The sequence below is a fragment of the Cololabis saira genome, chromosome 16 (genome assembly GCF_033807715.1).
Source record: "Cololabis saira isolate AMF1-May2022 chromosome 16, fColSai1.1, whole genome shotgun sequence".
NCBI classification, from domain to species: domain Eukaryota; kingdom Metazoa; phylum Chordata; class Actinopteri; order Beloniformes; family Belonidae; genus Cololabis; species Cololabis saira.
Genome location: NC_084602.1, coordinates 15,996,623 through 16,282,859, shown reverse-complemented (window position 1 = coordinate 16,282,859; position 286,237 = coordinate 15,996,623). Strand labels below are relative to the sequence as shown.

General features: G+C 44.0%; 10 protein-coding genes and 1 long non-coding RNA gene across 21 annotated transcripts in view; 7 read left to right on the top strand and 4 right to left on the bottom strand.

The window, feature by feature from the left end:
• crip2 (cysteine-rich protein 2) overlaps positions 1-12,268 on the top strand; it is an 18,189-nt gene extending 5,921 nt beyond the window's left edge. Inside the window, exons 2-8 of the mRNA XM_061744070.1 lie at positions 6,099-6,193; positions 8,850-8,907; positions 9,600-9,731; positions 10,368-10,436; positions 10,520-10,614; positions 10,852-10,909; positions 11,151-12,268. Of these exons, the coding sequence (XP_061600054.1) occupies positions 6,099-6,193; positions 8,850-8,907; positions 9,600-9,731; positions 10,368-10,436; positions 10,520-10,614; positions 10,852-10,909; positions 11,151-11,218 (575 nt within the window). The 3' untranslated portion in view covers positions 11,219-12,268. The remainder of the gene's footprint in view (positions 1-6,098; positions 6,194-8,849; positions 8,908-9,599; positions 9,732-10,367; positions 10,437-10,519; positions 10,615-10,851; positions 10,910-11,150) is intronic.
• Positions 12,269-55,379: 43,111 nt separating this feature from the next.
• Positions 55,380-59,628, top strand: crip1 (cysteine-rich protein 1). The gene is made up of 5 exons (XM_061744071.1): positions 55,380-55,542; positions 58,286-58,380; positions 58,484-58,541; positions 59,224-59,268; positions 59,392-59,628. The coding sequence occupies exons 1-4, from the start codon at positions 55,503-55,505 to the stop codon at positions 59,262-59,264; spliced, it is 234 nt and encodes a 77-aa protein (XP_061600055.1). The 5' UTR covers positions 55,380-55,502; the 3' UTR covers positions 59,265-59,268; positions 59,392-59,628.
• Positions 59,629-70,624: 10,996 nt separating this feature from the next.
• Positions 70,625-95,694, bottom strand: mideasb (mitotic deacetylase associated SANT domain protein b). Of its 2 annotated transcripts, none has more exons than XM_061743212.1 (13): positions 95,522-95,694; positions 87,537-89,336; positions 85,802-86,071; positions 85,018-85,354; positions 83,869-83,935; positions 81,838-81,980; positions 80,460-80,563; positions 77,470-77,545; positions 77,000-77,088; positions 76,565-76,708; positions 76,332-76,451; positions 74,542-74,750; positions 70,625-73,307 (listed from the first exon to the last, which is right to left on the bottom strand). In XM_061743212.1, the coding sequence occupies exons 2-13, from the start codon at positions 89,049-89,051 to the stop codon at positions 73,067-73,069; spliced, it is 3,315 nt and encodes a 1,104-aa protein (XP_061599196.1). In that variant the 5' UTR covers positions 89,052-89,336; positions 95,522-95,694; the 3' UTR covers positions 70,625-73,066. The 2 variants fall into 2 exon arrangements, with proteins under 2 accessions (XP_061599196.1, XP_061599195.1); XM_061743211.1 differs by lacking the exon at positions 95,522-95,694 and adding an exon at positions 91,431-91,588.
• A 95-nt stretch (positions 95,695-95,789) lies between these two features.
• On the top strand, positions 95,790-109,501 carry ptgr2 (prostaglandin reductase 2). Of its 3 annotated transcripts, XM_061743214.1 has the most exons (10): positions 95,790-95,956; positions 96,095-96,170; positions 96,364-96,452; positions 96,555-96,673; positions 104,763-104,954; positions 105,089-105,259; positions 106,522-106,731; positions 107,429-107,638; positions 107,748-107,787; positions 107,891-109,501. In XM_061743214.1, exons 1-10 carry the CDS (start codon positions 95,941-95,943, stop codon positions 107,953-107,955), a joined length of 1,188 nt encoding a protein of 395 aa, XP_061599198.1. In that variant the 5' UTR covers positions 95,790-95,940; the 3' UTR covers positions 107,956-109,501. The 3 variants fall into 3 exon arrangements, with proteins under 3 accessions (XP_061599198.1, XP_061599199.1, XP_061599200.1); XM_061743215.1 differs by lacking the exon at positions 96,095-96,170 and having other exon boundaries at positions 95,790-95,836; XM_061743216.1 differs by having other exon boundaries at positions 95,790-96,259.
• tmem62 (transmembrane protein 62) lies at positions 108,771-123,223 on the bottom strand. Its single transcript, XM_061743213.1, has 13 exons — positions 122,792-123,223; positions 119,670-119,781; positions 118,872-119,009; positions 118,512-118,557; positions 118,006-118,147; positions 116,513-116,637; positions 115,462-115,584; positions 115,224-115,379; positions 113,784-113,943; positions 113,502-113,700; positions 112,605-112,700; positions 112,337-112,455; positions 108,771-111,122 (listed from the first exon to the last, which is right to left on the bottom strand). Exons 1-13 carry the CDS (start codon positions 122,966-122,968, stop codon positions 110,802-110,804), a joined length of 1,914 nt encoding a protein of 637 aa, XP_061599197.1. The 5' UTR covers positions 122,969-123,223; the 3' UTR covers positions 108,771-110,801.
• Positions 123,224-129,130: 5,907 nt separating this feature from the next.
• ttbk2a (tau tubulin kinase 2a) lies at positions 129,131-155,206 on the top strand. 3 transcript variants are annotated; one of them, XM_061742986.1, is made up of 16 exons: positions 129,131-129,379; positions 132,794-132,954; positions 134,784-134,931; positions 139,710-139,783; positions 139,901-140,041; positions 140,346-140,450; positions 142,244-142,309; positions 142,383-142,475; positions 142,561-142,686; positions 142,848-143,005; positions 143,095-143,302; positions 144,213-144,427; positions 144,510-145,047; positions 146,536-146,763; positions 147,560-148,545; positions 149,983-155,206. In XM_061742986.1, exons 2-16 carry the CDS (start codon positions 132,886-132,888, stop codon positions 150,479-150,481), a joined length of 3,654 nt encoding a protein of 1,217 aa, XP_061598970.1. In that variant the 5' UTR covers positions 129,131-129,379; positions 132,794-132,885; the 3' UTR covers positions 150,482-155,206. The 3 variants fall into 3 exon arrangements, with proteins under 3 accessions (XP_061598970.1, XP_061598969.1, XP_061598971.1); XM_061742985.1 differs by having other exon boundaries at positions 146,419-146,763; XM_061742987.1 differs by lacking the exon at positions 146,536-146,763.
• A 3,973-nt stretch (positions 155,207-159,179) lies between these two features.
• Positions 159,180-173,171, top strand: cdan1 (codanin 1). Its single transcript, XM_061743898.1, has 28 exons — positions 159,180-159,271; positions 160,796-161,511; positions 161,599-161,799; positions 162,021-162,211; positions 162,381-162,491; positions 162,590-162,668; positions 162,782-162,902; positions 164,679-164,788; positions 164,942-165,031; positions 165,119-165,194; positions 165,315-165,520; positions 165,621-165,753; positions 165,881-166,024; positions 166,181-166,347; positions 167,124-167,205; positions 167,302-167,388; positions 167,578-167,632; positions 167,757-167,893; positions 167,984-168,087; positions 168,878-169,027; positions 169,171-169,234; positions 169,389-169,467; positions 169,670-169,896; positions 170,033-170,140; positions 170,247-170,310; positions 171,084-171,295; positions 172,341-172,448; positions 172,552-173,171. Exons 1-28 carry the CDS (start codon positions 159,194-159,196, stop codon positions 172,672-172,674), a joined length of 4,023 nt encoding a protein of 1,340 aa, XP_061599882.1. The 5' UTR covers positions 159,180-159,193; the 3' UTR covers positions 172,675-173,171.
• Positions 173,172-174,199: 1,028 nt separating this feature from the next.
• Positions 174,200-214,315, top strand: stard9 (StAR-related lipid transfer (START) domain containing 9). Of its 3 annotated transcripts, XR_009784277.1 has the most exons (33): positions 174,200-174,398; positions 179,118-179,187; positions 181,329-181,445; positions 191,112-191,228; positions 191,417-191,449; positions 191,551-191,612; positions 191,934-192,046; positions 193,457-193,599; positions 193,718-193,785; positions 194,172-194,269; positions 194,453-194,662; positions 194,837-194,934; positions 195,028-195,105; positions 195,376-195,453; positions 195,546-195,725; positions 196,555-196,606; positions 196,890-197,015; positions 197,441-197,523; positions 197,723-197,784; positions 199,062-199,255; positions 199,372-199,837; positions 199,953-206,174; positions 207,284-207,448; positions 207,538-207,721; positions 207,879-208,028; positions 209,243-209,342; positions 209,507-209,673; positions 209,843-209,907; positions 210,428-210,630; positions 211,364-211,443; positions 211,824-211,985; positions 212,436-212,593; positions 212,648-214,315. XR_009784277.1 is itself a non-coding variant. In XM_061744204.1 (32 exons), the coding sequence occupies exons 1-32, from the start codon at positions 174,352-174,354 to the stop codon at positions 212,535-212,537; spliced, it is 10,092 nt and encodes a 3,363-aa protein (XP_061600188.1). In that variant the 5' UTR covers positions 174,200-174,351; the 3' UTR covers positions 212,538-214,315. The 3 variants fall into 3 exon arrangements, 2 of the variants coding, with proteins under 2 accessions (XP_061600188.1, XP_061600187.1); XM_061744204.1 differs by having other exon boundaries at positions 207,882-208,028; positions 212,436-214,315; XM_061744203.1 differs by having other exon boundaries at positions 212,436-214,315.
• Positions 206,752-215,351, bottom strand: LOC133462772 (uncharacterized). The gene is made up of 3 exons (XR_009784278.1): positions 215,127-215,351; positions 211,749-211,976; positions 206,752-208,036 (listed from the first exon to the last, which is right to left on the bottom strand). It is a non-coding gene; the product is annotated as an uncharacterized LOC133462772 (long non-coding RNA).
• A 619-nt stretch (positions 215,352-215,970) lies between these two features.
• sptb (spectrin, beta, erythrocytic) lies at positions 215,971-269,788 on the top strand. Of its 2 annotated transcripts, XM_061744306.1 has the most exons (37): positions 215,971-216,253; positions 221,552-221,837; positions 236,951-237,102; positions 237,272-237,445; positions 239,477-239,574; positions 240,389-240,469; positions 240,597-240,712; positions 240,795-240,907; positions 241,822-242,009; positions 242,100-242,217; positions 242,525-242,683; positions 244,168-244,470; positions 244,552-244,702; positions 246,702-247,572; positions 247,657-247,794; positions 249,295-250,054; positions 250,618-250,820; positions 252,016-252,106; positions 252,204-252,350; positions 255,104-255,370; positions 255,803-256,027; positions 256,362-256,451; positions 256,794-257,084; positions 258,156-258,286; positions 258,416-258,620; positions 259,036-259,259; positions 260,263-260,413; positions 260,526-260,770; positions 261,051-261,189; positions 261,560-261,644; positions 263,114-263,310; positions 263,470-263,552; positions 264,014-264,077; positions 264,224-264,474; positions 265,365-265,538; positions 267,260-267,302; positions 267,588-269,787. In XM_061744306.1, exons 2-37 carry the CDS (start codon positions 221,690-221,692, stop codon positions 267,780-267,782), a joined length of 7,071 nt encoding a protein of 2,356 aa, XP_061600290.1. In that variant the 5' UTR covers positions 215,971-216,253; positions 221,552-221,689; the 3' UTR covers positions 267,783-269,787. The 2 variants fall into 2 exon arrangements, with proteins under 2 accessions (XP_061600290.1, XP_061600289.1); XM_061744305.1 differs by lacking the exons at positions 215,971-216,253; positions 221,552-221,837 and adding an exon at positions 229,202-229,772 and having other exon boundaries at positions 267,588-269,788.
• Positions 269,789-269,886: 98 nt separating this feature from the next.
• Positions 269,887-286,014, bottom strand: LOC133462854 (synaptosomal-associated protein 23-like). Of its 3 annotated transcripts, none has more exons than XM_061744309.1 (8): positions 285,888-286,014; positions 278,902-279,001; positions 274,445-274,486; positions 274,213-274,261; positions 273,418-273,535; positions 272,487-272,666; positions 272,257-272,401; positions 269,887-271,375 (listed from the first exon to the last, which is right to left on the bottom strand). In XM_061744309.1, the coding sequence occupies exons 2-8, from the start codon at positions 278,956-278,958 to the stop codon at positions 271,313-271,315; spliced, it is 654 nt and encodes a 217-aa protein (XP_061600293.1). In that variant the 5' UTR covers positions 278,959-279,001; positions 285,888-286,014; the 3' UTR covers positions 269,887-271,312. The 3 variants fall into 3 exon arrangements, with proteins under 3 accessions (XP_061600293.1, XP_061600292.1, XP_061600291.1); XM_061744308.1 differs by lacking the exon at positions 285,888-286,014 and adding an exon at positions 285,715-285,869; XM_061744307.1 differs by lacking the exon at positions 285,888-286,014 and adding an exon at positions 283,307-283,344.
• Between the last annotated feature and the right edge of the window lie 223 nt (positions 286,015-286,237).

Genomic DNA, 286,237 nt, shown 5'->3' with positions numbered 1-286,237 from the left:
TTTTTAGACAGGTTTTTGTGTTTAGATTTTTACTACATTACTACAAGAAATATGACCTCTTAAAAATGTCTCTTAAAATATATTCTGCATGCATTTAGGAACATAACCAGCTGCACGTGGGGAGTCTTGAAGTTTTTAGACACGATGCAGACGATAAGGCGGTGTATTCATGTATTTCATGTGAGGTACGTCCCGCAGCACATGATCTCTGAGTGTTTGAAAAGAGGATGTTTGCATTTTTAATGCCATTTCTGACCGAGCAGCTACTAGAGGCCGGCTTGTAACGGCCGCCAAAGGCGAAGGATTCAAACAATCAACGTTGACGTCTTTTACCTTGTTGCTCCTTCTTGCAAGAAGCATATGATCTCACTTAAAGAGAGTCTTTTATTACTGCAACCGTTTAAACCTTGTTCATGTGATTTAAGGAGATCGTTATCAAATTAAAGCAGGTTGATTCTGAACTGGTGATACGCCAGTGTTTCATCTTCTAAAGGTTTTGCTCCACTTCCCCGGCAGGCTGGATCTGTGTGAAGCTCCTGCAGCTGGGACACGGCGTCCTTGCCGCTGCGCTTGTGGCTCCTCTGTTCATGGCAGACAGGATGCGAGTTAACTACAGTCCATTTACGTCAGCCGGCGGGATTCACGAGGGCGGCAGCTTGCATTCGCAGAGCGGGAGGGGCGGGGGCATAAAGGGAGAGAGCCTGGGGAGAAAACCTCGCCTGGGCCTCGGCCGAGGCGACGGGTGACCTCCAGAGCCGGCTTCTTGCTGCGGGGAGAGCCTGGTCCAGATATTTGTTTGAAGCGTTCACATGATCCAGCATGTATGATGGGAGTGAGCTGCATGCACATACTGACCCAGAACAAATCGATTCTCATGGCCAACACCCCCACCAGGGTCGGCTTACATCCAGTTCACCCACATGCAGTTGATGGTGGACTTATACACCTTCTCTTTCTCTCCGTTTGGTTCCTCTAAAGTTCCTCTGCACCAAAGCAAACCTCCAAAAGCTCATAAATATATAGAAGCAAACGCTCTCTTACGTAATACAGAGCTATCGAGCTCGCAGAGTTTTCCCACCCTTCGCAGATCTTGTTTTCTTTTGGGTTCCATCAACACTCTGCAGTGACCTTCGTACGCCTCGTTTTCTGGATCCTGCAAAACCTGTAGACACGTCAGAGGAGGCATCCCGGCTTCCTGCAGGTTTATCAACTTCAAAACTTCCACAAACGCGCGGAATAAGTCATAAGTTAGGAATTTTGCGCGGATGACGATAAAAATTCTGCACATAGCTGAACGAGTTTGTTCAATGCACAGCAAACTTCTGGAAGTCGACCCCCCCCCCGTGTTGTGGAAATGAAAGGCCATTGTTTTAAGTCAAGTAAAAGTTCACAAGTCCCGGAGGGTGTTTGTACCACAGAGGGAGGATGGAGACGGGGAAACGGGGGGTGCTTATTTTTTCCGTCTTGCTGGCCTGCGTTTCTCATAACGGAGAAGTTTCCGGTGGACCAGCCAGGCGTGGTGTGTTTGTTAGGATGTCCAGGCGCGCTGCTGTGACAAAAGCCTAAAAGGTCAAACACCGTTATGGTCTCAGGTGAAGAAGAGGGTCGTTTGTGTGTTCTGGATGGGTTTATTGCAGAGAACGCTGAACAGAAGGGTCCAAGTCACTAGCAGGTGTATCGGCAAAACGCCGGTCAGCGTCACCAGCGTTAAAGCAGGCTCGCAACTAGACAGATGAACCGTGACGAAACTGTAGATTTTTATGTAGCAGCTGCTCGTACATCTTTGGTTTGTTTACAATTTTATGGACCTACATGCTTCACTTGACCTTCTCTGAAACATCTTTTTGGCGGTGGTTGTTGGCGTTGCGGTGTAAAAACCCTCCTGCAGCACACCGAGCAGCAGCGCCGTCGTCCCATTTGTCAAACGCATTACGTTTCCGCCCATCGCACCCTGATCGAATTATTGAGTAATAAGAGAACGCCCATATGAGATTACAGAGCCCAGACTTCCCTGTTGCCCTGCATGTACAGCTTTGTAAACGCTAACTCGGTACCTTGTGCTCGTTTCATCTGTCATTCGTCCGAGGCACAGATTTCCTGCCGTCTCAGGGTGAATCTCAGTCCATCGGCGACTCTGCCGGCACTGCTGGCAATCAGGCAGCGGTAATTAAGCCATTTGGAGGAATGAGGCTTCAAAGTTTTCCCTCTAAAGGCCTCTCGTTAACTGTTGCTTAATGTTCCATCCAATTACAGTGTGTTTTTCGGAGAGCGCTTGCTCCCATGATGCCCCCGCTGCGAGCTCAAGAGTCCGTCTGCATGCTCGGCCTTCGCGCCGTCTGGAAGTATAAGTGCATCTTGTAGCTGAACAAACAAGATAAATCTAATTTTAACCTTCTTCAAGTCCTCTGATGTACCTTTTTATCTGCGCGAGCGGACTGGAGACTGTCACCAGCCGAAAACCTAATCATGAGTAATTCACGTTCAAAGATGGCTAATCTGTCTGATGTCGAACGTCTCATGACACCAGCATCCCACGGAAACGATGGTGGAATCCACAAATAAAAAAGTCTCTGGCTCTCAATAAATCTTGAGGCCTGACATTAATCTAATGATAGAAATGGTTGCATTTTTTTGTCTGCACGGAAGAATTACAATAATAATGTCTAAATCGGCGAGAGGAAGGAATCCGCAGCAGTTGGTCTCCTTGATTTGAAGCATATTGACAGTGCGATAAGAGAAAATGAACGCACGCTAAAGAGCTTAAATCAGGAATTTACAAATGAAGTTAAGCCGCTTACGGCAGCGCAGGTATCATACGGTTATGGTGATGACCTTTGTCCGGCGCTCTCTTCCTCGCGGGGAGCACAGCGTGTCTGCAAGTTCATCCTCTGACTGTCACTCAGGGTTTCATATCAGGTCTGACATCATCGTTATTATTATCTTTATTTCACTTCTTTGAATACACAACCTTGACCCTAACTCATAAACAGTATAAATCTAGTCCTAAAACTCTCTGTGGAGATGCAAAATAGTTTGATCATCATCGGTGCAACTATCCCGGATATAAAAGGGGTCAAGTTGAAGTGAGAACCATTTACACTTATGAGCTGTCAATAAATGTGTCACCCACGTCATTAAGTTTACTGTTTTAGGTTTAGAGGTCCGTTCACTACAGACGAAGCCAGTGGACTTCATACGGGTGTGAATGGTTCTTTTTTTTTTACCGTTAAATCACTTAAGGAGTCTTGGAGCAAACAAACCACTTTGCAGGGTTTCGGCACGTCCTCATCGATGTTGACCATGTAAATGGGATTATTTTGTTCTATGTGCCTTGAAAAGGAGCTTGTTTGTTTACACAAGTGGTCGCTCTAACTCTCATGTTGTTGTCGTTGGAGAGGGGGAGGGGGAAGAGGAGGGGGAGGTGGTGGCATTTAATTTGCATCATTTGTTCCCACACGTTTGCTATTTATGGGACGCTGTGATTGTATAAAAGCACTCCGTCAAGGGGCCAACGCACAATTATTTTATTCAGATCGGGCTCTTTTTGGCATCCGTATAAAGAAAACAAGCAACAAATGTTGATCTCAGTGGTCGTTGGGGGGGCTACGGAAGAGATAATCAGGATTGAGGCTTTGGTCAGAGCCGGGGTGGGGGTGCAAACATCTGGGCCAGATGCAGATCCCCTCGGCCTGAAAGCGCTTCACACCCAGCGTAGGGCAGGGAGTGAAGCTCGTGCCTCTTACGATAACAAAGCGGGGGGTCGTTGGACACGTCCACGGGAGTAATGACAAACCGCCGTCACTCTGACGTCTGTTTCCATCCAGACACTGACCTTTCTCTCTCCGTCCGCGCTCAGGAATCTTTCAGGGACACGTTAAAAGCACGCCGTTAAGGTCGCGCTAGTGGCGCTCCTCCGCTCACACGCACACGATGCAGCTTCTGCAGGTTAAAAGACTTCAAAACTCAAATTTGAGGGATTTGGGGGAAGAAAAGACCACTTTTTCTCCCGTATTTCCTCTCCAAACTTTTGATAGTTTTTAATAAAGTGCAAATCTGAAATATAAGGTCCTATCGGTATAAAGTTATGTTTTTAATCTCATGCGCATAAATTATTTGTTACTAGAAATATGAGTCAAGCCAACAATACACTGTTTGTGGATTTCTGCCTTGAATCTTCACATCAGCATCTGCAAAAGAGATGAAATGGTTAATAAAGAGTTTTTTATTACCAAAACAAACCTGACGTGTGCAGGTCTCGGTGCAGACTTTATTTGGGGACTGTGTGTTTTGAGGTTGGGATTCTCCTGATTGGTTCAGATTCAAGCTAAGCGTTGGGATGTTGCCACACACGCCGGCGCGTGGTCTGTTGCCGGTAATTACAACTGTTGGGAGGCATGATGGAGGTGAAGATAACGTAAAACACAGATAAGACCAAGATGTCTGGAAACGGCCGTTTGGTGTCCACTTTGAAGATCCAAAGAGGGCTACGCTCTGCAGGATGATAATAGTTGACATTTCGGTTAAAACAGAATTTTTGAAAGGGTTCGAAGTGTGTTTGTATGCATGTATCAGCTTAGTGGTTCACTCTCGCAAGGTTCCTGGTCCAATTCTGGGGTCTTTCTCTTGTTTTCTGCCCGGGCTTGCAGGCGGGCCGCTGTGGCGACGCCTTCGAATAAGAGGAAAGAGCTGAAACGTGAAACTAAAGTTCATACATCTGGGTTTACTGAATTTGCTTCGACAATTGAAGCATCTTGACAGTCAGGGCGAAGCATAACAGAGACCTTAGAGACCCCCCCCCCCCCCAAGTCCTGAACCTCGTTGTCAGCCATTCGTGTCGGCCCTGGCAGTGGAACCGGAGTGCAGACAGAAACCTCGGCCCCAGAGTCGAGCACATGCACTAAGACGCCCAAAAGGAGTTTGTTTTTTTGAAATTTCCCATCAAATTAGATTTAACTTGATTACTTAAAAAAAAAAGGGAATTTAATTTCATCAGATGTGCAAAAATACTGCATAAAGAAGTGGCTGAGACAGTCACGGGAGCCGTGCAGGTCGTACAAAGAAGCGTATTGTCATCTAAGACTGATGTGCTCTTAATGTCCTGACTGCTAACTCCTAAACAGGGAAGTGTGATATGAGCCGATTTAGATTCGTTAAGTGGTTTGATGCATTATTGTCCGTATGTGCAGCTTGTCCAACTCGAATCATGTGTTTAACACCCCAAGAATGCAATTAATTTAAAAAAACCCTGCCTGTCTGCTGGCCTTTTGTGCAGCTTCTTCACCTTCTTCTTTAGTTCTACCTTTTCTTTTCCTTCTGTTCTCAAGAACGTCATTTTTAGGGGCTTTTAAGTGGTTGCCGCCTACTTTTACAGGTTGTGGTAATTGTGGAAACGCGTGAAGACGATTACTTCCAGGGGAGAGGAAGTAATCGTCTTTACGCGTCCATGCCTCCGACACATGTGCAAGCATGTCGTCTGTTTTGCAGTCGGAGAGTGAAGGAAACAGCTCCGGTATCCGGCTGTTTTTTGCCCCCGCCTTGATAAGAGAAGGTGTTTCCTCCGCCAGCCCGCACGACTCCTCGGGGCCCATTGTCTGGACGCGGTGGGGATTTATTATTGGAAAGGGTACAATTAAGTCCCCGCGTCAGTTGAGACGGCGGGAGGGGGGGGTAAAAAAAGAGAAAAGAGGGACGGAAACGGGGCAGGATGGGTGTACTGTAAACTGGGGGATGGGTGTTTGTTTGGAGGGGTAACACAAAGGATCTGGGTTAAAAAAGGACCCCCCCCCCCCCCACATTCCAGCTGGACTGTCGGTGGATCCTGCTGTGATGTCATCAGGCATCCCCAGTGTCCTCCCCCAAGAAAACAATCGTCCAGTTGGCGTGATGACATCTGGAAAACAACCACAGGCTCCCGATTATTGTGGGAGTGAAGCGATGAGGGACGTCGTTCCTCTGGGGGGGCCACGGGGGCGGCATGACGACACCACGGTCCTCCAGCGTCCACGGCAATGAAAGGCCTCCAGTAATCTGTATAAATGCTGCTGTATGTGAATACTCACCCCCCCGTTCTCCCCTCTCTTGTCTGTTTTGTCTCCCAGCTGAAAAGGTGTCGTCTCTGGGGAAGGACTGGCACAAACTGTGTCTCAAGTGCGACCGCTGCAACAAGCTTCTGAACGCCGGGGGCCACGCTGAGGTCAGTGGGACCTGATACGAGGGACGGCGGGATCAAGCCGCTCTTTGTTACTTTCTTTAAGAAGCAACAATCAGTGTTTCTATGTTTTAAAAACCTCAGTTTTGATGTCACATGAAGGAATGTGACGTCTGCTTTAAGGACGTGTCGTCTGGGTCTCACTATTTAATTTATAAAACTTATAAAACGTCTGGAGGGATTTATTTTATTTTTAACCAGTTTTTCATTAAGTTATCTTGTTATCTTGATCCTTCAGCACAAACCCTGAATATTAGAAACGCCTCGCCAATTAGTTTCAGACTGCACACTTTGCAGTATGATTCAAGGCTCATTTAAAAGGATAGTCATTATAATTGATACTGTTAATGGAGGTTTAGTTAGATGAAGCATCCTCCACTTCTTAGATGCATCTTCATTGATTGTCGCTGTGACATCAGCATCAGGAGGCCAGAACATCTGGATTATTGCTGCCAGAGGTTCACAGGTGCAGATGTCTGGCGACGCTCCGAAAGTGTCGACTAAAAACATCTTGATAGTTTCCATTTGATTTCATGGTTTTGTGTGGGGCAGGATATTGGTGAGGACACGCCTCTTTTCCTGCTTTGCCTTTGTGTCTGGCTGCATCTGGTCAACACGCCGCGTTCCCCCGCCCCACCCACGGGGGCTCCAGCCCCGTCGAGTCTGCAGGATGAGCTGCTTTCAGATGCTTCCTCTGCATCTCTCACACAATCAGGCTGCAGGATCTCGTCTCTGCACAGATCCCCCCGACTCTGCTCTCTGCTCTCTGCTCGCTCCTCTCTGTCCAGCACCGTCGCCCTGGGGACGCCGTTATCTTGTCCTTTCGTGACCCGGCCAGCGGTTGGCTTCTCTCTGTAACGTACGTAGACGTGACACACAAACCTCCCGGAGCCTCCCGCTCTCTCCTCTGCTCAGAGCGGATGTGATCTCAGCCTCTTTTGCTCTCACAAAAACAATTTCCCCGCGGACCCCAGAGGACGCTGCTGTTTTAATCTCTGCCGCGCGGCCACTCGGAAGCTTTCTAAATCCCACCCCCTGGGCAGCAGCGTGGTGGCGTGAAGTAGAGGAGGAAAAAGCTTTGCCTCATCATCGTCATGGAAACCACATCAGACGGAGAGATTTAGAAAGGGAGACGCAGCTGGACCCCCCCCCCTCCCCTCCCAGGATGGAGGTGACAGGTGTGGACTGTTGGCCGCTGAAGGACCACGACTTTATTCCTCACAACTCGGACTCCTCTCGCAAATCACTACTACTGCTGAAACATCTGGACTCAGTTAACATCTGTAAATCCCAGCGGACACGCTTGTTGGGATCTTCAAGGAGCCCCAGTCAGTGAAACACAAACACTGGAAAAGCAGAAACATCTTCAGCTACTTGACTTGGAAATGTAAACCGGTTAATTCCCCGTCTCCATAGCAACAGCTGGCTGGACGGAAACTCGTACTGCAATAAACAAAAACATAAATCAGATGACATAACAGACTTCATTTGTAGATATTAATAGACTGTAAAAACACTCCATGCTTATTTTTTTCCCTCCCATTTAGGCTTTTAAGATACATTTAGAAGATAAGAGTATTTAACCATAAATTTGATGTTGTTTTTAAGAGGGGGAAAAAAAGCAAAATAACCGATTTACAAATTAAATTCAAAATATGAACAAAGAAGTCGAGGCCCGAGAGTGGATGTATTTATTTGTGATTCTGGCGGCACCTGTGGTGCAGCGATGCGGCCGCAGGTGAAGAGACGATGAAGAGAGAAAGATGAGGATGTAGGAGGGCGGCTGCTGGGAAGAGAGTGGGCCGGGCTGCACTGGGCTGGAGAACCCATTTTTAGGGTCCTTTTACATCCTGTTGGCTCAACAATGGTGCCTTTTGTAGGAGCGAGGCCCGTCCTGAGAAACCATCGGCGGTGAGTCACGGCGCTGCACCCCAACCCCAACCTCCACGGGTCTCTAAATGCCAAGTGGGAAGCTGCTGTGGCCGATGATCACATCGCCGTTAGTGCATTATTAAAGAACCGCCGACCCCCCCCCCCTCTTTCTTTCTGTCTTTCCTTCTTTCTTTTTTTCCAGTTCTGTCCGTTCTTTGTCTGACACCTCTCCGGGCCTGACACCTTTCCTGGTGCACTTGCTGGATTTTTCTCATCTTTGGGCATGAGGCTCCGATCCAGCGGCCATCCTGGCTGCGAGCCCTGATCCTCCAGCTGATTACACGCTTCTGCAAACGCCACCAGTGGGAATCAGCAGACTACACGTTTTTTTTCTTCTTCTTCTTCTTCTTGCCCCCGCCCTTTCAAGAGGAAACGCGTGCAGACACAAAGCTCGTGAGTACGTGAGGCGTGGATTCATCAGCGGATGAACCCCCCTGGACGCAGCCGTTATTCGGTGCCGAGGCAACAGGCGACAGTGACATCATCATAAGTGAGATGGATTTAAAAGGGGAAAAAAGGCTGGGTATCTATTTTTAGACACAGTCACTCCACCTCCACCCAGAAATCCATGCAAACAGATCCAGAAAAGTCTCGTCCTCACCCGCATCACACCCAGATTTCCTCTTTTGCGTCACACGGTTGGATGTGACTCTTGAACCTGTTTGATTTGTCTTCATCTTCCCATAATGTCTGTCTTTCTTTCCTGCAGCATGATGGGAGGCCCTACTGCCACAAACCGTGCTATGCCGCCCTCTTTGGGCCAAAAGGTGAAGTGCATGTTGTTTTACTTCTTCAAATGTTTGAACAGGTCAATTTTCTCTGTTTTCTACTCTTTACATGCCTTTATTATTTTAGATTGTTTTATTAAATAGTATTTGTTTTTGGAAATTTAAAAAAACAATCAGAGTTCTTACTATTGGCATAAAATTGTCTATTTATATATTGATTTCCAAGGTAAATATGAGCTGAGTACAGAAATGATGTGTTTTAATTCCTAAGTAAAGGTAAAATAATGACTTAAATGGTTACTTGAATGCATAAACGCAGGTTTAGCAGAAATATACATCTGTTTTTATTTCTATATCGACTGATCCAAATAGACCTCTTGAAGCCAGCTTTGCTGCATGCACCCGTTTTTCCTTATCCGCTCATGAAGTCATCAATTTTGTTCTTTTTCTTTGCCTTTTGCTTGTGTCTTAACTGCTATTTAGTAAGTGTGTTTTGTGTTTGCGACTGCCTGTCGTAACCATGACTCCCTTGAAAAAAGGGCTCTTAAATCCTTGAAAATAGGGCTCTTAAGTGGGATTTTATTCATGAAATAAAATGTTAAAATAAAACATAGTTACGTCCAGCATTTCACTGAGGTTTTTTTTTTTTATTATTTGTGTCTTTACATACCAGCTCTGTGTTTATATTCACTGGTTTCTGTGTCTGTATCCCTCCACACACACATTCACAGGCGTGAACATCGGCGGGGCAGGTTCCTACGTGTACGACGCCCCGGCCAACAACAGCGCCCCCACCGGTGATGGGGATTCAGTCGCTAAAACTGAGGAGAAGCGAGTGTGGGCCCCCAAGGCTCCGTCAAAAGGTACACGAAGGACAGCAGTGTGTTTACTTCGCTTTAACCCTGAATATCTGTCATCACGAAGGCGTCTCGTCAGAGTGAAAGTCAAAGATGAAAAAAAAAGAAAGACTTTTGGAGCTTCAGGGGGACTTTTGTCAGAGGTGTCAGGTGGGGGGGCTGCTGGGAAATCCCTCGCGTGTAACTTTCACTGAGTGGCTGTTAAGTCTTAAACGTGCAGGGGCCAAACTGAGGGTTCTGGAGGTGTGATGCATTTGTGAATTTACTGGACGTGACGTTTCATTCCTAAAAAAACAAAAAAGGAACTAGGCGTGTCGGCTGCTGACGACACAAAGCTGCGTTGTTACGGACACTTTATGAGCTGTTCCTGCAGGAAAAAGTGAGGGAAGTGTTTTAACCTGGCAGCCATCGAACCTAACAAGATTACACGCTTAACTTTCATTTCCCCTTTAAAAGTATATATATATTTATAGTTATATAAACAGGCCAGAACTGGGCTCAGTTTTCCTTTCATACTCCTTTATTAGCGGCCCTCTGGATTTCACACCTCACAGGAAATATTATTGGTCATTCGTCACACTTTTTCCTTCACAGCACCTCGTGACCCGGGTTTCTCTATAAATGTGTGTTATGTTTTCACAGCTGGTGGTGTCACCACCTTCTCCGGGGAGGCCAACCTGTGTCCCCGATGCAACAAGAAGGTGTACTTCGGTGAGTGATCCCACGCCGCCAGGAAAAAGCCTTGAACGTGCAAAAGTGGGTACCGCTTACGTGAGTGTTATCTGTCGCCGCAGCTGAGAAGGTGACGTCGCTGGGCAAGGACTGGCACCGGCCCTGCCTGCGCTGCGAGAGGTGCAGCAAGACTCTGACTGCTGGCAGCCACGCGGAGGTGAAGGCCGCTCAATCTCACGCTCACTTACACATTTAACAGCTGCAGGTTAAACACTCCTGTCAGATCGTTGCAAGGAGAACCAGAAATGCAGATATGATGCATTCAGGGCGAATAACGGACTTGATGATGACGGAGGAAGACGCCGCCCACCTGTTGTGGTGGGATTTCAGTGTGATAACCTTCTTGGAGGTAAACTCTCCGTCCACATTTAACGGCTGTGTCTTCTCATTCCAGCATGACAGCAAGCCCTACTGCCACAAGCCGTGCTACGCCGTTCTCTTCGGGCCCAAAGGTAACCGCTAGGGGGCGCCGTCGGCCCACCACTTATCAGCCGCTCGAAAGAGGAATGTCACACAAGTGTTTCTCAAGAGTCATTTCATCATAGCTTTGCATGTTTCGCAACGGCCGTCCTCTGTTGTCTGAGGTCAACCTCACGGGACATGCGTGTTAAACTGCCCCGCTCGTGCCGTACCTCGTCTTGCCCTCTGTGTTTCCCCCTCTGACACGCGCTGCTTTCCGTGTGGTTTCCCCAGGCGTCAACACCGGCGGCGTGGGCAGCTACATCTACGACAAGGAGCCCAGCGCCGTGACCCAGCCCTGAACCCCCGCTCCCCACAGTCTCACCCCGTCTGACCGTCAACCACAGTGTTATTGTTAGATTTTACTTTTTTTCCTCCCCCCCTCCCCCCAGCTGTGCATTCACACCTGAGACGACCAGCCTTCTGCTCCAGACCTCCTCCCAAGCCTTCCCCTTTTCATCCTTTTTAGGACGGATTCACTGACGAATGCCGACTAGACATCTGTCACATGTATATTTTCTGGTGGGACACAAACACATCCATCACTCCTGTGGCTTTGTTTACACGTTCATGCACAGGATCACGTTAGAGCGCCAGAGAAAAGTACATATAAAACAAACACTTTAGATAGTTCACCCGCTAAAGCAGGATCAGACACGTGCCTGAGGTTTTTCATGTGCTATGGGTTAAAAAAAAATGCAGACAGACAACATTTCTCAGGTGCAGAAGAGTGTATTGTGGGTAGAGAGAGGTGCACTCCACAGAGGCCATATTTGTCATTTGGCTGCAAGAAGAAAAGTTTATCCCTGAGGTGACTGTTACACGTCGCATCATTCGACTGCGCTGCTCTGTATCTGGGTTAATTAGAAGTAAAGGTGTTAATGGCGTAAAGATCATCCATCTGTTACATATAAAACTCTTGTCCGTCTTTCTAAAAACGGGCAAAGTTTCGGGAGCGTTGTATTTATTGCTTTAGATTCAACGAGATGATGTCTGCTGTATAAATCTCTCAGATCAAAATTTTTATGACTATTTCTAAGTACGTAACCCTTGCTGTTACTTTCCTAGAGAAGACCTGCTATTTGAAGTATTATATTTTTATTTTTCGTGCCCTCGGCAAACACGCTAGTTTAGCTTTGTAGTACTAAAGACAAGTCATTCTGTAAGAATGTGCATTTTAGTGTTAACGTACGACTGTTACCGTGTTGAGCCGCTGCACGTCTGACTGACTTTTTTTTTTCTTTTTAATAAATATTTCAGATATTCACATCCGTGTTACTACAATAACTGTCTGAACTCTTTCTGAACTGTTTTGTTGTTCATGAGCTGCAATAAACAAACACTAGACGTGACGCTAGTCCATCTCATTTGTTGGGACACGCGCTGGCGCATCCGGGCAACACGGTGAAACAAAGCTCCATCTTTCAGAAGTTCAGCTCAGGAGAATGAGATCAACTGGCGTGGGGCGAAGGTGAAAGTGGCCCGTTGGTGTCTGGGAAACAGATCAGTCACATGCACATCCACACCTGTGATTGACAGGAACAAGAGGGCCTCCCCCTCTCTGCGTCGTGGTTTCAGTCTGAGGTCACCGCTGAAAAAGCTTTGCTATCATACAGGTGTGGTTGCATTGATGCAACTGCTGCATCCAGAGCAACACACACACACACACACACACACACACACACACACACACACACACACACACACACACACACACACACACACACACACACACACACACACACTGCAGCATATGTCATGATTTGAGTCATAAGAAAGGAAAGAGTCAAAATAAGAACCATTCAGTCATTTCCAATCCCAGCCTGGACGGATCTCTACAGCTGTGCCAGAACCGCGCCCTGGAAACTGTACAGTACGGTTGCCTGGATACCAAACAGATATGGTGCATGTGGAGTCACTGAGCAATTGTTGTTTTCACATCAGTTACGCTAGAACTCGCACGCACCTTTGGCCGACTGGCCCGGACGCAGAGACTTGCCAAGTACAGACGGCTGTTGCAGGCAGAATTAGACACAAAGAGAACAGAGTTGTCTCTACCTTTATCCCCCTGAAAATTACTCCTCAGACTCAGTTTCTTCCCCCGAAGGGGTCTAAAAAAGTTGGGGCTGAAAATACTTGCAGGATCCGTCTCAAAGAAGCCAGTGCAGTAAGATTATATATATATATATATATATATATATATATATATATATAAACAATTCAAGCACATCTTCTGACGCAGAAAGCAGAGATGACTTTCCTAACAAGCAAAAATATATTCAACTGAATCAGGTGATACTTAATTATACTGTTTCAGTGTTCATTGGTTAAGAAAACTTTTGAGTAAAACATTTCATTTAAATCAATAGACAAACTATTAAACATGTGTAACTATGTGGTTCCCTGATCATGAGGTCTCTCTAGTAAACAAATATATCTTCTTAATGCCTAGCATTAAATAAAAAATGGTCAATTTATTGTGATTAGGAATGTTCAGTCTACCTCATCCAAGTGGGCAAGTGATGCCACCATGTGGTCAGAGGTGTCACATCCCCGTGTCTGTTGTTTTGGAGACACAAGCCTTTCAGTTAGGGTGCGTTAACCTTTAGTTATTTGTAGTTAACTATGATAAAGTGACCACAAACACAGTCATCATCTCTGCGGATTGCTTGAAGTCCTGGATCTCTGCTTTTTGAAAAACACTAACAGGGATGTATTTAGTTTTTTGATTATCTGATAACCATGATGATATGAGCCTGTGCTTCCAACGTGGTGTCAATGATTTGACAGTGTTTACAGTGGCCATCCTAACAAGAGGGAATTGCAGGTAGCAGAGTTGAACTCCTGGTAGATGTCAAATCCATATCCGGGATGCAGAGCTGATCCTTCACAGTGACATATTCAGAAATACATAACAAGTACTACAATCGCGCCAAGGTTACTCTGACTGCTCTGCCTGCGTTGTTTGAAATCCATGTGGACTCCTCTGACTGTGTCTCAGGGAAACATAATAATGGCTTTCCCAATATTCCCACTGCGTCCTTGTCAGTGATCCAAGCTTGTCCAATACATTAAGAGGTCTCACATTCCCAGAGACAGTCCAGGAAATAAATGGTTTTAATTTTGCTTCCGCCCTTTATCCTCATCTAACATCTCTTCTTCAGCTCATCTGGATTCAGGATTTGATTCCAGGCATTACTTCTCTTTTGGAGAGCTCAGCGAGCAACACGTAAGCAATTTTCCTGTCGTCGTGATCGCGCGGTACAACAGATGTTAACAGAGGAAGTAAGAGTCAGAAACAGAACAATCAACCCAGCACAAAATAAACCCGAAAAAAGAGAGAGAGAAATAAAAACACCCAGTTAAGGAAGTAAGAGATGAGCCCCAAGGAGGTGCTGCTGGGATGTCAGATGTCAGAGAGTTAAGCCAACTGGACCTAAGTGAGTTCTTCTAAAATGGACATAATTCGGATCCACAATCCAACTGACGTACACAACATCATCATCATCTACCAAGAATGCAGCCTGGGAAGCATCTCCACGCCATCTCTCAGATTTATATGGAGCATGACCCGCGTTAAACTTTGTTGCTAGAAAATAACAGATCCTTGCGTTTTTCAAGCTTGTCATTTGGCCCGCAGGAGCTCTGTAGATGTGCCGTTACTGAAGCTCAAACACTGTTAGTTAAGCTTCATTTGCACAACAGCAATTCTTGGACCTTCAGCCTACGATTTTTCCTGGAACAGTTTCTGTAACATCAGCATCATCGAGGCTGTTTAATCTCTGCTGTCTAGCTTTCTGTGGGGACGAGTATAAATGCAGTACCAGCTACTACCATAATAACATAAAAGAATGCACTTTTTTAATTATACAAACATATACACACTGCTTTGACTCGTCGAACCGTCTCCAGCTGCCTCAGCTTTCCCACTTGAGTTCAGGATGCAATAAACCCACTTATAACGATGACATTTCTCCATTAAAGTCAGTCCTCCCTAATATTATGTCTCTCTGCATGAGAATAGTGGTGTTTAAAGACTCAGAATCACAGTTGATGATAAAGCCAAATAGTGTGTTTATTTTGTTTCTACTTTCCCTGTGATGGGGACACTTCAGAGTCGTAAACAGGTGATTGCTTCCCAGAACCGGCATGGAGACTCAATAGAAGAATCCACAGTTTTTGTGAGACGGACTGGTTGGGTGTCAGAGCATGTCATGAGCAGTCCAGGAGCACCCCAGGGGACTGTACTCTCACCACTCCTCTTCACCCTGTACACCTCAGGCTCCCAGTATAAGTGGGAGTCCTGTCATCTGCAGAAATACTCTGCAGTTGCGGGGTGTATCTGTGATGGACAAGAGCGTGCATGCAAGAGAACTGGAGGACCGTTTTTGTGGGATGTGGTCGGAACATTCATCACATCTCGAATGTGAACAAGACAAAGGGGGTATTGTGGATTTTAGGAGAGCCAGGATTAAGTCATCATGGGAGAAGAGGCGGATGTGGTGGAGGAGTGTAAATACCTCGGTGTTCACCTGGACAGCAGACTGAGATACAACACTGATGTTGTTTATAAGGAAGGACAGACTAGACTACAGGAGATCCTTCCTGCCCACAGCAATAAACGTCTACAATGAATCTCTGCAGACACTTAGATCATGACTTACTGCAACTATTGACTTTCCTTTGGAGATTAATAAAGCATTTTTTAATTTCAATATTCTAGCCTGTGCAGTTTAATGTATAGCCCATGTCGTGTTAGCATCCAATGAGAGTCAAGCATTCGCAGAAGGAAACATCTCTTTAGTTTAATTGCTCCCAAGATAATTGAAAAAAAAGTCAAAATTCCACCATCCAGCCGTCATGTAAGCCGTTTTTCTTCCTATTTAGGGTCACTGAGGTTTGCTGGAGTCTATGTCAGCTATCTTTGGGTTAAAGGCAGGGTACACCATAAAAAGTCTTTACTTTACGGAATAGAGCTAATACGTTTAAGACATGCCAGACCTTCAAAAAGACCAAAGTACCCTCGGAGAGCTACCGTATTTTACAGTCTGGCCTGAAAGTGGGATTTTCGACAACTGCAGTGATTCCTTTGAATGCTGGATGTATGAACGTCATGATTTTCATAACTGCTTTTCCAGTAAAATGGTAAATCCCTCCCTGTCTGTCTCCTCTCACATTTGATCCACCAGGCTTTGACTCACATCATAAAACTATATTTCCGCCATCCTATTCCCTAAATGGATCGTTCGTACAGTACTTCAATAGACTCAACACATCTAGCAGATGTTTGAGGGCTTCGCCGAAGTGACCAGAACTGCCATACTGGGAAGAAGTAGATATTGCTTTAATGGAAATGGGAAAACCCTCCAGGGATTTCTCCGTCACTTTCCCTGGCGGGCCAGCGTCTCAAGCTTGAAGCCCCCACTTCCCATCTCTGGGAGTTGTTTCTTTTCAAAGCTGGACGCGTAGAAAGGCTCATATTTAATTCAAACTGCAGATTAGACTTGGAGAAATGGCCTTTTAAAACAATGCGATTTTAAGTGGGTCTAAAAATAAACAAATTGGAAAAAGTGGCCCAATAACCAACCAAGCCTGATGAGCGGAGCTGCACAAATAACCACTAATGAGCCATCTGTTATGACCAGAAGATGGGAGAGCTTCGACAGAGGGAAGAGTTTAATCAAAGAAAACATCCGAAGGGGAGGTGTACACCCAAGAATCACATACAGTAAGTGCCATTACGGCCTGGAGTTTTCCACTCGTGATATCAGATCCTCGGTATCAGCCAGAGGCGGCTGGGGCTGTGTAGACCTCATCCTCCTCATCGCTCCCACCAGTGGTGTTACCAGGATGCCAGGTGTGGGTCGGCATTAGTCTTACCCCGGGGAGAGCAAAAAAAAAAAGTTGCAATACTCAACTAGCGCAAAATCCAGCATAGGCCTACTGCACCTTAAAACATGTTTTGTTTTCTCCTCTCTTTTTTCTAAGGTGATAGAGGAGGTAAAGACACAAAGGTAAAACTTAGAACACAATGAGATGTGCAGGTAATAAAGCAACAGGTTAGGTTACAGGGTATGTCCTTATTATCCCAGGTACCATCTACAGGACAAGTCTGCGGCTGCTCTTGGCAAATTCTGTCACAAATCTATTCATGTCAAGATTCCTTGTAATCTCTTTTTCATGGGCCAAAATGACTAAATCTCTTCCGTGAATGCAGCATTTTTCTGCGGAGAGGAGTGAGAATGTGGGTTAATGTTGAAAAAGAGCATGCAGCTGAAAACACACCAATGATTAGTGCAGTGACATACAGTCTGTGCAAGATGGGAAATGCATCTTTGTACTGCTGAATGCATTTCCAGCTTCAGAGAGGTTCACATCAGTTGGCAGTTTATCCATTAACATTGGTCTTGTAACCACAATTTTATTTTGCAGGCTCATGCTACTTTGCTCTGTGCGTGTGTCATGGTTATAATAGAGTTAAAAAAGAAATTTGTAATTAATTGTTTTCATGTGTTAAAATAAGAGAGTTAAAAAAATAGATTAATAATTAATTATTTTCATTTTTTAAAAGGAGTTAAAAAGGTTCAAACGATGATTGATCATCGGTTCTGTTGTGCTAAAAGGAATTAAAAAGGTTAAAACTAAGATTAATCTTGTACAGTATTGTATTTGTGTAACTTAAGTGAAGAAAATATAAGAACGAAGGACCTGGTAAAAATATTACTAACAGCAGCTAAGAAAGCTATCACGAAGAAATGGGGAAGGGAAGACACCCCTACTCAAGAACAATGGATTCACCAGGGGCCTGTACTACGAAGCAAGTTCTACATATCCAGGATATCTTTTCCTTATCCAGATTCACTAACCCGGACAATTGCAATCACGCTAAGCGGTCACACGACGGTGGTTATCAACTCGGTATATCAACCCAGGTTTCTCCAATCTGGATATGAGCGCGTGCACATAAAAGGGGCAGTGTTTTCAGCGCATGACCAATCGCAAGCATGGAGAAGTCCGCTGTCAGAGCCGCTTATTTCAGTAGCGAAGAGCAAAGGATAAATTACACTGTGATTTAACTTAATATTTAGACTTGAAATTAAAAGTTCATGTCGTGTTCAAATTAAACGAGGTCTGACATTTCATCCTCTCTCAAATGACTCATACCTTGTTTCTACAGTATATTTACAGTAAAAAAGGTTATTTGGTTAAAAGGTTTATTTGCAAAAGTAGTTTTCTTAGAAAGACGGAGTGAGGGTATCTACAGCAAAGACAAACGTACTCGCATACCTCTGTCAGGAGAAAAGAAATGATAAAGTGTTGATACTTGGGTATGAAAGGAATTGCTTAGTTTCTTGACTAATTCAATTTTTGTTGAAAGTCAGCCCACTCTTTTTTTTTTCCTCTCACGATCCGCGCACCGAGCTCCACTGGATTCTCTTCGAAAGGGCATGCCATTTTCCAAGAGAGCTGATTGGTCAGCGGGCGGTGCTTTTATACCCGGCGATCTGTATCTCGAACATAACCTGCTCCGGAGCAGGTTAGCTGTTCAGCATAAGTTACCATGGCGATGTACCCCGGTAAGAAGTGAACCACCGTCGTAGTCCTGAAAACCCAGGGTTAAACCTGAAGTTACCTCGCTAACCCCAAATCCCGCTTCGTAGTACAGGCCCCTGGTCGAGGAAATCTACACAAACAAAAAAATGATACATTGCTTAAGGCTGGAGGAAGCCCAGGTTTGGGGTTAGCGAGGTAACTTCAGGTTTAACCCTGGGTTTTCAGGACTACGACGGTGGTTCACTTCTTACCGGGGTACATCGCCATGGTAACTTATGCTGAACAGCTAACCTGCTCCGGAGCAGGTTATGTTCGAGATACAGATCGCCGGGTATAAAAGCACCGCCCGCTGACCAATCAGCTCTCTTGGAAAATGGCATGCCCTTTCGAAGAGAATCCAGTGGAGCTCGGTGCGCGGATCGTGAGAGGATCCCTCCGAAGAGAACGCGTATTCAGGGACCACCAAAACCCCTTTGCTTTCCCTGATGAGTACCTGTATGAACGATCCAAAAAAAAGAAAAAAGAGGTGGAGGAGAAAATAAAAAATAAATCAATCAATGAATAAATAAAACAAATCATCACCCAAAATCCGATGTACAGTCAATCCAAAACTAATACCAATTAAATAAATAAATCAAGAAAGAAATCAAAAAGAAGATGCATTTGTAAGGGGATAGCAAAAAAGGGATTTTCAATTTCGTCCCTCGAACATTCTGAGAAGTCACTTTAAAATACTAAATACTCCCCTCCTGAAAAAATAAAAAATTAAATAAAATAAATAAAAAAACCCAATTCGTTGGTACAGCATCAGCACAAGTTATCGGTCAACAACAATAGTTATAGAACCAATAGTCCTATATACAGGACTGTCTCAGAAAATTAGAATATTGTGATTTTCTGTAATGCAAGCACAAAAACAAAAAAATGTCATACATTCTGGATTCATTACAAATCAACTGAAATATTGCAAGCCTTTTATTATTTTAATATTGCTGATCATGGTTTACAGTTTAAGATTAAGATTCCCAGAATATTCAAATATATGTTTATATCCCTATGAATTTACGCATTTATACAGTCAGCGATCTTTTGCCAGCTGTCTTTCCTGCATTTTGCAGCTGCAACTGTGTTGCTTTTTGCCTGTATTATATGCCTATACTCATCATATTTCCGTAAAATTATTGTTTGCTCTTCGCTACTGAAATAAGCGGCTCTGACAGCGGACTTCTCCATGCTTGCGATTGGTCATGCGCTGAAAACACCGCCCCTTTTATGTGCACGCGCTCATATCCAGATTGGAGAAACCTGGGTTGATATACCGAGTTGATAACCACCGTCGTGTGACCGCTTAGCGTGATTGCAATTGTCCGGGTTAGTGAATCTGGATAAGGAAAAGATATCCTGGGTATGTTGAACTTGCTTCGTAGTACAGGCCCCAGTTCAAAGAGAAATGGACGGGATGGACAATATTTATGACTGAACAACGACAAAACAAAAAAACTTGATTGAGGAAAAGAAAATGGAATATGGACAGATTGCTTGGAAAGTGACTCCCATGTGTTGATGTTGTTTTATTTCTTTTATTTTTAAAAAAAAAATGTGTTCTGTACTTGTTTTAGTACTATTTTGTTTGAGTTGTTCCACCTTTGTAAAGGAAAAATGTTCAATAAAAACTAAAGTGAAAAAAAAAATGTTAAAACAATGATTGATCATGGGTTCTGGGTTCAACTGTTTTGCCTGGCTGACAGCAAACAGTAAGTGCTGCTGTTAGTTGGCAGTTTATCCATTAACATTGGTCTTGCAACCACAATTTCATTTTGCAGGCTCATGCTACTTTGCTCTGTGCGTGTGTCATGGTTATAATAGAGTTAAAAAAGAAATTTGTAATTAATTGTTTTCATGTGTTAATATAAGAGAGTTAAAAAAAGAGATTAATAATTAATCATTTTCATGTTTTAAAATGAGTTAAAAAGGTTAAAACAATGATTGATCATGGGTTCTGGGTTCAACTGTTTTGCCTGGCAGACAGCAAACAGTAACAGCGCTGCTCGGTGATTGATTGAAAATGCCTGTTTGAATGAGAATCGTGATGGTGATGGAATAACGTGATGGTGAACGGATGAACAATACACACTGGCTGCAACGTGTTGTGCTCGCGTCTTTTTTTACTTTTATCTTTTCCCCGGCAACGGGGCGTAACACTTTCATGTCAGAGTCTCCAAAAGTTTCCAATGACACCAGATAAAGTCGCATTTTTGAAAAAGAGTCCTGGGGGGGTCTGAAAAGTGGCTAATATAGTGACAGAAACGCAGAGCTGACGACACTACTGTCCCACTCAGTTCGCTCAGCAGTGGTAAAGGGTGGGAGCTTTGTCAAGTCAAGTCAAGTCAATTTTATTTATAAAGCACATTTCACAGCATGGACTTAATGTGCTCAAAAATACATAAACAAACAAATAAACAAAATTACAAGTTTACAATAACAAAAATAGATAACGAGTATGACAAGAGAAAAAACAATAATAACAACCATAATTCAATTTTAACAAAAGTGCGATCACCCAGCCAACCATGAGTTTAGGCAAACGCCTGTGCAAAAAGGTGAGTTTTTTTGTGATTCACCAGTGCTCATTGGAGAGTTCACTCTACATGTGAAGTGAATCCACTAATCACCTACATACATACACAGTTTTATTTTATTTTTATTAAAATTTTATTAATTTTTTTTAGGTTATATATGATATGATATTGTGAGGAAGGGACAGGACTAAATAAGCGTTCTGCTTCCTCCTGTTCCCTCTCGAACACATTGTTTTGCTGTGTTTTATTTTTGAATGAGACTGTTAAATTGTTTTGCTTTTTTTAAATATTTTGATGCTTTTAATTTGATTGGGTTTTGTTGTGTTCGAGACAAAGCCAATAAAAAAAACAAAAAAAAAACAGTAATAGATGAATGGGATATCACTTGCGTGCCCAGACTGCCGTCAACAGTACATCCAGTTTTCCGTGGGTGGGCACTGCGCCCCCTGGTGGAGAATGTCGTCATGTATTCTTCCATTTACTCTATTCTATGACGTCACACGAACGTCAATGGCAGAGCGCTCGTGTATGACGTCATCGTCGGCAACGTATAAAAACAGAAGTTCTCTGGTGTTTACATTAAACGTTTCCCCCAGAACTGTGCTGACATTCACTCGCCGACAACACCTCAGCAGAAATGAAGCGCATCGTGCACCTTGACGAACACTACACCGTCATTAAAAACGACATTATTTCGGGCGGGGGCGCCTCCTACAGGGTGCAGGAGATCCTCGGGCAGGGCGCGCAAGGCCGCGTGTTGCACTGCGTTGAGCTGCACAGCGGCCAGAGAAAAGCCCTCAAGATAATCCGCAGGGGCGACCGCGCCGGGGCCCGGGAGTGTGAAATATTACAGATGATCGGCGAACTCAACCCAGACAAGAACAACATAATCAAGATGCTTCATCATTTCAAACATAAGGGTCATATCTGCATGGTTTTCGACATTATGAAGGAAAACCTTACCCAGTTCACCATAAATAGGAATTATGTCCCACTGGACATGAGTAAGTTAAGACTCATCACTCAACAGATGCTAGTGGCTTTGAATGCTCTAAGCAGCATTGGTTTGATTCACACGGATCTGAAGCCAGACAACATTATGATTGACAGTGATGACCCCGGTTCCTTTAAGGTGAGGCTGATTGATTTTGGTATGGCACAGAAAAACTCTGAAATGGTGCTTGGGTGGAAGATTCAGGCTCTTGCTTACAGGGCCCCCGAGGTGATCCTCGGCCTCCCGCTGGACGAAGCCGTGGACATGTGGGGACTTGGCTGCACGCTGATGTTTTTAGCCACTGGCTGCAGGCCCACTCATCTTATAGACGAGTTCACAGCCATCACTGCCGCTGTGAGCTTGCAAGGCATGCCTGACGACGATCTTCTCTGTCAGGCAATGTTCACAAAATATTTCTTCACTCCCACCCAAACCTACCCTAAATGTGTTTGGAGGCTAATTACACAAACAGAATTTAACAGAAAATTCAGGCTCACAGAAGAATATCAATTAATCAACAAAATCAAAACCTTTGAGGACATTTTGAAAATCCACCAGAGTCATTATGGGGAGTCTGAGACGGAAGACGTTGAAGCTTTCATAGACCTCCTCAAGTGCATGCTGGCTATCAATCCAGGGCAAAGAATCACCCCGAGTGAAGCTCTGGATCATCCCTTTATAACAATGAACCAGGTTAGCCAGGGAAGTCACACACATACAACCAGCAAGGAGCCCCCAGGTCGATTCAATCAAATTGGAAGTGCGGATGGATCATCATCGAAGGACTCTGTTAACGCTGCAGATTTATCCCTGAAATCTGACATCGCTAATGTTGTTGAACAGAATTCGGTCAGGAACCTTTTCAACAGGATTCGCAAATTCTTTTCTAGGTTATTCAGAAGGAGAAGAGTGAATACATGAATGAAAAATAGCTTGCTTTCTGCCAGTAAACAACATGGCAGAACAAGAAAATATCTAAAGAAAAAGATTGCAGAGGAATATTCTCTGGACTTGAAAGACACCAAAGCTGCTATAAAATATTTCATCCCTTTCAAGGTTGAGATCATACCACCCAAGTCTGAAACGCTCTTGTGGCACCACTTGGCTGCAAATACACACACATTGTTGAAATAAAGTGATCGTGTCTTCCATATGTCTTGTATCCCTTTTTAGAATCTAACTTAAAGTTTACTCACCCGGAGCTCAGTATTGTGAGAGAAGTATCATTGGTGAAAACTAAACGGTGCAAGAAAAGCAGATTCAGGACAATAACAGATTAACTAAATTATAAGCTGGAAGATGCTGCTGCATCCCTAGTCTCTGTTCAAAGTTTTTCTATACATTCCTAAAAGTGTAAAAAACAATGGACACAAGCATTCGTGAAATGGGGATATACCAGTGAATTGAGAGGTTTTTAAATGAGGTCGGAGTTCGGGTTGAGGAGCTGTATTTGTCTGCGGTGTGATAAAGTGCAGCATCTCGTCTTACTCAGACTTCTTTTTTTTTGTTTATTTGGAAACGCATCATTTCTCATTCATTGCACTAATGGATGAGAAAAGTCTTCCCACAAATGCAGACTATGTGGAACGTGTTCAGAAACCAGAACGCTCCCAATTAAAATGGCTGTGCTGCGTTGAACAGGGCGAGAACACAGAGCCAGATAATGTCACACTTTGGACAGTTCCAAGAAGAAAAACAGTCATTCTGACTGTCTTTTAGCAAATCTCACTCATTGTTTGACTTTACAGTGAAGAACTAAACTGTGCTCAGCTCTCTGAGTACAATAGATACGGAAGAGTATTAGAGCCAGGCAGGAGAAAAATAAAAATAATATTTTAGAGGAGGAAATTTTTTTTTTTTTCAAATGTTTCAACAATTTAAAGGGTTGAATTCCATTACATCTCAGATCATTTTTGGTTAGATTTAGTTATGCTTTAATTGTAAGGATTGTATTTTATTGTTTTATGTGTGCAATGTTGGACCCCAGGAAGAACAGTCTTCACTGCAGTGAGGACTAATGGGGATCCGTAATAAATAAATAAAAAAAGAAAATGCATTCTGTATAACTATAACGCCAGTTGATTAAGCTTACAATCAACTAGTAAAACTTATATCTTGTCCTGGATCTAAGTGATCAAAGAACTCGGTGAGAAGCAGCTAGGCTGATCTCAACACTATATTTCAAATAGAGGGAATGCGCAAGATGTCACAGATGCGACTTCATAGCGGGTTACGCCCACTGAGTGGCAGAAAGACTGAGTGGCAGAAAGACTGAGTGGCAGCGTAAACTTTCAGTTTGAGTAACTCGAAAACATCTGAAACGGTAAAGAGCTGTTGTGCCATCGACTGTACTCATAGATTTTGCAAGAAATCGGAAATATTGTTTTACAGATTGCCGAAAAATAAGCTTAAGAGAGACTAAATGGATCGCTGCAATTCGCAGAAACAACTGGATTCCAGGCACCGAAACGTGGATTTGCGGTTCCCATTTTGTATCAGGTAATGTCGGATTTTTGGGGAGCTAACGTTAAATCAAATCATGAGTCAAATCATAAAGTTCGGTGTCCTCATTACTTTAATTTCTACAACAAATCCTGCCTTGAAGTCGGACCAAGCGTCAAGACTTTTGTATTCCTTCAAGCTTTGCTTCGTGTATTTCCCCGGCGTAGAAATAAAGTACATATAAATATCAGGAAACTCGATTTGCGGCCAAATATTAATGTCCATGGACCACTGGTTCTTCGGGTAACTGTACGGGTCACTGTCAAGTCCAACTGCTTTTAATTTAAGCCGGAAATTGGCTGTTATCCCGTCTTCTCCACTAGTTGCAGCCATTTTTGCTGATGTTCCAGTGGGGAAGTTACGTCAAGGAATGCCAGTGGTGTTACCAGGATGCCAGGTGTGGGTGGGCATTAGTCTTACCCGAGGGGGGGCAAAAAAAAAAAGTTGCAATGCTCAATTAGTGCAAAATCCAGCGTCTGTGCAAGATGGGAAATGCATCTTTGTACTGCTGAATGCATTTCCAGCTTCAGAGAGGTTCACATCAGTTGGCAGTTTATCCATTAACATTGGTCTTGCAACCACAATTTCATTTTGCAGGCTCATGCTACTTTGCTCTGTGCGTATGTCATGGTTATAATAGAATTAAAAAAGAAATTTGTAATTAATTGTTTTCATGTGTTAAAATAAGAGAGTTAAAAAAAGAGATTAATAATTCATTATTTTCATGTTTTAAAAGGAGTTAAAAAGGTTAAAACCATGATTGATCATCGGTTCTGTTGTGCTAAAAGGAGTTAAAAAGGTTAAAACCATGATTGATCATTGGTTCTGTTGTGCTAAAAGGAGTTAAAAAGGTTAAAACAATGATTGATCATGGGTTCTGGGTTCAACTGTTTTGCCTGGCCGACAGCAAACAGTAACAGCGCTGCTCGGTGATTGATTGAAAATGCCTGTTTGACGTGTTGAATGAGAATCAGTGTAATGTGATGGTGAACAATACACACTGGCTGCAACGTGTTGTGCTCGCGTTTCTTTTTACTTTTATCTTTTCCCCGGCAAGGGGGCGTAACACTTTCATGTCAGAGTCTCCAAAAGTTTCCAATGACACCAGATTGGCACCGACTGTGCCATCTGTGTCCGCATCCTTCCACTGTCCCTGGTTGTTTTCCAAGCGCAACATATCCAGCAGAACTGCACAGATGTGACCGCGCTTCTCCTTTACTCGTCCCAGGTGGGGCTTATCTGTAGCTGGAGGGTGTGATGTTATTGGAGAACCTCCCACGTCTTCCCTGCGGCTCCCACAGATCAAGTCATGAATCTGAACTCCAGGACGTCTTTGCAGCCCAATCCGAGACACTGTTTCTCCATAACCTTCCCCCAGCTACCCCTAGTGAACAATGATCCAGGACAGGTGGGGCAGCTAGTGTTTACTGATGGATGACAGCAGCACCAGAGAGGTGAAACTGCAGCAGGCCGCCACCGTCCAGGCTCAAAGCCAACACTCTCCTTATCCCTTTTCCCCGCTGGTCCCGCAGGGCTCATCCAACCACAATGAGGGGAGGTTTATCATGCCATGGTTAAAGGGAACTCTACCGATATCAGCAGCCGTAGAGAAGGCAGCTGCCGGTGTCTTGTATCAGCGTCTCTCACCCTTACACGACTTGGCTGGCCCCTTTTCTGTGCCTCAGTAGATTAGGATAATGGATAATGGTGACAAAGGCTTTAGTTCAAAATCCAAGAGCAACATAGAAGTTCTCCGTCGTCATTTATCTCGCCTGTCAAACAGACACGGTTAAGACAAGTGGCAGAGGGAGACTCGTGTTGACACTCAGTGACGGACCTCTGGATCTCTGGACTAACCGACTTTTCGGTTATTTCTGCAGCAAACAGAAGCCTGGTTTACTAATGTAACACCAGTTACATCATGTTCAACCACACATTTCACACTGACAGGAAGCAGCTGTGAAACTCATCACACGGACCGGCCCGACTCCTTGTCATCGAGTCTGTCCTGAACGTTTTTTATTTCTTCCCTCTTTCTTTTGTCATTCTTTCCTGTTTTTTGCTGATCTTCATTGCTCGTTTCCTTCATGTGCATTTAACTCATTATGCAGACCAGTGCAGTGTGATGTGCAGGAGGGACCACCGAAAATATTTGCTTATTTTGGGCAAACACGGAGAAGTGAGTGGAACTAAGAGGAAACGCCTACTTCTTGCAATTAATGAGGTTGGTGGTATGACTGGGCGTCAGTTCAAAAGCCTACATCTTTTGTGGATTCGTTCCTAGAGCCGGGCACACATCTGGAAAGGCAACATCAGTGCTCAAAAATATCTACGAGTTTTAAAGCAACATCTGCTCGCATCCAGACAACATCCTGATCAGGGAAGTCTTTGCATCGTTCAGCAACACAATGCTAGTGTCCTAGTAGGAGTCTGGGTCCTGGGCCGACCCACCGGCAGCCCAGAGCATTCAACAGCTGACAGCGTATTGTGAAATGCAGAGGTGTCAAGTAACGAAGTACAAATACTTTGTTACCTTACTTAAGTAGAAATTTTGGTTATCTATACTTCACTGGAGTAATTCTTTTTCAGACGACTTTATACTTTTACTCCTTACATTTTCACGCAATTATCTGTACTTTTTACTCCTTACATTTTAAAAACAGCCTCGTTACTCTATTTCATTTCGGCCTTTAAAAAAAACTATCCAGTTAAATTGCTCCATCCGGATAGAGTGAATTTGGTTGTGGTTGTTTCAGATGTTCTTGTCCAGTTTTGTTCTTACATCCGTTCCCTCAGATTCCTGCAACTAAACTTGGATGTACATTCCAATAAAGGTTAGGATAAATGATAACATGCCTCTGAAGTTTGACTTTTTGCACCATTACCATACTTATAGGCAACTAGTCATCATATCTCCTGCTCTCTGAAACACATGTTAATGCTCAATAGTACACATATATGGTTCTTATATATTTGCATTATACTAAGATGCATTCATTTTCAATGGCTTTTGTCCTTAATGGCTTTTTCCCCCCTTACATTACTTTTACTTTTATACTTTAAGTAGTTTTGAAACCAGTACTTTTATACTTTTACTTGAGTAAAAAACTTGAGTTGATACTTCAACTTCTACAGGAGTATTTTTAAACTCTAGTATCTATACTTCTACCTGAGTAATGAATGTGAATACTTTTGACACCTCTGGGGAAATGAAAGCTATGACAAAAAGACCCAGAACTGAGCAGATGCTGTTAAAACAGAGAGGGGGATGCTACACCGCGGTAAACATCAACCTCCGCCACCTTTGAGTCATGTCGCTGCTATCAGTGTTTTTTTTCTGTTGTGTTCTGCTGGGGTCGTACACGGCTGGTTCATATAAATAATTACTATTGCTTTATACAGTATAAACTCTCCTGATATGATTGACAGTGGGCTCAGCCAATGATCAGCCATCATGACTTCCTCATCTGTAATTGTCATGGCGCCGCACTCAGTGAAGTACCCGTCCAGCGTCGGTTAAAGGCAGCAGGAATTTTTGATTTTGCCGTGAAATCAACACGTGAAATGGGATATTCTGCTGTAAAAGTCTGCCGGCAGCTCTGCAGATATTTCAGCGGGGATCGGCTGAAGGAGCTGGTAGCCACAGCTAACCTTGATTGATATACGGTGGGTGTGCTCGCATCGGCTTCCGGAGCAACATTTTCAGTCATGTGACTTAATGTTTCGTCCATTTTTTTTAGAGTTCATGGTTTAGTTCTTGTTTGACTTCCATTGATCCCATCAATCCTGATTGTTTGCACCTGTGTCTCCGCAGCCCCTGTGAGGATATATCTATATATATTGTCTTTCCCCTCCTCCCTGCTGGTTTACCTGTCCTTCAATCCTGTCTGATTGCCTGCTCATTGTCTTTTACTGATGAAAACCTTTTTTTTGTATTTATTTTCGTATCCTTGTCTGAGCAGTACTTTTTGTTAAAAGATGAGCCCCCACCCCCCCCCCCCCCCCCCCCCCCCCCCCCACACACACACACACACACACACACACACTCTTGCTGCTTCAAGATCTCCTGCATTTATATTCACCTCATGGCAGAAGGAGCAAGAAGCAACACTGGGAAGAAAAATGACAAGGACGCATCACATAATGATATAGAGACAAGAGCAAGACATAAGTGACAACAATCAGGGAAGAGAATCCAATAGATTGAACACAACTAGCATCTCTTAAAGTGTCCTGCTCACTTTGTTTATGTTTATTAATCTTTATTTCAGCTTGTACACACTTTTTTACAAAACAAAATGAAAAGGTAAAAAAAAAACATTTCTTTTGCCGAAAAGGTGTAGGCTGAAGCCGTAGCTTATAGTGCCTACCCTTTTTTCTTATGATCAGCTTAAATATGACACATTAGCATTACTCTGTGGAAACAAACAATACATAAAGAAGGCAACGAAAAAACTGTGGGAACCTTGATAGATAAAACACTTCATATGAGGTGATCTTTAATCCACACATTTGTGGAGTGGCTGAGAAACCAGTCCGTTGGCATTTCCTGAAACATGCGTGATGTCATGTCTGCGAATGCGGGAGCTGTCCGCGACCGAACTCCACCTAATTCTTATCCTCGAGTCGGCTCAGATACAAAAACAATGACCTAACGCGGGGTCAAGAAAGCACTTGCTCATGAGGTGCAAACTGTCAAGTCTGTTCCGATTCAAGTATTTCTGTCCGTTTATTTAAAAAAAATAAATAAATAATAATTTTTACTTGCATGCCCTTCAAAAACGCTGTGCTGTGCTCATCATCAATGAGGCGGTCTGTATTCGAGCGCTGACGTCACAGCGGCTTCTCTCATTGTTTCGTTTCCGTTAAACGGGCGCGGCCTCCATGCGCACAATGGACCTAGTGTGCAGCTGCCGGTCTGGGATGGAAAAACAAGCGAGGAGGGGAGCTGAACAAAAAAACAAAAAAAAAAAAATACCGCAAGCAGTTTGTGGAGGAGGTTGAGAGATGAGAGGAATGTCAATGAGAGGAGATGACAGGTACAGGGACAACAGTGGCAGAGAGGGCGAGAGGACTGCGGTCAGCTCGCATATCCCCACACACAAGTGAAGATCAAACACTGGGAGCTGTGTGAGTGTGTGTGTGCTCCGTTCTGCCCTCAAATCCCATAATAAGACCACAGTAATCATATAGTTTTGGAAATGACAGATTTTTCTGTCGTGAGTAGCCAGTAGCTTTGAAAGTTATCCGATATTTTTGCGTGTAAGAAGTCACAACATCTGTGCAGGATTCCAGTGTAAGTGCTAATCTCGTGCAACAATGAAACAAAGACCAGAGCGATGAGAAAAAACTAGTCGAGGGCACCGACAGGGTCTTGCGCTCTGCACGCTTAGCCTGCAGAAGACCCAGCTGTTGCCCTGATATTGCTCCACAGACTCCTTCACTGTGTTCCCACATAACGAGAAACCCACCACAGGGACTCTCTCCACGGCCCATCACTTGGGAAAACATTTCCTCCGGTCTCGCCTTTTATTTGCCTGGCCCGGGGAACGCGGGCCTGTTTGTGTTATCGGGAGTCGGTTGCCACGGAGATGCAGCTTTCTCAGACCAGAGAGCATTCCGACTTTTGTGAACATCTCTGACTGTTGTATGGTTTGGACAGGCTCCTTCCCGTTATGTTCAAGGAGATCCTTTATTCCTTAGCTACAGAGATCAGACTCAAATGCGTTGGACTCCAGATGCAGCCGTGCTTGAAGATTCATACTGCTCACAGGAACAACATATTATTAGGACTTGATTATTCACCGGTTGGGAACTAGCAAATGCTTGGTAGCGCTGCCAGAAATAAGTTTTAAAAAATCCCCTCCACCGCAGGAAGCTTTATGTGATTGGGCTCAACATGGGCAAATTCCTGACTTAATGGTTCCCTCCAACGGGAAATAAAACGGGGTGCCAAAAACATCCATCTCTCCAGTTTTTAGAAAAGTGGTGAGTAATGGCTCATCAGTTCCCCTATAATAGTCATTCTATATAGTTTTGTGTTTTATCAGCCATTTTAATAAGGTCACAGTTGAAAAGCACTTTCTGAAGCTAAGTTTTGCAACCATAGTGTCATGTGACACAACATGTTTTCCAAAGTATGCCTTAACCATCCTATTGTGTTTAAATTTTTTCATAACAACAAGTTAGAGTGAGTTACTGATTAAACTTTGTAAAGGTTGTTTCAGAAAGACAGGTTGGATATTCATCCCTCCAACCATCTATCATCTATAGCCATTTATCCTCTTTAGGTGAAAAGGGAGGAGCTCACCAGTCAATTTAAGAAATTAACTCAAAGTAATAATGTAGAATTGAGGAAGCCCTCAAATCCAAATAAAGAGGTAATAATTGTCTCTTTTGGTCCTAAATCTGACTAAATCTTGGATCACGTGGTTTGGAAAGTTTTTTTTTTTTCCCAATGGAAATCGGAATATAGAATAAAGAAGTCATCGGGCATAATAAAAAGAGTTATGGCTTAATAAAATGCAGCTGATGCTTGGAGTCATTGGGTCAAGTTGTTTGGAAGCGAGCGAGGAAGAAAATAAGCTGTAAAGACATTGATCTAGAAAAAAAAGGAATTCAACCACAAACTAACAAGCTCATTTCTCAATTATCCAATTTTTCCAAAACCCATATTCATAGCTAGCCACATTAGAACTTTAAACAAAAAGACACGCCCGGCAACATTACGTGTGCTAACAAGCTTTAATGTTGTTTATTCTGTATTGACCACAGACTGGATAAGAAGAACTGGACAAATGCTCTGACGTCACCCACAGCCTTTCTGAGGGAAGCCTTGGACGCATCCTTCATGGAAGGAAGGAAGGAAGGAAGGAAGGAAGGAAGGAAGGAAGGAAGGAAGGAAGGAAGGAAGGAAGGAAGGAAGGAAGGAAGGAAGGAAGGAAGGAAGGAAGGAAGGAAGGAAGGAAGGAAGGAAGGAAGGAAGGAAGGAAGGAAGGAAGGAAGGAAGGAAGGAAGGAACAGGCTCATGAAACCGACTGGAACACGTCCACCTTCTATCAATCACACTTAAAGGAGCTGTATGTAAGAGCAATAATAAAACGAATCATAAAATGACCCCGATATGTCAACAGACATTTAAAAATCATGTTCATTTCAAATACTTATGTCACTGACAACAGCACTCAAGCCAGGATATTCCAGTTTAAAAAGAGGAGTTGCAGCCCTCAACTGATGTTTATGTTGTCATTTTTTGTTTTGGCCTGAAGCTCCACCCTGCACCTATCTCCCAATCACCAAGTCAGTATTGTTTCTGAAGCTCCACCCTCCACCTATCTCCCAATCACCAAGTCAGTATTGTTTCTGAAGCTCCACCCTCCACCTATCTCCCAATCACAAAGTCAGTATTTTTTCGGCATCCGGGTTGCCAGCTCGGCTCTAATTATCGCAGCCATGGCAGCCTACGTTCCTGCTGCATTCTGCAGCCTACCTGGCAACCTCTGGTCGGGGGGAGGAGGGGGAGGGTACACGCCGCTCAACAATATTTGGAAAGTGACTGCAGTACCAGTTTTGGACATTTCTTACAGACGGCTCCTTTAAGGCTGGATTATGGTTCTGCGTTAAATCGATGCCAAGCGTGCGCCGCAGGTTGTGCCGCAATGAGCACCCTACGGCGCACACCACGCCGTGCCTGACGCGCACCTCCCAAAAATTGTAACTACGCGTCAAGAGGTCGCAGACCCAACGCAGACCGAGAGGGCTGTGATTGGTTTGCTTGGTAGCAACGGATTTCCGGTTCCGGCTCGTGAAGCAGTCGTGAACTTTCAGCGCCCTTTTCTTCGTGTATGTGTGATTTTTTTTTTATTTGGTTTTTTGCACAATAGTTGTCCTTATCTCTTTGATTCAATGTGACCGGAAAAGTGGGATAAACCATTCAGGAAAAGATTGCACCCCCCTAGTGGTCGCGGGGGGGGATTTGCACCGCAGAGAAATGGAGTGTTGGAGAAGTCAGGATTCATGACGGCGTCACGGTAGCAGCGTGTGCTCTGCGTTGGTGTAACGCAGAACCATAATCCAGCCTTTAGCCATTTTAGCTTGGCTGATTTAGCTTATGCTAACCTATGATGCTAACTGATATAAAAGTCCCATCATTCTGATCAAATCTGTCCAAAAATTTTCATTTCAAGAGTTGCTACTGAAACCAAATCTGCCTGGAGGACTAGCAGAGCCCCACTGAGAGCCAGCTGGGTTAGACCCGTTACATATAACAGCTGAATGAGCTGCAGTGACTTGTTTTGGTGGTGAAATAAGAAATGACTGCTGGGATTAGTCGATGCTGCCTGCTCTTAGCTGAGCTCCATCCTCCTCTGTCCTCGCCAATCTGACCCACAACCAGCCACAGCGACCTGTTAGAAAATTGTAATCAAATCAAAATCTGAATAATGATGCTCCTTCTGCGCTTCTATCACAGCCCAGAATGTAGACAGCACTAAGCGATGAGTACAAAAGTGATGACAGCTGGTCATTGGCTATTCCAGCCATCAATCAAAATTCCACATTCCTAACTACACATAAATGTATTGCTTTATGTCATTTTACCTGGTGCTGAGCAGGAATGTGCGGTAAAGGGACCAGAATCACCCCCAGATTCCTTCACAAGAAAAGAGAAGCTCCAAATGTGGTAATCTGTGGTTTTTGATGTGTTTTGTTTGGCATCCTGTTACTGATTCTGTTTGTCATTTGTGTCCTCCGTGTCTATGCCGCCCCGTTCTCTCTGTTTTTCTTTTACATTATTTCCCCACCACCTGTGTGTTTTTTCATTGCTTTGTTTTACAGTTCGTACCACAGAGCTTTACTGCCTCGGGCCACAGCTGTGTTTGCTTGAACAGGCACCGTCATGTGGAAAGGTCAGTCCTCTGTGATTGCATGCGTAATAGCATCATAAAAATAATGAGATAATAGGGGGCCTTTATAATAGTGAGCAAAAATAGTCTCAGGAAAACAATAATGGGTAACTAAGTGAACAGAAATCAAGACAAAGAGGAAAACGCATCGGTCAGTAATCTCCTGACTGCTTCTGTAGGACTTCAGCGGCTAAGTTGCACTCAGGTGCTGCTGATCTGTGAATCTTGCAGAGCTCTATTAAAGCAAGTATTTTAAGGACACTGTCTGGTTTGGGGTGTTCAGATGTGTTATCGCAATGCTGAGTGGGAAAGGGTCGACGCTGGTTTAAGACGTGCAATTGTTGTCACACTTCCGTCTTGAAAGATTTACGAACTGTTTTCAAACTATTTGGGGTTCAAGGTTCTGCAGGAACAAGAGATTCTCAAGATCAGACCGTGTGATGCAAAGTTTTATTGAAAAAAATTAAACAGAAACAAAAGTCTGATAACACGGCTCCTTGTGTCGCTGCTATGCAGATGAGGTACAACTATACATGTCAGTCCTGCCAGATAATCCCCAGGATCTCTTCACGAATCTGTGATCTATCCACATGGTGATCTCATTCAATGGTGGAGCGAGCGACGAGAGGCGTCTCCCTCTGTTTTGAAGAACTTGGCCTTCATGGACTTTTTTTTTGTTCATATGTCCTGACATGTTTTTGGTCAAAACAACACAGATGTATCACGAAAGCACCCTTTTACCCCACGTCTTTTGAGTTCTGTTCATAGCAGCTTGTTTGAGAAGGTTTAACAACTTTGCTCCGAACTTTGAGGGGCAACAAATGCAGCAACTTGATGGGAGGTTTTCATGTGGTTTTTGCTGATTAAGCACCATCGCTTCTAGCAGAGAATCTAATACGGGAAGGAAAAACAAAGAAAAGTACCAAGAAAAGAGTTCCCACTGCCGTTTGGGAATGTGTGATTTATAAAATCAATGGAAATGAGCGTGCATGCACACACACACGCTCGGTGAAACTTTCCTGGACAAGGCTAAAAACGCTCCACAATACATCTATCAATGTTAAGCATTGTCAGGATCCATTTAGCTCTTCGCCCACCTCAAGCACATCTCAGAGTCCTTGGTTCTGGCCAATGCAACGCGGGTGGGGTGCTGGGCCCGGTTGAACCGGACCAAGACCACACAGGACAAAAAGCGGGGACCGTTTTCCACCCAGATGGAGCTAATTGAAAGGTTTGGCGGAGGGGGGAACCATGCTGCTCTGTGCTCCGTCACGCTCAAAGATGCAGATCTGAGCGCTGGTGACGATGTAAACACGCTGCGGCTCTGGGACATATTTTGTTTTATATCTGGCAGTGCAAACGCTGTTGTCCTTGCATGCAGCATATGAGGACTTCTGCATTAAATCACGCAGCTCACACATACTTTCTTGAGCTTTTTTTTCTTTTCTTTTACTGGCTTTTAACGGGCTGAAGAGACCAGCAGCTGCTATAAACAGACGACCACAATGTTGGCACCCTGACAACAGGGGAAAAGTCGAGTTTCCACTAATTCTTTAGGATGGAGAGCACTTCATCGTGCTTGCGGTTACATAAACAGCTACCACACGATGATGATTGTTTTAAGGATCTGACTTAAGAAGAGAGGGGTAAACGAATGGCACAGTCACACATACACAAAAAGAATTATTCTCTCTTTTTCTGATATAATTCCTCCTTTTTAAGCGTGACATCGGTTGCAAGACGAGATGATTAACGGACACTCGCTGCTCACCGACAGTCGCAGATTCTGCCTGCAGGAGAATCCGGCTGGTTTTCCGGGAGTATCATGAGAAGTGGGTTTCTTTTCTCCTTTTTTCCCTTAATGACCTCTCCAGTTGCACTGTGCACACGCTACTTTAGCTTTAATTCCAGCTTTCATTCATTTTGACCCACTAATGTATTAAAAATGGTATTTAGGAAAAGTAAGATTGAAGAGCAGGAGCGTGAACGACGTCAAACAAGAGTATTTAGAAAAGGGAGTGGATTTAATCTTCATGAACTGCTGCATGCACATCTGGATCCTGAACACACTTGTTGACTGATAATCAAAGGAAAATCAATGAGTGCCTCATTCTACCAACGTTTGACATATTCCTTAAAGAGCCTGGCCTTAATAAAGCGTAACGCCGCAATTTGCTCTCTACTTAAGTGACCATAAAGTGCATGGTGGTAAAAGTTTACAATCCGTTGCCCGTGGCCGCCGCCTTCGCCTTGACATGACATACGACGGGAGCGAGAGCACAAACATGTGATTTTGAAGTATTTTGGTATTATTAGCACAGCTATTGATCTGACGCGGGACTCATGTGGCATTTAGGGGATAAAAATGTAACCTTTTCAAAGCAGTCGGGTCGGTGACCCCTCGTGGCGCTCGGGATTCAAGTGCAGCCGCAGAAGAGAGAGGCTGAAACCAACCGCAAAGCTTTTAAAAGACTTGAGGGGAAACCGATGCCTGTCGCATGCCGGCGGGCAGACGGGACGAGCTGCTCCGATGTCCCTCCAAACCTTAACGCCCTCCCTTACAGCTTAATAAGCTGACTAGTTTATGGATATTTAGGGAGACATGTTTATTAGGAAAAACAGAAAGCTATAGCCGGGTCCAAGAAGATCTGCAGAAACCTGGGGACCCAAGAGTCCCAGTGAGTGTGCGGTCAAGAGGAAACAAAGAATTTACAAAGCAGTTAATGCATGAAGAAAAAAGGGATGTGTTCATCATGGATTTTGGATTAAGAAGTGTGAGCTCTCAGTAGGACCCGTGAGTTTCTATGGGAACATTTAGTCGACTCTCGAGGCCTGCAGCCTGCAGCCAGCGCTCTGACTGTATCTGCCAGCTGAAACTAATGAATGGAATTGATCCGGTCTGACTGATGAATCATCGTTGTGTTTGGCAACGAGCGAGGCCGATACCGTTCTCCTGGCTGTGGCCTGACTTCCTTCAACCTGAACACAAACAGAAATTAAGAGCAAAGAGCAGAAAACTGGATCTTAAAGAACTGGATAAACACTCCTGTGATGGAACTCATAACTTTCTAAAGAGTTGTTTTTTTTGTTGTTTTAGCCTAAGGGTGACACCATGCTGGCAGGAACTGACAAAGAAAATTTGAATTGATATAATTAATTTGACGTTAACCTAACAAAGTCCCCTCAGGCAGAGAAGCCAACAGCAGCAGCTGCAGCAGAGCCTTCCAGGCTGGCCTTGAATATCACTGTGGTGAGGGTAGCTCGCCTGGAGCGGAGCAAAGGCAGGTAAAGCAGTGGCCAGCTGAGACCGGCGCTGCAGGTTCGGCCCCAGGCCACGGGCCAGTCGGTTAACAGCAGTCACATCTAGACTCAGGTCTCAGCTACCACCTCTCTGGCCTTGTTGAATCATTAATATCTTTGTGCACTTGGGTACGTCTTCAGTGGACTAACTGTGATCATTTGGGATTTCGGGATAGTAGCATTAGCCCACTCTGTGCCCGTCATCCACAGCCATCTTGAGGCCTTTTCTGTAGCTTCTTATTGATGTTTTTCCTTTTGTGGACTCCAGTGATGCCTGGGATGCCGTAGGTTTTGCAGAGAGACCTGCCTGCAAAGCCCCAGCACCTCCACTTCCATGGGCATCCACTGTGCTCAGCATCCTCCATCAGCTCTGCATGTTTCCCTTTCTTCCTATCATTGGCACCTTCTTTTCCTCCCAGGGCTCTGTTAGTTCAGGCGTGGCCACCTGTTTTGATGTTTCAGAGTACAGGATGGTGTCTGGTCGGAGCCTCGTGCTTGTTTGTGATGGATTCCCCAGGTCCACCCTCGTCTTCCAAGTACTGTTCCCAGGTGGCCTGCCATGCCCCTTTTTCACCAAACCGGTTCCAGGGCTGGTTCTGGGCCAGTGCTGGGTTTGGAACCGGGCTTTCTGTTTCCACGGACAAAGAACTGGTTCCGGGCCAGAGAAAACGGTTCCAAGGTAGCACCAACTCTTGGAGGGCTGGGGGAAAGAACAGCTTAGGAGTTGTTAAAAACAATGGCAATAGCAAGACTGCAAGATGGAGACATTTTCAATTAAGAGATTAATTAATATGGATACAGCAAACAGCAGTGGTCTGAGGAGGAAACAACCTGTCTTTTAGCGATATTGTCCACAGAGGGAGCTGCGCAGACCAAATCCGTTTTAGAGCAAATACGTTGTTGCCGCTTCAATTTTCGCACCGATGCAAACGCAGCGACGTAACTGACGTTTGCAGTGATGGAATGACGTGGCTCCCCTTAGCACCCAAGCTATGAAAAAACAAACCGGTTCTCAGCTGGTTCTCAAGTTGAACGAGTTGTGAACCAGCACTGATCCAGAACCAGCTCTGGTACTAGAAGTTTACCATGGAAACCGAGGCCTTTTCGGATGAATGTTATGTGATGTTTTGTTGGTTTGAGGTGTTTGCTCTGGTTGATGGCGAGCACTCAGTGTCTTATTCTGCGAGGCGCCGAGCTGTGCATGAATTGGTGACTTCATATGATTTGATGTGAAGAACATTAAAAAGTAATTCAATTCTCTTCTTTAAATGGGACATTTTAAACGAGATTAAAAGACAGAATTTTGCTGAAACTACAACTTCTAATTTCCAGAACTACAACATGACGTTTGTCTTGATTTCTTTGTTGATACATCTTAATATAAATGCAATTAATCCTTTTCACAGAGTTAAAATAAAACTGCATATTTCTTTGAGGTTGACTAAAGAGGTTGTTTTTTGTGGATGTTTTACTCAAACCTTGCAATGTAAAGATGACGGTAATTATTCAAACAGAAGCCTGATTTTCTCCCATAAATATTATTCGGGGAGTTTTGGTCACCATGGTAGACGCACGGGGGAAGAGGGGGGAAAAAGAGTTTTTCTCCAACCTCAAAGACCGATCGTGGAAGCCATCGCCGCCAAGTGTTGAACTGTACAGATTTACGAGCCATCCTTTGTCCAAGTTGGAGCTTGGTGGTGGAACGCACCATGTGTCCATCCGCTGCCTGCAAAGGCGTGGAGCTAGAAATACTTCCAGACGTGCGATGGTTTGACTGCACACCGGGTCTGCGACGAGATGCGACAAGACGCGCTGAGCTCCACACTGAAGCCAACAGCTTACGGATCCCACGTTTGCTTTAGCGTTACCGTTCATGCTCTGAAAGATGTAAAAATGTCACAGCGGAACTCTTTTGCTTTTACTAGACCCAGTGGCACTAAAGTGAGTCCACATCACGGGCGAATGGAGGCTCTAATGAGCAGAAATGTCGGTGTCAGAGGTATCAAAGGGAAAGTAATGAACATCTGAGAAGCCGTCGACAGGTGCTGAGTTATAGAGTCCCTGTTGTTGAACATTTTTTTTCACTCACAGCAAGGATGAAGGTTTGGTGGGGGAAAAGAAACCTTCAGGACTGCAGAGGAGGGAAATCTGATTTAATGACTGCAGGCTGTCGAAGTTGTGGAGCCCAGCAAACAAAGCTGGAACTGTTTTTAACCGCTTACGAGGATCAATGAGGAAACCGGATCCAAGCTGGAGGGGGAAAAAAAGTAAATATTTAGCCAACACTGTTAGAAATATTTGCAAAGTCCAACTTTTAATCCTCTGTGATGAATGGGGAAAGTGGACAATTGACATTCAAGCATGTTTTTGTGATATTGGTGTTTCTGTAAACTACATGGATCTTCGGAGGGGGCTGTCAACTACTCGTCCGTTACTTTCAATCTTTAAAACAGCTGGATGGGTTGCTGTGAAACTTGGATCATATTTCCACGGAACCAAATGGATCCAAATGGCTGGATGGCTGTGAAAATTGATTCAGCGAGTCATAGTTCTCATATTATATAGTAAACAGGTAAAATGAGGTAGGAAGGTATAAACACCATCAGGTCAAAAGTACTCAGTCATGGGATTTTTATGGTCCCCAGACATTTAATGGTAATAACTTTGAAATCTTTCTTATTTTGTTGATTTAAAACCTGCCATCAAAATTGATTTTTATGGTTTTCGTACAAGTTGATCATTCCATAATTTAACATTCCATACACATTCCATTCCATACATTCCATAATTTTTTCTGAAACAGGTTTTCATTTCAAGATTGAGTAATAGATATGATAGGAGTATCTATCACTCTTTCAGTTCCAAATACTTTATCAGACCCAACCAATGAAAAAACACTTCCACAGCATGAAGCTGCATTTTAAATTCCCCTGCTATGCAGATGATACTCAAGTATATACAACCATGTAAGCGGTCAAGTTAGGTAGCTGGTAACTGGATGACTTTTAGTTTTCTACTAAATGATGTTGTTGTCTTTGGACTTGAGCGCTTCAGAAATTGATTTTTTTTTCAGCCGTGAAGTCATTCTGGATGACATTAGGTTAGCATCTCACTGTTGGGAGGAAGCTTGGACATATTGTTGAATAAATGTAGCTTCTGTTATTGACCTGTTTTCACCTTCTTGATGTCTGTCTCTAAAATTAGGAACATTCTGAGAATAATGCAGAATAACTAGTCCAGAGAAGGGTCTGGAGGTGGCCCTTCCAGGTTGACTAGCTAGACCTCGGCTAACCCTGACGTAAAGTGGCCGAATAAGCATAGTTTTAAATGTTACCACAGAAACAACATCAGAAATTAGCTTGGATTTGATCAGAAGGAATCTAAGTTATACATTTATATAATAAATAAATAATAATTTATTTATTTATGTATTTATTTATGATGTTCATGATTATGTTTTAATATCTGTGTGTGTGTTTGGGGGGGGGGGTTAGGGTTAGGGCCAGCTCTAACCCCTAGAGCTCCAAACAATGGGCTTCAGTCACATTTCAAAAAACCTATTGCTGACATCACAGATGCCTTTTCCAGTTCTTTTTATACAGTGTATGGTACATTCACTTACAATGGATAGTACATAATGCTTTAGTAACCTTGTACGACACTACTATATGATACTTTACATGCACTTTATCCTGTAGAGGCAATCTTTTTTCCCTATCTCTCTCTCTCTATATCTGGAGAAATGTGGAATTCACTTTATTGCCCGAGGACAGGGTTGGAGATTGAACCACCTTCTGATTTGTAAGATGACTCCTCCACCTGAACCACAGCTGCTCCCCATGCATCACATTTATTAGTGGAGGATTGCTTTTGGACTCGCACAAGAAAAGCATATAAAAGCTAATCCATCATCAGACCGGGCCGATTTCTTTCAACCATCTGATACGAAGCACGCAGACATCTCGCCACTACGCTGGCATTTACAGTTTATGCAGCTATTTTCTTTCATTCCCTTTCTGTTTACAAATATCTCCTGAGCAACATATTCAAAATAAAAAGCACAAGAACTAAAGTGATAAACGGCAGAAAAACAGAGGTCTGTCTGTGGTCCAGAAGTAAATCGTTGCTGCAAACCCGAGTAACTCCACACAAAACCATTAAATGTGAGGTTCCACATTCTTCCTCTGCTTGAACTGATCTCTGCTTGATCTGATCTCTGCTGTGCTTTTATTCAAAGGAAAAATCCCACATTTGGCTTATTCATAAAGAGCTTTTGTAGAAAATTGGTGTCATGCTTTTTTCTTTTCTTTTCTTTTTTTTTTTAAATAAAACTTCCCTTAATTTGATCCAACATGCTGTTCAGCTAATAAGTTAATGCGAAGCAGCTTTTGATAGTAAATCTGATGTGGTACTGTAAAAACCGGTTGTGGGTTTGGAGTTGCTGGAAAGCTTCTGCTGTCGTCACAGCTCAGGGCGTCGCGAATGAATAGGCTGACAGGAGGATGTTGACCATCAGGGTGACGACAACTGTCACCAGGCCACTTGTCAAATACCAGCATAAGAGTCCAAACAAAAAAACTTTCACATGTAAGAGTAAATCTTAGCCTCCGTCCTTTTGCAGGCGCGTAAAATAATATGTTAAAGCTCGGGAGGAAACTGTCTTAATGCTGCAGTTTAAAAACCAGATGTTGATGGTGTGCAGACTCTCCCGGTGAAGAGATGTCCCAGCTGCAGGCTGCTTCTTTTATTTCAGCGCACATCCCGTTTTTCATTCAGCGGTTTAGGATCGATAATGTTTATTATGTCTAAATACTCAATTTTACTGTCATTCAAGCCATACGGCTGCAGATGTTTTTCCCATTTTTTCAACAATATTCTTAATTTCAAGACAATAGTTCTTATTTCTGACCCTTGTTATTATAATAATAATAATAATAATAATAATAATAATAATAATAATAATAATAATAATAATAATAATAATAATAATAATTATTATTATTATTATTATTATTCTTATTATTATTATTATTATTATTATTATTATTATTATTATTATTATAATAATAATAATAATAATAATTATTATTATTATTATTATTATTATTATTATTATTATTATTATTATTATTATTATTATTATCATCATGTAGCTCAGGCCTAATATGAATATGGTAATTGACGTCAATAGAGCTTTTTCTGTAACATATAACGCTGTCCTCTAAATAAACCGGAAACATGACTAAGTCAGTTGAGCTCTTACTTACGTGACTTGCTGACATTGGCCTGAGCTTTATCGTGTGTTTTGAACGTGTTGATGTCTGCTGTTCATCAGATTTGAGCGGGAAAAGTGCACTTACAACGGGTCATGATATCGCGGCGTGTTTAGACAACAAAAACAGATGTTGGACTTGTATATGTTTCCATTTAAAGTGTTAGGATCACGTCACGTTGCAGCCGCTTCATCTCCAGCTCTTATCGTGGGGCGGAGAGCACGAAATCCCGCTTACCGTCGCTCTTTCCCCATCTGGGGCTGATGGATCCAGTCGAATAGCTTTAGTTGTGCTTAAAGCAGTGAAATGCTTGTTTCATGTGGATTTGTTGCTTGGTGACATCCTAATACTCCTATTCTCCAGGCAAAGATTTATTCTGGCTCTTCTGGATTTGACTTTGACCTATGAGCGCAGAAGAAAGTGGCTCCTGGTGGGGTTGGACGGGTTTGAAACTAATCGGAGAAGCAGTTTGTGAGATCAGGAGACTGAGAACCAGACTAACCAGTGACGTAGAAACACTGGGGACTGTGCATCGCTTTCTGCCTGGTTTTGTTCGTGTTTTTTGAATAAAGTAGTATTTCTTGTTTCCATTAAAACCATACAGGACTGTCTCAGAAAATTTGAATATTGTGATGAAGTTCTTTATTTTCTGTAATGCAATTAAAAAAACAAAAATGTCATACATTCTGGATTCATTACAAATCAACTGAAATATTGCAAGCCTTTTATTATTTTAATATTGCTGATTATGTCTTACAGTTTAAGATTAAGATTCCCAGAATATTCAAATTTTTTGAGATAAGATATTTTAGTTTTCTTAAGCTGTAAGCCATGATCAGCAATATTAAAATAATAAAAGGCTTACAATATTTCAGTTGATTTGCAATGAATCCAGAATGTTTGTTTTTGTAATTGCATTACAGAAAATCACAATATTCTAATTTTCTGAGACAGTCCTATACAAGATACTCGGTTACGCCCCTAGTGGTCAAACTGAGGAACTACAGCTCTAAACAGCTGGCTGATGTTTGCAATAACCCTCATTTGCGGCCTATCAAGTTTTATTTTATAGCCAAACAGCTGAAGGAAGAAATGTCCCGCTAGTCAGTGCAGTTCAATGAGACATCGGTGCACTGGGGTTGTCCTTTTTAGTTCATACAAACTTCTGGTGTCATCTTTTCTTGGCTATGTGACATCTTTGTAATTTGTTTGACTTTTGTTACCCTGTTTCTCGGTTGCCTCCTTCTCCACTCAGCTCCAACCTCCAGCTCCTTTTTGCCCGGCCGGTTGTGACATTCCTCACTTTCCTTCAGCCTGACCTCGGTGCTCGTAACCAACGTCTTCCCGGCCTGTCCAGACCGCCTTGGGAGGATCCAGGTCCTCAAACATAACGGGGACCAGTCAGCACCACCAGAGCATCCCGGCTTACGAGCACAATATCAGGTCCAAGGGAGGGTTTGACTATTTTGTGTGCCAGTAAAGTTTCCTTTTGACGTCATCTGCCATTTCCAGCGGTTAGTGATGGCCAGCAGCCCCGGCCTCTTCTCCCTCAGCCTTATCTGCGTCTCCCCAGTTAGATGTTTTTTGTCAAATCTCTGCTGTCCCACACAGTGGACATTTGCTGGTCTAGTGAGGACGTCACAGTTGGGACAAACTTTTAATGCAATTTGTTGAGAAATTGAGTTGATGACTTCCTAATTTCCTCACACACACAAACACTGACGCATCTAAATAAACAGTCTGTCTATGTTTAAGTCGGCTTGGTCTCCTCGCAGTTTACCTGTGTGTTTGATTTCGAGACCTAATTTGACTCGAGATCGATGTTTCTTTCATGTCTCTAAAAGGAAATTATCTCAGAATCTCTCTGCCTCCTCGTTTCCTGTTATGGGGGAACTTGCGGTTGCCATGGCAGCGGACACAACCATCCTGACAAAACAATCGCCCGTCGTTGCTAAGGAAACTGCAGCTTACCGCAGTGTTTATTTGTTGGACATGAACTTTTTCTGGCTAAACAGTTGATCCCCGGCCAGTGAGCAGCGCTAAATGAGTCTTAATGGCAATAGTTTGGGCCGGCGGGGGTTAGAGGAATGCTGTGAATGTGTTCAATATGACCTTTTTTTTGTTTTTCTTTTTTTAAATCCTTTTTATCAAAACTGTCTACAGCCAAGTTTTCATTTTGACAAATCCCATTTTGGTCTTCCGCCACTGACAGTTCCCATGCACGGTCAAATATTTGACCCGAAATGGCAGTGACCGTGTGTGTGTGTGTGTGTGTGTGTGTGTGTGTGTGTGTGTGTGTGTGTGTGTGTGGCTGAAAGAAAGCCAAGATAAACATGGTTTGGACTTATCTGCCAACTCCTTACGGTATATTTGGGTGACACTTTGTGACCATGGGAAGAAAAGCACGTAACCTGCTGGTTTATCGAGTACATGTGGAAAGAAGAAAAAAAAGACATGCAGCGCCATATTAGCTGTGGAATAATAAAAGGATAGTTAAAGCAGAAATAAATAAGCACTGACAGACCAGCTGAAAATAACTAATGTGAGAAACAGAGTTGACTGAATCCAGCCGTTTAAACATATCTTGTTGATGTTGAATGGAGTTTTAGGAGGTGTTGTCTTATTCTGGCAGTCCCTCGTCCCTGTTTGCAAAAACACACAACTTTGGACACCTGCGACGGGCATCTCTAGAGACAAAAACACATTGATTTATGTCACACATCAGCAATGATGAGAATAATCCGAACAACAGAAGTCACAACGAAGACGACCAAGAGACTGGAGAAAGTAATGACAGTGTCGTAAAAGTGATTTAACCCCCGACCCCACACACGTGGGGGGACCCGCCGAGCTATAAATTTACAAAGCTTCCTCTTTGTATTACAAATGAATCCCCAAGGGGGGGAATTATGATGTTGCACTGTAAATCTAGCCTGATGGACCAGACGCACATCTAGAAAGATGGACCTGCAAAGCTAATTTATTAGCTGTACGTCTCGGTTTGTAGACTACGAGGAATTAAAGATTAAAATGAGCATCGAGACTGTTGAAAAACAGGAAGTGTAGCAGAAACAGAGGCTCGACTGGGGATGTCTTCATGGGGATGTTGTGTATTGTCGCCTGGCAACAACCGCACTGATGTCACACAGGTGAAATCAGTAGACAGCATGGACTGAAATGTAGTTCAGAGTTCAACATCTTGGATGCAGAAGTGCTCCTTCACAGCAGTTACATCATCTGTTGTGAAGGAGAGCTGCAGCCCTCCTACGCCACTTCTTCAAGTCTGTTTTTCTTTTTGTTTGTTTGTTTAATCTCTTTTTTTGTCTGCTCATATCACTTAAAAACTGTTTAGAGAGGCACTACAGCCTGCAACAACATCCTTGACCTGTTTAGGTTCAATCAGCTGCTTCCACATGCAAACAGCTTTCCGTTGTCACGGCAACCCAACATAACAAACGTTAAAAAAAGCCCTCAAAAATCACCAGTAAAAATCCCTGAAGCAGAGCAGCACTGAAAATGGCACAGAAAATATTTCCACAAATAGCAACAGAAAATGTCAAGTGGAAACAAAGAGGCACGAAAACTGACCAGAGCTGCTGAGCTGAGCCACTCTAGGATTTTGAATGACTATAAATGTTTTACTTCCAGGCCAGTTAACGTTGTTAAATTGTGCAAAACGCTCTCTCATCATAGGCACATTCTGCTGTGATGCAGCCAGACCTGTGACAGATATGAGCGAGAGGGGAGCAAGACAGTGGACAGAGGAGCTGCAGAAGCAGTCGTCAGATTACTGATCACGGCTCGTCACAGATGTGTTTGTGTGTGTTACTGTGGCCCTGTGCGAAGTAAGAATGATGTGCCTGACTTCTTTAGTAGGCGCTCAAGCCTTTAATATGCACAGTGCTGCATTAAAGCTTCATAAACGTAAACCTCGTAGGGTAATATTAGTGTAATACACCAAGAACGAGCGCATTCGGCAACCTAAACAACCGCGATGCTCGACTGCCACTGAGCTCTTTAATCCACCAAGTGTAAATCTTCCCTTTTTCTTTTTGGGAGTCCAATTCTTTTGATTTTTGTTTTCCATATAATGTCCATGCAGATTCAGGCGGGCGACCGAGGTTCTGTGGACTCCCACTCAGTGTATTCATGTGGTCCACATATGGATTTAAAGAGGGCTTCAAATGGGAGTTTAACAGTTCCTACCTGTGTTTTGGCCATTAGGACTCTGAGTGGGACCTCCTTGGTGTTGGGGCCCAACATGGTCCTGATATGAGTTCCCTTTTCTTTTTTAGCCCACTTATATTTATGGATCTTCATATAGTGGGCTCACTTAGGTTTCTCATTTGGTCCCTATGATGCTTAAATCAGTAGGTCTCTACACCGATATGGCCCACTTTTACCCCAGATGAGGCCCAGGTTTGCATACTGGAAGGTTCTAGACATCCACAGCTAAACATGTCTGATGCTAAAGGCGGTGAAGCAGGCATATTTATTTTCAAAACATTGTTCACCTCTAAAGCGGCACAAAAGACTTGTTTCATGTTAAAATACCCTTTTCAGTTTCATTTGAAGGAGCATTCACCGTCTGTCTGGCTGCCTGCAACAAACCACCTGAGCGGGGTTTGGCTGGTTGGGTGGTACCACTGGATCCTGAGCTGTTTCCAGGGGCCCATCACCTACACTTACCTGTATCTGTGGATGGTTCCTAATGGCCTGGACACCAAAAGGTCTGCTGCATGACACTGACCCAACGCACCAGTACCAGCCCGAAGTTCTCGTGCAATCACCAGTTGTTGCTGAACTGGTGTTGGAGGTCAACATCACTGCTTTATGTGTCTCTTCAGCTGTTGCACAAATTGTGTGTGTGTGTGGGGAGGGGGGGTTACACCCAACATAACCACAAAACATCATACACACATCACATCACACAAAATCACACCCACACCCGCTCCAGAGACCACATCACCCCAGTCCTCCAGAAGCTCCACTGGCTCCCCATCCCTCAACGGATCCACTTCAAAATCCTTCTCCTCACCCACAAAGCTCTCCTTAATCAGGCCCCCTGCTACCTCACCGACCTGCTCCACCGCTACACTCCCTCCCGCAGCCTCCGCTCCTCTGACGCCAACCTCCTGTCCCTTCCTGTCAGAACCAAGCACCGGACCTGGGGCGACAGGGCCTTCTCCATCGCTGCTCCCACCCTCTGGAACTCCCTCCCCAAAAACATCCGTGACTGTACAGACCTCCCAGCATTCAAATCCCATCTCAAGACTCACCTTTACAGAACTGCTTTTAATGTGTGATTAATGTCCTGTTTCATGTTGTGTCCTTATGTACTGTCCTGTGTAATTGTAATTTGTATTATGTGTTTTGTTTTAATGTAAAGCGTCTTTGAGTGCCCTGAAAAGCGCTATATAAATAAAATGTATTATTATTATTATTAAAATCCTCCAGAATCTTATGTCCTGTCTCAGGTCCTAATAAAGTTTCACCTTCACTCTCACATGTGCAGATGAAAACATCTGTGTGTAGAAACATCCGCTGCTAGATCAAATTGCATATATATATATATTAAAGTGGGGGGGGGGTCTTTTACCAACCTCGGCACTAACACATCTTATAAAGCCTATGCTGACATTCGTTTTAAAAAAAACGAAAAAACATCCGAAATGACTTTTCTATCCCTGCCCCGTTTGTGTGTTGTGTCAGCAGTGCATCGCTAGCGGCACCGTGTCAAACATCTGCAGCGCAGAGCAACACCTGGCATCATGACAGAAAAACGACTAAGAGCCTGAAGAACGAAATGATGGAAGAAACCAAACAGGAACGATCCTCGACCGGGTCCTGACAGCCACTCAGTCCCTGCACCGAGTGGGAGGCCTATTGAGCAAAAAGGTGACAGAGGATCCTTTGTGCTGCCTTAAATACTCCTCTCCCGGTGGATTTGACTGAATTAAGAGCAGCTCCAAGAATCTTGAACAGATAATCAATTAAACAGACAAAGTAAAATGTTTTTATGAACCAGAGACGGCAAATTGATGCTTTTTTCCCTCCCTTTTTTTTCTTATTTTAATAAAAGGCAGCTGCATCACAAGCGTCTGTAAGAACAAAGACTTGGAGCAGTTGAGGCGGGGTTTTTTTTCCCAGGGATGATATGTGATGCATGAGAACTCAATTCTGCTGTCTGTGTTTTGGCCCGTAGGGAGGAAAAGCAAACCTGTCCCACGTGAGCCCAGAGGCCGGCCGAGCTTGGAGGAGCTGCCGTGTGTTCTGCCGACATTTCAGCCAAACAGCGGGAGATGCAGCTCAGCGCTTCCTCTGTCAACGGAGAAACTTCCCTGATGTCATCGCGGCACCTGGATTCGCCCCGCCGTTTCAACAACATCCACTCACCTCATGCATCCGCCGCTTCAGCAGGAGTGTTAGTGGCTGCATGCATGTTCAGACGAGCTACGGATAACCCAGCGTGATGAGGGAGGAAGATAATACCTCCTAAATTATGTGATGCAAGACAAATGATTAGACACACATCAGCGGGCTGAATGATGCTAATCTTTAGGTCCAGTGGGGAAAATATTTAACTTTATTTATGTACATACCTCTTTAAAACGACTGCAGTACATTATTGGAGGTCAGCTTGCTGTCATCATGTTGAATCATTACGTTTTCTGGAAATGATCTCTTCTCTTGATTACGCAGATATCGTTACGGTCCAGATTGGCGGTACATTGGTTCTGCACTGAAGGGCAATCAGATGTTAAACCTCTGATGTGGGGACAACGCCAGAGATCATTCATCTCATCGGTACCCGAGTTTCTCTTTTCGGGTCGGATCGCAGGGAGGCAGTGGGGTAATGGGAGCATCTAACGCAAGTGGAGGCAAAGAGCTCTGGGAAAACTGGCACGTGTGAGGAAAAACAGGCTTCTTAAGGTTTAAAATGTTTAGAAGAAACATGGTAGATGGGAAACTCGAGAGTCGCACTGTAATAACAAAGCGCCACAAATGGCATTGGGTCGGACTTGAATGGGTCGGGGGATGGGGGCTTTGACATGGGGAGGCTCCCCTATTTACCCAATGTACAATAACATGACTGAGCATGAACACAGCTAAGCTTAAATAGCTAGTTTATGGGAACTAACTGCCAGATTTGGGGGATGGCGTCCCTCAAGGTTCTGAAATGGTGTTTGAAAAAATCTTCGAAAACCATCACATGAAGTCCAGTTGGAATAAACTGGATCATGAATGAATCACAATAAACTGGATTTAAATGGGATATAATTTGGATTTAATCCAATAATACTTTGTAAACCCTTCACTGTGAATTAGCACTGAGTGAAGCGGGTCGTTCTGCAGCCTCCGCCTTTGCTTTGCTTGCAGTCTCCGCCCTCCGGGCCTCCATCTGACACATCTGCAGGAGCTGCCTCCCTTCGCTCGCAGCTTCCCTAAACACGGGCCATGTTTGCTTGTGTTGCTCCCCCGATTCATCAATATGTCTGATCGCAGCGTTGGACTCAAACAAGCAGAGCTGGGGTTCATTTGAGACCATCAATGAGAACTGTTGCTGCTCTGCAAGTTATTTGGGGGACTTTTCACCAGTTATAAATCTCTCATTAGGATTTATTCTTGTATTAATCTAAAGGTGCTTGACATCAATTTTATGCAGCAGAAATCTGTGAAACATTTTATCCTTGATATTAACCCCGGTGGTTGCTTAATGTTTGACAAATTTGACATGGATAACAAACATTTTACTCATTAAAAAGAAAAAAGGGGAAAAAAACACGTTCCATATAGATAGATATGTCATATCAATTTTCCGTTCAAATATTGGATCAAGTTGATCTTTTTTTCTTCCACTACAAATTAATAATGAAAAGTTCAAAATCTGTGCTTATACTTAGAAATATACAAAGGGAGCCATGGAAAACATGCAATATGTTGATTACGGTGAGCCAGAGATCTACAGCTGCCAAATCAATGAGTTATAAGACCTCTCAAAGCAAAAAGAAGCACTGACTGTACCGAGTCTAAACTAAAAGCTTCTGTCACGTAAGCGTTGCCAAGCGGATGACCTCCGTGGAGCCCAGCCAGACTCTTCTCCTGCCAGCAGCGGCTCTAACTGCATAAACTGTACCAGCGAAGCTCCCGTCTGCCTGGTGGTTCAACGAGAGTGCCTTGCATCCGCCTGCGGCGAGTGTTTGTAGACGCTGACGTCTTCATGTGGCAGCGGTTTTTGCGTCTTCACTCTGCTTGATTAGTGAAGGAGAACATGAAACCTTCTTGTTGATCGCGGCCTGATTTCAAAGGAGCGGCACTGATCACTGCGGGACGTAATTACAAGGCCCCGCAGAGGGAAGATGCCCACCCCCACCCCCCCACCTGGGTGGCTGGGAGATCACCCCCGTGATTAATCTGCTGGAGGCAGAGCTTTTGCTCGGCATCCTCAGAAACCCTCCCTTAAAGAAAATTACATGGCAATCTTCCCGTTCAATTAAGTGCATGTTTCCTCGAATCAGTCATTGTCATCTGATATCCCCCCAGTGTCCCGACCCAAAGCTTCCCATGCTGGACGGAGTCACTCGTGATGATAGTTTGGTTTTCTCTTTCCTTTTTATTTGTTTTGCTGCTGTTCACATTTATTAAACATTTATTAAACATGTGATCTGTCTGTGTCGCCGTCCGGGCCGTCGGTTGACGTGGAAACGCATCACATCCTGTGTTTGGGTTTTTGAACTCATCCTCTGTGCCTCCGTTAGCTCGGGGCATCTTCAGGGTGCACCAGCCGGGAAACAAAAACCGCAGAGCACCGGCTTTCTCTCAGATAAGCAAACAGATGTGTGTTTGGTTGCCACGGCGACTTCGTTGCTTTGATCCGCGGAGGCCTTGCTATCTTTTAGATGTCACTCAACTGTGCAGAGAGGAGATGTGAGGGTGTGTCTCTGTGTGCAGCATGCTGAAACACATCATGAAGGTAACCATAACAACCCCCCCCTACACCCCACCCCATGCCAACCTACACGCCCACGGGTTATTTAGTAACGATGACTTTTATTCCTGATATGGTCAAAAGTCACCTGGCGTTAGGGTGTGATCTGGCAGCGCTGCCATCCCGACACTCAGGATTGTGAAAGTTCAAATCGGTGTGACGCATGACATCATCAAATCAGCTATTATGTAACCACAAGCCAACCAACAAACCACCAGCTGTGCAGCTCCGTCAATAAGCTGATCGTGTTTGTGACCCGACTGATATGTAACACCAATTTAATTACTGCTATCATATCATATAATCTAGTTTCAACATTACCATTACTTACTGTTTTTCTAGCAGGTCTGTTTTACCATTCAGGTGTTCTTCACCTTTAGTTTTGCACAATTCACCCTTAAACAATTCACCTTTGAGCCTTTCAGTCCAAAACAATGTGACTAATGCGAGCTGATGCACAGTGGTGTGGCACGTCAGCGGCAGCATCATCATCTGGAGCTACTTTGTTCCCTATGGGCCCGGTCAGCTTGGACCTTGGCCTAGGTTTGCACCGTGACCCCAAAAAACCCAGAGATGGCTGTGTGCTTACGCCTGTTTTTCCTGAGTCTCGTTTGCTTTTCTTTTCTTTTCTTGCGAATGGTGACCAGTAAAAGTGTGGAGTGTCAGCTTCCTTTAGCGGAGGTCTGGGGTAGTCTCACAGGGTCTAAACTGCTGACATGTGTTTCCATTATCTGGAAAGGCATCGCAACAAGGAAACTTCCTGAGTATTTCCAGAGGGATTCTGAATAAACACAGAAAACGAAAAAAGGGCGACTGGGATGTGGAATGTCCCTTCTTCTCTGGTGGAGAAGGAGCCTGAACTCGTGGGTGAGGTTGACTGATATAGCTAGATATAGTCACTCAGTTGCCTGTTGTGGGAGGCGTTATAGTCCCCCAACTCAGAGGCTGAACGTTGGGGTTGCCCTGCATTCGGGTCGAGCAGCAACTTCCAACCACCATTGGTACCAGTGGAGCAAACGGCAGTGTGGAATACAGCAGTGCTTCCCCACCCTGTTGCACGGCACTGCATGCGTCAGACGTTGTCCTGCTCCAACCCACCTGGCTGAAATTAGTGAAGCATTGACAGAGTTGTAAAGACCTTGATGACATGCTGGTGGTGTTCCAATCAGGTGTGTCTAAGCAGGGGAAGGTGCCCCGAGGAGGTCCCTGGTGCATTTGCTGGATTTTTTTTATATATATTAATCTCAAGGAATGAATTGAACTGGAGATTGACAGGTAAATTAGTGCGGCATCAATGGAAAGGGGGCCTCCTTTATAAAGCTCGCTTGCGCACAAAACAGAGCTTGAAAGATGCGCAAGCCACCTTCTACGCAAAGGTTGGGATTTAAAAAGAAAAAACGAACCAAAAAAATGTGCGTATCCCTACAGCAACCCTGACCCTCCTGTAGGAACAGTCTTAGGATATGGGGAACTGGCAACGCAGGCGGTGAGGTGGTGAGATGAAGCCAGATTCATGTCATACTCTTGATAATGTCATCACATATCAGACTTATAATATAATAGCGCTTATCGTGTCCCTCTGTGTTTGAAGCACAACGTCAGTCAGTGGACTCTGGTGCCGCTGCAGCCGCGGTGCCAGGACATGCCGGGAACCTCACCCACCGCGACAACCGTAGAGTGACTGAGGACAGAACAAATGAGTGCCAGGCCACTCTACGGAGCCCCTAAAGGGACTCAGATTTTTTTTATATATATAATGAGTCTTACGCGCGCGTGAAACCTTTTCGCGCGCGCGTAAGACTAAATTATGGTTCCGCGTTAAAACGACACAGAGCCTAACCCGTAGGTTATGCGGCGACACGCACCTACGCCGTAGGCTCTGCGTTGGTGTGATGCGAAACCATAAATCAGCCTTAAAGGTTTCACGCGCGCACGTAAAACTCATTATATATATAAAAAAAATCCGTGTCCCTTTAGGGGCTCCATACTTCTTGGCCTCCACCTTCAAATCACACCACTTCTTTTTTTTCTGCACCATCTGTCCGTGGCACTCGCGGCGTTTAGCGCAGCAACGACGTGCCACTCACTCACTTTATTTTATACTATTTATATACTATTTATACTTTTACTGTGACCACCAAATAATGTCGTTTTCCTGGCCTCCACCTCATCCACAACATCTCGATCTCAGTCTCCGTGAAATTTAGTGGCACGGTGGCTCGACACGTCTCATTCATCCTGACGCAGCAGAAACAGACTGCAGGAAGCCGCTGCGCATGCTCAGCAGGCTCATTCATATGCAAATACAGTCATGAACTACTTTGCATTGCCCATTTATGGTATGAAGTGGGCGTGTAGAGGGCGGGATATGAGGCGAATTCACCTGCGCAACCTTCCAGCTGGACTGTGATTTATAAAGCGAACATTGCGTGCAAGTGTGCGTGCAAGTGTGCGTGCACGCGGTTTTATAAATCCGGATTTTTTTTTGCGCCCGCCATTTTCGGCTTTTGGGTTTACGTGCACTTTTAGTATGAATCCTACACACTCTTTTATAAATGAGGCCCCTGGTTTGTTGTGGGGAAGAATGGAGATAGATAGAGAGTAGAGCTAAAGGGCAAGACTCTGTTTACTTGATATGTGTTCCTACCCTCACCTTTGGTCTTGAACTGTGGGTGGGGACCGAAACATGGCTGGGACTGGGTGAGATAGGTGTCTCGGGGGACGTCCAACCAGGAGGAGGCCCTGAAGCAGGACAAGAACACGCCAGAGAGGTCATATCTCAGCCGACCTGGGAACGCCATTCTCCTGGAAGAAGAGTGGCTGGGTGAAGAGATCTCTGGGCCTCTTTGCTTAGGCTGTCCCTGCAACCCCGCCTTGATGGATGGATGGATGGATGGATGGATGGATGGATGGATGGATGGATGGATGGATGGATGGATGGATGGATGGATGGATGGATGGATGGATGGATGGATGGATGGATGGATGGATGGATGATACCATAAGACATTTACCCCAAACATGAAGCATATTTACTAAGTATGACCTGAAATAAAGAAACCTGCCCTGTCAACAATCCGCTCAGGTGGAAAACTCAGGCTGAGTTGAGTTGAGGTAACAGGATATTCTCTCCTGAATGTGACACAGGTAGCTACTAGAAATACTTGCCTGCCTTTTATTGCTTTCAGTTATTGAATCCAAGTATTTACTTCCTTCACTCACCGGCACGTTGAAATTTTAAAAGGTGTGTTAAGCACAGACATGATTGATTACGACTGTGTTTTCACTCTGAGCACATTCTGTTCACCTGACATAGGTGAAGGTTAAATCACATCGACCAGTTAATGCTTCACAATTACTTCACAAAGGCTTTTTTTCTCTTTTTTTTAAGACAAAAGGCGTGTGTTCAATCACTGCCAGGTCTGTTGAAACAGTTTGACTTGGATTACTCATCACGTCAGGAGCAATGACTAGCTGGGTGGAGACTCCCAGCAACTAGGCTGTGAGATCGGGTTGGCCCCTTTTATGACCGTCACACACACGGTCATTAAGATAATAAATCACACAATCAGCTAAAGCAGTGGCTTTAAAGTGATATTAAGTTGATACAGTCAGTTAGACCTGAATAGATGATCAGAATAAAGTGCTTACTGAGCTTTTAAACTTGAATGAGTCAGAGTAATAAAACATGACTTAAAAACAAGTGACATTATTCTTCACATTTGTATCAACTTTTACCTTTTACCTGTTGTCTGCAGAGGTGGTACCAACCACTTGTACACAGCATATGCTGCTGTAACGGTGCACTGGCGATCCCTCTTCATCCTTCTTCATCCTCTCTTCAGGGTTTGTGATGTCACAGTACCCTGAAAATCTGAATGAGGCATTTCAAGACTTTGGCAGCCCCCCAATAAAGAGAGTTGTGTTATTTTGAATGCTTTGTTTGAGTCTGCAGTCACTTCAGGCACAAAAATATATACTATTTACTTTATTGCATCTCCTTTTAAATGTGAACTAAATCCATTAATGACATTTTACTGCATTCAAGATATTTGCTTTCATGGCTCTCAGATAGCTGTAGGTAAAAGTATTTTGCAGGATATGCTAAATGTATGGAGAAGACATGGAATAATGATCATTTTATGACTCTCTGTCTCCCACAGTTGAAGCTGTGAACTGTTCTGTAGGTGTTAGTAGAGAAACGACCAAAAAAATAAATAATGAGCCTCATGTGCTGTTTTCTGCTCACTGAGTGAAAACAGCGTGTCTGAAGCCTCTCCCACTGTGAAGAGAGAGAAGAAGAAAAAAATCAAAGTTTCAGATGAACTATTTCCTCGGTGCTATAAATACGGGAGGAGCTCACATCTGCACTTCAGTGAGGCGTGGTCATTCAGACTGAACAGGTGATCCAGTCCCGCACAGCTGCACTCTCTATCCATCCGCAGGATCTACTTTTTCTTCCTCCACATCAACACACAACAGCTGCAACAAAATGCCAAAGTGCCCAAAGTGCACGAAGGAAGTTTACTTCGGTAAGATAACTCTTAAAAATGTGTTTTTCCGCCACCGTTTGACTGGTTTTACGCGCGGGGTGTCAGTGCGTCTTCAGGCGCATGGCAACATTTCCTGGTTGGTGACAAAGTGCGGGTTTTCTGCACAACAAGGAGGAAACGGACGGCTTGAATTTCATCACCGACATAACAGAGGCAAATACATGACTTTAGATAGATAAGACAAAGATAAAGATAAACTGGAGAGACTTTGGTAAACCAGCAGTGCGCGCAGGTACATTTGGAGAGCAGGAGGGCTGGAACATTTCAGATCAACTATTGACTGAATTATGTCAATAATAGTTATTACTGCTGTATTTATTTGTAAATAAAGCTTATTCAGTCGAGTTGAGATATTAAATGCGTCGTTGGTGCATCAAAATAATTTAATTTGTAGAAACATGATTAACTAAGTTATTCTGGGAAAAAATGCGCTCGATGTAAAATAAAGACCTTCGACTAAAAGTTGTTGGAAAATGTGCAACAAATGTTTATAAAATTCATTCCACAGCGTATGATAACGGATAGAAGTCATAACAACTACTGATAATACTTGTTTAAACTGGTGCCCTGCAGGAAATGTGCATGCAGCTGAATACTTTCACATCCGCGGTGCTGCTGCGCCTTTTCGTTTTTATTCTGGTAAATAATTTCACTGCTTCTTTGTGGCTCATTGTTGCATTTCAGGCATTTGCATGTAAGCTGCAATATAATGATAACGTCGTTGAGGTGGAGCTAATTTTCATCCGCATTTGGGTCCTCAGATAACCCCAACTGTAAATATTGGAGTTTTTTTTATTCCCAGTTTTAATCTTAAATGTTGTAAAAACGTCCAGCGAAGCTCTGCAGGGTGTGTCTCTGCTTTTCACCCACAGACACTCCAGCAGACCAATGTCGCTGTTCAGGAAGATGCTGGTATAGATAATTGATGGATGTGGCAGAGGGGGGAAAGAAACTTAGAAATAATTTATGTGAGGCTGATGCACCTCATCATGTGTGCAGATTAATGGCCAGCAGACTTAAACCGTGACTTCACATGCAAACTCTGGTTATCTGGTGGGTTTTTGGTCCCAGGAGGAGCTGGGATGTCCTCCTTTTTGTTGCATCATGTGCTCCTTGAGCAACAGCAAACCAGGCTGTGCAGAGATACGCCTCCGACTTCCAAGTGTGATCTTGTTCTGAGTCTCACGATAAGCTACCAGAACGGAGAGGAGTTTCTGCACCCAGCGAGGAATGTTCAAACTTATTTCTGTCTCGTTCCATTGACCGCTTTGTCTCCAGCTCTGTGGTACCAGAGGGAGAGATTTATTTTTCCAGAGAGATTTTCAGCGGCTGAGGCCAAAGCCAAAGTCGAGCCCAGCCTTTGGTCTGTCAGTCAGACGGATGGAGCATGCAACCAGGGCGGACGGCCTTTTCCATTGTCCTTTCCTCCCGCTCCAAGAACAATTAAACCAATTAGCTTCTGCCAGAAAAAGCCATGCAATCTCTTATTTATTTTATTTTTTTCCAACGAGGAAGTACACTACCAAAGTATAGCTGAGGGAAATCAATTTCTCCTCACTCCTTCTGCAGTCTCCATCACCCCCCTCCCATCAGCTCATCTGTCTTAATGTTCCTGTGAGCTCTCAGATGGAAACGATCAGGCTACCGCTGCCTGGCTCAGCGATGGAGGTCCAAGTCCAGCAGCAGGGGAGAACTTTTCCCCCATGCTCCATGCAACAAGACGGGGCCTGGGAACGTAGAGGGGAATGTGCTAAGGTGCTGGTTTACTTACAGACGACGGGTCTGTCGTGCTGTGTTTTTCTAATCAGATTTGTGCGTTTGTGTCTGCTGGGAGAGCTGATACGGAGAGCAGATGGGATGGTTCCTGCAGCATCCATCACGCCCCCTTTATTTATATATATGTATGCATTTCCTGTGCTATCGTCAGGCCAAATGTAATGACGCCAAATGAGACTTCATCAGATCTCAGGAAGATATCTGTGCGTCATGGCAGCTGATCCCCTTTACTGCCGGTCCGAGCCCAGTGCTCGCCCTGCCCTGTGGTCCGTTATTTCCAATTAAGTTTTACTGGTCGGACGTTTTTGTTCCAAAGCTCACCACATCCAGCTGGGATGTTTTTCCTTGACCCGACCTGAGCGGTTGACCCAACCCTGCAGACGCCGGGCCGTGCTCTAAAAATCCAACGTCGAATGGGGTTATTTTTAGGCAGGAAATGTGTCACTTCCCAGCATTTTGTGCACAGCTGTAATGAATTGATCTTTTTATTTGATTTTATTTTATCATCCATCTGCTTGCCTTCCTGGTTTTCTCAGCACGTTCGGACTCAGTTCCCCTCAGCTCCGTCTCCGGGCCTCGAACACGAGACTGTGAGAGTCGGATTCCTCCCAACGTTTTTACGATCCTCATGATGGGCGTTTGCGCGTATCAGCCCTCGCTGATAAAGGCCCTCTTTATCAGATTTTATGAGGCAGGAGGAAGCCTGATTCCTCAGGGACACTCTGTCCTCTTCTCTCTTTCTTTTCCTCCTCCTTCCAGCACCACACCCGACAATGTTCTCAGGCTGATCTGCAGTGAGGACATTTGTGTGGCCTTCCAACGGACGTTGGACTGGAGTCCACGTGTGGATGAGCTCACGTGCCACGTGGGGCGACTCGGGCGGGAAGCGGTGCCAGGGCTTTGCGGCCCGTCCTTGTTAACTCCTGTCTGTCTTTGTGTTTGGTAGCTGAGAGGGTGACGTCGCTGGGAAAGGACTGGCACAGGCCATGTTTGAAGTGCGAGAAGTGCAACAAGACGCTGTCGGCCGGCTCACACGCAGAGGTGAAAGATCACACGCTAAATGATGAGCTCAAACTTTGTTATTTATTTGTATCAAGAAATGTTGACTTTTCTTTAATGGTCTCCTTTTTTTTTCTCCCGGCAGCATGAAGGAAAGCCTTACTGTCACAACCCCTGCTACGCCGCGATGTTTGGACCTAAAGGTAAACCTGATGTCATGAAATCATCTAAACAACCATTAATTCACTTATTCATGCAGCGTCTGTTTCCATCCAGCCGCATTGAGTTTCACCGCGAGTCGACCTGCTCAGACTTAACACTCCTCTAACACGTCTCCAATGAGGTTTAGGTCTGGACTCGTGGTCCCTGAACCAGGTCCAGCTTCCCAATTTGTCATCTTGGAATGCGTTTGTTCAATCAGGGAAGAGAGAAAAAAGGTTATTGATGACCTTTTTTGTAAGGACAAATGATGTTAATGAGACCTGACCACCAGGGGCAGCCCCATACCATAATACTGCCACCACATGCATGTACAGTTTGTGCCACAGGACAATTCTTAGGCCAGTTTTCGTAGTTTTGGTTTCTTGGGGAGCTTTTCTGAAGCAGGGTTGTACTTTCAGAGCCAAACTTTTTTCTCGTTCACTTTGACAAATGTGGAGACTTTGTTTTTTTGTAGATAGTAAGTTTATGTCAATGTTTCTGCTGAAGGCTCAGGGGCCTTCAGCTGTCAGACTTTGTCTCGGGGAAGAGCCAACGGTGGAAAACGCTCTGCAACCGTGGAGCTGATGAGGCTCGCGCTTCCTCCACCTCTAACGTTTGCTCTGCATTCCTGATGTCGTGTCCAATTCTGAAGTTTCTTGTCTTTTTTTTTTTTTTCTTCTTCAGGATTTGGACGCGGTGGAGCTGAAAGCCACTCCTATAAATAAAAAGGTACTTTTTTTTCCCGTCCACCCGTCATTTGCTTACGGTTCCGCCTCGCACACGTTTGTAATTTCCATAAAATGTAAGCAAATCTGTCTCACGTGAGCTTTTCTTTGGTGCTTTTCTCGGCAGCGTCCCGCCCCGCGACGAAGATGCCACCTGGAAACGAGATCGAAGAAGCCAGAGTTTTCTCTGAATGCGCAATAAAACCCTGCCAACAAGCTGTGCTCCCATTCAGAGGAGACGTGTTTGTCTACGTGTGTTTTCATTTTGGCGGTCTGGTCTCTGTTTTCTGATTTATTTTCTGTGTGTATGATTCATTCTGAGATCTAGTCTCAACTGGTTTGATTAAACACTTTGTAAAATTTGTGTCATTTCTCTTCGTTTTTATTGCGTCTCTGCAGAGTTAGAAGTTTACAGAAGTTGCTGTTGCAGCGGGTTGATTTAAACCTCCTATTTTGACTAAGGCAACCCCAAATATAACTCTTTTATCCAGCTGAACAGAATTTATAGCCCTGTACTTCCATTATCTGTTGCTACTGTTTTACACGAGGTCAGATGCCCTCAAAGGCCAGATTCCTCTCAGTCTTCTGTCCTTCAACGCTCATAAAACTGCAAGTGCGTGACGAATGTGACCGTAACATTTCCCAGAGCTCAAATATGCTTCAAGAAGGTTTCAAAAGCCCCAAAGACACACTACTGTCTAAACTCTGGGAGCAATAAAAGCTAGCGGCATGATATCCACCTGATAGCAAGCAGCTGGGGGAAGTTGGTGTTGCAGCGTCGGCCTCGTGAAGATCTGCACCCCGGAGGTGACGGTCATGATTTCTCAATCTGGATCTGCTCACGGTGAATTGGCACATTTCTTTCTTCTGTTTTCACAGGAATCTTTAAAGGACTTCCTGTACCAGTATGTATAACCAAGTGTATAACGGTTTGAAGGGTTCATAACATGACAGAGGTGTATTCTGGGATCTATCAAGACAACTATTCACTTTGTGAAACGTTATCCCTCTTGTAGTGCCCTTGGTACCCCTCCCATTCACAGCCACCGGTACAGAATGTACCGAACTGATCATAAAGGGGCGGGGCTCGGCTTTATAGGACCAAGATTAGGATTAGGATGGCTGGTCGAGACGTTCGTCAGATTTTCAAATTAAAATGTAGTAGCAATCAAAATAACCTATAACCAACGAAAACTCTAATGATTTTAAGTTTATATAGTAAATCTTTCGTCAAGTTGATATTTAATGACCCAATCATCCGTTTTTCCCCCCACCGAAGCTGCACATGAACACACAAGTGTGCCATTTCCGAAGGAGCGAGTTGTTTCTGATTGCAGAACGTCAATTCTTGAGTATTTTTAGTGTTGCAACACCTACAGGCCCTGCCAGTGCTGATGCATTGTGGGTAGCCGCGCATTCTCGGAGCAGCTGCAGCCTCTAATGATCCTCCAGATGCTTCCTCTTTGGTTCTCTCTTGGATTAGGTCCGCACCCGTTGTTTTTTTGTTTTTGTTTTTCGGCCCTGCAAGGCCGCCCTCAGCCCTCGTGCAGCACTGTGCCCGGCGGTTGCTATGGAAACAGACACAAACAAGCCCCAAACAGAGGGCCGCCCGGCGCGGCCGTCCGGCTGACTGTCACCCTTTCCTGTGCAACAAAGACACACTGTGACAGAAAAAAGTCTCGACCAGCGAGATGCAGTTGATCGGCTGCGTGTTTCTGCAGTGACGCATGTCAGTGCTTCCCCTCAAAAACTGGCCGTGAAATGCAATTTAATAACGGCTCGTTTACTCATTTAGAAAGATTTGTGTTGTGGGAGAGGTCTGGGGTTGTTTGGTTTTTTTTGAGCCATGACATTTAGATCACTCTTCACTGTTTGCATTTTGTTTCACTTAATGATGATTTACATGGTGATGCCTCAATTTACGTGGGAAAAGGGTAAAAACATTGAAATCGTCTCATGACGGGTAGAGAAAGGGGGAATTCCTCTCTGAATGTTTCTGAAAAGCTTCACAGCGTGATTAGTCTCTGTTTACACACCCTGCAGTGTTCAGAGTCTAATAATGATTATTCTGATGCTAATTTCTCTCTCTCTCTTGCTCGCTGGTTTTCGCACAGGAAATACCACCTCCTCGTAGTCATGGAGACGCATCCAGATGTTTTGGTGAGCCTGCAGCATTAGTCAAGCTTGTGCTTTGATGCCGGGCCCGATAACACTTCCTGCAGCATGAAACGTGAAGATTTACTTGTCGAGATGCAACAAATGTGCTCAATCTTGAACGTAAATCTGCAAAGTTAGTGAGTTAGTGAGTCCTGGAGCGTTTTGGAGGTGAGGATCATGTCCAGAGGCAGTCGTGTGCTGGCAGGAAGTGTGTCCATAAAGCACTGGTGTTGAGTTCAGCTGTACTTAAACTGAGGCACAGCCAGTTTTTTTCTGTTTTCTCTTTCACTTAAGGAGGATGGGAGAGAAGCCAGAGTAATTTGCCTGCAAGGACCTGCTGTGTCAGCGTGAATCAGAAGTTGTAAACTTAAACTCATGAAGCCATTAACAGCTGCAAGAAGCGAGCGTCTTGCAGCTACTATGGCTTAATCAGGCAGACGTGGGTGGCCGGGGACGTCCAGCGGACGGCAGAGGCTGGGATGTCTGAGGGAGACTGCACATTACATCCAGAAAAGCAAAGGCCAATGACGACGCGACACACAAACACAGCAGCTTCCAACTCTCTGAATGTGGCGCCCCCTAGTGGTGGACGGACCAACGCGTCTCACACCCAGCGGCTAAAAGAAGAAAACTGCAGTTCGGCGACTGGCCACTAGGAAGTGGCTCCATGAGTGAGGGGGTTAGAGTTAGTGGTGGAGCCTATTGATTGATTGCTGGTACTGATAAGTGGCTAGCTGTTGTGTTAGGCCAGGGGTCGGCAACACAAAATGTTGTAAGAGCCATATTGAACCAAAAACACAAAAAACAAATATGTCGCAAAAAATGAAAAGTCTTGTATGTATCAGCCTTAGAATGAAGGCAACACATGCTGCATGTTTCTATATTAGTTATAACTGGGGGAAAAAAGTCGAAATTTCGAGAAAAAAGTCGAAATGTCGAGATTAATGTTGAAGTACAATCTCGAGAAAAAAGTCGAAATGTTGAGAAAAAAGTCGAAATGTCGAGAAAAAAGTCAAAATCTCGAGAAAAAAGTCGAAATATCGAGAAAAAAGTCAAAATCTTAAAAAATCTAAATCAAAAGGAGAGAAAAAGGAAGAAAAAAAGGAAAAAAAGAAGAAAAGAAAAAAAAGAAAAAAAAAAGAAAATAAAGGAAAAAAATAAGAAAAAAAGGGAAAAAAAAGTCAAACATTTTTGAGAAATGTCCAGGGAGCCAGCAGGGCGGCGCTAAAGAGCCACATGCGGCTCTAGAGCCGTGGGTTGCTGACCCCTGGGTTAGGCTCTTACTTGAATCAACAGACCAGCTGTGAGTTGGTGTGGAAAGGTCAGATGATGAAGCTGAGCGAAGCAGCAGCTACCTGAGGCTAACTGGTGAATGCCCTCTGGTCCTGGTGCTCCAACGGTGCTCCATCTGTCCTCGTCTGTTCTCCAGCGGTACTTGTTTCAACTGGGCGGAGTCTGTATTTGGGACATGGTAACCTCCATAAAAAGAGACTTTCAGAGTTTTTCCGTTAACATGTGAGGGGCAGTTTTGTCCAATTGATTAGCAAAACACACGTTTGCGGATGTTTCACCATCATCCAGGAAGGCTGATTCCAGGTATTTGATACGGTGGCTGACAAGGGCCAAACGCACTGCAACGTCCTAATGCGTCTCAGTTAAGGAAAACGGCTTCAAGTACAGAAACGATTCAAATTCACAAACTCAAAACGAGGTTCAAAAAGTTCCTCTTTTTGTACCTCTTTTTGAGTTTGTGAATGTAGAGAGAGACCGAACAGCTGACTGAACCACAGTGTTTACATCCATGGTTTAAACATACAGCGGGAACGGTAATGTGATATAATGTGGTTTATATCACTGTACAACGCTGTACATTACGAGACGTTTCTTTATTATATTTTAACGTTACAGTCAGCTGTTCGGTCTCTCTCTACATCCCGTGTGTCTGTCCATTGAGCTGTTACGCTGACAGCGCCCCCTGCAGGTTTGGTAACCGGTTATGAAGCGTTTTTCTTTTGAAGACTGTTTCTTGTTTTATATCGTTTTGTGCTTTGCATCGTTTCTCTATTTGCAGCGCGTTTGATGATGCTGCATTTGTCTTTGTTTTTTGCAGCACGTTTTTTCATTTGCACCACGTTCCTCTTTTTGAGTTTGTGAATTTGAATCGTTTCTGTACTTGAAGCCGTTTTCCTTAACTGAGACGCATTAGGCCGTTGCAGTGCGTTTGGCCCTTGTCGGCCACCGTAATTTGAGCTGCGCAGGGCCACTATTAAACACATCCCTTAAACACTCTGTCTTGTCTGTGCAGAGGAGGAACTGGCTTGTGCAGAAGTTTCCTCCTTTGTAAAGTCTTTGCACTCCTCGCTGCACTCAGCTGCATCTTCGACGCCGCTCTGCTCGTGTTTTTGTGTTTTCCCAACAGTGTGAATCAGTCTGGGAGCTCTTGTTTTTGTGTGTGTGTGTGTGGGGGGGGGGGGTATTGAAGTCCTATTTCAGTTCCCCTTGTTGAGTTGTTGAAAGCGTGGCCTTGAATGAACCTGTAAACTTCCTGGTTCGTAAGTGGTGGAAACTATTCAGATTAACAAGAACAGCATAGGGCATTCAACTTTACGCTGCATCAGTGCTTATTTCATCTTTAATTAAACAAAACAGGCGTGAGAAACACTGTGTGAAGTGTTACAACGAGCTTTAGTGTTTCCACAGAAATAGAGAGTGAAGCAACAACCAAGTGATACTAATACATGCTAATAGCTAATAAACGTGATTAAATGGTCATCAGCAGGTGTGCAGATGTCCATAACAGCGAAAGATTGGACACTTTGTTGATCTGGACTCTTCAGGTGTGTGTTAAACACAATGCCAAGAAGGAAAGCCATCAGTGATGGTTTTAGAGATGCAACTGTTGCTATCGGGGAGCCGTTTTGAGGCAACACACGTTCCATCATTCTGGTGCTAGGAAGATTACTCACCTGTGAAAACAGTTAGAACAATCGCAGAAAAAAGAGCTTTATATCGTACGCGACCAACGTGATTGGCAGGTTGAGCCGGGGACTCGCGCTCCAGCTTCCTGGGGTGAAACTAGGGTGGCTTCTCCTTCGATTGTGATGATGTGGACGAATGAGAATCTGCAGTGAAATCAAAAGGCTTTTATTGTTACGGGTCACTCAGGATGGGCGTGCTAAGTCTGATTCCTCTGAACAAAAACAGCAAAAAACTAAATTGTTTGTGGCAACACAGGCCGAGCACATTAAGCCGAGACTACAAAACACGTCAGCGAGCTGATAGTCCAACAAAAACAGGGTTTTTTTTAAAAGAAAGAGAGAAGTGAGTGGTAAAACGGACTTGTTTCAAATCCCTCGTAAAGGAAAAGCACCAACAACCACACTTTAGAGGTAAAACAGGGAAGAAACACCGTATTTTCATACTCAAGCAGGAAAAGAGGGATATGTTAAACTGCACCAGAGGTGTTAAAAGTGCCAACACCTCTGATATTACCCTGGTACCCTGGACACCTGTGTTCCCTGCAGAAGTGGACCGCTTACCAAGAAAAATACAAAGTGAAAGTGCAAACATAATCTTTGTGTTACAGGTTCAGGTTCAGATTTTCACGCCTGCCGAACCCGTTAAAGTGTTCAGTCTGGTCTAGCGACTCTCTGCAAAGTCCTGAAGCAAACTTTGTTTGAATTGGTCGCTCTGAAGTTACTGTATTTATTTTTTGGAACTACTGCAGCTTAGAGTCAATAAACAGAAACTGGAGCAGAGCTCGTCCTTGGTGACGCGGTCCTCCACCCTCCGCGTCATCATTCCTGGCCAGCTAAAGTGTGAGGTTTTAACGAGAGCAGCTTCTCTTCAGGCCTGGCTGGACATCTCCACCCAGAATCTGGCGCTCACTTTTGTAAATGAAACGCTGTTGTTCCAGAAACTCCCTCTGGTTCCTGTCTCCTACCTCCTTAATCCCTCATTCCCTTCCCTCCCCTCCCATCCCTCTCTCCTCCTAATTTCCTCTTCCCCGCTCCCTGCCTCTCCCGTTCTCAGGGCCCTGTCTCCATCCCTCTTTCTCCCCCCGTCTCCCGTTACATCCACTTCCCCTGCCTTCACCCTCCCGTCTCATTTACCAGGACTGAGCTGGAGCTGATTAGTGCCGCCGTTGCTGCTGCTGCCGCTGCAGCTCCCTGCCTCGGCACATGTGTGCAAACACACCCTCTGGCATTGCAATTGTTAATGCGGGTTCTCCGTCATCGGCGTCTCGCATGGCGGCCAGCTGCTTTGTAAACGCATCCAGAGGAGGCCGAGCAGGAGCCGGTCCAGGCCCGGGAGGAAGCCTCTGCAGCGGGGCTGATAATGAGGCTCCCAGGCCTCTCAGGCCTCTCAGGCCTCTCAGCCGGGGCCTGCTCTTTGAAATAAAGAGAAAGTGAGGGGGGGGGGTGTGCATCTTAATGCATCATTAATGCTCTCTCCCACTGTTTACGCCGAAAGGCTGAAGTCTGGTAAGTATGTGTCTTCCCTAATAAGCAGCCATCAAGAACGAGCAGCCTCCCAATTACAGAGCAATATATCAGCCATCAGCAGCCTGTTTTCATGAGACGAGAAGAAGCTCTTCCGCCTCCGCGGGCAAACTTCTGGCATTCCTCACAGACACTGTAGTTAATTATTGAAATAAATCAACAAGATGAGGCGCCGTGCGCCACAGCTGGCGAGACTAAACACTGCAACGAGCAGCACTTGAGCATAACAGCAAACAAGGAGGAAATAGAGATATCATGCAGGGATTGGTGCGTTATCCAAGCTCCTCTTTTAACTGCAGCAGCGTCACATAGAGATACAACTGAGACATTTCAACGTGCTTCTTTTTGTTGGCTTGCACCAGAAAAACTCGGGGTGGTTCTTGGTGGGAATAGTGAGAAAACATCTTTTAATGAAGAAGAATTAAGTCTTATTTACATTTTGCAAAAGAACTGAGAAAACTTTATTTGTTGACTTTTGGACTAATTATAATTAGATTTATTTCAGAGATAAGACGCAAAAATATGTTTTTTGACAGATAAATATTGTATGTAATATTTGGTTTGAAGAATATTGTTAACTTTAACAGTTTATGGGAATTATAATTAAAACCCAGCTTCAGCGCAGTTGGCTTCATTTTAACGATCACACAAAGCCTGAAACCTCAAGACGTTTACCTAGCTTTGTACATTTTTCTACTATTTTGTATGTACCGTATTTTCTGGACTATAAGCCGCTACTTTTTTCATAGGTTTTGAACCATGCGGCTTATACGAAGGTGCGGCTAATCTGTGGATTTTTCTTCCACCGCTAGGGGGAGTGCTAACCGGAATTAGAATAAACACTAAGACAAAATAAATGCAAAGAAGAATACGCTACTTCTTCTTTAGCAGATAGAAGTAAGTAGAAGCAGATTTCAAACAGATAAATAGATAAATAAATACTGGTTATTTTCTCTTGGTTCTGTCCCGTTTTAACCAGCAAAGTTGCTGTCGTGTTAAAAGACACTGTTAGGAAAAGATCTATTTAGGTACAAACATGTACATCATTTACAGTTCAAAATCCTTCTGTACATGTAGGAAATATCTAATCTAACAACATAAATATCTGCGGCTAAATATCTTTTTTTCTAAATAGAGCGGATGCGGCTTATATACGGGTGCGGCTTGTATATCTTTTTTTTATTGTTTTTTTAAAAATAGAGCGGATGCGGCTTATATGCAGGTGCGGTTTATAGTCCAGAAAATACGGTATTCAACATTATTTAAATTTAGTTTAAGAGTTAGTAGTACTAGTCTGTAAGTACCGATTACCATCTCTGGACACAAGATTACTTCAGGTAGTCGAGAGGAAACGACGACGTGTCCTAAATGTCTCCTTTCAGAAAAGACCTTTCCAAGAGCAAGAGCTTCATCTTCAAAAGAAAAAACGTAATTCAAATGCAACCAAACGAGCTGCTCACTATAAATCTCCACGTGTTTGTCTGCTCTTGTTCATCAGAGGTTACGTTGATTTAATTTGCAGACAGACCCCGTAAGGACCTTTATGCCCTCCAAAGTCTGAGCTGGGAATGTCTTGCTTATTCAGCAAGACAAGGCAGCAGAGTGCAGCGCAATGAAGCCACGAAGGAAGCCCTTAAACTTAGCAAAGCTTAACTAAAGGAACCACATTTAGGGGTCTTTTTGGGTCGTCGACATTAAGAGTTTTGTTAAAAGAAAAGGGAATAAAAGGACAGTTCTTTGGACGTCAGCGCTGGTATTTCTAAACATAACAAGGCTCTCCAGGTTGAGCGCTGGGAGGTGATGACACTGATGAAGAGTTAAAGGACTGGCAACGTTCTGACACTTCACTCATAAACACATCCTTGGTCTTGAGTTAATCCTCCATGATTAACTAGCCAAACCTTTTATTCCAGCTTTAGGTGAATTATTGAACTTGCAGTTTCTGGCTCTAGGTTCCCCATCTGGATGTCGGTCTGAGGATCTCACCTCCCGCCGAGCTCCGCTCTGATCGCCAAGTACACGCAGCATCAAATATGTCTTCAGACGACGTCTGAAGTGGAGGAGGACAGAAGGTCTTCATGAAATCCTACACAACACTTTATGGAGGAGCAGCTGGATGCATGTTGAACCTCGCCAGGACTATAAATAACCTGATAAATAAGTGTCTTGGTGTCTGTGAGATGGATGTTCTGCTACGCAGGAACGAGTTCTCTCTGCGCCGGGGGAATCTCTCAGAAGATTGTGATGGAGACGATGATGAAGGCCTCCTTTTTTTTTCTCCCCCAAAATGAAACATTTCACTTTTCCTGATTTCTCAAAAGTCTCACTCTCCTCTTTCATATTCTCAAGCTGGGATATAGTCACATAAAGTTCCTGTGCTAGGACGCCTCTCCTCTTTTCCCTGCTATTCATCCTCCTCCTCTTCCTCCTCCTCCTCATCCTCCCACCGGTTGGAACTGGCAAAAAACAAGGAGGAGGCGAGGTGGACACATCTGAGCTGCATGCTGCTCTTGTTCTCTCCCAGATGGAAACTGTGGTTTCTTGTTCATCAAAGGAGGTAAAATGAAAAAAGAGAAAAGGGGTGTGAAGTGAGAAGTCGGAGGAGATGACAACAGCAGCTTTTGTAGCCAAGCTGCACCGTTTTAATGTGTCGGGAAGTTTGCATGCTTTTTATCTCTTGCAAAAAAATAAATGTTTGCAGCAGCAGACAAAAGTCAAACTCAACTGAATGAGAGTTTTAATCAGGACTGACAACAAAAAGGTTCCATGGACTTCAGAATTACGATCATCCACATTATTTTACTTTCTTTGATACCAATAATGAGTCTAGTTCCTCCCAAATTCAACAACTTTGAATATTTACAAACATAAATCTATGCAAATTCAGACCAGAGAGACCTGCTGACAAACTTTAAAGGAGCCATATTAGGCCTTTTCCGTGTTTCCTGACTCATCTGCAGTGTTTTCAGATGCAATCATCATCCTACACGTGAGCGGAGGCTCAAAAACTGAACCGTGTGATACAGCAGCGGTAAGTGGTCTTTACTGCAACCTTTTGGAGTCATGCTGAGCTGCTCTAAAACTGCCAAAGGTCACAATAAACTGGCTGGAAATGAGCAAATAATCTCAACACTTTAATTAAATAAAGTGTTCCTGCAAACGTTGGGAATATGACATGAAAGCAGCCACGCACAAGCACGTATCTTCCAAATAACTGATGATTGTGCAAAAATGGACCCAGCACGTTTGACACGTGCATGTGAAATAACTCAGAGTAGTAAAACAGATGATCCCAGCAGGAATTAAAGCTACCGAGCCTTCTGAGAGTGCTGCTCTGTGTAAACGAACTGATGCCTGGCGTGGACGTCGCTGCTGTGGAGGCCCACACGACCCTGCAGAGGGTTGCATAACCACCACCCCCCCACCAGCCTCTAGGCTGCAGCAGAGCAGTGGATAAAAGGGTTTTATCCACTGCTCTGGGCTGCAGATGCAACAACCGTCCTTTGCTCTTGCTGCTGCTGGGACGATGCTGCCCCCTGGTGGATGGTCGCTGCATTGCCCGCTTCGCCCCCCAAACAGAGATGCGAGCAAAAGAGACAGGAGAGAAGATGTGCCACTTTGTTTGTTTTATTAATAACTGCTGTATTCTTTTTACTCTCTTCTGGTTGATCGCGTCTGAAACTTTTTTTGGTGCTATTTTGCCTGATATTTTCTTTACACACTGACAGAAAACAATAAAATACTCGTGTCAGAACAAACGACAAACAGAACACTGAAATAAATAAACAATGAAAAAAAAGACAGGAGAAACCAGGAAGTGCAGTTCCTGGAACGACCACTAGGCGTCAAAGTCTGCCCATCCACCGAACCTCCTCTGTTGTCCAAGTCTAACTTTAGAAATGAACATACAGGACTGTCTCAGAAAATTTGAATATTGTGATAAAGTCCTTTATTTTCTGTAATGCAAAGATGTCATACATTCTGGATTCATTACAAATCAATTGAAATATTGCAAGCCTTTTATTATTTTTAATATTGCTGATCATGGCTTACAGCTTAAGAAAACTCAAATATCCTATCTAAAAAAATTAGAATATTCTGGGAATCTGAATCTTAAACTGTAAGCCATAATCAGCAATATTAAAATAATAAAAAGGCTTGCAATATTTCAGTTGATTTGTAATGAATCCAGAATGTATTACATTTTTGTTTTTTTTTTAAATTGCATTACAGAAAATAAAGAATATTCTAATTTTCTGAGACAGTCCTGTATTTGGTCAGAACCAGAACACTTGTCATTGCATGTGACATACGATTAAATTATCATTTGCTGTTAAAAGAATGGCAGCCTTCTCACATTTTAGCAGGTAAAATCATATAAAGCCACAATTTATGCACAGTTCAGAGGTGTGTGACGGCAATGTAGCGACATCAGTGAACTTGAGCTCTAAGAGAGCAAAAATCATTTATAATTTGAAGTTTATTGTGTCTTCACAATAAAAAAGTAAGAGACTCGTGCTGCTCTGGCTTTCCCAAAATCTCCTACTCAACCTTTAAGTCACAAATAAAAGATTTGCTGGTATTTTGTTGCTGAAACTTTGAAACGGCCGAGTTCCTTAAAAAGCACAGATCTCTGCGCTGTGAGCAGGATGATGGAGGAGGAAAAAAAATAAAAATAAACACTCAAAAACCTGCTGGATGTTGTAATCCTTTAATACACAGTGCTTCAAAAGATCATTACTAAAAACACAGGCGGTAAAAATCAAATCAAAACAAATAAGTTACACGGTAGTAAAAAGCACTTGAGATTCCTTTTTGTTTGTTTTGTTTTTTTTTAAATCATTAGTGTGAACCCTATATGAAAATAGCATAGAAAGTATGCAAACATAGAATTCCTTTCATATATATCTCTAATCTTTAGCTAAATAAACGTTTTTTGTCGCCTTGAAATTCCCTTTACCGGCTGGATGAAACGAGGAAAAGGTCTACAGATACGTGTTTACAATCCTGCTTCGAAACCATTTTGTTTGTTTTCTTATGTAACAACAACCCCTCCCCAACAAGAACCTCAAGACAAGCCCGAATAAAAAGGAAATATAAATTAAAATACCAAAAAATGTGAACAGTCTGCAGAACCATTTTTTTTTTCTTCTCTCCAACGACTGACGCAGTCAACACATTTGACCTCAAAGCAGTCTCTCACACACACACACACACACACACACACACACACACACACACACACACACACACACACACACACACACACACACACACACACACACACACACACACACACACACACACACACACACACACACACACACACACACACACACACACACACACACACACACACACACACCGTGCATAGACCCAGGTTTAACTTGTGGAGTAACTGGAGCTGCCCCCCCCACCCCCTCCCTCTTGCATTTTGTCCTGCCCTTCTGCCCATTCGTTGCTATGGCAACAGAAACCAGCTCCGGGCTTAGAGAGCTTAACGTGGAGATGCGTTAGCGATGGACTTTTCATGAAAACGCTGTTTCCATGGTCCAACTCGGCCAGCTGGGGGGGTTGGGGGGTAGAAAAAGGTGACCACAGATACACACCGCAGAAACAAGCTGCAAGTGAGAAGAAATTTGCTCAGAATATTACCGAAAAACATGCATTAAAATCCGTGTGGATAAAGGGAGGAAAATGAAAGTGTGGAAGCTGGAAAGTCGAGGTAGAAGACGGGTGGATGAAAATGCATGATTTACAACTGCGAGCCAAAGTGTGTGGTTGGGATGTGCAACATCTGGGTGAGAATGCACCGGGCACCGCCGAGCAGACGTCTGCAGAGCCTGCACAGCGGTAAAAGGAGACCCTGGAGCAAATACAAGCTCGCAGGCGAATGGTGAGCACTAAAAACGTGTGTGTGTGTGTGTGTGTGTGTGTGTGTGTGTGTGCGTGCGTGTGTGTGCGTGTGTGTGCACAGGCGCGTGTGTGTATCTGTGGGGACCCGGGGTTTCAACAGTCTGAGTCAGTACCTCTAATCAGTTACAGGGTTGACGGAGGCATCCAGAGCAGCTGCTCGTGAGCGCTCCAGAGAGCGGGGCGGGCGGCGCCGGCCGCTCAGGTGACGGGGAGGGGTCCACTTGCTCTATTGCACATACGCTTCTTCCTTTTCTTCATTTCTGGCTTCCATAAAATAACTTTTTTTTTTTTTTTTTTTTAATCTCACAGTTACAAACAGGCAGCAAGTAGCATTACCTTTGCTTTTTCTTTAAATAAAAAAAAAAGAAAAAAAGCGCTTAATAAAATTGCAGCCAAAACCAGGATATAATAATAATAATAATAATAATAATAATAATAATCACCGACAGGTATATTCACAGAAAACAACAACGACCATACATAGCTACACAGACAGAAAAATTGATTGTCATTTTGAGATAAAAAGCATCATAAACATCCAAGGCATCAACAGTGAGGGCAGAACCGGGGCCAGAAAAAGGTGACGAGGGCTTTAAAGGGTGGATTTCACAGAACTGAAGTCCAAACAAACACAGAACCCATTTCATGCGTCTGGAAAGCTTTTGGCAGCCGAGAGGCGAAAGCAACCGCTCCCGCGTGCCGTCCATCCGTCCATCTGTCCGCCTTGGAGCGGACCGAGCAACAGCACTGTGCTCCATTTGTTTCTGGACCGCTCCTGCTGTCAGATTTCACGTTTCGCATTGTTTTACAAAAAATGTTTAAGAAAAAATCATCCAACACTTGACAGTCGGGATGCAGACGAAGCAAACGTGGCTCATTGTGCAACGATTAAAGGAAAGGAGGGTGAGACTGAGATTGTAGAGGAAGGTTTCTTAGTTTTTTTCAGAACAGGACGACGCCGAAAGAGCAGCATGGCTTTGATTTCACCGAGCCCTGTGACCAAGAGAGGTAACCTTGAAAAATAGGAAGTAAAGGGGGATTCTGGGTAGTTGGCTGTTGCACAAATCCGCTCAGTCTGCCAAACGACCAGCACGCGGGACTTGATCAGTCCCTGGATGTACCGAGCAGCGGAAGCACCCGCCCACAAAATATACACCGTCCATCGGGGGGGTTCAGTCATTCTTAATTTATTTGTAATTACTTTGCTGTCCGTCTGCGGGCGTCCCCTCACTGCCAGTCCTCATCGTCCTCGTCCTGTCCTTCTGACGAGTCCTCGTTGGTGCTGTCCCCGCCCACCTGCCGCGTCCCGTTCTGCTGCCGCGCCGCCACGCTGGCGGCGGCCGCCTCGGCGGCTGCCTTGGCCGCCGCCCGGTCCTCGGCTTCCTTCTGCCGGAGCGCCGCCGCCTTCTTCTCCTGCTCGGCGTGGCTCTTCATGTGGGCGCTGCGGCTCTTCACCTTGGAGAAGATCCTGCGCAATGGAGGGAACGGGAGGTCAAACAGGGTTTTATGAAGGCAGTGTCATCTAGGGCTGGGCGATTTTGGACAAAAATAAAATCCCGATTTCTTTTCTCTGAAAACCCGATTTTCGATTTCGATTTTTTTGGTAAAACTACAAAAGACAATGGAATAAATTATTTCAAATATTTTATCTTTATTTTTAAAGAAAAATAGCAAACAAATTTCCCTATTGGGAATGAAGTGCAATTGAAAGATACTGTAAATCCTCCTTGAGTTTAGTAAAGTGACAACATTTACAATTTTCTTGACCAAACAAAGATGACTAGACAAGCTCCGTCTGTAATGCTGCCAGCTGCAAAAAAGGAAAATCGATTTTACGATTTTCCTTTTTTAACATCGATTTTGATTAATAAATCCGATTTAGATTTAAAATCGATTAATCGCACAGCCCTAGTGTCATCTTTAATGGGTGACGTCTGACTCTTTAGTTGTCGTCATTAGTCAAAACACACCAGCGTAACTCCAGACTCCCGTCTCCGTCACCCGCGGCGACGATTGCGCGTCGGTTTACGTCACCACGGCGATACGGCCGACTTACGCAGCTGCGGAGGAAATCGTGGTGCAGGCGACTGGGACTCAAGAAAGCAACGGGAGACGGACCGAGCGAGAGTCCCAGATACGGTTGTCATAGCAACTTAACCTCAAAGCCTGCAGGAGAACCTTCGGTACTAAAGAAAACATTTCTTTCTTTTGTTTTAAGACTCATGACATGAAGTCGATGTAAATCCCACATTTACTTTCATTATTATGCTTCACTCACTCTTCAAAACATTGTGAGAAAAAAAAGAAATCTAAAATCTTAAACTTACTGATGACTATTTGCTTAAATTAGTGACTGACTGGTTGGATTCTTGAATAAAGATCATGTAAAGTAACTCCTCTCGGGGACGCTGAGCTGGTCGGGCATTTCTCGAGCGAGTGCAGCTCTTGTCAAATCGCCGGGTGGCTGGACGGGCCTTTATCTACTCTGTGCTGCGGTTGCTAGGACACGGCTGGCAATAACAGTCCGCTGCCAGAGGACGAGCTGTTATTCAACCCAAGCATGACAGGACAGTTAATTCCTCCAGGCAGGCACTACGAGACGCTCACTAGCTGCTGCAACGTTTCCTCCAGATTCCTCAAATCCTCTGCATACCTCCCCGCGACTGTGCCGTCAGCTCTGACGCGCAGGCCTGACCACTGACCTGCCGCATTTCTTGCAGGGGAACTCTCCCTCCGGAGGGCCGGCGACTGGCTTGGCCGCCGCGGGGATGGTCCTGCGTGCGCTGCTCTCGTAACGTGGTTTGGAGCTGGGAGGGGGTGGATGGGGGGGATGGGGGGGGTGGATGACCCCGGGCAGCGGCTGCTCTCTCCCGTCGTCCTCCTGGGCCTTCATGATCAGGACCGTTGCAGGCTACAGGGGAGAAAAGGTGCAATTAAGGTGCAAAGCGGTCGACTTGGTGCAGGACGACGTTAGTTAACGTTGCAAACACAGCCTGGCACATCTGTCTGCAAAATGTTTTTTTTTTTTTATATTTGCAGGGTTGCACAATGCAGAGACAGCAGGCCCCGAGACGAGGCATCGCCCCCGAGCCCCCAGCGGGGGGCAGCAGATCCAGCCTTCATCCAAGTCTGCTGGAGTTCAAGAGTCCCAGTGTGGGGAACATCCACTACGGACAACAGTTCAGCAAGAAGTAATGATTTAAGTTCAGGAACATCTACAATCAATACACAAAACGGGAGGGTATTTTTCTTTAAACAATCAATAGTTCTGGAGAATTGACCTCCTTCTGCGTCTTATCGCAGGCCCACATGCTTGTACTTTGTGATACAGCTGCTGGGGTTGGGAGCTGTGTGCTGCTCAGACGCTGCATCAGGGGTTTCAGGGACAAACAAGAGTCACCAGAACCGCGTGACTGCTGCGGTCAAGGGTACAGCCCACACTTGCCAGTAGGGCTGGGGATTGATTCAAATGTCAAGAATTGATTCGATTCCGATTCTTAAGATTCAGAATCGATTATCAAGATTTGATTCGATTCGATTCCGATATTGATTTGGGTTACTGTTAATAAAACAGTTTTTTGAGTTGTTGCATGAATTATATGACTGTAGTTAAAATATGAATACTAGTATTATATTGAGATTAAACAGCAAGTATTGGCAGCTAATGATCCTGTAAGGACCATTCACCTCCCAGAATGCTGATAGAACTGCTTTCAGAAACATCGTGGGTCAGAATTACCAAACACATCCAGGGAGGAAACAGAGACGGATGAAATCGGTTTAAATTTTTCCCACATTCCGTTTTTATTTGTTCCATTTTCGGTCTATTTTGGTTTTTAAGTTTTGAGAATTTGGTTATTAGCATTTTTTACAAATGTAACCCCAAGACAGTATATAAAGTAATGAAATATAGACAATTTATGCAATTATAACCGAACACTTTCATGTTTTCATACCTTTAAACATATCTAAAGGCAAAAACATGGCACCAGTTATTCTCGTGTCCAACAAAACATTACTTTTTTGGGGATAAACAAAAAAATAACCAAAAGTTGTAATGTAATGATGAAAAAAAATACATAAATAAATAAAAGCAAATAAAAATAAAATCCCCCCCCCCCCCCCCCCCAAAAAAAAATAAATAAATAAAAAAAAAAAAAAAAAAAAAAAAAATCGATCTTTAGACATATGAATTGATTTTTAGGAATTAATATGAGAATCGATTCAGAATTGGGAAATCGATTTTTTCAACACAGGCCTACTTGCCAGTGTGGCTGTCTGCATCTGTCGCGAGTGCTTATAAACCATACGGGCCGACTTGGAGCTGCAGCCCTGAAGCAGACGTTGCCTGCGAGCAGACGTATGCAACAATGTTACGACCTGCTGGGCCTCAGAACCGACCCGAGCCGGTGCCGCTAGCTCGAGCTGTTGCAAAAAGGGCTGACTGCCGAATCTCATCTGCTCACGCCTCCGGCGGCGATTTGACACTCACGTTCTCGGCCGACGGCAGCGTGTGTGAGAGCACGGTGGGACACGCATCCTGTTTCCTGTCAGCTGAGCCTTCCCACTTCCTGCTGTCCTCGTCCTGCTGCGGCTCCAGCCTCTGAGAGCCCTGCAGACGCCACACGGACACCACAGTTGGTGAAACTAAACTCCCCAACACCAGTTTCTCGGGTGAAGATGCAGCAAACTTGTTTAAAAAAGGGACGAGCGCTTGGTGCCGACCTTGGGGTCCAGCTCCTCCTCGGTGGTCCGGCTCTCCAAACGTTCTGCCTCGCCAAACGTGAGCGCGCCGTTGCGGCCGATCTTCACGTGTTTCTTGTACGTGTAGTAAAACTCCACGCACTGAGCCACCGTCTTCGTGGTCACCTGAGAAACCGCAAGCACAAGTTTAAAATTTAAATCACACTCGCCGCAAAGAATAAACTACACTTTAAAAAAAGACATGATGACGGGATTTAACCTGACTTATCTAAAGCAATAACTGTCAATGGCGCTAAGAAAACGGAGCCACCGTTCTACGGTGACAGTATTTCCCTTTCCTCCACCCACTCAATGGGAGAAAAAATGGTGTTTCTTTTCGCTGTGGAAGGCCCGCTGACTCCCCGGCCGCTCGGCGTCTCAGGGCCGAGTGAGTCAGAAGTTCCTCCCCTCACGTACCTGTTTCTGCACCATGAAGAAGTCCTTCTTGTACGCAGTGATGCCTTTGTTGAAGTGGCGTCTCTCAGCTGCCGTCCAGCTGTCTGATCCTGCAGGGGGGGGGTAAGAGATATAAACATGTTCAAAAAAAAAAGAGAAAGAGGTGAGGAGAGATAGAATGTGAATGTGGCAGAAGCACATCACATTCTGGGCGTGTGCAGACGCCCACAATCCCACCCCCATCCTCCAAACCCTCACACACACACACAGACAGCATAAACAATGGCTCCCCTGTCTTCTGCCAGGGATTAACCACATGCTGTAAACCCCCCCAACCCCCAAACCCTCTTCACATTGACCCTGACAATCCTCCAGTCATCCAGGACACCGCAGCCACACTCCGGCTCCTGCAGCTGCCGCTGCTTTGAGTTTAGAGAAGTCCATCACTGTTTGATGGTATAACAGGACCAAGAAGGGGTGGGGGGCCTTACCCGAGTAGTGATAATGGGACAGATGAGACGACTTGGGGAAGATGGGATTCCTCAGCATCAGCATGGACAGAGCAGCCTGGGGTGGAAGAGGAAAGAGAGGAAGGGAATGTTATTTGTCAGTAAACATCAGGGGCTTCAGTTGTGCTTTTACGTCGACGCCGAATCAACCGCCGCCGCCGTTCTTCCTGCAAACGTCGGCGGGTCTCGTCATGAGCACAGTCCGTCTGTCGCCATCAGAGCGGGACGTAACTTGTGTGCTCTTTGAGAGAAACCATCCGACGTGCGCGGGAAGACGGCACTGAGCCGGGGGCGCTGCAGAGAGTGGGCGCTTTGACAGCCCCCCCCCCACTCCCCACCCCCTCACGGTTTCCTAGGCAACGCTGGACCAGCGCTGGTCGCTCCAGCCTCAAATCTCCACCAGTAACACCGTAAAGCTCTCTCAAAGCCGAGCCCTTTCTCTGCATCAGAGCGCACGGGTCAAGTCCCGCGGCACGTCTTTAGTACCGGAGGCACCGACCCAGGAGTTCAGTGTAAGATCGTTGGTTCTGCTAAAATAACCGGGCCAGAAGCGGGTGAGGAGAGATGAAGAGTTGTGAGAAAATGGTGATGGTGTGCCAGAATAGATTTTTTTTAATTAATCTGTTGTTCTTTAGGTACAATTGTACTTTAACTAAAACAACTTTGATTCATCCTCAGTTCTGTTAAACAACCTGTTTTAAATGAAAGGTAGAGTCACTACATGGACGATTATTTCCCATTTTTAATAAATCAGCATCAGCAGACATGAGAGTATGAGAGATTTGTGTTGTTTAACACGCAACATAAAAGTTTAAGTTGACCAAATTTCTAAATCATTTCATTTTGAACTGCTTCATCTTATTGTATGTAAACAAAATTAAATTTAAAAAAAATCTGCCCAACATCAAATATCTGCACCATCATTTGCTCATCTTCTGGCCTGATTTAGATAAAACCTCATATCAGTCAACCACTTGATCGGAGATTTTTAAAGAGTGATTCAGGAAACCCGTTATCGTAATCATACAAAAGCATAACCGATTTCAAGACTTCATGCAACCCATCACACTTTCAATCTAGTACACAGTATGCCCTACATACGGGTACGGGGTAGTCTGCAACCGTAAACAAAGTCTGTTCTGCAGCACAAGTGGAAGCAGGTAACGTGAGCGCTCCAAATAGTTTCCGCTTTTGCGAGCCACCGCGCTCGTTAGAACTGGAGATGTTCCTGAAAGCAGCAAACCGACTTCTCGCCTACAGATGATGCAGTTGTTTGATCAAACACGTCCCAGTATTATGAAGCTAGCTAGCAGAGCCGACTCCACTATCTTTCACTAGTTTGCTTCTGGATGTGGGTGCTTAGTTATTAGTTGGACCTTTTAAAAAAAATTCCGATATCACAATCAGCTAAAATCCCTCAATTTTCATTTTGAACACTTCAGTCATCTTTTCAACAATATCATATTTTACAATATATGTCCTTGCTCCTTTTTAATCTGCTTCCATCCTTCTGCCACCAATGCCCCAACCCTCCCACTGCTGAACTCTTAATTCACTCAACATTCAGTTCAATAAATACGACTCTCCTCTCATTTGTGAAGCTTGTTTGAGTGACAAAGTGCCACTTGAGATGCAGCCTCGCACCGTTTAACAGCAGCCGCTGTTTAACCTCATTATACAAGCACGGGGCGTCTTGTTCCTCTTTTGTCCCGCGTAGCAGCGCACAGTCAGCATTACAATGCTGGTTTTATTTGAGGGCCGGTAAATGCTTCATATAGCCGGCTCACATGAGCGTCAAAGCAGAGTCGCGCCTGGAGGAGTCCGTCGTTTGTTTTTTCTTTACTCGGCTAATTCACCTCGGCATGATGTGGAGTCCTGATGAACTCAGCGGTCTGACTCAGTGGTCTAGGAAGAGCAGGACGTGTCACTGCTGCAGTTTGGGTGGAGCCCCGTCAGTCGAGTCACATTCATGGTGACGGCACTAGTATGATCATTAACCTTTCCTTCTGACTCATATCTTTGTCCTTGGGCTTAGCAAACGGGCTGTGTGCATTAAAATGTGACAAAGAAATGCAGTTAAAACCGTTGCTAATATCAAAAGTATCTGAATATTTCCAGCACAGAAGCGCCAGAGCCGGCTTCAAGCAAATGAACCAAACAGCCGTATCCTCGCAGTCGTCTCAGACCACCACAGTTTCAGTCCAAAGCAAAAGTGAAAATCTACAGATCAGTCACTTCCGCTCGATAATGAGCTCAGATCAAGGCATTCAGAGTCTACGTTACATGCGAGCGAGGAAACGGCTCACTGGGAGACAAGTGTACCTGCAGAATCCTCCACTCAAACCTTTTAATGACAAAAATCAAAGTGATGCCACTTCTGTGCATTAAAAAAAAAAAAGCTATTGTGAGCGAGCGCTTTCACAAGGAGAATTGTTGGGCTTCTCTTCAAGGAAAGTGTTTCAAGATGACCATTTATTGTGAACCGGTACTATGTGAGGAGGAAAAAAAAGCATTTAACAGAATAAATGTGGGAATGTTCCACACATGCATACTGAAAACACACTAACTAGCCCCTTTGTTGTGTTTGGCTGAGCATGGGAAAAAGAAAAAAAACATGTGCAACTTTACAGCCCCATAAATGCACACAAAGGAAAGCAGATATATAAAAGCCTCACAAACATAAAATGAAGAGGAGATGCTGATCTGTAGACATATTAACCCAGCCAAAGCCAGAAATGAAAGCAGCACCTAATGAAAAGACTAATAAATCAATATCCATTCACTTTTCGGACATCAATTAATAGCTAGAAACCTCCAGTCTTCAAAATATTAATTCTGTGTCCCTCTAAATCTGCAAAGTCGGCGCGCGAGGACGTCTTTAAGAGTCAGTGAGCACAGCTCCAGGTCATTTCTCTACTCTCCATGGCAGCGTCTGCACAGGTGCTCAGTGTGGATCGTTCTACCACACTTACCATTATGTCGCCTTTACACTCGTGCAGACAATGGTGGGCCAACTCCTGGTTGGTGCCTCCGCCGGACAAAACACTGGAACAGGCCAGGTGCATGAGGTCTTCCACTGAGAGAAACGTCCATCGTGAGCAAAACACAGTGGGAAAAGAACAAAAAAGGCAGCAGTTTTAAATGGAGAGCTAAAAGCGGCAATATGATGATGCAATATTAACACATGTTTAAAGTGAGTCATAGTATGGCCTTTTTTCAAAAGATGACACATTTTTCTGAGATCATACTGATTCGTAGTACTCTGAACGTCTTCCTGAATGAGTTATAAATAACCCCCAAACCAAGTACCAGAGTTGTGCTTAAGGTCGATTATTTAAAGCACACAAAATTAAATTATTATTATTATTTTTTTTAAATGTCCCATTTAATTCATGATTTTTTTTGTCAAGGTTCAGTTTTGTAGTCCAACATCTGTATGCTCCCACTCCCAATATGTTACCATAACTATGCTGATGACACACACATCTATACAATTATCCCACCAGGAGACTAAAATCCAATTCAAACATCGATTAAACGCATTGATCAAAACAGAAATAATAGAGTTTGGAGATGAGGAGGAAGGATTAAACGTCAGCACTCAGATTCAAGCAGTGAAGCTAAAAACCCAGAGCCAAGCCAGAAATCTGACCAGGAGACCAGAGTCCTCGCTAAGACCTTTCAGCCCTCTTTTCTTCGTGTGTGTCTCTTTTTTTTGGGGTTATTTTGTTTTTTTGCACAATAGTTATCTCTTTGATTCACTGACCAGAAAAACTGGAGGTTAAACAAAGTATCAACTAGCGCTCTGGGGGGTACTGCACCGCGGCGAAATGGAGTGACGGAGAAGTCCGAAGGGTTCACGACGGCGTCACGGCAACGGCGTAGGCTCTGCGTTGGTTTAACACGGAACCATAATTCAGGCTTTAGGCAGTGCTCAGCTTTTAGACTCATCACCTGGAGGACAGACTCCCAGAATGCATCACAGCTGCTGAAAGTCTCAGCCTCTTTAAATATAACCTGAAAACCTTTTTATTTGCTGCTGCATTTAAATAAAAGGGCCTACAATGTACTCCTTTATTTTCTTGCATTTCTTCTGTTTGACCTTTTTTTAAATTTGTCTTTATTACATTTTTTATTCTGCTTTACTATTTTTTTTATGTAAAACTGTCTTCTACATGAAATTTGCTGCACAAATAAACTTCCCTTGCCCTTTGGCTTTAAGAAGATTTTATTGTTAAAGAAATGAGACTTCATTTCAGACTTTCAGAATTTGTTTGTGGCGATAAATATACAAGAAGTTGGACTTAGTGTTTACTTTCCTGGCGATGAAACAACCCAGTCTTTCCTTACCTTTCTTGTGGAAGTCAGGTTTTGCCTCCAGCTCAGCCAGAGGAGCCCAAACCAGCTCAGCTCGGTGGTGATCTTGCTCCACGGCAGCCCTCGGCCTCAGCTCTGGCACATCCGCCTGGTACCGTGACCCGATATTTATCCGTCTGGGGAAGACCATCAGCGTTAGCGGCGGAGCATTAACAGCCAGTGATGTCAGTGTTTATTTTTACAGGAAGTGAATTTCTGCTAATCCATCTGATTTTTCTTTCTTCTTCTCCCATTTCGGGCCGTGTTCTCTGAAGAGAAATCATTGTGGAAGTTTTGCTATGAATCAGGTTTGCCGGTCATTCATGTGAAAGACTTAAATGCATTTGAACGTTTGTAATTTCGACAGAATTAACTTCTTGAAATTGTACATTTGTGGATCCAAGTCCTGCAGCGAGGAAAAGCAAACACTGAACGCATGCAGCTCTGACTCAGGCCTGCAGCTGGACCCTCGTATCTTTGCAACGTAGATGTGAAAATGGTGCCGCCACCAGATAATGCAAGGATATCCCCTCCCTCCCCTCCGCTTCCAGAGAGCCCTGGTATTTCCAGCTAAGTGTGTGTGTGTTCTGGCAGCGTTTCCTCTGGACGGTGGTCTGCTTAAAGTTGATCTGTGTGTTTGGGAGTACACCGGCACAAAGTGAAAGCCTGGTTTACAGGAAGCCTCGGCAGCTTTTAACTGACTTACCGCTGAGCAGCTGCCGTCCGACAGGGAACGGTTAGCGCGCCGCGGCCGCAGCAGATAAGCTGCATGTCATTGCTAAAGCATCGACACACACAAAGTCCCCTTCTGCACTGCTGTATATTTCAAATGCATCCCAGTTATCTCAGGCCGAGTTTATATTCATGAAATATCTCAGCTGGTGGTAAAACGGCTCGAGGAAGGCCTTATTTGGTTTACTACAGATGATATCTTCATACATTTACAGCTGACATTCTTGAAAATTGTACCAAATAAAATCAGCTTTTTTTTTTAATCATGCATTAAATTAGGTCTAAGTGATCGTTTCGACTGCATTGGACCACTAGATCTGGACTGCCTACCAGCCTAAAATTAAGTTGTGCGTCGTGGTTTTTCAGCATCTTGTGCCCTATGCAACCTGCTCGTCTCGTTATCGAAAATCATCTTAGTCATATTGGCTTTGCACTGCATGACTGACTGGCAACAGCGCTTGCACGGGTTTCCCCACCAGACTCAAACCCCCTCAATTCATCGGCCTTGTCTCTCTCCCGTCATTAACATTGCATCACAAAACAAGAAGCTCCTGTTCCATCAGCATGAGGAGCAGAAGTGTGAAAACAGAACCTCAGAGGAGAGGAAAATAAACATGTAAGCCTGGATACAGCTTCAAGAAGCCACAGAGAGTGGCATCATCCTCTCATTTAGGCTCAAAGTGGGCATGTTTCTCCTCGAGAAGTGAATGGAAATGGTTGTCTACGTGTTAACGACATCAGAATGGCGTTTTCATCTCTTCCTACATCCATCCATATTTTGTTAAAAAGCAAAAAAAAGTTATCATCTAAGTCTTTTTTAAATAGTAACGTAGATTAATTGGTTTTATTAAATCTCTAGGATCATTTTCTATTTTTTTCAAATATGCATTAAAAAAAAAGGTTTTTATTATGGTCACGTTAGTCAAAACCTATATGAAGTTAGGAGGAATATTAAAATGTTCATTCACGTCTGAAATCGTCAACTTTTAAAACACAGGGTTGTTTTTGCTCTAAAGCAGCCGCAGGAAACAAAGGATATGGTGAAAATGATCAGAAATGACACTTTAATTATAGTCAACAGCCACTAATGCCAGAGGTGAACGACGGGGTAAATATTCCAGAGGAAACCCAGGAGGCTGCCTTCAACAGCACGTTAACAGTCGCCCGTCCTCCTTCCAGTCGCTTCAAACAAGCGTTTTGTGTCTAATAATTGATAGCTGAGATATTTTTCCATCATTGAGGGAAAAAAATTAATTTAAAAAAAGCATGTATTTGAAAAGAGGAAAAACTCACGGCTCGAGGCTGACTGGAGTGGCCTCGCTTATAGCAGACAAAACCGGCGGCGTGATGTCGCAGCTGTCTGAAAAACAACGACAAATGCAACTTAATCAGCATGCTGAAAAACAAAACAAAAATGAAAAGCAATGCATCTTTCTTGTTGGATAAAAACAGTAATATTGTGTCTTTTATTGTAGTTTTTGTTTGAAAATACTTTTAAAATGTTCTACTGCACTGGTCTGGGTGGGTTACTACTACTACTACTCTCCTCTTATTCTATCACTTTGCCGTAGTTACAACTATAACATTGGAAAAGTTGATTTATATCCAAGATGAATTAAATAAGCTCTTTAACCCTTGTGTTGTCTTTAGGTCAAGGGAGGGTGAAGGGAGAAAATAAGGAAGGAAGGAAAGAAGGAAGTAAGGAAGAAAGGAGAAATGAAGGAAAGAAGGAAGGAAGTAGGAAAGGGAGAAAAGATGGAAGGGAGGGAGAAAGGAGAAAAGAAGGAAGGAAGTAGGAAAGGGAGTAAGGAAGGGAAAAAAGAAGGGAGAAAAGATGGAAGGAAGGGAGAAAGAAGGAAAGAAGGGAGGGAGGAAGGAAGGAAGGGAGAAAGGAAGGAAAGAAGGGAGGGAGGAAGGAATGGAGAAAAGGAAAGAAAGAAGGGAGGGAAGAAGGAAGGAATGGAGAAAATAAGGAAAGAAGGAAGGAAAAGCAAATAAGGTAATAAAGGAACAAATGACAAAAGGGAAATAGGAAGAAAAAGGAGTAAAGGAGGGTAAAAAAGGAGGAAAAAAGGAAAGGAAGAAGGAAGGAGAGAGCATGGCAGGAGGAAAGAAGGATAGAAGAATTGGGTCATTTTGACCCAAAGACAGCACAAGGGTTAAGACACAAATAATGTCAGAATAAGTCCAGACAAGTTCTCCTTTTGGGCAGAAGACTGCTGCTTATTCACAACAGGTGGTAACATCCTGTTCATGACGCAGTGAAGGAGCATCCCTGCATCCCGGATACTGGACTGTTGGCAGCAGGTTGTGACCAATGACGACCACCGATTCTGCCTTCGGGGATTAACTGAGAACTATCCAAACCAATTCATTTCAGTTTTATTCAAATTCTGCATCATTTAGTTAATCAAGTCATGCTTTTCTTTCTTTTAAACTCACTGGAACGCAACAGGCTGCGCGAGGCCGACTTGGGCGTGGCCGGCGGCGGCAGGCCCGTGCTGCTGGCGCTGCTCGACAGGAACGTGGAGAAGTAGAGGCCGGAGCCCTCGCGGACGGGGCTGAGGATGGGCGGAGGCGTGTACGGGGGGATGGTGATGGGGTTGTCCGCCAGGCGAACCGGGGAGCGCAGGTGGCTCTGGTAGGATGTGATGCTGGAGTAGACGGGCGGGGCGATGAATAAACCGGCTTTTGGAGGCGGGATGAAGAGGGGCTCCGGCCGGGGCCGCCGCTTGGACTTCTTGCCATCGTCATCCTTCTCCCCTTCTGCGCCGTCATTCTGGGTTTTGCAACGATAGCAGTGAGAGATGATTTAAGTCACAAAAACCATCAGAACGCCCAAAAACAACACAAAAACACACCACCCAGGAAGGGAGGAACAAGCCTGAGATGTACGGTACATAATGTACAGAGTCAAAGTGCTAAACCCTGCTAATCTGACTGATCTGGGACAGGGCAACCAGTTCACAGGCCCCCCCACCCCCCCGAAATCAAAGAGGGAAAGGGGGAGAAAAGTGTGCAGGACTGAAATGGGGGTAGGGGAGACATGGGAGATTGGCGGGGGGAAGGGAGAGCGTGTTGGTGGGGCTGCGTGGCGTGAATTCAAGGATTTATAGCTGCACTTAAAGCATGCAACAACCAGGCGGTCGAAGAAGCCGGCGGGACACCAGACCCGTCCCCGGCCAAATGAAGACGTCCCGTTAAGAGGAACATTAAATGCGCCCACCTGCTCCGAGCTCTCCGACGCCGAATTCTTGCGCGAGCGTCTGCGGCTGACGATCACGGAGGGCTTGTGATCCGCGCGGCAGAGGTCCTGGTTGGCGTGCCTGGGAGTCCAGCTGGATGCCAGAGCTGCCTCGTCCGCGCCGGGAGACGAGGGCTCCTGCCTCCGCACCGGGACGGACACGGGGATGACGAGCGGGAGGAGGCTGTCGTCCCGGGGCCGCTTGGCGTCCATAGACTCGGGGTCGGTGGGACTCCACGGCCGGTGGGGCTCCTGAGACACACAAACATGTTTTCCCTAAATGAAATAAGCTGAATTTACTCAACACGGGTTGCAAAAACCTGCAAGAGTGATGGAGAAGCTGCAGCTTTGCAGTTCATCACACTAAAACTCCACCAGCAGACAGAAACAACTGATTTGAGTGACACACCGAGCACGGGGAGGAATCCCCTGACATCCTCGTAACGTAGCTCAAACCCACAGAAACTATCTGAATCTAAAACGTACTTGTGTAGCTATTAATTAACTCGAGCAGCCTTGTAAACTGTAATTACAACAGTGAAGAGAAGAAAGAGAGACAACCACACACATCCCTAAACTAAAACAATCCCCGAAGAGAACCGTGACATGAAAGATTTAAACTTCAACCAGAACGACGTCTCGGCCTGCAGAGTTCACAAAGACGTCAAGACGACTGTCCTCTTTTTGCATTCTTCACATTTCTTTCCTTTGGAGGAGCCTTGATGAGCGAAAGCGAGCATCTAAGTCACCACATCACAGGGCTGATGCTGCTCGCCCCGTCTCCGTGCAGACGGAGCCGTCATGGGGCGGAGAGGCACGCGGCTCTGCGGCCGCGCCGGAGCTGCGCTCATTATCCGCTGGTGGAAAACTCCAGTTCCTCCGCCAGAGCGGTGGAGAGAGATTCTGCTGAGCGCTGCACCCCCTCCCTCCCCTCGCTGTGCAGAGGCACGGGCCGCGCTGGAGTCCACCACCCCCACACCTCCTCGCAAAGGGTGGTCGGGGGGCGGGGGGGGTGCCTGCAGGCATGTAACCAAACACACGGGCGCTGCGATCAGCTAACCACCACGCCGGACTACAAACACACTGACTAACTGCTGTTTGGCAACAGCACTTGTTGCACAATCAAGACATTCAGTACATGAACACAGATAAGCATGTGACTCCATACGCGGGGGTGGGGGTTATACATTTCACATATCTTTTGAGGGATTAAAAAAAGAGGAAAGAATCAAACATGAAGCTGTTTAACCGGTTGCAACACGACAGATCCTCCCCCCGCGGCAGAACCGAGCAGCTCCGCTTGTGGTCGACACCTCGCTGGCTGCTGATGACACCCGGCATCTTCTAGCAACACGCTCATCACAAACAACACAAGCTCTGGCACTCCGTCTTTTTTCTCCTCAGGCAGTCACATTGGAGCATTTGCTCCATTTTGCGCTCCTGCTCTGGGAGTTTAGCGTCCCAACGCAATTATATCCAGGGATAACGCGAGAGGAAATTAGACTCCTGCGCTCCAGTTGAAATTTTTCGCAATTTAAAAGCTTCAAACTTGTAGCAACGAGTTAAGATTGAAAGTGCAGTGCAGTCATTAGGACTCAGAACATCCAGTCCTTTTCTGTGCGGTTCTTTCCGGCTGATAGAAAACAGATGAGTGAGCAAAACAGACCAAAAACAGGCAAAAGATTTCACAGTTCCAAACTTTGAAAAGTGGATTTACCTTTTCGTGTGACGGGGACGTCCTTTCCGTCGCCTCTTTGGCGAGCATCTCCAGGTTGACCTCCTGGGACACGCGCCGTTTCCTGCTGGTGCTCTGGATGACCCCCGTGGGCGCCGCCTGGATGTCCCGGGCCCCGTTCTCGGGCCCCGTGGGCCCGTGATCGGAGGACGAGGCGAGGAAGGGGTTGTCGGACGGCGCCCCTCCTTCCTTGGACAGCCGCCGAGAGCGGCGCGGCTGCGTGTGGGACTGGAGCTGCGCCTGAAGCTGCGACGGCGGCTCGGACCGCAGCAGCGGGTGCTGCGGCGGGTCGGACGGCAGCGGCGGCTCCGGCGTGATGTCCTGGATGATGGGCTCCTGGATCTTGGGGGGCGCTGGGGCCGAGGACTCCTGGGAGTGGACCCCGGCGGGCTGCGGGTGAGGGTGTGCATTTTGTGCGGCGGAGTAATAGTCAAGCACATGGGGGTTTTGTTGTTGCAACTGCTGATGTTGCAGTTGCTGCTGAATTTGGAGCTGCTGCCGCATCTTTTGTTGCTGCTGCTCGTGTTGTAATTGTTGCTGCTGTTGGAGCTGCTGCTGCTGCTGCTGCTGCTGCTGGAGGATTTGTTGCTGCTGCATTTGTTGGTGGTGCTGAATCTGCTGCTGGATGGCATGCTGTTGTTGCTGGCGCTGGATTTGTTCCTGCTGCTGCTGCTGCTGCTGCTGCTGCTGCTGCTGCACCAGACGCGGTTGCTTAGCGTTGGCTGCCGAGTAGTTGGGCGGGTTGGGTAGCGTGGTCCTGTTCCCGTGGAAGGTCTGGTAGTAAGCTGGCAGGTGCTGCTTGGGCTGACCGAAGGCCAACTGGAAGGGCTGCAGAACGGAGCTCCCTCCAGGCTGGGACACGGCCTGCTGCTGGGCGTTCAGCGCTCCGGGTTTCAGTGTCTCTGGGAAGCCCTGCGACTGCTGCTGCTGCTGCTGCTCCCACTCCAAGCCTCGAGGTTTGCCCGAGTCCCTGTACCCCTCCACCGCGGCTTTGTCCGTCGCTCTGCTAGGAGGCTGTTGATGCGCCTGCAAGCCGGACGCCTCGTGAAGCGATTTCACAAATGCATTTTGCGTCCTCGAGTCCGTCGCGTTGAGCCCTCCGATGTAATTTGCAAAGTTCGGCCCCCAGTTGGGCAAGGTGGTCCAAGTGGAACCCCTGTGCTGCTGGGACAGCGCCGGCGGCTGCTGGCTGGGCTCCAGGGGGGCCCACTTCATGGGCACCGTCTGCTGATAGTGACCCCGGCTCTGGTCGCCCTTGTCCGGGCTGAAGATGACGGAGTTGAGGTACATGTGCGTGGCCTCTGGATTAGAGGTAACAGTACTTGCAGCCTCGCTTTGTACAGGTTCCGATGCAGCGCCGCTCGGGACGTAATACGCCCCGTCGGGGAGCTGAGACGTTTCCTTCATCGCTCCACTTGGATCGGTGAAGAACGTTATGCGCTTGCCTGTTCTTTTGGCACTTGGTTTCTGCTGGGCTGGTACGCTCATGATGGGCATGAATACACCACAGCAGCCGATTACCGCAACCGGGGCCAGCACTCCGCTGGAAGCCTTCTCACTTCAGCGGTCCAAAAATAAAACTTGCCTCCAGTATATTCCTTTTGGGTTTTGCAGTAAAATCACGTTGTAAAAGGACTGACATCAGTGTGAAAAAGGAGTCGGCTCAACAAAGAATCTCCTACTTCCCCCTGAAGTTCTGCGTGACCTACCCCGAGGTCTCCGGCCGGGGGGGGCACAGATCGGAAGATATCAGCATGCTTTTCCTCATTCGTGGGCAACACCCTGTATAGAGAAAAGGAGACAGAGGTCAAGCATTGAGTAATCAGTCCAAAGGGGTCCCCAGAGGAGGAGGAAAGGGGGGGGGAGTCCCATTAGAATCCCAGCCTTGACCATTTAAACAAAACAAAAACAAAACTGCTGTGTGCCGTTTCAACAAAAGACCTCTGCTGAAAGGTAATCGGGTGTGAGAATGATGTAGGGGAGGGGGCAGAGCTTTAGGATGTGTTCACATGACACATGCAGCCTGTGCACGCCGAAACATACAACAGATGACCTGCACAAGTCGGAGCAGGAAGGTACTTTATACTAATAACTTCAATCAATAGTTACTGGAAATGTCATTACAGGGTATCGCCACATTATGTAAAATGATGGGCCACTAGACGAACACGAGGCGTGCACGCGCACACACACACACACACACACACACACACACAGAGAGAGACAATGTTCAGCAGTGACTAGCTCACTTGCAGCTTTATCCCCCCTCATCAAACCCCTCGTAGCTCACGTGACCCGTGACAAAAAGGAAGCTTTCTCTCTTTATTCCACCAAAGCTGTCCACACAGGCAACAGGCTGGAAGTGATAGAAACCACTCTTTTTACTACTGCGTGAGTCATCAGAGGTGAAAAAAGGGAACCCGTGCCCTTTGAACCGCCGCTGCCGTCTCCAAAAAGGAAGGGCAACTGAAAGTGAGCAAACATGAGTCACGGTGCAACGATCTATGCAAAAGGGAGGGGTGCAAAAAAAACAAAACAAAAAAAAAAAAAAGACAGCAAGGGAAAAAGTCAAAATGGTCTTGCGGGGTTTGGATGGTGACGATTGCCGGGACGACCTGCTGTGATAACAGATACATGATGGTTGGGTTTCAGAGCAGCGCAGTTGGGCAAATCTCAAGATCCACACAGATCCTGGCTGTTTCTGCTCAGATTTCCATTGTTCCATCTCTGTGATGCAAACACGACCCGGCGCTGCAGTTAGCAGCTGAAAAGAAAATGCATTAAGACTGTAATCAAAGACGCTGCTGCCCTACTCCCAGTCAGACTCATGTTGCACAAAACAAGTTGGCAATCCCCGACTCTCTCCTGAACGTGGACTTGAGCAGATACGTGGGCCAAATCCATCCCTGGCAACTTGGGAAGTAGCTGACAATTGTCACCCTCCACTCTGCAGGCATGGGGGGGAAACTCATGCTTCTTAAAATAGACAGCTGCAGCTGTTCAGATCTTGCACTGGCCTCAGAGGCTCCTCTGAATGACGGCCTGTGCGCATCGGTCGTGCCATGTGATCTTAAATCACGCCTGCAGACGCGTTGCAAAACCCCCCTTGCAGGAGCATCCTAGACGCAAAAGGTGCACGCATGCATGCATGCATACACACACATACATATATATATATATATATATATATATATATATATATATATATATATATATATATATATATATATATATATATATATATATATATAGGTCAGAAGAAAGCCGTGACTGCTGATTACGGGGCAGCCAGTGCACGGATAAACCATAACACGTTCAATTGGCTTACAAAATAAATGTCAGGCACCATCAATGAGCCGTCCTAATCCATCGCCGTGGCCAGATATAAATCAGCGGGCTGCACTGTGGCAGGTCCGATGCCGAAGCATGCCAGAAGCCTGCTCCTGGAGCCCCCCATCCCTCATCCCTCCCTCCCTACACATCACTTTCCGTGGCCAGCCAGCTCAGCGCTATTTACGAGAAGCCCTTTGTTGCAGAACACGGATTATCCAGTCACTAAAGGCTGATTTATGGTTCTGCGTTAAATCGACGGCGTAGGCTCTGCGTCGATTTAACGCAGAACCATAATTCAGGCTTTAATGCCGACTAGTCCTCTCTGCAACAGCGAGCTGTCCTCTCTCCTCTCCCCGCAGCAGAGTGCAGGAAGCGGCCGCGGCGTGCGTGACGACACCTGCGGGCGGAGGCGCGCCCCCGCTCCGCTCGGCGGCGCGCCCGGGACCAGGTAAACAAAACTTTGCGGCCACGACAACAGGCGAGTCTGTCACAACAAAAACAACAACAACAGACCCCCACCACCCCCCCTTCCCCGCTACTCACAGCTTCAGTCCCGCCTGGGTGGAGGCCGGCTGGGCTGGGCTCGCTCCCCGGCCCGGAGCAGGGGCTGCGCTGGTCCCTGCACACATCGCCCGGGTCCACTCATGCTACTGCTGACCTCACCTGCACTGACACTTCTTTTTTTTCCTCCCTCCCACCCCTTTCACGCCCTCCTTCCCTCCCTCCCGAGAAAAGATAAATAAATATATAAAAAGGAGGTCTCCGCTGTGGAAGTGTGTGAGCGGTGCAGCGTGTGTCTGCTGCACATTCTTGCAGTGCGGCTGCACGCACAGACGCACAGATGCACTGCGGCCTCAGCTGAACATGGAGCCCCGTCTCTCCGGCTGTCTTGTGACCACCCTGGCCCCGCCCACTTCCCTGCCCTTATAAGGGCTTCCTGCGACACGCCAGGCGCCGTAATTTACGGAGCATGATGCCTAGAGCCTGATTTATGGTCCCGCGTTAAAACGACGCAGAGCCCACGGCGTAGGGTACGCGGCGACGCGCAACGGATTTTTTTATTTTTTTATTTAATTTTATTAGTTTGCACACAATAAAAGTAACACTTGCAATCAAAATAGTAAAACAAATCTGACAGGAGAGGTCAAAAAGCCAACAGGCTTATGCAGCGGACCTCCCCTCAATTTAGGAAGTAAGTAATTGCAAAAAAACAAAAACACAACAAGACGAAGACTATAAACAAAAAACAAAGAAGGTTAGATTCCATAATTACAGATTATCAACACACAAAAAAACAAACAAAAAAAATCAACAAAGAAAACTTATGACATTTTTTAAATGTGAATTAAATGAGATGATGCATTTCTTTTAAAAATCTCTAGAGAAGCAGAGCTTTTGATAATGTGATATTTGGAGTTCCATATCTGTACACCGCGATATCTGAGGGAAAACTGGCCGTGTTTAGTTTTATAAAAAGCACATACGGTGTGTGTCGCCGCGTACCCTACGCCGTAGACTCCGCGTCGGTGTAACGTGGAACCATAAATCAGCCTGGATGCCTCTCGGTCCGTGCGGGAAATTCCAACACAGGAGGGGAGGACCGCGGGGATTAGGGAGAGAGACGCACCCCACCGGCCTCGTTTGCTGCTGCTGCTGGCTTTTCGCTTTTCTCATTTATTGCAGAAAAAAAAAAAGATTCTTGAAATACTTGTGCCAATGTTTACCCGTCAAATGGTAAACAGGAGATTAAGAGAGGTGCAGAGAAAGCCCCAATGGAGATGGGGAAGAAATAAAAACAACCTTGTTTACATTGTGGCTGCTTTCAATATCTCCAGCTGTTTTTCCAGCTTTTTCCTCAAAATTCCCTAAAATACTCATGAAGAGATTCAGAAGTCAAATGTTTATCCTTTTCTCCCCTTAAGTCTTACCAGAAGCTGATTTAATACTGTTAAATTCTGTGATTTATTTTATGAAATCATATTTTTTTCATCACTATTTTGACTTTTGTTGAAAAAGTGCACATTACTAATGGCCAAAGGGGTTATTTAATTACTTTTTTAAACACCTTTTATCATAATACAGTGTCAAATTTCTATTTTAATCACCATTTTAGGGCCTTTTTTCTAATATCTTTTTATTTCACAAAAGAAAGGCAATCAGATACATCCTTAATGACGGTAGGTCATCAATTTTCTTTGTGCACGCGTGCCTACTCCCGCCCACCCCCCCCCCCCAAAAAAGCACAAAAAACATACACAAAAAAAAAAAAAAACTGGAAAGAAGAAAAAAATAAAATAAAATAAAATAAATAAATAAATAAGTGAATAAAAAAAGTTTCATAACTAACTAAATTCATAAAGAAAATTACCCAGTTTATTCATAATGATACAGAAAATATCATCACGTAGGAAACGTTTTCGACAAAATTTGGGGTGTTTTTGATTTTAATATATTACAAGCACTTCAAAATTTAAAAAGTGGAATTTTCTCTGAATTATTTCAGTGGGACATTAAGGGGTTATTCACATTACATACATATTTGCAGCATCTGTATTTAACCATTATTAATAGAAATAAATGAATTACTACTGAAGAGGTCTGGCGGACACTTGAAGGACAATTTTGCCCTCAGGCTGCAAAAAAAAACAAAACTCTGCATTATGCAGAAACATGTTTGTTTCAAATCCATGAAATAACCACCAACAGCTTAATTTGTGACACTGCCATCCAGTGGATAGAGGCCATCATGGTGCAGGTAACAAAATCAAGGAGCACTGTGGGACATGTCATGATGCTCCATGTGCGTCTTTTGTAAGTTGATAGTTATCCCTGAATGTTCTCACAGCCAGACAAAAGGTTGGAAGGCTGGATTGGGCCTCCAGGCCTCGAGTCGGACAATTGCATCTTCCAAAGCTATGAGACCCACACATTCAGTGTGACAGTTTTGATAAAAATAACAACTATATATGGAGGTATAAACTGGGTTTTGTGAGGATGACGAGCCGCAGACAGTAGAAGTAGAGGGCTGTTCCTCTGAAGAGCACTGGAACCAGTTCTTTAGACGTGGACTATCGAGACTTCCAATTATATTTGAGCTATTCATCTAATTTAAATCAAACATAGTTAGTCACAATGTCCTCCTTACGGTCATGCCCACCAATGAGAAGTCCCGCTCTCCTCACATACCAGTCACACCGTCCAATCAAAACTGGCTCACGTCTAGGCAGTAGGTGAAGTGCAACATTTAAAGGTAGGATAAGCGATTATACAGGAGTTTATGTTTACTTGTTGTTTTTCAATTTTTGAATTATTTTTGCTTATAAATGAAAAGTGGAAAGCAAAATATTTGACTCCACCCCTTTTTTTGAAGAAAAAAAATATTAATAATAATAATAATAATTCCTGGATTCCTGACATCTCTTCTGAGAAAAATGGGCCAATTGCATCATCTGGCCAAAAGAAAGGAAATAAAAAAAATACTGATACAGGGAGTAATTTCTTGTTCCTATAAACCTTGTTATGTAGCAATACCACACATGACCACATGGTCAGCATCAAAAGAAAGTTCATGTATGCATGTATACATATATGTATGTATATGATGTGTACAAAAGTGGTATTATTACATGGAGTGGTTTTGAAAAACCGTGTTAAAAGACTTCTCTGTTTGGTTTGTTTGTTGTTGTTGTTGTGTGGCTTTTGTTCAACTATTTGTATGCATGAAGCAAACAAAACAGCTGGAGACCGATGAAACTACACAAATTATGCATTATTAAAACCTGGAACGACAGCAGCAAACCATCATTTTGCTTTTATATTTGTATTGTATTGCACCAATCACCACAACAAATTCCTTGTGTGTGTTTAACAAACTTGGCAATAAACCCCTTTCTGATTCTGATTCTGATCATCTTCCAGGAAGAGAAAAATGCTGAATGCTCAGAGATCATTTAAACTTTCGGTGACAATCATATTTGAGGGCAATCAAACAAGAAAAGGCATCGTAGATTTAGATTATCATACGCAGCATCAAGACTAAAGTCTGCACCAATGCAAAAAAGGATGAGGAGTTTCTCTCCCTCTCTTATCACTCAAAAAAGAAGGGAAAAGCACTGAAACATCCACAGGTGCAGCCTAAAAGAGGCCGAGTGACACTTGCAAATAAAAACTGAATTTGAAACTGAGGCTGGGATGAGATCATTCACTAGAGAGGAGCAATATGCTGAATTAATTAGGCTTATAAAGCTGGGCCTTTCATTAACTTTTAATCTTCCTAGCAGAAACATGCAAGTCACTTATCCTGCTTTTTCTTTTTTTTGTCAGCTCAGCATACATAACCTGACATCTGACTACAACGAAGGCACACCTTCTCTGTTTTCTGGCACTGATCAAGACATGAATTGGCACATTAAAACGTGGACATAACACAGCAGAGGTCGTCCACAAACCACTTTCCTGCTCATTTAGCTGGGTGTGACACAGCATGAACGGCACGCTGCAGGGATCTCGGGAATGTGGAGACTTTGGAGACATGAGGCACGTAGAGGATGTCAGTGAGTGTGGCTGGAAACATCTGTATCTGTATCCACAAACACGAGTCGGCGTGCACACGTAACAGAACATCACATACTCACATTAAACGCTGCCCTCCGCGGCGCACAAGCCGTCATCTCGCTCCTCTCTTGCTTTTTCTTTCCTGACGGCGCCTGGCCGCCCTCTTTCACAGTCTGAAACAGTAATAACCGTTTTATTTTCTCTGATCTCACTGCAGGACGTCACTTCCCAGCAGCGCTGACTCGTCGAGCCTGAGCTAACGCTGCGTGTGCGCTGCAACGGGACTCTGCGCAGCTTATAACATCTGACATGAGCAGACTGATGGCACAAAAAGAAAATGTAGTGAAATCCACATGTTAATTAGCCGCACAGTTAAATAAAATGCAAAAGAGTTGGTAAGGACGCATACCGTTTCTAATCGTAACCTAGTTTCCTAAATGGCTCAACGGTACATCCAAGACCAAGCGACGACAAGATGAGGACCCGCGCTTGAACGGGCATGTCGATGAAAAACGGTTTTGCTGGAAATACTTTTCAAACATAATGACTAAGTTGATATACTCACTCAAATTCGACATTTTCTTACTTTTAGTTTTAATTATTAGCAAATGCAAAATAAAATTTCAAACACGAGACGTTTGCTTTGCCTTTAGCCAGAAAGTCAGCAGTAAAGCGAAGGAGGAAACTGGTAGGAGGGACTCATCTTGCTTCGCTCGCTAAACACCGTAGGTCAGTTAGTTGCAGTCTGCTTTCTCTGTGAAAGCATGCAAAAAATAAACCACTTGGAAGCGTAAACGCAGCGTTAAGAATAACTTTTTGTGAGCATTTGGCTATTTTTTTTTTACGTTGCCATTTACTGCTAAACATTAAAGCCCCCTTTCACCTACTAGAAGTCACGCTGAAACTCTGCATTTGTTGCCAGGTCTGGCTATCCAGCACAAACGCAACTCCAGGGTTCGCCTTACTTTGCAGAGATGCAGGTGAAGAGAATCGTTCTCAGCTCGCGACCAGGTAGGCAACGTTTGTCATAGAAACATTAACAACTTCCCATGCTGCAGTTTTACTTCTGATGTGTGGGTGCTTGTCGCTGAAACTTCTCATTTTCACAAACAGGTACAAATGGGGAGCCAGTTCCTGAAAACTTCCGCCTGGAAGAAGTGACTTTAACACCTGACCTGAAAGACGGGGACGTTCTCGTTCGGACGCTTTACCTCTCAGTCGACCCTTACATGGTATTGATGTATTCACAGTAGGCATGGTTAATACTATTTTACCATTTTTTTTTTTCTCACTGTGCAATGTTAATAAAATAATTAAAATGAAGTGGGCAATACTAAGTACCCCTACGATTCAATGGCTTTTAAATCAAGCTTTAGCTGCGTAACTCTAGAAAGTAGTTTCCCAGAGTTTTTCAGCCTCTCAAGTTATTGTGCAGAAAATTGGCTCATTCTCCTTTACAGCAATGATACAGTTCACTGACTTTTTTGAATGTTCACTCATGCAAAGTTCCATTTAAGGGTGTGCAGTACTATTTCGGCTGAATTGTGGTCTGGGCTTTTTCAGGCATTCTGATGTACAGACTGTCTCAGAAAATTAGAATATTGTGATTTTCTGTAATGCAATTACAAAAACAAAAATGTCATACATTCTGGATTCATTACAAATCAACTGAAATATTGCAAGCCTTTTATTATTTAAAGCAGCACAACGTAACTTTCAGCTTTGTTGAGTTTGGCGCCTCCTTTGGACAAAAATCGGTAGTGCTTTACCAGAAAGAACACTCCATTTCCCATGAGCACCAGCGCGTACTGCCGGAAAACCCCCGTCCCTGTTGCGTGCCTTTGTTTTGATGAGAGAAGACGGGACGGACTTTCAAAACTACTTTTCTGTTTTCAGCGGTCGTTTGCAGGATGGATAGCGAAGAGGTAATGTATCTATTTTTGGTTAAACAATATAATATGACGATGTTGAAAAACACTAAGTTCAACTTGGTTTTATTAAGTTGTTTCAGCGAGATAATGCGCCCTACAAACTCATACGCTCTGCACCTTTTTCCTGTCACGTTTTTTAGAGAGACTTCGTCATAAATTAGTAGTCCAACATACTTACTGACAAAATGAAAAAATACTTTATAACCTGTGAATAACTGAATGCCCATTCCTTATATTTTGCAGATCAGCCCTGCACAATATTACAGTTCTCAGGAAAAATACTAGAAATGTTCTATACATTTTCTTTGCATTGCATTATTTCCTCTAGTGCTGTAATTATATTCAATTGTATTATTTTATAAAGCTTCCTCATTGCGAATTACACATTTTTATGATCACTATTATTTTTCTGTGTCTGTTGTTGATATTGTCAGTAATTTTAGAATTACCAAAACCCAAGACAAATATGTGAATGTGAATATGTGAAAACATTCTAATTTTGATTCTTATTGATCATAGAACTCTACATTTACATTTGTATCATAACAATTCTGTCTCTTGTTTTATCAGGAATCTGCTGTTCCTGAGAACACCTTTACCTCTGCATCATCAGAGTTTGAACCCCCACAAAGACAGAACCAACATGCAGCATATCGCCAGTTTGTGCTCTGGCAGCATGATGTTTGGAAAATAAGAGACATCTTTCCGGACCCAATGGGACAGTACACTGGTTTCAGGGCTCGCCGTCTTCTGTAGAATGGAACCTTTATGAGGATTACTGCAAATATTTTGCTATTGTTTTTTTTTTTGTTCCATTTTTTCCTGTACAGTTGTTTTTGTGTGTTTAAAATAAAGACATTTGTGCAAAACAAGACAGACTTTTATTTACGCACCTTTCAGAAAATAGAAAAATTCTTGAACTTTGTCATTTGCATAGTGACAGCAGTTATCCCATACATACTTATTATAAACAATAAGTAATCTGTATCACAGTAGCAGTAATGAACAACTGTATGACAGGATAAATTACTGTGAATAAAGTAAACAAGTGTAAATAGAGTAGTAGAAAAATAAACTAAAAATAATGAACTGATAATAAAAACTGAACTATGAAACAGTGTAAGAAGTTACTGTAAATAAATACAATGACTATAGTAGCAGTAGCATCTTGTGTCCGTCCTTGTTTCGTGCTGGGAGAGTCCGCGTGCGATTCACTGCTGGAGTTTAGGAGAACCTTCCCTGCATGTGATTCTGGAAGTTTTCCAGATCTGATGTAGTCCTGCAGAGTGTGAGAATAAAGATACAAAAACATTATGTCTTTCTGATAATTACTGACATATAAATCATTCAACATATTTTGTTGATCACAAGTTTGAATTTTTTTCTTTGTTGAAGTCACTGTAATTACGCAGACAGTAAAAGCAATTAATTTATAGCTATAGAAAAAATAGAGAAATGTATATATTTATACACTCACAAGATAAAATGACACATTATAAACACCATATAAAGTTTCTTTTACTACCCTTGTTATTATTTTAATATAATTCCAACAAAGTAGATTTCTTTTATATGCTTATATGGTGTTTATATTGTATTCTTTTTATCTGGAAGTGTATACTTTGCCTATATATTTCATTTTTCTGGCTATATTTTACTATATCTACAAATGTGTTGCTTTTACCATCAGTGTATAAATATCTGTATATACAGACCTGCAGAGTCCCATTGTTTACATAGATATTGACATTTGCTACAGTAGCAACACTTACACCAGCTGTAGTAGTTTCAGGATACCGGTAATTGTTTTTGTAAAACACTGACATAGGTGTTGACAAAAGTGCATACCTGAAGGTGATGAACTTCTTTACATCCTTCAACCATCTCTTGTCCAAGACGACGGCTACAAGGGCTTGATGAGCTGCTGAACCTGTAATGACACATCTCATTGTGAGATGGACAAAAGTCCATTCAAAGCAACATACACTCCTCATAAAAATAGATTGGAATTACCTTGTTTTTCCTGGGCGTCATCATCCAGTGGTTCATGCTCACAGGCTCCAGTTGCCCATGTGTGGTGGTTGCGAACATGATGAATGACAGCATGCCACTTCATCTGCACAATTAGAAACCATGTATGAACTGAGTGAAAACAGAACCTAAAACATTTATATTTGCGGTTTGCAGTCATCGTTTACGACTGATAATCCTAACATTTGCTTTTGAAAATTACCATGTCAGCAATAAATAGCTACCAGCTTGATAATTCCGACCTCTACTGGGTTTATGAACATAAACGGAGGACTAGATGGCCTCAGTGATAATACAAGACACATTACAAACTCAAAAGAAGTGTATATAGATGATATAAATGTACTTACTAGTCCAACAATAACAGGGCTAAATCCCCATCGGTCGGACATCCCTCCTCGTCTTTCATCTCACGCCAGCGAGTGAACGCCGGGCCAATGTTGATTCTCGTCCGGGCATTTAGTTTGTTACTCTCCCGCTTTCTTTTTTTCGCCTCCTGCGATATAACTTTTATTCTCTTCGGATTCTTCGCTGCTTCAGCCATGATAACAACTCCACGTTTCTCTCACCACGAGTTCTCCTCAGCTCTGCGCTCCAAGCCCCGCCCATTTTCGTCTCGACTACGAATCAGGAAGGAGGGGGAAGTGACGTATGTGCCGTAAAGCAGTAAAAGCCGTAAAATTTGTAGTTTTTTAGTGTGGCAGGGTTCCTACCATGCTCCTCAAAGTTACATAGTGCCAGTGAAAGCGATACAGACCCCCCCAGACCATGACAGAGGTGTCATTAAACCTGTTGGAAGTTGATGTACCATCACAATGACTCTGGAAATATGATATTAAGGTGGAAAAGTTACGTAGTGTCGCTTTAAAGAGCATATTGCAGGTTAGAATTTTTTCAAAAATGATACCTGACCTTATGTGAAAATGACTATGTGAGAAGTTAATGTAGGATTTAATATGTTTTACAAGACATAAGGGCACGTATTCAGAGGAAAAAGTGGCTGATTTTAGCCAAGCTCGTACAAACGCTTTTTTTTTCGAACACCGCGTCATATGACGTCACACCAGGGAGACGTCTCCACAGCTCTGCCCCATCTGACTGCCCAGACCCCGTCCACACGTAGCCGGGTATCTGCTAAACCGAAGATATTTTCCTACGTTTGGACCTGTCATCCACATGAAAACGCAAATAAACGAATGTTTAAAAAAACTCCGGGCAAAGTGAAGATTTTTGAAAACTCCGTTTATGTACATGCGTGTAGACAGAGACAGAGAGCAGTTCTGCGTTTTCCAACGTCACATTATGCTCCAAAACAACAACAAATCTGCTCTGAGTCTGACGTCTAACGTGCGATCCAGAACTGCAGATGATCCACCATCTGTTCTCCAAGCTATTTATTAAATAAATGGTCTCTGCTCTTGACACCTTTACACCGACGCAGAGCCTACGCCGTAGGGTACGCGGCGACGCGCAGCAGGGCTGCAACTGGGCTGCGTCGATTAACGCGGCAGCTCCGCGGCGGACACCAGGGGGACTCCAGCTCGTTACCCGAGAATGAGGCGCCGCTCCCAGGGAGCTGCACCGCAGAGGCGGCCTGGAGGCCGGATGACCAGATGATCTACAGGTTTGGAATGCTTATAAATGTGGTCGAAAACGCAGATCTTCGTTTATGTGTGGAAGTTTTTTTTTTTTTTTAACAACGATGTAATGTGGATACTCATTTTTTATAAACGAAGGGGGGGAAATACGGGGAAATATTCGGTTTTAAAAATACCCGGCTATTTCGGATGCTTTTAATCAGAAAAAAGAGAAGATAATAAGCCTGTTTTCTGTTTAGAAAGTACAAACGTAGACAGATTACAAGTACTCACCCGTTTTTAAGGAGTTATTTTCGGAGTTTCTTTCAGGAGCACGGGTGCTGCAGTGAATAAAGGCGGATTTATGGTTCCGCGTAAAATCGACGGCGTAGCCTACGGTGTAGGGTACGTGGCGCACGCAGCGTTCTGTGCGTCGCCGCGTAACCTACGCCGTAGGGTCTGCGTTGGTGTAACGCGGACCCATAAATCAGCCTTTTAAAAAGCGAGTTTCAGCTGTCAATCAAAAGAACGTGGGGGGACTAACGGGTTTCGTAATTATAAGGCTGTGGCCTGTCATATTGGTGTGAATACGCATTCACAACCTCTTCAGTGTCACAACTAACATTAAGATCCACTATTTTTCCTATTGTTGAATTCACCGCGCTCCCCAATGCGACGTCACTTCCGGTTCAACTTTTTCAGATGCGGAAGTAAAATACTCTCACAAAAACAACTCCGGAGGTCACTGTAGTATATATTTATGCGTATTTCAATGAAAATTCAGTTCCTACATTATTTTCCTACACATTGATTCACAGGGGTCTCTAACCTGCAATATGCTCTTTAAGTATTGCTGATCATGGCTTACAGCTTAAGAAAACTCAAATATCCTATCTAAAAAAATTAGAATATTCTGGGAATCTTAATCTTAAACTGTAAGCCATAATCAGCAATATTGAAATAATAAAAGGCTTGCAATATTTCTGTTGATTTGTAATGAATCCAGAATGTATGACATTTTTGTTTTTTTAAATTGCATTACAGAAAATAAAGAACTTTATCACAATATTCTAATTTTCTGAGACAGTCCTGTATGTTTACAGGTGTGCTTCAGATTGTTGGACTGTGGTGACTCACTTTTGTGCAGGGTGCAGCTGCTGGGCAGAGTTCAGCACATTTACCTCTAGAACCCTCCAGTGTCTGGCAAATAAAACTTCATCCCTCCATGACCTGCAATTACTTCGCAAAATTCTTCACAGATGAAATCCAAAATATTACACAAGCAGTTGGTACATCAGCAGCAGGTTTCATTTCATTTCACTTATTTATTTAGCACAATTTTTTTTTAAACAGTGCATGGAGGGAACGAAGTCCGGAGGGCGTGTACAGAGTTCCACTCCCATCAACAACTGTGATGAAATAACAAAGATAATGTACAATCAATTTAAAAAATTGTAAATATAAATGTAAAAGAGAACATGGATACAAGGTCTGGATTACATTAAAGATAAAGACATTGAAGGTTAAGACAGAATACGATGTTTTTTTAATAACTTTCTGAAGGAGGTAAAAGATAATGTTGACTTCAGCGACACATTCAAGTCATTCCGGAGTTTTGGATCTAAATGTAATATTAAATTGATGACCAGATGTTCGACAGAAGAGTAAATGAAGATTGCCACTATGTCTAGTTGGATATGAATTAGTTTATGAATGGATAATAGTGAATATTTCATAAAAAGAGTTGCAGATGGTTTGTGTCCACCAGACTAAGAGATCGTTCTTAAGAATCTTTTTTGGATTAACAGTAATTTGTGTAGAAAAATTGGATAAATTGCAGACCAGACAATATTGCAGTAATTAATATATGGAAATAGGAAACTATTATACAGAGTCAAGTGAGCACTGAGCAGAGGGATGGATAAAGGGACAAACTTTTTTCAGTATGCCAAGCATTTTCATTGATCTTTTGCAAAGTTGATTAATATGATTATTCTAATTTAGACCTTCATTCAAAACAACACCCATAAATTTTGTGTTTGATACTTGAAGGATTTCAGTTCCGTTAATTAGTTAGGTTCAACATATGTACCATGTCCACCGAAAACCGGTGACAGTTTCATCCCATTAACAGCAAAGACCTGGACATCTTACGTCAGCTGAATTCCTCCTCTTCCTCTTTAGACGTCCTGCAAAAAGGTTTTGCTGTCAGACCTGTTACTGATCATGAACTTGTCCTTTTCAGGTGTTTTTCCAGAGCTGTAATTAAACCTCTGCTGAAAAATGACAATCTTGACAAGACACAAATGAACAACTACAGACAGATCTCAAATCTCCCATTTTTAAGTAAGATCATTGAAAAAGCGGTCTTTCAACAGCTTAATTACTTTTGAACACAAAACAGCATTTAATAACATATGTGTGAATACAGATGGTAGAAACATCGGTTCTAGTTTTACTGGATCTCTGTGCTGCATTTGATACAGTTGACCACAATATTTTACTCAAACCACTGGAGAACTGGGTGAGTTTTTCTGGACCTGTACTAAACTGGTTCAAAATGTACTTAGAGAACAGGAAGTACTCTGTGTCAATAGGTAACTTTACATCTGAGCAGACCAGAATCACATGTGGAGTTCCTCAAGGTTCCATCCTGGGACTTTTTCTGTTTAACATCTACATGCTCCCACTGGCACAGATTATAAAGAACAAAATAAACTACCATAGCTATGCAGATGACACACATATATATATTACAATGCCAAGAGACCGAGGCCATGTACAGGCTCTTGGTAAATGCATTGAGGAGATTAATGACTGGATGTGCCACAGACCTGGTGCTGGTCTATAAAACTAAATGGTCTAGGACCAACATACATCAGGGACCTCCTGACCCAGTATGAACCTTCCAGACCCCTCAGGTCATCTGAATCCAGTTTTTTATCAGTTCCCAGAGTCAGAACCAGACATGGAGAAGCTGCGTTCAGCTTCTATGCTCCACATGTCTGGAACAAACTCCCAGAAAGCCTCAGATCAGCTGAAGCACTGAGTTTATGGCCAGCTTAGTCCTGCCTGGTGCACCCATCCACCACAGTGCTCGACAGTGGAGATGAAAGGTTTCTCCTGAAATGCCATGTTTGGTTTTTGCCAAACATGGCAATGACATTTACAATATAGCCTACACCTTTTAATTGGTCTCATCTGTCCATAGGACATTGTTCTAGATGTAGTCTGGGCATGTGATCAATTGTTCTACAATAGTTCCTCCTGTACTTCCTAACAACCTGTGCTTTTTCAGTCTTCTTACGAATGTGACGTGACGGACCTGAGCACCTAACGTGTTCATGTATCTCTTTGGTCTTCTTGTACTACACATTCTGACTTCATTGTAGAATTTTTCCAGATTGATGTGCAGCTAAAACTTACCTCTGACAGAACTTTGCCTATGTCTTTCCCTCTTGGCATTATGTTAACATAAACCTGAATGCTTCGGACAGGCTAATTGGAAAAACATCTGCTTTTATACGGGCTACACACCTAATAATAATAATTACATCAAAGGCTGAGGACAAGCAGCTCACTTTACCATCTTCAATCCTATTCTAACACTAAGGAAGTATTACATTTACCTGTTTACCTGTTTTTTTTCTACCATATCAGCATGTGATTAATTTTTTTTCTGAGGTATAAACTGGATTCAGCATTCACCAACTTTCAGTCACATGATGCATTTTCAGCTACATTTCAGCTAAATCAACATGAGCTGATCTTTCTCCGGTCAGAGATGCCGGATGAACGAAGACACCGGCACCGATTACCTGACTCCGTGGCAGCTGTCCGAGTGTCTGGACGGCGGAGGCGTTGGCGTGGTGGAGACCAGCCGCTGCAGCGCGTGCGCTGAGGGAGATGTTGTGACGTCCTTCAACTGGCCCTGGCAGACCCACGCCGTGATGAAAGGAGGCGGGCTGCAGAAGGTATGCTTCACCGATGTGTGTCAGGAAAGCTCGTCGTAGGTGGATACCCTCGTACAGTACTTCCTCTGACGTGCATAAAAAACTACATATACATATACATATACGAGCCTCAACTTCCCCCTTGTCTTTTGCAGGTTGACCCGCAGCTGGTTGACGGGCACTTGTCCCACTTTTTAGGCGCCGTTGGTATAACGGGCCTCACTGCACTGCTGGGCATCAGGGAGAAGGGTCACATTACCAGTGGCGCTAATCAGACAATGGTCGTGAGTGGTGCAGCTGGTGCCTGCGGCTCCCTCGCTGGACAGGTAAATACAGCAGGAAATAGATCTCACCGTCCACCGAGTCTTCTGCGGAGTCCAAGTGTCTGAGAGAACTCCTGCACCAACAGAATCGGTGTGTAAAGATGAAAGAGGAGAGGGATCATCCAGTTGTGTATCAGTTCAGGCTGCAGCAGTATCTATGGAATAGGATGCTCGTAGGTCTGGGAAGGAAATATCAGTGTTGAAAGGAGTATACAGGGTTTGAGAGCAACATATTCTCCCATCCAGGCAACATATTTTTCAAGGAAGGTTTTGCATCTTTGCATCCACATGCTGCATCTGTCACAGAAGCAGATGTTTGTATTGGACGAGTCTGGGTGCTTCAACCCAGACTCAGACCTTTCATCGAAGCAGAGCTTAGCAGAAAATGAAATGAAAAAAATACTACAAATGGGCTCTAGAGAAGATGAAATCCTGTATCCGACAACGTTCCTCTTCCAAACCGTTTTGTTGCTGCCAAGGAACTCAGTTTATTTAATTTATTTATTCTTTTACGATGGTACATTTCCTCAGTTTAAACATTTATGTTTAGTATTGGGTGTTTTCTGAAGTTCGTGTTAAATATTTCAAGTGGAACTAAATATTTAGCTGATATGGAAATTGAATAATTCCCTCCGTCAAAGGGACACTCAAAGTACATGTCAAATAAAAAGTACATAAATATAATTTTGTTATTATAATAACGTGCTTCCATGTGTTCATTTCCCCTGATAAGTTGGTTTAAATTTGTTATTTTATTCTTTTAAAAACAGTTTGACATCCTCAAGCTTTTATTTTGGTAGTCCAGTCACCAGCAGTGTGGATTTGCATATTACACAATTATTTAGGTTCCCCCAAAAGGTTTAGATTTAACAGTTATATTAGATTAAGATGTAATATGTAAATTTAACATTCAGGTGCAACATTTGATACTTAAGATTTAACCATTTAATATATTTCAAGTAAAAATGTTGTAAATGTGCTAAAAAGTGACTTTTTAAACACTGATGTGACAATGCTGCTGTTATTTTCAGCGTGAGCAGCTTTACAAACGGCGCCTCATAGTTTTCAGTCAGATTATTGCATTTGGTTTTAATTTAAACTTTACATGGTGTCTCAACTTTTTTTGGACCAAAGCAACATTGTTAAAATGATGGTCCGGTCCTGATTTACTCTGCAGAAAAACTCATAAAGGATCCAAGTGAGTTAAGTGTGTTTGATGTTTAGAGCGTTTGGACACAAAGATTTTTTTCTCTTTGTTGTTGCAGATCGGCAGGCTGGACGGGTGTGTGAGGGTGGTTGGGATCTCCGGTTCTGATGAGAAGTGCAAAGCTTTAGTGGAAGACCTGGGCTTCTCTGCAGCCATCAACTACCGCCAGGACGACGTCTCCGCACGGCTCAGGGAGCGCTGCCCCGACGGCGTGGACGTGTACTTCGACAACGTCGGAGGCCCCATCAGCGACGCCGTTATAGCACAGGTGTGTGTCCACTAGGGCTGGCCATCGATTCAAATGTCAAGAATGGATTTGATTCCAATTCTTAAGATTCAGAATCGATTATCAAGATTTGATTCGATTCGATTCCGATATTGATTTTGGTTAATGTTATTAAAACTGTTTTTTCAGCTGTTTCATGAATTATTTGACTTTGTAGTTACGCAACATATTAATACTAGTATTATATTGACATTCAACAGCAATGCTGATAGAACTGCTTTCAGAAACATTGTGTGGGTCAGAATTACCAAACAGATCCAGGGCAGCAAACAGAGACGGATGAAATCTGTTTCATTTTTTCCCATTTATGAGAATTTGGTTTTTAGCATTTTATGCAAATATAACCCAGAGACAGTATATAAAGCAAAGAAATATACAATTTATGCAATTATAACTGAAAACTTTAATGTTTTCATACCTTTAAACATATTTAAAGGCAAAAACATGGCACTAGTTATGCTCGTGTCCTACAAAACATTCCTTTTTTGGGCATAAACAAAAAAATACCCCAAAAAATTGATCTTTAGACATACAAATCAATTTTTTGGAATTAATATGAGAATCGATTTAGAATCGGAAAATCTATCTAGTCAACACAGGCCTAGTGTCCACTCCTTTTTTCTATTTTGCATTTGGCTGAAAAGCATTTGAACGCACCCGCGTCCTCCTCCTCCCCCAGATGAACGACGGCGGCCACGTGATCCTCTGCGGGCAGATCTCCCAGTACAACAAGGACGTGCCGTATCCTCCGCCCTTGAGCGCGGAGACGCAGGAGTTCCTGCAGAGCAGGAGCATAACCCGGGAGCGGTTCACGGTGCTGGCCTACATGAGCAAAGCAGAAGCAGCCCTCCTGGAGCTCAGCCGGTGGGTCAGATCAGCCCGAGTCAAGGTAAAGAGGAAACGGCGTGTGGTCGGCTGTGCGGGTAACTGTTCGCTTGCAGAATGCAAGAGTCTGTCTTCCTTCCTTACATTAATGTAATGTAGTTTCCTCTCTGCAGGTACTGGAAACTGTGGTGAGCGGCTTAGAAAACATGGGAGGTGCGCAAGCTTTGATTTAAATATGTTCCTTCAGTGTGCAAGTTGTCGAGTTTTTTTTTGTTTTCTTTGATCAGAGTTCAGTGTTTTATTCGTTTTCTTTCAGGTGCATTTTGCTCGATGATGAGAGGGGGGAACATCGGCAAGCAAGTTGTAAAGATATCAGACTGAAGAAATCAGCTCGCCTTTTTCTGTCACCACCAATAACACAATAACACTAATGACTAAAATGATGCACTTCTCCTCAGCTGATGCCTTTTCATCATCATGAACTAGAAGTAAATTCTGTTCAAGAGGGAAAAAAAAAGAAATTTAAGAAAGCTCAGGAGTTTAATCTCTCTTTAGATCTAACTTTACTTTTAGAAGTAAAAAAAAAAGATGAAAAAAAATCAGCTGATGTCACCTTTTAAAAAGAGCCCAAAAATTGACAAATGGCACTAATAAAGGAGTCAAAGACATAATACTGTCAAACAGTATTATGAGGTCATAAATATAGTGGTGCTCTTTTAATTAAAGTAGTTTAAGCTATTAACTAAGGCTTACTCTGCTAAACGTACAACTATGAAGGAATCCAACCTGTCAGGATTCAAGCTTTTGAACCTTTAAGGACTAGAGATTAGTTTGACCCAGAAACACAAGCCAAGAATGGCAGTGAAAGCTTTGAGTAGTTTTTAGGTTGTTTTTTTGTTTTCTCCCTGCTTGCTCGTTTCACTGGAGCCTCTGCAGTACTTCCACGTCTGACCACACGGGGGCAGCGCATCACGAGAAAGTTAATGTGGATGAGGAAGCTACTTATGCTGCACAAAGCTCTTCCTTACCCTGATATGATTGGCTCAGTACAGTATGTACCAAGGGAAAAGGTTTTGAATGGGAGAGGTTGACCTTCCTAAAAATATCATGTGCTTCCTCACGTCGTGCAGTTTTCCGTGTCCAATTCTGCGTAACGTTGTGAGAAAAAGACTAACAAAAGGCACAAGTGAAGTGAGTTTAGTTTTTTTTTTGTTTGTTTTGTTTTTATTTCACAGCACTATAAACCATTACCAAAATAAAGTTTTCACTTGGTTCTAATGTCATTTGTCACAAAAAACAAAAGAAATAAACATGTGGCAGGTGTAAAATCATCATCTACTCCTTCATGTCTCGGTGTTTAAATGCAACACTGTTTGGGGGGGGAGGACGGGTGAAGATTAAGTCACAAAAACACCAGCACATCACTTACAGTAGCCCCCACCCCCACCCCCCCCTCATCTGGTTGCTGCGGCAGGAGTCGATGACGCGTGTGAACAGATGTCAGCGTACAGTACAGGATACTCACTTCCAGGTTGACAGTTTCACACAACCGCCAAATCTTCTTCATGAGACACGATTGTGGTTAATGGCGTTTTTAAAAGAAAAAAGAAAACAAGAAAATCATGCATTATTTTGAGGTGGAGGTGATGCAACAGTCACCTCATTAACTTCCCGTTTCACTCCTTTCTGCCTCCGTGTGGACATTTTACACAGCTGGAGAATTAAAAGAAAACATCATAAATCAGGGTCATAATGGTTCGCTTGACAGCAAATAAAGGTGGCTAGTCTGGGGGGGGGGGGTAAAGTTATTTTCTCTGTGTCAAGCAGCTTTTCTGATATTAAACAATCTTTTATCACTTCATTATTCTGTCATCATCCTGGCTATAATTTCAAAAAGAAGAAAAATCAATGGATCAAAGACTTGATCCACATAAACTCGTTTATATGCTGCGTTGTAGACATCGACTCGTTGGAACGAGCCGGTTGGGACTAGAACGGTTCGAATTACAGTGCAAACTTTTTTTTTTTTTTATCTTCACAAAAAAGGAGCCAACATTCTTAACATCGACTTCACTCCCTAAAAACAGGAAATGCTCCTAAATCCTCCAAACTTAAACTGGCCACATACGTCCCACTTCCAGTGCAGATTACTAAAACAAAAAGAAGTCATACAATACAATCAGCATGAAGAAATAAAACAGCGTAGTACTGGCTCATCCCGTTTCATTTCACATGAGTTTAGTTCACTGAACTTCTTTTTTTATAAAAACAGTCCGTTGTTCAAGTGCTTACATTCCTGAGAAACAAACAGCTGCTTTCTGGAGACGAGGGTGGAGGAGCACGAGCGGGTCGACCGTTACCGTGACAACCAGCATTTTAAGGGTTTCATGTTTTTTTTAAATGAACACACCAACGTGAGAGTCGGGTTTTCAGCGGCAGTTTTTTGCATTGGAATTAGTTTAAATTAAAAGACGTAAAAAAAACACATTTCGATTGTGGGATCCCCCATGGCACTGGATCGGGGTCCCACGATTTACTGCTGTTATTTCTAGAATAAAAATTAAGAGAATGATAGTTTACGGTCTGGATTATCAGCTTCATTTCCAGCTATCGTGAACTGTGAGTCAGTGGGAGGTTATGATAAAATAAAATAAAATAAACTTAGAAGGGGGGGTATAAAAACGCTGTGTACCCGATTTCCCATCCAGCTGATTCGCGTCAGGAGTTAAATCAGTTTGGCACATCCAGCAGTCGTATACGGACAAACAGTGGTTTCAGAAGGGAGACAACAAAGTTACATCTTTCTTATTCGTCCTTTGGCAGTTGTGAAGTGGCGTTTGGCCGAGGCAATGCTCCCAGGAAGGGCTCTGATGCAGTAAACTCACACAGCAGTGTACTCAAGTCTTGCCTTTTTACCCTTAATGCATCCAAAGTTGTTGTTTTTTTTCCCCTCTAGTCTGTACACATTGCTATGAAAATGGGCAAAGAATGTGCTCATCGGTGCTTTACAATAACATGCATATTAAGTAAACAATACTAATTAGAAATGGGATGGTGACTGATGTGCTGCGAAGAAGCCTTGGACAGAGAAGAGACGGAAAAAAGGAGGAGGCGCTGCCGTGTCGGGAAAATACAGGCTTTCAGCGTGGAGAGAGAGACCAAAAAGATCTTATCTGAGTCAGGCTCGAGGGTGGGGGGGGGGTTGTTGTGGTACAGTGCAATTACTGTCAAGAGGAAGAGGCGCTCTTGCTGTTGTCGCGGAGCGGAGGGGCGGGGCCCGTCCAGGCGCGGTAGACCAGTAGCAGGCCGAGCCCCAGCGCCCACGTGCGGACGGGGGACAGGAAGAAGGCCGTGAGGCCGTAGGTCTCCAGCAGGAAGTAGCAGGAGTGAGCCTGCCAGGTGAGCAGCAGCAGCATGGACAGGTGGACCGCCAGGGGCCTCCAGCAGCGGCCCGGCCGCATGAAGTGGGATCGCAGGGTGTTGCCCCGGCAACGCTGATGGAGGCTCCAGCAAAGGTAAGAGGTGAGGGGCATGTTGAAGAAGAGCAGCTGGCGGAGTGGAAATGAGCTCAGTTAATGCGATTACGTCCTTGAGAGATGATACACTACTATCACACAGGCATGGAGATATGGTAGCACCCACTTTTACCCGTTTTTGTGTAAAAACATGGAAAAAAAAAAGTAGTTTAATTGTAGTTAAGGGTTGGTATTAGATATTTTTGGGGTTTTGTTTCATTTTTCTGTGCACTGAATGTCCTGACCTGAAGGTAACCTTGCAAGGATGGCCGCTCCTTGGAGGGCTGGCAACTGTCCTGAATTCTTTCCACACCTGTATAATCTCACTCATGATAGAACTTTGATTTGAAAATGGTTTTATAACATTCTATATCATCTAACCTGATGCACATAAATACCGTATTTTCTGGACTATAAGCCGCTACTTTTTTCATAGGTTTTCAACCATGCAGCTTATACAAAGGTGCAGCTATTCTGTGGATTTTTCTTCCACCACTCGGGGCGCTCTAACCAGAATTAAAATCAAGACTAAGACAAAATAAATGCAAAGAAGAATACGCTACTTCTTCTTTAGCAGATAGAAGTAGGTAGAAGCAAAGTTGCAAAGTTGCTGTCGTGTTAAAAGACACTGTTAGGAAATGATCTATTTAGGTACAAACATGTACATCATTTACAGTTCAAAATCCTTCTGTACATGTAGTAAATATCTAATCTAACAACATAAATATCTGCGGCTTGCATATCTTTTTTTTTTAAATAGAGCGGATGCGGCTGGTATGCAGGTGCGGCTTATAGTCCAGAAAATACGGTAATTGCTTCTGTAAGACTTGCTCATCGCTTTCCCTCTTGGCATTGTGTTTTAACACACGTAAATGCCTGCAGACAAGCAAAGTCTGCTTTTATAGAGGTCTGCAGACCTGCACAAGATCAGTACATCAAGGATTGGAAGCATGTAGCTGTGTTAGAGCCTCTTATGTTCTCTAGGTGTTTTCAGATCAGACCGCCTGAGTGCTACTGCGTTAAATTACATTCCGCTGTCTGTCTGTGAAAGAAATGTTCCCGTTTGCATCATATTAAGACGCAATATGATCAGATCTTTATATGTTTTTACCCAAAAAACACAGGCCTGGAAAAGAGGGTACCATTTCTGACTTAATGAATTACTTTTATTTACCTTTTAAGATTTTCTAAATGATCCCCACAATGTTTGTTGCAACATGTTTCAGATTTGATGAAGAGAACCTTACTTGAATGACTCCAACAATGTACGTGAGACTCCCCTCCAGGAAATGTCCATCAATGAACACCCCGAAGGCGAAGCAGGCACCGCTGTGGCCATCTATCAGGTCCCCTATGAACCACGGTCCTGCAGGAACACAGCACACATGCACAGGATTATGGGAAAATCTCGCAAGGCCAAGCAGAAATAAAAATTTAAGGACGTCATACAAGCTGCACCGTCCTGCAGGACGCAACGCTCCCTTAAAGTGTTCAACATCGCCGTCTCGGACCCACCTAAGGCTGTACACAGGTTGAATAGCAGCAGAGAATAGTAAAAGGAGTCCATTTTGCTGACCAGATGGATTGATGCGCACGCTTGAGAAGAGACTCCTGCAAAAAGAAATAAAGAAGACAACAGAGGAATTAGTTTTTAAGAAAATGACATAGTGATGTAATGATTAGGCCTGTGTTGAAAAAAAAGTTGAAAAAAAAAAATCGATTTTCCGATTTTAAATCGATTCTCATATTAATTCCTAAAAATCGATTTGTATTATCGATTTTTTTTTTTCATCATTACAACTTTTTTTTTTTTTGTTTATGCCCAAAAAAGGAATGTTTTGTTGGACAAGAGCATAACTAGTGCCATGTTTTTGCCTTTAAATATGTTTAAAAAGGTATGAAAACATTAAAGTCTTCAGTTATAATTGCATAAATTGTCTATATTTCATTACTTTATATACTGTCTTGGGGTTACATTTGCATAAAATGCTAAAAATTAAAAACCGAAATAGTACAAGAATGTAAAAAGATTAAAACCGAATGTGGGAAAAAATAAAACCGATTTCATCCGGCCTCTGTTTGCTGCCCTGGGTCTGTTTGGTAATTCTGCCCCACACGATGTTTCTGAAAGCAGTTCTATCAGCATTCTGGGAGCTGATTGGTCCTTATAGCATCATTAGCTGCAAATACTGGCTGTTGAATCTCAGTATTAATATGTTGCATAATTACACAGTCATATGATTCATGCAACAGCTCAAAAACAGTTTTAATAACACTAACCCAAATCAAAATCGGAATCGAATCAAATCTTGATAATCGATTCTGGATCCTAAAAATCAGAATCGAACCGATTCTTGACATTTGACTCGATCCCCAGGCCTAGTAATGATCAGACTGGCGGTAGGAGCTCACCTCTGCCGGAGGGGACGCTCAGGAAGCGGAAGGCGAGCAGCACGCCGACATTCAGCGACATGGTGACGATGAAGGCAGCTCTTGCCAGGACGTAGTGGTCTGTGAGGAGGATGAAGGACGGTGCGAACCCGAAGCTGGGGGTCAGGCCGCCCTCCAGGGTAAAGTGCTGCTCCCGCACCGCCGAGCGGCCCGCCGAGTCCTGACCCACATGCACACAACGGATCAATGACGGCAGCCGTTGCGGACGCACTCAAGACAATGAAGCGCCCCCCCCCCACTGACCTCCACTTTGACTGTGATGGTGTGAACCCCCGTGAGGTAGAGAGACGGATCCCACAGCAGCACGTACAGGGGGCCGCCGGCGGAGCGGCCTTTCCCCAGGGGCTCCCCGTCGATGCTCACGTGCACCGCCGTCACCGGAGCCTCGGAAAACGCCAAGATCCTTCAGGGAATAAAGACAAAATGTCACAAGATGTTCAATCTATATTAGCACAATAATGCGGGACGCTGCAGCAGTGCCCTATTTGCTAATATTAGGAGTCCCTTAAATAAAAAAGGGGACTGGAAGTGCAGCACAAAGTTTTTTCAGGGCTACGACCTAACTTTCTACAGAAACCACAATCTGACGCCTGTTCTAGAGAAACCATAAAGGTGAGTTTTGAATGACTCTCAGGAGCGAAACATGCGAAACAAACAGGGACGTGGACAATCAGATTACTGTGATGTTTTTAGCTGGAAAACACAATCAGACCACAACCTCGAACTCTCTCTTTAGCTGCTTTAACAAGCGTTCTCTAAAGAGACTGCAGGTTATCCAGAAAGCTGCAGCCAGGCTCTTACCTGGCGCTCGCAGATGGAACCACATCACCCCGGTTTATCTTCTTCACATCGGCTGCCAGCAAAGCAACCAATTGATTTTAAAATTCTGACTTTTAGAGCTTTTCATGGCCAAGCCCCAAAATATATTTGTGATCTTTTAACCGTTTATGCCCCGGCTGGCTCACTCGGGTCATCAGAACAAAACTTATTATCTGTCCCAAGATCCCAGTAAAAGACGTCCTTTTTATGTTCCACCCTGTTTGTTTTATACTTCTTCTGTTATCCTGCTCCACTTTTTATTGTTAAGCACTTGTTAAGCACAGATTTTTATCTGTGATAAGTGCTACAGAAATAACGTTGATTGATTGATCCTCCAATTCCTACTCAGCAGAATAACAAAGAACAAAAAAAGAGCTTTATGCAGCTTTTTGTAAAGGTTTGTTCACACACGCTTAAAAAAAGGTCACTTGGAGGATTGGTAACCACGGAGGTCCATGTCTTCTCAAAGCTTCAACCTAAATTCATAAGATTTAGGCCCTGATCCAGATTTACAAATAATTGATCCAAAAAGGAGGACGTGAGACACACGTTTCACTTTAAACACAGCTTTCCTTGCTTGTCAAGTGTCATCTCTCAGTTCATGCACAGGAGTGCACGGACCCTCAGCACCTGTTTCCGCTTGTGAACTAGATAAACGCTTGACGTGTCTATCAAAAGCCAAAGATGCAAAACATGCAAGATGAAGGAAAGCTGTCAGTTAATTGGAAGTGATCCAGTCTTATTTTTGTGGGAATATAATAAAGAAATGGTTTTAGAGGGCAAAAGAACCTTAAAAAGACTTTTTAAACAAACATGGATTCCATTTTAAAGTGGTTATACTGAAAAGGGGAAAAAAACAGCCACCTGACGTGTGTGGATCTCTGTATTCGGCCCAGCGGCTCCACCCCCGGGTGCAGGTACTGCGCATCTTTGGGGTTTGTGATGAGCACCGCAGGCCACTGCTCGAAGCGCAGGTCAGAGAAACTCAGCAGGTCGTGGTCGAAGGCCAGGACCCTGTACCTGGTGGTGGGGGGGGAGAACGCCAGCACGTAAGAAGTATTCACTAAGGGAAAGGAAAGGCGGGTGTGTTGTGACCTCCCACCTGCGGTTGTCCATCCAGTCGCCCAGCTCCAGCTCTAAGGAGCCCTGAGGATGGCGGCTGTGCAGGACGGGCATCAGGCCGCCCAGCGTGTGAAGGTGGCCACACAGATACGCCACTGCAGATCTAAAAGACCAACGTACCAGCATCAGTGCCGATACAAATGAACCGCTCCCCTCATTATTACACAACGGTGACGCCCAGTACTCGAGTTGAGTGGGGATGAGGGGGATGAGGGGGATGGCATCCCCCCTGAAATAAAAACGGTCAAAATCACCCCCCCTGTAAAACTGCCATCCCCCCTTTCCATCCCTTATGTCATTTCATCAATGAATGTGGTTTTACTGCTATTTCAACATTTAGTCATCACCAGAAAAATAACACCAGAAAAATAACTTATTTGACAATTTTCACCTGTTTCAAGTACATTTTCACTTGAAATAAGTAGGAAAATCTGCCAGTTGGATTTATCTTCTTATTACAAGCAAAGAAATCTTGTTCCACTGGCAGATGTTTCTACTCATTTCAATTGAAAATCTACTTGAAACAGGTGAAAATTGTTGTTTTTTCCAGTGATGAGTCTTGTTTTAAGTGTAAAGAGATTTTTTTTTACTAAAATGAGACATTTTAACTAGAAATGAGACAAATTTTCTTGTTAAGATTTTGAGTTTTTGCAGTGATCCATTTTACTTATCCTGTGAAGGACAGAGGCATATTGATAAGTTCAGAAAACTGTTTTTTATTGTTGTGTTTTGATGTATTTGATGTAAGCCCAGTGGATATTTAAAGCTGCTATGTCATTCCTGCAGTATTTCTGCAGGTGTTTTGGTCAGTGCTATTATTTGTAATATATTATATTATTTGTAATCAGCACAAATTATCTGTCCCCATATGATAAAATCCACCATCCACCCTGATTTTTTTTTTACCACTCGAGTACTGGTGACGCCAGAACAGCCGCGGGTCAAAAGGACGGTTCTGCATATTTACACTAAAAACACGCCTTCAGTCATCCAGCCTCTATAAACCAGTTTGACATCCAGAGTCGTCTTACCTCATCATGTCCCTCACTCCCGGAGAGGGCGAGACGATGGTGGAGGTGGTGTAGTGGCCGAACCAGACCGACTGGTTGCTCTTCAGACTCTCAGCTCTGAACGTGTCCAGCAAGTCCATCTGCGTCTGTCACAAAGAGCAGGAAAACACTCAAACTACAGGAAACAATCAACAGGTCCTTCAGAGACGGAATAACTAAATCCAATGATCCGTTTTGTTCTTAGTTTGCAAGTCGAGCTGGCACTTTTGTCAATATGCACATCTAAGAGACAGGTTTTTGTCAAATCATATGCCAAGTTATTTTTAGGAAGTGATTTCATGTTGCATAAACCTCATTGTGTCAAAATCCAAGACTCAGATGACAGAGAAAAGTTGTCTTTATCTTATTTAGACAGCTATGCTTCTGCAATAGCAGGAAATGATGCTACACGGAGCAGTTTATTGGCTTTAATGTCTACGGTGGGCAACAGTTTTGCCTCACGGGGCCATTTTCCCCCAGTTAAAGGGGACTAAAGGGGCCACACATAAGACAAATTAATTAAAACAATGCCTCATTTTATTCCATAATCCTTGGGGTTCCAGTCTGAACGTAGGCGGTAGGGATGGGCGGTATGGACTAAAAAATTTATCACGATAATTTCTGGCATTTATCCCGATAACGATAAAAAAAATACCAATACAAAAAAGTCATCAACGGGAATTTTTCTTTCTTTCTTTCTTTCTAGGCTCATTTCCTTCTTTCTTTCTAGGCTCATTTCCTTCTTTCTTTCTTTCTAGGCTCATTTCCTTCTTTCTTTCTTTCTAGGCTCATTTCCTTCTTTCTTTCTTTCTAGGCTCATTTCCTTCTTTTTAGGCTCATTTCTTTCTTTCTAGGCTCATTTCTTTCTTTCTAGGCTCATTTCTTTCTTTTTAGGCTCATTTCTTTCTTTTTAGGCTCATTTCTTTCTTTTTAGGCTCATTTCTTTCTTTTTAGGCTCATTTCTTTCTTTTTAGGCTCATTTCTTTCTTTTTAGGCTCATTTCTTTCTTTTTAGGCTCCTTCCTTCCTTCCTTCCTTCCTTCCTTCCTTCCTTCCTTCCTTCCTTCCTTCCTTCCTTCCTTCCTTCCTTCCTTCCTTCCTTCCTTCCTTCCTTCCTTCCTTCCTTCCTTCCTTCCTTCCTTCCTTCCTTCCTTCCTTCCTTCCTTCCTTCCTTCCTTCCTTCCTTCCTTCCTTCCTTCCTTCCTTCCTTCCTTCCTTCCTTCCTTCCTTCCTTCCTTCCTTCCTTCCTTCCATGGATTTAACGCAGAACCATAAATCAGCTTTACACAAAAACATCATCAACGTGAATATATCGTTTTTACCGTGAGATGACAAATTCTTATCATGGGGAATTTTTTTGACGGTTTATCGTGAACGGTAAAATATCGCCCATTCCTAGTAGGCGGCACTCCTTACCATCGCCAGGTTACCTGCTAGCATCACATACCATCAGATAAAAACGGCTCCTGGACGTACCTGGTTGAGGATACCAAAGAAGTTGTACGGTCTCTTGGGTCCCGGCGTGAGCGTGGCGTCCACGCACACGAAGGAGTAGTTGCCGAAGGGAGTTTTGTGGACATGGTGGAAAGAGCCCACTTTCTGATTGGCTGAGTATTTCCTGGGAGGAAAACAGGAAGAGTCGTCGTGAGGAACTAGACGCCGCACACTGTTCTGGTGCGGAGCCAGCGGCTCCGAGATAATTTAATCCATTTGGAATAAATAAATTAGCCCCGCATGGGGAGACGGGCCTCGTCTCGCAGAAGATAACTGCAGCATTAAGAGAATTGGAGGCGGACGGTGGATCAATATTAACGGGACCATAAAGGAGAAGTCTGTTCAAAGAGATGCTGCTCCTGTTTTTGTCCTCGGGAAGCTGAAATGGGATTGGCTCGTTGATACTCGTCTTTCAGAGGGGAGGAGACACTACTGTGAGACGTGCAGGGTAGGTCAACAATCGACAGCTATATTGATCATATACTGACCTGTAATAATTGTTGACGCTGTCCAGTGACATTATGTTGAAAGCATCTGTCAAAAAAAACAAAAAACAAAACTGTTCTTTATCTATTTTATAGGATTATATAAGACCAAATCTTATATTTAAGTAGACAAAAATCAAAAAAAGATAAGGCATTTATCAACAGCTGTGAGTGATAACAGCAGAATAGTTCAAATCAGAGAAACCGTGGACGTCGTTACAAAGGAAAGATATCGTGTTACACGTGCAGCAGGCTGAGGAGGAGGGACACTTCCTGTGAAACTCTCAACTGCACCATCGATTCAGATGAACATTAAGATGCCTCGTCGTTGCAGAGAGCGGGGAGAGAGAGGCGGTTAATTACCATGGTTCCCACGGATGTCGATCCACTTGGTGCGCTCCATCACGCGGGACCTCTTCAGGACGTTGTGGTAGGCCTGCCACTCCACCTCGTGCTGGAGGGAGCCCACTTTACTCTCCGTTTTAGCATCCGTCAGGTCCCCTGCCACACAAACGTCAAGGTGGTTTAACGCACATCTGTTCATGCTTTACTCGACAACTGCAGCTCATCCAGAACTCTGCAGCTCCAGTTTTAACCAGAACTAAGAGATCAGAGCACATTGCTCCAGTTCCAACGTCTTTACACCGGCTCCCAGTCAGCTATAGAATAGATTTTAAAGTTGCTACTGGTCTACAAATCACTAACTGGTTTAGGTCCAGACTATATGAATGACATGTTAGGAGAATATAAACCCAGTAGAGCTCTCAGATCTACTGACTTAGTGGAGCCCAGAACTCAAACCAGACATGGTGAAACAGCTTTTAGCCGTTATGCTGCAACAACTGGAATAAGCAACCAGCTGAACTGAAATCAGCCCCAACTGTGAACATTTTAAAATCAAGGTTAAAAACACTTCTCTTCTCCTGTGAATATGATAATACATGTTAAATTTTAATCTTTGGCACTGTATGTCCTTTTAATGATTTTAAAAGCAATTGGTATTTTATTTTCATCCAATGCTTTTTTTTTTCCTTTCTTTTTCTTTGAAATGTATTTTCTATTTATAATTTTAATGTAATTGTAAAGCACTTTGAATTGCACTATACAAATACATGTGCCTTGCCTTGCCTTACTTCTCCCACTGACTTGTGTTTGATCTACCTGTTGCCAGCACCAGAGCCGGACTGATCACCTCCACGGTGTTGGTGCAGAACCTCTCGAAGTCTGGAATACGCCTCGGGTCGTGGAACCGACTGATGTGGATGTCGGACACCTTCAATCACACACAAGGAGGGGATCAAAACAAAGGTCTGGGATCTGCAGATGGATCTGACCTTGGATCTGCAGACCCCTCACACCCAGGACAGTCTGGTTGAACTCTGGTGTCACTGTACAGCAAAACCTCCAGACTCAGAGACAGTTTCTTCCCCCAAACGGTTGCTCTGATGAACTCTCATCACTCATAGAGTAATCAATCACTGTGCAACAATAATAATAATAATAATAATAATAATAATAATAATAATAATAACCACAATCTGGGGACAAATATTTATTTCAGATTCTAAGTGCGGCCTGTAGAAAGGCCATTACGAGGAAGTGGTTAAAACCAGAAAAACCTACGGTGGATGAGTGGATAGACATCATTTATGATATTTTCAAGATGGAAAGAATTACCTTTGCCATAAGAGTGCAACAAGGAGTGTTTTTGGAAAGATGGGATAGATGGATTATGTATGTCACACCGGAACAACCATCTTTTATCTAATGCTAAAGCTTGGTTTTACGTCCTTCTCTCCCCTTTTGTTTTGCTCTTGTAAAGGTTTGGTAGCAGGATAAAGGTGAACCCCAGCATCCCTGTTCAAGGGAGTTTAGTTCTTATTTAGTTTTTATTTCTTATAATATGGTGGAAGGACCTTTTCATCTTTGTATTATTTGTATAATCTAAAGATATACTACTGTGACTCAATTTTTGAGGTGAATGTATGACAATTGTGAATTGTCAAGATGAGGTACATGTGAATCATAAAAACCATAATAAAAAGAGAATTAAAAAAATATAATAATAACTACAATCATATGCTCTAACAATGCATCTTTCAATAACCATGACTACCTCATACTGCTGCACCTTTCACTTTTAAATTGTATATATGTTAATAAGAGCCATTTCTCTTTTACTGTTTGTAACTATTTAAATCTGGGTTCAATGAGCGAAAAAAAAAATTCCCTGTCTGGCATGTTCAAACTTGGCAAATAAAGCTTATTCTATCCTATTCTATGTAGGCCTGTGTTGAAAAAAAATTGATTTTCCGATTCTGAATCGATTCTCATTAATTCCTAAGATTCGTATGTCTAAAGATCGATTTTTTTTTCATCACTAAATTACAACTTTTGGTATTTTTATGTTTTGTTGTACACAAGAATAACTGGTGCCATGTTTTTGCCTTTAAATATGTCTAAAGGTATGAAAACATTAAAGTTTTCAGTTATAATTGCATAAATTGTTTATATTTCAATACTTTATATACCGTCTTGGGGTTTCATTTGCATAAAATGCTAAAAAAACAAATTCTCAAAAAAAAAAAAAAATAGACAGAAAATGGAAAAAATTCAAACAGAATGTGGGAAAAAATAAAACTGATTTCATACGGCCTCTGTTTGCTGCCCTGGGTCTGTTTGGTAACTCTGACCCACACGATGTTTCTGAAAGCAGTTCTATCAGCATTCTGGGAGCTGATTGGTCCTTACAGCATCATTAGCTGCCAATACTTGCTGTTGAATCTCAATATAATACTAGTATTAATATGTTCCATAATTACACAGTCATATAATTCATGCAACAGCTCAAAAAACCGCTTTAATCACACTAACCCAAATCAATATCGGAATCGAATCAAATCAAATCTTGATAATCGATTCTAAACAGGGGTGCAGATCCGATGTCAGGATTGGGGGGGGTACACCAACGTGATTTAAATTTTTTATTTTTTGCCAATATGCAACTCATACCATGCCATAAATTGGTAAAGGCTCGCCAAAAAATACTGCACAGGGAATCATTTATTGTTACCTTTCTTGTTTATTTGTCCTAAACAGCCAACAGTGTGTGTCACTGCTTACTTAACTGTTATATTTGTAAATCATAATTTTAAGGGTTTTGGGCATGTAGTGTCTACTCATCTCAAATTCTTCTCACCATCTTCCTTTTATCCTATGGGACTACTTTATGCACGATCAATTGATATATGGATGAAATATGGAGCCCTAAACAAGTTGTTTAAACTAATTAGTGATGCACCGATTGTTCGGTAACCGAAATTGTTCGGCCGAAAATGGCAAAAAAACACTTTCGGTGTTCGGTGGAATAAGTAGGAAAAAAAACGAACAATTAATAACGGCGTTGTAATATAAGGACATAGACTGGCCGCTCCCGTACAGGTTGCGCACCACAAACATAAATCGTTGGCCAACCAAAAAGTAACCACATGAGAATTTTACCCAACATTCACCAGGAGGTGGAACCAAAACAACATAATGCTGGGAAATTTAAAAATGTTCAGTTTTTTATGTTCAATAAATATTTTCTACCTTGTAATTTTGTAAAAGATTTTTTTTTTTGAAAAGCATGCCTAAATCAAATGTATTTGATTCATGCAATGGTGAAAAAATTGGCAAAATAAATGAAAAACTGCTGAAGAACCATATTCTGTATTGTTCGATATTCGGCCAAGTGTTTATTATTATTTTCGGTTTCGGTTGCGGCCACAAATTTTCGTTTCGGTGCATCACTAAAACTAATTGATCATGTTTTAACACAGTTATGGTGGTAAACAGTTCTAAAAAAAAAAAAAAAGGACCCATTGCTTTCATTCTGTACACCTCAAAACGCACCGTGGATGTATTGTTTTTTTAGAAATATATTTTTAATAAATATTCTACATATTCAACCTTTAAGTCTGAAAATACATTTGTTCAATTTTGAATGATTTAGGGTATTTTTATTTCATGTTTTTCAGAAATATGGGGGGGCATGTCCCCCCCGTCCCCCCCCGGGATCTGCACCCATGTCTGTGGGTAAACACGCCAGAAGTGACAGCTGTACATCAGAAGAGGGCAAAGTGTGTGTAACACATTTATGAGGTCTGTGACCTCTTTTCTGTCAATCATTCACACAGACACAAATCAATCTCCCATATACCTATAGATTTTCTCATTAAAACAGCCCCTTATTGATTCCCAGTAATAAATAATCCAGATGAATGAACCAGAGGGAGACCCACCTGTATAAACCAGAACATGTTGTCGAGCGTGTCTCCGGGGAAAGGAGCGTCTCCATCCCCCCCCGGCGGGACGCTGCGCTTGGGGTGCCACGCCGTGTCGTAGCGGTCCAGCAGCCAGGAGGCGAGGCTGGCCAGGGCCAGTCCGAGGACCACCAGGGCTCCGAACAGCCTCAGCATCCTCCCGCTGCGGGACAGAGCTCCGTCCAACCCGGGGAGAACTAGGGCTAGCGGCGGCTACACGTGGACCACTCACAACACTACATCGCTACCGGCCCAGCACCGCGCCGTTTCTGCCGCAGCACACGCATCGAGACGCGGGGGCATCCGCGGATCCGCCGGGCTGTCAGAGGCGGAGGAGGACGGAGGAGGAGGAGGAGGAGAGGACGGAGGAAGAGGAGGGAGCTCCGGCTGCTAACTAGCTCCCCACCAGCTGGCCTGGGCTGGAGGAGAGACGTCACACCAGCTGAGCAGAGATGGTATCACTCTGACAGGGGGAGAGGTCTCACTCTGACACTAATGTGTGAGAAGGAGAGATGTCACCACCAGCTGAGCAGAGAGAGGTATCACTCTGACAGGGAGAGAGGTCTCACTCTGACACTAATGTGTGAGGTCTCACTCTGACATTAATGTGAGAGGGAGAGAGGTCTCACTCTGACACTAATGTGTGTGAGGGAGAAAGGTATCACTCTGACATTAAAGGGGACTTATTATGAAAAACACGTTTTTTCTTGCTTTAACATATATAAAGTGGTCTCCCCTCACCCTGACAACTCAGAGAAGGAGTAAAGCAACCAAATTCTGCAGGGTCAGTGTTCACCCCGCCCGGAGGATCCTTCCAGTGTCATCTGACTTTTACGAGCCGTTCAGATTTGTGCATTTTCTTTACGTAAGCAAAATGCAAACCACGCCTCGGCCTCCTCCGCTGCTGAAACCACGCCCACAACTAACTCCGCCAGCCGGAGCTCCGCCATTGTTCAGCAGCGGTGGCTGTTTCCACAGCGAGGGACAATATAAATGAGGTTTTGCATCGACACTTACCCTCATAAAAGGATCAGTACCAACAGCACGGACCCGGCAACTGCACACGAGTCAGCGGGAAAGCCTGAATTATGGTTCTGCGTTACACCAACGCAGAGCACACGCCGTCGCCGTGACGCCGTCGTGAACCCTTCGGACTTCTCCGTCACTCCATTTCTCCGTGGTGCAGTACCCCCCGTGACCGCTAATTCGCAATCTTTTCCTGAATGGTTTATCCGACTTTTTTCCGGTCACAGTGAATCAAAGAGATAAGGACAACTATTGTGCAAAAAACCAAAACAAAAAAAATCACACATACACGAAGAAAAGAGCGCTGAAAGTTCACGACTGCTTCAAACCGGAAACCGGAAATGCGTTGCTACCAAGCGAACCAATCACAGCCCTCTCGGTCTGCGTGTGGTCTGCGTTGACTCAATACAGGGTTTTCACCGACGTCACGAAATGGGCGGTACCGCGACCCGGCAGCCATAGCGGCGGCATTATTTGTAGGCAGAGTGGAGGCTGTGGAGGGCTGGAGGTTGAACAACAACAACAAAGCATGTAAAATTTGACCATGTCAAAACCACGGAAAACCTCGGCAAAACGTGGGGAAGATACCAGATACCGGGAAGGACTTGGTCCTCCAGAAAGGGCGAGGTATAAAGAGAAATTAAACCTTTTTAGGTGGCCATGATCCGTACGAGCTGGAGCAAACAACGTGGACCACGGATGACCCGACTATTCTGCCAACGATTAAATATCCTGACATCGTGAATTACCTCATTTTTTCCCCAAGCCCATACACAGCTGAGGATCTAAAAGCCTACAAAGGTTTGGAAGCATATAACCAGATGGTGTGCGGATGGGTGAGAGAGCTGATGTATCAACAACTCCATGAACGGTGCATTGTGAAAGCTAAGGTAACGTCGTTAATAGATCAACTTATCTTTTGCATCTAGAATTATATAATCTATAATTACACATTTTTTTAAACCAGGCTCTGACAGTGTTTGGTTCCATTTGTACACTGTCAGGGTTACAGACTTGTAAGGGTCAATTTAAGATTATTATATTATTATATTTATTTTTCACTTACCTGACAAGAAATGTGAAGAACAAACACGAATGTTGTCAAGATTCTTGCCCGTGAAGTTCTGTTTCAGTGCAGCAAGCCACAGACGTCTCCTTTCTTCTGATAAGTTTCGGCAAGTATCTCCCTGATTTGTGATAACTTTTGGAAGTCTGTAAAACTCCAGGTGTTTTTCTCAGTCAGACGGATTTGTACAACCGTACACACGGCAATAATTGACCATTTTCCACGCGGATTGTGATTACGGTTTATGAAGGAGCAGAAATGTGCAGTCTCTCATACGCTCTGGCTTTGTTTTGGTCTGGGGGGGTGGGGGGTATATCTCCGTAATGGCGACTTCCGCGTTTGGTGACGTCACGTGAAAGCCCTGTATGCGTAGTTAGAATTTTCAGGAGGTGCAGGTCAGTGACGGCGTCAGTGACGGCGTGTGGTCTGCGTCGACATGTACCACACGCCGTAGGCACGGCGTCGTTTTGACGCAGAACCATAACTCAAGCTTTAGAGGGAGAGAGGTCACCACCAGCTGAACAGACCGCTGTGAGGGAGAGAGGTCTCACTCTGACATTAAAGGGGACCTATTATGAAAAAGACGTTTTTTCTTGTTTTAACATATATAAAGTGGTCTCCCCTCACCCTGCCAGCAGAGGGGAGATGAAATCCCATGAATTTCTGCAAGGTCTGTGACCCCCGCCTTACAGAATCCCCCAGTGTCATGTGATTTTTTTGCGCCGTTTAGAATCTGCTCCCGTCGTGAGTCACGACAGGAGCAGATTTCCATAGGCCGGCCTCTGCTGCTGAAACCACGCCCACAACCAGCTCTCTCCGCCGGCTGGAGCTCCGCCATTGTTCAGCAGCGGTGACTGTTTTCCACCAGTTTCAACAGCGAGGGAGAGTTAAAATGAGGTTTTGCATCGACATTTACCCTCATAAAAGGATCAGTTCCCACAGTACGGACCCGGAAACTGCACACGAGTCAGCGGTAAGTTACGTTTTTTTTTATGTTATTTATATTTGTATGATCTTTGCATGGGCTAAGTATTTAGCTTAGCTCCGGAGCCCCGGGGCTGCATACGGAGCTGCCGGAGCTGCTCACGGACCGGACGGGTGAGGAGCCCCCGGGCTCGGAGCTCCGAAACCCGGAGCTCCGAGCCCAGAGCTCTGAACCCGGGGGCTCCGGGGGGCCGGCTCCGGGGGGCCGGGTACTGAGCCGTCGGCTCAGTACCGTAATACATTTTTCTTCTGTGGTTTCAGATTTTCCAAGCAATGCACCTGGAGCTGTTCAACGACACATTCAGAAGACGCGCGGTCCTTCCTTGAACCAGCAATAGTGCATACATTTTATTTATATATTTTAACAATAAAGTTGCCATTTGTGAAAATTCAGTGTTGTGATTTCTTTACAGTTAACATGATTCATTTGTCTTGTAACATAAGAAGTGAAATGATGAGGAATTGGAGTAAATAAACGTGGTGTACCTGTTTAGAATTAAATTCAATCTTCCTGTGTGAATTAGTGTGAAGACGATGTGACTAAAGGCTGAGTTATGGTTCCGCGTTACACCAACGCAGAGCCTACGGCGTAGGTACGCGTCGATTTAACGCAGAACCGTGGAAACGCGTTGCTACGCAGCCGCTGCTCTTCTCCCCGGAGCGACGCTTTGTTCCCTCCCCTGCTACACGTCATTCAAGCAGCCAATCAGCGCAGAGTCTCATTATCATAGCCTCCCCCCCCCCTCAGAATGAAGCACAGAAAAAGGCTTTAGAAGCGGTAAAACTAAAGACATGGCCCACAGGCTGAATTTCTGATTTATGTAGAAAAAACAAGCTTTAGATTGTTTTTAAGACATTCAAGGCCTGTTTAAAATATACATTAAATGCCATAATATGTCCCCTTTAAAGTGTGGGGGGAGAAAGCAATAGTATACGGCTGCAGACCCGGAGGCAGCAGATCTGAGCAGCAGATCTGAACCGCAGTTCTAGACGTCACAGAGCCCCCTACTGGATGACTGTAGAACTGCAACTAGTAGAACTGCACTGCAACTAAATCAGCGTTCCACCTTAATAAATATATGAAGATTTAATTGATAATGAGGCATGGAGCTTAAATATGAAGATTTAATTGATAATGAGGTCTCACTCTGATGAAGCATGTGTGGGGGAAAAAGATAGTGCTCTGGAAAACACAATATGGAAAAGAAAGAGGTCTCACTCTGACATTAATGTGTGGGAGGAAGAGATAGTGCTCTGGAAACAAATATGGAGAAGAAAGAGGTCCCACTCTGACGAGATACTGTGTGTGAGGGAGAGAGGTCCCACTCTGAAATTAATGTGTGTGAGGGAGAGAGGTATCACTCTGATATTAATGTGTGAGAGAGGTCTCACTCTGATATGAGATACTGTGTGGGGGAAAGAGATAGTGCTCTGGAAACACAATATGGAAAAAAGCAAGACAGACAGACAGACAGACAGATAGATAGATAGATAGATAGATAGATAGATAGATAGATAGATAGATAGATAGATAGATAGATAGATAGATAGATAGATAGATAGATAGATAGATAGATAGATAAACAGATAGATACATACATAGATATATAGATCTTTTATAAATAGACATTTATGTAATCAAATGTAATTGAAGTTAAAAACGTTTTTTTTAAGTTGATATATTCTGTAACTTAAAAAAAAGGGAATTCAAAAAAATATGTATTTATTTATGAGAAAATATCTTTTAATATAAAACAAAATCCAGGTCCTGTCATATGTGATATGTCACTCCTCCTGGGAAAAGTCAGTTACACTGCTGCGACGACAGCATTGAAGCAGAAGAGTACTGTGTGGTTTAAGAGCAACTTAAGCTACGTTAGAGATAACATCTTTTTCTGAGTTGTCCCATACATTTTTCAACGAGATGATGCAGTCACATTCTGCACGTGTTACAAAGGCACGACTGAGGAAAAGGAGAATAGGGGTAATGGACTGGCCTGCTTGCAGGGCTGACGTGAAACTGGTGAAAATTTTTTGCTTTAAAAAATAAAATACAGCAACAGTAGTCTTTGTACTTTTCTGAACTATATTAGTATTAGCGTTTGTTAGTGTTAATAGTATCAAAATGCCAATGATGCACGGTGATAAAAGCATTGCTGTCCCATGTTTTTTGCAATGTTTTGAAATGCAAGAATGGATGTATATTAATACTGAAATCACGCTGGTTCAAAATGAAATAAATTAGGACATGAAATATGTAATAATAATGGATACCTATGGAGGAAATGTTTATTGAATTAGATTTTTTTTTTCAAATTCAATGCATTTAGACTGTTAGTTCTCAATGTGACTGGCTACTGACTCACCACTCGTCCTTTGATACACAAATTACTTATAAATTAATTATGTATCTGATTTTAAGTTTTTGATATGAATGAAGAACCTTAACTTTTTTAGTATTTGGTGTGATATTGTAAACTGTGAGACTGAGTATAAGCACGTAAATACTGTAGTAACATAGTTTTTAAGCACTTATATGTTAGTACTCTTTTTATTCTGTTTCCCAGATGATTCTCCTTTCTGCTTTTGAAATTAAAATCAGAAATCATTCATCCCAAATCAAAAGGTGAGTCTTTCCCATCATCTACGTTTACGTTTTATATGCAATAATAAAAATAATGATAATAATGATGATGATGATGATGATGATGATGATGATGATGATGATGATGATGATGATGATGATGATGATGATGATGATGATGATGATGATGATAAATTACTCTTGCAGGTGTCCTAAAACAAAACATCACATTTATAAACTTATTTCCAACAATATTGTTAATCTTCGTCACCGTGCTGTACTTGCAGACGCCGTCTTTGGCCCAATGTCGCCCCCTAGCGGTCTTCATGGCTAACTGTCTTTTTTTGCGGCCGCGTTCCAAATCGAAGAGATTATATACCCTCACCACAACTGACCTCGTTTTACAGTTGAAAAAAACTATAAACAAATCCAAATCTTCGTGCTTGTATCTATTTCCATGTCCATTTATTTATTCGGGATAAAAATTGCAGCTGCAAAGAAATCAAAACAAACGCAGTGTACTGCGCCTGCGCGGACCGGCCGCTTCAAAAGAAATCCTCCGGAATCCGTCAACGCGACTCGCGAATCCCCCTTGCGCGCGGCCGAGCTGTTGCGAGGGGCGACGGGGTCGGGGGCGCGCACGCAGGAAGGCTGGCTGTCGGAGCGGCGTCACGGATCCGCAGCGACAGAGATGCTGAGGTGACAGCTCAGGGAGAAAAGGGACGATCTCTGGCGCATATTCCTCCTCCGCGTCTCCACCGCCGGAGCTCATTCCCGGGGACGGATCCACCCCCACCATCTTATCCGCCATGGCTCTCCAGCTGATATTGTCTCATTATGCAGAGGATCTGTTCTAACCACACCCGGCTCTTCTTGTGGACCGATCCCTGGCGGCGCAGACCCCGAGGTAAGACCCCCCTTCTCCTCCACCACCGCATCTGCGTGCATGCGGGGCTTTCTCATCCCTCAGTAATATACAGCCTGCGTGGCCTGCTGTGTGCACGGCCAGCGTGCGTGGACGCGCCTCAGTAAAGCCTGAATTATGGTCTGCGTTACAGCGACGCAGAGCCTACGGCGTAGGTTCTGCGTAGGGCCTGCGTCGGTGTGACGCGGGACCATAAATCAGCCTTAAATCTGCTGTGGCAGCCAGAGCAGCTCGCCACGCAACAGCCGGGGCGGCCAAGCCGCTCATGCTGCGGGTCTGCGGCATGACAGCTGCGCTGCAGCCGGCTCCTGTCGCATCCTGCACAATCCCTGTTTTCTCTGGTTGTTTTTTTTCTTCTTTTTTACTCACGTGGCTCTTAAAATCACGAGCAAATGCATCATTGTTGCCAACAAGAGTCAGTAGCCAGTCACATTGAGAACTAACAGTCTAAATGCATTGAATTTGTAAAAAAAATCAAATTCAAATAAACATTTCCTCCATAGGTATCCATTATTATTACATATTTCATGTCCTAATTTATTTCATTTTGAACAAGCGTGATTTCCGTATTAATATACATCCATTCTTGCATTTCAAAACATTGCAAAAAACATGGGACAGTAATGCTTTTATCACCGTGCATCATTGGCATTTCTATACTATTAACACTAATAGATGCTAATACTAATATAGTTCAGAAAAGTACAAAGACTACTGTTGCTGTATTTGTATTTTATTTTTTAAAGCAAAAAATTCTTACCAGTTTCTCAGGCCAAAAGCAGGCCAGTCCATTACCCCTACTCTCCTTTTCCTCAGTCATGCCTTTGTAACACGTGCAGAATGTGACTGCATCATCTCATTGAAAAATGTATGGGACAACTCAGAAAAAGATGTTAGGAGGATGAGACCCGAAGGGTTGGCCAACCCTTCGGGTCTCATCCTCCAGTTTCCTTCAGTCCATAATCTGAGTGTGGAGGGCCTATGGAGGGGATGGTGATGGAGGGGGGTGGAGGGGGGCTGGCTCCTCTCCAGGTTCCTGCCAGACACCTCATCCAGCTGCCTCCCCAACTAGGCCACTCCTGGATTACACGCCAAAGAAAGCAAACTGGCTGCAAGTGCGGGCAGATTGTCATGATTCCGCCCCCCCCCCCACTGGACCAAGAGGGCAGAGGTGAGGCCGAGCTGCAGTCAGCATGACAGCAGCTCTGCAGCAGCACCGGTCGCCCTGGAAACGGCGGGGTCAGGAAGCGTGATTCATGATGAAGGAGGAGAGGATGGATGTCATGCGTGGAGCTGATTTATAGTTATGTGTTGTGAGTTCTATGAATGATGAGGATGATGGTGATGAGGAGGAAGAGGAGGAGCAGCTGTTAGATTATAGTCACAGTGTGAGTTTGTGTTGTGTGTGTTAGGGTTCAACTCTTCTGCTATTTCACACACTTTTTGGCTGTTTTCAACTCAGATTTCTTACCATTTTATTTCAAAGGGAGCTTTTACAAAATATATATTTATTGATCAGTCTCTCTAAATATTTTCTATAATATAGTGACCATGAGGTTATCTTGAATTTATGGTTCAACTTAATGACAACATTTACAGCAGGAAGCTCATCCCTCATTGGTTACTCATTGTCAGAATAACCAGACAGATTTTAGCACTCATTTGAACAAAACTTCCTTTTTCTTGTAGTTAATGCAGAAATGAAAGGTTCAGACGTGTAAATGTCCAAGAAATCCTAATATACTTACCAACTGGCTGTTTTCAGCTGATTGTTTTATTATTGTTGATGTTGTGTTTGTTTGTTTAGTGAAACGCCTTTACAACTGCTGTGTAGGGTTTGATCGATTATATAAAAATTGATTAATTTCGAGTATATCTCTAGGCGTAAAAGGGTTGCACCATCATCATCTCTTTTGTCATTATCCAATTTTGAATCTTAAAATATATATATTTTTAGGTGTTTTTACCAGACACATCTTGTAAAATAGTCCTTTTTTTCAAAATCACTGACAGTAAATTGTGGATATATGATCTAAACCTGGCAATGGTTGTAAATAACATGATGCTTCACCCTTTTTTTAGTTTTATTTTGAAAACACGAAATTGTGTGTAAATTACCATCTATGTTTACAAGTGAAGTCATGTCAACTTTTAATTTTTAATACTGATAATAACAATAATAATAATAATTGTAAACAGTAATAATAATTTTGATGGTGTGATTTTTAGATCCTAGTCAGTCATAGGAGGTTGAGGGTTCTGCGGGTTATTATGGCTGTTCCTGGGACTGCTCTCTTCTGGACCCGGATCTCTGACGTTGGTCCCGGGATCTGCTGGACCCCCCTCCCAGCTTGGAGGACGCAGCTCCAAATGCTCCAACTACACTGCTGTCTCCAACCTTCCAGATCTGCTCCATCTTTCCCTTCAACCCTGGAAAATTCTCCAGTTTCTCGTGTTCCTTCTTCTTGACGTTGCTGTCGCCTGGGATTACCACGGCAACCACCACCACTGCTCTCTTCTCGAGTTTGTCCGGTTGGTCTGGAAGTCACAGGATCTTTGCTCTTTCATCTCAGCATCTCCCTCATTATGGCCTTCTTGTTGTCTGGATCATGCACTCAAGTAGTGTTTTGAAGGCTTGTTGCATAACTGTTACAGAGCCGAGCTTGTTTGTGAGCGTTTGAAGACAGAGGCAAGGAAGTTACCAGCACACTCGCTCCGGAGGAATGCTCATCTGTGACACAGATGTTGTATAATGCAGGAGCGCAGGGAGCTTGTACAAGGGAAACACCAATTAAACCCCTTGGTTGTATACAAGGGTTTGCTGTTTTTCTGTTTATATAAAAATTCCTTCCATAAAGTTGTTTTATAGGCATTTTTTTGAAGCAAAAAGTTATATTAGTGCACACTAAAAGAGTTTTGGTTTGTAGTCCTGCATGAGTTTGTCTGGTTGGTCTGAGACAAACAAGCAAATGATTTAATATGTATTTCTAAACCTTTAAAAAGGTCAATCAGAGCATTTATTCAAAATAATTCACATGAATGTGAAGTCATGCAGAAGATACTGTGTTTGCATCAAAGTTCAAATCCTTCGCTTTCATGCAGAGAGGAATATTGACTTAGAAATCCAACACTGATGAAATGTTTTAGTAATTTAAGACACGCATCTTTTGCTGGGGAGTTTGTCTAGAAAGACAACTGCTGGCAGCAGCTGTGGCAGCTGCACAGACGGTTGAGTTTCAGAAAACCTGGCAGCTTGACTTTGCCCCTCGCGTTTGGGTCTCACTAAAAGAGTCATGCGTTCAGGACCGTGGCGCTTCGCCCAAGTGTAGCGGGGCCTGAATGGCCGGTTCAGCTGGTTGCTTTCATCGCTTGGTGTCTCTCTCCGACTTGCTGCAGGGTTCTCCGTCTGGTTCCAAATGCCCGGCCCAGTGTGAGGCTGCCGGTCGAGGGGAAGCAGTGAGGGGAACCGTCCCTGCTCCACAGACGGGATGAGCGGGGGAGCAGAGGAAGCTGACATCCTAAGCGTGCTCTCCCTGGTTAAGGACCGATGGAAAGTGGTAAGTGGCGTGTTTTTCCAGCAACAATAGGCAGCGTGTTTGTGCGGCCCCTGTCACTGACTATCCCTGGAACCACCAACAACAAACTCTTTGTTCGTCACACATTGCCTGACAGTTCCCTTGCCTTTTTTTCCTCACCTACTTTATTTTTTTGCTTTTAAGAATTTGGGGTCATGTCTCTCTGTCCAGGTTGCGCTGCTGCAGTAGATCCAAAAATAGCCTGCATAACTATTTGTGGCTGTGCAGCATGCCGTAGGCAGCAGCAGCAGCAGCAGCAGCAGCAGCAGCAGCAGCGCCTCTCACCGCTCCATAACTCCCGTTGCCGTGCCTGCCGGGTCCCCTGTGAGGCTGTTATATTCCTAACTGGCATCCTGGCACCACTTCCTGTCTCCTAAGTAGCCGAGTTACATAAAGACGCTGCTGCAGCTTAATCCCATGACTTTTAGCTCTGAGTGCAACACAGAAATCTCCGAGTGAGCACAGAGGACAGTGAAGGACACACAGGGACTTAAGGGAAATGAAAGCTCTGATAGAGCTGGGAGGTAAGAGGGTAAAGACACGCTGGCCCCCAGGGGGACAGAGAAAGGGAAAAAAAGGTCTTGCCACCCACATTTACAGGAACAACAAAGATAGAAAAAGTAAAAATGTTCAGCACAGATTCACAGCGCATGACACACATATAATTTTAAGCCTTCATCTTCATGAAAACTTTTGACATTTCGCTTGCGTTTTTGACCTTTAAATGGGTAAAATAAACACATATTTAATTCACAACAGAAAGAAAAAAATGTCAAATGTTGGATATTTTTGTATTTCATGAAGAATATTACCATATTTTGAATTTGATGGCAGAAAATGCTGAAAAATTAGGTTTATTGGCAACAAATCAGTGGCATAACTGGTTATGTTGGAAAAAAAAGACCCTCTTGAAAAGGTAGAGTCGCTCAGATGGGCAGAGGTTCAGGAATCTGTAAAAAAAAAAACCCATCAAAAGACGTCAAGAATTAGAAGAAATCTCTGTGCTCTTGGGACAAGGTAAAAACATCCGCTGGATGCTTGTTATCCCTGGAGCCTCAGGCCACACAGCCTTAATGAATCTTTAATGGAAATCACTGCAGGGGCTCAGGAACACTTCCTAAAGTCATAAGAACACAGCTTGCCATGTCATAGACGAGTGCAGGTTAAAGCTCAAAGATGGAGCCTATACATTTTTAAATGAGCTAAAGCTTTTTCAAGATGGAGCGACGTGAAAGAAACAGCTCAAACCCATCCGGGTTCCCCAGTTCTAAAACAAAGCCCAACATCTATAATCTGGATTAACATAACCAGATAACCTGTCAATCCACACACCTTCATGTTGCTAACTTAATAACTCTGACCACATTTTTTGAAACATAAGCAGCTAGATTGAATCTATAGGTGTGATTTTGGTAGTTGAAGAGTGTCATAAGTGAACGGGCCTGTGAACCCTTGCTTTCCATCTTCTGTCTGCCTTGCAGGGCGGCTGCAGCCTGGCTGTGAGCATGTGAATTCACACTGTCAGATTTATTTAATGTGCAAAAACAACCGGAAACAAAACACGGCTTCTGTCAAATCTGATTTAATCAAACATTTTCTTTATTTATTATGCAGAAGTAATGGCCGCTGGTTAATGTGAATAGTACAATATTAATTAATTAGCAATCAAATAGAAATATGGACTTTGTATCGGCATTCTATCTATGTAAATATGCCTTCTTTTTTTCTTTCTTGCAGTTTCCAAGCTCTAAAATGTAACTATTTTTGTAGCTGTTTCAAATGTTTAAACTGCATTCATCATCTTTCCCCAGTTGAAGAAGATCGGGGGTGGCGGGTTTGGGGAAATCTACGAGGCCCAGGACCTGCTGACACGGGCCAGCGTGGCCCTGAAGGTGGAGTCGGCCCAGCAGCCCAAACAAGTCCTGAAGATGGAGGTCGCCGTGCTGAAGAAGCTCCAGGGTGAGTCCAAATGGATTCAGCGGATTCAGTTACTGGAACTGATCGATATTCTCTGACACAGCGACCTATCGCGTAAGTGCTGAAGAGAAGAGAAACATTTCTGCGGTGAGATTCTCCAGCATCACGGGAAATCTCACGCTCGTAGGAAACATAGGGATAGTCTGTGTTTACTGGTGGAAGACGCAGAAGCTTGTTTTACGTCAATATTCCCGGGTAAACGAACACTAATGTTTCTGCTGCAAATTGCTTTTGTGCAATTTTTCCGATCGAGCTTCAAAGTTTCAAATGAAACAGGCAAAATGCTCTTACTTGGATATGACCAGTGTCAGAGGAACAGGATCAGTACAAGAGAGGAGGAGGAGGATGTATACTGGTACTCCAGTGGAGGAGGAGGTGGTTGTATACTGGTACTCCAGTAGAGGAGGTGGTTGTATACTGGTACTCCAGTGGAGGAGGAGGTGGTTGTATACTGGTACTCCAGTGGAGGAGGTGGTGGTTGTATACTGGTACTCCAGTAGAAGAGGTGGTTGTATACTGGTACTCCAGTAGAGGAGGTGGTTGTATACTGGTACTCCAGTAGAGGAGGTGGTTGTATACTGGTACTCCAGTGGAGGTGGTGGTTGTATACTGGTACTCCAGTGGAGGAAGTGGTTGTATACTGGTACTCCAGTAGAGGAGGTGGTTGTATACCGGTACTCCAGTAGCGAGGTGGTGGTTGTATACTGGTACTCCAGTGGAGGAGGTGGTTGTATACTGGTACTCCAGTAGCGAGGTGGTGGTTGTATACTGGTACTCCAGTGGAGGAGGTGGTTGTATACTGGTACTCCAGTGGAGGGGGAGGTGGTTGTATACTGGTACTCCAGTGGAGGTGGTGGTTGTATACTGGTACTCCAGTGGAGGAGGTGGTTGTATACTGGTACTCCAGTGGAGGAGGAGGTGGTTGTATACTGGTACTCCAGTGGAGGATGAGGTGGTTGTATACTGGTACTCCAGTGGAGGATGAGGTGGTTGTATACTGGTACTCCAGTGGAGGAGGTGGTTGTATACTGGTACTCCAGTGGAGGAGGAGGTGGTTGTATACTGGTACTCCAGTGGAGGAGGTGGTTGTATACTGGTACTCCAGTGGAGGAGGTGGTTGTATACTGGTACTCCAGTAGAGGAGGTGGTTGTATACTGGTACTCCAGTAGAGGAGGTGGTTGCATACTGGTACTCCAGTGGAGGAGGTGGTTGTATACTGGTACTCCAGTGGAGGATGAGGTGGTTGTATACTGGTACTCCAGTGGAGGATGAGGTGGTTGTATACTGGTACTCCAGTGGAGGAGGTGGTTGTATACTGGTACTCCAGTGGAGGAGGAGGTGGTTGTATACTGGTACTCCAGTGGAGGAGGTGGTTGTATACTGGTACTCCAGTGGAGGAGGTGGTTGTATACTGGTACTCCAGTGGAGGATGAGGTGGTTGTATACTGGTACTCCAGCAGAGGAGGTGGTTGTATACTGGTACTCCAGCAGAGGAGGTGGTTGTATACTGGTACTCCAGTGGGGGGGGGGGGGGGGGGGGGGGGGTGGTTGTATACTGGTACTCCAGAGGAGGAGGTGGTTGTATACTGGTACTCCAGTGGAGGAGGTGGTTGTATACTGGTACTCCAGTGGAGGAGGAGGTGGTTGTATACTGGTACTCCAGTGGAGGAGGTGGTTGTATACTGGTACTCCAGTGGAGGAGGTGGTTGTATACTGGTACTCCAGTGGAGGAGGTGGTTGTATACTGGTACTCCAGTAGAGGAGGTGGTTGTATACTGGTACTCCAGTAGAGGAGGTGGTTGTATACTGGTACTCCAGTAGAGGAGGTGGTTGTATACTGGTACTCCAGTAGAGGAGGTGGTTGTATACTGGTACTCCAGTGGAGGAGGAGGTGGTTGTATACTGGTACTCCAGTGGAGGAGGTGGTTGTATACTGGTACTCCAGTGGAGGAGGTGGTTGTATACTGGTACTCCAGTAGAGGAGGTGGTTGTATACTGGTACTCCAGTAGAGGAGGTGGTTGTATACTGGTACTCCAGTGGAGGAGGTGGTTGTATACTGGTACTCCAGTGGAGGAGGTGGTTGTATACTGGTACTCCAGTGGAGGAGGTGGTGGTTGTATACTGGTACTCCAGTAGAGGAGATGGTTGTATACTGGTACTCCAGTGGAGGAGGAGGTGGTTGTATACTGGTACTCCAGTGGAGGAGGAGATGGTTGTATACTGGTACTCCAGTGGAGGAGGTGGTTGTATACTGGTACTCCAGTGGAGGAGGTGGTTGTATACTGGTACTCCAGTGGAGGAGGTGGTTGTATACTGGTACTCCAGTGGAGGAGGTGGTTGTATACTGGTACTCCAGTGGAGGAGGAGGTGGTTGTATACTGGTACTCCAGTGGAGGAGGTGGTTGTATACTGGTACTCCAGTAGAGGAGGTGGTTGTATACTGGTACTCCAGTGGAGGAGGAGGTTGTATACTGGTACTCCAGTAGAGGAGGTGGTTGTATACTGGTACTCCAGTGGAGGAGGTGGTTGTATACTGGTACTCCAGTGGAGGAGGTGGTTGTATACTGGTACTCCAGTGGAGGAGGTGGTTGTATACTGGTACTCCGGCGGAGGAGGAGGTTGTATACTGGTACTCCAGTGGAGGAGGAGGTGGTTGTATACTGGTACTCCAGTGGAGGAGGTGGTTGTATACTGGTACTCCAGTAGAGGAGGTGGTTGTATACTGGTACTCCAGTAGAGGAGGTGGTTGTATACTGGTACTCCAGTGGAGGAGGAGGTTGTATACTGGTACTCCAGTGGAGGAGGTGGTTGTATACTGGTACTCCAGTAGAGGAGGTGGTTGTATACTGGTACTCCAGTGGAGGAGGAGGTTGTATACTGGTACTCCAGTAGAGGAGGTGGTTGTATACTGGTACTCCAGTGGAGGAGGTGGTTGTATACTGGTACTCCAGTGGAGGAGGTGGTTGTATACTGGTACTCCAGTGGAGGAGGTGGTTGTATACTGGTACTCCGGCGGAGGAGGAGGTTGTATACTGGTACTCCAGTGGAGGAGGAGGTGGTTGTATACTGGTACTCCAGTGGAGGAGGTGGTTGTATACTGGTACTCCAGTAGAGGAGGTGGTTGTATACTGGTACTCCAGTAGAGGAGGTGGTTGTATACTGGTACTCCAGTAGAGGAGGTGGTTGTATACTGGTACTCCAGTAGAGGAGGTGGTTGTATACTGGTACTCCAGTGGAGGAGGTGGTTGTATACTGGTACTCCAGTGGAGGAGGTGGTTGTATACTGGTACTCCAGTGGAGGAGGAGGTGGTTGTATACTGGTACTCCAGTGGAGGAGGTGGTTGTATACTGGTACTCCAGTGGAGGAGGAGGTTGTATACTGGTACTCCAGTAGAGGAGGTGGTTGTATACTGGTACTCCAGTAGAGGAGGTGGTTGTATACTGGTACTCCAGTAGAGGAGGTGGTTGTATACTGGTACTCCAGTGGAGGGGGAGGTGGTTGTATACTGGTACTCCAGTGGAGGAGGTGGTTGTATACTGGTACTCCAGTAGAGGAGGTGGTTGTATACTGGTACTCCAGTAGAGGAGGTGGTTGTATACTGGTACTCCAGTAGAGGAGGTGGTTGTATACTGGTACTCCAGTGGAGGAGGAGGTGGTTGTATACTGGTACTCCAATGGAGGAGGTGGTAGTATACTGGTACTCCAGTGGAGGAGGAGGTGGTTGTATACTGGTACTCCAGTGGAGGATGAGGTGGTTGTATACTGGTACTCCAGTGGATGAGGTGGTTGTATACTGGTACTCGAGTGGAGGAGGTGGTTGTATACTGGTACTCCAGTAGAGGAGGTGGTTGTATACTGGTACTCCAGTAGAGGAGGTGGTTGTATACTGGTACTCCAGTGGAGGAGGAGGTGGTTGTATACTGGTACTCCAGTGGAGGAGGTGGTTGTATACTGGTACTCCGGCGGAGGGGGAGGTGGTTGTATACTGGTACTCCAGTGGAGGAGGTGGTTGTATACTGGTACTCACTGTTACTACTTTCTCCTTCATCTTCCTTCCTGCCTTTTAACCAACAAGCCCTTTTTTCATTCATCACTCTGAGAATAAAATCAATGACCTGGGATTATGTTAGCGTTCTAATGGCCTCGGCCTGGTTCTTCATTTCCCTGAAGGAGCCAGCATGTAACCTGAGACAGACTGAACTCCACCCCTTCCCCCAACCCCCAACCACCCGCCCAAACATTGTCCTCTTGTCAAGAGTAAACATAGACAGGCGACCTTTAATGGGTCATACTGTTCTCATGTACAATCTAACGCAGCCTTGAATAATCTGGTGGCAGTGGAATAAACAAAGTGACTGTGTTTATAACCTGGAGGTCGTGTTGCCGTTTGGCTTTTGAAGGGCTTCGGGGCGTGGCTGCGGCCAACCTGCCGATGCAGCAATGTCCTGTGAGACTGGACAACGCATGTTCCCACACACTCACACACACTTACACACACACACGCAAACACACAGGGGTGTTTCCATACATTTGTTGACCTGCTGTTGCAGGATGAAGCCTATAAATCAGCGGTATGTACGTGCAGGAGTAGCTGGCGATAAAAGGGAAGGGAGCCATAGTAACTGACAAGGAAGCAAATTACAGACACTCATCTCATCATGAGTCACATGACCGGACGTCATAATGGGTGATGCAGCCGATGACAGATGAAACGTCCTGAAACTGATTTGTCATCTTTTTTTTTTTTGTCTCTTCAGGTAAAGATCACGTGTGTCGTTTCGTGGGATGCGGCCGCAACGAACGCTTCAACTACATGGTGATGGAGCTTCAGGTGAGTCATGCTATGAACTGTCATGTCACTACTTTGAAAAGGCTTATCTAGGATGGCCAGTTCGAGGGGTTTGAGTCACACTCAGTGGACTGACACATCTTTCTCATGTTCTTTTAGGGTCGAAACCTGGCAGACCTGAGGAGGAGTATGACCCGGGGAACATTCAGCATCAGCACCACCCTGCGCCTGGGGCGCCAGATCCTGCAAGCCATAGAGAGCATCCACTCCGTCGGCTTCCTGCATCGTGACATCAAACCGGTGCGCCTCGCAGTGCAGTTTATTACCGAGCACTTAATGTTCTCTTGCTGAGCCGTTTGCAATCCCGGCGTTTCTAATAGTGGCCTACGGTATTGTCGCTGATGCAGTTTCTTTCAGGACTGCTGACTTACAGTAAGGCAGCTCAGCATGAGAGTTGGTGAAATGCCCAAAACTAACTGAGTGTAGATAGTGTTTGCCTTCAGAGCTGCTCTGCGGGGCCCATGTATATCACCTCAGAGCTGTGTGGATAGAAAAAAAAAGGCTGTTACATTTCTTTCTTCCATGTCTTTTGTTTCTGCCTTAGTCCAATTTTGCCATGGGCCGCTTCCCCAGCACCTGCCGGACCTGCTACATGCTGGACTTTGGTTTGGCCCGCCAGTACACCAACTCTTGCCAGGAAGTCCGACCTGTAAGTGGTCTCCAGACTGCGCTTAAAGCTGTACATCAAACGTCTGAGTGAAGTCCTGTGTTTGGTTTCGGTTTGCTGGGCTCGTGCTGGAGCCAGTTCACCACCGGTTCGACTGGAAGGTTTTAAGGACGAATTTAATTCTCCCCGAGCGCCGAACCACTGCAGAGCCATCGTTACGTCTCTTTCAGTGTCTTTGAATTTCAAAGTTACTCATTCAGGAAAACAACAACCCCTGGCCTGTACGGAAACATGTTCATGTAGCACCAAGGTGCAAGAAGGACACAGATCCCAGAGTTTATCTTAAAAAAAGATTTGGCTTTCTTCAACTCTAATTCCCATGGCAACCAAAAAACCCCCCCAAAAACATCCGTGCCAGACAGTTTTTATATTCTTCTCTTTTGAATCGAGCACACTAAAGGCCTACAGAGGCTCTTTATAAAATATAATACAGTATTCAATGTGTTTTAATCACCGCTGCCTCGTCAAATTTGTTTGCCCTTCCGTCAGGAACCAAAGTGTCCTCCTCCAGTCTCGTCCTTGGACCGCTGCTGCTCGATTTATGAGCAAAAGAACCGGCTCTGAGCTGAGCTGTTGCTCTGAACGAACCCTGGACATGTGGTCATCTTTACTAGGTCGTTAAAATTTGTGACAATAGGGGCATAAAAGTAGTTTTTTAATGTTGTAAACCAAATAAAGAGTTAATAAACGGCGATCGGGATGAGATCTTAAAGCAGCACTATATAACTTTTCCACCTTGATATAATATTTCTAGAGTCATTGTGATGATACATCAACTTCCAACAGGTTTAATGACACCTCTGTCATGGTCTGAGGGGTCTGTATCACCTTCACTGGCACTATGTAACTTTGAGGTGGATGGTAGGAACCCTGCCACACTAAAAAACTACAAATGTTTACGGCTTCGACTGCTTTACGGCATACGTCACTTCCCCCTCCTTCCCGATTCTTAGTCGAGACGAAAGCTGGGTGGGACGTGGAGCGCAGAGCTCAGGAGAAGCTGGTGTTGAGCTAAATGCGGAGCTGTTATCATGGCCGAAGCAGCGAAAAAAAACGAAGAAAATAAAAGTTTTATCAGAGGAGGCGCAAAAAGAAAGCGGGAGAGTAACAAGCTAAATGCCCGGACAAGAATAAACATTGGCCCGGCGTTCAATCAGTGGCGTGAGCTGAAAGACGAGGAGGGATGTACAATAAAATTGAATAGAATTACAGCACTAGAGGAAAGAATGCAATTCAAAGAAAATGTATAGAACATTTCTAGTATTTTTCCTGAGAACTGTAAAATTGTGCAGGGCTGATCTGCAAAATATAAGGAATGGGCATTCAGTTATTCACAGAACATTATCTCGCTGAAACAGGACAGGGGGGCGGGGGTGACTTCACTAATAAAACCAAGTTGAACTTAGTGATTTTCAACATCGTCATATTATATTGTTTAGACAAAAATACATACGGTACATTACCTCTTCGCTATCCATCCTGCAAACGGCCGCTGAAAACAGAAAAGTAATTTTGAAAGTCCGTCCCGTCTTATTTCCTTCACTATCAAAACAAATGCACGCGACGGGAGATCAGGATCTTTCCGGCAGTATGCGCTGGTGCTCATGGGAAATGTAGTGTTCTTTCTGGTAAAGCACTACCGCTTTTGTCCAAAGGAGCCGCCAAACTCAACAAAAGCTGAAAGTTACATTGTGCTGTTTTAAGTTTTTGAAGGATTTACACATATGTGAATGTTAGAGTTAATCTTTATTTCCATATGCATCTTTATTTGTCAGCCTCGGCCGGTGGCCGGGTTCAGAGGAACGGTCCGCTACGCGTCCGTCAATGCCCACAAGAATAAGGTACATACTCTGTTTCCACATCTTTCCCTTTTTTATTCTTTCGAATCAACTCACCGTTTGCGTAACTCTGCAGGAGATGGGTCGTCATGACGACCTGTGGTCCCTCTACTACATGCTGGTGGAGTTTCTGGTCGGTCAGCTGCCGTGGAGGAAGATCAAAGACAAAGTAAGCAGGACTGAGAACTAAACTCGTCTGCTTGTTCTCGCGTCTGGAAGCGATGCAACAGATGTGTACTTTTCTTCACTCTCAGGAACAAGTGGGGAAGCTGAAGGACACGTACGACCACCGTCTGATGCTCAAGAACCTGCCGGCGGAGTTCGGCGTGTTTCTGGAGCACATTTCCACCCTGGACTACTTCACCAAGCCCGACTACCAGGTGATGCTGCCTGTAGTTTCAGATTTATTTTACGTAGACGTGAGGGAGATTGTGCATGAAAAAGCTTGGAGGAGGGTTCTCAAGTGATTATGTGCATCGTTGCGCACAAAAAAACATTTCTGTTGACTCTGTGGAACTTGAATGTTTCTGTGTTGTTGCAGCTGCTGATGTCAGTGTTCGAAAACAGCATGAAAACCTACAACGTGGTGGAGAACGACCCCTACGACTGGGAGCGGACCAGCACAGACGGCACTCTGTCCATCAGCGCCAGCGCCACCACGCCGCAGCATCACACCCGCCTCACTCCGGCTCACATGGGGTACGTCTGGCGGGAGTCGCCTGCAGCCGTGTATCCACTCCCTCGCGGTTAAACCTCAAACATGACGTTTTCATTTTCTGTTGCCGCAGGATGGCGAATGCCTCCATAATCCCCGGCGACCTAATGAAGGAGAACACGGACGAGGTGCTGCAGGACGAGCAGCTCAGCGACGTGGAGAATAACCCTGCTCCTGACCGGATGCCGGGCTCTCCGCTGCATCCGCATCGCAACCAGGAGGCCGACGTCTGGGAGGAGCTGGATCGCAACCGCAACCGCATCCGGTCGTCAGTCTGGAAGGTGCAGAGAATTGGACCGGGGATGGGGGGGTTGGGGGATTTGATGTTTAAAGTACCAGGATGTGAAACTTTATTGAAAAGTGATCAAATAATGGCACTTTTCCACTAGTACCTACTCGGCTCTACTCATCTTAGCTTGGTTCGACTCAACTTGGCCTGGTTTCTTTTCCATAACAATTCAGCAACTGGAGCAGAAGTAGGAGGTTGGAGCGAAGCTGCTGTGACGTATTTGATTGTGTGATCTATACGAAGAAGACAACAACACTAAAGATGTAGAACCTGGAGGAGATGATATATGTGCTGCTGGGTCTGTGGTTTGTGTTTGATATCAAGATGTCAAATCAAGATATAAAAATGAGAGTGAGAGAAGCTTCAAGCAGCAACGCTTTTTAATTTTTTTTTTAGTTTGTCTCGGCGCTGCTAAAAAGTCTGTTGGTAGCCGCGAGCAGCTATGAAGTGACAGAGCTCCTGGTAGATCTGGTCGTTCCTTATCGCCCGTCTACATACCTTTTTAATTCTCTCCTCAGCTCAACCTCTCTCCCAGGTTTAGGAACATCTGCACCTCAGAGTTGGATCATGAAACAGACTTCTGCGCTGCCATTGCCTGTAGAATAAAATTAACAAGAAGCTGCTGTCAGAGTCGCTCTTTCGCTGATGTCACATCCTGACTCAGACGTTCAATTGGCCAACCCACTGACCAATCGGTGGCCTGTAGTGTGATGACTTCAGATACAGCCCGACTCAGTCGCTTAGAACCTCAGCAGAGTAGTTACAGAAAAGTATCTACTCAGCACGTTAGACCCCTAGTGGGAAAGCGCCAAACCGAGTGGAGGCGAGCCGAGCCGGGCTAGTGGAAAAGCGCCAAAAGCTACATGCAGAAGTTTCATCATCACCAAATATCTGTCCCACAGGGGGGAACGGAGGAGGAACACGGCAACAACCAGGGAAACCCGGGACACCAGAGTCCCTACGCGGGGCCGAGCCTGGGCTCCCCCGTCAAGGAGGCGGGGGCTGCAGACCGGGACGGCCCTCTGCTGAGGAAGCTCCGCAACATCCACAGCTTTGACCTGGAGAGGCGGCTGGGCCTGGACTCCAAGCTCAGCCCGGAGCGGTTCCTGGATCCCTGGTGGGCCGACACGCACATCCAAACACATTCATTCCCCTGCAGGTTCCTGCAGGAGCTGATTTGTTGCATTGGTTTTTCTCAGTTCGGGGAAGCAGCAGCTCGGCCCGCAGCACCAGGACAGGGAGGCGGCCGTCATCCCCATAACTCAGGGTCAGGCCGTGACCGCCGGGGAGCGCCCCGACAGAGTCTGGCACTACGACGAGGAGTTCCTGTCCGGTTCTCCGAAGCCGGCTTCCCCTGGATCTCTGGATCAGGGAGAGGGGGCGGCCAGCAGTGGGGGGTTCGTGGCCCTCAATCTGAGCTCCGGGAGGCAGGACGTTGACTCAAAGGAGTGGGTGATGGTGGAGCGGCCCGGCGGCTCCCCGGGGGCCAAGGCCGCCACCAGCCCTTCGGAGGAGGACGAGGAGCCGGAGGTGCTCCAGCCGGAGGGGCAGTCCCCCGGCTGGGAAAAGCTCACCCCGAGCCCCAGCGCTGCCAAAGCTAAGCCCGAGAGCTCAGCCTCCTCCAAGGGGAGCGTCAGAGTGGACAAACTGGAGCTGAGCGTGGGCCCAGCAGGGGCCCTGCCCCCGATCACCCCGACCAGCCCCGCAGAAGCCCTGGCCGAGGGAGTCCTCACCCAGGTAAGCCCCTTCGTTTGAAGAGCACCCTTCAACACGGCATACATGATACTGACCGTAGTCAGCGTTTTACCCAGTTAAAAAGCTGCACAGAGTCAGAGTTCTAGGTCTAGAACGTCACTGCTTCGGTCATTACAGCATTACAGCATTACAGCCGCATCCTGCTGCAGTTAGACCATAAATGTTTTACTTTGGCTCGCTTCTACATTGTGTTTAGCTGTTGAAAAAATATGTAACGTTAGAGAGATATCAGAGCATGGAGCAAGAGAGCGTTTGGCTTCAGAGTTTGATTTCATTTGCCTTCGATATCATGCCTAACTTGAATCTTTTTTGCATTTTTTTGTTTGTTTGTTGTTTTCCAAAGTATATTTTTGTTTGCTTAGTTTAAATATTTGGTTACTTTGCTGTTCATATCCCCCCACCCCCCTCCAAAAAACAGCCCACGTGGTCCAGATCTATGTTTCTAGGGTTAAACATGGACGGTTTAAGCACTTATCGCCCCTCACCCCCCCCTCACTTCCACAACCAGAACGATCTGAACACACTACCTTCCCAAAAACATCCATCTTCTCCCCATTCCTTCTTTTTTTGAGTCTTAAGAGCGCACCCAGGTTTCCTTTACGGTCCTTTTTATCACTTTAAGGCCCCGAAACAGCCGAGCATCCCGCCACCCGCCACATCCAGACGCTTTTTACCACCTCACCTCCACCTCTATGGATCCAAATCAGGGCCAAAAGTTTTGCTAATTTGAAAATAAAATTTGAACCTGAAAATTATTTTTTACAGTTTCAATTTTATTTATTTCAGTTTCAAATCTTTTTATTTCAGTTTCAAATCTTTTTATTTCAGTTTCAAATCTTTTTTTCAGTTTCAAATCTTTTTTTCTTCAGTTTCACGTCTTTTTTTTCAGTTTCAAAATTTTTTTTCAGGTTCAGACTTTTGGCCCCAATCTGGCGTGGGGGGCGTGGCATCAACTGAGAGGGGCCTTCTCTGTTATGCTGTCACTCATGATGCCACGCCCCTCTCAGTTGATGCCACGCCCCCCACGCTAGATCGGGGCCAAAAGTATGAACCTGAAAAAAAAATTTGAAACTGAAAAAAAAAGACGTGAAACTGAAAAAAAAAGATTTGAAACTGAAAAAAAGATTTGAAACTGAAATAAAAAGATTTGAAACTGAAAAAAAGATCTGATACTGAAAAAAATAAAATTGAAACTGTAAAAAAGAATTTTCAGGTTCAAATTTTATTTTCAAATTAGCAAAACTTTTGGCCTTGATTTGGCTCCATACACCTCCATCTTCTTTACTCCCTCACCGATCTCACAACCCCTTCCTGTCTCCACCTTTCATTTCCCCCCCCCCCCCCGTCTCTTAGCTCCCCACCTCTCCTCCGTCTCTGCCCGAGGAGGTCATGGTCCGGACATCCAGCCCCGTCCCTCTGCGCTCCCCCAGCCCTCACACCCTCCTGACCACCCTGTCGGACCCCCTGCAGCAGCGCCGGCCCTGCAGCATGAGGCGCAGCCAGTCGGCCGACCAGCAGCCGCAGCGGGAGCGGCCCTCCTCCTCCTCCTCCTCCTGCCACGCCCCCCTCCCTCTGCCACCGAGCCCCGGCCCCGCCGCCCGCTCGCCCAGCCGCCGGAGGCTGCCGGCCATCCCCGCCGGCGCCGCCAACGCCAAGTTCCCCTCTGTCATACGCATCACCCGCGCTCAGCTCCAGCAGGTGATGAGTCCGTCACCGTCACCGTGGAAACCCCACGCCTCCATTCTGCTTCCTCCACGCCGTCTTTTTTCATCCTCCTTTCTTTCTTTTTTTTCTTTTTGAGTTGCTGGTTTTTTAGCTTCTTTGTTCATTTGTCTCGTTTGTTGTGTTGCTGTGAGGCAGCTCGCTCCAGAACCCGCCAAGGGCATTGTTGCAGCCAGGGTCAGAGCATGTGTCCTACGTAAACCTTTGTGTCTGGACATGTGTAGTTGTCATGTGACTAGCGGGCGCGTGTTTGTCTGATTGTGGCATGTGTGTTTTGGAATGTGGAGTCATGACTACAGGTTGCATGGTCTCTTTTGTTTCAGATCGTCTTTGTCCTCTCCATCTTTCTCTTCCTCTCTCTCTCCCTGTATTTGTTCCTCACCCTCTCTTCGCTGAAGCCCCCTGCCAAGTTGCGTGAACGTTTCCTGTCCTACTTGCCGGTTTAGTACTCTCAGCTTGACCGGCACTGCCCTAGCACTTGTGTGATTCGGTCTAATAATGGTAGCTATGGTATTGCATGCTGTTGCCAAACTAATCACCATTTATTAGCCCATTTTATAAAAAAAATTCCTCTCTGTTCCTCTCTTGCTGCAGATCTACAGCACAACCCGACATGTTGTGGTCTATCAGCAACAGACCTTTCTTTGACAATCAGAATTTCATTTCCACTCCGGTGCGTTTTGCTTTAAGTAACACTTGTGTGTCTTTCTCTCCCCTCCCATCTGCCTCCCTCCTCCTCCTCCTCCTCCTCCTCCCCTACTCCTCCCTCCAGCTGACGGCTCAGCGGCCCTCTGGGCTCTCCTCTCATTCAGGGTCGGACACTGCTCCGCAGCTCCTCCTGCTGGAGAAGCGTGGCGACGCTGATGCTGATGCTGATGCTGAGGCTGAGGCTCAGCAGATCCAGGAGCGCACTGTGGACATCAGCTCCCCCCAGGATCTGGGCCCCACCCGTCCGGGGACCCCGACCGACCCCCTGGCCGAGGCCGCGCTCAACGGAGACAGCCAGACTAGAGCTCAAAGCCCCGTGCCAACGCGCGTGTCCTCGCCCCGCTCGCCGCGCTCTCCCCCACTACGCTCGCCATCCTCCCCTCGCTCCCCTCACTCCCCTCACTCCCCACGCAGCCCCGTTTTTGCCAACGGCCGCTTTTCACCTCCCGTTATCAGCCAAAAGGATTTGTGCAACGCAGCCCCCCCCAAGCTGAGAGACGCTGACCACGACTCCAGCCCAACCCTCTGCGCCCCAGAGCCCCAGCTGGACGAGGAGAAGGCCGGGGATGATGCAAACCTGGCCCCGAAACGCGTCACGGGGCCAGACTCCTCCTCCTCCCGCAGGGACCCCAGTCGCAGGCAAAGCCGCATCCCCATCCTGGAGCCCTCCAGCCTGCTGGACCCCCCGCCTCCAGGATCCGCTAAGGAGAAGCTGTTTCAGAAAAGGGCCACCCACCACGGCCCGGCGCCCTCTCCCACGGCCTCGCCGTCCCTCTCGGACAGGCGCGGCCCCGCCGTGGCGTCCCTGGCCCGGGACCCGCTCTCCTCCGCCTCCGACCGCTCCCAGGACGAGGACTCTCTCATGGGCTCCCGGTCGGACCGCCAGGGAGACGATGGGCTGTCCCTCTCCTCCTCCTCCAGCCCGTTGTCCCGCAAGAGCAGGATCCCCCGTCCCATCCAGGCAGCCGCCTCCGCCGAGCAGCTGCCCGGCCACTTCCTGCCCTGCCCGCCGCCCGGGAGGCCTCCCTGTCGACCCCCAGTGGAGGGCAGGTAAGCTGGACGATTTGCTGTGTGTCTCATCTAGAGCTTTTGTTTTTGGAGAGCTCGACCCAGCCGTCACCACATGTAACCATGAGTATGTTGTCATGGTTACGTGTCGTAAAGTGCCAGAATTACTGTCCCTGAAACAGCTCAGCATCAAACAATTTGATCAATTCAGTCTAATCGAGTGCAACAGGATGCCACGAATGATTGGAAATATTACACTATGAGCTTCGTGACTAAGGCCAAGTTAAGAATTAGATTCAGATTCAGACGACTTCATTAATCCCTTCGGGAAATTGACATCTCCATCTCACTCAGCACTGTCATATACAAGAACCAAGAAAGGAGAAATAAAACACCCCATAAACCAACACCCACATAAAAGATTATCATATATGAATATGAAAGAAATAAAAAAAGTGCATATACGCGTGTGCGTGTACCGGAAACATGTATAATATAACAATACTTATATATAGAATATATGTGTGTGTGTGTGTGTGTGTGTGTGTGTGTGTGTGTGTGTGTGTGTGTGTGTGTGTGTGTGTGTGTGTGTGTGTGTGTGTGTGTGTGTGTGTGTGTGTGTGTGTGTGTGTCTGTACACACACACACACATGTATATGTGTATGTATGATAGTAATAATATATATATGATATAGGGCTGGGCGATTTTGGACAAAAATAAAATCCTGATTTTTTTTTTCTCTGAAAACCCGATTTTCGATTTCGATTTTTTTGGTAAAACTACAAAAGACAATGGAATAAATTGTTTCAAATATTTTATCTTTATTTTTAAAGAAAAATAGCAAACAAATTTCCCTATTGGGAATGAAGTGCAATTGAAAGATACTGTAAATCCTCCTTGAGTTTAGCAAAGTGACAACATTTACAATCTCTACAAAGATGACTAGACGAGCTCTGTCTGTAATGCAGTCAGCTCTCTTTTTCTTTTCCAGCTATATGAAAAAGAACTGACGACCTTCTTACAAATCCCGATGGCACGATCAATCTGTGGGTCCTTCACGCTTTTCTCTCTATAAAAAGAGTTATAGAAGAAACAAAAAACTGTGACATCACATTGCCTTGTGCTTAAATTGTGCTAAATTGTGTGAGAGGAAAATCGATTTTCCGATTTTCCTTTTTTTAACATCGTCTTCATTAATAAATCCGATTTAGATTTAAAATCGATTAATCGCACAGCCCTAATATGATATATACAATATATAACAATTAAATATATAAGTAATACAAAAGCCAAAAAGACAGATCATATGATAGTAAAGTAATAATTGCAGTATATAATTTTACTCAGAATCCTATAGTTATACTGTATAATAGTAGATAATTGTTCTGATGATGTCACTGGTTGATGGGCTGCTGTTAAGTACCGGTATGCTGTGTGTCCTTCTGGTTTGTATCTAACACCTTCCTCCTTGAACCCAGGCTCAGGCGGTACCGCATCAGGGTGGGCAGCGCCGGGGACTCGGACCTGCTGTCCTGCCTGGCCCAGCTGATGCACGGCTCCCGCGGCTCGCCGCACCACCACCGCTCCTCCACCCAGCACGGGGGCTCCAGGACGGGCGTGTGCAGCCTGACCAGCTCCCCCCACCACCACCGCAGCTCCAGCGGCTCCCCGCGCAGCTCCTCGTCCCTGCAGCGCTCCGTCAGCTCCTCGCCCTCCCGCCACGAGCACCGGGGCGGAGGAGGAGGAGGAGGAGGTGGAGGAGGAGAACGAGGAGAACGAGGAGGAGGGGGGGGCTGCCTGGGCCTGGGCCGCAGCCACTCTCCTCCCAGCTTCTCGGGCTCGCCGCCGCCGCGCCGCTTCTACCTCCACCACCAGGAGACCTGCTGCAGCCGGCAGGCCCGCGCCACGCCCTTCCACCTGACCCGAGGGAAGGGCTGCAGCCGGGAGGGCAAGTGCTCCAGCAAGCTGAGCAGATAGTCGCCCGGCCGGGAGGAGGCGTCGCCATAGAAGAAGAGGAGGAGGAAGACTCCGGCAGAAAGGATGCAAGCCAGAGTCTTCCTGCAAAGTCAGAAAAGTGTTTCCCTTTTATGCTGAGATTTACAAAGCTTCTCCTCGTTCTCGTCACCCTGTGGTTGCACACAGGGCGTCTCTGTCATGTATGTGCCCCAGCTTTCATGCACTGATTTAGTTTTGCTCTTTTAGGAAGCAGTGTTAAAAAAAACTGACAAAAAAAAAAAAAAAAAAAAACGGAGCTAGAAAAATTTAGATTTCCTTCTTTTTCCTTTTAGACGACAACATCTTCTTCTATTACATTAGTCTCTCAATGAAAGAGCCAGAGGATAAATCAGGGTTGCTTCTAGCTTTTCTGGGGACCGGGGGGAGGGGGGCTCGCAACCCTTTAATATGATCTTTGCCATTGCATTTATCTGTTACATCTTAAAGAGCAAATGGGCCAGACTTGTTCATTATAAGTTTAAATTCAAGTCGGGTTCACAAAATAAAGCGAGTGACCCAACGTAAGTTTTGCTGAGACTACTTTAAATAACACGATGGTGTAAAATACCATTGGAAAAAACTATATGAATTTGCAAAACAGAAAGAAAAAAGCTCTTTAAGACCATAAAAGTGCTTCACATTCTTGCTTGTTTAGTTCTCAACAAATAAGGACAGCTTGTTTTATTCCTCCACAGATTTAGTGTAGTGCATATTTCGGGGAGTCCTTTGTAGAGAAATGGAGAACATCATATTGGTCCGGCCAGCCATACCAAGTCGAATCGTAAAAAACTGGGTCTGGTACAGCTGCCGTTCACAGCCACCGGTACAAAACGTACCGAGCCGGTCGCAATGAAGGAGGATTGGCTTTGATTTGATGAAGCACTCAAGAGCAACAATTAAAAACAACAGAGTGCATACGAAATGCAAAAACGTTACTGCAAAACGTTCCTACCCCCACCACACGTCTGTTGTCGATACTTGTCAGGCTGTTGCTCTTCGTGCCTCATTTCTTGATGGTTTTTCTATCCAACAACATTGAGAGTCAGTTTCTTCTGCATCTGTTGATACCGAATAAACCTGACTGATTCTTTGTAAGAATTGAGGAAAAGAATAATAATGGCTGGCCAGGCTGATGTCTTACCTGCGTGATGAGCATCATGAGTTGAGAAAAAATGTCATTTTCATCTTTTTTGTGTCTGCGTCCTGTTGCAAGTGTGACTACAGCTCCAACTAGTGAAGCCACCAAGCATATATATATATATATATATATATATATTGCCAGTATTAATGCACTTGAACCATACTGATGGAATATCAGTGTAGCTGATCCCGTCTCAGTAGAATAGCTTCTTGTTTTTTTGAGGTTGCAGAATTATTTCCCGCTGAACCGAGCTGCTCTTTGCAGTTTTGTTGAGATGTTAGTGTTAGCGCTCTCCTCTCTCCTGTACATGAGTACATGACCGTTCATGAGGACGTGTGGCTTTTAAGTCCCTCTTGGATTAAAGTGTTTCATTAATCGAAGGGGTCACCCGAGGTCACCCCCTTTATACAATCAGTCGCGTCCGGCGTGAGGACACGCCCCTTTTTTGTGCCTACTGTGATGCTGAGAGAAAGTCGCAACGAAGCGCTCGAACCGGGCAAATACAGGCGAGGTCAGGCGAGGTCCGGCATCTGCGGAGCGGCAGCAGTAACCGGAAACGATGTACGAGCGATGTACAGACGTGGATGTTTATCTCAGCGCGTGCCTTGGCACTTCGGGCAGCTCGACGATTCACTCTGGTGTGTTTCATAATTAGAAAAACAAGGAGCCGGAAGCAGACTTTTGTGCCAGCAGCTCCGAGACAACCCATCTCATCAATATTCGTCTCTCTCTGTAGATATAGTAGCAAGGCAAGACGTTTTGTAAATAAAACTCAGTTTGAGCAAGAGTAGCTATTATTGTAGTTTTGAAAGAAAAAAAAAGAAAAAAAGGAAACACACACGAGGGGGACGTTTCCCGTTTCGGCTGTCCTGTGTCGGTGCCAGGTCAGCGTGCGAGATAAACTTTGAACTAATGTGAATTCCAGACCTCAGATGGAGTTCATGTGTACATATATTTCCATGTTCCAGCTCCATGCCTCAGCGTTTTCATTTCTCCCGGGTTGGAGGACGTTTCAGAGTATTGTTTTAGCTTAGTTGAGAGTCCTCCGTTAAAGTCTCCTCCACAGCCAACCACGTCCGACATCTCCTGCTATTGAGATGACTACAGCTCCTTCGCTCGCATGCTCAACAGAAAACACATCTGAATGGGCTCCTGAACAAAAAGCTGCATGAGACAGTGCTTCATGCGCTGTGTGTTGCTGGGAAATTAACTTCTTTTTTTTTTTTTTTTTTTTTGTTTAGCATCATTGTGGAGGAGAATCTTGTGGTTTTAAGGTCTCCTGTTGAGGAAAACTACACAATTTTCTGTGAAATGGATCTAGTACCCCTCATATTCACAGCCATTTCCCTGGTACGAAATGTACTGAGCCAATTGCAACGTGGCAGGAGTGGGCCTTATATTATGTTTCATTAAGAACAGCCAGGATGGCCATTACGCCTTCAGTCAGCAGCATAACCAACAACAATCTTTCACTGGCGGTCCAACATCACTGCGGGACATGTTGGATGTCATTGTTGATACTTTTCTGGTCCTCTCTCCGCTCTATGTCACATGCTTCATTTCTCTAATTGATTGCATGTCTATCCAACGGCGTTTGTGTCCATTGGGACTCCCCCTGTCAATCAAAGTTGAATCCAGAGAAACCAGACTAATTCTTTGCGTCCATTAGGAGAAGAACACTGCACTAATATTTGGCTGTAACATTATTTTCTAACTCATGCAGAGTTAGATTGCATTTATTTTTTGTTATGGTCTCACTTAAGTCTTGCTTTAGGAGAGTTGGATCTGCATGTAAAGTCCTCTCTAGCACATCTCACAGATTCTTGATTGATTTAAGGTCTCTGTTGTGGCCAATCTATGTGTGTGAAAAGGATGTCTTATGCTCATCTGGACGATGAATCCTGGTGTATTGGATTAGGCCGATGCCATTAAATAAAAATAATAACTATCGATGAAATAACCTGGTCATTCAGATTGTATACTCAGGTAGTCAGCTGACCGGATCATAAAACTGGCCCCAAATGTTGAAGCCTCATTGATCTTCTATTTGGATTTCACTAAATGTTTAAGATTGTTTCGGCCACATTTCTTCCTGAAAGGTGACGTTTCACCACTTACCTTGTAGGTTTTAATAAAGTCTTGGGCACTTATTAACTGAAATTCATTAAGTCCATCGATCTGATCTAAGTCGACCCTCAGAAACACGTGACGGAACGAGAAGCTCCTCAACCGCCTGGCAGGTGTCAATCACTGCAGTACTTTTCTATAGGGATGCTTTTTTGGGGGGGTTTCTGTTGCTTTTTTTGACCAGGCGGTGTTTTAAGACCAATTTTTGCAGACAGAGTTGCAGCTGGGGAGACGTGGCACAGACCCGCTGCTTCGCAGATGTGAAATGTGCTTGCTTTGTTCAGCTCTGGCCGGTCCAGCCTCACACAGCACCTCCGATGACTCATCCCCAAGGCAGACAGCGTTCAGTCAGTCAACCGCCTTAATACCGTCTCTTCTCTGCCCCTCTCTGCACAGCGAGGGATGACTGAGCCTTGTCTGTGCTGCAGATGCGCTACGAGGCCAAGCCCTCCCTTTGTAGACGGCTGTCGTGGCCGTGAGCGTGGTCCATGGAGCATTCGTTGATTGACAGGTGGAACATTTGGTGAATTTCAGGGCGCGTCGTTCAAGGTGCGTCGGTTTATTAGTCGTGTTATAACTGTGCTCTCAAAAAGTCAGGGCTGAGCTGAGGTTTGCAGATTTTAAGAACTCCTAAGCTTTTAAACTTCACAACACTATCGTGCAGATTTTAATATACATATAAATGTATACCTTTAAGATAATCCGACTAATATTTGCATAAAAAAACAGTATTGTCAAAGCATAAGTCGTATTCTAACTGGCTCAGATAAAAAGGGAGGAAAAGACACTAAACAGCGCTGCTGGTTTACAAGATAATCAGATTTCTTTATGTTTTATTTATTTATTAAATTATTATTATTATTATTATTGCACATTAGTGGTGTGTAGCTGTAGTTTTAGTGCTGCTTTCCAGATTAGATTTTCTTTGTCACGTTTGAAAGCGGCTGTCATATTTGTAGTAGCTCGTTCAGAAACCCCCAGACCAACAGAACAAAGTCGAGCTCTTTCGTTTTATATCCAAATGTGAAATGGGAACTAACAAAAGCTTTGCAGTCCACTTGTACACGTCTCATGCCATGATATGGAATTCCTTCGTAATAACCTATGAATACTTGACAGAAGTTTATTTATTGTGACATTTGCCCATCAACCGTTTTGACTTCAGCTGTCAGGATTTTTTAATGTTTGATATTTTTTGTGTTGTAATGTATTTTATGGTTTTGAAATGTAACTGTACAGTCTCAAGGAAGGAATGTAACAAGTGGCAGTTTTGCATTGTATATACCTGTAATTATTTATGTTTATTTTATCATTTGTACCATATCAATGCCTTGTACAGTGGTTTTTATTTTCTTTTTTTCGTTTTGAAATTATTTTGTATTTTATTTTTATAAACTGGTTATGAATAAAATACTCATTCCGCATGCAGACAATGACAATTGTGTGACAGGTTCTTATTTTTTATCGTACTAATTAGCCTGCATGTTTTTGGGCTATGGGATTTAAAATTGGAGAACCGGTAGAAAACCACCACGCCAGCAGACAGAACATGAGTGAATTATCTGATCCTGGATACCCACCAAGACCAAGCAGATGGTAGATGAATTCAGAGGAGGAAGGTCACTAACTGAAGTTGTGGACTGCTACAAATACTGAAGAAAAAGACTGAGTTACAAGGCCAGGAGATGCTCTGCAAGAAGGAGAGCAGAAATTACTTCCTGAGGAAGCTCCGATCCATCTGTGTGTGGAGTAATACATAAGATTCATTCATACAGCAAAAAAAAAAAACATCATAATTCAGAACCTGGAGACCATTGAGATACTGGGCTCTTTTGGAGGTCATTGTTTAAACTGCTCTCCATCATGAACAAGCATCTCACCTCGTCCATGACCCACTACAGAGACGGTAGAGCTCGCTCTTCAACACTGACTCACCGAGCTCTTTTATCAACATAACAGGGAATTCATCCCTGCATTTAATCAATATCTCTGTACATCAGCTCACTTCAGTGTCCCAGTGGAACAAACCTTCAGATTCCACAGCACTACACAATACAATATTACTATTAGTTTGTAAATAACTACTGTCAGCTCACACTATCATTTTCAGTGATTTGAAAATCTCATGAATCCATATTTGATTCCCAGTGGAGCATAAGCAACACAGAAGCTGTTAAAACGGAGCCATTTTGCCATTTCATGGAAAATATAAGCACATTTTCAATTTGATGGCAGCAACACATGCATTAAAAACATGTATGATTCCCTATCATAATTCACTGCATGGGCTCAGGAACACTTCCAGAGATCAGCAGCGTATTCGTCGTGCAAAGAAGAACCCATATATTGACACGATCCGTAAAATATACGCATAAAAACAGCTTTTTCCATATTAAACTTAATGGCATAATAATGGCAATACTGTACAGCGACAGGATTCTGCCTATCAGGCTCGGCCCCCGTGGTCCGCCCATCAGCGTCACCGCGTCAACGTTCATTTATGGTTCCGCGTTAACGCAGAGCCTACGCCGAGGCCTCGCCGTACCCTACGGCGTATACATCCACGCGTAGGCTCTGCGTCGATTTAACGCGGAACCATAATTTAGGCTTCACACGTCACCACCACGTGGTCTGGAGACGGCCAGCCCCATCGAGCGCTGCTGCGATACGTCAACGTCGCCGCCATATTGGATGTGGCAAGACTGCGCTGTAAAGTAAAGAACTCATTTTCATAAAGCGCCTTTCTACAAAGAAATTTACGTTTTACGTCTCATTTATTCATTCACACACGCATTAATACACTTGGGAAACAGCACCAAATATGATATATTTAATTTTCTCAGATGGCAAAAATAAGAACTTTATTGATCCCACATACGAGTAATTCATGTTATATCAGCTATAGAGAACAAGGTAGTGCCGAAAAACAATATATACCCCCCCCTCACAAAAATAAGAAAAATAGATAAACATATTTTCCCATCAACAAAACATATTTTAAAATGTTCAAGTAACAAAGTAACACATTTGAACCATTTTTCAGACAACCAAATAACATTTGAACCATTTTTCAAAAAATAAAATAACATTTGAACCATTTTTCAAAAAATAAAATAACATGTTTTGTTCATGAGGTTCTTAAATGCAAACATTGTTCCAGGTTGTAAAAGGCAGCTTTTTTGGTGTGATGCAGATGGATGGAAACGAGGACTGTTTTTCAAAACCATATACTATCGTATCAACATGTACTCATTTAGCTAAAATGTAGTAATTCAATTTATAGCATATGAGCCATTTTGTATTTTGTTTTTGTGGCAGTTGTGAGGCTGAACTTCCAACGTTTCCAAAGATGGGATCAGAGACCACTTAGACTTGTTGCTCTATGAAGTTGACTCCTGTGTTTGCACAAGGTGTATTTCATAGAAAGAAAAAGGTTTCTTTGTCCTCTTCTAAGAATGTTCTTACATCAGCAAATACACCGACATGTTCTGCCATGACTATGACCTGCTATTATCTTGATATGTATTTAATATAGCATTTAATAAAGGCTATAAAAATATAAAGGAAGTATCTGAAAATTAATTTTGCTGATGTGCTTCCATCTTTAATGAGCAGGGGGTAGTTAATAAGTGGGTGTTTTTGGACACAACTACATTGACATAACCCATAATAACGCTGTAAACAACATGGATGCAGCAAATGGTGCTGACCTTGTCCTTTCCACCTTTGACAACTGGACTCTTAGTTTTTATTTAATAACACTTCAACTGTCTACATATATTATAGGAAAACCATTATGCGCTATTAAAAAGGCAATCTGCATAATGAACTGAAGCAACATTATAGTCGAGCCACAATTTCCTCACAATAAGGAGATTTGTAACTGCCTAAATAAAGTTTACTTAAGATTTATCTGAAAAATGTGCTTTTAAAAATCCCAAATCATAGGTGTAGTTTTTGACACATTGGTTTTGCATATGTTTCTCATCTCCATTTACATCATTTTAGAGTTAATAAGGACCAGATTCAAACTTTTCTTTTGTTCTGAGAGCAAAGTCTGAGAAGTCTAGTAGGGTGCACTCTTTTTTCCATGTACACATACAAAAAAAAGCAACTCAGTTTCAAGCAGAATTGCTACTTTTCTAATGTTTATTGAGAATCGAAAATTGATGTCACATGTAGAAAAATTACAATGCGGCAGTAGGGGTCACAGGGTCTGTGGAGCAGCACTTCATACACCTAGCCATCGTCATTAAATTTCTGAGCAGCCAGGGACCTACAATTCTTTTGATTTGATTTGATTTATTTTATTTTTGTACATGTAAAAAAAAAAGAAAAAACACTTCATGAAAAGTTTAAGAAAAAGTGTGTGAAACTTATTTAGTCCTATCCCCATTCACTGATCATTTAACCTTTATTCATAATTATTCACACACTGTACTCACACTGCTAAATAACAGTATTGTTATTATTCTTATTATTACTATTATATACTGTAATTATACTCACACATATACTTATACATGCATACATATATACCATATTTGAATATTTCTATATACAGTATTTGTACATATATGCCCATATAGATATTTATATAAATATACTAATTTATACTATGTATATATATATACATATACATACACATATATAATTTGCTGCCCATTTCTGTACATAAATATACACAGATCTACCCATGCACCCAATAGTGTTATATATTCAGGCCCCTAAAGGCTGCTAAACCCCTTCCTCTTTTTACCTCGTGAAAATCATGTTTTTATATTTGTTTTTAAATTGGTTAATGTTCTTCATCAGGGTTGCTGTGTAAATCCCTAAATTAGTGTTGGATTTGTTTTCTTCATAAAAGTGGACATAAATTATGCATTTATTAATTAATTGAATTTAATATATATATAATTATATATGTATATATACATATATATATATATATATATATATATATATATATATATATATATATATATATATATATACATACATACATACATACATACACACACACACACACACACACACACACACACACACACACACACACACACACACACACACACACACACACACACACACACACACACACACACACACACACACACACACACACACACACATACATATACACTGTTGCCCATAAAGTTGGAATAATTTTGCTTTCAGACACAATCCTCTTTTTATTTTTCATTTATACACATAAATTAATCACTTTTGACCAGGTGCAATGAGATTGATCAATACAATTTTTAGAATATATCAATCAAGAATAAATCACATTGTCAATCACCTCACATTGTCAATCATTTGCATTTACCGCCAGTTGTTTGTTTTCACCGTTATGTGGGCGTGGCGTTTGCCACTGTCATCTATGCGCATGCGCGCCGCTGGCCCCGCCCCCCCGCCCAGCCAGAATGGCGGCTCTTTTGGAAAGTGTGTTGTCACGAAGGCTGGACGCGCGCAAGGTCGCCGACTGGCTGCAGAGCGTCCAGGTAGGTGGCGGGTTGACGGGGTTAATATGACAGGTATATTTGCTGCGTGTACGCTCCCGCAGACTGTGTTTTAGGAGATGTCACGGCCCGCGACTGATGGTAAACAAAACTTTTAGCTGCTAAGCTAACTAGTGTGATTAGCGGGGGGCTGCAGATGAGGCGCTAGATGGGCAATATCCCTCTGAAATACTACGATTTATCATTAAAACCTGTGCTGTATCGGTGGTACTTGATACTACTTGTATAATCACCACCCTAAGTCGGAGATTTCGTTTGTAGTGACAGGCAGATCATGAAGTTTTGAATTGTTCACCAGTGTTTTGGTGCTTGTCCTGTTTCATCTGAACCTCTTTGACCTCAATGGATCAATATGTCGTAATCCTCTAGTTGTCAGAGTCATTTTTATTGTCCCTCGAGGGGAAATTCATTTAGCAGTATGGGAAATAGTCATCATACAAAGACAGACATACCAATAAGATCAATTAAAACATTAAAACATGACATAGTAACCATAATAAATGAGTAAAAGCAGAAGTGCTTCCAGCAGTGCAGGCAGAATGATAAAAATGTATTAAAAATATTCAAATTTATGTGAGTTGATCATTTTAACAGCGGTTGGTATTAGGGTTGGGCGATATGACCAAAATCTCATATCCCGATATAGCTCATTTTATATCCCGATAACGATATACATCACGATATGGCATAGTTTTTGTAAATTCAATTAATGAATAGTTTATATAAAATTGCAATGTGGAAATGCAGTTTGAAATGATATACTCAACAAATAAAGGTAGTAGTTACTAAATATTTGTTTTATTTAGAACCTTTTTCAAAGCAAGCCAATAGAAAACCCTTTAGAACTGTGGTGAATATTGTGAATATTTGCCTAACAGTAACACATATCGGTATTGGCCTATTGGGTATACAAAATAACACATTGAACACTTTGAGTTTTAAAGAGCATAGTGCCGGCCAGGGCCAAATACCAAATGTAAACTTCCAAGTTTAAAGTGCAGCAACAAAATCAGGCTCACAATATAATTATACAAAATCTAACAAGTGAAAAAAGAAAATCACTCCTTCAAGTTTGAAAGGTAGCAGCAAACACAAATAATACAGGCCTACTGGCCTAGCCCCTAAAATAAATGTTGGTTACAAAATACCAAATGTAAACACAAAACCCTTCCAAGTTAAAGTATAGCTGCAAAAGGATCACAAGAAAATGTACACCTATTGCTATTGGCCTTGGGAAGCCGATAGCGCCGCCCAGAAGGGAGAAAGACAAACTCTTCTGACAGAGGGTGATCAGGACTGGTCAAGATATCTTGTGCCTTATTCAGGACTCGACCTTCGTAGATGTCAGTCAGAGAGAGCTGCTGAGTGCCAATGATTTCACTGGCTGCTCTGACAATGTCCTGCATCCTCTTTTGTTCTGCACTGTCAGGTTGCCATACCACAATACAATACAGAAAGTTAAAATTGATTCAATACAAGAGGGTTTTGTGTTTTTGTCATCAACAGGAAGGCGACAAGCTGTCTTTTGGTGAGTCCGGGGTGACGGTCCAGAAGCAGGAGTTTGTCCCTTTCCTCCTGAATTTCCTGAGGGAGCAGAGCAGTCAAGCCCTGGTCCATGGCCCTGCCACGCCGGCCAAGACCCCCAGACCGGCTGCACAGACCCGGGGCTTCTCCGACCGCAGGCCCTGCAGGTCTGCTGGCCCTGGAGCTGGCTCTGGCTCTGGCTCTCGCAGCACCAGCCGGGTTCAGCTGTTTTCTCCCGCCGCCTCGGGGTCACCTGGACCTGAGTGGGATTTGAGCGGTCAGTCGACCTCCAACTGCCTGAGCGGGATCAATGCGTTCAGCAGCCCCTCCTTTTCCGCAGGCTGGAGCCCTGCGTCCAGGCCATCGGGCTCGGACCGCCGACATAACCAGAGATTCAGTCTTGGTGACTACATGGTTTCTCCTCCCGGGCTGCAGAACAGTCCCACATTCCAGTCCCACAAGGGCCGCAAGAAGATCGGTAGCAACGCAGCCGCCGGGGGACAAGGGAGACAGGGAGGAGGGCGCGGGGGGCATAACAGTGAAGACACTGGATGCTCGGACACTGGAGGGAAGAGATTAGGTAGAGGAGGAGGGAATGGGAAGATCAATGAGCAGATTTCACCTCCATCCGCAAGTCATCTCAATGTGAACAACTTGGAAGAATTCCCTCCTGTTGGATCCTCCCCCATTTCTCCTGCGTAAGTTAGAAAAAAAAAAAACATGTAAAATCTGATATGATTGATTATTCCTCTTCAATTTTCCTCATGAGTTCTGTTGTGTTGCAGAGCCTCGAAGCCATCTAGAAGGATAAACCCGACACCGGTTAGTGCAGATCGACCACATTCAAAACCAAAGACCTGCTTCACATCCACCCCATTCAGGAGACCTTCTAGCCCTCAACTGGGAGTAGAAGCGCCTGAGGGGTCAGTGACGGTCGGCAGCCCACTGAGCCTGCAGGAAGAAAGGGAATTACTCAAGAGAGAAAAGTAAGTGCATATGCATATTTACTCTTCTTATTCAGGCACAAAGTACGATACAGTAGTTTCATCATTGCTTTGACGTAACATGTGACTTCCTCTCTTTTCCCGGAACTCTAATACACACTTTTACACATTAAGTTTGATAGTGTTACTGTTCTACATACTCCTGTGACTGTCTGTGCTGTTGTGTGCAGAAGCAACTGCATTACTTATTCTTTTTTTTCCAGGACAAAACGTGCCCAGCAGGTTGCTGCTCCTCAGCAGACCTCTCACGAGCCCTGCACCCCACCCAGGACGGGGGGGGTGACAGGATCCAGAGTTACACCAGACCTGCCAGCAACTTCTCCTGAACCCTCCAAAGTCACTCTTTCCTCAGAGCTGGATATTTTGGCTGGACTGTATTGTACCTGCATTTCAGGTAAACGTCCACAAGGTGGCGGAGATGAGCCATTTGATTAAATTGTGAACAACATTGTGTACAAGAAACCTTACTAAAGAATCTAGTACAAAAAAAATAAATTTAGTCGACATGCCTGCAGAAAGATCATGGAAATAACTTATTGTCATACTCTTTTTCTATTTTACAGAAAACCTAGTGCCAAACATTTTCCTGGAGCTCTTCTTTGTGATGCAGTTGCTCACGTCTCAGTCTCCTCATACTCAGAACGAAGAGCAGAAAACGTGTGATGGTAACTCAGGTGTGCAGGCTTGGCTGACTTTTTCCACACTAACTCGAAAAAGTATGATCTTGAATTTCCGTAGAAAATGAGATGCTCCTCTTCTGTTTCACTTGCAGATGTTTTAGAAAGATCGTACCTGAGACAAGTACACAACTGTGTCTATTTTGCTGTGAAGGTTCTGGAGAATCAGTTTCAGTGAGTGTTATCTTCCTCATTTAACATACCGGCTCATAGATTTTCTGTTGTTTGCTTCCTCATCACAGCTCTTGGGAGGGTGATCTTTAATCTTGTATTCTTGAATTTGACAGGCTACTTGCTCATTTGGACAAGGGCACCTTGCGTCTCCTGGCCGAGAATGAACGGGTGGCTTCCTTCTCTCCAGATCTCAGAAATCGCCTCGCCCAGGCTCAGGACAGAAGCTCAGCAAAGGTATCACACATGTGCAGTTTCATCAAAAACATCTGCTCGATTATTATTATTATTTTATTACACCAAGTGGACATAATACTAGATACAGACTGTGTGTGTGTGTGTGTGTGTGTGTGTGTGTGTGTGTGTGTGTGTGTGTGTGTGTGTGTGTGTGTGTGTGTGTGTGTGTGTGTGTGTGTGTGTGTGTGTGTGTGTGTGTGTGTGTGTGTGTGTGTGTGTGTGTGTGTGTGTGTGTGTGTGTGTGATGAACGTAAATAAATAAATTAAGAATATTAATTTGAAAATAGATAATTGTCATATAGAGTGATATGATATAGCACGATATAATATAAAGTAATATATGTAATACTATAATAGCATATAATAATATCCTAATATAACAATAATATTATAACATATAACAAAAAGATGTCACCATACTATAATATATACCAATATAATAATACTATAATATAACATCCCATGAGATCTGTTAGGTTCCTAAATCATCACAACATTAATGACTTAGAAAAAGACACCAGAGACCGTCAGAAATGATTTTCAATGCCTTCTGCAGAAGGTTGGAGAGAAGACTTGAGGAGCTTTTAGGGCAACACGACCCTCCTCATAGAGCTCGTCAAAACCTCTCCCACTTGCTGCTTCTGCAGGACACTATTTATTGGTAAACTGACAGGAAACTTGACCATATTTGGAACAGTGAATGTATAGATGGACAATGGACAAAAACAGGAAACAGATGGTCACACAGACATGGTATCAGATGATGGTTGAAAAGTCACACCTATGACTTTTCAGTTCATAAGTAACTTATCTGTGGTGTGCAGAGCAACAGACATCCTTTTAAGAAATGTTCAAGGGGGTTTTGTTGTCATGAGATGGTCAACTTAAAGACAATGAGATGGCTGTCAGTCGACCCCCCTGACAAAACCTCCTTAAACCTTAAAAATACAATGGGATTCTCAGGTATGATCGCATATGATCGTTTTCAGGGCAAAGGTCAATTCGGGCCTGCTCCTGAACCCAGGAAATCTGGGACAGATGTGTCCATCTGACAATGGTTCATTGACAGACTGAGAAGTCAGCCCAGGAAATCTTCAGTTTTAACCTCCAAAGCATGTCATGAGGATAAACAGATCAGTTTTCTAATTCTGATTCTGGCAGTTTCACAATGACAAACTTGGATTAATCTCACAGATCTCATAACATAATATAATAATACCCTATAAAACAATATATCATGCTCGATTATTATTGTTGCACCTTTTGGCCACCTCCTTCAGCTCTTCCAGGAGGAGACCAAGGCCAGTGGCGAAATCCTTTCTCCACTGTGTCCCGGGTCTGCCTGGGATGGATGGGAGTTGTAGCTAAGAATAAAAAAAATCAAAAAAAGAAGGCAGAGCCAGACTTGACAAAACAGTCCTTCAGACCGCTGCAGGAGATCCTTCCTGCCCACAGCAATAAACTTCTCCAGTGAATCACTGAATAGACTTAAGTCATCACTACTGCAACAGTTAATTTCCCTTTGGTGACATATACATTATTTTGAACTTAAAGTCACTAACCACTATTTGTGTCAGATTTGTGAGGTCAGGAACATAGATGTAGCAGTAAACACACCGATACAGAGCAGATGCTGCACAGATCCCTTTGTCAGACTCCTGCTTCATCCTTTCCTCGCTCCTGAGAAGACCCTTAGAGACTTTAACACCTCTTACTGAGACAGCACTTCACTCCCGTCCCGCAGCATTATTATTGATAATTGTTCTCCTGTTCCAGCTCTCTCCCTCGGCGTCCACCTTCATCCACTCGGTCCCGTTCCAGCCTGCTACAGACAACCGTTCCAACTTCGGTAGCGACAAGGCCTTCCACACCTTTAAGAAACAACGGTACTTCACAGCATTTTTGTCTTGTGTCTTTTTTTAAAGTTTTTAAACAAACATGCACTCTGTTAAGCTGCCCTCATACTGTTTGAGAATTTAAAAAAAAACAACAAAAAAATTCACCTGGCCAGTTTTCACTTTTTAAAACTCTGCCCCCAGAGATGTTTTCTATGAAGTTTTGCGTGAGTGGGAGGACCTTCACAAAGGGCAAGGGTGGAACTTTGAAGCTGCGCTGGGAGGCAGAATCAGGCAAGCGCTGCTATTTTTCCTCATAAATCAGGTGCAGTTAAAGTAATATCTCTCTACTGAGGTCTCATTTTGATCTTTTTCTTTCAGAGGTATCATGAGTCATCTGAGCTCCGCGGGAAATCATTCGCATTTTGCCCGTCTGTTCTTGAAACAGCTTGTTCAGGTACATGTCATCAACATTCAGCTGAAGATGTTCTATCAGCCCCGCCTGGTTGTTCTTTCCCTTGACATGAAATTCTCAAGTAAACAAACAGTTTGCTCTCCTTTTTTTTGTCTTTTTCAGATGTGTAAAGGCCCCCGTGTGAACAGCTCTCCTGGGGATGCGCCGGATGCCGACCTGCTGGGAATGCTGGGAGCCGATAGCCTCGGCCGTCTGAAGCGCCTCGAAGAACGTCTCATCCAGCCTCACGGAGTGGTCGGTCCCTGCCCTCCTCCATCCTTTCCTGGTCACCAAGAGTTCTTCAGGGACTTCATCCAGGCAGCGAGCTGGTGAGGCCAGCAGATGCCGTCAGCCGTGTCATTTTATGCCAGAAAATGAAAAGAAAGTTTCCCTTTCCGTCGTCTATAATGTTTGCATCTTGTGTCCCAGCTGTCAGCTGAACCAGCACCTGCAGGACAGCTTGTGTCAGCAGTTGCTTCAGCTGGATGAGGTTTCCATACTTCGCCCTCCTGCTTCAGTCGGGGAGGGGGAGGGGGAGGAGGACGGGGACTTGGAGCAGCAGGTACCTTGTCCAAGTACCTCCCTTACCATCTCAAATGCCTTCGTGAACTTTTTTGCACGTTGTGAAAGGATTAGTGGCTTGGAATGGATTTCCCACTACGTCGCTCATAATTCAAACCCTTTGTCAGGATGAGAAGCAGCGGTTTTCCTCGGTGCTTCTCCTGGCTCGTCTTCTGGCAAAGTTCCTGGGATTCATCGCCTTCCTGCCCTACCAAACGTCTGAGAAGCCGTCCAGAGAGATACAGGAGACATCGGTGGCCCTGCGGAGCAAGGTGAGACAAAAATAAAGACACCGACGATTGTCGTCAATTTTTTAACCAAGATTGATAAAGACCACCAATGTTTATGCTCTTTTCCTGTTTAGTCTGCCACAAATTTGTTGCCCTGCGTTTTCCTCCATCAAAGTTGTCATTTTCATGACCCCACAGAGCGTCCCGGTGCTGGACGTGTGCGCGGCGCTGAGCAACAGCATGAGGAGGAGGCGGACCATCCTGACCGTGCCCTGGCTGGTCGAGTTCCTCTCCATGTTGGACTTCGTGGGTCCGCTGCTCCACTGCTACAAAACTGCGCTGGGCACGCTGCTTCTGCTGTACAGGTTTGGCTTCACTTCTTTGAAACTATGTGATAAAATCATGAAGTGATGTCCCTATAAAATGCCTTGAACATAAACTGATTTTATGAGGTGCAGGTATTTTGAAATGGTGTTTAAATAGACCTTAGAAGTAATTTCTTTTAGGTGCCCATACGTTAACAGTAGAACCGCCGGGGTTCTGTCCCCCCCCCACGGACGCCGACAGTGTCTAGCAGAGCATGAGATATGATTTAATCATTAAGACACAGAAATCAGTCCTTGAAGTGGAAAATTTTGCGATGAAATTACTAATTGTTTCAGTTTTGATTCGAAAATGACAACAAATGTGCAGTGAAGTAGAAAATATCGAGTTTCACTCTGATTCTCTCTCCAGCTTCTGTCATACACCCTCTCCCCGTCCTCAGTTCACCCTGAATAGCCTTCGGTAGACCATCACATCTCTAAATAAAATCTTTCATTGTATGAATGGCGCTAAGGATTTGGCTTGGGCTAGCCATTTCCACGTCATCAGGGCTTGATAGTTTTACCGGGCTGGAGGAGGCGTCCAGTTTAGTAGAGTTAAGAGTATAATACTTTACTAATGAGTGAGGACGCTGCAGCACGTCCTGTAATTCTCCTCTAGAGGTGCACTTTGGTGCATTGTACCTCCCTATGTGGTCAGAACTGGTATTGCTACACAGTGTGGCTTTAAGCATTTTAAAGAGATTGATTTAAGTCTCTGGACATAATCAAATAAACATTGTCTGTTTGAAAGTTTTAAAATGATTTGTTGCTCGTAGGAGACTGCTGCTGAACCGGTGTGAAGAAATGTGTTACCTGAACAAGCTTCTCCTGGTGTCGGTGTTAGGGTGGCTCTTTCAGGTGAGGTGCACACATCTAAATGTCATTCATGTATGAAATCACATTCATGGGCACCTGACACGGATGTACCATTTAAATATGTTTTAAATCGTGTAGATCCCAGTAATTCCCGAGGATTCTTTGTTCACTGAGTTTAATGCAGTAGCCAGGGTGGAGGACGGCGACACAACTTCTGCAGGACTGGTAAGGAAAACATTCTTGTTGCTTTGTGCATGAATAGGTTTACGGAAGAGGATCAGGGCCACTGAAGAAAAAATGAAGATATTCTGATTAAAAAAAGTGAGAATTCTTCCTTCAGTGGCCGTGATCTTCTTCCGTTTAGGTCACTGCTCGTTTGACATGACTTTTTTTTTTTTCTGCGTTAATTTGCAGGACTGCATTGCTCTGGTGGATCAGCCGCTGCTTTATACTTGCTGTCCATTTCTTGGTGAGTAGAAGGGTGTAAATCTCGTGACCAAAGGTTTGTTAGATTGGTTTCATTGCAGACGTTCACCACAAACGAGCCAAGCTACTATTCGGATTGGTGCTCTGATGAGTTTCTGTCTGTTCAGGTGAGTTTCGGAAACTCCTGGCTGCCTTCGTGTCCGGCAGCACGGCCAAGAGCGGGGGAATCATCCGCAAGATCACGCCCACTTCTGCAGAGCTCAAGGACACGCCGGCTGCTAACAGATCGCAGCAGAAGCTGCAGGTGCGTCCGCTGCCGTGGTTACGAACAAGTTTGAAATGGCGTTAAATGACCCGTGCGGGTGTGTCTGAACCACATGCTTGGATTCTACAGGTGGATCTTGAGCAGGCCTTTTTCCACAACCAGCCTCCATCGCTGCGGCGCACCGTGGAGTTTGTGGCGGAGAGGGTTGGATCCAACGCTGTCAAGCACATGAAGTAAGAATCACAGAGCTGAGGGTTGGTTGGCTCTCATAATCACACATCTGTGGTAGATTCACAGATATTCAAGTCGTTGCTTTTTAAACCAAGTGTAACTTTGAGCAGTCTTCTAGCCATTTGTCCTTTTTAAAGGGCTTTTCACAGTTGTGCCTCATCAGGCTGCAACTTTGGTTGGTTGCCTGACTAAGAGACTAAAGATGGATCAAGCACTTGGATGGCAGCGGGAGGGAATTCAACTTTTATGTGCAGTTTCTATGAATACTATTTCTACGGAATAGACAGACAGCTAAGAGATATACCTCTCCAGTGGCTCCTTTGTTGTCCTCCTTGTTCGTCTTCCTTATTTCTTCCTCCTCCCCTTCCATTTCTTTCTCTTCTTCTTTCGACACTTTCCGTCACAGCTCTCTGCAGCAAATCATTCGTCTCCATCTAGCCCCATCCTCCCTCCTACATCCACAGGGGAGGCCTGGAGTAAACCAGAGGGGAGATGTCTTTAGTCTTCCTCTTGGCCTCCCCTGTGGATAAAAGAGTGGCGACCTTAACTCATGTGGTGTGACTGGGCTCAACCCAAACAGGTCACATGCGTCTCGTTGGCCCTCCATTTTCTTAAAGACTGGCTCTAAGGACCCCCTTCTGGGTTTAATAAAGTGTTATTGAATACATTTAGTTTGTGGGGATGTATTCGCTTTTGCGTCCATTGTTTTCGGCACTAAACAAATGTATTTGTAGATTATCGGAGCTATTTTTCTGTGTTCACGGCTGTGATTTGTGGACACCTTTTCAACAGAGCTACGTTGGTCAGCGAGCTGGTGGAGAGGGGAGAGAAGATCCTGAGAGATCGACTCGGCTCCCCAAACGTAAATCCCTCAAAACTGAACGACTCCATCTGCGCTCAGCTGTGTGACGCGGGCTCCGAGGCTTTGGAAAGAGCCACGAGGTACAAACGTGTTTCTCTAAATCCAGGGAATTAACCGTTTAATGTACATGCATCAATGGCTGTTTATTAATGAGAAAATATATCTGTATTTCTGCTTCTTGTTTGGATTCTTCCTGTTGTGGTAACTTCTGTCTTGTGTGCAGATTTTGCAATGAGAAGAGCCCTGAGGCCATACGGACGCTGCTCCCCGAGGAGACGTCCCCTGCGGTGAGTTCAGGATCAAAAACATCGTCATTATGTCAAACGTGTAGCAAACTAGCTGGAGCAAACTATTTTTCTTTTCTTTTTTCTCCCACGGAAGAGTTAACTTTTGTAGGAATATTGTCTTGCGTATTTATGACAACGTTTACTTCATCTGCAGGTCCTGGCTACATCTGAAAACATCACCAAACATCTGGCTGCAGGAAAAGCCTGCAGCTGGCTGTCTGCCAACATCGAAGGTCAGTTCAAAGTATTTCACGTAGCCGTTCTGTTTGAATCCTTTCAAGATGCTAATTGAAATAAACTCAGCGATGAGTTTATTATGATTAACACGGGGAGTCTTTGAAGATGCAAGATCCTTGAACATAAACCTTATTTACGGCGTATATGAAAAGAAAAAACCCTGAGAATCTGAAATGTTGTCCTGTTCTCCTCGTACAGGCATCATAAAGCGAGAGTGGAAGAACAGGTATGATCGTGTGATGAAGGCTCTGGGCAGCCCCGCAGCTCCAGACTCTGCAGACGTGGGCGAGGCGGCGGCTGAGCTGGCGGCTCTGCAGCAGTCCAGTCCTCCCAAGAAGAAACAAGGAAGCGACAGAGTGATGTCCTGCCCTCCTCGCTGCGACCACAGCGCTTCACTGCCCTCGGACATCCTCATTGAGATTAAGGTACGCTTGCATCGGTCTTTGACGACGCTTCTCAGCTGCCACGGCCGATAGACTCCTGCTTGGAGGTTCAACATTAAACTCCGTGGGCAAATGTAAACATCCGTCAGAACATCTTGTGTTCTTGTTTTCCTTGTAGGAGCTGCTGAGCGTTGCCGTCGGCCCCAGAACCGACGAGGAGCTGCCGACTGGCTGTCAGATCAAAACTCTGCTGCACAGAGTAGAAGGCACGCTGGCCTGCAGGAAGGTAACAGGAGACTGAGTTTAGCTGAGGAGCACCGGAGCTGGATCTGTCGATGTTTGCCTTTTTAACATTATTTTCTTTTTCCTCCACCTTCTGCGTCTTTAACTAGTTCTTGACCGGGGTGTCGGAGCAGATGCTTCTGAACTCAACTGTTCTGCTGGCCTGCAAACTGGGTAATTTTTTTTTATTTAACCTTTATTTAACCAGGAAAAGAAACCCATTGAGATTAAAAATCTCTTTTGCAAGGGTGTCCTGGCCAAGAGGCAGCACAAGATTTCAGATATTAAAATTTACAGAGGTGTCATGTAAAATATTAAAATCAAATGAAACAAAACATGGAAATCATTTAAAACAGTTACAAATCAGAGATGCTGTCTCAAGTGCACTCATTCTGGACTTAAAATCACTCAGTGGAGTAAGTTCTGTTATTTTTAGATCCTTTTGAAGTTTGTTCCATGTATAAGGGGCGGAGTATGTGAATGCTCTTTTTCCTTGCTTTTCGCGCACACATGGAACAGAAAGCAATAAATGATCATTAGAGCGTAGTCCATAACGATCAACACTCCTCAGTGTACTTAGGTCACTGATGTAGGGTGGCAGTAGTCCAAGCTTTGTATATAAAGGTATACCAGTGACACAACCTCCCGGTGGACAGTGACGGCCATCCGACTCGGGAATATAGTTCACAGTGATGGGTCAAGGCCCTACAACCAGTAATGAACCTTAGAACAGCATGGTACACAGAGTCAATCTTACTCAAACATTGAGCTGAGGCATTCATGTACAGCAGGTCACCATAATCTACCTGCTGGGTAAGAGAGTGTCAGGTGTTATTGCACCATAATCCTGTTCAAGTGAAGGTGGCTTTGCTGCTCAAATGCAGATATACAGAGATGTTTGCCTCACAGACCTGAGAGCCCCCCTGTATGTGTGTGTGTGTGTTCAGTGTCTGGAGAGCTGCCGGTGCTGCCTTCGTCAGGGTACAACGGGCTCGGGGGGGTCATGCTGGGACCTGGTTCAGGGTCGGAGACTCCCGTCCCGGAGCTGCTGGAGCAGCTGGCAGAGCTGTGGCAGAGAGACAACGCTTCCTCGGCTCCCGTCCACCAGCTCTTCAGCCCTCTCACCGTCTCTGCCGTGCTGAAAGCCAACGACGCAGAGGTACGGAATAAAACACTGCTGCCTTGACTGATACAGGTGTAGTGATGATACTGCTGTGTGATTCCCCACACGGCTGTCTATAAACCAGAAATAATTATTTACTTTAGTAAATCCTCTATTAAAGTGGATGTCAGGGGGTCATTCCCTGTCTTTTTGATCTTATCTAGAGTAGTTCTGCTTCAGCTTTGCATCCATACTCCTCCACTCATATCCTCAAAGATTTTAATTAGCTTAGCAAGATTTAGAAATGGCACGATGACGTCCTTCTCATGAACACATGCTGCTTTACTCTGGTTATATTTGGCCGGTCACTGATAAAGTAATTGCCTCCTTATGACACAATGTACTTGGAATGGAAATACAACATCTGGCACATCTGTATCTTGAGCAAACGATGACTTCTAAGGCCCCATTCTATTTTTTTCATTTTTATTTTATTGTATTTTCATTTAACAGTCCTTTTTAAACCTACCTTGCATTTAAGTGGAACCTTACAAACTAGTTATTATTATTAAGTCAGCCACAAAACATTATCTTTGTTGTAAATAACGTTGAAAAACCTGAATAAAATGTATCTAACAAATAAACGCATTAATGGACATCTAGTGGCTCGATTTGGAAACTGCACCAACTACAACCTTCACAGTTCAAATAAAATGATAAAAGATGCGGTAATAGTATTATTAAGAGGGTCTCTTCTGCTTTCAGCAACAATGATAACGTGGAAATAAATATTAGCTTGCATTTCCGATAGAGAGCCTTAAATGGCGACACGCTGGAAGATCTAGAGATTCCCTTTATTTACTGTTTTTTTTTTTTAACCAACTGAATCTCAGTATTTTTTATCTAAGATACTTCTTTGTTGGTGCTGTAATGTTACATCATCTTGCATTAAATGTTAAACAGACATGAAATCAGAGTAGAAACACGTGGTGTAACTTGACTTTCTTAAGGGTCGGGATGTTCCGGTCTTTCACGTGCATCCTTGCGTAAATGCTCTGCAGCCCAGATCTGAACCCTTTGTCGTGTGTTTTTGTCCCTCCAGAAGACAAACTACCTCTTTCTGGTCAGAAGGCTGGTCGACAAAGGAATATTGAATGAGGCGACGGTCATTTCCCTTTGGAAGAAGCTCACAGACCTGGCCCTGCCAGCGGTGAGGATTCACTGCACTCCTGTTATCAAGTATTCATGGATTCGACCTGTTTGACTTCTCTCTCACTCGCTCATTTTGTCTGCTCATTTGCGTCTCATTTCAGGAGCTGATTGAGAATTTTCAGCTGCAGTCGCAGAGCACGAGACTCTTGCCGCCTCTCCCTGAGATGCAGAAGCGCGTGGACGTGCTGCAGGTCTCGCATCAGACAGTAGAGGGCGCCACATGACAACAGTCCCACCACTTCGTCCCGGATCACCGCAGTGTCTTATGCACATCTGGCCATGTCTTCTTCAGGAGGGAAGCTGCTCTGGGCAGTTGTTGTTGTTTTTAATTCCTTTCTTTGCCAGTCTTTGTGAGCCTCAGATGCTTGATTTTGACCTGTGCACTGCAGCCTTTCATGTATTTATCGTCTTTCCAGCTCCCATTGAGAGCAAAGTATTTTAACACAGAGCGACTATAAGCACAGACAGAAGACTGAATTGAGTAAAACCAGGTTTGATCTTCGCATCAGGATTACACTTTCTTAAACCAATCTTTATCTGAGCTTAGCACTTTGATAAACCACCTTTTTGAACAGATAACTGGTGATTGCATGTTTATTTCATGAATATGACTGTATTTGTGATTGTTTTTGTTCACATTGAACGACACTGTAAGCATTGCTCCTTTTAAAAACTGATATTTTTATGTCCTTGGAAACTTAAAATAAGTAATAAAGTTGAATTCAGATTTCACAACACATTTTCTTGAATTGTTGTATTTGCAAAAAACATGTATGTTGTTCCATAACCAGTACTGGAGTTGTAAAAAAAAAAAATCGGGGGGGATGGTGGATTTTATCATATGGGGACAGATCATTTTTGCTGATTACAAATAATATAATATATTACAAATAATAGCACTGACCAAAACACCTGCATAAATACTGCAGGAATGACATAGCAGCAGTTAAATGCAGCCTTCTGTAAACTTTAAATATCCACTGGGCTTACATCAAATACATCAAAACACAACAATAAAAAACACTTTTCTGAACTTATCAATATGCCTCTGTCCTTCACAGGATACGTAAAATGGATCACTGCAAAAACTCAAAATCTTAACAAGAATATTTGTCTTATTTCTAGTTAAAATGTCTCATTTTAGTAAAAAAATCCCATTACACTTAAAACCAGACTCATCACTGGAAAAAACAACAATTTTCACCTGTTTCAAGTAGATTTTCACTTAAAATAAGTAGCAAAATCTGCCAGTGGAACAAGATTTTTTTGCTTGTAATGAGAAGATAAATCTTGTCCCACTGGCAGATTTTTCTACTTATTTCAAGTGAAAATTTACTTGAAACAGGTGAAAATTGTCAAATAAGTTATTTTTCTGGTGATGACTCTAAATGTTGAAATAGCAGTAAAACCACATTCATTGATGAAATGACATAAGGGATGGAAAGGGGGATGGAAGTTTTACAGGGGGGATGATTTTGACCGTTTTTATTTTAGGGGGGGATGCCATCCCCCCTTATCCCCCCTCAACTCCAGTACTGTCCATAACGGAGGCGGAGAGATAAAGATAAGTTGTGAGGGGGAATAAAACATTAAATCTTGAATGCAATTGGGGGATTCAAATAGTAACAACGGGTTTAAATGTTTAAATGGGAGTTGGAGGGAGGAGAGTCTCCTCCTCCTCTGCTCGTGTCCGGCACAAGTCTCAGCTCTGTGGACTGGTCGGGGACGCGCAGCGCGCTCCCGCACGGCAGGACGCGGGGCTGAGCGGAGTCAACGCTCTCAGCTTCACCCAAAACCGAGATAAAACCCAGATAAAACTCACCATGCCCGCCACGGACACGCTACTCTCACCACCTTTACACCAGGTCCGGCTCAGCCCAGCCTCCAGTTGAGTTTGAAACATGGCAAACGTCAAAGTTGCTGTCCGGGTCCGTCCGCTCAACTCAAGGTAAGTTACCGCGTTAAGCCTGAATTATGGTTCCGCGTTAAAACAACGCAGAGCCTACGGCGTAGGGTACGCGGCGACGCACACTGTACAGTGCGCGTCGCCGCGTACCCTACGCCGTAGGTTCTGCGTTGGTGTAACGCGGAACCATAAATCAGCCTTTATCCACGATGTAAATGATCAAAACTTAATGGGTGTCTTCATGACTGCTGGGGTCCTTTCATCTCTTGCTACAGGTCGTATTTAATGTGTAGTTACTGTCTGTCAAGTTGTGTTGGTACACGAGGACTATCACCATTAACTTACATTCATTTTCATGAATGACTGGTGAACTTGTTAAAAGAAACAACAAACATCCGCAGTGGTGAATAGAGGAAACATTTTTAATTTAATTAAACGCAGAGTTTAAAAAAAAAAGTCTCTTAACAACTGGGTAAATATAGTTTAATAGTTTCCAGTATGAGATGATCTCAGTGTTGGAACATAAGAGCAAACTGATTGATTTGGGGTTTTGTTTTGTCTTTATTCTCATATTTTTCAAAGCTGTATTTCAGTGTTTATGTCCTTATTATTCCTCTACAGATTTATTTTCCTTTTGTTCTGTTGTTTTTACTTTTCCATAGCTGCCATTACTACTATACTACTAGTGTATAAAGGTTTTGCCAGTGCAGTATATAGTATGCAGTATGTGAGAAGAACCTGGATGGTTTTTCTACTTAGATAGTTTATTTTGGAGGGTAGCTGACATGCACTGACAACCTGACTTCAGGATTGAACCCAACCCGGGAGGAACAAACATTGCAGTTCCTTGACTAACCAGTAAGAGCCAGTGCCAAAACCAACTCGGTCTCCAGTCACCACATGGAAATGTCAAACTTTGCAGCAGAAATAGACATAGTTTCAATAGCTAGTCTTCAGACTTCTAACTGGCAGTCGGCTCAGCCAATGGCTGGCCATCATCACTTGTGTTTCCATCACACTTTTGTGCAAAAGAAAAATTGACCAAGGTAGTGCTGCAGTGGGCCGGTGTTTCCATTGAATGGTGTTTTTTGCATAAGCATAATTCTCTTAACTCCATATCTTCTCCTGTGAGACCTCTCTTCAAAACGGCAAAAAAGAAAATCTCAATGTTGAAGAAGTTGGCCTAAACCATCTTTGACAAATCATTGCAATTGGCACCACCACTGTTGAGAAAACAGCCATATGATGAAGACAGTGCAAGATCATTCAAATGATTATTCACAGGCAAAGCCTTTATGTAATACATAATCATAACGATTAAGTCATATTATTGCACAACCACATCGTATTAATGAGGCCAAAAACTGCTGGAAACTAGATTTTGATTACTTAAAATCATCTGGCTACGTCACATCCAGCGCTGCCAGAGATGTGGAAGAGGGCCAAAAAAACGTTTCCTGGGGCTGTTTGTTCCACCACGTAGAGACAAACAGCCTCACACACTCCTATAGGTAACTTGGAATCACTCATTGGCATGGTGTGTATTTTTTGGATCGTTGAAGATAGCTGGCATGTCCGGAGAAAAGTTTCAGGCCTAATCTCAACGGTAGAGAAGGCACTAACTGGTGGTGTAGTTGTTTTTACGGTGGCATACTATGTTTTTAATAATGACTGTTGAATCAGTATACGGTACATACTGCATACTACATGTATGCAGCTTTGAAAACAACCTCAAGCCACTTTTCCTGAGCGGTACAGCTTAGTTTGGGTCTGTATGGCACAGTTTTGATCATTAATCCCTGTTTTAGTTGGGTCTTCCACTGCCGGGTGTGTTGGTTGGATATCTGTAGCTGTCATACCTGCGGGTTACAGTGTCTAGACCGGGGGTCGGCAACCCGCGGCTCTAGAGCCGCATGCGGCTCTTTAACGCCGCCCTGGTGGCTCCTGGAGCTTTTTCAAAAATGTTTGACCTTTTTTTTCCTTTTTTTCTCTTTTTTCTTCTTTTTTTTCCTTTTTTTCTCTTTTTTTTTTACTTTTTTCACGAAATTTTTATTATTTCCTCGACATTTCGACTTTGTTCTCAAGATTGTACTTCAACATTAATCTTGACATTTCGACTTTTTTCTCGAAATTTCGACTTTTTTCTCAAGATTGTACTTCAACATTAATCTTGACATTTCAACTTTTTTCTCAACATTTCAACTTTTTTCTTGACATTTCGACTTTTTTTCCTCAACATTTCAACTTTTTTCTCAACATTTCAACTTTTTTCTTGACATTTCGCCATTTGCCTTCATTCTAAGGCTTGTAAAAGACTTTTCATGTTTTGCGGCTCCAGACATATTTGTTTTTTGTGTTTTTGGTCCAATACGGCTCTTTCAACATTTTGGGTTGCCGACCCCTGATCTAGACAATGAAAGGAAGAGGAACACAACTCAGTTAAGAAAGGACAATAGTGGAGGACGTCCAGCGCATCATATTTTTTCTTTTTGGCAAGAAGAAACACACGGAAGAGAACGTCCATGTCGACCAATCAAGTGGTTCTAGTATTTCTTGGCCCACTTTAAACATACCGTATCATTGGCTTTGATACACAAACAGACGGGTTCAAAAACCAATATGCTTAATGTTTGATGACAGAAACCAAATAAATGCCAACTGTACTGAGCCGAACAGCTTTCCTCAGACCAAATATGACCCATGACCCTTGCAATGAAGGCTTCTGCTGGTTCTTTTGTGCTCTACGAGACATTTTGATGACATCTGCATGGGTCCCGCTGTTTGCTCAGAGGACAGTTAATCAGTTTCATGATTCCCTTTAATCACTGATGGAATAAATCTGTCACTTCCAGGATGATTATGCCTCAATCCATAGATGAGGAAGGCTTACAGAGTGGCTTTGAAAATGATGTCAATTCAATACCATAGACTTTGCAATCGCCTCGAGCCATGAGGAGGATTTTGGGCCAGCATGTTTTACAGATTTCCCTTCCACCGTCATCAAAACACCAAGAAGCAGGAATCTCCTTCGGAAGAATTGCGTTCCAAGAGTTTAGTTCCAGAGCAGAGCATTCAATTAAACCACAAGTCTATAATGAGCTTTATTTCATAATGCAAAACAAAGCGGATAGAATCAACAAAGACTTTGTTTACATTTGCCTCCGCTGTTTATTTAGTCAGAGGCATTTATGGGGGGAAAAAAGTCACCCCATTTTACAGTGCTCTTAAATCTGTTTAAGTAGCACGGTAATGCAGGGAGGTTATGAGATTTCTTTGCCCCACTGGAGCACGCTTTTACACTATCAGGCAAATTGCTACAGCATGTTGAATAACTGGTTTCTGAGGGCTGGAGATATTGTGCGTGTTGGTCCTTTAGTAATGTATTAGCGTGTTTGAACTCCTGCAGGATTGTCACTATGTACCATAACAAAGCATTATTCAGGCTACCAAAGGCAGGACAATGATTCTTTCTGCTGGTCTTCCTTGTATTTTGCATAACAAAAGAATATTATGTTTTAAATGGTCACTGTCATGCAAATATACCCTTCCTTATTCACTATATGGCTCTGATGTGCTCACTGTCCTCCGCTCTTCCTTTTTCCTTTATCTAAAGGATGTGTATCCTACCTTCATATATTTGACTAAGGACCTGCAGCATGACAGAGATAACATTACCAGCAGCCGGATCAGTTGCATTCCTCCTTTGGCCCGGCATGCAAGTGTGTTAGTCTCTGTTTTAGTCGATCAACTGGATTTAGGGGGTGCCCCTCAGAATGTGGGCGACTACTCACATGTGCAGGAAACAACCCAACTGTGTCATTCCTGGCTTGTATCAAAGCACTTTTTAATGAAGTTTACAGTTTTCCATCCCAAAACCTCCTCTCTTCCATGCTGGCTAAAGCTGCACATTGAAGGTTGGTGGTTTTGGGCTGGGCCACTACTGGGGTTGGCAAAATGAGTTCCACGTGGTGAAGCGCAGGGAGAGCTGACGAGAACAACAGCCCTCTCGTCTGCCCCCTAACCCACCACAGAGATGCCGTGCTTGCATCACAGGCAGGCTTTGCCTTTGCATCATTATTGCTCTTGGAGATTGAAATTCTCTCAGCTCCACGTTGTGATTGCCTCCAGTTTCCTGTGTGTTGCATCAGACGTGCTCGGTCCAGCTGCTGAAGAGCGCTCAGCTGAGTCGACCTTGTTTTACGCACACATGCAAGAAGACACGCTGGTCCCTGTTACGCACACTCGAACATTCGTGCACCGTGGAAGCAGCTTCAGCTGCCTCACTAGAAAGAGTCTGCAGACAGCACAGAGCTCTGTTTTCATTTGAATCTGAAACTGGTCAGTTGTACTCTTGCGTGGCGATTTCATGGGTCAGACGTGCAGGCACACAAAGAGTCATTGTGTTAACTGTCATGTGAGGGCTTCAAGTGCAGGGGAACTACCCTAAATCTATGTGGACACCCTCTCAATTATATCAGCTGCAAGAAAAAGAGGGCTTTTAAACCAATTAGAAACAGTGCAAGATGATAATGCAGTGTATGAATCTAAAGTGAAGTTTTTGCTATATGTCTGTCTGGTTTGCATTTAATGTGGGAGATACTGATCAATACTGATGCCGTCTCTTACATGCACTTCTCTCCAGCGGAAGTATGTGTTAATATTTCCTCTAATTTGGTTTTGCTTTTTTCATCAGTGTCCATCACATTTGCTTATCTGAAGCGAAGCCAATCGTTTTTCCTCTTCTTTTTTTCCTTTTCACAGGGAGAGTGCTGAAGGAGGGAGGCTAGCCGTTCAAGTGGAGGAAAAGTTTGCGAGGATCCAAAATGTGAAAGTGAGTCTTCCTGCAGAGAAACTCACCTTTGTATTTATTCTTTGTGTATTGACAGGACCAGGTTGAGGGTATCTATCACAGTTTATTATATGTTCATCCCACACAGTCATGGAATTGAGACTCCCTTCCTCAAGCACATGCAGCCCAGAACCGCCCCATTAATAAACAACAAAACAACCAGACGCTTTAATGTTAAAAAGGGATTTAATGTGCCATCTGGCTCCAGACTTATTCATTACTTGCAACCTAAGAAGTGTTTGTGATGTCTGTAGTGTAAGTTGATCTTGGATTTATTTATTTTTTTTTTTTTTACGTTTCATGGAGGTTTTTCCCATTTGGAAATAATTATGCGTGCCCCATGGTCTTGTAAGATGATACTTCACGATGTTACCAACCTGCTGTGTCAGATAGTTGAGGAGACCCGTCTGATTGGTTGAGCCACGTCAACTGCAGACATTCTGGTTCTTCATGTTCCACTGTTTTATATTGCGAGTTTGATTCCCTGAGTTGGCAAAACTCAGTTGATTTGATATAAGTACGAGTACGTATATGAATAAAAATGTTCTTCTCCAATTTTTAAAATCATGCAATACTGAAAAAGTTGAAGGAGTCTAACTTCAAATCCCTATGCCCATGAAGTACTCTATATATTTTAAGAAGATTTCCTTGTGTTGACATTTCTATTTCTGAATGCATACAGAGGAGTTGGGTTGGCGACTATGAAATCAGCTGCAAATGACGTGACAAGAGATGAGTCACATATGGCCGCCGTCTGCAGTGAAAAGGGATTAAGACTCCGAGGCTCTCACGGGTCTCATAGGACTCACTATTTGTGGAAAGTGGGACAGTTTGGGAGAATCTGAGACAGAAAGTTTAAAGCACAGATTTTTTTTTCAAAGCAGTGAATCTCAATCAATGAGAGCGAGACTTGTAAAACCTGATGATCTTAACTAGCGCAACAATAAAGGTTAAAGCGTAATGTTTTACAGCTAGTCAGATTTGCATTATTTCAGTGGCTGCAGCCAGGGTCATGACATTTGCCATTGGCTGGTATTACTCTTGGCTCATCCATCACTGCATTGCTATTATTAATTTCCTTTAAGTGCAGAGGGGTTATGTTGACACGTTTGGAGAGGAGCCAATTTTTTTGAGAATAATTCAAAACTTGAGTTTAGCCTGGCTTATGCAGCTGTCAGTGGAAGATGTGTTTTATCGATAAGAGCGAAGACTGTCTGCTCTCCTGACCCTCTTGGTAGAATAAATCTACCTCTGAAGTGTTTGTTTTACTGGCTGCAACTATGCTGCTCTGCTTAGAAATCTGCACATACTCAATGTTAACATAATATTTCAGGATGACCCCAGATCTGCTGAATTACTACTTACAATTTTAGCAAAAAAAAATCAGACACGTAGAACATTATTAGCAGGTTATTGTTTATTACTGTCTTTGAGAATAATGTGCAAGGAGAGTGTTCATGAAAGCTACTGCAGCATAAATCTAACAACGTTCCCATCATTAAGTTAGTAGAAGACCTTAATATCTCCAAAACTCTGACAAACTCGATTGGAAGCGCCTGATTTATGCAGATATGACGTGCGGTATCTAATCAGATACTCAATAAAAGGAATAAAACAATTATACCAATACACAGAACATCATTGAACTGAGATTATCTGCAGGGGTTTAGAATAAATGCTCGGCTCGTGGACAGTTTTCCAGCCTGAGAAGCGGCACCAAATGCTGCTGTGCTGTTTTTTCCTCAGTCCGTGATTCTCGCAGTAAGCAGAAAGGAGGCAGGTATCAATGCGCTGAGGCGAGTAAAGGACTGAATGAGGAGTAAGTGCGTTGCTAATGAATGGAAACGGCTCGCTTGCAATTCCACTCTGGTAGTCTCATAAACAAACGCTTTAGTGCTTGCTTTTTTCACAACTTTTTTTTTTTTTTTTCCCCGAATACATATATATTTTGTCCATGTGCAGTGCTGCATTGGCTGTTGCAAAAAAGAGCTGCAAAACAATCCCCTTCTTATGTATTTGTTTAACATAGTTGATACCATCCAACTGTGTGAATAAAAAAGACTTTAGTACATGCTAAGTAAAGTAGAAGTAGTCAGACTTAAACTTCTGTTTTCTCTCCAAAGCTGGATGGACGTACAGAGGGGACTGTAGATTCCAGGGAGAAGCTCCTGGAGTTCTGCTTTGACTACTGCTACTGGTCCGTGGACCCTGCAGACCCTCATTATGCTTCGCAGGAGGAGGTAATGACCTAACTGCCTATCTCACTGTGTTTGCATGAACTGAAATGTTCTTTTACTGACCTCACCAGTTCACAGAAGTTCAGATACACGCCCTTCACGAGCCAGACGTTGGCCGGGGGGGGGGGCTAACCTCATCCCTTTATGTGTATTATTCAGCATCAAACATTCATTTTCTTTCACGTTTCTCTCATGATTCATATAGTGCTTTTATAGTCAGCTGTCATTTGCTTTATCTTTAGTTTTAAATGAACACGCATCATTGCATTACTGGTCATTTGTTAGGGATTAAACCTGTTATGGATGAAGGCCGTGTCTGTGTGTGGGGCTGAACAAACGTCAGCCTTAACGTAACAAATGGCCGACTAAATCTCCAAAAGAAGAGCCTCGGAGGAGTCGCTGTCCTTGTGGACAAACCACAACAAGAGTTGTGTGTGTTGCACGCTTTTACACAGATGGCCACTTGAGGATATGATATCAGCTCCATCTGTTACCCTGTTGCGTGGCTGGAGTCAGATTGCTTTTCATGTCCTGTCTGTGATTGGGCGGTTAGATATCTTTGTGTTGTTTTGATTGGAGGAATGTTACTGGAACCTAAGATGAGCTCCAGATCAAGAGGAAGTGGTGCCAAATGCCAAACTTTTTTCATATAGTTTCTTTTTTAAACTTAAGATGTCTGGTTGTTTTATGTTTTGATTGTATGATTAAAAAGCAAAACCATTTAAATAAAAGGTTTTACATTAAATCAGCATCTTCTACTGTGAGTGGATGGGGTTTGTCTCTCTTCTTGTCAGAGCGGTCTTTGTATGAAATACCACATTTCTGTGCATAAAACAGCAGAAGACAGAGCACTTCTTCTTTTCCTCTTCTCTCTGGCTCCGGCTGTTGGATCCTCAGCAGATTTTGTGTCCACTCAAAGTGGCCTGGTTGCCGCGAGGCATTCCTCCCATGACCCCGGGTGGGTGACGGGGCACCGATGAAGGGTGGAGCTGCGGGATTTAAAATCTGACCTCATATCTCAGCAAAAGAATCCGCCGAATTGTCTCTTTAACAAAGGATCTTGTATATCACCACGTCAGCAGTTTGCCCATCAAAATTCATAGTTGAATATATATTTAAATTGCGGATTTCTCTGACGAAGGGTGAATCTACCGATGACATAGTGAAGAAAGGAGAAAAGTCCAGTGTTTGTTTTGCAGAAAAAGGAAGCCAGTTTTAATGGAGCGCATTGGCAGGTTGACATTATGATTTTAGGAATTATTCTTAACCGTTTTACCAGATAAACGGATTTAAGAACAGAGAGGGGCTTGTTTGAATTCCCAGTTGAGTTGGCAGATATATTCACCATCAATTTTGTCATGGCATTAGTTTCTGTTGCCCCATTCATTTCACTCGTACTACATTTAAAAGACAGATCTGAAGTTGCTGTGGAGATTTAGTTGTCTTTTATCAGATTAAATAAGTTGTAGTTTGCTGGAGACTGCAGCTTCCTGCATGGTTTAACAGTTGGAAGGTGAATGAAAGACAGTTGCATTCATTGTTTATGTTTGGGTGACCTGCACTGAAACTCCCCTTACATGGGAATGTTTACTGGTCCTCTTTACATTGTAGAGGTGTGGTTGACAGGCGATTCTCATGCAAAAATCTCTCCTCAAACCAGTATTCCATGTTCTTCTTAAGCTGCTTGTCATCTTTTTATTTATTTTTTTCAATCAATGGATGGAGCATCATGTAACGTGGGTGTGTCTGTTAGATTACAAATTTCTGGGCTACAAGAAGTCAGCCCCGGAGGGACAGCTGATGATATTTAAGCCACGCTGGCCTCGTACAGAAGCCATGAACTGACTTTGAGACGGTCCAAAGCTGTGGGAAAGGGAGATGTTAACTCCTGCTAGGGCTGGGCGATTTTGGACAAAAATAAAATCCCGATTTTTTTTTTCTCTGAAAAACCGATTTTCGATTTCGATTTTTTTTGGTAAAACTACAAAAGACAATGGAATAAATTGTTTCAAATATTTTATCTTTATTTTTAAAGAAAAATAGCAAACAAATTTCCCTATTGGGAATGAAGTGCAATTGAAAGATACTGTAAATCCTCCTTGAGTTTAGTAAAGTGACATTTACAATTTTCTTGACCAAACAAAGATGACTAGACGAGCTCTGTCTGTAATGCAGCCAGCTGCAAAAAAGGAAAATCGATTTTCCGATTTTCCTTTTTTTAACATCGATTGTGATTAATAAATCCGATTTAGATTTAAAATCGATTAATCGCACAGCCCTAACTCCTGCTTTTCCAGTTCTGCCCTGTTTCACCAGACTCAGCTCCCACTCACCTCCCTCCAGCTTCGGTGGCTCCCTCCCGTCTCCTGCTCTCTACTGTCCATCAGACATGTCCATACATCATGGATGGTTCACACCAGATACTCATTGGGGTTTACATCCGTGGTGGCTGCACAGGGGAGGAAAAAACTGCATCTCTAACTGTATTTGTGAAGTACCGATATGGGATTATTCCCCCCTCTTAAAGCTCCCCACAAGAACAAAACTTGAATTACAGGGTGAGCCATTCAGCTTTAATGATCTATTATTGGGCATGAAGAGAATTAAAACGTTACAACAGAGGAGGGAGAATGGCCCTGCCAGGTGAGGGAAAGTCATAATCCGTAATGGAAACCAGCCGCTGAGTTATTGCAGCCTTGAAGTTTGGACCATTCGTCTAAATGCAGCATTTCTCTGGGGCTGAGATATTGGGTAAATTAATAGTTTTTCCACAATTTAATAAGACCAACCCCAAGATTTCTTTTCTTTCATTACATCTGACAGCTAGAAACATGGGAGAGGAAAGTGGAAGAGAAGCAGCTGATATTAGTGTGGATGGCGACGGGGAACAGCGAGAGAAAATGATTAGGGGCCGAGAGTTAGATTGGGAATTCCTTCAGTGCAGGAGGAGGGAGGACAGGAGGGGGAATGGGCTGGGGGGCCAATGTGCCTGTGCAGCCCCCAGCTCCCATTTGCCAAAGTCACAGCTGCCTCACTAAGTAATTCTTCACAGTTAAATTTCAGTGTAAAGACGTCACTCCGGAGGATTCAACAGCACAATTTCTTTTTCTTCTTTTCATTACCGAACGGCTTCAGCTCACTGGGGTTTTTCCCCTCTGCTCCTCTCTCTTCCTCTCTCTCCTCCTCTCTTCCTCTCTCTGTGACTCCATGAATGCGTCGCGAGGTCTGGTGGGTCGCAGCGTTTCTGGGTTTGTGTGTCAGTGGTGTTTCGGAGCGGAGAATAATAGTCTCTGTGTAGTGGGTTCATGCTCCTCACACATGCGAACAGTTTGTCGTCCAACACATGGTCGGAGCGACGGCGAGAAGTCTGTTTCTGGCAGGACGCCAAATAAACCACATGCTGCTAGCAAAGGAGTATGAGGTCCGCACCTGTGATGTGTGTGAGATATGATTTATTTGAGACAAAGGATCAAACTAAATGCTTACGGAGAGACTGAATGTGGTTAGATAGAGGCACGTCTCAAAAGATGACTTAAAATTGAGAATAAAATCTTCTCTTAGACACTTACTGTGCACTCTGCAGATGGATGAATCAGTGAGACGTTTCACAGAAGAAAAGTTAGAGTAAAGTATTTGAGTAACTTTCATTATCTCTGTTACATTACCACCTAAAGAAATGTAAAATCCATTTGTACAACATTGAGGAATCAGGTCTATATCCAAAAAAGGAGCCATTATCGACAAGGGAATCACTTCCAACATGTTTGTTGTTCTTCCGTTGCAGCTTCCTCTCTATTTCTTTCTGGTACTTACCCTTTTAACCTAATCTGGAGTATAAACAGTGGTTGAATACTTGCCAATGTTTACATGTCGCGCGCTAGTTTCATTCCAGCGTGGAAACCTTCTACAACACCGGCGTACCAGATCACATAAGGCCCTCCATCAGTAGAGGGCTGGAGAAGTCATTTCATCTTGCAACGATGTGCAGCTCTGCAGCGTTCCAGGGGCCAGCCCTTTAACATGCAGGGGGGGGAGTAACTAATCTCCTACGCCTTCCCAGATATGGTTTTATTTATTTGTTCTAAGTGGAGCCTTTGCCCAAGGGTCCGTTGCAATGCTGAAAGTGGAATGCACTGTTGGGGCGCCCCCCCCCTCCATTCCCCTGCCTCACGTTCCTGGTTTCTGATGTCTTTCATTCCCATGTGGAGAGACGTGGGTAATGGGTAATCTGTTGGGCCTGCACATCTCTGTCTCTCCCTCCTCCCTCTCTGACGGTCCCCCTGCTCTTCCATGCTAATTTGACCTACAAATTCTGTCCAAGTGTGACAAACGAGAGCATTGTTGAACTCGGGCCAAACAGCTTCCTCCCCGTCTCCTCTGGCCGCATGTGATTTCTGTCTCCCCGCCTGTATCCTCAACCCTGTCCTCATTGTCTTCACATTTCTCCTTCCCTCACCTCTGGTTATGTTACTCAGATTCCTTGCAGGAAGGACAAGGATCTCCTGTGACATTTTCTTCTTCTTGTGATCCTGCGTCTAAACAAAGGCATTTAGTTTTGCTCTGGGCCCAGCTGTTGTGTTTGTGTAACCCTCTTGGAAAGTGTGGGGCTGGAACCGAGCGACCCCTCGCCCCCCCGCTGCAGCTGCACAGGGACCTTAAACTTTTCAGTTCATTAGAGTTTGTTTGGGTTAAAAAACGTGGGAGAAAGTCGTATCTTAATTTAACTTCTAAGTCCTTTTTTCTGAACTGCTGCCGGTGGCATCCTCCCAGAGAGAGTTGTATTGCAGGGGAAATTAATCTTGCTGCGTTTGGTCGTCAAACCTGGCTAAAGTCATGGGAAGTTATAAAGTGAGAGTTTTACATTGGCTGGCCTGCGGCCATCACCCTTGACAACATTTTACACAAACGACCAAAACACTGCGCTTTTACAGGATTTAGTGTCGAACAGTTCACAGAAAATCAGAGCAGCAGCTGGCGTCGTCGACAGCCACCGATTACGGTTACTACGTCACAAGTGGAGAGTCTCACAACTCTCCATTTGTGTTTTTATCTTGAGATTGCTGCTTTATCAGTATCTATCAAACACTTTACCTCCTTCAACCATTCTGCTACCAAACTAGACTCTTTTTAATGGGGAAAGAAATGTTTTCCATGTCTGAAAAAACTAATTTGGAGCGCAGTATTTATCACAGTCTGGATCTCATGTAAGCAGGTCTTTGTGTTTCAGACGATATTTTCAGACGAAAGTCTGATCCTTTTTTCTTTTTTTTTTGCCCGTTTAGCCAATTATCTTTCCTCTAATACCACTTGATTTGAAGTGATGTGTTAGGATGTGTTGAATTTAGCACATAGGCTCGCAGGTTCTTTGCCAGGGTTTCTTGACATTTCTTCATTTTAAGTTTGTGTCACTGAATGTTTATTTTAGGAGCTAGTCGCGTGGCGTGCACATGTGTCTTGTGCAACCAATTATCTCCCTGTAAATGTTCCTGCATGACTGAATGATGACAACAACAACTTGTTATCTGCGTTTAAAGTGCAGGCGTTTTCTTTTGCTGTTTGTTTTTTTCTATTTTATCTTCTTGACTCTGTAGTCCAGAAGAGACCTCTGCTTGGTCTCCTTGTTTTGTTCCTCTGTATTTCAACCTGATGGATTTTACTTCCATTTCCTGCACAAGAACAACATCTAAATTCAGTTTTTCCCTTTTTGATTGTTTGGCTGTTTATACAGTTTTTTTTTCCTCTTGAGAGGGAAGTACACTCTGGGGCTTTTGTTCTTGTTTTTCATGTTGTTTCCGCTCAGCCCCTGAATTGGTCAGAGATACACGCGCATGTGCACGCATGTGCACGCATGTGCACGCATGTGCAGTGGCCCGCTTCCTGTACATGCAAATGTCTAGTCTGCCCCATGTGTGTTTTCGGGACTCTGACCAGCTTCCACTCTCGCCGTGGCTGCGGCCCAACTTCATCTCCAGCCTGTTTCTCCTGCTTCATTTGAGTCTGGAGCCCATTTCCTTACCCACAATGCAACATGTCTCTTACCTCACCTGCTTTGTTAGTCCTAAAATATCCCCCAGTGCTGCAGGGTGTTCCAAACTGTGAAAGCACTTTGTGACAGTGGGACACTGTGCCCATGTAAAACAGGCCGAGCACCAGAGCACAGATAACTCACTCTTTTTTTTTTTTTGCGTTTGTAATGATAATTAACGGTATTATTTTAATCTTTCCTGACTTTAACTATCTCTGCAAGCTCATCCGCTGCTTTAATCACCCTGAGGTTGGAAAGTTTTGTTTCCCCCCAAGGTCATTAAAAGTACTTTTTCAAATAATAAAAAGAAAAACATGTATTTTAGTAAAAAGAAAAAAGAATTGAAACAGATTGGGGTGAAACACAATTGGAAAGAAAAGAGACAGTTAGTTTGAAAGGAGCAGACAGTTGAAGTGTAGTTCCTGCTCTTTATGCACAGCCTGAGGGGACCCTCCGCCTTGTTGTAGCCCCCATGGAGGGAATTTAAAAGGGTCAACTTTAACAAGGGCTGTATTGATTCTCTGTGTCTGAGAGAGGAGAGAGTGTCTGTCTGTTTTTTTGAAGAGTAGGATGAAGACAACACGGGGCTGCTGCTGCTTTTTGTCTTCGTGTTTAAGCTTCCTTTGAGTCAAGAGGCAGGGGGCAACAGTTGGTGGTCTGGACCTCAGTGGGCTGCACGCTTTGACATTTGCACTGATCATTCCCATTATTGAGTCACAGATGCAGAGAGTGAGGTGCTCTCACTTCCAAATGATCTGTCGCTCTTCATAAAAAGATATAAACATAAGTACGTGTGTGTGCATAAAGATGTGCTTTGTGCTTTGGCTACCATCATTTTCAGATACTCTTCTGCATACACATCTACGTTTTCTTGTATAGTTTGTTTTTTTAATATCACAAATCATACTTTTTTTTTGTCCAAGCCTTTGAAAAGTCTAGAGCGCACACTTTGCACATTAACTTAACTTAAAATGGCACAATGAGGTTGTGGCGCCACTATTACTCGCTGCATGTGTCTGGTTCGCCACATGGCCGGCTCGTGGTAACTGTCTTTGAAATGAAAACCTGATTGTAGTTTTCATTAGTCTTTTTTTGTAGATAGCTATTGCGTTTATAGTGTGTAGAAATTCTTGTCTGTTCAGTTGACAATAAACATTGTAAAACATGTTATTAGTAAACTTTAAACGTTAAGCATTTCACTTAACTTTGCTTGTTGGTGTGCCTGCTGGCTTTGACTTTATTAGTTGGTCATTTTTGATGGATAAAACATTGTTCTCTGTTGAAGGGTCACTCCGACATGTCAGTGCTGAACATTTAATTTCTCTGAGAAAACTCGGGACGGTGGAATATTACCACACAGATTCACACAGTCTCGAGAGAAGACATTCAGGATGTTTTCCCGAGGCCCAAAACTTTCCCTGTCAGCCACGTCCAGTTTAAACCTATTCCCACCGTTTGGTAAACCCAGAGTATACTCAGGCTTAGCTCCAGATTCTCGTGTCCCCTGACACCGGTGGGTAAACACACAGACAGACGCTCACACACAGGAGGAATGTTGAACTTATTCCTGTGTTTGATTCTTTGAGGTGGGAGCAGCTTTGATAGCATTCCTCCTCAGTCCTGTGTGTACCTATCAGCCCGTCGGTGCTCCAGTTTTGAGTCCAGAGCCTGGGAAAGGGAGACCCCTCACTGATCCTAGGGTGTTTTGTTCCTGAAGGAGAATGTGCTGTGTCTCAGGTCTGCTCTAGATTAGGTTGCAGCTGTGAAGACGTTTACTTCAGAGCCAGACTGCCCATATGGTGGGTTCATTTTCTTTGTACTGATAATATATGTAGGGTGTTTCTAGGAGAAAACTTTACAGTATCATACAACTACAAAGATTTATCTTAGTGTAAATTGTCGCTAAAAATGATCAAGCTTTGATAACTTTTTTAATTGGTGGTTTAAAAATCTATGTTGCTCATTGCAACATAGATTTGCAATGAGTAAGTTAACAAGAAAACATGGTTGGTACACTGATACATGTGGACTTGAATATACATACATCATTAAATAAAAAATAATGATAATAATGAGTCATCAGGAGGTTTTAGGTTATGTTCAATGTCATGGGTCATGAGTTCGTGAGTAAAAATGAAGAGAAATCTCTGATAGGGATGAGATTTGTCATTTCTTGGGACATATTTTAAATTTTTTCTTCCACGTGAGGTTAAATAATCAATATCCAGATTTAAGTTCTGTTGATATTCGATGGTACAAGTGAAGGATTGACAAGCTTATGACAATAAACGATTGATTAAACTTCTCATACAGGCCAACAACAATAAAGCCAATCTATGTAGCAATACCACTTCTTACTACAGGGGGCAGCATATCACAGGAAAGGTGTGGGGAACACTGAAGTACGCCCCTAGTGGAACAAAGTGGTATTACAAGACATGTTGGAGAAAACTTACACACTTATTTTCACACTATAAATGTGTTTGCCTAATGGCTTTAAAAACCACCTGCCCAGGAAGGTTTAGGACCTGGTTTTGGTGCCAAACAGTTTCCACCCATAAGGACGTGGAGGTGAGATCTCCGGGGTTATACCACGATCTCTGGACTGGCATGTTAGCAGCAGATCCTTCGTGGTCACAGTGGATCTATTCTGTCCCTTCTGCATCCTGCAGATGTTCATCTGGAACTTGATCAGGGCTGCTGGGAGGCTGACTTGGCCTCTTGCTTTTCCTGTTGTTGTCTTTATTCCAGTGTTGGACATTTTTAGCGGCGTGGCTTGGTACATCATCCAGCTCGGGGAGGCCACCGCTGTCAGGGACTGTCGCTGCCATGGGAGGGTGTGCTTGTCCTCAGCAGTGTTTAGGTGGCTGGTATCAGTCAAAGTAACGCCCACATGAATGCCAGGACAGAAGATTTCCCAGCGGACCGGCGAAAATATTAGCAATGTTGTCTTTACCAGCCTGAGAATGATTTTGATGACAAGTCTGAGAAGTGGTTGTGTTTTGGCCTTGAGCTTGTTGCCTCCAGCGTTTACAGCTGAAATCACAGACTTTATAACTGATTACACAAAGTCTGTGGCTCAGATGTGAACAGAGACAAAGAAAAACAAGAGGCTTCACTTGATTGTTTTTAGTTTGGCTTTTCCAGGATCCCCCAGCTCAGAACTGTGCTTTTGAGGCAAGTTTTGTTCTCTTGACAAAGTCAAATTTTCAGCCTTTTACTCTCACATTTGTTTCAACTACACATTCAGTAAGGTTTTTTATCCAGAGTATTAGCTGACCTCCGTACTCCTTACAAAAACACCTAGTCAAGAAGCAACAATACCCCCCCACCGGCCTTGAGAGCTAGAAACCTTGGTGTAAGTCTACACTCGTGTAACAGCATCATGCTTTTCAAATCAAAAACACTTGTTAACACCACAAACTCGTCATCAGCACCCAAGAACACACTTACTGTCTGGGGACAGGAAGGCATGAAAACTGGTGGAGGTTTTTACAGAGTCCTTCTTCTTGTGACAAGATATCCATAATTCTCTCATTTAACAAACAAACAGTCCAGGGAGCCACATGTGGTCCTTCACCCAGTTACTTATGGGGGTTTTCTTTGCACATTTGTGATGGAGGCGTGTGTGCTGGTCTCCTCAGGTGTTCCAGGACCTGGGTGTGTCGGTGCTGTCCGGAGCCTCCGAGGGCTACAATGTGTGTCTGTTTGCTTATGGCCAAACAGGATCTGGAAAGACTTACACCATGATGGGAACACCGGTGAGGATATGCCGTAATCATCGCCTGATGCTTTGTTTTGTTTTTTAAAATCTTAACATCACACACCACAATGGAGGAAAGGGCTGCTATGTTAGGCCCAAAATAGTCAGAAAATGTGTACAAGACTCAAGTCTACATGAGAATGATCATACTAATCAGGTTTTTGTTGTTCTTGTTGTTTTCTTCAGGACTCCATCGGTTTGACCCCTCGCATTTGCCAGGTAGGACAGATGACAGTTCTTGTAGTCAGAAGTGATTTCCCTTTTTATGTGAGCAATTGCTGGAAGGGAAAGTTAATTTGTTGTCATTTTTTTGTGTCCAGGGTCTCTTCCGTGCTGAAGATGCTTTTCCTGATGGACAGAACTCCAGCCGGGTAGAAATCAGGTAGGTTGAAATGTTTCTGCTTGTGACATTAAAGTTTGGATTATACGTTTATGGTTCCGTTATGCTACACAGCTGCAGCCAACAGAATCCAATGTAAGAATTGATTTTGGGGGTATTGAACCGATTAAAGGTAATGCTAAATTAATAATGAAGCACTTGTGCATTTGAAAATCTAAAGTCCCTGAAACACGACGATTAACTCAGAGGAAACCGGTCGTTATTGTCTCAGTTTTGACACAGATACAGTGAACATTAAAGACTCCTTTTCAGACCCCTGGTCCAAGCTGATGTTTGACGTCAGGATTTTGTCTTCACCTGCAGCTTCTTGGAGATCTACAACGAACGTGTGAGGGACCTGCTGCGAGGAGGAGAGCAGAAGAAGAGGTCGTCCCTGAGAGTCAGAGAGCATCCTGAGAAAGGACCGTACGTCCAAGGTGAGTCTTTGGAGCCGCTGCAGCTGCACTCTGTTGCAGAGGCTGATCTGCAACCGCCTCGAGTCCTGATCTGCACAGACGGCTTAATGTTTAGTTCCCAGGGCTGAATTCGGTATAAAAGCAGTTTTTTATTTTAGCAAGAATCGGATTCATGGAGTATGGTACTTAACTGCTGCGCCCCTCGCTGAGCCCAAAGCCAAGTGATGTTTTATTTATTTTTATTCCGTCAAATACTCCTACATACTTCATGAGTCTACTTTCAAAAACTCAAAGCACGATTGCAATTAATAATTCAAGTACGAGTCTCGGTACTTGCAATACATTTTACTTCAGCAGATGAATTTCTAAAAGAATAAAGACCAAATTTATGTTAGAAAAAGTCAATTTTATGTAATCATTTACTGGAAAAGATGTGGCTTTTTAGATTGATCCTTTTTACAAATTGTAAGTTGGTGCCTTGTCCTTGTAATGAACATCCTGTTGGATTACTAATCTTTAATCTGTCTTCACTTTGACGGAGTAAAGATGGAAATAAAAAAAAAAAGCTGTTGGCAATTTGAAACAGAACATGAGATCACGGTGTGCAGTATTTGAAGTAAGGCGCGCATGCCGCCTAAGTTTGTTTTATGAAACTGTGGTTTGTGGTCACCGGTGGGATTTTATTCCCTTGTTAAATTTTTTTGATCAGGTTAAAAAACTGACTTCCTGCATCTAAACCAGGATCCATCTTTTAACTCCATTTAGTATTTTCCCCCCATCCATCTCATCCTTTTTCCTTTTTTATTCCCCCTCCTTTCCCTTTTTCCCCCCCGCTGTGCTGCGCCCCATCCGCTCTGCTCTCTTGTGTTTAAAGCTCCACATCCACTCATTGTCCGTATCGGGAGAAATCCCATCTGACCAGAGGAAGTGAAGTCATTTCCTCGTAGTTCCAAGGAGAGCACTTCGCCCCACACACACACAGACTATCCAAGATTTGAAGAGCTTATCTCGTGTCTTGTAGTAGTTTTCCATCCAAAACAATGTTTTGACCGTCGCTCATGTTGGTCTAAAATAGCTTTTTATTGACAGGGTAACAAAGTAAAAAGAGTCTTCAAGTATTAAAAGTCTCCGTGGGCATCTAGGATTCATGCCTGGAAGGTGTTGAAGAGATAATTTACTTCACTCTGTCCTTTGTTGCCTATGAACTTTTCTCGCCCTGTTTTTTAAGACATTTAGAAAATTACAAATTAATAGCTGTATGTCATGTGCTAGAACCGGGTTCTGCTTTTACTTTAATGGGATATTACTCAAACCCAGTGGGAGTTGGACAAATCAATGAATATTTCAAGGTTGCCGTGAGACGTTAGCTCTATTTATTTGTGAGAAAGTTCAGATTTCGGTGTTCTGATGGACTTGCATGTCTCCAATCAGACCTGTCGCAGCACGTGGTCTCGGACTGCAAACAGGCCATGGATCTCCTGGAGGAAGGCATTGCCAACCGCATGACGGCAGCAACCCACAACCACGATGCCAGCAGTAGATCTCATGCCATCTTTACCATTCAGTACACACAGGTCCTCATCTCTCTCACAGCACACTGAATGTGGTCATGTGACTAATGTTATCATCATAACCGTTTTTTCTCAGCCTTTTGAAAAATTATTAAAACAATTCTTAACTTGTCCTTCGCAGGCAATCCTAGAGAACAACCTTCCTTCAGAAACTGTCAGTAAGATCAACCTGGTGGACTTGGCTGGAAGGTGAGATGCCGTCCTGTGAATCAGTCGTTGACTACAGTGCCCCCTAGTGGAGGTTCAGTTCTGCCCTCATGTAGAATCCCAGACACTTTACATCAGGGGTCACCAACTCCGGTCCTCCAGGGCCCCTATCCTTTCCCTGCTTCAGCACACCATGATACAAGGAGCTGTGTCAACAACAGAACTGGCCAGACCTTGATGACAAGTTAATGACGACCATTGATTAGAATCAGGTGTGTTCATGCAGGGAGACACCTAAAACATGCTGGATAGGTCTCTCCAGGACCGGAGTTGGAGACCCCTGCTTTACATGTTATTCTCAGTATTATTGGTGATGTTTTTCATGATATAAGGGGATCTTCATGTAATATTTATGTTGTATCTGACAGTGAAAGAGCAGACCCCAACTACTGCAGGGACAGACTGACAGAGGGCTCCAACATCAACAAGTCGCTGGTCACTTTAGGCATCGTCATTTCTGCTCTTGGTAAATAAATTATTTTGTTTTAGAATTTAGTTTGAAACATGAAATGATCACATCTAAGAAAATCTATTTTTTATTATTTTTTATTTATTGAGACCGACTTCTTTCACTCTACGTTTAATCTTTTCCCTCGTTCATATCATATTCCCTGCACGTCCCTGAATCTTTTGACTCCTGCCTCCGCAGCCCAGAACTCCCAGATGTCAAGCAGCTGTCAGAGCATCAACAGTGTGGCCTCTGAGGGGGACGGCAGCACGGTGGGTAGTCACAGCAGCTCCCTGTCTGGGGGGGGTGGAGGTGGCAGGAGGCACTGCTTCATTCCCTACAGAGACTCAGTCCTGACCTGGCTCTTGAAAGACAGCCTGGGTGGCAACTCCAAGACCATTATGATTGCAAGTGAGTATTATTCATGAAAACTGAAGCTAATAATCCTGATAATTGTTGAGACGATGGATGGCTGAAGTTGAAGAGTATTATTCTGGAGAGTTGTCATCTCACTGCTGCTGCTTTCCTGTCTTCCTCTGTCTCTTGTGTGTGTGTGTGTGTGTTTTTTTTGTTTGTGTGTTTTAGCGGTCTCACCCTCTGCTAACAGCTACAACGAGACCCTGAGCACCCTACGCTACGCTGCCCATGCCAGGAACATTGTCAACAAACCACGGGTTAATGAGGTCTGTGGATGTTTAGTGGAATTCAAAGATTTATTCAGTTCCACTTCTGGAGATGTTTTAGTGGGTTAAGAGTGTGATTTGATTTCTGTGCAGGATGCACATGTTCGTCTGATCAGGGAACTGAGGGAGGAAATCGAACGACTGAAGAGCATGCTGCTCAGTTTCGAACTGGTATGACCTTGTATCACTAGAGCATGGCTCTAATTCTCTGAGGAGTACACCCTACTGAGTTTACTCCTCACCAAAAAAAAAGAAGACTCTCTCCTTAGTACCGTAAGCCTTTGAACGCAAGAGATTACTAGTTTTTCTGCCAAATCCTTTTGTGTCATGGTGGGATTTTCAATCCCCTCAGTGGCAAAGACTGCATGGCAGTCATTTTCTAACATTTTCCCTTCTAGCAAAGTATGTTGACTGATCATGTTTTATCCTCTTGACTGACAGCAACGTAATCCCAGTCCTTCCCTGAGTGATGAAAGGGATGGCAGTCTTTCTGAAATCGTGCTGCAGAACGAACTAAAGGTAACATGGACCCAACGCATATTCACAGCTGCTCATCTATTCATATTTCAGTGGAACGTCTTTCATCAGGTTTGATCTTCCCCCTGCCGCAGGTGGAACAGCTGACCAAGGACTGGTCAGAGAGCTGGAGGGACAAACAGGAGCTGCTGGAGCAGTACAGCATGGACATCAACAGAGACCGGGCCGGCTTCCTCATCAACTCGCTCCAGCCACATCTGGTTGCCCTGGACGGAGACGTTCTCAGCACGGGCGTCATCTTTTATCACCTCAGGGTAGGTCGCTGTTCTTCATTTGCTTGGAATCAGGGTAGTTTACCGTCAACAGATTGGTTTATTTGTTTAGCTGTTAGGAGATAAATGTTATATCCAAATAATGTTCATCTGATTAGTTGTTTAAGCTAATGCATTTTGTTTCTTTTAACCTGCATTTCTCACATTTGCATGAACAATGTGATGCAAAGTCTCACAGACAGCTATGGTTGGATTTCACTTCTCACTTTAGACATCTCAAGCTTCTCTTTCTTGTCAGCTTTCCAGACTAAAACCGTCTCTGTTTTTCTACGTAGATTCCTCCTCTTCTCTTCATAACTTCCATTTCTCTGTTCTGCTCGAAAACTCTTGAGAAAAGGTGCGTTTCTGTTGTCTCCTCCTTTTACTCTGCCTTCCCACTGTCCTGTCAGTTTCTCTTCCCGTGTGTGTCGGTGTGTGCGTTTCTTCTACACTGCACAAAGCCTGGTTGGATAAGACGCTCTCAGTTCTGAGGCTGGGACTCAGGGGAGCTTAAGCTGTCCTGATTCTGACAATGACAAGCGTACCTTTAGGCTTGACAATTACGCTGTTGCCTGTAAGTGAACACTGCGGCCACTCGAGAGCACATGTGGTCCTGACGACATATCAGACGCCATTTAATCTCTCTACAGGAGGATGAAAAGCTAATAAAACATTTTTTTTAGTCGGCTTAAGGCAAGGATTAGAATAAAAACCAGTTCATAGGAAGTCATTATGTGAAATTCTTGTCATCTCACCTTTCAGTTTGAGCCTATTTTGAACAGAAGTTATGTTATTGTGTGTGAACTTGTATATTCATTTTATTTTGTTTCAGGAGGGAGTTACGTACATTGGACCTCAGGACCACATTGAGGAACCCCAAATAGGTATCAGTTACTCTCCAAACTGGATTATTGAAGAGACAGGAGCCTTAAAGATTCATAAATCATACAATATGTAAAGGCAGAGCTTCAACTGTTATGTTAAATTTACTCAGTGAAAGACACAGAGGGAATACATTAAATTATAGCTTCTGTTTGAGAATATGTAATGAAACCTTAAATGTGCAGTTACCTGTTCAGCAAATGCTGCACTGAGCAGTGCAGAGGCGGCACCAGCCCACCTTTCTATATCAAAATGTGTGAACGTGTCTCTGAATTCTCTTTATAGTCCTGCAGGGCAGCGCCAGCTGTGAGATTGAAAACCATGGGGGTGTGGTAACGCTGAGGCCGCGGCCGGGCTGCATCTGCCTGCTCAACGACAGAGAGGTCACCGAGCCCTGCAGACTGGCTCAAGGTCAGTTCATGTCAGTTCAAAATGAAAGGAACAAAAAAAAGCAAGTTTTATTCACTCTGTCTCCTCTCAGTGGAGGTTTCTGCCACATATGACACAGACCGGATGTTTTTCACAGGAAAAAGAAAACACTGTTGACTTTACTTGGAATATGTGCCCGTCTTATATTAACATTAGTGTGCAGATACTTCTTTATATATATAATACACAGAAACATTAATTGTCAGATCTAGGTCACTATGAAATTATATTTACACTCCACACATTAAAATATGCAGGGAATTGTCCCAAGGACGAATGTGTGGATGCACACATGAACCCACACGAGTGTGTTTGCTGCACATACAGGGTTGTGTCCTCAGCTTTTATCCACTCAGTGCTACAGGCTGAGCACAGCTTGTGATAACGAACTCGTCTCTTGTCTCCAGGGACAGTGATTACCTTGGGAGGGGTGCATAAGTTCCGCTTCAACCACCCGGCAGAGGCAGCGGTCCTTCGGGAGCGCAGGCGGGTAGGTACCGCTCCCCTGAAAAGGAGTATGATCCTTTTAATTAAGATCACATTCATGATACAGACGGGGCTGCTTTTCTTCGAAGCGGGTGGTTAAATAAAGCTGTTGCTGATGTTTTGTTTACATTCTGAAAGGAGAGAGTTTATTGTTTGTGGTACATGTGAATGTGGGTTTATTTCCTTGTCTTTGCTGTCCGTAGGCCAGTGAAGGCAACGTGGCTTGCACCTACGGGGACGTGTGCCCTGTCAGCAATGACGGCAGGTAAATAATAACCCTCCAACAGGAAAGTAAAGACTGAAAACTTTGTCATGGGACAACATTCATCACTTTCAGCACATGTATGTGGTGTACAGCAGTGTCTCCCAACCTGGGGTCCGGGCCCGCCCTGGGGGGGCGCCAGAGATCTCTGGGCCCCCCCAGAGATCTCGCGAAACTTTGTCTGCTTTGAGGATATGCAGTTTTACAAATTATATTTGTGCATAATAAATAAATAAAAAAAATCCTAATAACGCAACTAATGGAATACAGTAATCCAAGTCTGTATAAACCCACTTAGAAATATATTTTGGTCATTTTAAAATACTAAGTTATTTAGCAGGATAAAAACTTAAAAACGTATTATATAATTATTCTATATTTAATCATACTACTACTCCGACAGGTTGTTAAAGGAAAAATGTTACAAATGTTCGCTCTCATATTGAGAGGCATTTAAAAAAAATATTTTTATGTCCTTGCAATTATTTTTTGTGCGGATTTTAAACATTGGTGACACAAAATTAAGTAAAAAAAAAAAACAAAGTCATATGTATAAGATAAGATAATCTTTTATTACTCCCTCAATGGGGAAACTAACATGTTAGCAGCAGTAATTTAACGCACACATGCAGGGAAGGGGGTAAAAAAGTAAAAAGTAAAAAATATATATATATATAATTACAGGACAGTATATAAATTGCGATGGAAATAAAAGTGCCAAAGAAAAAAAAGCAGGTAGAATGTGTGTGAGGTAAACAGACAGATATTGCATAGATATTGTATACAGGGTAAACCAAGAGAAATGTATCAAAAAAACATAATTAATGTCAATTAAAGGTTTGTAACGAATCACTTAACTCTTTTGGGGGCGGGTGGCTCGCTGGTCTTAGACACAAGTATGGGGGACTCCAAAGAAAAAAGGTTGGGAACCACTGGTGTACAGTGTGCTGTTAACCCCCCAGCTCGCAGCAGATGTTAAGAGTTAAGAGTTACAGCCGTGTTCATGCTGCAGAAATGGGCCAATTCTTCATGCATGTTTCATTCCCATTGGTGGAGATTGTTTCCATGATCACTCCACCCCTCGGACCGTCCTGGTGAACTGTTTACAGTTCAGGCCGAGGAGTTGCTTAGTTACTGCTTAAATTAGCTTTCACATTAAACCCGCTGCTCCATCTGTCGAACTGCACTTGGAGCCGTCAAATTATACCTGGGTGAGTTGGAATAACTGCTTTATTTATTCATCATTTCTCCATCTCTGTGTCTCGTGTCTGTTTAATAAGTGTCAACGGATTAAAGCTCCCACAAGAGCCGGGCGGCTGTCTCGCTCCCTCTGACGAGCCGGCAGCCAGGCAGCGTGTAGAGGAGCAGAAACGCTACGTGGAGAGTTTGAGACGGGAGATTCAGGCTGAGCAGAGACGGGGAGAGAGGGACCTGGAGAGGGAGCAAGCCCACCTCCGACAGCAGCACAGTGAGAGTACGCGCTCTTGTTGATGACTTCCTTTATGGTTTTACCTGTTCATACATGAGTCAGACTTCAAAACAAGTATGTTGATGGAAGTTGTTTTCATTTATTGTCTTTTTGCTGTTCAGTCCAGCAGTGGATTTTGCAGGAGAAACACCGGCTGAAGACTGTCGAGGGAAGAGCCACCCAGGAGTCTGGAGTTCAGGCGGACCTCTTCCCTGCTCCGCTTCTGGAGAAGCTAATGGCTCAGGAGTTCAGGAGTCAAGGAGATCTTACAGCAGAGACTCCCCCCCCAGAGGTCCGGGCCAGGAAGAAAGCAGCCCAGGATGAGATGCTGAAACATCACGCGCTTTGCCGCGCCGAGAGCCGCATCCGTCGGAAAAAGCTTCAGTACCAGCTGAAGAAAATCGCCAATAAGCAACATTTATTGGATGCTAAGAGAGAATTGCAACAGTTGGAGAAGATTCTTCCTCCAGAGTCCCCTGAGCTGGGATCCTCCTCAAAGCTCCAAGAACAATCGCTTTCCACCCGCAGACACTCCTTTTCAGCTGATCTTTTGTCCCGGCTCTACCCACAACACACACCTATTTTTAGGTAAGAACATCGAGTCAAATGCATGAGTGACAGGAAGCAACTTTGCACATTTTGAAAGTTTCACTGCAGTTTTAGATAAAAGCCTGTTATTTTTTTTTCTCCCTCCCATCAACAGACACTTTCTCAAGAGAAACAAATCCACAGAACAAACTTCAGATTCATCCACAACGTCTAATTCCGTCGGGTGCAGAAAGTGGATATCAGATGAGTGTCTCCCTCGGGAGAGAACCCAGAGTTGTTCCGGCTCTTTCTTCTCTGGACATCACCAGTCCAGCCGGAATAGAGGGAGCTCCCCGGAAAACATCAAACAAACCGCCAAAGAGGAACCACAATATCAGTCGTGCCCCAGACAGCCAGAAAGAAAACCTCTGCTGCCAAACAGAGACTTGTCTTTCAAGAACAAATTTGACCAGAAAACATCAGCTGCGCTGAGATCTCCCCTGAGAACCGCCTCGCTGCCAGTCAGCAAGGAAAATACTCAACACGGCCCTGACAAGGGCTCGTTTGAGAAAAGCTCACACCACGCGGACAACAACGGACTTAAAACCATCACCAAATCCCTCTCTCTCTCTGTGGGGCCCAGGATAAAAACAGCCCTGTCCAAAGTTTTCAGAAAACCCCCCTCAGGCGTAAAGGGAGGACGGAGCTTTAAGCCTCTCGGGAGGATAGCGGGTAAATTTCACTGGAGACAAAGAGGACACAAGAGCCTTAAAGATACCAAAACGAGTCAAAACAAAGGTGTGATTAAAGCCGCTGCCTCGTTTGAAGAGCTGGATCAGCCGACTCCGTTTGACGGCGTCAGACAGAGACGGTGGCACAGCACCGGGGCTCTGGTGAGCAGGACCGGCGGACGGACAGGCAGGCAGCAGGAGCACGGAGACGGGGATGAAGGAGCATCCGACTGTGAGAGCCTTTTCTCCCTCGACTCTTTGTCCTCTGCTTACGCAACAGCCCTGGCGGAGCAGCTCAGGCAAGAGTTCCTGGCCCTCAGTGAAGCAGAGAGTGACGACAGTGAAATGTCTAAAGATTCATTGACTTTTGAGAAGAATGGCAAATCCTCAACAGTGCAGAGACGTAGACAGACGGCGGTAGCAACCTACTCCCTGGTGGCAGATTCTGCCCTCTCATCCATGCCAAACATCGGGACAGCGGGGGGCCGTTTAGACTTGGACTGCACACAGAAACCACTCGTGACCCCGACAGAGGCCTACCGGAGCCAGCGAGCCCCCTCGCTGAAAAGACAAATTGATACAATAAGGAAATCTCCTTCTCAGGGCTCATTAGTAGTGGATTCCAGAGACACAGCTCATGATTTGATCCAGGACTTTGGGAGCACACAGACCACTCCAGCCAGCAGCCCACGCTCTCTGAGCAGCTGCAGCGGGAGGGAGCCAGAACACATGCTCACTGATGCCTGGTCCTCCGCCGGCGTGGCCCAGAGCCCCAGGATCAACGGGGATTCTCCGCCTTCCCGTGAAGAGAGCAGCACCGCCAGTTTCTCAGACTCTCAGGGTGGATTGAGAAGCTACAGCTCCACATCCTCCTGCACGGACGGCGTAAGCCTAACAACGCAGGGACGCGGCTCTGAGGTTTCAAGGGACTCTCAGGCTCCTGTAGTAGCAGAAGATGTCTTGATGTCAGGTTGTTGTACAGAACCCACGTCATTGAGCAAAGCTCCTGCAGATACTCACGACTACAGCTCCACACATCCAGCACCCGGGCCCTCTGCTGATCAAGCCGCCCGCGTGTCACCGGCAGAGATTCTCCAAACCACACGAGCAGCATCGGCGTCTACAGCTGACATCACGATGTCCTCTGACACTGAAATAAGTTCATCTGGAGCAGATTTCCCCACAGATGGGGAAGTTTCGGATGAGCTGCCGGATGCAGGGAGTCACTTCCAAGATTCCACTAAAGAGGAAGCGCCACAAATCGGAGAAGAGCGGTTGAGGCACATGCAGCGGTATCATTTTAGGAATACTGAGGATTTATTTATGTGGAAGGAAACCAGAGGCACTGAGCAGCCCATTGCACTGCAGCAAGACGCTGTTAAACAGCCTGGCAAAGATTCCAGGAAGAGGAACAAGGGCCAACAGGAAGCTGTTATGAGCTGCCTGAAAATACCAAAAAGGAGCAACAGCGGGGAGTCGCTCACTTTCCCCGACAGACCAGGTGACAACCTGGATGTTATTTGGCCTGACGACAATAACAAAACCAGTGACACGGAAGGGGAGCAGTCTGCCCATCACCCTGACAGCTGTGGGTTTGATTCTGTTTGTGTTCCTGGCAGCCGTAGACGAGACGCAGCAGATTCAGCCGACTCGCCGGTCTCCGGCGTCAAGAACAGGGAGCTTGAACCAAACGGGCCGATCTTGAAGGACACTGGGTTTCTGCACGGGGACAGGCGTTCAGAGAATGACACGGTTGTTGGAGATAATGAGGTGGTTGAAGAGGACGATGCATCACTGCAGGAGGTCGAGGAAACAGAAGCAGGACGAAGGAAAAATTATAAACAACCCATTTGTAAATCCGATGCCATTTGTAGTGCTATTGATCGGAGGATCTCTGAGGTGGTGAAAGAGCACACAAAAGTGTCTCTTATTGGCAGAAACGCTGCTCAGAGGATTCAAAATCTCAGTGCCCTGTCATCGTCTCCGTGTCCTGTTAGTTTTAACAGCGATGAACAAATATGGATGGAAAGCCAGCTGACAGATAAAAAGAGTAACGATGTGAAAGCAGCAATTAATTTATTTGAAAGTCCTTCAAAAGTCACAAGCAGCTGCACATTATTCACAGCTGGGTACTTGGCATCCAATATATCTGGTCCATTGAGTGCGAGCGACGCAGGCGGCCGGCGTTGCTACAGTGAAATTACACAAACCGTTAGCAATAATCACGAGGAGCCAGTTGATGGTTGTCGTGCTTTTCAAAACACGTCAACCAAAACAACCGACAACCAGTCAAATCTGAGCCTCGACTGGGACGGAGGACGTGATTGTTCGTGCGGCCGGCCGGCACAACCAAGTGTATCGTTCTCAGGAAGACATTTATTTCCATCAAGAAACCCTTCTCAAGAAAACACTTCAGAGAAAACTGCTCAAGAAATGATTGATGCGCATGAACGCAAAGTAACATCTCTCCTTAATCTGACCGTTAATGATATTTCCTCCCGAAGAATGGACGGCCAGAGCGGTACCAGAGCCCCGGCTGTGAATGCTGAGCTCATCCCTCATCTCTTAACTCTGCACCCGGGCTCAGAGGTCGTCCGCATGGACCAGACGGCCAGTTGTCCTGAAAGGGACGGTTCTTCATCCAAACACAGCTCACCAGAGACTATGCCAAACCTGAACCTTTTTACCAACAGGGAATTACACGAAGGAAGTGTAGAAACGGACTCAAAGGAAAGAAGCAAACCTTGCAAAAGTCAACAAAGGCGTTCAGAGCACCTCGCTCAAACGTACGTGATCAATATGAATTACAAAGAAACAAGTCAAAATGTATCAGCTGCACGGTGCAACGTTGATAGACACTTTCCAACAAACAGAAGCGAAGCCTGCATGATGAAGATTTGCCAGGATCAAGCACCGTTGGAGACCAAATCTAAAAGAACTGCACGTGTCGAAGATCTGAAAACGTCACAAGTAAACAGCAGCAGAAATGCAAGATGTGTCGGCTCCGTCACGTCCAAAGAGACCGTGTTAAAGGTAGGTGATCCTGATCTTATACCCACATTAAACAAGACGAAACGGTTCAAAAAGCCTAAGATCATCAAAGCGTGTCCTGCTGCCTCCTCTGACTCGTCTCTCAAGTCATCAGATGAGGACGAAGAAGATGAAAAAGTCACGAGAACTAAGTGGGTTAAGCTGAGCTCTGAGAGTCATGGCGTGAAAGAAACCAGGCAGCGAAGAAATAGCGACGCAGAAAAATCTGTATCCGCATCCGCCACCGAATCTGAGACAAGGACTTCTGATGGGAATTATGGAAAACCTGACGTTAAGATTCAAATTCATACAGAAGCAGCTTCGCGCAAGACAGATGTGGAACAAATCAGCCTGTCTGCAGAGAGAGCTGAAACACGAAATGCACCCAAGTGCCAAGACTCCATCATTCACTTCACATCCAGCGACATCAACCCGTTTGCACGCCAGTGGCAATGCTGCAGTTCAGCCCCAGACGGCCACAAGAACCCGGCGTTTGGAAGTGCCGCCGACCTCTCCTGCAAATCTCCACTTCTAAACAGCTCGGAGAAACAGATAACAAGGTGCTGCAGCGTCGACGACGGTCTGGACGGGCAGAACTCTCCGTTCATCTCCCACCTGAGCACGTACGCCACCAACAAGGGGCTCTCTAGCACGCTCAGCAGCATGGAGGCCTCTGCAGAGCTTCACCGCCGCCTCTCCGGCCTGACGTTAAACTGCAGCTCGTCAGGAAACCAAGGGCCTCCTGGTTTCTGCAACAGCTCCAGTCAGGTGGATGAAATCATGTTTGTTTGTCCGTCTGAGCAAGAGTGTAAGCCGAGCAAAGCAAAGAGGACGTGTGAACACGGCGTTCAGACCGAGCGCTGGAGTCAGACGGTCAGTAATTGCAGCAGCAGCAGCGTTCTGAGGAGGAAAGAGCGTCACAGGAGGAGCCACACGGACGTCCCTGTGAGCCAGAGAAGCAGAGTGGACATCACAGACTCCCCTACGTGGGCCAGTATGGAGAGCATGTCAGCTCACCTGTCCAAGTTAATTCACAGCACCTCAGACCTGCTGGGAGACGTCCAGGGACTGAGGACAGGCGAGGTCTGCAAACACAGTCCAAGGAGAAGTATCGTCTTCTCAGATCACAGCACATCTCCCGCTGACAGCGCAGGGAGAGACCGCTCCACTCAAACGGCCTCAGATGTTGCGATCCAGACCGAAGAGCTCACGGCGCCGTCAGAAAGCAGAGGGAAAGAAAAGTCGAGCTCTCACGAAGTCAACGTGATAGTGAAAGTAATTGGTTCTGAAGTTGCCAGCGTCTCCCAAGACCAGAACACGCGGCGCGCGGTGAAAACTAACGCGGGTGAGAAGATGCAGAGCATGCCTGACCTGAGCTGCCACATCGCCGCCGCCTGCCACTCACAATCTGACCTTCTCACGTCACCTCGAGCAAAGACTGCAGCTGATAGCCACCGGCGGGGCCGGTCGGCCTCATCTCGAGTCTGGAAGCACAGCGCTGCCGATGCAGCGGGCCACAGAGGAGCTGCGATGTCTGAAATCAACCCCGCGTCTTTAAAGAAGTGCTACGAGAGGAAGGGAAAGCACATCTCTTCTTTAACAAACCAACTATTATCTTCCTCAAAGACACCGGCTTCTTACACAGACCGAGCCTCCTCTCCTATTCTCACCGTGGGAACAAGATTCTCCCACCGGCAAAGAAGAAAGCAGTCGACAAAATATAAGGATGAAGAAACAAACCCTCCCTGTGAGGATGAGAGCCTCGCCGTTCCTTCTGATTCAGATCTGAGTCCCAGACAGGACTGTCTGGGTTGTGGCGTCTCTTCGACTAAATCGTCGCTTGAGAGAGTGAGTGAAATGAATTGCTCGGGTCCTGAAGACCTGGACAAGTGTTCTTCGACCTCTGCGTCATCGCTGGGCGGTTACACCGAACCGGGAAGCCTGAACTACAAAGACAACCAACACGCCTCTCAATGGCAGGCGACCCCCCAGCCGTGGACGACTTCCAGCTCTGTGAACGGGTCGGTTTCACAGACTCACATTTCCCCCGCCTCAAAACTGACAGATAAACATAAACGTGTATCCAACTTCCCTGAAGATTTGGACATCGATTTGTACAATGCGTTTCCCGTCATGGACAAGGAGGACGACGTGGCGTCACTGGCGCCCAGCGACTGTAACACAGAAGTCCTGGTGAACACCGAACCGGCCGCCTGCGCGTTTCCCTCCCAAGATCACCGGAGGGTCCCGGAGGACCTGCCCATGCACAACAAGTTCACCAACTGGTCGGGCGTCCACCGTCGGAGCTCCAAGTGCTCCGAGAAACGGTCGGCGTTGCTACACGGCGACCACGGGAACTGCGGCGAGTGGGGCGAGACGGAGAGCGTCGGCTTGCACGCCGGAGCGAAGAGCGACAGAAGGGCGGAAGAGATACTGAAGCTGCGGCAGGAGAGGGAGCAGGTGATGGCGAGCGTCAGCCTCGGCGTGAACGCCACTCCTCTGACCGTGGAGCTGGCGGAGGCCAAGCTGCACTACGGGCTGGGAGAGATGGACGCGCTGCTGAAGATGCTGTCCCCGAGGGCCAGGGAGGAGCCGCCAGCGGCCTCCGCTCCCACCAAACAACAGCTGTACGACAGGTACGGCAGCGCCACCGCCATAAGCACCAGTCTGAGGTTGTTTTTTATCTTATTTTATTTTTATTTTTTTTATTTATTTATTTTTTTAAACTTTTTAGGAAAAAACATGACATAAATCAAACAGCACGGAACATACAGGTCACCGAAGGGGGTGTGTTATGGTGTATCGAAAAAACAAAACCAAAAAACAGATATTGTTCTCAGTAGGGCTGTTCGATTTTGCCCAAAAATAAAATCTCGATTTTTTTCTCTCAAAATCCGATTTTCGATTACGATTACGATTATTTTGTGAATTGAAAAAAGGCAAAGAAATGATTTCAAATATGCTGTTTTTTTATTGAACATTTGCCCCAAAATGAATGAATAAAGCGCAAAACTCTGTAAAATAAGTTGAAAAAAAGTTGAAAAAAATATAATAAAATATAAAGTTTTATCTCTGAAAAAAAAATCAGCAAATCAGCACTTGCAAACATACAGTAAGTTATATTTCCAATTAAAAATAAATAAATAAATAAATAAATAAAAAAATAAAAAAGTGAAAAATCGATTTTACGAGTTTCACGTTTTAACATCGTTCTAATTACATAATCGCGATAACGATTTAAAATCGATTAATCGAACAGCCCTAGTTCTCGGTAATAAAGGGTTACTATAGTTCCTGGGTGAGAGGAGAGGCCAGCCAGCCAATCCAATATGCAGAGTAGGGAAGGTGTCTTGTCAGATAAATCCGTAAGGTAAAAACCAGTCAGGGGAACACAGTTGATAAAACAATCGTGGGTAATAATATCAACAAGGAAATTTCCAATGCCAATGTGATTTCCAATCAGTCCAAGATATTAAGTGACAATAAACATCCATCATAGTATACAAATTAAACACTGGGGGAATTGCTCTATAACAGTCTCTCACTCATATACTTTAGCCATTTCCTCCAATATTTCTGGGCCTTATCACTACACAGTCTTAGGGAGAAGGTCAGCAATTCCATTTCACATATTTCTTCCACAGTGGATATCCACTCTCACCGTCGGCGGCTCCCTCTTAAGCCACTTCCTCAATCTGAGGTTTTTAACTGTAAACTGAGCAGGTTTCATTGATTGTCCTCGCAGACACCGGCGGAGCATCGAGGGGTTGAGGCAGGAAAGAGAGGAACGCCTCCGGACTTATCGGAGGGCTCGCAGCCTGAGTCCCAGCAAACACGCCGCCTGCTTGCATCCGGAGGCCATTTCCTCTGCTGCCACCAACGTTCAGCGCAAGGACGGGAACGGCACCAGGTGAGTTGTGTCATTTCAAAAAAGTCTGTAAAAGTAGTTGATTAACTGCGGCCGCTGTTTCATTTGTATTCTCCTGGATACTCCCACAGATTAACGGATGCCCTCAAAGGCGAGGGCCGATATCCCTCCGACATCGAGCTGCTGCTGCGGGACTACAGCCGAGCCCGAGAAGAAGCCAAGACGGAGATCGCTAGAGCGCGAGAGCGACTGCGAGAGAGGACGGAGCAGGAGAAGAGGAGGCTGCAGCAGCAGGCCATATCCCAGGAGATCAAGGTCAGTTTGGGTTGAGCCGTCCACAAACATCAACCTTCTCTAAGCCACGTTTGACTTTTTTGGTTCAGACCTGCAGAGAAAAAGTTAAAGATCCTTCTGGTATGTAAAAACATGCATATAAGTGCCCGCTTTTAATGAAAAGCTGTCTTCTTTTCAGCAGGATGACCTGAAGCACCGGACAAGAATCAGCAACAGCACCTTGTGCACAGGATCCAGTCTGAGTCTGTCCTCCGGTCCCACGTCGGGCTACAACAGCGGCACCTCGGCTCCGCTGCCACATGGCAACAGGCCGGTGTTAGACGGACAGGTTGGTATCTGAAGGAGATTTGAAGCAACACAAAGGAGATTTTGTACACATGAAAGGCAAAAAACAAGTATAGAACAGTCATGAAAATTTGATCCTTCATAGTTTTGTTCAAGTGAAAAGGAAATTTAAGAGCATTAAAGCCAATAGTTACATTTCTATAAGATCCTATGCAACATTCATCTGTCTTTTTATTTTCTCTGCTCCTGGTCAAAACCACCCAAAGTAACTGAACTTAACTTCAGATTGTGTTTTATGCAGCCAAATATAAGGTGAGGGTTTTTCTTTTCCCCTTTGAGTACATCTGAAGGAGGTAGATTGTCCTGTGTTCTGGGAACACCGTTACATCCACAGCCTGTGGTGCGCTGCCAGCAACCCGACTGTGGTTTTTACAACCACAGCTTTTAAACACGGGGACCAAAAAAAAGCAGCTCAAAAATAGCAAAAATAAAGACACTATTGAGAGCCTTTAATGGTAAGTTGCATGTGGTCTCATGTCTCGATGCAAGGTGTCCTGATGCCGTCAAGGGGCCACGTTTCTCCGAGGGGAGCTGAGTATTTGTCCATAATCCTCTTTTCCTACGGTGTAAATACATTTGACCCGTTGCAGCTTGTTCAAACACTTGATGTAATTTAAATAAACTGAGCGTAGACCGTGAAGTCCCCGACCGGTGTTGCATTTATGTTTGCTGTGTCGACAAATTACTTGTGAACACAGGGTTTTCGCAGCACTTCAAACTTTGGAACGACACTGATGTCTTTTCATCACCGTGTTGTTTAATCATGTAAAGGCACTCATACCTGGGTAAGAAAAGAAACAAGACAAGTTTAGTGCTAACAATCTTTGAACTCCCTCCCTGAACGCCTACGTCAACCCCAGTCTGTGGACACCTTTAAAAAGGGGCTTAAAACTTTCCTGTTCAGGAAGGCTTTCCCTGGTCTTTTTTAGAAAACTTTTTATTATTTTTATGCTTTTTTACTTCTGGTCTTTTATGTGTCTTGATTTTTTTCCCTTGTTTATGTTAGCACTTTGAGATTATTCATGAAAAGTGCTCTACAAATAAAAATTATTATTATTATTATTATTATTATTATTATTATTATTATTAATCTTTGTCTCTGTGGCTTTAAAAACCACGGACATTTCAGTAAGCGTGGTCGTTTTTATGTCCAGTAATGGGTTTTAGGAAAGCTGTAATGATAACATCTCTGTTCAGATTGCAGCGATCCAGGACGACGGACAGAAGCTGAGGACGTGTCCTCCTACATGTGGTCCTCAGAGTGTGAAGACACAGCGGGCCTGGCTGTCGGCTCAAGGTAACCACTAGTCTCAAACCTGGTGTACTGTATATCAAAATGACCAAGTATTTGTGTCCATCAGCTTCAGAACAACACGTGTGATTATTTTGTCCAGATTTTCCAGAGGTGTGTCTGCGTTCTTGTCCTCTGCCTGTTTAAACTGATTATTCATATTTTATCAGATGTCCAGCTTGAGTTTCCTGCGAGCGGCTTTGAACCACTCATGGCTTCGTCTCCATCCCGCCCTGTATGTGCACGCCAACGAACGGCCTCCTTCGGCTCCTCCTCTTCCCTATCGTCAGCCTATCAGGACATCACGTCCAGTCTCCTCAGTAAAGCCTTGGCCGAGGTAATGTTAACAAAAACTAAAGGATAACTTTTTTCAAGACTCTGAAAATTATTTTATTGAAAAAGTCCAACTTAGTAACTGATCGTATCTTGTAATCTACTCCTCCAGAGCAGGTCACAAACATCCATAACGCTTTCTGTTGTGAATTTCTTATGATTTTTCCAACTAGGTCCGACTAGCTTCAGCTGGGGATTTAGGGAACCTGGTGGCGGGCAAAGCCTCGGCAGGTTGGAGGTGAGTTCAATCATTTCCTGTGACTGAAACTGCCTGAAAGTGTCTCTTAAACCAGAAAAAATACATACAGGACTGTTTCAGAAAATTAGAATATTGTGATAAAGTTCTTTATTTTCTGTAATGTAATTAATAAAAAAAAATGTCATACATTCTGGATTCATTACAAATCAACTGAAATATTTCAAGCCTTTTATTATTTTAATATTGCTGATTATGGTTTACAGTTTAAGATTAAGATTCCCAGAATATTCTTTTGAGATAGGATATTTGAGTTTTCTTAAGCTGTAAGCCATGATCAGCAATATTAAAATAATAAAAGGCTTGCAATATTTCAGTTGATTTGTAATGAATCCAGAATGTATGACATTTTTGTTTTTGTAATTGTATCACAATATTCTAATTTTCTGAGACAGTCCTGTATATGTTTTCCTTAAATGTTTCAGAGCAAAGCAGAGCAGCTAGAAAGTACAAACCTGTCTCCACAAACACATTCTGATGCTTTAAATGTCTGTTTGTTTAGGTACCAAGGGGAAGAGCGGGGAATTCGGGCGTACTACAGGCCTTCATCCAGCCCATCTGTGCACAGTTTCCTGGGAGCCGGGGAGCTGGAAAGACCCTCGGACAGATTGTGGGACGTAATCCGCCAGTTGTCTAAGAGCCACATGTACCAGCAGTCGGTCCGCTCTGTGTGGACGCGACCACTAGATGACAGCACTCAGCTGGGTGAGCCAACACGCCTCCCCGCTCTCCCGCACACACTCCTCTCATTGGACAGTAAAATTAAATTCCAACTCATTTAATCCAGTACTTAACGCCACTGAACTTTTTCTGCCTTTTTTAATCAAAACTTCCCAGATCAGTGTACTGGATGTGAGCTTAACTTCAGGTGTTCTGTTTATTTATCTGACAGTCATTTTTTATAAGACAGCCAGGATTTTGAATGTCAACCTGTAATAAAAGTGTTCCTCGCAGCCTAAAGTGCAACGTATAAAACCTTTACAGGTTATTATCAGGTATATTTAAATAGATAAATACCTCTGAGTATTAATGAGGGGTTCCAAAAATACTTCTCATTTTGATGTCATTTAAATCATATTTATGTTTTTGTTCTTTACAGCAAAACTATCTCTATTTTTATACGTAGCTTTTATAGATCTTGCAAATTCAGCATGTGTTTATTACGGGAGTCTCATTTATCACAGCTACATTTGTTGTGTTGTTTGGGCAGATCTACTCAGCACCTGCGGGATGTCTGCATTTATTTTGCAACCTCATTAAAATATACTATTTCATCCTGTTTTGGACATTTGGGCTTTTTCTTTCCTGAATATGGAATTGAAGATTATTGCTCTTTAACCCCGTTGACCGATCCCGGGAAATGTACTCTGCTGCTTTATCTTATTTGTCAACAGCTGCATTTGACTGATTTGATGCATTTGTGTGTGTTTTCGCTTAGTTTACATATTAACGGAGCCGTCCAGCTGCCACCTGAGCCAGCCGCGGGACTTCTGCTGCATCAGCACCGAGTCTAAACAGGTAAGCACATCTGCAGAACCAACCAGCCGGTCCTGATCATTACAGCTGGTCTCGCCTGTGTTGAGGTCAAAGGAGCGTTTGCAGCGTTTGCACGCTTAAGTTTGAGGCAGAACACTTCGTCCACTCGTATCATAACTGCATACAAATGGCAGATTAACAGCATGTTGTGGCATTTTTGCATCCACAACATGTACAACATGGTATTTAGATGGAACCCACAGAGCTGATTGTGTAACTGGGTTTTCATCCCCTCCCCTGGTCCCGAGGCGGCGGGTGTCGGGTAATCCATGTCAGCCGTCGGTTACCAGTGTCAGTGCAGAGTCGCCCCCGGGCTGACGAAAAGGCTGCTCTGGATCCGCTGATGTTTTCTCCTGCCTCAGGGTGGCCTGAGCGTGCTGGCGGTGCAGTCCGTGTTCGAGGAGTCTCTGCCTCGGCCGAGTGTGGATGCTGTCCGGGGGGAATTGATGCCTAGTTGCTGGATCCTCCAACCAGTGAGGAGTTGGAGTGGACAGGAAATCACCAGAGTCTTCTTCCTATTACAGGTGAGATATATCAGAGAGTTCCGTACATGCAGATCTGAGCTTAGTAGATACCTGTTCAGCTGACAGAGGCACTGATGCCTTTTAAACGCTGATATTTAGCCATAGTTTATTCTCTGTTTGGGAGGTTGTTTGATAAACATGTAGCTTCTCCATGAGCTGATCGTGACTTGACGTTGACTCTGCTGCGCTGATCTACTGCAGGATGGGTTTACAGCTCACCGCTGCCAGGCGCCTCTTTATTCATAAAAGTGGTTTCAGTGAGCAGACGCTGCTGAGTTTGAGCTTTCCATCGTACCTTCAAAGTTGGAGTAAATAGTCCAAGCAGCGTATAGAGCTGCAGATGAGTTTTGACTTGTTTTCAAGGAAAACTGAGCAATGTTTTGTTAAAAAAAAACTCAACACATTTCTGTGAAAGAAGTATCTTCACTGTTTTTTTTTATTCTTATTCAGCTGGACCTCGGAACCCCGTCTTTTCCTCAACGACTCCTGAACACTGTTGCCAGGAGACAAGCAGCTGTCATCGCTGATCTCGACGCATTCATCGCTCAGTAAATGGACAGAACAGCAGCGATCAGCAGTCATCAGCTAATGATCAGCTAATGATCAGCTAATGATCAGCAAGGATCAGCTAATGATCAGCTAATGATCAGCTAATGATCAGCAAGGATCAGCTAATGATCAGCTAATGATCACCAGTCGTCAACAGCAATCAGCAAGGATCAGCAGTCATCAAATAATGATCAGCAAGGATCAACTAATGATCAGCAGCGATCAGCTAATGATCAGCAGTGATCAGCTAACTATCGGCAGCGATCAGCTAATGATCGGCAGCAATCAGCTAATGATCAGCGGCGATCAGCTAATGATCAGCAAGGATCAGCTAATGATCAGCTAATGATCACCAGTCGTCAACAGCAATCAGCAAGGATCCGCAGTCATCAAATAATGATCAGCAAGGATCAACTAATGATTGGCAGTGATCAGCTAATGATCAGGAGCGATCAGCTAATGATCAGCAGTGATCAGCTAATGATCGGCAGCGATCAGCTAATGATTGGCAGCAATCAGCAGTGAGCACTTAAACTGAAGCGTCTCCAACTTGGAGTCAGTCTCTTGAATTTGCACATAAATTTTAACTTGACATTATTAATGTAAGAGCACTGTTACATTTTATATCCAGCTTTTTAAGTAAGCTATTTTCTTTTTTATAAAATGTCAATATTATTTATATTTCTACAAGAATGTTTAACAGTATAATTTGCCAAAGATTCATCAGATGTCTTAGCTGCGGATTTTTGTTTGTTGCATTTAGATTGATACCAGTTTTAGGTATAAAAGCGTCCGCCGTTGAAGAATTATCACAATGTAGTGACCTTATCGTTCCTACAGCACTGTTAGGTTGAAACTGAAAAGGTTAATTTCATTGATGTCATATATTCAGTACATTGTTACTTTATACCTATTTATATACTTCCACGAGTTCCTAAACAGTTAAAATAAATATTCAGAAACTGGACTGTAATAATTCTCAACTACAGTCATGTTCATACACTGTTTACTGCAGTTGGTGGATTTTCTTCAGTCAAAACTGTCTACAAACGTATTTAAGCTGTTTATCAGATGGCAGCATCACATCAAGGAATAAGTAGAAGTAAACTAGAGCCCTTGATGAAAATAAATGAAGGAAACAAAACTATTGAGACAAAAAGAGAAAAAAACTCAAACAAACTATTGGATGTAATGAGAAGTGAAGACAGGTGAACTTTGAACCAAAAGATGTTGGCTGATGTCGGCAATTACCGACCAGCTCCGGTGGCGAAGCCTTCCCACCTCACGGTACCAGAACCCGCAAGTTCTTTGTGTCTCGGCTATTTAATCCAGTTCCTCCCGCATGTTTTCGATGCTGTTGAATGTGTTTTTACGGGTGTGGGTGTCGTTTTTCCGCGTTTTCACTGTGAGCTTGTTTTTATGTCCCAGTTCTTGAAGTTACAGATGAACACAAAGTGACTGCTTTTGTTGTTTGTGGTGTGTGAGCTATGCAGAAGCTGATCAAAGTCCAGCCTCAGTCAAACCTGAGTCGCCCGCATCTCCGTTTGAAGCCATACTATTAACCGCCGCGTGGCGTCCAAACGCAGACGAGGGAAAAACCAAAGAGAGACGGGTGAAGTGAAGCAGCACGTTCACAACCGTTTGTACTGATTTAGTTGATGTATAGCCTCATTTATATATATTTGTAAGTATTTTATTTCTTTTTGTAAAAGGTTGATATTTATGTTTTGTAAATGTATTTTATTACAAATATTAAAACTCCTGATGCCGATTAGCTGTTACCTGGACTTTTCTTTAAATAGTAATATTTGTATGATGAAAGGTTAGTGCAGTATTTTGAAATGTGTTGTGTTTTTGTGTTTAATGTTCAGACATTCATCATTTTCAGGCGGACAGGTTGCAAACTCGGCGCCATATCAGGGACAGATGAGACAAACGACCGTGCACGCTGTTACCTCCGGCTAATTTAGAACCACTAATTAACCACTCATCACACGGTCATGGCCTCCTCTGAATTATTAATGACTTTTAATGATAATTTACCAGTTTTGGACTTGAGAAGCAAAGTTCTGTTAGAACCACAGCTGCATGCTGGGTCGGGGCTCCATTAGCTCAACATGGGACAAAGCTCATTATAGCAGTCATGCAAAAGTTATTACAAACTATTTTGATCTGTGTTTTTGTGTAAAAATAATAAATATAATTTGACCATGGAAGATCTTGGTATTAGGAAAGGACGACCTCATATAAACATCAGTGTAAAACGTTCCACATGCTCTCAATAGTCAACATAAATGAAGCTAAAAGGGGAAATAAAGACGTGGGCATCGCTGAGTCGCTACATGATTCACTAGATTTTAGATACACATTTAATTTAAACAAGATTAAGTAATCATAGGACTTAAATCAGTCTGGATGAATTTGGACCCACTTGTCGTGGGAGCATTGTTTCAGTCAAGGGAGCTTTTGGGTTATCTGCTTATACACAGCTGTCCTAAAGTCTTCACTTTAGTACTTCCACTGGGTTGAAGTCTGAACTTTCACTCAGACAAAAAACGTAATTCTTTTATTTTTACCTACGTGCTCCATTACCTTTTGCTTTTCCTGTTACATGAGCTTTACCTGTTGGACAGGTGGCCTCACAAACCACCTCCACCACTGAGGCCACAACTGTCATCATCTGATGGTGCCTCGTTCCTGAAGTGGTTTGTTCAGATGCAGCTTCCTCCCGGCAAAACAACAAACCAGTCACAGCGCTGTCATAGACTTGATCCTCCAACATGCTCCATAACCAGGGTTTGACATGTTGCTCTCTCTCTGCACTTCATCTGACCTTGGGGTGGGTTTGTTTTGCTGGGACATCCACCTCTGGGACGATTGGCAAACGTCCCGAATGCTCTCCACGTGGGAATAACGACTCACTGTGGGATTTATGTGGCTTAACGGTAGCTTCTCTAAGACCCTTGCTGTTGTCATTCCCTCTTGGCATTGGGTCAGCACACAGTGTAATACCAGCAAACCTACCAAAGCCCCCTTTAAATAAACGCCTGCACACCTGCTGATGGTCACGTCATCAATATCTGATGTCTGGATCAACGTCCAGTTGCCACTTCTGCTCCAAATCCAGTGGAAGTAGTCAGAGCCAACTTGTTAATGTGTTTTTATGTAAAACAATTAAAAGTTGATATATTTGATTCTTGTCTGCTGGGACTGTTTCATATCAAGTCCTCTTGTCAAGTGTCTTTCTCCGGGACTTTGGTCCATGTCCTCTCTCTGTCCTGCGTGTGGAATGCGGCGGGTGGAGGTGAATATATATATATATGTGTGTGTGTGATTAGAGGCCGGTGGGGCGGGGTGAAGAGCTGGGGGGGGGGGGAGGAGGGTGTGGGGGTCATGGGGGTGTTGGGGGGGGTCTGAAGTGCCTCTGCCATTTCCAGTCACCAGCTCCAGTCAGGAATGTCCGTCCCCCGCGCGCCCGGATCATGTACTGGATGCGCCGCCGTTATTTTTAACCCCGCAGGGTGGGAGAGTCTCTGGCTGTGGGGAATGAGCGAGCAGCGGAGCAGGAGCTGCCGCCCCCCCACTCCCTCCAGCCGCGCGCCCTGCGCAAACCTCCGTGCCCTCCGCGCTCTGACCCGGACCCCGCGCACCTCAATGGGATTTAATATGGTTTATTGGCATTGAAGACGACTCAAGATAAACACACTCCTACGGAATAGGTATGAAATAAGCTTCAGTTCACCTTTGCTGAATAATGTTATTGATCTTTGGCCAAGTTGTTTTAGTTAATTGTGCGCACTGCACGTTGTCCTTATCTGTTTTTACAAGTTTTCTCAAATCCACCTGTTACATTGTTTTTATAATGGCCTAATTATATCAAGCAGTTAGTATTAGTTTGTGGTTTAGATGTTGAATTCTTACTTTTACACCTCTCTGAAGTCACACGCTTGTTATCTTGAATCTCTCGGCGTCCGAAGCGAAGTTCTGAGATAAAATTACGCACATCCATCGCGCGCCATTTGCGCACAGAAAAGCACAGAAGCTGGGTAAAAAGTGAAAATGTCAAATCAAGTCAAGAGAAAACACAAAACTGAGATTGGCACCATGGATGCAACATTTGACTGAAGTGGCGCTACGCACCTCACACTTTTGAAAAAAAAAAAAAAAAAACTACATTTGCAGCATTTATTCTATCCTTTTTATTTTTTACGGTATTTTTTTCTTCTAAAAGTCATCTTAAAACTCTTTGAAACTCTCTACAGTAGCGGCAGTGGCCCTGCTGGTCACGTGGGTCTGAAACCCCAAGTGGAGCGCAGGTATCTGAAATGAGCTGTAACTCCACGGCCGGTGTTTACCTAAGCCGCAGTTCTTTCCACTCTTTCACATTTTCTATTTGAGGACCTGAAGCACCGTGTTGGCTTTTGAAATCAAACGGGAGTGAAATATTCCCTGCACAAAGGAGGCTGTTCCCTCTCGACCCCTTAAAAGGACAAGTGTGAGTGTGTCGGCCCGTCTGGACGAGCGGGCGGGTAATGTAAACACTCTCCCGACTATCGATCCTTACGAGGCGCTCAAAACATCAGTCACCACGGCAACCGCATCTTTCACATCATCAATGTGGAGCATGAATTATCCTGACTAACGTCTGTTTGACTTCACTGGTCACTGTTTTCCTGATGCCATCTTAACATTTATGACTGATTTGGAGTCTCTGGCTCACACGACCTTCCCAAAACAAGCCATCCGTCGCGCACGGAATCTCTGGCAGCTTTGTGTTTGTGTCTCGGATTGGCACCGGGCACCAGCACGCAGGCTCTGGACTCCATACCCGCTGGTGTAATGTCTCAAATGGGCCACAGCTCTGGACCACACCCATCTCCCATTTCACCTGTCACACCGAGACTCAGACCAACGTGCTTCCTTCAGCTGCAGGTCTATTCACCTTATTGAAAAAAAAAACCTTTGCATCCACGGATAATTGAACCCTCTAATGCCTGACATGAAATACCCCCCCCCCAAAAAATAAATAAATAAATAAAAATAAAACAAATATATATATATATATATATATATATATATATATATATATATATATATATATATATATATATATATATATATATATTTAAAACAATTTTGAAATGTTAATTGTGTATTGAAATGAAAAACGCCATCAATTTTGTATTTAAAAATGTCTATATAATTATTTTTCCTATCATTATGAACACATTAGGTCATTTTCTCTATGTTTTATTTAGTTGTTTACATTTTTTGGAATTTTTGGTATGTATACAACTTTTTTTTAAACTCCGGGGTCATACATTCATGTACCAAATACGATACAGCCGACATTACAGGCTTACGTTCACGTGACATCATTTCCATTTCCAACAGACACAGATACTCTGAAGTCAAGTGACAGTTAAGCATCTGTGAAAATTCCACCTGACATTTTTAACCATCCCACTTGACATTTTGAGAAATCACCCAGAGCCTTGTTCTCTTCGTCTCGCGCCGAGGTCCATGTTCTGTGGTCTTTATCTTCCCCAGGTGACAGAAGAAAACAAAGGGGGGGTTTTTGCTCGATAAGTCTTATCATTAGAGGCTAATAATAGCTTCATAATCTGTTTTCTGTATCACCTTCACACATTTATGGCCAAGAATGTACCATTTGATTAACAGTTTGGGTTTTATCTTTTCCTCTTTTGGTTTATTTATGAATAGTTTTGCATTATATCAGTTAATTGCGTGTTTTTGAACTGATTCATGTTAATCAGAGGATAAGAAACTTTAAAGGAAAGTGTGCAGATACTGTTGGCACTTTTTTTTCCCACTTTTCTCCAAGTTGAAGAGACTTGCAGCTGACAGGATGGCCTGTTGCTAGAGACCAGCTATGTAAAGACTTCTCCTTGGTCAAGGACGCCCCCAGAGGACACCTTACTCTTGACAGAAGCACTCGCTGGGAAGCAGTTGACTTCCTGTCTCTGGACTTTCTATAAGCAGCTTCTCTGTGTACGACTCTAAATAGAGCTGCATGGAGCCCCGACGTTTACACGTCAGGGCTGGCGCTCAGTAAGCAGACCGGTCCTCAGACACGATCAGAGCCTTAGACATATATTGGGTATATGAGGGTTTGAGTTTTGTGCGGCCTGTGTGCAGCGTTTGCAGACCTGGTGGGTTTGTGTGGAGGTGATAAGGGGATCCCCCGGCGGTGGGTGGAGCCTCCAGGAGCTGATAGCAGCCCTCTGCGGAGGACTGATACCGAGCAAGGGGAGGAGGGAGACCTGTAGGAGGGCATCATTGTACATCATCGGGGGGCCACTTCTCCGAATGAGATGAACAAACATCCCCATGTAGTAATACTCTGAATTAGAGCACTTTAGTTTGTTTGTTCTCCTCCTGCAGGGGTTCTTTTGCATCTACACCGTCCCCTGCAGAATCCACCTTGTTTACTTATTTCATTTTAAAGCTTTACTCAAGTTAATATAAGTCTGTTAAATAATGTTTATTACATCTTTTAAAATACCTCAGTACCAGAATAGAAATTCTGGATGGATGTTTATACTTTAATAACGGTAAACAATTAAAATACACAGATATAATTATTGTGGCTAAGAATGGAGACATTAAAGAGCCTTTGAGCACTCAAATTAGCTATTTTAAGTGTGATTTGATAAAAAATAACCCGAAACTATAACTAGGACTATTTCCGAGGGCTTCTACTGAAACTACACACCATACCAGAGGGACGCATTAATGCCTCATAACTGTACATAAGTACCGTTCAGATGTTTTCCACCACTGTGGAATATGTTTAAGTACAGTAATCTATAATTTATAGCATCATCATCAGCTTTCGGTCTCTCAAGAACAACACAACTTAGACTTCCCCATCCCCGTCTAGGCCGCGGTTTTTCTTAACAATCCCCACCTAAAGGGGCACAACAGCACAGACGAGGACAATATTTCAAACTACACGAGGCGCATCATTCAAAAGAAGGCGGTTTTATGACGTGCCCCCCCACCCCTTGTTTCTTGTGTGACATGATAAGAGAGCTATGTTGGACTCCGATAGAGCTATCAGAGTGGCTACCCTTCAACCCGCCATTCCACGCAAGTGAATACACAGACCCACCGGACGGACGCCGTTGCACACGGGAGCGCACACAAAATGGAGATTATTATAGGTAGGAAGGGGCAGAAGAGGTGGGGGAGCGCGTTAAGAAGTTGCTGAAGTTATATTTGGGTCACGTCTGAGATCTTATAAGAAGCATGATTTGCTAAAAGTTGAATTCTGGTGCCGTCTCTTCAAAGTTGAATGTAAAATCCCAAAAACTGAGACTGCAGAGCGTGTTTCTGTAGGACTGGACTGACTCTTGGAACAGTTATGATTTAATGCATCATCCCCACAGGTGCATCTATTTCTCATCAATGATTAAACGCAGTGAGATAAACTTTGTTGATTTCTGACTTTCTTTAAGGTCTGACCTGCTAGTACTGATCTAGATTAATTTTAAACTAGCCCGCCATACACTTACGCTTCGCAAACCTTCTTTCCTGCCCTTCCCAGATTCAAAATGTACCGAACCAATTGCAGGGGGATGGAGGAGGTTTGCGTGATGACTCATACAGAAAGTCCAAGTCACTGCAAAAACAACCCCTCTAGAAATATGCTTTTTATTTCTATATCCAGTGAAATTGTCTGATATTAAGCAAAAATATCACAGCTAGCAGGGTAAGAAAAATGTTCTTGACAAGAATAAGTAAAACTAGCACAATAATCTAGCTGCTAGATAAAAAGACCAATTATAGACCAATTATCCTGTATTCTTGTCTATCCGAAGACACGGGTTCCGGTTTCCGGGTCTTGGGATTGTGACTGAAATAGTTAAGATTATAATAACAACCACTTTATTCGTCAGTATACATGACACACTGAAATGTTACCTCTGCTTTTAACCCATCACTATTGGGGCGGCAGTAGCTCAGGTGGTAGAGCGGGTCGTCCAATGATCGGAAGATCATTGTCCAGCAAACTGTCCCAGTTTGCTGTCGTAGTGTCCTTGGGCAAGACACCTTACCCACCTTGCCCCGTGTGAATGTGTTTGAATGTGTATGAATGTTGGTGGTGTTCGGAGGGGCCGTTTGGCGCGATATGGCAGCCATGCTTCCGTCAGTCTGCCCCAGGGCAGCTGTGGCTACAAAATGTAGCTTACCACCACTGGTGAGAATGTCTATGAATGAATAATGATCTCTGTAAAGCGCTCTGGGTGCCTTGAAGGGTGCTATATAAAATCCAAGTCATTACTATTTACACTAGTAGCAGTGGGCTGCCTTTGTTCTAGCACCCAGGGAGCAATTAGGGTTAAGGGCCTTGCTCATGGAGCCAAGGAGGTATATTTTGGTTGCCATCTTCGGGGCTTGAACCTGGGTCCTTGAGACCCAAGCCCACCTTCTGTAACCACTAGACTACCACTCCCTAAAATACAAGCGCCCAACGTGGGGCTCGAGCCCACGACCCTGAGATTAAGAGTCTCATGCTCTACCGACTGCTAGCCAGGCATTATAGGGAGGCCATAAGGCCGTCATCAATGAATACATTCAGGAGAATTACAAAATCCTGCTGATTGTTTTTATTGTGAGATCTGGCACCCCTCGCTACTATTCAAAACAACCTAGATGGCTGAAACACTACGTACAAAACCTTTGATCAGCAACTTTTTTATAGCAAACATAATTTCGTCAGATCTTTTGTCAGATTTCAGGAAAAGATGAAAGCTAGCAGGGGCTGCAGGCCTCATGCTTTACTGGCTTTGTTTCAACATTCAGTGACTTCATCCGGGTGATCCGGTTTAAAGTCTAAATTTTGTTTGTTTTGGTTTTGTTATTTTCATCTAACATGTTGCCACAATTGCTTTATTTGCTATTCTTTACTGACTTTTCTCAAATATGTTGAACAAAACAGCCCAGATTTTCGTAGGTTGAGCTCACAGCGCTCCATCTCCCTTCTCTTCCAGACGATCTTCAGTATTCACCATCCATCCCGCCATTTCTGACCCAATCATCGACCTCCATCTTGGCTCCGAGCACCTGAGGACGCCAGCTGCCGTCCCGTCCCGCCTCCCCCCACCTGCCCGCCACCCGAGGCCACCGCCATGACTTCCACCACGGACTTTGACAACGTGGAGATCACGCAGCAGTACAGCCACATCAACACCCGCTTCGACCTCACCGAGGAGGAGCTAGACAACGACAACAGCTCCGCCAGGCTGTTTGAGCGCTCGCGCATCAAGGCCCTCGCAGGTGAGCGCCTGCATAGCAAACAGGCCGGGTCCTCTGTGGCAGATTCTTGAGATGACTGTCTTTTTAGAAGCGTGGGAAGGGCAGAGAGGGCGAACTATAAAGGGAGAGCATATGCGAGCGTTTCGGCAGGGTTGAACGAGCACGTGGATGAAACACTGGCTGTAAGAACATTTATAAAAAAAAAGATTTGTCCCACAGGTTTGGATTTGATTTTGCTCCAAAGCCTGCCGCAGGGGCGCTCGCGTGTTTGATCTCTCTCTTTTTGTGTGTGGATGTTTGTCGTTGCGTCACACACCCCGGGGCAGCTGAGCCTCGACACCAGTCCACACCCTCTGCTAGGAACCCGGGATCACTTACGCATTCTCCGAATGTCTGTTTAGGCTGACCGATCTGGACAGCTGCCCTGTCCGTCCGTCCGTCTGCCTCCCATTGCCCCGATCTCTGGCATTTCTGGCCAGGGGCACCACTAGGGGATGAAAATAATCTTTACAGGGCCCCCAACACAGCAGCAAACATTTTTGATGCTAGTTTACATACAATTATGCATTTAATGGTATTTTTTACTATCATTACCATATTTGTGGAAGAAGAACAACATGACAAGTGACATGTACAGTAGAGGAGGAACTGAGCACTCTGAATCCTGTCTGTGACAAACCGCCATGCTGATCCAGTCGGACTGAACCAGTTTACATAAAAAGAGAGCGTTGATGTTCCCAAAACCAAATCAAGTTATTGTTACCAGGACATTGAAAATCAAACATTTGTGATTATATTATGGGCCCCTAGGAACCATCTACCCCCCTCTTTTTCAGCGCCCCAGTTTCTGGCTAAGCTGTTGAGCCGTGACCCGGTTGAGGGCCGGCTGCTTGAAGTGGACTGGGTGGGTTTAAAATAGCAGCGTTTCTGTGGTGGAGGGACGTGTGAAAACAGAAAAAGTTTGATTTAACATTTAAAGCTCAAAATTGAGGTCCTTATAGTTTATATTTGTCTGAAGTTGTCCAAACACAGTTTGATGGGGAAATAGATGAACAGACTTTATAAAGCTGGTACAGCAAATATGCTTCACTTGTATCCTCGACCCGTTGCTTTGCTCTGCACTGGTCAGATTGTCTGGGTTTGGGTTTTTTTCCCACGCTGAGGGACATCGGCGTGTCCGTATCTCGTCCTGTGAGACTTCTCTTCAAAACGAAGAAGAAGAAGATCTCAACTTCCGACATGGACAGAAATGTCTTTAACTTTGGACAAATTAATGCGACCGCCGCTACCGCTGTTGCAGAAAGAGTCAACAGAGGAAAGAGCCAGTGGACGATCGTTTAAATGATTATTTAAACTCCTTATGTAATAATGATTAAGTAGTGTTGCAGTAACAGCGGGACACTAAAGTTAGATCACTTTAGGTTGATTGACGATGTCACATCCAGCTCTGCTGCAGACGTGCAAATGCAAAAAAATTCGGTGCTAAACTGCATCATAGACACGTCTGAAGACCGCCATGTGAAAGCGCTAAACAGTTTTTGTTTTTACAGGTTTTTCTTTGCGATATTAAGGTTTTGAGCAAAACCTTTAGTGGTAATAGTTCTGTTTTCTACGGAAATAACTATTAACATTTGTTACTGCTGTGAAGCAGAATCACCGGCGGTGAATTATCACTGAATGTTGAATTCAACACCAGAAAAGTGCATGTATGTGTCCGCTATTTTGATAACACTGAGACAAAGTTACTCCTGGTGCATGTACGCCCAAAAGGCACCGAATCATCCGGCCCAGGTAGTTAACCGGCACCTCCGTAACAATACGGGCTAAAATATAATTGGCATTTGTTTATGGAATATCTCCACACGAATGTAGTTAAATTATACATCTTTGACCAGATATTTATCTAAAACTTGGTATTTAATGAAGTAAAACTCTTCACTGGAAATGATGGTGTGGTCACACCCGAAATACACACCAACTTGATGAAATTTACTCTGAAAGTGCAACTTTTAAACTACATGGTGTTAAAATAAGACTGATCACAATCAACACTGACAAATTAACACCGGTGGATTTGTGTACTTGAACCTGATATTGATCTTAAGCTGGAAAATTTAATTTAATTCAGTTTTATTTATATATTTATATATTACAAAACAAGTGGTTCTTTCCAGAGAACCAGACCCCCAAGTAATTATTACATGAACATAACATAAACACTGGCAGGTAAAAAACTCCCCTAGTGGGAAGGAAAACCTTAAGCAAAACAGTGGCAGGAAAACTCCTGCTGAAGACCAGTTGGGCAGAGCAAGAAAAGAGAGAACAGACAGAGAGGATGAAGAGAGAGAGGAGAGTCGCACTGTCAAAGGTACAAAGGACATGATATATTAGTATTAACTATCCGTGAGCAGGAGAACTAAGAGTTTTATGTACATATGACTGATACATGGTTAGTTGATGGACTACAGAGTCCACTATAGACAGATCTAGACAGCAGATCTAGTACTAGCAGAAAGTCGAATTGTTGCCTTAATCCAGGGACGGACTGGGACTAAAAAACGGCCCTGGACTTTGACTAGGCCCGGCCCAAAGCAATCGGGGCGTGGAAACTCAACAACAATAACGCCTGGCATGAGTGTAGCAATACTTAATTGTGGCTCATGATACTATACCATCCAAATTATAGCAATAGCACTGATGTTGACTAGATGTGTTAAGAGCATAGTATTCTAGTTTAACTTGAATACTCTCACATAGAAATTAAGGTCTCACTGCAGTCCCTCTGGTTGAACCAATACAAAACAGGTATCTGAAATACACAACACTGTATGAGTTATGATAAATCACAATGTAATGAGGGTATAAATATACAGTTTAACTTGAATACTCATATAGAAATGAAGGTTGAATGTTAACCTAAAAAAACAAACCAGCAATGCCATTTTTCTCAATGTTTAGGGATAAGGAGTTTCTTCAACAGGTCACTTTTTCTGCAACTCTGTCATTGTCAATAGAATAGAATAGTAGACTTTATTAATCTCCCAGAGATTAATAATCAAGGGACATGAGGATGTCTTTCTCTGTGGTCATAAGCATGGTGTTCTTGTGACTGTGTGCTCCCCCCTCACAAAAGAAAAACAGAGAAACATATTTTCTCATGAACAAATTTAATTGTCTGAAAGATGGTTCAAATGTTATTGCATTGCCCAAAAAATATGTTGTTTTGTTACTTGGAAAATTTTAAATATGTTTTGTTGGTGAGAAAATATGTTTCTCTATTTTTCTTATTTTTGTGAGGGAGGATATATATTGTTTTTCGGCACTACCTTGTTCTCTATAGCTGATACAACATGAATTACTCCTATGTGGAATCAATAAAGTTCTTATTTTTGCCATCTGAGAAAATTAAATATATTATATTTGGTGCCTAACTGTTTCCAACAATCTTTTTCATGTGGGAAGTCAGGATGACATTCCCTTCATCCAAATGCACTTTTGTTCTTATTCTACCAAAGTCTATGTTGTGCACCTTTTTGATCGATTTCTTTTTACGTTTTGAAGATAATTTTAAAAATAAAACCGTGTTAAACTTTAGCCAAAACGAGGCGTAGTTAAATAGAAAAACACAAAAAAACTCCCACAGGGAACTCAGAACTTCTTCACAAATAACTTAAAAATCACAGAGAGGAAAAAAAAACACCAGCAAACTAACAAACAAAGCAACAAAGCTCAGAGTTAACAAAACGAACCAGCAATGACTCGCAGCCGCTCCTTAACTTCTCCTCCTGATTGAGCTGACGGGCTGCAGGTGGTTTAAGGATGATTTATGGTTCTGCATTAAATCGACGCAGAGCCTACGGCGTAGGTCCGCGGAGACGCGCGCCGTACGTTGTGCGTCGCCGCGTAACCTACGGCGTAGGCTCTGCGTCGATTTAACGCGGAACCATAAATCAGGCTTCACAGCGCGACTGTCCGCCACGCAGCTCCTCGCCACGGCGACTCCGCGCTCATACATTTAATAAATTTATAAAGCCCATATATTTATAAAGCCCCGCCTGGCCGAGCCCTAACACTGTGGCCGGCCGCCGGCCGTCCTGGACTACCGGCCGTTCTGTGATTCTCCAGATCACACAGATCACACAACCCACGTTTAGCCGAGCTACTGACGCCCCAGAACTTCCTTCTGGAAGTGACGACACCACGAAAGCCAGAATATCAACACAGTAGGAGAAGAAGAAGAAGATGAACAACAAAAAACTAACCGGACGCAAACGCAAAAGTGTGTGTGGCGCCACCTAGTATCGCGGAGTTGAAAGCACCTCACTCAATAATCAATTGTCTTCTCGCGCATGTATACTTGGATTTCTCTGAAACTCCAGTTTAATGTTGCTTAGCTAGATTGTTGCCATTAGCTTGATTTAGATATGCATGTACCTGTAACCACACTGACTGAGGTGATTAGAAAGGGGGGACTACAGGTCAGCATGCAGCTCCTGAAGCTCTGGCCTGCAACATGCACAGAGCAAGAGAAAGAGGAGGGGGCAGACCAGCACAACAAACTACACGAACAATGGAGAACAATTATGGTTACTATAATAGTAACTCAGAAATGAAAGAGAAGGAGGGTGATGGGCACCGCTCACTGGATCATGTTGGTGTCCCCCTAAAGCGTAGCTCTATAGCAGTATATCTACTATGAAGCTATGTTTAAAACGACCTGCTCTAGTCTCGTCCTGCAGCTGCATCTATGACTACCTGCCCTAACACACTAGAGTTTACACTAACTATAGGCTTTACTAAACAGAAATATTTTAAATTTGGTTTTAAAGGTGGAGGTGGTGTCAGCCTCCTTAACCCAGATTGTTAGTTGGTTCCATAGTAATGGTGCCTGGTACCAGAAGGCCCGTCCTCCAAATCTACATTTGGATACTCTACGAACTACGAGTAAACCTGCACTCTGAGAGCGGAGAGCTCTGCCAGGAACATAAGGCGCTATCAGGTCTTGCAAATATCGCGGAGCTAAGCCGTATTGGGCTTTATACGCAAGGAATAACATTTTGAATTGGATTCTGAATTTTACGGGTAGCCAATGGAGTGAAGCTAACACTGGAGAGACGTGGTCTCTCCTGCTGATTCCTGTCAGCACTCGCGCTGCTGCATTTTGGATCAGCTGGAGCCTATTCAGCAAATTACTTGGACATCCTGCTAATAACACATTACAGTAAAAGTACAGTAAAAACTGTTTTACAAATCTGATTTATATCCTGTTTAAACCACAAATCCTGATCAAAACAACACCAAGACTTCTCACAGTTGCACTGGAGGCCATCGCAACACCATCTAGTCCCTTCCTAAAATGCTTTGGACCAAAAATAATAACTCTGTTTTATTAGTGGACATCAGTACTTGATGTCCCTGAGACATGCCTGACGTTTGGCTAACGGTTCTGTTTCCGTGAAAAGACACGAGTATATTCTTTTTAGCTTGGTCTGAACTTTCAGCCAGTGGTTCAGTGGGCCATCGCTGATCCACCGCCTGTACGGATCTGAACCCACGGTTTTATATTTTGTTATTATTTTTATTTCACCTCACAGGATTATTTCTTTTACTGCCAGTTTCAGTTTTCGTTAACTTTGATGACTGTTTCAGCAGCGGTTGACCCCCCTCTTGGGGGGCTGGTGGGTCCTGCTGACACTGGCCGCATTTACATGGTTGTGTTTTCTCCTGGGCATCTGCTCTGAGTTGAGTCACAATTTCAACCCAACATGCAGAAACTGAGCCTGGGATAGAAACTATATGTCTGTAATATTTGTTTAAAAAAACAAACAAACTCAAAAATCCTGCAGAACACTGATTAAACCCAGCCGACGACTGGTCCCTAGAGTCGACACTTTCCTTAATAGATTTAGTCACAGTTTATATAACTGCATGTGATCATAAATCAAAGACATGTACTGGGCCCACATCGGTTATTTTTATGGCCAATGCTGAATCCTGTTATTTTATTTTATAGATGAGCTCGGCTGATGGTTAATTTACGATACAGATTCTTTTGACATCATTGAAAAAAATTGCTTCAATTTAAACTAATTTTAGCCCATTAAATGTCAATTTAAATAAATTATTACTATTTTTATGAACAAAACAAAACAAAGTTATTTTCCATATAATACATGTTGGTTGGGGGATTTTATTTATTTATTTATGTATTTATTTATTTATTGTTTAAAGCTCATTCATAAATATAGCAACGTTTAGTAACAGCATTGATTTTGATGCTTGTTAGTTTGTTCCAGTGTCACATTTAAAAGTTACCACTGTTTTGGGATGTTAGAGGAACAAAAAGTGTTGTTTTTTATTCTTTTCATAACAGTGACATCGTGTAACATGATGATTCGCAATACATTTGTTTGTCCTCGAATTACCTAAAAAGAAAAACTGCAAGGACAAAAGTCCCTGATGACGTCCCGAGGGTCGACTGCCGATGTGTTTGCCTGCTTGTCAACTTAAAATTCTTGAATAAACAGCCAATAATCATTGCCGGTTAAAGGCTGTAGCTCTGTAATAAATGTCTCACCTGTCTTGAACCCATCACTGACGGATCCGACTACCAGTGATGGGTTTTATCCTCCTCGATGTCTGGACGCCAGAATGGTTTCCCGCCCGTCCAGGATATCTACCTGGCATGCTTCCCGCCACTTCCCTCCCCGTCTCTTCCTGTTTCTTTTAGTGAAGGGGGCCTCGGTGAGTGCTGGTCGGTGAAATTGTGTTAGAGCGCTGCCGCGCTGATGTTCCTGTAATGCAATCAGTGTTTTCTGTCAGGCAGTGAAAGGGAGCGGGCGAGACCGGGGGAGTGGGGGCCGGGGGGGTGATGTATGGCTTGTGAAGTATGAAACCGTTCAGAAGTACATTCAGAAGAACCAGTTTAAGTTAGGAAATAGATGTATTACTTTGATATACATAAGTACCTGAATAAATCACAAGTGTGCTTGTTGTTGGCTTCATGTTCGGTGATGTCACGAGTGTGTGGGAGAGTTTGGCGGAGGGAGGGAGTCGCAGGAACGAGTGTGTGTACTGAGACATATTGTATGCATGGATGGGACTCGAGGAAGCACTCTGAACTGAGGCGACGGCTGCCTGGAAGTGGAGGCAGAGCATCCACACGGTAACGGCGAGGAGAGAGTGAGAAGGGAAGAGGAAGGAGGGAAGGAGGGAGGGAGGAGGGATGGAGGGAGGGAGGGGGCAGGAGTGAAAGTGAGAGGGAACAGGAAAGGAGGACAGAGAGCCAAGAGACAGGGAAAGAAGAGGAGTGCCAAGCTCCTCGGCGGCTCCAGAGGCGGTGCGTTGCCGTGGTGGTTGCCGTGGTGGTTGCCGTGGAGGGTCGTTAGGGAGGGGTGGAGATGAGCAGCCCCTGCCTGCTGCGCGCTGCCCCCGTCAGCCAACCCCGGCTCCGAGAGGTCAAGCTCAGCGTGAAGGCCGGCGGCAGGGAGGCTGGAGCCCTGCGGAGCGGCGGCGGAGGGGCCAGGGAGGCCCCCGGGCGGCCCTGCACCCCGGCCGAGAAGGAGGCCCAGTCCCGGGTCGGCGCGGGCAGCAGCCGGAGCAGGAGCACCCCTCCGGTCCACCGGGCCCAGCGGCCCCCCGACGCCCGGAGGACGGCCAGGGGAGGCGGCGCCCGGCAGCCGGGGCCGGAGCACCACCCGGAGAGGAATGGCACCGTCCTGCACGTCCCGCTGGCCGCCGCCGCCAGGGTCTCCCCGTTCTCCTCCTCGTCCTCCTCGTCCTCCACCTGCACCCCCAGACGTCCGCGGCCCTCCCACCTCCCCGCCCCCCTCGTCTCCTCCTCCTCCTCCTCCTCCTCCCTGGCCCGGAGCATGAAGCGAGCGCGCTGGCTGAGTTACAGCACCTCCAACATCTGCTTCAACTCCGTCCTGGACGGACGCTTCAGGCAGCTGCAAGGTACCGGGACCTCCTCCGTGCACGTGTGCGTGTTTGAGCCAGTTTGAGCGAGTTTGTCCATCTCCTGTGATTGACACCTTATCCCGCCATGCCCCTCCCTCCCCCGGCGATGCTGTAATGAAAGTCTGAAGTTGTTTTTTTTTTTTAATCCTGCAGCAACAAAATGTGAACATCAGTGCTTCTTTTATTAGATATATTTACTGGTTATTTATTTATTTATTTTTAGCAAGCTGTGCTTTTGTGCTCCAGTTGTTCACTGGATTTGGTCTTGAATAATTAATTTGGAAACTCCTAAAGAGATTGTAATGTTTCTCCCTCTTAAACCATTCTTTGCTTGCTCCTGTCTTTCATAATTTTTTAAAATCTAAATAAACACATTGAGCCTCCTAACGTCACCAGTCATCCATACGGCCTCTACCTTACAGAAACTGCAAACAAAAGAGGAAATCATCAGTCTTTTCTGTTCCTACACTCCCTTCTCCTTAAATGATGGTGTTGGCTGGGCAGAAAACAAAAAAAAAAGAGGGGGGGGAAATCAATTTCTCTGACGGTTTAACTTCTCCCTGCCTGTGTTATTAAGGTTTTAAGAGAGAGGTCTGCCGTCACGGTGGATTTTTCTGAGCTTGCACTATGCTATCCAACTCCCTGTTGACAGGAGTGCATTAGTGAGAGGAAGAAAATGGAGGAGGCGATGCAGGAGCAGAGAGGGGAAATGGGCCTTTTTGTTTTTTTTTCTTTTCTTTTCTTTTCTCCCCCCCCCTCCTCTACATTTCAAGTATCGACTGATGCCGAGGGTTTGCGGAGGCAACCGATACTGGGAGCTGCGAACTTCTGGAGCTCTCCCAAATTAGAGAAGTGTCATGGGACGTGCCAAAGTGCATCGATCCGCCGACCTCTTCTCATGAAATCTTACTTTGCATCGTATTTATCAGCTCTTTCGGAGCATCAAGTTGGACAGAACGACCTGCTTCTACTAATTAAAGAAAAACTAGTTTTTACAGTATTGATTTGGGCAGTTTTCTCTTTTGAAATTTGACATGATTTTGTTTTTCAGCTTCTTGCAGAACAAAAAACACCCCGCCGCCCCCCGAGGTCAACCGTGAGGTTTTTCTTCACGTGCTGCTGTTTTAATTATCTTAATGCTCCGTTTGACTTAAATTAACCTTGGCAGCATCAAATGCACATTAATCTGGTGTCAGGCGGCTTCGCTGTTCCTCCGTTTACGGACGACATCCCACTTTTCACCGGGAGGAATGTGTGCAAACGTGTTTCCTTGTCCGGTGGGATCCTTTCCCGGGGGTCGCGGCGTCGTTCGCGGCCGCCCGAGGGGCCGGAGACGGCTCTGGCGGGTGATCTGGGAGAGACTGGACTACATCCAGTAAGCACTGACTGTGGGGGGAAAATAAAAAAAGAAGAAGAAGAAGAAGAAGACAGCATACAGGGAAAATCCATCAGTATGAATAAGTCATGGGATTTTCACCGGAGTCAAAGAGGGGATGAGAGATTACCCAGTAAAAGCATGTGAAACAGAGGAATGTTTAGTAAAGGCCGTGCGACATACAGGACGAAGAAAGCTGGGAAGTTGACACGGCACGGGAGCGGTCCGGTCAGGACCGGGGGAAAAGCCGTAAAGATGTAGAATAAGTTACAGCATGGCTGCCGCTCTCATGTGGGATGTTTAATTAATGCAGAAAAAGCTACAACGACAACTTCTGTTCTGCATCAAGAACAATCAGACGTGAAGTTTCTCCGTACAGCTCGGCCTCTCCCGGGAAACTAACGTATATATATATATATATACATTTATATATTCGGTTTAAGTGCCAGTCTCACTGCAGTTGATCTAAAAATCCACACTCCTGGACGAGAATTGCTGTCCTGCAACTTCACAGCTTGGGGCAAGACTTGTGCCCAGTAAATACACATTTGCTCAGCTTAATTAGCCGCTCCGCCGCTCCACTCCTTTTGGTCTGGTTGGTGATGTTAGAAATGTTAGATGTTGTTTTTGCCTGTGATGCTGAAGCGAGCCGTTATGCAAGGAGCTGGTAAAAGGCAGGAAGGATTTCTTGAGCTCTGCTGACTCTCTTGCGGATCATTTGAGGGAGTTATGATGGATTATCTATGATGGAAAGCAGTTTGCTCGGTGACCTCCTGTCCCTCCCCGACTCAGGCGTTGCTCAGTGATCTTTTCCTGCTTTATAAATGAGTTTATTGATCCTCCTGGCATCCCTGGCATTGATGCTGCTCCCCCAGCGGACCTCAGCATAGTAAATGGCATTGGCTATCACAGTCTGGTATTTAACAGCACACTAACTACAGTCTGCAGAAGAAGAGCCAGCTTCTCCTTGTTCTTGATGACAGACACGAGTAGTTGTGTCTCTATAGTAATGTGTACCTAATGTTTTCATTCAGTGACTGGTCCGGACTGCAGGCGGGCCAGTTGAGCACCCGCTCTTTTTTACTACAGATTGTTGTAGTGAATGTGGTTTGGCATTGTGTTGCTGAAATAAGTAAAGCTTTTCCTGAAACAGATGTTTCCTGGTTGGCAGGATATTTCCTGCCAAACTCCTTCCACCTTGCTGCTGGATAATATTTCTTCTCTTTTATCTTGAACACGCAGCATCCTTGACTTCCAAAGACCCTTAAACGTTGATTTTATTAGACTACGAGACCATTTTCTATTTGAATGGATTTCGTTATTGTTATCTTGTTAACGATTTCCACTGCAAAATCATTCAATCTCATCTGAGGATTTGAAGATCTTCATTATTTCCGTAGATAAGTGAAGGACTTGCATCACAACACCTGGAACAAAAGCTGGTGTAAGCATTGTGCAACAAACCCACTGATATCCCAGTTGTAACTTAATCTCGTATCACTAGTCCTGATGATAATATTTGATCTTTTGCAGCCGTGTAAAAACCACAAATGGGACTTCAGGATTTAACAGAGCTTACTGTTTCCAAAGCGGGCGGAGAGCTTTGTTTACACAGAGCCGTTGTGATACCGAGCTTGTTGGATTACTCATCTGCAGGATGCTCAGCAGGATGTATTCAGACAGTAGCACCCCCACCTCCACCTCCCTCTACGCTGTCCAGTTGCAGCATAAATGGCCAGGAGCATCCACGCGTCCCTTCTGGAGGCCTCATGTTGTGAAATGATACGGCGAAGCGGCGTACACGTTTGGAGGATGCACTTTCATCGCCCCCTCTCACTGCCTCTGCTGTACAAAAATCCCCCTGACACTCCACATGGTTCAGGGAGGATTTTGCTCAGGCTTTTTTCATTTTTCCTGTTTTCTCCGTCCATTGGTGCATCTGCTGGAGCTTCGAGTTATTTGCATGTTTTAATCGCCATTACTTTTTCATGATGCGATAATCCGTGTGGATGTGGCAGAGCCGTGTCTGCCGTTATTCTGCTGGGGGGGCAGAGCAGAGCGAAGCATGATTTATTTACTGTACCCTGCTGCATCATGTCATTTAAATACAGTAACTCTTGATTTTCTCCTTGTTCATGATGCCAGTGGATGCTGGGTAGTCTGTAGCAGCAGGGGACACTCTGTGGGCGATGTGTCTCGTTCCTAGCCACTTGCCAGGTTTTTCCTCTGTCCAGACTGCATGTATTAACCTCTGTCTCACCTTTATTTCCCCCCCCTTTACCTACAATTTACTTTCTCTTAACCCACACACCTATAACTCCCTCTGCTTTCCCGTTTCCTCTTCTTCCTTTGTTCCTTCCTCTTGCCGTTCCTCGCTTGTTCTCCACGGCCTCAGAGTCTGAATCATTTATTGTGTCATTACAGATGCAGCCCTTTGCACTCGCGTGTAGTGCACACTCATATTTGGGTTCGGGGATAAACAGGGCATTTTGCAGCAGGGAGACCGAGGGGAAGTCATGTGACGAAACACTGGGGCGATTTTTAAACTTAGAGATGCTGCGTGTGCGTGACTTAAAGGGGACCTATTATGGCATCTAATACCTATTTTAAACAGGCCTTGAATGCCTTAAAAACAAGCTTTTGATTGTTTTTGCTAAATAAATTAGAAATTCAGCCTCTGAGCCATGTCTTTATCTTCCCATTCTCTAACCTCATTATCTAAGCGGGATTCTGAGTGGGCGGGGAGGTTATGTGGCTCTGTGCTGATTGGCTGCCTGAATGACGCGATACACCGCTACGAAAAAATGGCGGAAGCTCCGGCCGGCGGAGTTAGTTGTGGGCGTGGTTTCACGCATCGGAGGCCAAACTATGTAAATGTAAATGGCTGAGGGGAGACCACTTTATATATGTTAAAGCAAGAGAAAACGTGTTTTTCATAATAGGTCCCCTTTAATGTGTTCATGCAGTTGGAAGGCATTGTCCTTCTGTTCTCATAATTGCAATACAGCTCTCTAGAAGAAATATAGTACACCTTAATAATAATTTTTAATTATGAGACATTATTTGTTGACTTTAAAGGAACGTTGTGTTGCAATACTACTCCACACCACACAGGGGCAGCATATTACGAGAAAAGTCATATCCCTTGTTCAATGGTACTGACACATTTCCAGCTCTGAGACATCTTTCTTTCCTGCATTGTTTAATATTTACAGCTTATTGGGAGAAAGAAACACCACCGTTGACCCTCGTTTATCCATTTGTTGTTCCTTTGATCGGTGAAGGTGCTGGTCGCCGTTCAAAAGTCCACTTGCTCTCAGTGCTTCTGGTTCAGCCATCTGTTGGCTCAACGGGTGGCTGGTGTGCACCGTACACGGCGAATCCCTGGCATCACTTGGATCTCATTCATGTTCTGTGGAAAGCGAGGAGGCGTGGTCGACTCATGACAACCGCATCCAGGCAGTGGATGAAAACGTTTAGCTTATGCAAATGGGCGACCAATAATAAGAGGTTGTTCTCTAGTGGAAGTAGATATTGCTCTCTACGTCATTGCTTTACAGGAAGTTTGTCTTTATTCTTGTTGCTTTAGTGGTTGTATATCAGCATGTGTGAAAGCTTCCCTCTGCATTAAAAACCATTAAGGAGAAGCTGTGGCACGTTTCCCACTTCTTTGTTAGGTCAAGCATCAAAAACTCAGCGAGGAATGAGGCTTGAAGGGAGGTGGCCGAGGTTTAGAGCAAAGATCTGCAAGGGTTATGAAGTTCAACTTATCTGATTGTATTTATGTGTTATAGCAAAACAGCAAAGCTGAAATAAACCCTGGATGTGGCTGTAACGTCAGATGTTTAAACATAAACAAGTGCACGCCTGTATGCGACAAAATAGGGGAAGTGACGTGAAATGCGGTGAAGTGCACACGCAGCCCTCCCACTACATGATTAGTCACCCAAATGGTCAGCCCCACTTTTGTCACGAAAACACATGAGAGAAAGGATGTTTAATGTGTGTAAAGAGCAGTTGTTTATTTAAGAATGGACCAAGAGACTTGGGAAACATCCGCACAAACGGTCTTTGCTGTGATTAGTTCAGAACAAAAATAAAAGCGAAGGCAACGGTTGTGTTTGCTTCAGAGAGCAGCCGGCCAGTTTGTGATGGATGCAGCTCAAAATTAATTGGACTGACTAGTGGAAAGCCTTGCTGTATTTGCAGTGTCTCCTTCATAGACAGTAGAAATACCTGAACAACGAATCAGTGACGTCACCAGTTCTTTCAGCAGATCCACGCTGACGGACCTGCAGAGCTGCCAGCGGACATTTACAGCTAAATATCCCGTTTTGGATGTAGTTCTGTGGCAAAATCAGATATGGCTGCTGTGTTTAGGCGTTGCTGGGTTAGTAGAAACTAATGATGTGTGGATCAATACTGAAATATAGATACTACCGATAGCAGATCTGTATGCTCTAAAATCGATTCTCAAATGAAAATAGCGATACTTTTGATACTTCAGTCATTTGTGGTAATGTATCATTAACAGGAATACGGTGGAAAGTAACTAAACTAGTCAGATTTTGTGTAAATGACACGCTGCTGGACATGCTCCCTACTTTTTTTTTTCATTTTCATTTTTATAGTAGTTCTTATTTTTGTTTATTATTCTCTTATTTATTTTAATGGTTTTATTATTTACTTAGGATCTTTTTTTAGTGATGGAAACAGCTCAAGCGCATAGCTCTGCTATATTGTAAATGAGGCCAACACCTCAGTATACTTCTGACTTTAACTGGGGACATTAGGTGTTTTTACACAATGTATCGGTATCGAAACGGTATTGCCGATACCAGCCTGAATTTTACTCAATATCGGATCAGAAAGGAAATCGGTGGTATTGAACATCACTAGTAGAAACTGTTGGATGCGGTAAGTCTGGTGGGATGACGGTGACCGATGAGGGAGTGATGACGTCTAGCCATTGGCTGAGCCAGCTGTCAATCAAAAGGACATGCCACATCTTAGAAATTAATTATTGCTTTATATAAACTCCCCTGATGGGGTGCAAAAACAATTCACCCCCTTCAAAGTTGTCATTGGTGTGAAAATCAAACAATTGAGGCCAAAACGGTTTTTCAAACCAGGCTGTAAATATGTTTGTTTCTGCTCTAAAGTTGGTCATTTTAACGTGGGAATCAATGGAGATGGGCCTTCTTTCCAGCCTCCTGGTGGTCAGTGCAGGAACTGCAATTGTTTTTTCGTTACGCATCAACTTCAATCTGGAAGTTAGATGGTTCCTGCTCTGTCCTCATAGTGACATCAGCTCTTTCCTAGCTTTTTCATTGGCTGTAGCTCAAGTGAGGATACCCCCCTGAAGGCTCCAGAAAGCATGCAGGAATTTCTAGCTGTGGTTTGCTGGCTAGCATGGTTCACATCCAACAGAGGTGTCCAATTCTGGTCCTCGAAGGCACCTGTCCTCGATGCGTTAGATGTTTGGCCTAAAGCTGCGACACTCAACATGATCGACACATGAATGACTTTCAGAGTGGATGGAGTTGAAGTTATTTCCTCCAAAAACCAGCAAAAGTAAAGGTCAAACTTTTCACCAAGGTTTGATTTCAGCTCTGCTCATGTGCTGTAACTCCTGCCAGTTTCAGCCGTCAGGCTCCCAGATGTCCACCGTTTTTGAGGTGCCGTTGTGCAAGACGCGAACCAGCAGCAGCAGCTCCAGCGGTGGTGTTGCTCTGCAGCTGTGAGGACTGTGCATTATTGATGGAGCTCATGTTCTTTCTCGACTTTGTGCCCTCATCAGATGAACGTGAAGCAGTTCAAAAGAAGACCTTTACAAAATGGGTCAACTCAATCCTTTCCCGAGTCGGCTGTCGCATCTCTGACCTGTACCTGGACCTGCGGGACGGCCGCATGCTCATTAAACTGTTGGAAGTCCTGTCCGGCGAGCGACTGGTAGGAAACGCTTGTGTCCCCTCCTTTCATTCATCATCCGCCCCTTTTTTATCTTTATTTTAAATTACATTACATTTACATAAATCCTGACTCTCCTGTCTTTTGTCTTGTTTTTGTTCCTCGTCTGTCTCGTCCATGCTTTGATTTTTATGCCTTGTGTCCTCCGTAGCCGAAACCCACTAAAGGCAGGATGCGAATCCACTGTTTGGAAAATGTGGACAAAGCGCTGCAGTTCCTCAAGGAGCAGAGGGTCCACCTGGAGAACATGGGCTCCCACGACATCGTCGACGGCAATCATCGCCTCATCCTCGGGCTCATTTGGACCATCATTCTGCGTTTCCAGGTAATTTGAGGGATTGCCGTAGGTGCAGAAATCGCCTTTTTAACATCAGTTATACCACAATTTCTGGTCCAAAAACAAGTACTTCAGTTTTGTTTTTGTTCAACTGAAGAAATTGTGACATTGTAATGTAAAGCTGTGTGTTGTCCGTACAGTTATGGTAGCTTATCTTGTTGAACTAGAGGAAGCGTGTAGATGTTACGTAGGAGGGGCCCCAGGATGGAACCTTGGGGAGCGCCAGGTGTCATTTTCATCAATTCTGATGTAAAGTTACCTACTGACACAAAGTAGTCCCCGTCCTTTAAGTAAGACTCATACTAGTCAAGTATTGTGCCACAAAGTCCGACCTAATTCCCCAGCCGCTCTAGTAATATACCGTGGTCAATGGTGTCAAATGCTGCACTGAGGTCCAATAATACCGGTACAGTGGTTCTTCCGCAGTCTGTATTCATGTGGATGTCATACCATCAACTTCTGCTTATCTGGTTTAGTGTCACAGTGGCTGCAACCAAAGCAGGGAGGCCCTGACAGTGTTATTTAGCATGTGTGCCAATATATTCTAAATTGAATACATGAGATACGTGAGCTTTAATATTTGATGCCTGCAAAAGAGCATTAGTATTGCTGTGGTGTATGTGTTTTTGTTTAATGCAGGTATAAATGTATGCAAACTAAGCATAAAAAACAGCATAATGTATACTCTGAGGACAGCGACGTTATTTTCCAGATTTAGTGAACATGATGTCAGGGCAAATTAGACTTGACTCGTTACTGTGCAATAATAACCAACGGAATAATAGTAAACACAGCACTGAGAGATGAAATCCTCTACTAGGGGTGAAAATGATCCTAGTCTACATTAAAAAAAACAAACATCAGGGGCTCGACTTTTCCTGATGTTCCAACTTTCCAGCACATTTTGTGTAAGTAAAATTTAGTGTATTTGCTAAAAAGGGATGAAACGGCAGCAGTCACATGCCTCTGTGCTGGCAGATGTACTCAGGTGCCATATGAATTCATCTAAACGAGCTTTGATTTAATTTCACATGCAAAGATAAGAAGGAGAAGACAGACCGACCCAGTTTTTATGTTCAAGCTAACAATGTCACTTCAAATCGACATGACTCATTCAAACTATTATTTTTATTAATGCTACTTTTCTCTTTTTCTGGGTTGTCTGGCCTTTAGAAACATCTCTATTATTATTCTTTTTTAAGTATGGATTGCTACATATTTTAACTTTACAGGTGATATAAGCAGTGCGGGTCAACTACTTTAATTTTGTGCTACTTCATAAATGTAAACATAACTAATTTGATTCGGCCTGCAGCTTCTGGTTATGTCTCCACTTCGATTTTCCATGTTGGTCCGTTTTTGTTTTCTTCTATTCCTGAAAATGTTGCCTTCAGGTCCCGGCCGTCATCATCTACTAGAAATGCCCTTTCATCTCCATATTTTTATTTTTCATTTGACAGCAGCGTTGTTATTTTTAGACACGATGGTTCAAATGATGCTGAATTACTCAGTCAAAGGAAACGGGGAAGAAAGGCGGTCGGCTCGTCCTGTTTGAGTCTTTCCGTCTGCGTGAACCGAGCAGAACCAAAGCCGGCTAAATTTAGCGCTCTCTCTCTCTCTCTCTCTCTCTCTCTCTCTCTCTCTCTCTCTCTCTCTCTCTCTCTCTCTCTCTCTCTCTCTCTCTCTCTCTCTCTCTCTCTCTCTCTCTCTCAGGGCCTGTCTCTCAGATCACATCACTGCTCTAATTACTCGCTCTCTGTGTGGGAAAATAAGAACTTCACTCTTTACCCTCCCACTTTTATATCCACCATTTAATCCCACCGAGATCCGGTCTAATTATAACATTAACGATGCTTCACGTCAGAGTAGTTTTGTTTCACACAAAGCAAAAGGGTCAGTATGTTCAACATCTGGTGCGTCCAGTCAGCGACATGCTCGTCCTTAGGTTGTGTTTTATTTGTGTGTCTTTCCATAAAATTAAAATAAAAAACATCAGCTGTGCTCTGTTTTGTTGTTCAGATCCAGGACATCATCGTGGAAACGGGCCAGGCGGACCAGAAGCAGACGCGCTCGGCTAAAGATGCTCTTCTTCTGTGGTGTCAGATGAAAACTGCAGGGTAAGTGCTTTCTGTGACCTTCGGGCCTCGCCGAGCAGCTGTAAACACCCTGCGGGAGTAATTATGTGAATTTGCAACCCGGCGTCGGTCTGTCAGTGGAAATGCTCCGACTCTTGGCTTCCAGGGCCGGCTCCGGTGAATCGTCACAAGAATTTATTGTGTTTCTGACTTCAAATGCACATTTTTATGCTTGAAACCAGGTTTCAACCATAAACGCTGAAGGACCAGCAGGACTGGTCACAAAAAGCTCTTTATCAGGGGGGCGTGGTCCTCCAACCAGATCCATCCCCAGTCCCAAACACGCACAAGTGTCCCTTGGCACGACACGCTCGTGGTACCAGTCACAAGTCTAAATAAAGCAACTCTTTAATACCTGAGATCTGAAATAATACTTTTTTTTAAATCATCATTATTGGAAGTGTTTACACTGAAAAACATCCCCAATATTGTCTTTAATATTTTCTCTATAATATTTTTTTGTATTGTCGTGAATACCTCAGATAATTTTAGATAGATAGTCAGATAATAGTCAGATAATTTTTTTTTACTTTATTTTTTTCATGGTGTAAAACATATTTTATTGTGAGGGTGATACCATGTGATATATGATACATCCGCTATAAGAAAACTGCCTTTTACGCAAGTGAATAGGCATGGTAGGAATATTTTGTCTTCTTTAAGCAGCAGAACAAACTATTGGATGGGCTTGAAAACACCTGCAAGAAACTTGTTCAATGATTAGTTATAAAAGAAAGGCAAGCGGTTCGCGGGTTTCAAACCTCTGCAGAAACGTGTCCTCTTCGCTGTTTCCCAGGTACCCCAGCGTCAGCATCACAAACTTCACAACCAGCTGGAAAGACGGCATGGCCTTCAACGCCCTCATACACAAACACCGGTAAGAGAGTGACAGGAATCCACATTTAGCACCTCTGAAGTCTGGAAACACTGGAAACTGCTTATTGTCTCGTTTCCTCCATCTCTCCCTCTGTCGCAACTCTTCTGCTCTGGCGTTTGTCTTCTAGGCCAGATCTGGTGGACTATAGCAAGCTGAAGAGGTCCAATCCCACCCACAACCTCCAGAATGCCTTCAATGTGGCGGAGCAGAAGCTCGGTGTGACCAAGCTGCTGGACCCGGAAGGTAAGCACAGAGAAGAACAGGCCGCGGGACAGCAGAGCTCTCCGGTCGGCCGTGACCGACTCGTTTCCTTCTCGCTTCACAGATGTCTTCACGGAGAACCCAGACGAGAAGTCCATCATCACGTACGTCGTGGCGTTTTACCACTACTTCTCCAAGATGAAGCAGCTCGCTGTGGAAGGAAAGAGGGTCGGCAAGGTGAGACGGAGACGCGGCGCGCATTAGGAATGGGCGATATTTTACCGTTCACGATATACCGTCAAAAAAACTCCCCACGGTAAGAATTTGTCATCTCGCGGTAAAAACGATAAATTCCCGTTGATGATGTTTTTGTGTAACAAACATGGCGGAAGGCGGATCTGAGAGTGAGGAGCTCGTTGTTAAACGAGGCTCCAGCTCCGTTATCTGGAACTGGTTTGGATTTAAAAAGAGTGACGAGGAGCAAACATCGTCTATTATATGCAGAGTCTGCAAAAAAACAGTGAGTGCAAAGGTTGGCAATACATATATATATATATAACATATTATTATAACAGCTGCTGCTGAAGTCTCCACCAGAGTGTAGGGCTACAAAAGACAATGGAATAAATTGTTTCAAATGTTTTATCTTTATTTTTAAAGAAAAATAGCAAACAAATTTCCCTATTGGGAATGAAGTGCAATTGAAAGATACTGTAAATCCTCCTTGAGTTTAGTAAAGTGACAACATTTACAATTTTCTTGACCAAACAAAGATGACTAGACGAGCTCTGTCTGTAATGCAAAGCTGCAAAAAAGGAAAATCGATTTTCCGATTTTCCTTTTTTTAACATCGATTGTGATTAATAAATCCGATTTAGATTTAAAATCGATTAATCGCACAGCCCTACCAGAGTGGTGTAATAATTGGTGTAGTTTAGTAGCATTTAGTATTCTTTTAGAGCAGTGTTTTGGGGGTTCCAAAGACTGAATTGTTGAATTGGTATTTTTTTTATCTTCATTTTTATCGTTATCGGGATAAATGCCAGAAATTATCGTGATACATTTTTTAGTCCATACCGCCCATCCCTAGCGCGCATGTACCGGTCCGACGAGACCGGTTCCCTCCTTCATCTCTGCCCTCCTGCCTCCAGGTTCTGGATAACGCCATCGAGACGGAGAGGATGATCGACAAGTACGAGACGCTGGCGTCGGACCTGCTGACGTGGATCGAGCAGACCATCATCGTGCTGAACAACCGGAAACTGGCCAACTCCCTGACCGGCGTGCAGCAGCAGCTTCAGGCCTTCAACACGTACCGCACCGTGGAGAAGCCGCCCAAGTGAGCTCCTCACTTCACATTTGGGGTTTTTGTCTCGGCGTGGGGGTGGGGAGCCGCGCGAGGCTGAACCGTGACCTCCGTGTCTCTCAGGTTCCAGGAGAAAGGCAACCTCGAGGTGCTGCTCTTCACCATCCAGAGCCGCATGAGGGCCAACAACCAGAGGGTTTACACGCCGAAAGAGGGAGCGCTGGTTTCAGACATCAACAGGGTGAGATGAGGTCCAGAGACGACCTCAAACTTAAAGTAGAAGCCTGACTTACAAAATAAAATAACTGTACTCAGTCTACGGCATCCTTTAAATAAAAGATGTGAGAAGTCCTACAGTTCAGAAGGTACAGAACCAAAATAAATACTTGAAGTTTGAGAGCGGCTCCACATGCGCAAGCAGCTGCCCTGCAGCATCCAGGTGTTTCCACACCTTCCATTGGTTTTGTGGGAGCAAACAGAAGGGAGCCGCTAATGAGTGATGTTAAAGAGACCAGGTAGCGAGGAAGCTTCTCATCTCCCGCCTGCAGGCCTGGGAGCGTCTGGAGAGGGCGGAGCACGAGCGGGAGCGCGTCCTCAGAGACGAGCTGATCCGGCAGGAGAAGCTGGAGCAGGTGGCGCGGAGGTTCGACAGGAAGGCCGCCATGAGGGAGACCTGGATGCAGGAGAACCAGAGGCTTGTGTCTCAGGTGAGTCCGCAGCCCGGGTGACCGTAGGGCTGGGCGATATATCCAGATTTTAATATATATCAATATATTTTCAAACGCGATATGGTACGAGACAATATCGTTTATATCGATATTTTATTTTTTTATTTTTTTTTAATGATTTTGATATAGCTTATTTTGTGACAAATTGACTTGAATGTTTTATTTGAGATTTGCACAAATGTTTTGTTATTTGCACAACTGTCAACCTCAGTGGAAAAGTCTGCCTGTTACTGTCTACATTGTATTAATTGCACAGTGTATTTTAATTTAATTGTTATGCAGGAAAGGGATTTGTTTTATTTTATTCAAGAAGCATTTTTATTCTATATATGCAGGCAGTTCATTTTTATTTCATTTGTTTTATACATTTTGATATTGTGCAGACCTCTGTTAATAAAGGTACCTGTGTGACATTTGGCACGAGGCTTTGTATTAAAACTGACTGTTTTTTTAAGGGTTTGGCTCGGAAAAAAATGAAGCTAACAGAGATGCTATGCTATAATGCTTTGGGGGAAACCCCAATTATGTCACAGAAAAAATATCGATATATATCGAGTATCGCCATTCAGCTAGAAAATATCGAGATATGACTTTTGGTCCATGTCGCCCAGCCCTAGGTGACGGAGGCGCAGGCGTCTTTGTTTTGGTGCTGAGGGGGTTCGTTTTTCAGCAGCTAACAGCAAATATGCAAATATACAGAGACGGGTTCCTTAACTATCACTCAGGACGGATGTCCAACCCTTTTAGTGGATGGTGAGGAGCGTTGGCATTCGTTAGAGATCAAAACAGCGCGAATCGAAGACGTTGTTAGTCCTGGGGGGGGGGGCAAAATAAATTAATGTCAACTTCAAAAATGCCATTCCACTGAACTGAGATTCACATTCAGATTAGGACGACTTTATTAATCTCTTTGGGAGTTTCGCTCGGGGAAATTGACAAGTTGAGTGTCAAGGTGACAGGTGAGGGCACCTACCGCGAAACAGAAGTAAATCTGACTGTTTAAGTGTATAAAAAGGACAGTTTGTCCAGGAATCTGCGTCCAGTCGCTGCATCTTGTCATAATTCAACCACCGATAGATGGGAAAAGAGGAGAGTTTGTGGACCAGTTTTGTCCTGGATATCTAAATGCTGACTCAGCTCCAGTGACGTTTCTCTGCGCGGTAGACGTGACTTTTTGTTCACTTTCTGCACACTTACAAAGTTGAACTAGTGGAATTACATTGTTGACTCTCATAAGAAGCTTCAAATATGGATTTATTCAGATGTCAGTCTGCTGAAAACTGCTTTGATTCGCTTTGTTTTTGTCTCTAATTAGAGTTTACATTCCTTACCATCTAATAATAGACCTGTTTTTGTGATTAATCGGCATCCCTTGACTGAATCTGTCAGAGAAATGTAGAAATTTTAGAAGCAGAACCCTGAACATGCTGAACCTGATGATAACCGTCCTCTGCTCTCGCCAGGACAACTTTGGTTACGACCTGCCAGCCGTGGAAGCCGCTAAGAAGAAGCACGACGCCATCGAGACGGACATCGCCGCGTACGAGGAGCGCATCCAGAACCTGGTGGAGATCTCAAAGGAGCTGGAGTCGGAGCGTTACCATGACGCCAAACGGATCGACGCCAGGAAAGACAACGTCCTGCGTCTGTGGGACTACCTGCAGGAGCTCCTGAAGGCTCGAAAGAGCCGCCTGGACAAGAACCTGACCCTGCAGAGGATCTTCCAGGAGATGCTGTACATCATCAGCTGGATGGATGAGATGAAGGTGCGGCAGGGAGACGGGACGTAACCACGCTCGCCCTGGAAATGTTCACGTTCCAAACGTTCAGTTTCCATCTGTTCTCAGGCGCGGCTGATGTCCCCAGACTTTGGGAAACACTTGCTGGAGGTGGAGGACCTGCTCCAGAAGCACGCTCTGCTGGAGAACGACATCGCTCTGCAGGCGGAGAGGGTTCAGGGCGCCAGCGCCGCCGCTCTGAAGTTTGCCAATGGTGACAGTAAGTGCAACGCGGCTTTGTTTCCTCGGGGAAAACTGATGTTTTATTCATTGAAACACAAGTTAAACCCTCCTGTACACGGTATGTTTGAAGTTGGAAGAGAACGTTAAATAGTCTGATCACATCTGACGTCAGCTCCAGATCTGGAAACCTGTAATCTCTTGAATGGCCAGCAGGGGGCAGACTGTGGTCTGGCAGAGGAAGAACCTCCGGGATGACTTGCAGATTGTTGGAGCCATTAATGCCGTTTTTGTTTAGGATTTTTACTGCAAAGATGATACATATTTAAGGCAAGCAAAGACTACCCATGACCCCAAAACTAATGCCCTATAAAAAGGCCTGTTATGCTGCACTGACTCCAGACCAACGGGCACGCCATCACGCCGCATATCTGATGTCTGGTTTGGCTGCTTTTCTGCTTTTATTGTGGAAAATCCCACAATTCCCACAGTTTTCAAACCAACTTAAAGAGAAATGTTAAAATGAGGAAAACGTGAGTTTATTCTGTGAAGAGTGAAGCGTAAACAGAAGACTGCAGATTTTTGAGGGTTCACACACCGACTCAGAGCATCAGATTCATACTCTGCGGATGTCACCGACGGTTGTTCTGAGACCACTTGTGATTGTATTTGTTGAACTTGCTTAAATCTCTGGCATCTTGTGCAGATGTTCAGGTCCTAATCACCTTTTGAAGGAAACAGAGTAGCAGAGGTTAGTGGATTCCTGGTGAACTGGGGTTGATTAGAGCCGAACTGACCCGATCCCCGCCTCCCTAAAGCGCGTTGACCCCGGCTGCACCGTGGACGAGAACAAATTCGTTCAGTCAGAATAAACTCCCCTCTTTTTGTCTTGTGAGGCTTTTAAAGCTGATCTGAGATCAAGAATATGATTTTTTTTTCAGACGTTTTAAGTTTTTAATAAAATCTCTTTCTCTGTCGAGCTGCATGTCTCATACCTCGCCGCTGACCTGTTGCGTGCATGTTCAGCACCAGCCGGCGGACTGTTTCTGAGGTGAAAACGGACCCCGGGTTCTCACCTCTGCACGCAGCACCGCCAGCATTAGCAGGTTCACAGCGTAGACGAGAACCTTGGGGCTCAGAGAGTCTGTAGTCTGAACCAGAAACCTGTTGGTCGCTGCACAGCAGTGATGTTTTGTTGCGTGGTGAATGTGTTCGTTTTAAAGTTTTATGACCTGTTGACAGTACTAAAAGAATCAGGGGGGATGGTGGATTTTATCATATGGGGACAGATAATTTGTGCTGATTACAAATAATATAATATATTACAAATAATAGCAGTGACCAAAACACCTGCATAAATACTGCAGGAATGACATAGCAGCAGTTCAATGCAGCCTTCTGTAAGCTTTAAATATCCACTGGGATTACATCAAATACATCAAAACACAACAATAAAAAACAGTTTTCTGAACTTATCAATATGACTCTGTCCTTCACAGGATAAGTAAAATGGATCACTGCAAAAACTCAAAATCTTAACAAGAATATTTGTCTTATTTCTAGTTAAAATGTCTCATTTTAGTAAAAAAATCTCATTACACTTAAAACAAGACTCATCACTGGAAAAAACAACAATTTTCACCTGTTTCAAGTAGATTTTCACTTGAAATAAGTAGAAAAATCTGCCAGTGGAACAAGATTTTTTTGCTTGTAATAAGAAGATAAATCTTGTCCCACTGGCAGATTTTCCTACTTATTTCAAGTGAAAATTTACTTGAAACAGGTGAAAATTGTCAAATAAGTTATTTTTCTGGTGATGACTCTAAATGTTGAAATAGCAGTAAAACCACATTCATTGATGAAATGACATAAGGGATGGAAAGGGGGGATGGCAGTTTTACAGGGGGGATGATTTGGACCGTTTTTATTTCATCCCCCCTCAACTCCAGTACTGCCCGTTGATCAGGGAAACCCGAGGAGAGCTAGGTGAGCTTTAAAGGTGTGAATAATCCCGCTGTCGTACTCTGCTCCCTCCCCAGCCTACAAGCCCTGCGACCCTCAGGTGATCCGGGACAGGGTGCAGCACCTGGACCTGTGCTACCAGGAGCTCCGTGCTCTGGCCGCCCAGCGACGGGCCCGCTTGGAGCAGTCTCGCCGCTTCTGGAACTTCCTGTGGGAGGTGACGGAGCTGGAGAGCTGGATCCGGGAGAAGGAGCAGATCTTCTCCTCCCTGGATTACGGCAAGGACCTGACCAGCGTGCTGGTGCTCCAGAGCAAACACAGCGCCTTCGAGGACGAGATCGGGGCCCGGCGGGCCCACCTGGCCCAGGTCCTGAGCGAGGGGGAGACCATGATCCAGGAGCAGCACTTCGGCTCCCCGAGGATCCAGGAGAGCCTGGACAGCATCCGGCGGCAGTGGCAGCAGCTGGAGGAGCTGGCCGCGTTTCGGAAGCAGAACCTCCAGGACACGCAGACCTTCTTCCAGTTTCAGGGAGACGCTGACGACCTCAAGGCCTGGCTGCTGGACGCCAAGAGGCAGATGAGCAGCGACGACGTGGGCACCGACGAGTTCACCACTCAGCGGCTGCTGAAGAGGCACAACGGCCTGAAGAATGAGGCAGTGAAGAACGGCGCCACCATCGAGGCTCTGTCCAGACAGGCCAACGCCCTGCCGGAGGAGCTGCAGAACACCCCCGACATCCAGCGCCGCCTCAAGGACATCAAGGACCTTTACATGGAGCTGCTGTCTCTGGCTGACCTGAGGCAGAAGAAGCTGGACGACACCATGTCCCTGTACACCGTCTTCAGCGAGACGGACGCTTGCGAGCTGTGGATGGGCCAGAAGGAGACGTGGTTGGTGGACCTGGAGGTCCCCGAGAAGCTGGACGACTTGGAAGTGGTCCAGAACAGGTGCGCGGGGGGGGAGACGGGGCCGCTGTGCAAACGTGAGAGAACGATTCTGTTGTTTCAACTTGAGCTTTTTGTGGTTTGCAGGCTGGCCATGTTGGCTCAAGACATGTCCCACATGCAGCTGAGAGTCGACGACGTCAACAAGGCCGTGAAACAGCTGGAGGACAGCAGGCACCCTCGTACCAAAGAGGTCAAGGACTGCCAGGCGCGGCTGAACAAGAGGTACTTTTAACCAACAATTCTTTTTCTTTTTTTTTTTTTTTTTCAACAATATGTTTATTGGCTTTTTTCATTAAATATACAGAACAGACATCCATAAAAACCCTCCCTCCCCTCCCCAATAACACAACATTCTCAGTAAAAATGTTAAATAAAGAATATAGTTATGTACATACACACAAGCCTGCATATACATACATGCATACACATATGCACATATACTCATATGTACATATACATGAGGAAATTAAATTAAAAAAATAAATAATAATGGAAGAAATGAGTAAATACAAATAAAAAAAATAAGAATTAAAAGTAAATAAATAAATAAAAAATTTTAAAGTAAAAATAAAATATATTTAAATTAAATAAATCATAATTATCAGTCATCATTCTGTTTATGTTTCACAGCCAAGTTATTATTTGCACCTGAGTTACCTTAGCTGGAGTACACTTTCACAAGTAATTTTCTTTTTCTTTTTAACCCTTTATTTACCCAGGCAAGCAATTTATGAACAAATTCTTATTTTCAAATGCAGCCTGAACAAAGAGCATAAGCACTTTGAGGGGAGAGGGGAAGGGAAGTGCTAGAAATAAAAAACAACGTTATAACATAATAGCATAATAACAGTACAATAAATATGTACAATAAATATAAATACAAAAACATTAAGACAATGGGATGTAGCAAGTCGGCCTGATCAACAAGAGTGCAAGAGTCAACTGTAATTTGTTGCAGAGTTGCATTTTGTTTGAAGACAGAGTGTGATATGAGGGCAGAGAGTTTGAGAGAGTTTTGTAGTGTGTTCCAGTCATTAGCTGCAGCAAACCGGAAGGCGCTGCGACCAAAGACTGTACAGGTTTTGGGGAGGGGGAGTTTAATGAAATTACTGGACCTCAGATTGAGGGCAGAGGGTGAAAAGGGAAGAGAGGTAGAGAGGTGTTAGCCAAGTATGGTTTTGTAGATGAGCACGAGCCAGTGACGGAGCCGTCTGGTATGGAGGGATGTCTAGTCTACCAGGTTATATATGAATGAATGAATGATTTTATTTTCGTGTCCGGACATTTAAATGACCCATCCCTCATGGGATTACACAGACACATTAATTACATCAAAATATAACATTCCGGTGTGTAAACCACCTACTTCCAGCTACAAATAATAATAAAATTATAATTATAAAAATAATAAAATTAAAACAAAATAAAATAAAATATCCCATGCTAGAAAATGAACAAAAAATACAAAAAAAATACAAAAAAATACACCCACAGATATATAAGTCGCAGTGGTGAGTGGTGAAGGAAGCGCCAGTTGCAAAGCAGATGGCGGAGTGGTGAAGAGTATCCAGTTTCTTGAGAGTGGGTTGAGATGCCATCCTGTAGATGGTGTCACCACAATCAAATATGGACAGGATGGACAGGATTTCAGCTGTATATTCAGGAAAAGAAATGTCTTTGTGCAGAAATACGGTGGTGTAACGATAGTTAAACCTCTTCCAGGTGGGAGGCCTTCAAGGCCATGGTGGAGGACAAGAAGAGGAGGATCGACTCGGCCGGGAGTCTGCACAACTACGGCCTGGAGTGCGACGAGACGGAGACCTGGATCAAAGACAAGACGCGGCTGATCGAGTCCACGCAGGAGCTGGGCAACGACCTGGCGGCCGTCATGACCATCCAGAGGAAGCTGTTCGGCATCGAGAGGGACTTAGCCGCCATCGACGGCAAACTCACCTTCCTGAGGAGCGAGGCGGACCAGCTGGCCCAGGACCACCCGGAGAACGCCGCCCACATCTTGGCCCGCCGAGGAGAGCTGGACGCGGCCTGGGACGCTCTCAGACAGACCCTGAAGGACCGGGAGGAGTCCCTGGGCGAGGTCAGTAAGCTGCAGACCTTCCTGCAGGACATGGACGACTTCCAGTCCTGGCTCTACAAGGCCCAGAAGGCCGTGGCGTCGGAGGACATGCCCACCTCCCTGCCCGAGGCCGAGGAGCTGCTGAGCCTGCACGACGCCGTGCGCGAGGACATAAGCAACCACGAGGAGGACTATCACCGCGTCAAGGACACCGGGGCCCAGGTGGTGCGGGACCAGGAGGACGACCCCCAGTACCAGCAGCTGGAGCAGAGGCTCGCGGGCCTGGGCCGCGGCTGGTTGGAGCTGCAGAAGATGTGGGACAGTCGCAAGAACTTCCTGGACCAGGCTCTGGGCTTCCAGCAGTTCCTGAAGGACGGCAAAGCCGTGGAGGCCATCCTCAACAACCAGGTACTGACTAGTACAGGGATCAGCAACCCGCGGCTCTTTAGCACCGCCCTAGTGGCTCCTGGAGCTTTTTCAAAAATGTTTGACCTTTTTTTTCTTTTCTTTTTTTCCATTGTTTTTCCTTTTTTCTCTTTTTTTCCTTTTTTCTCTTCTTTTTTTCCTTTTTTTCTTACTTTTTCCTTTCCTTTTTAATTTCGACATTTCAACTTTTTTTTCTCGAAATTTTGACTTTTTTCTCGACATTTCGACTTTTCTCGACATTTCGACTTTTTTCTCAAAGTGCACAATGAAAAAAAAAAAGTCCCTCCAGTTATGATTGATATAGATACATGCAGCATGTGTTGCCTTCATTCTAAGGCTTATACAAGACTTTTCATTTTTTGCGGCTCCAGACATATTTGTTTTTTGTGTTTTTGGTCCAATACGGCTCTTTCAACATTTTGGGTTGCCGACCGCTGGACTAGTAGGTCTACCGAACCGGTTAGCCGCTCCGTGTCGTAGTCAGCTCGTTTTTCTGCTGTTTCCCGTCTCGTAACTCAACCCGGCGATGGCTGTTTTCGTTTCAGGAGTACACACTGGCCCACATCGACAGACCCGACACGTTAGCGGGGGCAGAGCAGGCTCTGAGGAAGCACGAGGACTTTTTGATCACCATGGAGGCCAACGAGGACAAGGTGGACGGCGCCCTGCAGGGCGGACAGCAGCTGGTGGACAGAAACAACCTGTACTCCGGGAAACTTCAGGACAAGATGGACGCCATCAGGGACAGGTCAGTCGTCCAATAATGTTTCCAGATGCCAACTTTCAACCGGTGTCCAAATAGATAATACATTGTTATGATTAGGGCTGGGGATCGATTAAAACGTCAAGAATCGATTCGATTCCAATTCTTAAGATTCAGAAACGATTATCACGCTTTGATTCGATCCGATTCGATTCCGATATCAATTTGGGTTAGTGTTATTAAAAATGTTTTTCAGCTGTTGCATGAATTTTATGACTCTGTAGTTATGCAAAATATTAATACTAGTATTATATTGAAATTCAACAGCAAGTATTTGCAGCTAATGATGCTGTAAGGACCAATCAGCTCCCAGAATACTGATAGAACTGCTTTCAGAAACATTGTGTGGCAGAATTACCAAACAGATCCAGGGCAGCAAACAGGCTGGATGAAATCGGTTTTATTTTTTCCAATTTTTGAGAATTTGGTTTTTAGCATTTTTTGCAAATGTAACCGCAAGACAGTATATAAAGCACAGAAATATAGACAATTTATGCAATTATAACTGAAAACTTTAATGTTTTCATACTTTTAAACATATTTAAAGGCAAAAACATGGCACTAGTTATGCTCGTGTCCAACAAAACTTTCCTTTTTTGGGAATAAACAAAAAAGTACCAAAAGTTGTAATGTAATGATGAAAGAAAAAAAAGTCGATCTTTAGGAATTATGAGAATCGATTTAGAATCAGAAAATCTATTTTTTCAACACAGGCCATATTTGGTCATGTTCCTGCACACTATGAATGAAGTGTTATCTCTGGCTAAATGTTGGACCGTACACGTCAAACTTTTGATTGACAGCTGTAGTGTGGACTATTGTGACTTTTGGACACCGGCAGAAGCCTCTCAGCTTGTGCGGGACGTCTTTCCACCTCAGAAACCGTCTCTCTTATCTCTGTACTGTTAACAAGAGGCTGCTGGGAGGACATGGGAGCCGCTCCCATTACCTCCCCGTATTCAATTTGGCAATAATGGATATTGATCTGTAAGTGAGTCATCTTCACATTAAAGCACAAAAAAAATAAAAATCGAAAAAACAAAACATGGTTTCTCCTCGGTGGAGGAGGAGCAGACGGGTGCACTGCATCTTGTTTTTGAATAATGTCCCAGTTAAAAGTAGATGTCTGAAGCTGCATTTTAATGCACGGTGTGCCCTCGGCTTTGTGTTCGCTCTTCAGGCATAACAAGAATAAACGACGAGCCGAGGAGGTGTCGGAGAAGCTCCGAGATAACTGCGACCTGCAGCACTTCCTGCAGAACACTCAGGATGTGAGTTCATGCCGTCCATCTTAGTTATTAGCTTCATCATTCTAAATAAAGCCACTTTAACTAACCCGTGTGTTCTTTCTCCCCGTCGCTGCTTCAGCTGACCGTGTGGATCAATGAGAAGATGCTGACGGCGCAGGACACCTCGTACGACGAAGCCAGGAACCTCCACAGCAAGTGGCTCAAGCATCAGGCCTTCATGGCCGAGCTGGCCTCCAACAAGGACTGGCTCAACAAAGTGGACCAGGTCAGCCAAGGCTGGGTGTTGTTTTTAAACTCAGAACTTCTCTTGGTCTCAAACAGGGTTGTCCCGATCAGGATTTTTTCACTCCTGATCCGATCCCGATCACTTGAGTTTGAGTATCTGCCGATCCCGATTTTTCCCGATCCGATCACTTTTTTTGGCTCCCGATACATTTCCGATACTTTTTCCCGATCAGATACATTTTGGCAATGAATTAAAAAAAGAAAAAGAAAAAAAAAAGGAGAGCAACATGGACATATATTTCAACAAAGCTTATCAGCACTGGTGCCACAAAATTAAAAAAAAACATGAAATTGTAAACTAAAACAAAAAGTTCAGAATAGTGCAATAACAAAAATAAATAAATGTAACTTCAAAAGAGGTAGTTGAATGACATCCAGTCAAACTCACAAACACAAGAAAATTAAAATACTTTTTGGCTTAACCTTAGTGCAACATTCTGAATGGCATGAAGCAGCAGCTTAATGCAACATGAACATATATAAAATTTCACAATTCATACAATGGAAGTGCAACGATATATAAAACGATTCAATATAAATTAAAAACATTAATATCTAGGTATGTCCCGATACTTTTTTGGCCAATACCGATGTTTTGAAAATGCCGTGATCGGGCGGCCGATCAATCGGGACAACACTAGTCTCAAACATTTTCTTTCAAATCCATGGTTTTGCTTATTGGGACATGAGCTGGCACTAACGAGGTCTAGTTACCTTAAAGCTCAGAAGGAGAACAACACATTACACTGTTTTGATATTTATTCGGACCATCATCCCTCCACCGTTGTGGTTGACAGTTAGGGTGAAGGTTTGGTGCTGTTTGTTACGACCAAACGTCCCCACTTTGATCTCTTTTCTCCAAACAACAGTGGACCCACTCAGACCTGGCATTATCATGCATCCTGGGAAATCCGATCAGATGTTGCCAGCAGTTAGTGTTTATGTTCACACCTGGCAATAAGGCGTGCACCCAGACGTGAATAGAGTTATCAGATCTTGTGAGCGCAAACTTCCAAATGCAAATATGGGTCATTATCTTTTAATCGGCCAGGTGTAACTCACAGGACCTCGCTAACAAGACCAAAAAAGAAATTCATGTGCAACAAGTCATTGCTGAATGCATCCCAGGATGTCTCTGTGTTCAGACTATGACGAGAATGTGTCCCAGACCTTTAACTGTGTCCTAGGTGATCGAGTCTGGATGTGTCCTGGAATAGTTCAGGTCCATTAGCGTCGGCCGCTTGTGATCAGATTTCCCAGGATGCATTTTAATGCCAGGTGTGAACATGGGTCCTTGTTCCAGGAGTCATGGGCTTTGTTCAGATGCGAGCGCCAGCCATCTTACTTCCAGCTTGAGGCTCACGAAGAGCTAAGATTCACCGCAGTTCCTCGACTGGCAGTTTTTGCACTTTTTCTGAGCTTTGCAGTCCGAACTTGATTTTCATAAGTCTGTGGGTTAAAAGCTGCAAGATCTTTGTAACAATGTATTATTCAGGTTTTGAGATAATATCTAGTATATAGGCCCGTTTTTAAATTCTGGTGCCCTAACCTTTCGGTTATCATCTCTGAATTATTTTAGGGGAAAGTTAAATAAACGCTTGCGCTTTACATGTTCAAGGTCAAATTTATTTAATTTCACTTTGAAAGACAACCCAGGTTTACAAAAGTTCTGAATAAAAGTAAAAACGAGTTTAAAGTCGCTCTTTTTTTTTAAAAGATGAGTTACTTCCGTCATCGCAGAGGCCCAAGTGTGTCCGAGTCTGGACCTGTGGACTGCAGGGTGCAAGGATGCAGAAGATCACACCAATAAGACGGAGCCAGCTCATTTAAAACCATTTAAAACCTTAAAAACTGTCAGTAAAATCTTAAAATCGTCTCTAAAACGAGTGGATGCTGAACCGGAGAGATGACCTCTCGTTTCCTGATGTCAGCTACACTGGTACAAATATTGTGCTTGATCTACTTTTTGCATGAGATTATTATGTAGATCAGGAAAGACTAGTCTTTGTATAAACTACTTAATTTTATGTATGTAAATAATACATTTTGCAAGTACAGTCAACTTAATTGTGTTAAGTTGACTTTATTTATCAAAATTAAGTTGACTTTACTGCACTGCACTTTACTACTTGCAATTGAATTGATTTTGTACATACTAAAAATTAAGTAGTTTATACAAAGACTTGATCTACATAAAAATCTCGTGCGAAAAAGTTGCCTTCATTTTTTTTTAAAGTAGATCAAGCAAGATATTTTTTACTTTGGTTGTTCTACTTAAACAAATAAAGCATGTTTCATCTAAACGTTGGTCACGTAGGTGATCTGCCCAATAGATTAAAATTGTTAAAGGAAAAGTAAATACAACAAGATCATTGGTTGTTGTTTGTGTCTAAATGAAAAGATTGCCTGGGATTCACATAAATACTGCTTGTTAAGGAAAAAATGCACAATGTCTTGTTTTTTGAACCAATGCAGATTAAGTTCATAACTAGATGTATTCAAGTAAAGCAACAAACTTCATTCTTAATTGTTAATATCACAGATTTAAATATGTTATATTTACATGCGCTTAGATTTATTTTTTTCAGTGTAACAGACGAGCTGCAGCAGTTTGCAACAAATGATTCTGAAGAAGAGTTGGTTGATCTAAACCAGCATTTAAGACGCCCTGGAAAGTCTCTCTCGTGCAGATCTCTGACGACAGGCTTCCCTGTGTGCTTCTTGTGTACTCAGGAGGGTCAGGAGCTCATGCAGTCCAAGCCCGACCACGAGCCTGTCGTGAAGGAGCGTCTGGCGCAGCTCCACGAGCTCTGGGACAAACTGGAGTCCACCACTCAGGAGAAGGCTCGGCTGCTGTTCGACGCCAACCGTTCGGAGCTCTTCGACCAGAGCCTGACCGACATGAAGAAGTGGCTGGGCGTTCTGCAGCAGCAGCTGCAGAGCGGAGAAGAGGATGTCAAAGACCTGACCAACGCTAACATCCTGCTCAAAAAGCACCAGGTCTGTGTCGCCTTACAGTGTGTCCGAACTTTAGACTTGTTTGCTCCTTTTGTCTAATTTTCTTCTTGCTTCTGATTTTTAGCTGGAAATGTCATAACTGAAATGAAAACTGCACAGTTGTAGCTTCATCTCATGCTCTTTCTTTGGTTTAGATGTGAGCAAGGTTGCATCTGTACTTATTGTTTAACAAAGGAGAAAAAAAAAGTCACTTGTCTGAAGGAAAAACTACAATAAAATCATGCTCAAGTGCTGTTTTTAACTCAATTTGTTCTATAAATGTAGATCATTTAAAACTGTAGTTTAGTTTCACACACAAAAAAAGGGAACTAGTTTGGGTGGATTTATCGTCCTCTGCATCCTGATGAGGCTGTTGAAGGGCCATTCATCTTTTTTCTCCAACCACCCCCCTCTCTTACCCCCACCCCGCACCAGATGACGGAGAACCAGGTTCGTGACCGAGCGCGGGAGCTGGAGGAGCTCCAGGAGGCCGTCGTCAAGCACGGCGGAGCGAGGGAAGACCAGCCGGAGCTGGAGGCGGAGCAACAGGCCCTGCAGAGCGAGTTCCAGCAGCTCGTCACGCCGCTGGCCCAGCGCAGGGGCAGGCTGGAGGCCGCCAAGGCCGTCCATCAGTTCTACAGAGACCTGGCCGATCAGCTCGTAAGCCCGGATCCAATTTCAGAGCACAATCCGAGTGTCGAGACCCCGAGAATGATTGAAAACACAAAATTAGAATAATGAGGGACAAATTTTAACCTATTCAGAGGTTAGAAGTGAGTGGCTCTCTGCATAATGAGTGAGCGTGCACTTACGTGTCGTATCAGCTCTAATTAAGCCGATGGGAAGTTTATTAATGATGGTTATTGAACAAACACCTGGACTTTCTGTCCTTTTGAATTAAGAGGAAGGATTTCTCATATTTGTTCCACTTCATTCTGTTTTTTTTTGTCTCCTTATCGCCACAATCTGCTCTTTCCTCTTTTTTATCCTGCAGCTCTGGATCGAGGAGAGGATGCCGCTGGCAATGTCACAAGAGCATGGCAACAATCTCCAGACGGTGCAGATGCTGTTAAAAAAGGATCAGGTGAGGCTTTGTCCGAGCGAAGGCTTTGCTTTTGTGCTGACTGCCAGTGCTGCTGCATCAACTCATGCGACTTTGACTTGCTTAAATTGGTAAAATGGCTTTGACTGCTCCCCAGAGGCTAGAGAAATCAAAGAAATCTCCTAAAATCTGTGTTTACACCATTATACGACAGAGACAAGGCTACAAATACTCTGGGAGCAGAGGGCGTTTGGTAATTTTCCAGAGTCTTGACCTGAAAAATGATCAAATTGTGATTAATTCAACCTATCAAATAAGTACTTGCTTCAGCTGCAGCAGTGGTGTAAGTGAGGGACGTTCACCGGTTCCTCTGTTGCCCGTCAGACGTTGCAGAGGGAGATCGAGGGCCACCAGCCTCGAGTGGACGAGGTTTTGGAGCGAGGGAGGAGGATGGCAGCTGCCGCCGGCGCCGAAGGCGGCCCCGAGGAGGAGAGGATCACGGAGCAGCTGAAGGAGCTGGAGGAGGCGTGGGCCAGGCTTCGGGATGAGATGGCCAAGCGCCGCGAGCGTCTGGCCGGCTCCAGCCTGGTCCAGCAGTATTACAACGACGCAGACGAGGCCGAGGCCTGGATAGGGGAGCAGGAGCTCTACATGATCGCAGATGAAAAGCCAAAGGTGAGAAACGAGGAAAAAGTTTAATTAACTATATATTAGTTGACTGAAAACCATTTGAGATAGAAATTATGTTCTTGAGGTTTTTCCCCGAAGTGGTCTGCATCACACCTGATTCAGAGGATTTCACATTCCCCTCTGCGCCACTGTCACGTGGGGTCCCGCAGGGATCAGCACTTGGTCCTCTGCTATTTTCTCTGTATCTGCTGTCCTTGCTTTTATCTTTAGGAAACATTACTTTCCATGGCTATGCAGATGATACTCAGATCTATGAGCCTCTAAAGTCGGAGGATTCGTAGTACAGCGAGCTGGGGGCTTGGATGGCTCTAAAGCTCTTCAATTTGAATGAAAAGAAGACAAGTGATAATGTTTGTTCTTAGTGACAAAAATCGATCTCATCCTGTGGATATTCAGATTCAGATTCAGAAAAACGTTATTTATCCCCGAGGGGCAATTTCAAGGCAACTGAGCAGCAAGACGTTGAAGTATAAAATAGGATAATAAAATAAAATAAAATAAACAGATAAAATAAACAGATAAGTGGGGCGTGTTTCATATGTACAAGAAATGTGCAAAAAATGTACCAAAAATATATAAATATAAGAATGTCAGAAAAAATGTACATTAGAGTGACTGTGGTATAAATAAAATATACAGTGTAAAGTGGCAATGTAAAGTAAAGTGTCGAGTGGAAGTAAACAATATAGGCCCCCTAGCACAGTATGAGAAGCATTCTGGGGGCTGCCATTCATATGTTCAAGCACTTTGATCGGTGTTTGTTGTCTGAAAAGTGCTTTATCAATAGTTTATCAAAAGTTTCACTTGGATAAATATCTAAAAATCACATCTTTTTAATCAGAATTAAAGTGATACAAGTGGATTCATAAATGTGAATATTTATAAACGTGATTATACAGTTGTGGTTTTCTTCAATTAAGCTGATTGGGTTTTTTTTAAGTGGCCCTCCCGGTTTGGAGTGGTTTGTTTTGCTTCAGTGGGAGCTCTCATCTCCCTTTTCTTTTTTTCCCTTATGTTTTTCATACATGTTAATTGTTTGCCCTCTCATCTTTTCAGGATGAACAAAGTGCCATGCTCATGTCGAAGCGCCACATGATCCTGAAGCAGGCCGTGGACGACTACGGCGACTCCATTCAGAGGCTGTCGGACCAGGCCCAGAAGATGTTTGCAGAGGACCATCCTGACGGGTCTGTGCTTCTAAATCTGGACGTGTGAACCAGAAAAAAAAAAGAAGAGATTTAAACTCATTGAGATGTTAATCACATCCCTCAGTCGTGGAGTAAACGCTCCTCCGTTCTCTCTTTTTGTTTTTGCAGCGAGGAGATCATCCGGCGACAGGGTCAGGTAGATAAGCAGTACGCGGGCCTGAAGGAGCTGACAGAGGACCGCAGGAAGAAGCTGGACCACACCTACCACCACTTCCTGCTGAGCCGAGAGGTGGAGGACCTGGAGCACTGGATCGCAGAGAGGGACGTGGTGGCCTCCTCCCAGGAGATGGGTCAGGACCTGGACCACGTCTCGGTACGGTGCACGCAAAAGAGACAGAAACTCAGAGAAAAACACTCAATACAAATATTACTGTTGTTGCAGCTTCCATTCGTCTTTTAAGGGGTGTAAAATTCATATTTTCACAATAAAGAAGTGTAGAAACTGCCGAAAAGGGTCACGGATTAAGATTTGAGTCTGCGGATCGTGTTGACTTTCTGAGCCGATTGCTCTGCAGACACAATTTCACAGTTATGGTTCATTTTCAGCACCCTGCAGCTTTTCTCCGTTATCTTCAGTTTTAGATAAGACGGACGAGGAAGTCTTTATTTAACCTTTTCTTTTCTCACAAAAATAATTCCTGAAAGTCCTAAGTTTCCTCCTGCTTTCATTCCAATAAAAGAAAAACAACAAAAACAACAAAAAGCACATCTTCCTTTTGTACCGGCAGCTTCTGAGGGATAAGTTCAGAGACTTCGCCCGGGAGACGGGGATGGCTGGCCAGGAGCGGGTGGACTTCGTCAACCAGACCATAGACGAGCTGATCGAGTCCGGCCACACCGAGGCGGCCTCCCTGGCCGAGTGGAAGGACAGCGTGAACGAGAGCTGGGCCGATCTGCTGGAGCTCATCGACACACGCGCACAGCTCCTCACAGCATCTTACGAACTGCTTAAGTGAGTGGAAAGAAATGTGAGGTCGTGTCCGGGCCTGAACTTTGACAGACGGGGGGTAGTGATGGGCGGTATGGACTAAAAAATGTATCACGATAATTTCTGGCATTTATCGCGATTACGATAAAAATGACGATAAAAAAAATACCAATTCAACTCCATCTTTTGTAACTATAAATCTATCACCACATTCAGTCTTTGGAGCCCCCAAAACACTGCTCTAGAATAATACTAAATACTACTAAACCAATTCAATTGAATTAATAAAAAACAATTAAATGAGTACACCTGTACTGCAAAACTCTAATGACTCAAATGAAACAAGTTTGAAATGTAAGAACAGATTCAACATTTATTCAAACTGTATGGCTTAAACAGTGGGATAACAGTGCAAACAGCAAACGTACCATTGTCCTTCAAGTTTTCTTAGCCTATAAAATCACAAAGTAGAATAAAATACAACCTGATAAATAAAGATAAATAAACAGGACAAATAAATAAAAGTTCACTGAAAATAAAATCCAATCAGTGATGACCTCTTCTAATATAAATAAAATGTGCAAATTAACCTGTGGTTGGAACATGTCACAAATTAGATACTATTGCAATTTTTTTTTCCTTAATAGTCAAACGTTATATCAAACATGTAACAACCATTTCCTTCTGTTTTTGCAGACTCTGCACATAATAGATGATGTTTGCTTTAAATCCAAACCAGTTCCAGATAACGGAGCTGAAGCCTCGTTTAACAGCGAGCTCCTCGCTCTCAGATCCGCCTTCCGCCATGTTTGTTACACAAAAACGTCATCAACGGGAATTTATCGTTTTTACCACGAGATGACAAATTCTCACAGTGGGGAATTTTTTTGACGGTTTATCGTGAACGGTAAAATATCGCCCATTCCTAACGGGGGGGTGTAAAAGTCTGGGTTGTGACTGAAGACCCCCCGAAAAATCTGTATGAGGACTGTGAAGACACTCACGAGTCCGATCTCCTTTCTCCAAGGTACTTTGACGATGGGAAGGAGCTGGTGACTCAGATCCAGGAGAAGCAGAAGGAGCTGCCAGAAGACGTAGGGGAAGATTTCAGCAAGGCCGAGTCCTTTCACCGAATGCACGCCTCCTTCGAGAGGAACATCACCGCTCTCGGCAACCAGGTACAACACGACTTATGGGCTCCCTTTATCCAGGAGCGGTTGAAGCGCTTCCATCGGTTTCAGAGCGCTGCGACTAGCCCAGCTGCTTCACCAGATTCCCTTTGCCCCCCAGGTCCAGCAGTTCCAGGAGACGGCCTCCAGGCTTCACGCCCAGTACGCGGGAGACAGGGCGGATGCGATCCAGGCCATGGCGAGGGAGGTGGCGGAGGCCTGGAAGGGCCTCCTGGATGCCTCGGACGGCCGCAGGACGCAGCTTTTGGACACGGCGGAGAAGTTCCGCTTCTTCAGCATGGTGCGGGACCTGATGGCCTGGATGGAGAGCATCATCCAGCAGATAGAGACACAGGAGAAGCCCAGGTGAGCATTCGTATTCATAGGATTCATAGGTGTAAATTAGATGGTTTCAAAAGGAATATCCACCTTATTAAAGGCAGAGTAAGCAATTTTTAAAACCCCCAGCTCACAAAAAAACTGTTTTGTTTTAGTGTGACGCAGTTTTCATAAAGCTGATGATGTAATTATACTTTGATGAGATAACAGATGTTCAAGACTAGTTTCCTTTGCAGGGCTGGGTCTTTACCAGGATATGTACCGGTACCTGTAGCTACTTCACACGTTTGCCTCTTCCTCTCGCCAGGGACGTGTCGTCCGTGGAGCTCCTGCAGAAGTACCACCAGGGGATCCGCTCGGAGGTCGAGGCCCGGGGAGCCAACTTCACCAGCTGCACGGACCTCGGCAAGTCCCTGCTGGCACGCAGGCACCGAGACTCCGCCGAGGTGAGGCCTGAGCGGCAAAGACAGCTTCTTTTCATCTTCAGCTCGGTCGCAAATTGCTGCTTTCATAAGATTTAATTACTTTTCCTGGACTGATTGTTCCAGTCTGGCACAATGGCGTCAGTTGGGTTGCCCCTGAAAGGAAAACGCCCCCCACACCCCCCGTCCAGGAAACTATAAAGCAAGCGCAAATTAGAAATGTAAAAGCCAAAAGAATTTAAATAAGCAATTGACCCCAGCCTGAACTCCATTTTTAGTAAATTACTTCACAAAGGTAATTCTTGGAGGATAATAGGCGGTCTTTGGGGGGGGGTCGGGTGAGTTGTTTAATATTGCTGATACGTAACTGCAACTGTATAAATGCTTGCGTCAGATCAAAGAGAAGCTGGAGCAGCTGATGGAGAAAAGGAAGGAAATGATGTTCAAGTGGGACGACAGATGGGACTGGCTCCGACTACGTGAGTAAAACTCAGCTTATCTTTTACTTCAGCCAAAAAATACACCCTGACCGTGAATTACGTGTACATTTTTACACAAAGATGCTGCTATATTTATGTCCATCAAGTGTTCAAAACATGAGCTCTATATCCAAAGGAAGGAAAAAAACCTCCAACCTCACATGATCCAATCTCAAATCTGTAGAACTGTTATTAATGTAAACATCCGCTGAGTTTAATTATCAAATCAAAGCTTGATAACATGATGACTGCTAAATTACACCGGAATGAAAAAGTGTGTCCTGACACCCTCTTTCCAATATCATCGATGCTGATGCTAACAGTGCTAATGCTGCTATCGTTAGTTTGGCGCTGCCACAGGAAAGAAGCTTTTTCATGACAGTCTGCACAATTTGCCGACGTAGCCAAACAACTGAAATTGGATTAAATATTTTCCTTTTTCCAAAAGTCTGGTAGATATTTCTGGTGTGCGCAGAGGCAAGTACAAACGAGGCTTTATGAAGGCATACGGTTCTTTAAACGAATACAAATTAAAACGTTACTGCTTTTATGAAAAAAAGGAAAAAAGGGGAAAAAGAAAGGAAAAAAAGGGGAGAAAAACCTAGAAAAAAGGACAAAAAATGGGAAAAAGGGAAAAAAAGCGGGAAGAAGGAAAATAGGAAAAGAGAAAAAAGGACAAAAATGGACAAAAGGGGAAAAGAGAAGGGAAGGGACAAAAATTGACAAAAAATGGGAAAAAGGAAATAAAGCGGGATAAAGCAAAAATGAAAAAAGGGAAAAAACAAGGGAACAATTGTCAAAAAAGGGAAAATTGGGAAAAAGCAAATAAAGTGGGAAAAAATGAAAAAAGGGACAAAAAGGAAAAAAAGGAGGGAAAAATTGACAAAAAATGGGAAAAAGGAAAAAAGCGGGAAAAAGAGTAAAAATGAAAAAGGGACAAAAAATGGGAAAAAAGGACAAAAGAATGGCAAAAAGGGAAAAAAAACTATTTCCCCAACCGCATCCCCCTCTCCCTTTATTCTTGGACTTCAGAAAACTGGCTCAAACTGGTTCTGAGAGCACACAAACCCAAACCACCCACATATCTCGGTGATACACTCTCAAGGTTTCTGAGAACACACACTGACACACATCAGCCACATACTTCTCCAGATAAGGGACGCTACCCTGCACACATCTCCCAGCATTAACACGTGCATGACTGGATGCTCATCGCATCACCTCGGGTACGCGGCCTCAACTATTCAATATGCCGTTATCAGATTACCAGGTTGATACGGTTTCTGCAGACGTTGGCGCTTTGTTGTCCTCCTGCTGCAGCATTTAATAAACTCACTCTGAGGATAACTCACGGACATGTTTTTTATTTTCTACTCCTCGTCCGACAGATTTCCCACCACAAATGTGCACCACAAAATCTCAAAAAACAAAACGTTAAGTTTTAAAAAACTGTGTTTGATTGTATCCAGTGCTGGAGGTGTGTCAGTTTGCCCGCGACGCCTCGGTGGCGGAGGCCTGGCTGGTCGCTCAGGAGCCCTACGTGACCAGCAAAGACCTGGGCCACACCGTGGACGAGGTGGAGAAGCTCCTCAAGAGGCACGAGGCCTTCGAGAAGTCCACCGCCACGTGGGAGGAGCGCTTTTCCGCGCTGGAGCGCCTCACTACGGTGAGGAAAATTCTCACACTGATGCCAATGTGAACCATTTCAGACCAAAGCTGCAGAAAAACGCCAGATGCTGCAACAACCTCAGACTCATTTTCTTAGTAGACGTTGGCATTAATGGATAACTGCAGGTTACTGACCTGGTTAACCGCTGTCTTGCAGCTGGAGCTGTTGGAGCTGAGGAAGCAGCAACAGGAGATGGAGCAGTTTATCAAAGATGAGCAGCGCTCATTTAAAGACAGCAGGTAACCCACAGGGTTCTCATGTATAATCACATGCACATTTTCCTCATTTCCCAGTGAATCCCAGTAAGTTGGCCTTGATTGTAGGAGCCTGGTGACACAGCATTTTATTAATCTGTAAACATATACATGTGTCTTTCTGCTGTAAAACAGATCCAAAAGGCGACATTATACAGAAACTAGGACTTTATTTTTCCAATGGCGAGGAGCAAGTTTTAGTCACTCTGATATGACAGGGTTACGTCTAAAAGGTTCAGATTTGCCAAGCATACTGTGACATCACAGACCCGAAACTTTAAACTCAATTTCGGGTCCTTAATTCAGGGCATTTTTCAGGGAGAGGTGCCAACGTGGGTTAAATTATCCTAATACATGTATGTCTCCTTTACGGGATGCATCCATGATAGTCTGAGTATAAACGTGAGGATGTACGTCGATGTTATAGCTGATTTTGGTCTTTTCAGGAGAGAAGATACAGGATTTGTAGAGGACTCTTCACAACTCCAAACTATCGAGGAACAAACTCTGGTCAGTGACTGTAGACGGCATTTAACTGAACTACTTGTCCCACTTGATCTAAGACAAATTGGCTCTGCATGTCAAGTAGAATAATTGTTTAACTAATCCGAGCCCTCTCTTGCGCTGACTTCTGCTTCCACATCTTCTGGCTCCAGTCCGGCGCTATGGAGCCCAGTTCAGGTCAGCAGGAAGCGACTGCTGCTGCCGAATCCACGGGGCCCGGGGTGTCAGAGATACGGGAGAGCGCCTCCCTGGAGCTGCCCTCCATCTCGGAAGTGGCTCCAACGGAGCCGGAGAGGGCCGCCACCATGCCGGCGGAGCCCCGCCGAACCCAGCCGGTGCTGCAGGAGGGCGTGCTGGGCCGTAAGCACGACGTGGAGGGCTCTGGGAAGAAAGCTTCAAACAGGTACGTGACTGAGCGCTGCCGCATCGGACGTACCATCTTCAACAACCACGGTGACAACGGGTCATCGCCTTACTGTGATTGCTCCGGTACGTTTCGTACCGGGGGAGGAGGGGAAAGGCTCTGAATGGGAGAGGTCAGCGACGAGGCGGCTCCGATGAGCGGGCTAGAAGAAAACGCGCCCTGGTTCATGGTCAAAATAAGAAAAATTGATAAAAACAAGTTTTTTTGTTATATGTGCATCTTTTTTTTTTAACCTTTATAGCTGTTTTGCGGTTTATAGCGGGAGTTAGAGTTGTTATAAACTTAAGCCTCATGATGGTGTATTAGAAATAACTTATTGAGTATTCATGTAGTCTGATGAATGATAAGTGACAGGTGAAAGCTTTATTAATAATAATTGCATGTGTATCTGGTTCGAAACCTTTGGTGTTTAAAAAGAAAGCAGTTTAAGCAGCACAAGGACATGCAGATATGTGACGCGTCAGCTTGTTTTCACACGTACCGCTCAAAAAAAAGCTAAAACAAGTTTAAAAAAAAAAGAAAAAGCAATTTTGTCCATAAACATACAAACGTCAGCCAAATCTAAATTTTAATTCTCATATAAAAGCTTAGTTTAGAAGATTATGCAAATTACTCGCCTGCCTTTTGTTGTTGTATCATTTTGTAATTACGATGCAAATAAATTAAATGCTGCGAGAAGTCAATTAAATGAAGAAAGAAAAAACTAGAAGGTTTTACTCTTCCCACGTTGTGTTACAGCGCCGCAGAGCTTCTGCTGATTAAAAAGAAATAGCTTTTATAGATTTGTACTCTTAATCTGGTTTTAATGGAGCGGTGTTGCTGGTTAGACCGGACTGATGTTGATCCCCCCGGCTCTTCCTGCTGCTCAGGTCGTGGAACAACCTGTACTGCGTGCTGAAGCCGGGTCAGCTGTCGGCCTACAAGGACGCCAAAGGCTTCTCGCACGGAGTGACGTACCACGGCGAGGACCCCCTGTCCCTCGGCAACGCCAGCTGGGAGATCCTCAGCAACTACAAGAAGAAGAAGCATGTCGCCAAGCTGCGGTGAGAACCCCACCCATCTCTTTTATTGGACTCTTTTTCAGGGAAGGGGCTTTCAAACGCTATGATTGTCCAGGTGATTTATTATTGAAGAGTGAAGTAGACTTTAAAGCTCTGGTTGACACTATGTTGGTGGGAACGTACCCACTGTCCCTCTTTCAACACCAATCTGACATCAACGCCACTGAAAGCAGCTAAAGTGATGACGCCTGAGTCACAAGCAGCTGTCACTCATAAAACCACGCCCCCCAATATTCATACATTTGTTGTTCAGTTTAATTTTACCTGATACGGTTTAATCAATGGTCATAAATGTGAAATATCACCACAACCACGTACTGTACGAGCCAGGCTGTACATTTGTGTTTAGATGCTGCTTTGCAACTTTATTGTGTGTTAAGTGTACTGCTGACAACGAAAGTGAGTTTCCCCACTGAGGGAGAAAATAAAGGATTATCTTATCTTATCTTATCTTGTTGCAAAGCCCCCTAGTGGTCATTAAAGGAACAGCAGCTGCAGGCACATCGCAACGGCGTTCAGATTTCAACACTAAATTTACAGGACTTGCATCGTTTCGACGGGAAATGAGGAAAGTAAATAGGTAAAACTGCCGAGGCAAAAATTTCAAATTAATATCTTCAAATGTTAATGGCTTGATAAAAAAAGTAACAAACTTTTAGCTTTTTACTTGAAAAGATCTTCATTAATTACTTAGGCCCCCTGTGTCATCAGGAAGCATCAGCCGCTCCAGGGTTGGATCTGCTCTCGCATCTTTATTTTATTTATTTATTTATTTATTTTTAATTGTATCGGCCACATTAGTTGACTGAAAATCTGGAAATGAAGATAAATTATACCCTCACAGCAAGCAAAGGTTATAGAGATATCAAACAAACAACATTCACTTGACGCTCAGGTTGACATGAGAAGAGGTGTGCAGACTGGTCCTCGCTGGGAGATTCATCACAAATTGGAGACGGATGAAGTTAGAATGGGTAAAACAACGGAAACGTGGTGAAAAAAAATAGAGAAAGGAGCATTTGATGAAAGCAACACTTGACAACTGTAAAATATGGAGGTAGAAACCTTTTACTTGCGTGGAAAGCTGCACTCATTCCAGAAAATATCAGAACAGTGGACACAGGCCGTAAAGTCTGTCAAGAAAGTCAATAAAAAAAATAAGGGTAGTAACATTGATTCAAAGCAGAAAAGAAAACTTAAATTAAATACTGAACCGTTTGGAAAAAGCCATTCCTCCTCTGACAAGCAAGACAATTTAAAGCTCTCAGACTTTTGCATTGAAAAGCATCCGAAAGGATTATTGGAATGACATTTAAAGGAAGAGACTCTTACGAATTGTTAAAACAGACATTTTTTAACGATAGGACTGGGAACCAAGGGTGTGGACGCCCCACCAGCTGCGAAAGGAGAGATTACCAAGAGTGCTCACGTTTAATCTCTGATTACTGCATTTAACCCCCAAAAAATACATCCATAAACAATTCAAGATGTCTTTATTTTAAGAGGACTCTGGTTCACTCGTGTACACACAGGACCAAATAAAAAAATCCTGTGCTATCTTAAAGGTAGGGTATGCAATTTCTAACTCTGAACTTTAGCGAATATTTTCCTGCGTAAACAGGAAACAACAGCAGCATGTTTTGGTTTCATTTATCGTTATAAAAGCACTTATTTCGACTTTCCTTTCCTTTTCCCGTCCACAGCCTCGGAGATGGAAGTGAATATTTGTTCCAGTGTAAAGATGAGGTAAGTGTTTGGCCGCTGCTAAATAACATTACATTAACAGAAAGGATGGTTTATTCTTTTCTGAACTGGCATCCGCTAACTTAGCGAAATATGAATACATGCCGTTCCTCCCAGAGACCTCACAAACACCTCATTAAAATGATTTGACCTCTGCCGTTTGTTCAATTGAGCAAATAAAGTACAAAAACAGGAAGTGCATGCACGCACCGCCCTCCTCCGGGTGCTGAACCTCGCCGTCCAAGCCGGAGCGGCCCGCGTTTATTGCTTTTCACCGTGTGATTGCAGGAAGAGCTCCAGAGTTGGAGCCAGGCCATGGAGAAGGCCCTGCGTTCCCCGGCAGCGGAGGAGGCGGCGTCGGGGCCCTCGGGGGCCAAAGCCCTCAGCCTGCCCGCTCCCTCCTCCACGACCGGCCCGCCCGAGCCCAGCTCCGCCAAGAAAGACGAGAAGAAGATGTTCAGCCGCTTCGCCAAGAAGAAGTGAACGTGGCGGGGAGGGGAGGTTGCCTAGGCAACCAGGAAGGAGAGAAAGTAGTATTTGTGTACAATGAGTCAGAGCGAGCTTTTTAAATCACTAGATTTTTTATATTATTTTGTGAGAATTACTTAAAACTATTGTAGTTTAGGCTGAAGCCATCACTATTTGCCTGTATTTAAGCCGATGTATTATTACAAGAGGTCCTTTTATTCTTTGTGTTCTTTTTAACAAATGCCCAAATTTAAAGGATTATATTAAAAGCACAGGAATGCCCCTTTCACACTCAACCAAAGAATGTTTGTAAGACTTTGTTCTCGTCAATTTACCTGCAGTTTTCTGCTTCAGTAAGGCATGCTTCGATATAGGCCGGACGGTACCGTCATCAATCTGCCTTATCAAATGGTTGTGAACTGTAATACTGTGCTGTTTGAGTTTGGAGCGTTAACTGCTATTTATAGACCCGGAGTGAACCGAATCATGTTTGACTGAAGCTTTGTACATGCCGTGTAAAGATTTGGTGATGAGTAAAAGGTTACCAGGGTGCTGTACGGTACAAACACACACACATTCAAGTGTAACTGCAGCTGCAGGCTAAGCCGAGGTCCGTACGAGCAGTCATGTGACGACACAACCAGCCAGTCTTGGGTCCACTCAGGCTGTACTCTGAGCTGATTCCTTTAAAATATACTCGACACTTGTGTATTAAGTTTCATATCTATTCCTTTACTTACACAGGAAATCCAGACGTATATAGAAAATGCATGAAGTGAAGTTTTACATTAGTTTGATACGGTGCTACAGAAACTTCAAGCCACACCAACTTGACATGCCTTATTTTGTTTGGTAGCGACACAAACGCTGGGAGCATGCAAATATCTGAGGGACATTTCACAGAGACGGAGCAGAAACTGGGTTTCTGGATTGCGGGACACAGAGAGCAGACACCTTTGGGGCCAATCTGGACTACTTCTGGCACAGTTACGGCCCTGGGAAACGCTTACGTGGGTCAGACGCATCCAACGGCACGTGAATTGGGTCCAACTTGGGTTTAGGTTTGTGTTGTTCGGGCCAGATGCGACAGTCTCGTTGTGAGCTCTGAACTGGACCACGTCCGGCGTTTGTGCAGCTTTTGACTTTGATTGACAGGCACTTCTGTCAGTCAAAGTCGAAGGCAGGCCAAATGTTCTTTGTTATCTGGGATCATTTCTACTGAAATGTAACGAGGGGGACATAAAGTGGGACATATTTTGACCCCAAGGCCCCCCAATCTGTCTTCTTAATAGACGTATTATGCTATCGGCCAAAGCTGAAAGCGTGCTTATCCGTTTTTCTAAAGATGCACAACAGGCCCCGGGTCCTCGAGGGGCCGCCGTCCAGCACGTCCCAGATGTTGATCCCTGGCCGACGACGACCTTTGAACCAGGTGAAGCAGGTGTGCTGCAGCATGGAAACATCTGAAACATGCAGGACGGCGGCCCTCGGGGTCTGGAGTTCACCAGATATGCAGTCTGGACCAACTGAATCCAGCGGGACTCGGACCGCCGTGTCGCCTCGGCCTGAAGAGCCAACACTCCAACTCAGGTTACCTCAGGGACGCAAAGAAAACATCCTGGAAAACTACATTTGAGATTTAGGGTACAACAGGAACTCCATCTTTCTGGATGCGTCTGATCCACCGGGTCAGCAAAGGCCCCGTTCAGCATCCGTCTGGGTCATTTCCATTCATAAACCTAAATACCAAATCTGTGTCGGTACCAGAGGAAGTCCAGTTTTTGTTCCCAACACGCCTCCAACATGGTTTGACAGACTTGCATCGTGTCTTTCCCTTTACACCTCCACCTCTTCCCCCGTTGCCATTTCTGTTCAGTGGTTTTTAAATCTGCATTTTGTACTCTCTAGCCATGTAAAATATTAAAAAGATTTAAAAAAAATAAAAAAAAGGTTGGTGGGAAGCATAAATATACATTTTGAAGAAATAAAACGTAAAATGAATACCCTGAGACCACGTAAGCTTGGGTTTATTCATTCACATCATCCTGGATTTCATGTCCACAATCATCATCGTTGTGTTTAAAAGTTTAGAAAAAAAAAAAAGAAAAGTGCATTTAAATGAGTTTCAGAACAGATTTATTGAGCAAAAGCAATTTAACAGAGGCAGATATACTTTCTCTTACAATATTCGTCATTTAACCAAGCTCAGATAAGCTGAACACGTTCAAGACAGACAAAAACAAGTGTTGTATTTACATTCCAGTGGTGATTTGTTACACACAGATTTAAGGACAAGAAGGAGCTTGAGGGTGAGACGTCTGAGCTGACCAGAGAGAGAGAGATGCTTACACCCTCCATAGATGTTTCCCTGCAGCGGAGGATGCAAATAAATCCAATGAGCCGGCAGATGCAAACCGGTAATACCTCCTGCATATTAGTATTACTTTATCAGCAGCCAATTTAACTCAGCTCGTGCCTGGACAGCCCCGCCAGGACGTAGTCAGCTTCTGCGCTTCCCCCTTAACCAGACTTCATTTACATACTGGGTACGTCTGCGCCTCTCGCTGCCAGCAGTTATTCCTCAACTTTGACAAAAACAAATAATTCTCGGTAATCATTTTGACGGGGGGGAAACAAGGACAAATTCCCAGAGAAGATGCAGGAGGATTCTTTAGCGGCACAACGGCTGTTACAACACAACCTTAAAGGTTCCTGAACCATCGTCTGCCCAAACTCAAAACTTAAATCTGCCATCAGCCTTTATTAACCAGAAACTTAAGACAGGATGAAATTAGAAGGCAACAGGTAATCAATAAAAACTGTTTGTATTCATATTTACATCAAAATGTGCAGTCAGAGTGAAAGAGCACGTTAACATGATGCATCGTTTATTTCCAGGATTGCTGTTATTTTTACATTTTAAGCATCTCAACCTCATGAGCCTGAATTAGTCAAATACACATTAAAACTGCAGTCGTTCAAGACGAGGGGGTTCGAACGACGTCACTCAGAAAGTGTAACATCTGAAATGGCAAAAACGTCACAGGAACGAAGCGTTAAGACGAAGACGGCTTCATTCACAGGTCGTTCCCACTTCACGGATAATTAAATAGGCACGTCATTTCAAAATAATAGATACAATTAACTTAATTACACATCAAGCCTGGGATACGGGGGATGGGCGGCCTCGTCCGCATCGCGGCACGCCCACAGTTCACGGCTCTCTACGTGAAGAGGAAGGAAGACGGAGGCACAGATGGAGAACGTTTTTCCCTCGCTCGCATCATGATATGATGTCACGGCTGATTGGCAGGTCACCTGATACCTTTACAGGCGCTGCTTGGGTGTGAGGCGGCGGATGAATTCAACATTTCTGTACACCTTTTTAGCGCAGTAAGGAAAAAAAAAAAACATCTCCGGGGCAGGATTTGTTCAAGAGTGTGTCTGTGTGTGTGTCTGTGTGTGTGTGAGTATACAGTGTGCATGTACATGACAGAAGAGGCCCAGAGCTGACGGGTCGAAGCGGCAGAAGCATGATCCCTGGCTTATTTGAGCAGCTTGTTGGCTCTCTGGTTTGCTTCGTCAATGCGTGCTTTGTTCATCTCCGCCTGAAGGGAAAAAGAAACAGGTTGTTCTTTTTAATTGAAGCGTTTCCTTGAAGTTGGCTGCCAACCAGTTTTTAAATTAATTTACACTTAAAATAATCCCACAGCAGTTTTCTTGTGATCAAGTCCATATTTTCCCTGGACACAGTCCTGAACACAGACTCTTCAGACCCAACACTGTTAGGAACTCGTTGACCTTGAGCCCCAGGAGCAGCTATTATGATACTTCCACCGCCGTGCCTCGGCATTTAAACATGCGTCCTGGACCAAGTGGTCTTGTACGTTAAAAGGGTAAAAGGGTCTGAATATTCTTTAAAAGCATTTACAAGATGTGTTAGATCTCATCTATTAAAAATTGTAACAGTTTTGTACAAGGGCACCTTTGAAATAAAATAAAGCCTCTTTTGTACATAGTTCTAAAAAAGAAAACTATGCTTTGACAAAGTTTAAAATTAAGCAAAGTGGTGAGGAATTCATTTAAATTCCAAGTCCCTGAACCAAGAAATGTGTTAATCCCTCAAGTACTTTGAATAAATTCCCTTCTTGATGAAAGTTCTGCAAAGCGGGTGTTTGCAGTGTTGAACTTGTAAAGTTTTTACTGGCCTTTTTCTGCCGACTCACCACCGACAATAATGTTATATTGATATAGTCAGGTCTCCACTTGTCAACAATATGCTCTAAAGTAATGCTAGAAAGAGAAAAAAGGTCCAGAAGCGACAACAACAAAAGTATTTCACAAGTATTAGAGGGAAGAGAGTAAAGTTGAACTGATCAGGATTTTTTGAGAGAGATGATTATGAGTAAGTGTGTTTCACTTATAAAGGCTCCTCTGTGACCAGTAAAGTGTCTCTAATGATGCGACAGGTCGTTAGCCTCAGACTCACCTTATCGTTGATCCTGTCGATGTGATAGTTGTGGTTGTCTATTTCTTTCCCCATGTCCACAGCCATGTTTTTCAGGTTGCCGATGATGCTCCCCACCACCTCCAGATTGTCCTCCATTTCATCCTCGCGAGCATCGTTGGTTATCCTGAACAACACATGCAAAGTAAACTTCTGTCCACGCGTCAACATACGAGACATTTGTAGACCGAAACCAGGACTCAGGATCCCACCTCTTGATGTACTGGCCCGAGCCGCCGCCGCCGCCCGCGTTCACCTGCGCAGCCTGACCGTTGCGAACAGCTGACGGCTGACTGGAGATGACCTTTGACCCGCTGCCGTTGCCCTCGGGCTCGGTTCCTCCCGCGGCCCAGGTGCGCTTGTAACGAGAGTCGTTCTCGATCGATGAGACCCTGCAAGAAGAACGAGGATTTATTTTTTAAAACTGTAGTTCATTTATATTGGAGAGAAAACAACACCATGCAAGTAACTTTAAAGATTAATAACTATTCTTTTAAGACAATAAAAAAAAAGAGATGAGAACAAAACATTGCCTACCTCATGTCTTGATAATAAAAGTATCTTCCCCAAAGTGAAGGCATTTTGGAAAGATTTTATTTTATGTTTAGAATCAAATATAATCTTATATTTAACATCAACTGATGATTATGTTTTACATCTACACAACAAACAGAAGAACCAAACACGCCTTTGACAAGCAACTCTACATTAGACGGCGAGTGGCTCTGATCTATGACCAGAGACGACAGTGAAGCGGCAGCAGCTCTTGTTTTGTTGATGGAAAAACACCCCGACTGGCCGGAGACGTCTGAGGACGTGTTTGAGGACGCGTGAAGCAACAGCTTCTGAACCACAGAAGAAACTGGTTTCAGTGTTCTGCAGTTCTGTGATCCCACTTTAATTGGTTCTTGTTTGAATGAAATTCTTCTGGCCTCTGAATTCTGGAGCGTTTGTAGTCGAAACGAACGAAACAGAGGACAATTCAAAGAGCTTGACATTTGCTTTAAGGGTTCAAAACTGGAATGAAGTAGAAACCCTTTACCATCCACTGCTGCACACAATCATGTCGCCACTGGACACTGAAAGTCCGACTAGGAGTGAGTGAGCCTGGTGCGTCTGAAGCGCTACGGCGCGGCGTCGTACCTGTCGCAGGGACACACGCAGAGGCCGCAGCACTTGGACAGGTCAGTCAGGTGTTTCTCAGCCTGCCTCATGTCCTGGTTGATCTGGTCCATGCCCTCATCCACGCGCCTCAGCTGCTCTGAAGTACACACACAAGCACACACACGCTTTTTAAAAACAGCTGTAAAACTTTACAAAGGGGTCAGGTCATTTTTTTCAAAATAGAAGTTGAGTTTTGCTTCCGATAGAAACGTGTCTGACCTACGAGACCATCCTGCCCCATGCACGAACGAACCAACGATGCAGCCGGTTACAAACTGGTAGAACCTGATTTTACGTCAAACATGGTGCAGTTCCTGAGACCGTCCAGCAGCCGTCCTGAACTACGCTGTTGACGTGACGTGGTTCAACTTGAACTCCTGAACTCACCAACCTCATTTCCCTCTTTTTTGGCAGTGAGTCACGTCATGTTTCAAGGTCTTGATGCTTTATTCACAAGCACCTCGATGGATTCCACCCAATTAGTCTTATGCAGTTTTATTTCGCTTCATCTTCAGTATTTGTTCATTTCTGTCAAATATAATTTTAGTGGATATCAATGAATCTTCTGTATCTTAACTAAGTTACGGCAGTAAGAATCTCAAAAGATAAAACAAAAATATTGCAGCTACTCAAATTCAAATGATTTTAAAATCAATAGTCACACTGATGCCTGCTCAATTTCAGTTTTAATAAACGATGCATGAAAAATAAATGAATCAGGACCCCTGGAGGTGTGCAAGTTGTAATTCAACTAGTGGGAGCAGCCACTTTTACCTCCTTGTTGGTCCAGCATCACCATGGTGTTGACGCCAGTCTGCTTGCTCTAAAAACACAAAAAACTATTTCAGGGCCACAGGCTGGAAAATAAAATCAGGACACTTGAACTTGAATTCAGGAAAGCTTACTACAGAACATCTTTTGTACTGAAACCATCATTAATGGTTCAAATTTGACATTTTGTCACGTCAATGGAAAAAAAAAATAAAAAAAAGTGCCACAGTCTCACCTCCTCTGCCATCTGTACCATCCTCCGAGTGCTTTCCAGCGACTACACGGGGTGGGGGGAAAGAAGTGTTAAAGAATAATTAAAAGTGACGGCACAATTTGCACAGAGAACAAATGAACAAAAGGAGAAAAAAAGAATTACTGATCTGGAGTGCAGTTGCATCTCTGAAATTTCCTCTGGGAACGTATTGATGCAATTGTAGTGTTGGGTTGTTATTAGTTTCTAATCTCTCAGACGTAACTTAAGATCTTTCCCATAAAATGAAAATGGATGCGAACATTAATTTTTCAGACGGCATTCTGTAACTTGAATTCCCAGCAGCCCGCAGACTAAATGAGTCCGGCTGAACTAAATGAGTGGATTTCTCTCCTCTTAATGTTTTATTTGCTGTGTAGCAGCTTTCTTCTGGGGGGAGCTTAAGCTGATTTTGATTGATGGACTCAAGAACCAGTGGATTTTAACAAATGAGCCAATTAGCGTGAATGTGGCCTAAAGAGAGACAAACGGACGCATCAGAAGGGGGAAATTAGGGACATTCAGGAAAAGTTTGAGAAAATGAAAAGATGCAGGAAGCTAAAACTATTAACATTTGTAAAACATGAGAGAAGAAGCAGATATAAAATTGAAATGTTAGCACGGCTCCTGCCTGGTCATCACAAACGGTAATCTGTGAGTCTAAAGTTAAACAGACTTCACTTGTTCCAGCTTATTTAAATTGTCTCATTGTTTCTGACCTCAGGGGCTTATTTGCTTTAATTTTGGATTGTTGATGAGACAAAAGAGTTTGTTTTATTTCCTCTTTAGTCAAATTTGTCTCTGGGAAATTTTAAACAAACTCAAAGGTAACAAATCAATTTACGTATTGAAATAGTCATTAGCTGCAGTCCCCCCCTGTGTTCATTATGCTCATGTTATTTCTTTTGGTGCAGCAAAAAAAATACAAAAAATACAATATTTATATGATGATGTGACAACTCAAATATTTGGAATGGGCTTTTTTTTAATCCACTTTATTTGTCCAATTATCCTGTCAACTCAAACAATGAAAGTCTTGCCAAGACATCAAATACAGCCACAAGCTGCATAGAAATGTCTAATCCTGTCATCATTATATAACTGACGTCTTGAAACAACACTGCCAATAAACTTTACAAGAGAAGCACTTGCATACTTTATTCTTTTATGTGCTCTCATTTAATTACTAACATTGTCTTCTTTCCCCCTTTCCCATCTTGCTTACAGCTTTAAATCATATACACACACACCACATAAAAGTCTGTGTAAAACAGAGAAACTGACTGTCAAAGTTTCCATCGTAATGAATTCTGAGTTATGGAGCTGTGAATGACAGTTAAATATTTCCACGGTGAGATATTCAAGCTGACTCAGGCTGAAAATGAACTAAAACTTTGTCTCAGACTGTATAAAAAAAAAAAAAAGAAGGGAAAATGTAACTCCAAATTAAATGTATTTGCCAGTGCGAGAAGTTTCGGCTGAAGTTTCTGACAATGATCGACTTTAATGTGCTTGGAAGACGCCCCACTTTGCGATGCCTAGTCTTGTGAACACACGACAAACTCCACACCTGTCTGAATACTCCTGGATCAGGTGAGATGGATGAGCCTCACAACAGTCAGTCAATTAAAAACGTGGCAGACAAAAACAAATGCACACACAGAGAAGAGGGGAAAGAAAAGGAAGTGATGACGGCAAGCTGGAATGCAGTGAGTTCAGGTGAATTATGTGCTTGTTTTCCTCTCAATAGCAAACGCTACATGGAGGGAAGAGGATCCTGAGGAGGGAAGCGAAAGGAAAGTCCGGGCAAGATTTTACTGTTGCCATCACTAATGAACAGGTAACGACAGAATGTGAGCAGCAGATTGTTCATTCTGTGTGGCGTTTGCTCTGAACACATTCATTAGGGAAACAGGCAAACACCGACTGAGGCGTGGGGACGTGTGGAGCTCAGCCAGGTTTCCGTTGAATCAGCCAACATCACCAGCGTGGACGAACATCAGATTATATAAACAACAGAAACTTTGGACTTGATATTGATGGTCCTGGTCAGATTTTCCAGATTGTGGAGATGCAGACAGTTATGTGGCATTTTTATCACTAGTTTGGGACGAGTTAACCGCAAAAACAAAGTGAGAAGATGCACGTGGGGTTGAATAAGAGACATTGATGATGTGCGCAAGACACGTTATGGCAGCAATATACCAGGATTATTGGAAAGCATCAGACAGCTTATAAACTTGGCGCCTTGTGGTTTTTTCTTCCCCCACCCCCCCTCCACCTCATGTTTGATAGTCTTATTATGCACTTTGACGTCCTGATACATTGCCGGCCGTGGTCCGAGTGTCTCGGGGTGAGTGGTTACCCAGAGCAAGAGTGGTAAGCAGAGATAGCAGAGGACCCTCCCATGACCCTGTCCTTTGTCTGACGTCCTAAATCAACGGGGCAGCCGCAGCAGAAGGAAGAAGAAGAAAAAGGAACAAGGAAAATTGCAGGTTAAGTCAGAAAGCAGAGAAACACACAGACGGGTGAAAGTGTTAAACCAAAAGACATTTAGTACGGTCAAAAATTACACAAAATTTAGTACGGTCAAAAATGACACAAAAGGGTGAGTTTGTGCAGTTGCAGGTCCAGCTGGAGTAAGTCAATTAGCCTCAGTCTGAATCAGCTGGCTGATCATATGACGCCCTTGAGTGCTGATTAAACAATTATCTCCAAGATAATAAAACCGATAATGTTGACAACACTCAATCTGTGAAAAGCACAGAAGGGTGAGGAGACTGTCTGACTAAATTAAGCGTAAAGACTCACACAGCTCCTATCAAGCACATCTTTATAAACACACGCTTGCCATCCAACTGATCAGCCAGGGTCATGATTCAATATTATTGTGATAGTTTTTCCTACGCATGCCTCTAAATATCTGTTCTACAGCGAGGTTATGGCTAAAGTGGTCTTGTTATAATAATCACTGCTTTCCTTTATTCTACCAGGCAAAGCAGAATTCAAACATTTCAATTCTGTGGTGGATCAGTAACAATTAATATAATTGATTGTGATTTGGACATAAAAAGAACAGTTTCACATTCTTAGTTAGATCATAATTAGATTGCTTGGTGAGAGTTAAATGAGATAATTAACATCCCTGTAATGTCTTGACGCCGATTGCGAAGCGGCATCCGGTCTGCAATTAGGTGAGATCGCTTTTGTTTGGACAGATGCGACAAAAAAATTAAAATGTGCTCATCTGCACGTGTCGGCGGCTGGTGGATGGTTTCAATCTTTAGACGGAGCCAGACTGCTTCTAATATTTATCCACAGGGTTCCTAAAAATGTCCTCCACGTGACATATCGTCAGCTCTTTCTGTGTTTGTTTTTTGGATGGTTTCCATTTGAAAATCTGGTTATGATGAAAAACAAGTCACTGGTGCTTGTTTGTGGATGACTATGTCTGCCAAGGATGTTGTGTGGTTGGTACAGTTAAAAACCGTCTGGACGGATTAGTGTGACACATTTCCTGAGATGTGAGGCGTTGGCGAAATTAGAAACGTTTAACTTTTGATGCCCGAAATAAGATCTGGATCCAGGAGTTCTTTAATCAGCCTCAGCATTTTCAGCTTTAGAATATGTGCTGTCTATCCATTTCATAAATCAGCGTTGAGACTTTGCCTCAAGCTGGCAGGTCTCTCGTAAAGGAAACTCCAAAGTTGAAAGCTTTCAAAATCAGAAAAAAAAACAACCAATATCTTTGATTCTTATAAATGTTGGACGTCTTATTGGTGATGTACACAGAGTTGTCTTCATTGCGTTTTCAGATGACTTATTGCCTCTTAAACAAAACAAAACAATTAATGTGATGGGATGAATTACGTCTATAATAACATTTTGAACAAGATATTTTATAAACATAGCGTGTAATTCAATCGTAATTCGTCTATGACAAAAAAACATTTCTGGGTGAAATTCAGTGAAACCAGTTTAGTCAGAGAGGAGCGTGACGACAGAAAGGAGAGAGAGAAAGAGACGGTTCTGTGTAAGGTAGGGCTGGGCGATTTTGGACAAAAATAAAATCCAGATTTTTCTCTCTGAAAACCCGATTTTCGATTTCGATTTCGATTTTTTTGGTAAAACTACAAAAGACTATGGAATAAATTGTTTAAAATATTTTATCTTTATTTTTAAAGAAAAATAGCAAACACATTTCCCTATTGGGAATGAAGTGCAATTGAAAGATACTGTAAATCCTCCTTGAGTTTAGTAAAGTGACAACATTTACAATTTTCTTGACCAAAGATGACTAGACGAGCTCTGTCTGTAATGCAGCCTGCTGCAAAAAAGGAAAATCGATTTTCCGATTTACCTTTTTTAACATCGATTTTGATTAATAAATCCGATTTAGATTTAAAATCGATTAATCGCACAGCCCTAGTGTAAGGCGGTACCTCATCGGTCACTTGGTTGGCCCTGTACGCCATCTGCTCCACGGTCATGTCGTCCATGTTGGCGGCTCCTCCCGCAGCACCGAGCTCAATGTTCTGAGGCCTAAAAAAGAGAGTTAACAGGTCACTGATCAATATCCCACCGGAGTCCATCAATATTCATAAAGCAAGCCTTATCGGAGGAAAAACTGCAAACCCAACAGTTTCTACAATGATTGGAATTTCACCGTTATTATTTTGATAAGTAAATATTTCTCATATCAGCCGACATGTTTTATTAAAACTGTACAGCCTGAGAGATCTTTGTTTTTAATTTTTAAAAAACATATTCACAGTGAAAAGATGTGAGCACGCATTACTTTACACTTCTGAAAGGCAAATTTCACACGGCCAGCGGTAGCGTTACGCTGCGATCCCGGCTCTCAGGTAAACAACAATAATTTAATACTCAACCCTTATTTCAAAATAGTTTGCCCAAACAACTTTGTATAATACAATAGATGAATAAAGGCAGAGCGTAGAGTAAAATAGAAGATTAGAAAAGCCTCCAAGAGAAGTCTGAGACTCATAACAGAAGTCATTACTGCTGCACAACTCTTAAACAGGGAAACACATTAAAGTTGAAGTATTACAGAAAGTTTTTAGAGAATGCAAAGCTTAAATCTCATCTCTTCTCCTGGAGGAGCATTTGGATGCAGCTTACCAGGTTTAGGGGTGTAAAGTTAATAAAAACACTTTCTTTCAGCGAGGGAGTAGAAACGACAGCCTTGAGAGATAAATCTGCCGTTAGACTTGATGTTAGAAACGCACAAATAAACAAAATATTACGTCTTACTTGAGTTTATAAACATGCATTCAACTCATTGGTTCCATTGAGCCGAGGAAGTTGATCACAGTAGATGATTGTAGGGTTATAGAAAGTATTTATTATTGTCTGTTGTGAACAAAAAGGGGAAACAACATGCAATTTTAAGAGTATAACTTTTGAGACTAAAGGTTTCTTTATGGACTTTTTTGTGACATTTTTGACACCAATATGAAGCTAACTGAATTTAATCAGATAGAGATTAGAATAGCTCCTTAATATATATGTATACATAAAAAAAAAAAAGGCAGATAATGTGAAATTAAAATGTAAATCAAGTCCAGCTTTGGCTCTTCAGCGAGAGCTAAGGAAGTGTTACTGTGGATTACACAATCTCTATAAACCCAGTAAAGCTGGAGACCTTCGTCACCAGCAGTTTAACTGCGCTTGACTTTTGCCTGCTGATCACATCAGGACACATCCGGACACACCGACTCAGCGGCTGACAGCTCCATGCAGGTTCTTTGTTTAGCACAGTCACGTCACGATCTCGGCAACAGCGAGGCACGCGTGACGACGCGTCACCAAGGAGCTGCAGACCACGACAATCAACTGCAGTTGGTCACTGCCAGACACTGGTTACAAAAAAACCAACATATATCCTTTGTTTTAGCACTGCCAAAACCTTACGCCCTATTCGCACGGGACGGGTGTAATCTGGGGACCTGCAGTAATTTGTAATTGTTTCTGAAGACGTCTGTGATAGTAATCCAGTGTGAATGCACCTCGTCTGTCCTTTATAAAGTAAAAATCCCCCCACACATGACCTTACTCTCTATTGCAGCAAACACAAAGGTCAAGGGATCATTTTAATCCCGTGCAAATGTGTATGTATGTATATATATAAATAAATAAATAAATATACACACATACACATATTTATTAATTCATTCTAGTTGTCTTTTCTTTCTTTTTCCTGGAAAAAATTATAGCAGCTGCCGTAGATATAGTACTGTTATACAATTATATGATATTTTTGGTGAATAAAAATAGAGAAATTAGTCAGCATCAAGCTTCACAGGGACCAGGCGAAAAAAAAGCGAAAATTTAAATCTGGCTGCAAGCTCAACGCCTGGTTTGAAGCCTTTAGGCGACAACAAAAGCTCTGGGATCGTTCACCGTTCAGTTTACCGTTACCATAGCAACTTACAATCATAGGCCTTTGTTATATTAGGGTTTTGTCACCTGTTCAAATGTGACATGCCGTTGCTGAAGTCCAAATGTGGTGTGTGATCAGTTCCTTCCAACTCTAGATTCAAAGTGTATGTGGATTAAATGGTTCTAGTCCCACAAAATGCAAGAGGTTGATGAATATTGCAAATAATAGTAAAACACAGACTTCACTTAACCTGTGCAAATGAAAAACAGACATTGGGGTTGAATTTTTGGATTACTGCGGGTCTCCAGATAACATCAGTCCTGTGCAAATAGGGCATTAGCTCATCATAAGCAAAGAATTAAGCCTGTTTCTTATAAGACATCGAGACCGTCTCGTCAAGTAAAAGAATGCCATCCGTTTTAAACTAATTTCCAGCCAAATGTTTTTAGATAAGAAAATCCAGGAAACAGCTTTATTCTTTTACTTCCTCTCCTGTCAAGTTCGCTTTCCTTTAAGGTTCAAGGGACATTTTCCTGTTTTGCAAATAACCCCTGGACTTTAGGCTCCCTGTCAAAAAATCTACACTGGCTAAACATCCAGAGGGACAAAAATAAATAAGAGGACAAGGAAAAAGGAAAGTCTACTTGGCAGACATGACCATGATTTAATGTTGTTGACTGTGCATTTGTTTTTGGTTGGAGAAAAGTGCACATGAGTCACACAAGCTTGGCTGCTTTTTTCCCTTTTTAACATATTTCTGCACTTGGAAATATTCAAATAGATGTAGATCAACGTATTACTGTTGCTCTCCTAAAAGCAGAAAGAAGAACAGGTGAACATGTCAGTCGGGCTGTCACAACAAGATTTGGTCTGGTCCTTCTGGTCGGACGCAGAGAAAACTGTCCCTGGACGCCGTTGGACAGAGAAACAACCAGAGAAACAAAGCATGTGACACAGGCCGAGGGGCAACCTGCCTGTATCAACAATAAAAAGACATCAATATGGCATGAGGTGGAGTTAACACTGGTGAATGACTGTAGTCAGTGTTGCAGTAAGATGTGATTGATATTATTGATAGTATTATTAGCAATTCTGCAGCCATCTCAGTTCTTTTGAATTGCAGCTCTCGGGTGCTCCTATTGTGATTGATTTGGTCTGTTCTGTACTGATGGAAAAGGCTCTGAAAAGGAGCCTATTTCATTATAAAGATTTTCTTTGTTAAGTAAATGATTATGGATGGCCAGGCAATACTAAATCACCTGCAATTGGCATGAGGTGCTGAAACGGGGCGATTGACATGTACTAAAAAGACTCATATCCCACCCAACTTGTCTTCTCTGTTCTGTATATTTTAGAGTTTAATTTTAAGATTTTGTCCATTTTTACAAGCGAGCCCCCGTCTTATATCATGGATCTCTTTTACATCTTAGTTCTTCGGGAAAGGATGCTTATATGTGCAACAGTCTTGGGTTAAGATAAAGGTGATAGAGCTCTTTTTAGTCCCAGCTCCATGCCTGTGGAAACAATTACCATCTGATAGGAACATTTTTTAAATCATTAGTAAAAACTCACTTTTATTCCCTGGCCTTCCTAGTTCACAAATCCTCTTTTGCTCTTTGATTAGAGTTGTTTTAACATTTTGTGTTATATACTCTGTGCAGCACTTAAAAGCTGTAAATGTCCTCTATGCATAAATATGTCTTAGCTACTTTGATATTTTATTTGCAATCAAGATTTTCTGTGTGTTTTTTTCCCGCTTCATTTTATAGCACAGTTAGTTTTAGTCTTTTGTGATCACCTATTTGATGTAAATCCAACAAACCGCCCCTCTTATGTTCAAACCAAAGTGTTTCCACAGAGATGCTGTGGGGATTTTGGCTTTATAGCTAAATCCACGTCGTAAATATAAGCAGATGCTCAGTTGAAAAGACCCTCATAAGAAAACAGTCTGGCCTTTGGATAAATAAATTTAAAAAGAAACAACACAGATATCCATAAAGCACAGAGCAACAGGGAAGTGATGATTAAAATATGACATTTTTGTTTCATTCAGCTGATTATATGCAGGAGAGTGAAGAAGATTCAGATAATTATGGATGAAATAATCAGTCAGCTAAAAAAAAAACTGCAACCAAGCAATCATGTTGGGCATAAAAGTCAATACTCTAGGATAACCTTTAGTAAATCAGACCTTTCTATAGCAACATAGTGATTAATCCTCATTTCTCCAGATACAAAGTCACATTTATGCCAAATATTGACTTTGCATTTGATACTAAAACTAAGCTTTTGTGCATACGTCTTGTAATCACTCATTCAGCCTTCACGATAGGACCGGCCCTGCATCACATGTTGGTTGGTACTATGTTTTTACTCCACACTTGACGCAGCAAAAAATGAAAAGTACATGAGTAGTAATGATTTAAAAAGCCTTCAGGACATACCTATTCATGCTGTAAACTCCTCACACCATCAACGCAAGTGACCAACAAAACAACCAGAACAGGGAAATGCATTTCTGGTTCTTCTACCCAAACCGGTTCCTCAAGATCTTATTCTGCAGCAAAAAAGGGTGACGTCTTTTCTTGTCCTGGCCCCTTCATATCCTTGTTCTTGATCTATTCTTAACATTTAAACATTGTGGCTGTTAATTTTGAGGGGTTTATTTCCACCCTTTTCCCCTTTGCAACCTATTTTTAACAAGCACAAAGCTGCTTCTACAGGTGTGAGTGCCTCATACCTACATGTGGGCAGAAGCAGACGACAATTACACCATGGTGTACAGTCACAACCTAAACCCAGCACTTTTATTCTTTGGTTCATAGATAGGGTTGCCAACCGTGCCTTGAAAAACTGAATCGTCCCTTATTTATAAACTAAAGTACGCGTCCCGTATTGAGCTGAAAAGGGACACACTTTGTCCCATATTACTGTGAGAGTCAAAAAATAGTCATAAAATGCCAATGGAAAATGGCATTGAGGTGTTGAGTTCATAAGTTATTTTTTTCTGTTTTACTACAACTGTAGCTACAGTCATGACCTTTGAGGCACAAATATGTTTACAAGTTTTCTACAGACTTTCTGTTTGTACTTTTGTTATTGCACTAAAAATGTGCACTATTACAGAAGGGATGTTCTGCTTTCTTTATAATTTTAAGTTAAGTAGGGCAGGTTTCTGTTTAAGAAAGATACTTAATTTATTCGGTTCATTTTGTTATTTTGTATTAAAGTGAATGTGTTCATGGCATTCAAAAATATGCATCTAATTCAATTCGGGTTTGAGTCAAATAGTTAAAAAAAATCGTTTCACTCACAAAAAAAGAGGCTAAAAAAATTCACCACGCCAGGAAGGGTGAAGGCTGCCGATGAGGTGTCCCTTATTTATTTTTCAGGGAGTTGGCAACCCTATTTAGTCCATGGGCCAGAGCCCAAAATGTCACTTGTCAGTACCACTCAAAGTGACAAAACTTGCTTATGATTTTTGGAAAGATCTATGTCTATAGATTATATTTTGGTACGATAACCCTTCCTGAGTGGCAGCTGTATCATAGTTATCAGCTCATGAAGTTACACACCCCCTTCAGAAAATTACATTTTAGATGCTGCTGCATGTCCTGGTTTAGACTCATGTACAGGATATCTGTCAATGTTTCACAATATTGTCTTTGGTATCATTTTAAAGGGGACCTTTTAAGCATTCATTCAAGCTAAGATGTGATACTTTTCCTGAATCCTTATGGTCCTGTGAGTATTCCAGTTTTTGTATTTTGTCTCTGTTGTTCCTAGAACTCCATTATTTACTGAAATGTCTGTTAAAAACCCAGAAATGTTCTGGTGCTCTGATGATGGAGAATGGACAGGTTGTTTAACTTAAATGTTTTTAAGTTGACTCATTTTGTCTCTGAAGCCTGGATAAAGCGTCAGGATTGTTTATATGTTTAATTGGTACAGGGTCTGTTGTCTGGCTTTCATTTGCTTTATGTTCCTTTTTTTGGTGTCTTGTAAGCCCACTCGGGCTGGGCACTTCCTGTGCATGACACGTAAATAAAAACTTCAATCAATCAATAAAATCCTAGATGACACAGGGCTAAAAGATAGTATATAATTTAGGCGAAAATTGTGTAAATGTGTGTTGTTTATAGTTTAAAGAGCTGCAGTGACCTTTATGTTGGTCAGAAAGATTCACATCTTAGCTTGAATGAATGTTTAAAATGATACCAAAGACAATATTGTGAAACATTGACAGATATCCTGTACATGAGTCTAAACCAAGATATGCATCAGCATCTAAAATGTAATTTTCTGAACTTCATGAGCTGATAACTATGATCCAGCTGCCAGTTAGGGAGGCTTATCATACCAGAATATCATCTACAGACATACTGTAGATATTTTCAAAAATCCTAAGCAAGTTTTGTCACCTTGGTCTGGCCCTAGGTCGTAAGGCTGATTTATGGTTCCGCGTTACACCGACGCAGAACCTACGCAGTAAGTTACGCGTCGCTGCGTAACCTACGGCGTAGGCTCTGCGTCGATTTAACGCAGAACCATAAATCAGCCTTAATTCATAGATGAGGATCCCAGAGATGTTTTGGAGGAAAGTGCGACACAAGGCCGATCATTTCCTGACTACCTGCTCGAGTCTCAGGTAGGTGGACCTGAACGGAGGTTCAGGTCCACGATCACCTGGAATACAGGTGACTGTAACTCAATGAAAAAGTCCCGTCCGGACCCAGGAAGTCCCCCCCACCTCCCAGAAATAAATAAATAAATAAAACTTTCAAACTCCCAGAAACACCTGCAGAGTTAAAGTCCCCCCCCCCCCCCAATAAGTGAATAAAGGCGGTCTTACATGGCTGGAAGGTTGTGATCAGGTATCGATCCGGACCGGGGCAACTTGTCACCCGAGCTAGCGTGCTAGCCGGGCTGCTAGTTCCGCTTCTGTCTACCAACTCACTAACTAACTCCTAAACTACGCCCAGGACCCGGTGTGGAGCGATATTGATCGAGGGAAACAGCACTCACCTGTGTTTTGCCGTGATAAAGCAGCTCCTTGTGACGGAATGTGAGTGAAATTCCTCCAGAGAGAAGTGAAGTGTGGCGGCCGCTGCCTTCACGGGTCGTCGGAAAAACCGCGCCCCCTTCAATGAATACTATTTCAAGGTTTTATGTAGTCTTTTTTAAAGATTAAAATCAGGCTTAAGATAATATGGAGATTAATATACACAAAAATACTTATGAAAGTAAGTTGTTTTTATATTTTTGTGGAGTTCAACAGATTATTAAAGACTTGTAAATGACTTACAGGAGGGTGGTTCTGAAAAACATAACGACCCCAAACTGCACAGATGCAGCCAGTGATAATTGTGCTTCTG

Excerpts from the sequence above, each read along its gene's own strand:
- crip1 (XM_061744071.1), top strand. The coding sequence starts at position 55,503 with ATGCCAAAGTGCCCAAAGTGCACGAAGGAAGTTTACTTCG. Across the intron at positions 58,381-58,483 it reads CGGCCGGCTCACACGCAGAG|CATGAAGGAAAGCCTTACTG; the intron begins GTGAAAGATCAC and ends TTCTCCCGGCAG. Across the intron at positions 58,542-59,223 it reads CGCGATGTTTGGACCTAAAG|GATTTGGACGCGGTGGAGCT; the intron begins GTAAACCTGATG and ends TTTCTTCTTCAG.
- mideasb (XM_061743212.1), bottom strand. The coding sequence starts at position 89,051 with ATGCCCATCATGAGCGTACCAGCCCAGCAGAAACCAAGTGCCAAAAGA. Across the intron at positions 85,355-85,801 it reads CGTCGGAGAGCTCGGAGCAG|AATGACGGCGCAGAAGGGGA; the intron begins GTGGGCGCATTT and ends TGCAAAACCCAG. Across the intron at positions 77,089-77,469 it reads GTCCCATTATCACTACTCGG|GATCAGACAGCTGGACGGCA; the intron begins GTAAGGCCCCCC and ends CCCCCCCTGCAG.
- ptgr2 (XM_061743214.1), top strand. Across the intron at positions 105,260-106,521 it reads GCGGCTCCCTCGCTGGACAG|ATCGGCAGGCTGGACGGGTG; the intron begins GTAAATACAGCA and ends TTGTTGTTGCAG. Across the intron at positions 106,732-107,428 it reads GCGACGCCGTTATAGCACAG|ATGAACGACGGCGGCCACGT; the intron begins GTGTGTGTCCAC and ends CTCCTCCCCCAG.
- tmem62 (XM_061743213.1), bottom strand. The coding sequence starts at position 122,968 with ATGCTGAGGCTGTTCGGAGCCCTGGTGGTCCTCGGACTGGCCCTGGCC. Across the intron at positions 119,782-122,791 it reads ACATGTTCTGGTTTATACAG|GTGTCCGACATCCACATCAG; the intron begins GTGGGTCTCCCT and ends GTGTGATTGAAG. Across the intron at positions 115,585-116,512 it reads GGAGTGAGGGACATGATGAG|ATCTGCAGTGGCGTATCTGT; the intron begins GTAAGACGACTC and ends TTGGTCTTTTAG.
- ttbk2a (XM_061742985.1), top strand. The coding sequence starts at position 132,886 with ATGAGCGGGGGAGCAGAGGAAGCTGACATCCTAAGCGTGCTCTCCCTG. Across the intron at positions 140,042-140,345 it reads TGCATCGTGACATCAAACCG|TCCAATTTTGCCATGGGCCG; the intron begins GTGCGCCTCGCA and ends TTTCTGCCTTAG. Across the intron at positions 144,428-144,509 it reads GAGCGGTTCCTGGATCCCTG|TTCGGGGAAGCAGCAGCTCG; the intron begins GTGGGCCGACAC and ends GGTTTTTCTCAG.
- cdan1 (XM_061743898.1), top strand. The coding sequence starts at position 159,194 with ATGGCGGCTCTTTTGGAAAGTGTGTTGTCACGAAGGCTGGACGCGCGC. Across the intron at positions 166,025-166,180 it reads CGGTGGCCCTGCGGAGCAAG|AGCGTCCCGGTGCTGGACGT; the intron begins GTGAGACAAAAA and ends ATGACCCCACAG. Across the intron at positions 169,468-169,669 it reads GCTGTCTGCCAACATCGAAG|GCATCATAAAGCGAGAGTGG; the intron begins GTCAGTTCAAAG and ends CTCCTCGTACAG.
- stard9 (XM_061744203.1), top strand. The coding sequence starts at position 174,352 with ATGGCAAACGTCAAAGTTGCTGTCCGGGTCCGTCCGCTCAACTCAAG. Across the intron at positions 193,600-193,717 it reads TTACCATTCAGTACACACAG|GCAATCCTAGAGAACAACCT; the intron begins GTCCTCATCTCT and ends TGTCCTTCGCAG. Across the intron at positions 196,607-196,889 it reads CATTGAGGAACCCCAAATAG|TCCTGCAGGGCAGCGCCAGC; the intron begins GTATCAGTTACT and ends TTCTCTTTATAG.
- sptb (XM_061744305.1), top strand. The coding sequence starts at position 229,217 with ATGAGCAGCCCCTGCCTGCTGCGCGCTGCCCCCGTCAGCCAACCCCGG. Across the intron at positions 242,010-242,099 it reads ACCGTGGAGAAGCCGCCCAA|GTTCCAGGAGAAAGGCAACC; the intron begins GTGAGCTCCTCA and ends CGTGTCTCTCAG. Across the intron at positions 257,085-258,155 it reads TCGCAGATGAAAAGCCAAAG|GATGAACAAAGTGCCATGCT; the intron begins GTGAGAAACGAG and ends TCATCTTTTCAG.
- LOC133462854 (XM_061744307.1), bottom strand. Across the intron at positions 274,487-278,901 it reads CCAACCAAGTGACCGATGAG|TCGCTGGAAAGCACTCGGAG; the intron begins GTACCGCCTTAC and ends CACCCCGTGTAG. Across the intron at positions 273,536-274,212 it reads GATGCTGGACCAACAAGGAG|AGCAGCTGAGGCGCGTGGAT; the intron begins GTAAAAGTGGCT and ends TGTGTACTTCAG.